The 249,973-nt window shown below is 50.2% G+C and overlaps 2 protein-coding genes across 8 annotated transcripts; one reads left to right on the top strand and one right to left on the bottom strand.

Annotated features, from left to right (window-relative positions):
• Nucleotides 1-21,273: 21,273 nt before the first annotated feature.
• On the top strand, nt 21,274-166,496 carry FMNL2 (formin like 2). 4 transcript variants are annotated; one of them, XM_086464986.1, is made up of 29 exons: nt 21,274-21,390; nt 98,774-98,857; nt 108,639-108,719; nt 112,213-112,289; nt 114,503-114,586; nt 116,026-116,178; nt 126,126-126,234; nt 127,461-127,537; nt 129,986-130,083; nt 135,758-135,765; nt 139,316-139,342; nt 143,203-143,277; nt 147,207-147,317; nt 148,536-148,685; nt 150,599-150,700; nt 151,671-151,986; nt 152,422-152,625; nt 153,645-153,665; nt 155,914-156,038; nt 156,650-156,852; nt 157,988-158,222; nt 158,933-159,001; nt 159,170-159,250; nt 159,600-159,729; nt 159,872-160,035; nt 160,317-160,418; nt 160,887-160,985; nt 161,898-162,021; nt 166,387-166,496. In XM_086464986.1, the coding sequence occupies exons 1-29, from the start codon at nt 21,274-21,276 to the stop codon at nt 166,494-166,496; spliced, it is 3,336 nt and encodes a 1,111-aa protein (XP_086321112.1). The 4 variants fall into 4 exon arrangements, with proteins under 4 accessions (XP_086321112.1, XP_086321113.1, XP_086321115.1 ...); XM_086464987.1 differs by lacking the exons at nt 135,758-135,765; nt 139,316-139,342; nt 166,387-166,496 and adding an exon at nt 165,060-165,175 and having other exon boundaries at nt 129,986-130,079; XM_086464989.1 differs by lacking the exons at nt 135,758-135,765; nt 139,316-139,342; nt 153,645-153,665 and having other exon boundaries at nt 129,986-130,079.
• Nucleotides 166,497-171,079: 4,583 nt separating this feature from the next.
• Nucleotides 171,080-198,495, bottom strand: PRPF40A (pre-mRNA processing factor 40A). Of its 4 annotated transcripts, none has more exons than XM_086466073.1 (26): nt 198,133-198,495; nt 196,388-196,525; nt 193,273-193,353; nt 190,208-190,238; nt 189,938-189,960; nt 187,850-187,951; nt 187,634-187,744; nt 187,070-187,190; nt 185,802-185,826; nt 185,103-185,417; nt 184,037-184,145; nt 183,025-183,089; nt 182,233-182,397; nt 181,432-181,540; nt 178,837-178,987; nt 177,923-178,056; nt 177,455-177,569; nt 177,205-177,308; nt 176,910-177,026; nt 176,247-176,384; nt 174,646-174,741; nt 173,589-173,675; nt 173,402-173,498; nt 173,240-173,301; nt 172,080-172,214; nt 171,080-171,236 (listed from the first exon to the last, which is right to left on the bottom strand). In XM_086466073.1, the coding sequence occupies exons 1-26, from the start codon at nt 198,493-198,495 to the stop codon at nt 171,144-171,146; spliced, it is 3,087 nt and encodes a 1,028-aa protein (XP_086322199.1). In that variant the 3' UTR covers nt 171,080-171,143. The 4 variants fall into 4 exon arrangements, with proteins under 4 accessions (XP_086322199.1, XP_086322200.1, XP_086322201.1 ...); XM_086466074.1 differs by having other exon boundaries at nt 187,850-187,927; XM_086466075.1 differs by having other exon boundaries at nt 177,205-177,296; nt 187,850-187,927.
• Between the last annotated feature and the right edge of the window lie 51,478 nt (nt 198,496-249,973).

Here is a 249,973-nt window from a genome sequence, read left to right as displayed (position 1 = left end):
TCAAGCCCAACCATCAGCCCAACACACCACCATGTCCCAAAATGCCACATCTACACGCTTTTTGAACACCTCCAGGGATGGTGACCCCACCACACTGTTCCAGTGTTTGACCACTCTTTCAGTAAAGAAATTTTTCCTGATGTCCAATCTAAACGTCCCCTGGTGCAACTTGAGGCCGTTTCCTCTTGTCCTATTGCTTGTTACTTGGGAGAAGGGATCAGAAACGTTTATTTTAAATCACCTGGGGTCTACGATGGCACACGATTACAGAATCAGACTCGTTTAGGCTGGAAAAGGCCTTTAAGTTCATCAGGTCCAACCGTTAACCCAGCACGGCCAAGCCATTATCAAACGTGCCGTGGTTTAGTTTCGCTCTGAAACGGGGGAGCAGAAGCCTTGCCCGGCTGCACGGCCAGTCTCTCCTCCCGGCTGGAGTTCCCCTGATGTTCCCGTTTCCCGGGGTTTGCGGCAGTCTGCAGGTGGCACCGTTGTCTCACGTTCCCGGCCGTCGTTGCTGGACTGCTGGCAATGAACTCTTGCCGATTTTTAAGGCAAAATGGAGCACCTTTCCCTCGGTCTTAGATTACTAATTACACTGAAACTTACAATTTCACTTAATGAGTCAGACCGAGTAAAAAGGGCACTAATTGCTTTTAAAAAAGGAAGGATGAATCGATTTGTACAGAAATGCAATAAGCACTAGTGTTGTCTGGCTGAAGTAAAAGTTGTAATGAGCTCTGGATAATTCCAAGACAATGAGTTTTCTCTTTTATTCCCTCTGCAGCAGTCTCAGCGGCTGTGATCTCACGTGCAAGCGGACGCATCGCTCCTCTGGTTCTTCAGATCCTCTAACGTCGTTTTTGACACCTGAATCGAACGCCACACCTCTTCACGGACGTTTGCTCCAGTTGTTGTCTTCCGGTCGTGGTGGCACAACGCCTCTGAGATGGGCCGTCTCTCCTGGAGATGAAGGGCTGGGCAGGACCACTTCTGCTGGGTCTGAGCCCCCCAGGATCAAGCAGTCGTGTAGGAACATACAGTCCCGGAGCATCTACAGAACTTCTGCTCTAGGTGACACCACAACCAAATCCACGGGGCATCTCCCAATGGAAGAGCTTAAATCCCACAAAAAATTATAAAATCCACAGTAATAATAAGACCTGGCGAGAGAAAAGAAAACATTAGGGCGCTGCCAGTCCTCACGAGTCCTGCAGGAGCAAACCATGCAGGAGAATTCCTCGGTCGCACCGGAGAGGGGGACAGAAAAACAGCTATTAAAAAAAAAAAAAAGATTTCTAAACCTTTTTTTCCAGACTCCAGATCTGGCAATCCATTCATCCCCGAGTACGGAGCGGCCCGTGTCCCCGTGTCCCAGAGGGTTTACCACCGCTGGGGCCCCCGCAGACCCTGGGGTCCGTAGCCCGGACGGATCAGCCGATGCGTCCCCCTCCTCACCGCCCTGTCCCACATCCGAGGGGCCAACACTGAGCTTTCCCCCTTACTTTTGTAACAACGTGTTGTCGTAATATTTAATCTCAAGCCTTAACTTCTGTAACGGATGTTTTAAAGGACAATTTATATTTGGTTTTAGGAAATTTGGGTAACTCTCAGGAAGCTTTTTGCCAGGGCACAGAAGCAGCTTGCTGAGGCTTCTAGCTTTGTTTTGTATCTGACTGGATTCTCTGTATTTCTCCAGCTGCCCTCTAGTTTACTTTGTGGTTTACTGAAATATTTCTTTTCCCTCTTTTTACAACGGCCTCTCTCCTCTGGTGCTCTGTGTAGGAGTCGTGCAGACAGAGGAACTGATTAAACAGAGAAATGCTGAAAATAATTCTGAATAAAGCATTTCAAGATGTGTGCGAGGACTCTCTCCCCCTCAGTTCCTCTGACTTTACTGCTGGGTGATGCTGGTGACGAAGGAAGTCGCGAGAAGCACCCTCTTTAAAGTGTTAATATGCTGCACTTTTACGGCTCTCTGCTCAGCAGCGGAACAGGCTTTGTACCCAGCACGCCCTCGCATGAGAAACGAAACTGCATTAAACAAGCCTGGAAAAGCTTGAGCATTTCTAATAGCAAGTTTTACCGTACACGCGCTCTGATGCCACTTAAATGGAACCTACACTCGCTGTTTAAAGGCTTTGATTCATTATTGTTAAGTTTTCTTTGGCTTTTGTTATTCAGCTCAGGCACTCAAGTTTCCTCATAAAAGCGTCTCGGACACTTCTTCCTGCGTGGCTGTGGCGGCACACTTGGAAACAAGGGGATGTGAAACTGGAATAGTTTATTTTTCTAATCATAGATTTTATTTTCCTGTACCTGTTGTTACGCGGCGGGGTTCCTTTTTCTTACACGAGCTGCTGTGGAGGAGAAAGGAGGAGAGAGGTTAGGCAGCCCAAACTGATGCTTCCCTCTTTTCCCCACTTCTTTCACGTGTGGCACTCGCCCAGCATCTAAATCCAGTAGTCACCCCAACGCAGGGAGGCCATTGCAGTGGCCAAGGACCTGGTTAACGGGCCTTGCCCTGGGGTCTTAGCATCTCCTTCCAAAAAACAACCTCAGCCAGGGCAGGGCTGTGCCAGCAGGATGGGCAGCTCCTTCTGGAGCAGCCAGCAGATCTGATCCTTAGGCATATCCCCGGCTGCTGCCGGCATAGCTTCTTCTGTGGGCGTGCTGCAGCTCCTTGAGCCCCAGCTCTTGGCTCCCTGTTTCCAGCAGGGAACTCCACAAAGACATGTCTAGCGCTGTCGGACCTGGGTCCGTGAGTCTTTGGGAGATGCTCTTCCACCTGCGTAGGCTTCTGGGGATGCTGACAGTGGTACGTGAGTGCCCGGCGCCTGCGGCCTCTGGGAGAGGGGCGAGCTCAGACAAGAACATGCGGAGCGGGGGCATCACCTTCGTCTCCGTGCTGGGGCTCGCCGTGGTGGGGCAGCTCCTCCGTGCTGGGGCTCGCCGTGGTGGGGCAGCTCCTGCCTGATTGTTGTTCTTTCACGGCAGCACATCGGAGACAGGCGGACTAGGCTCATTGTGGGACCATCTTTCCTACCCACCCGCCCCCTCCAGCCAGCCATCGAGAGGAAACGAGCGTTTTGCGTGTAGGGTAAGTGCTCCAGTAACCCAGTAAATTTGCCTCGAAGAAGGGGGTTTGTTCAGTGGTGGGTCATGTGGGGAGTTTCTGTGCCCACCCCATATGGCAGCAGATACTAAACCAGAGTCCCAGGTTTTGTCAACACGATTCCCTCACTTTGGCACCATCTGGCCACGTCCCCTCGTCTGAATAAACACACGCCAGGGAGGAATGTGGCTGTCGGGCAATCCCAATTGTTTCACAGCGCAAGCCAAATTTCGGATCAGATGCTTCCTCTCATGAGCTCCAAAGTTCAATGTCCTTTCACTGCGAGCATTTACGCTCTGAATGAAAAATGCCGGTACGCCGCGTCGCATCTCGTTATCCGGTAACAGCACGCGCCCAGACAGCGTGTAAGCGATTCTTTCTGCGGGACCGGGGACCAGATTGGGATCTGTCTGCGTCTCCGTCAGTGGGATTGCATGCAGCGTGCTGGGGCAACTCTAGGTTGATACTCCTTCACGATCGACGTATCCCAAAATACATAATTTTGGAGAACGCCTCACGAGAGCGGCTCGTGCTTTTCCGAGCTGCAAATAGTCAGAACTCAGCGCTGGGTAACGAGACTGCACGTTATTTTGGGATACTCATCCCAACGCAAGACTGAGTATCCAGACATACTGTGCCTTGAAGCATATCATTAACAAGACAGTCTAGAATATGCAAATATTCGGTTTTGATTAGTTCTGAACACACACACACAACCACCCCTGCGGATGTTCGAGTAGGGGAGAGGACAGAGCACCGCGGCTACAGCCCAGGCAGTCGCCGTGCCGGATGCCTACCCCAATGTGTCCGGTTTGTGCTGCCAGTCTCGTTCCAGTTCTTCAGCAGAAAAGCAGGACAAATCAGAACGGAACCAAAAAGAGACCTGGGAGGTCATGAGACACAGCAGCAAGCGTGACAAAATTAACCCCTGCGGGTAACGAGCCACACAGGTTAAAATTAAACGCGGCAGAAAAGTGGACGGAGTGGGAAGCAAAAGAAATCAGTAAACGAAGCGCCGGATCGTGCCCGTCGGAGATGATTTACCAGTCCAGACCGACGCGTCAGCAGGATCCTGAGCGTGACCTCCACGCAGTCTGCTAGGACCGGGCGGTGCGGGGAGGGTGGAACAGCTGTGGCCCCGCAGCCGGGGCGTACGGCGGGGGCTTCTGCACCGGGTGAGGGTTTTTCTCCCCGGCAGAGTGGTGCGTGATGTTGTTGGCAATTCGGGGTTTTACCTGGAATGCGGCGCTTCCCGTGCTGTTTTGAAGTGCTGCCCCATCAGCTTTTTTCCTCTCCTAAATGGTGTCAAATACCAGGTTTTCTTTTCAAATGACCAGGCAATTGAAGTGGGAGACACTTAAATAAAGACTTGACGGCCCTCGCCCCAATCCCAGCCCCTATGGCATGTTTAAAAGCGGAGGCACCTGAAAATCTGCCGCTGGGGCGCAGGGCTTGAGGGCGGATCAAGAGGCACCTCTAGAGAGGAAGACCCCAAAACGAAGAGATGCTTCTGGGACTGATGGCGAGAGCGTGACAGGAGAGGCAAGGGCATGCCTTTGCCCATCCAGGGGTGTTGGCTAGCAGCCGGCCTCACAGGGGGATGCCACAGGAGCCCCTGGTCCTGCTCCCTGACCCCTCTGGCCATGAGCAGCTTGCCTTTTGGGGTGTTTTCTGGAGAATTCTGCTTCCTTTGGGGTTAACCTCCAAATATCTGCCACAGTACGACCTGAGGAAAATTCCCCGAATTGTACGGAAATGTCCTCTCCTGTGCCAACCTGGGCACGCTGTGTTTGTGATTACACCCCCTTGTTGGACAAGCACGATCGGGTAGGTCTGCATGGGTGTTTTGTGGCTTCGTTCATGTTTATAAACTACCCTGAGATCTTCAGATGAAAAAGGATTTATGAGTGCAAAATAGTAAGTTGCCAAACTGTTTCTAAGCTCATAAACAGATCATTTTAAATTCAAGGAGACACCGAGGAGGGCGAGATCGCACAAGAGGTCTGGGAACAGCTTCCATCATCCGTCCTGGGAGCTCGAAATGCAGAATTCCTTCCATGGCTGTAAACCCAGCTAGCGTTTTATCAGAAATTGAGAAAAGCTTTTCTAAATTTATCTTCAAAGTCTTCAAAATGGAAAACTCTTTTGTTTTTACCTGGCCTCCTCCTTCTTTTGTTTCTCTGTCCGTGCTCCTGGTGTTAGAGCAAAGCTTCCTGTAAATATTAGCTGAAACATGGGCATCAATTCAGCTCAGTTTGACTTTGTTCTTTTATGACACAGAAACTACGGCAAACGTGCTTGTTGTGGGGCCGTTCACCGAAACAGCTGATTCCAACAATTGTGCGAGCTGAGCCGGGATCCCAAGTCTTCACTCCTCCCCCTGCTTACGGTCTTGCCCTCGGGAAGCCGAAATCGGTGGGCAGGCAGCCGGCGAGCCGCCCCGGGGCAGAGCCAGCCCCTGCCAGCCACGCACTGCGCTCGGCAAACGATGAACGTGTCGGGGAACTCGATGAGTTATTCATGGGCCGTTTTGCAAACAGAACGGGCTGATCAATAATTAACCGGAGGCAGCAGCGGGCACATGGGCTGGACCAGTACGTGGCTTGGTGGCCACGAGCTTCTCACCTGCCCACCCTGGGCTTCCCTGTCCCGGGGAGCGCTCGCCCTCAGCCGCGCCAATTCCTTCGAGGATGCGTGTCCCCACCCTGGGCCGAGGCTTTCGGAGTTTTCCTACCTGCGAAGGCAGGAGTTACCCCCAGCCCTGCGTGGAGCAAATCTCCAGGTAGAGCGTGTCCCCGCCGAGCGTCTCGGAGGCTCCTTCCAGCACGTAGAGCAAACCTTTCGCAATCCATGGGAGTCCAACGTGCCTGCGGGGAGGCACCTGCCCGCGGCGCTTCTCACCGGGGCCAGAGGCAGATGTCGGGGAGCCTCCACGCAAGCCCCGGTGCTCCTCGGGCGCTCGGGTGGATGCCTGGCAGCAGAGCTCCCTTCCAGGAACAGGCTGTTCTCCGTGTGCTGTTTAATATTTTAACAGAAGGCAACATAATTACAGCTTAATCTAATTAATTAATCATGATAAGAGCCATGGTAATGTCTCCTGTTCAATACTTGCGCTGCAGTTGGTATGGGGTGCTCGGCACGGAGCACCGCGTGGCCAAGCCAAAACCGGCCACCCACGGCAAGGGACACCGCGCGCACGCGGAGGCTGCGGCCGGGTGGGGGGAAAATGCGAAATAAACAGCGGGGACGGCCATCTGCCACTTCCGAAGCAGCAGCCAGCGCTAACACCCCATTAGGACACGGACCAAAAGCACAAATCTGGTGGTTTGGCCACCGGCGATTTCCATTTTTCGACAGAAAAGGCTTCTGGCATTTGTTAAAAAAGGAAAAGGAAGAGAGCCAAGGGGTTTGAGGACTTGTTTAAATCATAGAAAGGCTGCTGCTCGCCCGGTTTGTTTGTGACATCAAAAAAGGTTACAGCTTTGAACTTACTCGTGGGCAACCACAGCGCTGCCTTCAAGACGCGGCAGAGCGGCGATGTCGCTGGTTTGCTCGCCGTTGCGGAGTGGAGCCTCCCCGGGGGTGAGTGCATCCGAGCCGGCTGGCTGCTCGCTCCCCTGTTTCTCAACCAGGGCTGCTGGCCTCAGAGCTGGCTGATTGGGTTTTATTTATGATACAGAAAATGAGAATATTTGGGGTGCTACAGCCTACTCCTACGTCTATGAAGTGCTGCTGGAAGTCCAATGAAGCACAAACCAGGGGTGAGTGTCACCCGTCGCGGCTGTGAGCGAAGCACATCCTCCTGGCCCGAAACCTCTTCCAGATACCGGGACTAATTCATTGATTTTTAAAAATGTTTTACTATGTTTTGTAACATTCAACCCTAAGGCGATTCTTTATAATTCTATAAATCACAAATCTTTTCTTACGATAGACTCTATTTCCTGATTACGGAGCTACCCTCCGTTCTCCCAGCTCCGATCTCCAGCCAGTGAGCGACTCCAAGAAAATGCATTCGCGCAGTTCATCTTGTGTTTTACCGTTATTTCCAAATAAATCCAAGCTGGATTATAGACAGGGGATAAATGTGTATGAAACAGCCCAGTGACATAGCCAGCCTAGTTAGATAGTGATTTACCAAGAGTTATTTATATTAATTAACAGGAAAAGCATCGTTTCTGCCAGCATAAGCCCCACTTTGCCAGCTCCGGCCAGGTAAGGGCTTTGCCTGCTGCAGTCCGGTGATGAAGCTGGGTCAGGGAGAGGGGAAGGAGGTTTCCCCGTACTGTCACCACAAGAGAAGCATGTGGGTGTGGAAATGGCTGATCTAGACACGTTGGTATTGTCAAATAATTCCTGTTTAACCGCTGCATTTCCCCATCAAATACTGGATGGGCCATTTGAATACCTTCCCTCGCAGCTCCCTGTCTCTCTGAAACCCAAACCATTCTCCCTTGCCAGAATCTTGAAAAATGAGTATAATGAGTGCGTGAGTTGAAATACTGTGTCACATGAGCTTTCTTAATGCTTGACAAGACGTTATTTCATTGCTGCTCCAGAAATAGGCTTGCACGATGTTTTCTGCGGGACACGGACTGGGTTTGGCCGGTTTGGCTGGAGAAGAGAGCAGGCACTGGGGTGGCTGCTGGGCCGCGCGGTTTTAGTAACGACCCCAAAAATGAACATCATCTTGTTCGCAAGGTTGTGCGTAAAATAGCTCCGCGGTTAAAGCACTGCAGGTCCTCTTTGGCCGCACGCCCATCACTTCAGAGTCCCACCGTGGGCTTCAGCAAGCAAAGCTTGCAGCAACGCCTTGGCCCAGGAGCGTGAGCGACCGCGGGTTTCTCAGGGTCGTTGGTATTAGCGCTTTTATCCCTGTTACTGCAATTATTGACGTTAATGTATCACCGGAGGTTGCTGGAAGGACTCCGTGTTACAGAGGGGTTTTCTAGTGCCCAGGTGCAGGAGCGGCTCGGCTGACTGACACTCCAGGCAATGAAGTTTACCCTGTTTCAGTGCGGGGCTCGGTGGGTTCACCACGGGACGGGGCTCTGGCAGGTCCCACCAGTGCCGTCTGCCAAAGCCCCCGAGGGCGGCGGTGCTGTGGTCCACGGCTGGGCACGGCTGCCGTGCTTCGGAGAGAGCTGCTCCGTCACGGGCGACGCCGGCGCCGAAGGTCATCCCGGTCAGAGGGAACAGACGTTAACCATTGCTGCGTCTTACGTGGTTTTGAGGAAAGAAAACTCAGTTAAAAAAGCTGGAGGAGTGTTGCTGACTGCATTCTACATCTGTTACATCTCAGAATAATTTATTTTAACCTCTGAAGATACAAGGGAAAATATTTGAAGGAGATGGAGACTTGCCAGTATTTCCAGTTCATTATAACCAAAGAACTGTTGCTCATAGCACTTTTCTGGAGCAGCGAGTAGTCTGCTTTTAAATCCCTCAAGCAATGAGGAATCATGTACTCGCCAATGGAAACTGTTCCTCTATAAAGAAATTACTAATTAAAAAAGTTTAATTTTTAAATTCAGTCTAAATGTCCTCCCTTTACATAAATGTTCTGTCTGCTTTCTGCGGGCATTGCGGGGTCCCTGCTGACCTCAGCGGGGGTTCACCCGAATGTCTCGCCCGTTCTCGGCACGCAGCAGGCTCCCGCAGCGGGGCTGGCTCCCCGCTGGGAGCGAAACTCTGGGCTTGGGCGTGCGCAGAGCCGGAGGGCGGCGGGGGTCAGGGTCTCGAGAGATGCTGGAGCTCTCTAGACGTTGCAGTCAAGAGGTAGAGGGGAGGCCAAGGACGATGGCCCCGCGATGGAGCCGCATTTCGGCCACGATGGGGAGCGGCGGAGCGCGTGCCACCCATCCCTGGCGGCGCTGGGGACGGTGGCACCGCTGAGCGAGGCGTGCGGCACGCCAGAGGTGGCAGCCGTGGCCCCTCCGCAGCCCCCTCGCAACCCCTGTGCACAAAAGGGCAGGTTCTCCCTGTTCTGTTTGCAAGTGAGAAGGGAGCGGAGGACCGGGGGGGACGGAGGGACCTGCCGAAGCAGGATGCTCTCCAGCTGAGCTGTGCGGGAAGATGTGAGCAGGCTGGATGACGAGCGGCCAGCTAAGAGAACCGAGAAGACCCAGAGACCTAAACTGTGAAGCAGCTTTGCTTGCAGATGCCGCTCTATGAGCAGATATGTATGAGTGTTACCAAGATTAAAGTTTAATTAAATTCCTCCAAGATTTTTGGGTCTTCATAAATTTCCTTTGAGCTTTCTGCCAACTAGGATATGCTCGCTGGCTTCGGAATATAAAAGCAAGTGTTGTTGTGTTTTGCAAATGTGTTTTATAATGCATGCAAGTGCTGACTATGCAAAAGTCTCCCTGGTTTCTACGATTAACAAAATTACAAAAGCACAAAGGGTAGCAGTTCTTCTTGTTTTTGACTCTCCTTTAAAAACAAGAGATGGATCAAAGTATCCTGTGATTAAGTTCATTAATCACACCCACATCATGAAAAACCATTGACTCTTCTGAACCCACTTTTCACAGAGGGAGGATGTGAGGATTTGGCCAGGGTGGATTCTGGTGTGGGTGGGTTGTTTACTTACTTATTTTTCCCAAACGAGGACCTGGATGGGTTGGCACGTTGTGGGGCAGGGATGTCTCTGGCCGGGAGCAGCCGGGTGGGTGAGCAGCGGCAAACTCCCTGCCCGGCCCTCGGGGGTCGGGGTGCACGAAAAGCTCTGCTGCTTTGAGCCTCTTTGTGGGTCATCCCTAGAAGAGAGGGATGGAGCGTCAGGGACAAGGGGACAGCGGGCAGGACGGGCAGAGAGACGTTTGTCCTGAGCATGGCGGGAGCGAACCGACGGGCAGCGACGCACTGGAAACGCACCCCGGGAGTGGGATTCCCCCACCCCATCCTGCCGCTCCCGTTGGGTTTGTAACTTCCTTGGTTTTAATCCAGCGCTTCTCCCTGTCAACGCAGCGACGGCTTCTCTGACGTACAGACCTTTTATCTGGTGTATCTGGTAAGGGAGCGCGGCGCGAGCCTTCGCGAGAGGGACGTGCGGATCGTCACCCCTGTGCTCAGCCCGCCCCTCGCATCGCCCACATCATTTAAAAGGCTGCTGTAAGTGGGCTCTCTCTGGGACCCCACAGCAGTCCGGCTCGATGCGTGTTAAAGCACTTGGAAAATCCAACAGCAAACTGACAGTGACGTTCCCAAGCTTGCAGATAAGAAGAAAGGGATTTCACGTGAATTCAAGTGAGGACCACAGCTCCGTTCCTACAAGCGATGCCTGGCTGCAGGAGGCACGTTTGTGCTCCTCCGAGCGATGGAGCCGGAGGAGCTTCCAGCCGGCTGGGAAATCACAGCAACCCACGTAGGGCATAAACGTCACCTGCTACGTTTAGCGTAAACCCAAAGCTTTGAGAGATGCCTCTTGTAGCCTGACAATTAGGCGGACGCTGAGAAGGACGTGTGCCTATGAGGGTCCTCCCCGCCATGCGACTGTAGAGCGACCGGCCCTGGGCTCTGGCCAGAGACATCCCTGCGTGAGCTGCACATCCCAGCACAGACCAGGCAGCGACCTCTGCTACATCCTGCCCCTTCTAAAACTGGCCCACGGATGCGTTTTTTGATCAAATCCTGTCTTTCTGCCCTCAAGAGCAAACCTGCATCAGCTTCGGTGGGGCAGGGCTCCGGGTCTGCCGCTGATGTGGGCTGCAGAGACCCGTGGGAGCGATATGACGGCAGCTGGCCGGGGGAGGAAGGGAGCGTTTTCTCCCCAACCCTCCCAAAATGCTTTAAAGTGCTTTAGCAGTTCTGTGGCTGGCTGACAGAGACACATTCTTCTTCATTCTGAGTTTCATTGAATTACAAATAATAGTAATAGAGTTTGTTTGCTGCTAAATGGTGATTCTGAGATCTTTCCCTAGCCTGGGCACTTTTGGGTCCAGCCCCTCTGAACTGGGTCCCACCCAGCAGCCACGGCAAGGAAGGACACGTGCGGCAACAGAGCTTGGTGCTGGCTGACCTTGATCCCACTTGCTCTGCCCTTTGCAAGGTGCAAATTAAGCCTTTCTATGACACCGCTATTTTTTTTAAAGTCTAAATTAATCACAGGGCAGGGAGTGCAGTGTTTAAATCTCGGTGTGGCATCGAAGGGGTTATATCGATAAGCCAGCAGCTCCACGTGGAACAAAGCTGGCATTTCAGGGAGAAGACAATGGATTGTATTTTCTGTGTTCATTTTAGTCATCCATTTGGCATTGAGACTGAGGTCACCCACCCAATCGTGCACTGCAGCATCTCTGTTCTAGCTAGCAAGGAGAAGCAAAACAAAGAGGAGCTGAGTCGGCAGGAATCGGATAGCAATCATGTATGGAAAAGCGCTCTGTTAAATGGCTTTTAGATAACGTTGTCGCAGTCCATTTCAGGACACTGTCTAAAATCCTTCTGATTAAGCATTTTCTCTGACACACACGTCTTAGCACTTTGCATGGCCACTGGTCACACTCAATTCCCGTTTCACATCCCAAACAATAATTACCAGCTTGGCCTGGTTTGGTGGCTGAATGATACGATTTGCAACGCACGCATTCAGCCACCAGCCAAAAGGATGTAGCGACTGCTCTCCATCTGTAAATATTTTCTCTAGCAACAGCTTCATTTCCTTTGAAACATTAAAAAGGTTGTCGTTCTAACAGGCATGCATACGCAGGCACGTGTCTTAGAAAACACACAACAGGCACGCACGTCCGCACGGCTTGGTTCAGCCTCGGTTTTCCGCCATGCAAAGAAGAGGCTCAGTTTGTCGCCCCGTCCTGTTTTCTGGGAAATGTGCTTTAATTATGTTACCGACAACTCGGAAACCTGCGTTGTCTGTCATACGGCTTTACCCTCAGGGAGGCGGCGCTGCGAGCTCCTCTGCCTCGTCAGCCCCAAGTGCAGGGGCGAGGGGCAATCCTTCTGGCTGCGCAGCGGCTGCTGGTAAGCGGAGGAGAGCGTGCGATGGGCTCCGAAGCGGTGCTTTAGCATTTGTTCCTTGCTTTATTCCGAAACAAACCAGGCGTGAGCTGCTACGGGACTACTCCAACACGGTCCTCGTCGAAGCTCACCGAAGAAGGTGTCCTGGTGCTGGCTGGGGGCAGCTGCACGCACAGAGAAGTGCCCCAAGGTAGGGGATGCCTTGAGGGTGTTGGTCAATCCTGGCCAACCAACATCACGAGCATTTTTCCAGATGCAGGAGGGTTTGGGACGTGTCTTTCCACTGCCATGCTGGTGCCCACGGTGGTGTTACCACCCACGCACCACCGTAACCATCAGACATAGCCGTGCAGTCGGCCAGAAAGCGACGGGAACTTCAGAAGTCATATAAGCCCGTGTCTCCAAACCCTCACAGCTGCTTTCTTGAAAAAGCTATTAAAGATGCAGCAAGTCTTCTTCACGCTCCCTGCGTCTAACATCATTTCACTCTCGTCTGGGTTCAGCCGACGCGAACCAGTCTGCCTTCAGCCCCCTGTTCCGCTGAGGCAGTAAATAATTCAGTGTGAACTTTGCTATCCTCGTCTTGTAACAGAAGCGAAGATGTTTAGAGTTGGTTGGAAAGGGGAAATTTTTGGTCTAAGGGAAAACCTGCGTCGTTGACTTGTCATTTAATTGAGCCTCGGAACAAAACATTGCACTGTGGCGCCTGGAGGGAAACGGACCCGTCCGCGCCCCGGCCCGCCGTGCCCCTGCCTGCCTGGCAGCCGTGGGTCAGGAGCCACGCAATGGCTTGCCCAAGTGTCCAGCTCCCAGCGCGCTCACCGTGGACCTGAGCTCTCATGGCAGCGCTTTTTGCTCTCCTGAAAAAGAGCTGAGGCTGATGAATCTCAGACCAGCATCCACGACAAATAGGCCCTTCGAGGGGAAGACAGTCACGCCAGTTTGGTGAAAATCAGACCTGTGAAGCCTGTGACACCACTCATCCTCCTAATGACCCCACATGCGCCGTGGGACTGGGTGGGACCTCACAGGCTACAGCAACACGCAGAGACCCCCTACCCCATCCTCACACGTGAGGGAGCAAAGGGGGAGCGTTCCCAGCAGGGCTCACACCCCGCGCTGCCCTGGCTGCCCCGGGTGCGGACGTGGAGCCAGGCGACTCTTTCACTTGGGAAATGAAGAAGAGTCCCTAAATTTCAAACCAAAGTAAAAAGGGGGCCGCAGTGCCGCCCGCCCTGCGTCTTGGGCACCGGCTCCGTGGGATGGAGGGGGCTGAGGCAGGGCCGAGGGGAGCTCAGCGCTGCTGGGAGCTCCGTCCGCAGTGAGACATCGATAAAGGGAGAGCTGGTGAGATTAGAAAACGTGCTTGAAAAGGCAAGGTCTGGAAAAGGTGTTTCCAGTGACTGCACAAATCCCGCTCTCGCAAACCCTCCCCCTCCCCCTGCCTTGCTGGGAGACAAATGTTATTAATCAGTCCTGTAAATTGAAATCCATATTTTTCTCATGAGTTCTGAAACCCGTTTAAGGCCTCTAAACAGCTTCTATCAGCTGAAAAAATTAGATTAATTTTATTCCTCTTGCCTAACCATCCTCAGGAGTTCTTTGTCAAGGGGCTTTGGTGGAAAAACAATGGAAACTTGTGCAGGGTTTCTGTCCGAAGCCTGCGTGGAAGCACACCGAGCTTTTCTCCTGCCGCAGGCACAATGGACGGCATTGTCCCACGGCTGTCGTTTGGAGCAGCGAGTCAGCTGAGGGCTGAGGAGCCGACTGAACCACGGCCCCTCCGTTCCACACACTGATAACTCTTTCGGGGCGAAAAAAACAAAAAAAAAGAGAAAAATCTGTTTGCAATTCATAACAACAGTCCACAAAGGTTTGAAAATGTCCCCGGCTTAAAAAATGATTCTGATGCTTCTGTCCTAGCGGTGGGTCTTGCAGGCAGTTTAAAGCTGCCAGATAGGCACAGATACACACATCCAGTCTAGCCTCTGCCTTCGTCTGAGTTCGGGAAGTGCTGCTCCACACTCAGATGTAAGCTTTATTAAATATTGACTCATTCCCTACCATTATTTTCTGCTCCATTATCTCAGTTTCATTAGCGTTTACCATTCTCTGCCTTTCTGGGGATTCAGAAGTTGTGTTTTGTCTGCCTGCCTTCCTGCCAAGAAATCACCAACGAGCTCCCGGCCAGGGGGCATCATACCAGAAAAGAACACTCGTGTTACGTTTGCTCGCGAGTGAGGTGGTGTGAGACTGAACATGGAGATCCCACGTCTTGTGCCGGAGCGTCACCATCACAGGCTCTTCTCACCACCCCGGTCTGGAAGGGCACGTGCCGGGGGCTCCGCCGGTGGGTGCTGCCGGCGGGCTGGAGCGAGTGTTCCGGGCACACGGGGTGCTCGGTGCCCTCCAGCCCCAGATCCACGTCTCCACAGTCTGCTGCTCTTCTGGGGGATTCTCCGCCCCAGCCTTTGCACCCTGTTTTAAATGCCCAAATTATTTATGAATTGATGGGAGGAGATGGGGAGGGAGGGGGATGGAGGGGGCACGGTGCGTAGGTCGTGTGCTGGCTGGGGTCCTTGTGCTGGGGACATCCCCCATGTCCCCTTAGCCCAGCTTCGTTGGCTTGCTGTTTGCTTTAATCTGAGTGAGTCTGCAGGCTGTGAGCCACCCGCCAGCGTCCGGACCCTGCCCAACAGCTCGCCTCCTCCACCAGGCAGCCCCAGCCCAGCAGCACACCCCGTGCACTGTCCAAGCATCCTCCTGGCAGCGCGTGGCCTGGGAGCTTCTCTGATACAGGCTGAGTGAGGGTCACAAATCTCTATCCTCTTGTTTTCAAGTGCATGGAAAATTTTAGCCTTAAATTGCATTAATTTCTCAAAGAGGTGTGACAGATGAGCGAGCACCCTGTATTTGTAAGTGTCTCTCTCGGGGACGTGTTTTAAAAGCAGACACTCTCTGTACTCCTTCCCACAGAACAAATGCTTGTGCTGTTTTCCGTAACTGTTTTCTCCAAACTGTAGCAAATCATTCAGACTCGCTGCCCGGAGAAAGAGAATAATCTGAGCTTTGCTAAAAATAAATTGGGCTGGGGCCTCAGCAGCCCATGGTGCCAGGCAGGTTTGCCTCCTCTACCGAGGAGAACAACCCCAGTTTTGCTGAAACAGCACAGCCTCACCTTTAAAAACAAACAGGACCCCGCAGTGGCCCTGCCTGCCAAGATCCCGGGGTCGTGATGCAGCAGGGTGGAGCGGGGTGGCCGGCAGCGCCCCTCCTCTGCCGCTTGCTCGGAGGCAGAGGGAGCCGGGCTTGGCGGAGGTGTTTTCCCAGGAGCCATTCCAGTCTGGGGCTGGAGCGGTGCTGGTCTGTGCCGGACTATAGACAGGGGAAGGTGGGGGTCCCGTGCGCATCCTTCCCCAAGGCCCACCGAGGGCACCTGGGTGTGCAGGTGAGAAGCGTGTTCCCTCAACTGCAGCTCTCGGCCTCTGCAGCCGCAGGGTGTTTGCGAAGGTGGAAGGTGCCGTGAGACAGAGAGTCCAGGCAGGACTGAAAAAAAAAGCAGCTGCAAAAATCAGAAGGCCTCCATCGTGGTCTTGGGATCCTGCGCCCGCTCTTCCCACCAGGCTTCCCTCCATAGCAGCGGGAAAGGGTCACAGGCTGTTCGCCTCTTCCCTCACATAGGGGGAAAAAAAGGGAAAAGGAGGAGAAAAATATAAAAAGACCACTCTGCCACAGGCTGCCCACGGGCCTCCCCGCTGGTTTTAACAGATGGCAGCAGCGTGGATCAGGACGAGGACGAGGCACGAGCATTTAAGGGCAGCGTCGGGCTCTGGGTCCCTGCCCGAAGCGATCAGATAACGCCTGTGGTCCAAGGTGGGACGGGCTGAGTCGGCAGCTCTGCCTTCAGCCCGGTCAGCGGGCAGAAAACCAGGCGTGGGCCCCGCGGGGGAATGGCGAGGGAATTTGGGGGCCTTACTCCACCTCTCGGCAATCCAGGTCAGTCAGCCGGCAGTGGCAGAAGCGGGGCTGTTTGCCACGACTGCAGCTCTTCTGCCAAACGCGTCTGCTCGGGCTTCCTCTGCAAATCACACTCCGTGGTCCAGCGAGAGCTCCCACTGCTGAGCCCCGACCCGCTCGCCCGGTGCCACGCTGCCCTCGCATACCGATCAAGCCTACGTATTTTTAAGGAACAAACGAAAAGTCAGAAGAAAGATGCAAAATCCTTGTGCTACGTATTTCCATGTGGTACTCCACAATGCCGGGAAGGAGTGATATCATGTAGGTACCGTCAGGGTTGCACTCAACCCTCCTGCGTGTTGCTGTGTCACCACAGGCTCGGCGCTGGATTGCACACAGCCTGGCTTCGGGCTCGTCAGTCCAGTACCGCGGGCTGGGAGGTGTTCCCACGCCTCGGAAAGAAGCAGCGAGACGGAAAGGATCGGTTGGTCTTGGGTTAAGCGGGTGTAACTCTGTGCACTCTCCTGCAGGAGATCAGGATGTGATATTTAGCGCTCGCTGCTGGTACAGGAGTGGTCCCGAGCAGAACCCAGGGGCTGATCTCGCCGCTATTGGCATCACAGTTTGCTTTGATGAAGCTGCCTCTGATCTACACAAACAAGTGTTGGAAGTAAGGCTAAGGACGTCAGCACGGTTAAACCAGAGCATAGCTGCTGCGAGTAAATCAGATTCAAAGTTAATAATTTAATTTCTAGCAGACAGAGAAAAATCCGAGGGCTAATAAGATATGAACCTAATAACTCGGTGTACCGGGACCGAGCATTCCCACCCGCTATCACAAGCTCAGATCTCAGCACAAGATGCAGAAGCAGCAATTGCGCAACGAGGACGTGGACACAGGCATGAAAAGCGAGAGGAGGAGACAGGCAGACATGCCCACCTACGCGGCAGAAGGTACGGTCGAAGCCGACGAGACTTCGATCAGGTGGCTGTAGAAGAGACGTCGGTATGGCCACGGGTAAGGTCATTCACGATGACCGCCAAGTTTTCAGGTTCCCGGTGGTTTTTAGATTCGTATTTGACTAATTCTCCAACAAAATACGTGCTGTTCTAAGATAACCCACAATAACACTCAGGCTAACAGGCCTGGCTGTTATTTTGCAACTCATTTCTACAATCTGTTGAGGCTAGATAAGGCAGGGTTCTGGTACTTGTAGGAAATGGCTGTACATAAAAGACTAATAGGCACTGAAGTAGATAGCGGATATGATGTACTAGGTAAAACACGATGAACCGAAGCGAAACCGCCACGTCTTTAACCGTGGATGTGCATGAGGATAAAGACTATCAAGTATTCATTTCCCATCGTCAGGAAATCCCTGCAGAAGCTGGTTTTCCCTGAGAAGACTGTTCCCAGAAAGCAGTCTATTACATCTTTTTTGCATTTATTTCAGAAAAAGTCCTCTGTAGTCCTCAAGGCAAGGTCAGCTCTTCACGTGCTGCAATCAGTAACCTCTTCTTAAGTGTACGCCGCTCAGCTCCCGCAACGGAGGTCACGATTGCCCTCCACCTCTGTTACGGATGAACACCACCTTCGCCACCGCTGAGCTAGGCTCTAGCTGTTTATTAAAGCCTGACGCTGACCCTCCAGCTTTGAGAACATCCTATCAGATGACCTGGGACTTCACTGAAAGGTCAGCTCAGGATCTACCTGGAAACGCTGAGCCTTGCGGAGAAATAAGGGTTCATAAAACTATCCTCTTTTCCCTTCAGAGTTCCTTCTGTAGATAGCTAAGTAGACACCGGTTCAGGGGAGTTTAAGAAAGACCTGGCCCCAAACTTCCAGATTTGTTTTAAAGTGGAGATTTTGGCGACAAGCAGAGGTTCCAGCCGGCTTCAGTAAAGGCCGAGAAGCGTTTGTCTCATTCTCCAGGGAAATTCCACCCGCGCTGGTGGCACGGAGCCCTTGCAGAGCTGGTACGGCCATCAGCCCCGGCGCAGACAATGACTTCCCTGGTGGCATCACCCAGTGTGAATCGCCCGGTGCCTGGGATGAGCTCTGTAAATTACGCATTGTGTGGCTGGTTATTCAGTTTAAATAAATAAATGTAAAAACCAAGGTCTTGTTTGTTAATTTTTATCCCAGAATAATTTCTATAGCTTAAGTGTGAGCCAGCTAAGTAGCTTTTTTTATTTAGCAATGCTGCCACGCTAATTTTGACACTTGCAGTTACAGACTACAACAAATTGCTCAAAAATCATCTTGTTCTCTTAAAAGAATTCCTTTCCTTTGTGCTACTGCGTTGATGTTCAACCATCGCCGTACGTACGGGTGGTGAGTTTCATTAAAAATTTTGCAAGTCTGGTTTTGAACTGAATTCGCCTCATAGCGCAATTGAGAGCTGCCTTTGGCTTCTTGCCTACATGTCAGGCAAAGAATCCAGTTTGCCCAGCAATTATCCTCACCTTTCCCAGGTATGTGTGGCTAGCAGCGGCTCCCAGTCCCCGAACGTCTCCCTTCATCAGAGGGACCTCAAAACGCTGAGGTGATTTCCCCTCGATTCGGTAAACTAAGGCTCCTGGGTGCTTCCATGGTTGGCGTTATCGAGTGGGAAAATGCTGGGACTCCTCATACTGGAGCAAGTTGGTCGCTGTAGGCAATTAACAGCGACACTGAGGTTCGTCTGTAAAGCTGTGTCACGTTTGCTTTCCCGTACGCAATACAAGGCAAGTAACGCTTCCCCACACGACGCAACCGTTGTGGCCGGGATACTCAAGGCACCCCGTTTTCTCCTGGGTTTGAAAGGGAGCTGAGAGGAGCAGTGGGTGATTTCTGACTGCAGCGCCCAGCTTTGGGCACCCGGGACCCCTCTGGGGTGTCGGTGAGGTGCTGCTTCGCACCAGGGAGCGCTCAGCACCGCTGGCAGCCCGCTGCCAGGAGAGCGAAGGATCCTTGGTGAAAGCCTGTCTTCAGCGCCCTGTACCCTGACCCCCATCTGTTATCTGTGATAGTCGAATGCTCCCTTATCTCACAGCAGTGCTGTGAAGCTTAATTAACCAATTAATCTTTCAAGGAATTGTGATAGTCTTAGATAAAAGACACCAGGCAAAGTATCTATTACTATTTCCTTCACTAGTGACAATAACGTTGTTATTAACGCCCAAGAACTGTCCAGGGTTTAAAAAGTTTGTTTACTAAGGATATTGCGAGAATTTTAGGCTTTTAACAAAGCAGTTGTAAGAAATTCTGACCTGTCCTTGGGGTAACACCCTTCCACGGAGCGGGAATCCACACCTTCAGCATGGCTCGGGGTCCCAGGCCAAGTCCTGCGCTGGCTGATGCTCCGCAGGCAAAGTGCCCTGGTGGGGTGTAAGCCAGGACAGGGTGTGTCGCTCACCGTCCCAGTCGTGAACGTATTAAGTCTCTTTTTAATTAGAATGAGCACATTTAATTAGTAGCGGGTTTAGAGCACGCAGAGAGAAAAGCTTGGGTTTCCACTGCAGGACGGCGTGTGTTGCAGCACATGACTCCCAACGCGTTGCTTTTGTGGCTGCTTCGTAGCTGTGCCTCTAGCACAATTGTCATCCTAGATAACGTGATTACAAAACGTTCATTTTCTAAACAATAACGCTTATCTTCTTGCTTTTTTTCCCCCCAAATTAATCTCCATGTGGATAGTTACCATCTCCCACCAGGCCAAGCCAGAAATGCTCCCACATCCCAGCAGAAATTTACGGCTTCGGCCAAATCCGATTGCAGAGCGCGCTGGTACAGTTACTGCCGGCCGCCAGGTAACTGCGTTAGTAAATCATCGCGTAGCTTCATTCATGAGATTTACTGAATTTCCTCAACTGGCTGGCAGCAAAAGGCAGAACTTCACAGACAATCACGGAAAGCCTTTAACAATGTTTGTAATTTTATCTGTAATTGTGAGCCGGCAGAATGCGGAGCACCACGGCAGTGCAGGCGCACGCCCCTGCGCTGGGACGCCAAAGCACGGATGGGCTGAAGGCAGCGGTGACCAGGAGGAGACACAGCCACAGGATTGTTGTCGTGAGGGGAAAAGCTGAGTGAAAATCGTTCTTCCCTGGCAGGATAATCGAACGTTGATATAAGGCAGTGGGATATGGATTGGTGGGGGGGTGACAGGGACAGAATTAAGTCTTGGACTGGAGAATAAACCAGACAGAAGCGCAATGCAGCACAGTCACCAAATGGGTCAATACCATCTCAGAATTGTTTTCGAACTGGAGGGACGTGCTGAGGTACCGTGCTGCTGGGGTTGGTGTTTCTAACACAGCCCCTGCACAACGGCCCCGTTTAAAACATCAGTGGGGTCTGGGTTTGACCACCAAACACTGTGTTGGAGAGAACTTGCAGAGGGTGCTGAAGAAATGGGAAATAACATCTGAAGGGCAGGCAGCTTTGACACGCTCAGGAGAAGGACGAGCCTCCCGATCACACCGAGGCAGCGTTGTCTCGATTACGGATTTGTTTGGGTGGTGTCACCCTGAACCTATGGCGATTTATCATTCCGTTGTTCCGATTTCAGTAAATCACGACGCGGGGGGCAAGCGGGACCTTGGAAGCCCCTCAGCCCTGCCACTCCAAGCCAACAGGCCCCTCAGCCGCAGAGGCAGCGTCTGTCAGCCCAGCTGGTGACACCACTTGGGGTACCTGGAGATACCCCCCTCGGGCCCTCCTGCCCCGGCACAGCACAGCCCCAGGCTCCTGCTCCTGCCCCTGCCCGGGGGGGCGCCGGTGGCACTCCGGATGGGGAAGGCCGCAGGGTGAGGCCAAATGGCCAGCCCGGTGAGGCAAAATGGACGCCGAGGGGTCGCGCCAACCCCCGCGGCTCCTGGCGGGTCGGCAGCCGGCCCCTTCCCCCGCCGGGCCTCCCTCCCTTCCTCCCCCCCGGACGGCGGCGGGACTACCAGTCCCAGCGCGCCCCGGGCCGGGGGCGGAGCGGGGCTTTGTGCGGGCCGTGCCGGCCGTGGGGCGGCATGCGGGGGAATCGCCGCCGAGCCTCAGCCGGAGCTGGAGCTGGAGCTGGAGCCGGAGCGAGCCCGCCCCGGGGGGAGGGCGAGGGCGGCGAGCCATGACGGGCGGCGGCGCGGCGTTCCGCCGTCGGTGCTAGAGGGCGACCGCGGGGCGCGGAGCCCGCCTGGCTCGGCGGCGCGGAGCGCGGAGGCAGCGCGGAGGGGCCGCCGCTGCTGCCGCCGCCGCCATGGGCAACGCGGGGAGCGTGGACTCGCAGCAGACGGAGTTCAGGGCGCACAGCGTGCCCCTCAAGCTGCCCATGCCCGAGCCCGGTGAGCTGGAGGAGCGCTTCGCCGTCGTCCTGGTGAGTACCGGCCCCATTGTCTGTGGGGAGCGGGTCTGGCCGCCGGGGAGGGGGGCGCCGCGTTCCGCCCGCGGGCCTCCGCGGAGAGGCCGATGTGGAGTTGCGGGGCCCCTGCGCCTGGCCCGGGGGTGGGGGGGGGGCGTGGGGTGGGGGCGTGCGCGGGGGTGGGGGGCGGCCGGTGCGCGGCTGGGAATCGGGGGAAAAGTTGGGAGATCGAGCCGGGAGCTGCCCCGCCGCGCTCTCTCTCCCCTCAGCGGCGGCCGGCCCAGCCCCGCCGGGGTCCGGCGGCACAGGTGGGCTCGGCGGGGCGGTGCCGGCCGCACCTCGCGGCCCGGCCGGAGGCGGCGGGACGGGGCCGCGGCGGGGGTGTGGGGAGCGGAGCGGGGCCACGGCGTGTGTGCCGGCTGCGGCTCTTTGTCTCGGGAGCCCCCCCAAAGAGCCGCCTGCCCCCGAGCCGAGGCGGTTCCCCGACGCCGGGGTCTGCTCCTCCTCGCGGGCGAACCGGGAGAGAAGAGCCCGCGGCGGCTGGTTGGCGGTGCCGGCCCCGGCCGTCGGCGGAGAGGAGCGGGGGCCGGCGGGAGCGGGGAGCCTTGGTGCGGCCTCGCCTCGGCCTGGCGGCTTCCCGGAGCCCGGGCTGGAAAGGGGCCCGCGCCCTTCGGCCGGCTGTGGGGCGGTGGGACCCCCCGCTTCTCCGCTCCCCCCCCCCCCCCGCCCCGGGACACGTCGGTCCTGCCGTCCCCGCGTCCCCGGCACGAGTGTGCGATTCACCCGGGGCTGGTTCTGGGCTCTCGGTGTTTCTGTCGGGTTTTTTTCCACTCTTTTCCCCTCACCTGAGTAGCACGACGGTGTTTGAGATCACCTTCCCAGGAGAACTTCCCAAGGAAGGGCAGTGCTTCTTCCCTTGGCGCGGCGTGGGAGCATTTTGGGCAAACGTCCTGTTTTCTTTCAGGTGTCGGAGTAGTGCGAGTGGGTTATCGCGACCCATCTATTCTTACACGGTGATCTTACTTTTGAGCAACGTTTCTGTGAAAAACAGGAGCCAGGGGAGGAGAATGAACAAAACCCATGTGCGTGCCGTGCTCTGCGTTCCCCGTAGTGCCATGTGAAACCCGGCAAGGCGAGCTGTTGCGCGAGCGATTCCCATATCGGATACTAGAGCAAGCCCCCTGGTACTTGAAATACTCCTGGTGCTGAGCGGGGATTCACAAACGGGTGTGTGTTGGGGATTATTTCTGGTTAGACCCAATTAGATTATCATGTCTAAGAAAAGAATAAGCCTATTCAGGCAGGAACCCCCACTGACGAGCCAAATGGCGAGTGAGATGTTACGATTATTAGGCACAGTGGAAGAAGCCTGATCTCGCATTGCTCTTGTCGGGGAAACCCGTTTTACAGATGGGAGTTGCCCCCACAAGCAGCACGTGGCTCAGAAGCAAGTCTTTATTTATCTTATCCTACCGAAAGGGTGCCTGGCTTAATTTGTGTGCGTGGTCTGCGGGAGAAAATTAGTGGTTTTGAGTGAGGACCGATTGATTAGATCAGTAAGAGACATGGTTTGGGAAAGCAGAATGCATTAGGTACTTATAACGTAAATATCGGAGATAACAGGACCACACCTTTAACTTCTTGAGGTACTTGAAAGGAGTAGATGGCATCTGTTTTTAGAAGATGGACTTAAATGAAGGGTCAGAGGATGAGTGCTGTGGCTTTGCTGGAGGGAGCAGCAGGCTGTGCTTGCATGTCTGTACAAATGGGGTGTTGGATGGTCTGCTCCCATTGGGAGGAGCTGTAAGATGGGGCCCAAACACTAGTGCTGGAGCAGCCAAAAATCGCCTTCCGCCTGTTCTCGAAGCCAGCCGGGGATGGCTGGTGTTTGTTGCAGCTTCCAGGAAATAGCTGACCAGTTTATGAAAGAAGAAACTCCTAGGCTGCTATTACTTTGTTGTCTCTGTGGCTCTGAGGGGACGATGACTGTGCCACTGGTCAAACCCCAGAATGGGGTAGGCAGTAGAACAGCAGGGATTAATGAGAAAGGAATGGAGGTTGGAGGGGGAAAAAAAGATGAGGAATATTTTCTGTAGGGAGAGAGGATTAGTCAGGAGATGAGAGTATGAAGAAGGAGATGCTGAAGGTTATAGGACTAAATCTCACCTTCTTTACACGCTGTCTTAAGAAATTAGCCTGGCACAAGCATTGCTCGCGCTCTTGGAGAGCCCTGCTGAGGTCCCGAAGGGCTTTGCTGACAATAGCAATTTGCGAACCGCTAATGAAGGTTCCAAGACTGCCTTTGACGTTATGAACGTGCCGCTCGGTCGAGTTGCAGCCGCGTGCAGGTATACGGTCACCACGCCGAGCTGCTCGTTGTTTCTGTAGGTGAAGAGTGAGGCCGTGCAGGAAAGGTTCCTCCTGTGCAGCCTCCCAAAAAAGTTTTATTCTTCTCTCCTTGGGCAGAACCAGCACAGCGAGCCATAGCCCTCTAAAACACGTGCATGGCCACGAGGAGAGCGCAGGTCGGCCGTGGTTTTGCCGTGACATCGACTGCTGTTTTATTTTTTTCCACTTTGAACGTACTCTCCTGATCCTCTCCAGGATCTCAGTGGTCCCTTCAGCGAGGGGATGGATGAGCAGCAGTGCGCCTGAAGGTGATGCACGTGTGCGCTAGCTTGCATTTGCTGGGCTGTTAGCAGCCTTAGTCTTGGGGGAGGTCTGAGGTGAAGTAGTTTGTCTGCTCCAAACATATATAGTCACCTTCCTGCCTCTTTGGTTAGCCTCGCTCTTGGAGGTTTGAGGTGCCTGAGTTGCAGGAGATGATGGGAAGTGCTCCAGGTCGCACTTTTTTCGGTGAAGCTCTCAAATCCAGCTGTGCTAATACGCTCCTCCGATCTGTAACGGTTCCATCGGCATTACCGAGGAGGCACTGAAACACGCGTGCGGCAGTGCCCGACCGAGGTGAAGGGCAGCGATGCCGGGTCTGGCTGCGTCACGCTGCTGGGTCTGCTGGGCAAGTGACGTGAGAGGCTTTTCTCTGTGGGTCTGTGTCTCCTGGTACTGTTTTGGGAACTAGTGTAGTAAATGTGCTTTGCTGGCTCGTTTGTTGTGTTGAGGTTTGTGTTTATCTCTGCTAGCGAGGACCAGGGTCTGTCTGTGTGTTTCAGGAAGAGATTGTCCTTGATGGGATGTACTTTGAGGAGAAAAATAGGGAGGATAACCCAAGAGAGATGCGGGTTTTTGTCTATAAGCTGAGTGTTGGTTTTTTTATCCTCTCGAACTGATGTGGAATCTCCCCTTTCGGTGGGACATGTGAAATAATTCCCTGAGTTTCAGGCTTACGTAAGAGTGTAAAGTCCAGGGAAGTGGCAACGTTTTATTGCCACCAAGTTCCCTATTTGCCCGTGAGGGGTGCTGGATAAACTGAGAGCTGGCTCCCTGCTCAGGCACTGACTTTGAGCTTGCCAGCACTGACACAGCCCCTCGGGTACGCCTCTGCAGGAACCACCCGCTGTTGTCCCTTCCCCAGCGTGCTCCCTTTCCCTCCTCAGCTGTGGGGGATTTTTGTTCCTGGCTTTGCCATAGGGATGTAAGGGGCAAATGCTCATAAATCATGAATTCTGGTAACCAGCCCTACTTTATTGCGTAGGAAACCGTTGTTCAGCGTGTCGCAAACGCAAGCGCACCCGGTGTGTCCGCAGGCGCGGTGGCACCGCGGTGCGATGCTGCGGGTCGCGAGGGCGGGGATGGGCGGGTAGAAGCCAGGCTTCCAGCTCCTGCGGCCGGGTGGTCTTTCTCTGAACCGGTAACGGGGTTGCACGTTTGCAAAGGACACGTGGTTTGGAGGAGGCAGCCAGGACAGAGCTGGCAGGGTAAATGGTTGCCTAATGAGCTGTGATTGACATAATTTGACTGCTGGATTACAAATCTGCGGTGAGGTTAGCAGGAAATATCCTCTTACCCCCACCAAGTGGTGCTTCGTTTTACAAAGGATTCTTCTGTGCCCTAGTCCTGTAGGACGGAGGGAAGAGTCTGAAGGGCGAGGGGAGCGCGGAGGGAGGGGGTGTTTCTGCCGCTCGGCTCCCGGCCCTGCTGTGCTGCATCCTCTGTTGAACGTGACGGTACCTACCTGGAGGCCGGGCATCAGCTCTGCTTCTGTTGAGTGCGCACGAGGCTTTGCCAACAGGAACTTCTTCGCTCTGCTAGAATTTCCTTCTTCGCTGTGGATTTTGTCCGAGCGCTGTTTTCCATACCAGTCAAGGGAGTTTTAGTGTCTATTGCTAAGGAATTTGAAAGCTCAGTGTGAAAACTCTAACGTTTCCCAGCTGTTTTCCATTCCTCTTCCTAATCCTCTATCACATATATTATGCATTGTTTTATAATATATACGGTTTAGAGTCTGCAAATCATTAAAGACCGTGACATGGTTGCAGGAGATTATCTGCGAGGTGGCGTTAGTTCCCTCGCTTCAGTGGGGTTGGTGGGGCGCTGGGGTCCTTGTTGTAATTCCTGAGTTGGACGCAACTCTCGTGGGACAAATTTCGATTGAGATCCTGTACTCTCGTATCAGGCGTAATTTGTGTTGGTTTTGTGAAATTTGAAAGCAATATTATGGAAGCTGAGAGACACTAGGTTAGATTCAGGAGCCACCTTCCGGAAACGGTGATGTCTAAAATGCAGGTACTGAAAAGACCCGTTGTGTTTTCTCGTTCAGGCCTCGTCTCTGACAGGCTTCTGCCTCTGCGCTTTTTCCTCAAGGTCTCGTTTAAGTGATTCAACCAATGACACCTTTTGCTTGAAGAAACAGTCTAATAAATCACGTTGTTAAATATATGTATTTCTGATGGGTTAAATTCACGGAGGGAGGTAGTATTGGGTGGTGACGCATCTGTCAAACTGCCTTGTAAATCGGTAAATGGCATTGTAAGTTTTTCCGCCTAGACATCACAGAATCTTTGTAAAACTGATTTTTTTTGAGCGTCTGGAATATGAGGATAATGTGGTGGGTATTTAGCTACCAGCAAGTTAGACGCCTTCCTAAAATTAACTTCAGATCCTGGAAACCTGCAAGACTTAAAAAATGGCTAAGCTGACGTAGGTGCATCTATTTTTCTGTGTACCATTTTTCCATACAAAAGAATCTCCTTAATTTATTGGGCTATAATGATGGAGGTATGAACCCATTCTGTCAAACCGCGTGTGTCACTTGTTCGTAAGCTCTGAGTAGCCCGAGAGAAGGTAGGAGGCTTTTTGTCAAGAAACCCAGGTGCAGGGGGTCACCGTTGGATGCCGGCGCAGCGGGGCTGGGCCAGTGCCTCTCCCTGAAGGGCTCGGGCCGTCCCGGGGGGTGGGCTGCTTCTGGGGGTGCTTGGCAGGGGCGCCTCGGGTGGGTGTGAAAGCCTGAATCTGCAAGCGCAGTGATGGTAAGGATGGCAAAGAGGTTTCCTCATCGGCGCCGCGTGCTGCATAAACCCATCATCACGTCATCTCTCCTTCCAAATTACGCTGCGCTGTTGTCCAAGGTGAACAACAACAGGTCGATCAGCTTCTTAAGGCAGGAAAAAAAAAAACGGAGCGAGAACCAGCCACAGCGTGTGGTGGCCAGAGTCCCGTGTTTCTTCTGGGGAGGGGACAGGCCTCTGCGCAGCGCTGGTGGGGTGAGGGCCTTACCCTGTCCGTGCCCGCGTCTGGGGTGGCTTGTGTGCGGTGACCCGTGGGCTGGCGGGGAGATTGCTCCTGCGGGTGCTGAATTCCTCCTGCCAAGAGCCGGCAGACCCCCTGCCTTTACCCTTAACCCGCACCGTCATCTTTCCTCCAGTGCAGTGAAGCTTTATCAAGCATCTCTATCAACTTCCTTAACCTTGTGTGCGAGATAAAAGGGGTTTTTTATTGTGTCTTCACAAGCAAGGTTGTGCAAAACTTGGCCCCGAGGTGTTAAATGGTCTCTTCTGCGGTGCTGTGTGTAGTGGGTGATGCTAGGGAAAGAACTTGAGAGAGGCAGAAATCGAATGCAGAGTTTACAAGGTGATCTTAAAGAAAAGAGTAGCTGTTGAATGGTTTTGGATTGACATTGAATGACTTAGAGCCACTGGAGTCTGCCTTTCGTCTTTGATTTTAAAAACACCCCAGCAAACCACTGTAGCTTTTCATGCTGCGTCAAAAGGTATCAAAGTCTGCAGGAACCTCCTCCCCACCCCCAACAGCCAAACCCAGCAGAAACACCAAACCAAACCAAAGTGTTTGATTTCCCCCATGTGTTTGTTCAAAACTGCATGACGGCACTTGTTATTTTTATTATATTTTTTGCATCGTTTGACAAAGATTGTAAATTACTCAAGCAACTTGAAAAAAAATCCAAATCCTTTTTAAAATAAAGCAGCTGTCTGAAGGTGTGCGTGCTGATTATCAACCCATGTCCTCTGCTTGTATGGCTACTTAGAAGAAGAGGAGGAGTATTTTCCCCTGCTGGTGTTTGGGTGCTGGGTGCTCCTTGCAATTGCAGAAGGGACCTGTCTGGTCCTTTGTCTCGGATCAGCACCGCCTCTGTTTTTAACAGGGTCTGGGCAGTCTTTTGCTCTCGTTTTGGGGCCTGCACCTGCTGAATAAAGAGATTTTTATTTTTTTTTTCCCCCAGTCTGTTAGAAAAGGTGGTTTAAATCTGTTATCTTCGTCTGTGAGTTCTTAGGCTAAGGGAGGGAAAGACGCTTTGGGAGTAGCTGGGGTTTTTCCTCATTATTTGTAGCTTGGGGTACATCCTGAAGTGAAACCAAGCTTTGACATGCGCTTTTTGATCTTTTGTTTGGTCATTCAGGGGTTACTAAAAGGCAAACCTAGTGCCAGTTCTTGCCTTTGCCTCCAAATACGTTTTTAGTCTTCAGTTTTCAGCATTCCTGCTTGTTTTTCTGTGTTGTTGCTGTTCTTCTTCCAACTTGGTAACAGAGAAGTGAGAATGAATACTGCCTACTGTTCATTTTTAGGAGTGGAAAATCCCTGTGATTGATTTCAGTTTTGTTTTTGCTTTTCTTTGCTGACCCAAGTGCTGGTCTTTCTGCAAGGTGTGACACTTGCTTTTGAGCAGCAGCTTCTTCAGGCTGACAGGTCTCACGGGGCAGGTTTGTGCTCCAGTAGCGCCATCGCTACTTGTGTCCAGATGAAATGGTCCCACGTCAGCACTGATGCCCAGTGCTGACTTGTAGGGTGGGTAAGGACGTTAAATCGACCTCTTCGGTTTTGCTGCAGGTTCTGCACAAATTGTTGTTGGGATTCAGTGACGTCCCTCGGTTTGGTGTGCGAGGGGACGTGTCTGGGAGGTGTCGGTGAGCTGACTTGTGCCCAACCAAATGTGAAAGGGCATCATCCACTTGATTCTTTTTGAGCCTCTTTTAAATCAAGGTGCTCATGGGGTACTCCTAAATAGAGTCAGAACTATTAGTCAGAACCTACTAATAGGTAACAGAAACTCCAAATTCGAAATTATTTAAAAAATACTAAGTTCTTTGTCCTGCTTATGGTTTTCAAGGGCGGTCTTCTAGGAGGGGTAGTGAAACAGGCCTGGAAGTCACAGCAGCGTCCCCGGAGCTGCCCTGTGCCTTCCTTGCAGACCTCCTCCTGGGCTTGATTCGGTGGGGCAGGGAAGGCTGGCGCCCGGCTCTGCCCGGAGAAGGCCGTGGAGGAGCACGTGTGTGCGCTGCCGTCGTGACCTTTCACAGAGTGGGAGCTGAAGAGCTCTCCACAGCACAACGAAATGAATTATGCAAGACATGCTAATGCAGCCACGCTCATCGGCACCAGTTTATTTTTAAGCATCTGGGCTGCCTCTTGAGTTTGAATTAAGCACATTATGATCAGGATCAAAATACTTCCCAGTGCAGGAAGCCATAAAGAAAACCGCCAGGGAAGCGGTTGTTTTTCTTGGTGCCTTTTGGGTGCTGTGTCCGCGGGAGGTCTGCGTGACAGCAGAAGGCACGGCTGTTTCAGACAGGCTTTGCAGGGTGGTGGTTGGTCCCCCAGGAGCGCTTGTGGATGGAGTGTGCCCTGCTCTGGAGGGTTTTCTCACTGCTGGGAGAGGTAAACGTGATTTTCTTTGGTAACCAGAAGATTGGACCTTAAAATTAGCTGAGGAGCAAAACAGTACGTTGCCCTGTACGTTTTGAGGGGAGCAGTTTGAAACGCGAGGCAGCCGTTGGAGCCGCTGGAAGGCTTCTGCAGCGAGCAGCGTGCGGCCGTGCTTTAGAGGAACTGAGCTGAGTTATTGTTTGTTTTCTTCTTTGTTTGTTTGGAAGAGTCCGTTTGGGAATTTGGTATGGGAAATTAAGTGACACCAACTCATTCAATTTGATTTATAATTGTGTTTAAAAAAAAATCGAGGCCAAGCCTCCGGCAGTTAGGAGCTGCAGCATCTCTGGAGCCGAAGGCCTCAGCCTGCTAGTCAGGTAAAAGCGCTTTCAGCTGCTGTTGCTTAAAAAGCAGTAATTTTCCCATTTATCACATCCTGCTAATTTCAGTTCTGAAGGAAGACGGGCAGGTTTTTAGTGCTTAAATGGGATACAGTCACACCAGTTGACCCTGAAGGGCTGCATCCCCGTAGTGCTGTCACTGAGAAGTGCCGTGTTCCCCACCGCTTCTGCAGAGGGCTCGCGGATCCATAGGTGGTGGAAGGTGTGCGATGTGCACCCTGGTTTTAACTGGATATTGTTTCACTTGACTTTGGTCATCTGCTTTATAGTTTTAGTAACTCAAGATGCTCAATATTGTATATGGATATATTGGAAAATATAAGCATTAATTTGTCCCAGGCTTTGTCTCTTCCTAACATGTCTTGCTGCCTTTCCCAAGTGTTTCCTTGCATAAAGACTTGGATAATGTATAGCTTGCCCGCACTCTGTTATAAGGCACATACTGTAAAAATTCGACATGTTGGTTTTCAATTTACCATGGGATCTCTAACAAAACAAGTGTTTGTCTTCTGTAACTGTGCATCGTTAAACATATATTTGGGGAGGATATTCATAAAGCGACATAATAGTCGTATTGTATTGGAGATGAATGGTCTTCAGATGAGTGCTGCGCGATGCGTGGACCTCCAGGACTCTGCATTGCGACTCTTGAGAGCAATTGTGTGTACTTGATCATGAGCTGGAGACGTGCCCAACTGCTTCCCAAGTGAAGTGTTGGAGAGGCAAGTGAGGACACCTCCTCACGGGCGCCCTGCCGCCGTTTGCCCTGGGAACTGTCCTGCGATGTGCTGGGACTGCTCAGGTGACGGCAGCCAGCGCAGCCTGGTCTGTGCCCCGGAGAAAACTCCCATGTCAGCAGGATCCTTGGGAAAACCCCTGGAAGATACGACTTCTCTTGTCCCGTTGCCTGAACAGCACAGAGAGAGCAGTGCTAACTGTGGCCTCCTGCCCTTTCCCAAGTGGTACCCTGGTCCAGCGGGCAGGAGTGCTTGGTGATGGCAGCAGGAGCCCGCAGAGCTGCCCTTGCCTTCTCTGATGTTTGGGGTCTCCTCGGGCTGCTCTCCCCTCTGCGGCTGGTGGCTGAGGGCAGAAGTTGCACGCAGACAGAAAATTGTTGAGACCTCCAGGAACATATGGAGAAGTCTTATGTTTCTTAGTGCGTGTTTAGGTGGTGTGGGAGATACCTTAAAATACAAGAATTAGTGTGTGCATGGCTTTTTTTGTTTGTTTTATTTTTTTAAATATACATTATTTGGCCAGAAGTCATTTTACTATAAAAGGTCTTGGGATGAATATAGATTGTACATCTGTTACTTGTTTGTCTGTAAAATGACTGTACGATTGAGGCCAAAAGTGAAGAATAGAGGGTTGCACAAATTGGCCAAGTTTCTGAAGTCATTCAGAAGCCAGTAATTAAAATGAAGCAGCAAATTGTTCAATCCAGAAATTCTGGTTGTTCATCCATCTAATGCGCTGGTGTATCCCTCTACTGACTCCTGCTTTCCACCTGGTCGGAGAGGCAGAGGAATGAACACACGTCTGCCCCCGGCAGGTTTGAAGCCAGCTGTTCCGGCAGAGGTAGGTGGCACCGTTATCGAAAGGGTCTGTGAAGCGATGGAGATGGCTTGGTGGAGTTTATATAGCAGTTTTCTGACAAACATTTCCGATAATTTAGCGTGTTTGGGAGTGCTTCAAAGGACTTTCTGCCCAGCTCTGAGCCTTGCAAATACAGAAGATCAAATAAATTAACTATCACAAATATTTAGCTTAAAGCATGGTCAAATAGGAGCTTTGATGTTGCATGTGGGTATGAGAGCCTCTGTGTATCTGTACGCTCTCACCGATATGTTAGGTCAACATTGTATTTCTCTCTTCTCTCAGACATAATAAGCCTAATACTGCGAATCTAAATAATTGTGTTCCACCTTCGGAGGCAGGCGTGTTACCTGGCATCAAAAGGAAACACGGCGGACAGCGTTTTACCGGGGAGCTGATGGTAAGCCGGTCATTGCGCGGTGCAGTCGGACTCGAGAGGGTTGTGGGGTTGCTTGGCACGCCACCCCGGCAAAAGGCATTGCCTCCTAGGTTGTCTTTCATTGCGTCTGCGTCTGTGTGAGGTGGTGGTTGATGGCCAACAGCACTCTCTGGGTAAACTGAAGAAGTCAGTTTGACGTGGTGGTAATTGTTCAAGCGCACCGTGGATGGAGCTGGGAAGCGCTTGGTAATAATTTTAATCCTTTTGTGATAGCATCTAGCTTACAGGTAGCTCTGGTGAATCGTTGTGAATCTCGTTCTCTAAAAACTGCAGCTTCTTAAACTAGTCAAGGAGTTGTCATGTCGTCTGAGCGATCTCTCCCGGCGCACAGGGAGAGAGAACGCAGTTCTGCTCCGTGTCGGAGCTTCAAGTACAAATGCCTCTTCTCTTGATCATGTAAATGAATATCTAAGCGTGGCAAATGTACAATATTCTTTTTGGTAAATAAAACAAGAACTGTTGTACTTTATGGCATTTTCTTACCCATGAATCTTTCACGAGCCTCGCAGTGCTGCAGAGGATGACAAGGAGTGAGAGTTACACTTGTTACCTTTTGAAAAAGAAAGCCTGAATTGTGACCCCCCAAAACTGAGCAACAGCACAGAGGTTACAAATGATGTCTCCCGCTTCCCAGCGCGTAACCCCTGGGGAAAAAAAAAAAGGGAATGCTGGCTGCCTCCGCCTGTGCACATGTGTTTGACACATTGGGAAGCCCGCTGTGTGTCTCCAGCTAGCGCGGGGACCCGGAGCCTGGCAGCTGGCGTTTGGCCCTTTGAAGTCACCTTTGCAGATCCACTTCAGCTTTCCTTTAAAGTCTTTCATTTGTCTAGTGCAGTTACGCAGAAGCTGAAGAGCAGTGGTTTTGTTTATTTTCTGGTGTTTCGGGGCATCTTTTCTCTTTGGCGTATTTAAAAAAAATCATTTTATACTGGTTTTGGCTGGGACTGAGTTAATGGTTTTGTTTGTTCCTCACCTTCTCTTCCAGTTTTTAATTTTCTGTTGCATTCTGGAGGTGAGATGAGGTTTTTGTCCCTCTGTGCGCGCACATGTGTGTGGATTCAAATGTGGGTTGTTTTTTTTTTTTAATTTGATGACCGCAGCGCTTATAGCCGAAGATGACTGGCCCGTGAGTCCAAATGAAGGTTGGGGAGATGATACTTATCCACAGGTGCTTCAGTCCGAAAAAGCTGGTTGGCACTGCAGCCTGTTCAGCACACCCCGCAACGTGCTGCAGCACCAGTGCCGCCCAGGAGACCTGTCTTCTGGAGGAGTGAAGGCAGTGTCAAAGCTGTGGTGGAGCTGGTTTCGGGAGAGAAAGGAAGTCATGAGGGTCTGAAGAATGACCTTAACTTGGAAATTAACTCTGTGTTTTCTATCAGTAGAAAAAAGACAAATTTCTTCTCTTAACGTAGAGATGTGTGACTGATGTACAAAAAAGACTGTGGGGGAAATGTTTTTCTTTCTATTTTTTTTTTTTTTAAATCCTTTTATATGAGGACCTGTAATACCCGGAGTAGATAGTGAACAGTGTTTTCCTTGTGCATGTTTACCGTGCTGAATGCATTCATGAAAAGAGATTCAGCTGACTCGGATCAAATGGCAAAAGAACGGGAGAAGAGGAATTTAGGAAGCTAAGTCTCAGACTTTGTACGGCTTAAAATGAAATGACCTTTCAGATCCACACAGAGGAAGGTTTACATGATCAGGTATGTGACTGGTGACCTTTCCGTCTAAGCAAGGGATCTCTCCTGCACACAGAGTCTGCAAAAGCTTTGTCGGCAAATCCTTGGTACTGTATCGTTACCACAGTTGTCCAGCTCGCTCTGTTTGTAGGCCATCGCTTGGTACGTGAGCAGCAGAGATGTCTTCCAGAAATAAAGCTGTTCACACGCCTGTAAATCCAGACGGTTCAGACCAGAAGGCAGGTGGGCTTTCTCTGTATGAGAGAAGGATTTTGGCAGATTAAATGCTTCAATTAGAATATAAAAGAAATTGTGCAAGAGTTTACATGAGCTGAGTCCTTCCGTGTTCAGCAGCAGCAGGCTCCTTCATCAGTAAGCGTGATGCAAATGAATCCGTCGTTTCGCAGAGCAGGGCAGGAAAACCAGCTCGCAGTTTTCACGTGCTGATACTGCTCCTGCATCCTCAGATACTGCAGTAATTAGAGGGCAGCCAGTGCATCGTGAGCACGCTGCGTTTTCGGTTAAGATGAGGAACTCAGATACCTACAAACGTGAGCGAGGCAAAAATTGATTAAGCATGAAATCCTTCTCCGGCAGTGAGTTCTTGGTTGGCTTAGAGACAAAAGGTTGCACAACTGAAAGGGAAAAATACTTTTACTTAGAAAGCTCAAAGCTGTTGCTTGTTTGGGTTAGCTAATGTTTATTTTATGTCTCATGGCAAATCTTTGTTAAAGGTGAATTATCCTTTCTGTTTAGCAAGTGGAGTGAAAACCACCCAGATGCACTTGTAAGGCATTCAGTAAATTGTGAAAACCGGGTCCCTTTTAGGTGCTCTGAGGAAGGGGTGATCCTTGAGGTGCAATAGCCCGTGTAGACCAGAGTATTCCTTGTGTTTCTAGTACAAAGCACAGTTCTTTGTACTGAATCAACCCAGGCAGTATACATAAATAAGCATACAGATGCATTGAAATGGAAAAAAGAATACCTGTTGTAATGTTTTTAAGGTTAACCTACAAGCTCATCTGGGTACATCCTCCCAATTGCTACTGCTTTGCCAGAATGTATTCCACAGAAAAGATGTGTTAGGAGAAAACCTTCTTTTCTTAAGATGGAAAAAATTCCCTATCTGGATTTATTTGGTCTTCAGAAATGGTGGGTTTAGGAGTTACTCGTTAAGAAGATATTCCTGGTGTGACAGCTCTGCTTCGGTGGTGCACGCCTTGTGTCTGCCCGAGTCCGCCCTGGCCCATGGTGAACGCTTTGGTGGACCGTGAGCCCTGCGGTTTACTGCAGCGAGAGCTTTTCTCACAAAGATACTAGTGAAAAACAGAGAGTCTTTCGCTGGATGGTAAAGCACTGTAGCCAAAACACTGATTAAGGCCTGGAATGTGGCTGCTCTTACCCTGCTGAGCTTTTAGCGTGGCTGACCTTGTGCTGTGTGATACCCCGTCCATGAACGCGTCTGCCGTTCTTCTGTGGAAGCTGTATACGCCGACTCTCCAACTCTCAGTCATGACCTAATTTTGGTTTCCAAGTTGCTGCTACTTACTCAAGGTGCCAGGGGGCTGGCTGTGGGCTGCTGCCTCCTCTTTCAATTAGTAGAGGTTTTTAGTTTTCTGCTTATTCCCTTGTTCAGCAGTTTTTGGGTTGAAACTTTCCCTTACCTCCCAGGAGCGGGAATCGGCAGCTATTGCAGCACGTCAGCGTACTATAATAAAGGCTTTAGACAGTGGTTAAAATAGATCAGTAGGTTTATGGATTTTTCTGTCCAAACTCCATCCTTGGAGATGTCTCTGTAGGTCCCTCCCGCAGGGACTTCCCAGAAGAGTGGAGTTTGGTCCTCAGCAAAGGCGGTGTTTGCGTCACTGCTACTGCCGTGTTAACTGTGCGCACAGGACAGAGACTTTTTTTGAATGGTGGAGATCTTCAAGTCTTTGCGTTTGCATCTCACACTCCAGGAGTTTTACCAGGTGGCCTCTTCTGGCCACCAAGCAGTGCTTTGTGGTGGGGCGGCCTTCGCTCCTGTTGAACTGCCAGGGCTGTGGGCCAGGAGAGAAGCAACAGGGCTCTCGGAGGGGTTGCAAGCGTTGTATGTTACCCGTGTGGGAACCTTAAAGGCATTTTTGTACTTTCATGAGCGCTGGCCTAAATACAGGCTTGGCTTTGGGTCGCTGTGCTTTGTTTGGGAATCCATGCAGTGGTGTGGGAGGTGTTGTGGTCTTGCATGGAAAAGTGAGGAGGAGCTGGGCGGTGAGTCGGCACGTTCAGGCTGTTTGTTAGAACAGCGAAGGGCACCCTGGCTTCATCACAGGCGTAGATTTTACATCAACAGGACGCTTCAAACGTGGCCAAGGCACTAACTCGGAGAGCAGCCTGCTCTGTCTCCCCTCAGTTATCTTGAAGGCATTTCTAACGTTGTGGGAGGGAATGCGGCTGGAGAAATATCAACATGCCATGAGCGAGTACACTTCATTAGGGAGCACAGTTCAGAAATTTTTTTGCGTTAGTAGGAGGCTGAACTGTGTTGTTTCTGTCTTGTTTGTGTACTTGGTAGGGGATGGAGGGAGGGATTTGGCATCCTGTGCATTTGAGCAGCAGGGAGCAATTTGACAATGTCTAATAACAATTCATTGTAGTGATAAAGTTTGGGGTGTGGAGGAAAAGGCTTGGGTTTGCTGCCCCACACTCATGTCGGCTGGAGCAGGGCTTCAGGGGATGCTGCCGTTGAAGGAAGTGGTGTTTAACCGTGTCTTTGCTGATGCACTTATCTTGTCTGTCAGCTGAGGACGTGCGTCCTGTGATAATACGATCTATTACGATACGATCTAGTAGGCCAATATTTTTATCACGTTAGGATTCCTTTTACACTCTCCATCCTCTTTATGGAGCAGCCTGTAGCTTACAAAACAGCTGGGTTTTTTGAGCACTGTTTCTGTGGGTTTTTTTGTCATGAGAACCTGGTGGCTTTGGCGTGTTGTCTTCGTGGCGTGCGTTTGCGCAGCACAGGTTTTTGCAAATCTCATGTAACTGTGAGGCCATTTTTTCTGCTTTTATGTCACATTATGATCTCTGGAAAATGTCACCAAGTGTTTCAGCTGAGTAAGAAATCAAAAGATAAGCGCTTTCTTTTTAGGATAATTGCCTGCTGTTGCTGCTCCCTCCCCAAGGAGTAAAAGCATTTGTACACTGTGGGCTCTGCCCATGCAGGTCTGTATCCCGCAGGCTTATCTGGGTGTTAAAAGAGTCCCTCAGGTCTCCTGCAAGCGACGAGACACACAGATGTGGGCTAAAACTGAAGTGCATTTGTTTTAAAAGCAGGATTTGTGTCTCCTGAATGCTTCCTCCGACCTCGCCAGGCGCGGGTCTGAGTGGAGGTCAGGCAGGGCTGGGTGGCTGGTTATCAGGAGAGGGGACAGCCTTGGCCCCCCGGCGGTGAGGACGTCCTTGCCTTCCTGGGCTGGCATGGCCGTGGACCGTGTCAGCTTGCTCGGAGATGATGTTCCTCAAAAAATCAGCCTTGTGCAGGTGCCTCAATACACTTAACGAGTTGGGTTTTTCTGTAATTGCTGGGAGGCTGTGTGCATCTGAGCACTCGACATGAAAACACGAAGGTCAGCCAAAGCAGATGGCCGTCCCCTGACCGGATGGTGTTTGCCCTCTGAAACGTGTGGCTTGGTGTAACATCTGGTGGGTATCGCTTTTAATTTGAATGCCACTGATGTTTCTGGAAGATGCTTTTCGGAACATTCATGAGACCTAGTTTTGTTGTTTTCCTCGCCTGGCTCTTGTCAGAAATGGCAAAGTCTTGGGTTGAATATTCAGCCCGACCCAGGCCCGACATGGAGGCTTCAATGAACTAGTCAGTGCTTGTCCCAGTTAAAAGCACCTGGAGATGGGCTGGCAAGAAGGACAGAACAATAAAGCGTGTTGTTAGGCTAGTGAGATGGACTTTTGTGTAACTGTAAGCACAAATTTAGTTGGAAATTTAGGAGTGAAACCAGCTCCTGGCTGTTTACAACGTTATCTCCTTACATAGTAAGAATAGCATATATTTATTTCTGAATGTAGCATATTATATATGAGCTTCTGTAAAATGAAAAGGTTTTATTTTACTTTAGATAAAGCAATAACTGTACTTACGAACCTCTACAAGTAGACTTCTTTGGATAGTGTTTTACACTCGATTCTCGGCTCCCTTCTTTCTGTTAAGTGCTCAAACCCTCAGATTACATGAAAATATAAATCTTTCATTTTAGTATGCAACATCTTTTCCAAAGACTTCCTAGAGTCCCTGGCTTGTGGTAGCACCATATTGTGCAGAGGTTATGTTACATGAATAACCATTTCACTTGTAATCTCAGTCACACACGATTTAGAATCTATGGAATTTTTTTCTTAATAGTTAAGTCATCTGGAAAACATATTTTAAGTTTTTACATTGTGTGTTTTTTCTGATGTTAAACCAGTTTAAAAGTTGGTGTAAGTTTGCTTCAGTGTGCAGTCCTGAGTACTCAGAAAGGATATCCCACCTCAGCAGAGCGTCGGCGGTCAGCACGGGGTACGTCAGAAACAGCTTAGTAGTTTTTAAAATCTGGTGCACAAGTTCCAGATGCTGAGAAATTCTCTTTGCCCAGTAAGCTTTCAGACCGCTCTGCCTGAGTGTAGTTGCTCTAAGCTTCCTTTCTAAAAACTGTAATGTTATAATAATCCAAAGAATAAGCCTGTAGCACAGACAGGTTTTTTTTCTTTCTTTCTAAATAGATATTGTAACTGAGAACCAGATAGAAGCTGATTTTATTTCAGGGGCATGGAAATAAAAAAAACCCTCCAGCCTTTTATTTTAAAGCTCGTGTGCCAGGGGGTAGTGATTTTACATGAGGGTGCAGAAGCGCTGTTTCAGTCTGACATGTCTGCCTCCACAGCTGGCTCGCCTTGCTCGCGGGTAACGGCACGTGTGGGGCTTCGCCCCTGCCCTTCCTGGGCTGGCCTGGCAGGCAGGAGGGCGGGTGGCTGGATGGCGTGAACAGAAGGTGCTAAAAGGCTGCTGGGGTACCGTGACCTTGGTACCAGCGGGTGTTCAGGGTCCGTTTTGGTACCAGTGCGGTGCCGAAGCAGCCTGGTAACTGGGAACGCGGATTTTCGGGCTGGGTGTCCTGCCTGTGCAAGCAGTGACGAAGCAGGAGCTGTGTGCTGGGGTCATGCAGGCGCTCTTACCGCTGCCAGCCTGAGCTGCTGCCCTCCTGCGTGCCGTGGTCCCTGCTGCATCCCGAGCCATCGAGGCTACGCCGTGACTTGGTGCCTGTGTCACGTCAAGAGCTTGCGTCGATTCGTGGAAGGGCTTGAAGTTTTGGTAAATTGCGGTGTGGTTTTCCCACCCCTTCTATTAGTTTGTATTTTTAGTGAAATCAGTATTGTATCGCTGGGAGGGGTGTGAGACTGGGCAGGCTAGTGCATAGGGGAGGCACTGAGGGGCCTGGGAATGGCTGACCCGACCTCCTGACGTTGGTAGAGGAGTTTCCATGCCAGGGTGGTGTTTTCTGTCAAAAGTAAGGAGGTGGAGTGCCCGTCCTCTCTGTGCGTCCCTGACAGCCTCCTCCCTGCTCTTCCTTCCATTTTGACAACATACGGTATAAATGTCATTGCTCGCGTTCTGTGAGCAGGGGCCAGCAGTGGCTTGGGATGGAGAGGACAAACTTCACGTTTTAGTTTCTTCTCAGAGGGAGAGCAAAACCTAAGGTCTTTGGTACGAGCAAGTCCATTACTGCTCCTTTGTAGGTGTTATTGAAATAGGGTATGGTGGTCACACTCCTGGTGTCATTTTATAGTTGAAAAACGCAGGAAAGTTCTGCAGGAGAGCAGTCTGGATACATGGACCAAGGGCATTTAATACTCAGAAGCAGTTGCTGCTAGAACAGGATTCTAAATAACAGGGAAGCCGTTTACTTAATATAGGAATTTTAGTTTAAATGACTTCGAATCAGAGTTTCTGGCCATCTTGTTAGAGAAGTTCATGCACTGGCACATACATCGCACCGAGTTTGGTGCGGTCGGGGCAGTAACCTGGTTTTGGTTGTCGATGGGTTGGTCACGCGTGCTGCAGATAGGTGCTTTATCACTGCCTGTGTGATCTTCACCTTTCCTTAGAACTGCGTTACAGCCAGAGAGACGTTGTTATCAAATTCCATACATCGAATCCTCAAAAGCTGTTCTTTTAAACATCAAGTAATTTTTGTTAATTTATGAATCAGGAAGCCAAGGAAAACCTCAAATGAGACTTAATAAGCTCTATTACCAGTATTTATGCGTAAGATGAATTGCGTAATAGAAAAAATTAGCTTTGTTCATGTATTCCCTTTCTTCTTAGTATCTTGAAAATGAGTTAGGAGCATCGAATGCTATGGAGACAGTGCTTCAAACAGAAGAATTCATGCTAATTGACAGCTAAAGGATCAGCTACTTTCCAAATAAAGACCAGGAGCAGACAGTCTTACATTGTGCTAGATGAAGTTTAATAGTCATTTGGAATAGAAATCCAGAGAGAACCAAAGCACTGTTCCGTTCAAATGTAGCGCTAAAAATGCAGGAAGTTTGTAGGTTTTGGTAATTTGACAGTAACGTGCACGCCATTTGGGATGGTCAGAAAAAGGTACTGCCCCAAGTCAGTTGTGTTTCTCACCAGGCCAAATGAGATTTTTGTCTCTGAGAATGTATAATTTAAAAAGTGACTTCCAGCTCTCTAAGTAGAGTGTTATTTTCATCCTAACATATGAATAGTAGAGCTAGAAATCCACCAAAGGTGCAGCCATGAGGGACAGATGCCTGGAAAAAATGCAGGGTATTAAATGAAAAGGCTTTATATTAAACGTTGGTACTGGGGGGGAGAGTTCTGCAATCTGTTTTCTAGGAGGTAATCCAGGAAAAGGGATCTGATCCTGGGGAAGGAGCTGGGAGTGAAACCAGGCTGTCTTGACACAGGGGCGCTAACGGGAGCTAGGGAAGAGCACGTCTCGTCACCAGATGCTCTTTGCCAGGTTGTGTGCACTGAGGAGCTGCGGCATCCAGGCGAGAGTACCTGCAGGTTGGGTGTAAGCATTAGCTGGGAAGGACTGAAAAGGTTGCTGCTAAATACAGATCTAGCCAGACAGTTCTGCATTTTTCATGTGCTTTTTTAATTTAATGAGGTTATTAATTTTCATTAGGTTCTAACATTTATCCCAGAGAACAAATCAGCCGCTTGGCCTGTGCTCTGCCCAGGAGCTGCACTGCAGGTAACCCCACCTTAGCGGGTCAAAAACCTACACGTGGGGTTTAACCTGGGCTTTGCAGACAGAAGGCAAAGCGTGCCACCGGCTGAACCACGGGCACAGTACGCTCACCCCGCCGGTGTGCAGGAGCTGCCCGGTGTGCTTCTGGAGCGGGATTTGGTGGGTGTGAGGAGAGGAGCCGCCAGCAGCCTGCCCCCCCGACAGCACGACGCGGAAAATTTCAAGATGCTGCTGGGCAGAGCCCAGCTCGGTTCTGGTCTCTGACCCGAGGCACTGGCTCTCTTGGTAAAGCATCAGCGCAGAGAAAATGGGAACAAGCACGGGGCAACGTTTGTCCTTTGCTACCTGAGCTGGTTGCCGGTGGGCGGAGGGACAGCCTGGTGGTGGCCCTTTCCCAGTATGACCTCCATAGAGGAGCCTTGTGCTGGTCCCCAGCTGAGGGCTTATCCCCGGCTCTTGCACTGGAGAAATGAGTCTGTTCCCCAGCCTGGGGGAGCACTCAGGAACACTGGTGTGTGTATGAGACAGAAGCTGTTTAATTACATAGCCTGTTTCTCCGTGAAATTACCCAGGACTGATTATCATTACCAGTATGGGTGTGCATCAGTGGGGTATTTTTTCCTCTGTAACTGCGTCTCAGGATGTTATAAAGCTCTTAAAAACAAGAGAAAAAAAAAAAAAGGGAATCCAATTGTTTCCAAACAGTAAATAACCTGTGAGTAAGTGGACCTGTTATGTGGTGTTTAATACTGGTGGTGTTCATCACTTGCAGCAGCAACTTCAGCAGTTTAAGGTTTGAGAAGCCTAGGAAAAGGTTTGCTTTTGTCTGTTCCTTTTGTTGAATTTCTCAAGTATATTGGTCTTAGATGCCCCCGTTTTCTTTCTGTTTCTTTGGTGACTGTGAAAGGGTATCTCCCTCTTCCCTTTTTCCCATTTGGAGCCTGGTGTGTTGCGGTCCGTCCCTGCCTCGCCTCTCCTCTGCCAGGAGAACGCAGCTTTTCTTCAACTTTTAAAATGAGTGGGACTCCTGAACCATGCGTATTTTGATGACATCTCCAGCTTCATAAAATCCTTCCTGTTGATGAAATAACTTGGTTTTACTACTGCATGTGGCATTTCTCATCTCTTCATTTTCTGTATCACAACAGTTAACAGACTTTTGTTCTGCCTTTATGCTTTGCTCGGACCTTAAGGTGAAGAGTGGGGACTTTAATTCATCAAATCTCAAGTCTCGTTTGATCTAAGGTGGTTGGTGAGCCCAGCATGGTTCCTGAACATGCTCCTTTACTTTGTAAATTCTCTTCCCTTGGCTGCCTGGCCACCTGCCTTCCAGTGGTCCTCTCCCTCTCCACCCAGCCTGGTTCTCCTGCGCTTGCCGCATCCTCGTGCCCAGCTGTGAGGCTCACAGCTTGTTACTCCTTCTGCAGGTTTTTATGTTGTAGCTCAGCCCAGACAAAAGAAGGCAGATGAGCTACTTTTCTGTACCTTAATCCTTATATGTCTAAATGAATCGATTTTTTTTTTTTTTTCGCTTGCAGATAATATCATCCCCTGGTTGCCCCTGCTGAATCCTCCGCAGGTTTACTTGCGTGTCTCCTAAGTAGCTTACATATAAAAATGAGGATCATTTTCTAGTAATTTCCTGGGTTACCCAATTAAAATTTAGTTGTTCCAGTAATTCAGTGCAAGGGTTATTTATAGCCCCATCAGTCGTGCAGCCAGTCTCGGAGCAGCCTGGAGCGGTCAAGCTCACTCCGCTCCAGGACACCCTGGCTGGGGAAGGAGCGACCGCCCGCACCCGGCAGGAACGTGCCGCACGTGAAGGGCCCCCCGTGACGGGCTTGGCTTCTCGCAGGCGCCTCTGGGCGAACGGGCAGAAAACGCAATATCTTTTCTCCGTTGATAGCCTGTATTTTCGCCGCGGAGCGCGGCGCAGAGAGGCGTTGGTGGGCTGCGACGCAGCGAGGCAAACTGTTCTCAGCTGCGCCGTTCCCGCTGGACGAAGCGCTGGGGCTGGCTGTCGTTCCCCTTTTGCCAAGAGACCTGGTTGGAAACCAACTTAAACGCAGCCTAATGTAAAGAAGCGTGGCTCTGGCCCACAGATGTTTAAAATGAATCATGCTGCTTGTCTTTATTTCTCAGCTGGGGTTAACTCCTGGACTATGGAAAATAAAAATGGTCTTTTTATTGCTTTGGAGGCTGCATTGTTGAGCTGATGCCATGGATGCTTGGTGATGAATACTGTAGCACCAAACAGCTGTCTGTGAGCAATACAATTGTGAGGCAATATGCAGTTTACCCGTCCAGCGAGATGATGTGATTGAGTCGCAAACAGATAAATGGAGCTTTGTGTTTTCTCTGTGTGTTTTCTGAACAGGGGCTTCTCTTCCCCCTGGTTTTCAAAAAGATTAAAACTTACAGAAATGAGTAATGTTTTAGCTAAGCAGCACACACTCCCAGCAATACTCTTCCCTCTTAGGTTTCTTAATGATAAATCTCCGTAAATTTCTTTGAAGGCAGTAGCGTTAGTGACATATGACAGCTCAAAAGCAGCAATAATAATCTTCCTGGTCATTAATTTAGGGCACGGATTGGAAAAGCTTAGGAATCCTAAAAGCTAGGATGTCTCTAGGCTCTGTCAGCCCTCCCGTTTGCCTGATGCTTTTGGCTCTCACCCAGCTATCTCACAACACCTGGCCTTTGAGGTAGTGTGCTTTGGCAGACCTTGGCTGCTGTAGGAATATATGCATAAATACAAGCATACGTAATTCAGGGTTGATTGGCTAATACTTTTTGTATGGCATTAGTTGAGAATACTGGTAGAGGCGGATAGTTAGTACAATTGAATGGATGTTCTTATGCAAATCATTCTAGCAGGTGTTTTGAACGTAGGCTAAAAACTTTTAAAGTGAAATTAATTTTAACTTTTTAATTTTGTAAACTTTCTCGACAGCAGCCCCAAATCTAGGGTTATCAGTGCAAAATGATCTTTACTGAGAGCGGTGTATCGGCTCTGCGCTGTAATAAATCTTTCTTCGTGGTTTTTGGCAGGCATTGCCTGCGCTCAGCTGTACGGCGGGGAGCAGCACCGCGGTCGTGGGACACAAGTGGCTAAGGGCAACTTAAGGGAAAATGAGGGTTGGAGATGGATGAGATGCAGCGAAAAGAGATGATGTTATTTTAAATGCTACCCAGGCTTTCACCAGCTTTATCTGGTTTGGCCTGTTCGTAGAAATCGCCCAGTGGAGCTGATGGAGTGGGAGCACTGCGAGAGAGACTTTGCTGAAAAGTGCTTATTGCTGAACGTGGAAGGTGTTAATCAGGAAAATGGAAGAATCTCATAAAGCAAATTAATTTAATTGCAGTTCAGATTTTCTGTGCGAAGAGGGAATAATCAAAGTAATTTCACTCAACTGGAGTACGACCTGCATAGACTTCTCCCTTCGGTAGGCAGTGTATTAGTGATAGTTACCCTGAGAGCACCCTAGTTCAAAGAGTTTCTGTATTCTGGTGCATATTTTGCTCTGCTTCAGCCATTAACACTTGGGAACAAAAATTTCACCCTAATTAGGCCTTATTTCTCAACTGGCCATCTGTTCACTGAACCCTCTCTAAATCTTCCTCTGCCGCAAACCCTCCTCTGGCTGCGTTGAGATCCTGGCTGTCTCTCAGCCCCTTTTGTGAAGCGAAACAGGCTGAGCTGAAACGAGTTGGTGTTGGGTCTTCGTACCCTGAACCTGTGAGTAGCTTGTACTACAGAAATGTTTCTGGATGAACTTAATAGATGAGTCTATCTGGACAAGAAAAGACCCAAAAGACACACATGACAGCAAGTTAACAAACAGCTATTGAAGACAATGGCCTTTTTCCCAGCCTCAGACTGCATGTCTCTGGCTCCCTTTTCTTTTTGTGAAATGCCAGGGTTCTTTTCTCTCCCTCTGCTCCCCTTTTAAACTCCCGTTTTCTCTCCAAAACCTTCATTGAACGCTGGTAAGACTGGTGCTTTTAGGATGTCTGCTGCAGTATTTTTTGCAGGCGGTGCATGCACTAGAGATTAGTCCAGCTGATCAGCTTTCCCTAAGCGCGGTGGGAAATCTCTTTGCTGTTATTGCTTAACAAAGAGAAATGAGAAATCTGGGAAGGTTTCACCTTCCTAATCTGTGTTTTATGTGACAGTCCCCTAAGCCGTGCTCTGTTTGGGTGGATGGCCTGTGGTTATGTACCGAGGTAGAGGAACACCACCTGCAAATTCCCTGCCTGACCAGCTCTCAGAAACCCTCCTGTCTAGCTAGCATATTAGATCTGAATATGCCTGCAATCTTCTGGCCCCAGGGGGCTCAAGAAGTATTTAGTGGTTATTTTTTTTTAAAAAAAATCTGTGTAGTTCCCTTTGCCATTGACTATTTTACAGCGCTAGTGTTAATACGCACTAAGGAGCAAATCCTCCCCGCGAAGGCAGCCCGGGCGGTTGCGTATGGTGCCGAGTCCAGCTCTGCTGCTTCGGGGGTGAATTCTGCTGTGAGCGCTCCCCTTGTCTTTCAGGGAGTTCCCACAATGTGAAGGCTAATACCAAACTGGCCGTGTTCTTTTTCTTTTTTTTTTTTTTTTTTTTTTTTAGCAACTTTTCAGTTTCTTTCATAATCAGTGCAGATACAAAAGGAAAGGAAAGAACAAAAAAACCTGTGGAGTACCAGAAGGTTTGCAGGTCGTTGAACATAGTGACGGTAATAGCTGGTGTTACCTTCTCTCATAAAATAGAGCAGAGAGACCAAATAACAGATCTGACAAAGAAACAAAACCACAAAACCCTCAGTGAAGCTTTCTTGACATTGGATTAGAAGACACATTTCTATCTAGTGCCGTTTTACACGATACTTGTTCGGTTGAGACAACTGTCGTGCACAGCGAGGAGCGACGTGCCCGTGCCCGGGACAGGGCGCCGTCCCCTCTCCTCAGGCTCACACTGTGCCCTGTGCAGCGCTTTGCCTGCGGAGCACGGCGGCCCCTCTCTTTTCCATGGAAGGGTGCACCGTAACGTTTCGGGGAGCCCAGGCCGCTCCTGTGCCGTTAGCCCGCACACTGGTCTGGCACAGCTTGTCTCTTCGTGGCATCCTTGGGGGAAATCTGCGGATCGTGACCTGAAAGTCCCTTGTAGCCGTGCAGGCTCTGCTCTCCTCTCCTGGGAAGGGCCTGGGTGCTGTGCCAGCCCTGGGACTTTCAAAATTCACATTACACGGAAAGACTCTCGGGGTCAGCGGTCGAGCTGCCTTCCTGCTGACCTGGTTGTGGGCACCAGCTGGAGCAGCCACCTGCCCTTACCTTGCAGCCAGTTCTGTAGTTACCAGCCCTCTCGCTATACAGACACGGTCCTGGAGGGGCTCGTTCCGTGCCCTGGGGTTCCGTCAGCGCGTTGGAGGAGAGGGGCTCGGAGGCAGAGGTGGTGATGTGATCCCAGAGCCGTAAGCAAGCTGCAAAGGAATGAGTTATTTCCAATTTTCAGGAGTAGTAGTGGGGTTTGGTGTCAGTAGGTAATGAAAAGCACTTACCCAAGTGAGTTATCTCTGAAAATATGTTAGTAATATCGGTTTAGGCTGTTGGGGATTTTTCGTCTTGCTACCGCTCAGCAAGAGAGAGTGAACAGCATTTGCCATTCCTGTTTGGTAAATGTGAGCCTGGGCTTAGCGACCCTTTATTTGGGACTAGTTTTACAATGGGATGAGCCGTGCTTTGGTCAGTTTTGCCACCTTTTGTTTGTGACCATCAGGGCGTAAGTTAACACTGCCCCGGGGATCCAGGCACACTGTATTTTGTTTTGGGGCTCTTTTTGGGTCTCTCTCAGCAGCGGTTTGAGGTTAGCGCCTCTCTTTTCCCAAGCTGTTGCAACATGCTGTCCCATTCTTTAGGACGCGATGGATGATGGCATAGCATAATACTTTCTTCATAATATCATTATGTATCTTATAACTGTAGAACTATACAATAAGAAGTTTAGGGATACGTGTGAAAGGTTTCTATTTTCTAGCCATTGCATAAGAGTTAGATTTCTGTATATGGAACTTACGCTGTGTCTTCAGGAAGGATGGAAATTTTGTCCCTGTGGTAGCTTCTCCTGAGTAATCAGTTTCATCCTTCACAGTATTTCCTGTGTTTTCTTTTTTAGCAGAATACAGTCTCTTTAGAAGAGTTCAATTTACATTTAATTCGTGTTCAGTTCTGTATATATTCATGGTCAAATTCTGGTTTTAGTTAACTTATAGACAACTTCATTGACGTCAAGAGAAGCTGGATGCATGTAACAGTGTGGCTCTCCGTGAGTTTATGCATTTATTGCTTTCGTTTTGGCTCACAGATACAGATCTCTGGTGTCTGCCATTACAAAGAACAGATGCCCCTCATTTCAGACCCAAATTTATTCCTATCCCACACAGATCTGGTTAGTGTTCTTCCCCTGTTATTGTTGTACGCTGCACAAATGCATTTGAAGTGGGAGGTCAAGGAATCAAGAGTACAAACAGTGCTATATGTTTAAATTTTGCAATCTCATAATGTTAACAGTTTCTTACTTTGCTCTTTCCATTCTTCATTTTGGAGCTGTTACGCTTGGGAGAAAACTACAGGCTTGGCTCACTATTTGTGTATTTGCATGTGTTTGTGTTTGTTGTCCTGTATTTAGTGACATGTTTTTGGGTGCTGGGATACACATTTGTCGCTTTCAAATGAAGTGTATGGGCTAAATTCTGTTCCCTGGCTAGGTGCAGACTGACACACTTGCATAGACATAAATGAATCTGGAATTGCACCTTTCAGCTTGGATGCTGTCCTGCTTCTTTGGTATCTTATTTCCGAACTAGAGTGAGCCGTGAGCGCTGCCCGTACGCCCCGCAGGTATTGCACGTGCGCTGGGCAGGGCCAGGAGCAGCGGGACCCTTCTTGTCGTGCTCGAGTTGCTCTTGCAGACGTGCGGTTTCCAAACCTGCTGGCGCACCTGTGGTGGGCACAGGCTGAAAACAGGCCGTTGGTTCTCCTGGTGGGATGCTCTGAACTGTGAAGGGGAAGCCCAGAAGGAGTAGACCTTCAGTTGGCATGAAGGTAGCACCTTCCAGGTATGGCTGGAATAAGCATCGGCCCTCCAAAATAAAAAAAAAAAAGGACATTTTTAACACTGAAAAAAATGAAGTAATGCTTTGCATTTGAATTCCTGGAGGAGAGCAGGAGGGGATTTGTGACCTTGTTCCTGTTTGAACCATGAAAAAGCTGTCCAAGCTGCTGGGCTTTGTCCTGAGGCGACCTTCACCTGCGTGGGCCGTGCCTGATGGATGCGGTGGGCCTTTGGATTCTTGGCGCGTGCCGAAGCCGCTGGCAAAGACGGCCTTCGTGCCGTCTGTCGTGCCGGGTTGGACACGAACGCTGGCAGGCTGCGGTGCTGGAGCACGCTGCGTGCACCCTCACGGCAGCCGTCGGTGCTGGCACGGGGCTCTTCACCGGCCGCGCCGCTTCATGCCCTCGAAGCACCGCTCCGATTTTGCCTTCGGATGAGTAAAAGGGGGGTCTGGGAGCAAGCAGCAGCCATCGCTCTCACTTTGGGAGCCGTGAGGCGTTCGGGTGGGTGTAGCCGCTTCAGACAGTCCCGCGTCCCTTCAGTGCGGGTGATGAACGTGAAGGTTTGGCGGGGCTTCTGCAAGAGGCGGGCTGGGGTCTGGGGAAAGCGGCAGAGCCGGAGCACCGCAGGGCCGCGGTGGGGTGCGGGCAGGACGGCCCGGGCTGCCTGTGGCCGCCTCCTGCCTGCGCCTGCTCCGCTCCGGACATGCGTGCTGGCGCAGGGATCCCGGGCATGGTGCGGGGGGACTGCAGCAAGGCAGGAATTGGCTGTCTCCTCCCCTTCTTCTCTTTATTACTGGGGTAATTTATAGATGCGGATACAAAAGCTCCCTGTTGAAGCCTCATTGAGTTTAATGAAGTGAGTTTGCCGTGCTTGGAAAGGGAATCAAACCCCTAACAAGTCAGTAACCTTCAAATGAACAAGAGGGTGATTAAAATGCTTTATTTGAAACTGCCTGGGATTCTGAGTCATTTACCAGATATACTTACTGATTAAATAGAGTCCTAACGAAAGATGAAGGATCAGCAGAAGAAGGTTGTATTTAAACAAAAAAAAAGGACACTGATACACCGGTATCAAACCACTGTTCCAGAATCGCACCGTAAACTCGTTGGTGCTTCCAAGTCAGGCCGCATGTCTGAACATATACTTCTTGCATTTTTTGTGCTGGGATAACTGTAAATACCTGCCTGCGTTCACGGGAGGGTGTTTCACAGGAGCTTCTTCCTTCTGCGAAATTACAGCTTCGGCGCCGGACGTGCCTAAACATATTCTTGTCCCCAGAGCCGCTCGTGTCTCGCTGTGCCGCTGGCACGGGAGCCCCGGTGCTGAGCCCTCGTGGCTGGGGATGCTGGCAGGGCTGCCGTGGTGCGGTGGCATGGCTTAGCCAAAACAGGGGAGGGGACGGGGACGCGACCGAAGGGACGCGGGGCAGGTTGGAAATCCAGACTCTGTGTCTGGGTGTCTGCTTTGGGAGGTGAATGTTGCAATACCCCGGCCTCGGTTATGGCTGAGGACCTTTAAAAAGTCTGGAGCATTAACGTATGGATAAAACTCAGCTGTAAAGATAAAGCAAGATTAACCTTCCTTGGTTCCCCTCAAATTCAGAAAATACTGTAATGCACAGATCCATCTTAATAACACATTTAGAGATCTGAGGATGAACAGTAAAAGTGAGTGCAGAATCATGACCGTCAAGTACAATCCGAGTGCAAAACCTTACTGCTGTAAGGTAGGTGTAGTCCTTCCCAAAAGTGATGTGCTTTGTGGAGCCATTAGCAGTGAACTCAGGAATGTTAATTTCTGCATGATTGTCGCAGACGAGGGATATTATCTGTAATAATTATGTGGATTGCACATCTGAACATGCTAGCAAAGAGCAGAAGTAGTATTAGCCCAAATCCAGCCAAGCACGCTCTGGTTTAACTTGATGAGAATGACACAGTCAGATTTAGAGTCTGAAATCAGGCCTTTGCGAAATGGGCAGCTGGGCTCATGTTCAAGTCTCCGCCTGCCTCAGAGCTTCCGTAGAGATCGCTAATTCTGGTTTTATTTAAGCAGCATAAAAATGCATCAAAGCTGGGGGTGTTTTTGATAGAGGGGCGGTGAATTCTGACTGTTTGGCTGAAGCGCGAGCTGCTTCTAAAGATGTGTGGTAAGAGAATGCAGGACCTGTAAGTGACTTGAAGAAATGTAAACCACTTTGAATTTGAGTGACTCGAAAGCATTTTTGTGAATTCTTCCGTTTCTCCAGAGGATTTTGCGTTGCTGGATTTGTGGGTGTTTTTAGATGCGAACTGCTCCACTGCAGCGCCGAGGGGATGAGGCTGTGATGGGCTTTGATGTGGTTGCGCAAACACGCGCTCTTGTGTTTGGTTACAGAGGTGTTTGCTTTTCTAGCAGATGAAGTGAAAGGAGGAAAGTGAGCCTGGACTTCTTCAACCCCTTACGTTTAGAGGAGACATGTAGTTGTTTCGGTTGTATTTCCTATTGGACATCTGGAAAACCCCTTTTAAATGCATTTCTGATTTGTCACTAAATGTCCCCTTTGTGGAGGGGAGCCTGTAGATTACCTGGCATGGGGCTGCCCCACCCCCAGCAGAGGCTCCGGGAGACATTGCTTTGGCTTCAGGCCCAAGGCGGTTGATGCACAAGCTTTTGATCCAAAACCAAGTAGGGAGATTTGCAGCAGCAGGCTGGGAAACCAAAAGTGAAAGAAAACCACAAGCCCTTCTGGTCTCTAGACAAAACTCCCCTCTGCAGGGATCAGGGCAGAGGGGAGCTGGGTGGCGAGGGAGCTGCAGGGAGGATCTCCTGGGCTTTGGGATCCTTGCCAGCACTGCAGAGGACCTTGCTGGCAGGGCGGCGTGTTGCTGGATGCTCACCTCAGAAAGAAGGTGTATACCAGCGTCGTGTTTTCCCTCCTTTCCTTTGCTTGATTGTCTGAGAGAGCTGGAGTTGGAGGGAGGATTTTTTCACCCCTGTGAGATCGGGTGGGAGCAGGCTCTGCCTGCTGGGGAGCACGGGCAGCTGCCTCCTCTGCTGCCCTCCCACCAGCCCACCCCGTGCTCCTTCCTGGGGGCTCGGCAGGTGACAGATGCAAAGTGGCCAAAAGAAGATAAGGGAGAAAACTCGTGAAAAGATATTTGCAGATCTTCAGCATCACCAACATTTCCCCCACCATCACTTTAAAGATTCTCTCTCTTCCAGTTATCTCTGGACAGGAGTAATTTTCACGCCAGCACAATGTCGTGGCAGGAGCCCACTGACAGCTGATGGTCCAGAGTCCCTGGGTGGGAAGACTGCACCGTAGGGGAGGGATTTCCATGGGTCAAGAAGGTTACTGGAGATTTGGTGGTGTTTAGAAGTTGATGCAGTGAAAAAGTGCCCCTTACTGCCTGGAATGACAATTAGCGAGAGACTAAATGACCTGACTTGCAGGTTTTGTTAAACTCTTCGACGCGGTCGTTATCTGTGTCTTTTCAGCTTGAGGTAAACTGGGCTCACGGGACGGGGGTGCTCCAGTGAACGTGGAGTGGGTTTGCCACATCGTACAATAACTGTGGGTCAAAATTGTTGATTATTCCTTAATTAGCCATATGGCCAGGGAACCTTTGTTACCGTTGATGGCAGTGACGTGGTGCCTTCCCAGTTGCTTCCTCTTGTGCCTTTGAGTCCCTGAGCAATGTGGCTCTGGGTTTTGACTTCCCCTTGTCTGAAGGCAGGGTGGAGAGACAGCAAACTGGAAAGTCTTCTCATGGGATGTGCCGAACAGCCCGTGTATTGCCACCCTAGCTGCACGTCACGTTCCGAACATGATGGGCCAAACCTGGGTTCCGCTGTGACCCTGCACCCTCGCCAGAGCTGGAGTATCCACAGACACAGGACTGATGTCTTCAGTTGACGCGAGGAAGGGGCCCTGTTGGGTTGCCATGTTGGTGCTCCCAGAAGTGCTGCAGGTCTCTGGATAAGATGGAGTTAAGGGAAGAGGTGCAACTTTCTCCCCCAGATTTTTCTGTAAGGCTTCAGTAATGCTTGAAAGCCAACCCAGAGCTGTAGTCAGCAGGTGCAGCTCCGGTGGCTTCAGGAGAGCTTCCCAGGGACAGCAGAAAAGGGGTTTTAAGGGGGTAGCTGGGGGGTGTGGGCTTTGTGCACGTTTCGGAGCCACCTCTACCTGCTCGCACAGCGAAATGTCGGACTGGCCGAGTACACAGCGGCAGGAGCACGCCTGGATTTTCTTGTTGTTTTAGGGATTATGCTAAGTGTTGCTTAAATGAAAAGGGTTTATTTTCTTACACCCACGTGCATGTTTACTTCCTTGTCATACCTTCTGGACTTGAAAGGGCTCTTTCATTAAAAAAAATTCCCCTGCAGACCGGCACTTCTGTTGTGGTTTTGTATGATGATGGACCAGTGAGTGTGCGTCTGCGTTTCCAGTAAGAGCTCGGCGGATCCCAGGGTCCGTGGGCTCCTTTCTGTCCGTGTGCCATTGAGTCAACATGTGCCGCTGACTTGATGACGGTTCCTATGGGAACGGGTTACGGATCCTCCTAAAGAGGGGAGAACAAGTGGGCAGAGGGACGAGGGCTTCTGCTGAAAGGATTTCAAGGAAAACCTGATGGCACGAGTGCTTGAGTGTGTGTTTGCTCTCTGTTGAGCATTACTGTTCCTGATTTTGTATGGGTTATCCCTAATAATGCTGGTTTGAAGTAAGACAAGAGGACAGACAGATGGGCCAGTGATGGCAGCCCCTTGCTGGGTCTGGTGCAGGCTATAAAGTGAGGTGAAACACACCTCACGGTTCGGTTTCCAGAAGCAGTATGTGATGTGGGAACAGCATTTTGTGTCATCTGTCAAACCTGTCCTCCCGGGAACCCGTGCTGGGTTTGGGCTGTGTGAAAACGCTTCGTTACAACCTGACAATAAGTGTTGCTGTCCCCGCCAGGGGACTTTGCGAGCAGGCGCTACGCCTATCGGGCTGCTCCTGTCAAGGTGTCTTGTTTAAATTTTTATCCTTTCCTTTCTTCCGAAGCGTCTGAGGAAACCCAGGGGTGGTGTCCGCCACAGGGTCGGAGCTCAGGCTTGCTTGGCACCCTGTGCTGCCTCGGCATCGCTGCATGATCTTTTAGAGTTCTGCTGGACCACCCCGGGCCTGCCTCATCGGGGGACACCTCTCAGTGTCTTCATCGATCATCATCTTGGCAAGTGCTTTGGTCCATGTCCGTGCAGTCAATTTTTGGCAAATAAGAAAATTGTGGCTTTAATAATAAAGACGTAACCCCTCAGAAATACGAGACCCTTCCTGGTAGTACTTGAAGATATGCCTCCTTATTGTTTCAGAGAAATGAAAATAAACTCCAGTCAGTTTGGAGGATTTACAGTGAAAGGCCTGTGTCTGTAAGAATTGCTCCTGGAATTTGTCATCATAAAATGCAAGGAAAAAAATCAAAGGCATACAGCATGCATCTGTGCTTGTGATGCAAATAAGTTACTGTAAGAAAATAAGAGAGAAAGCAGATTAGTGTTCATACTATTGTGGAGATGGTTTTGTTGTTATATATGTGGGTGCGTCTGTCGTTTTTATTGTGAACAATCTCATATTTTAAAGATTACGTCAGCAAATAAAGGGAAATGCCGTTGTCTCAGATTGATAAAGGCAAGCACCTGAACCTCACTAACATCCTGCACAGGTCGGGTACTCAGTAGTGTTCAGGGAGGACTGCAGTGCGATAATGGAATTTAGGATGGGAGCTGCCCAGTTGGGACCCGTGCCTCCCGTCTCTCTCAGATCAGCGAGGTGATTCAGGCTCCGATGATGCAGCCAACTCTCGGTGTCCTTGCGCTGCTGGTTCTGGTGATGTGTAGAAGGATACGAATCCCAGCCCGTGACGTTTGCTGCGTGTTAGGAGACTGCGGGAGGCTCAGGGACTTGTGGTGACGCTGGGGCTGGCGGGGACCTGAGGATGTCTGCTTAAACGTCTGCAGGACGTCTCCTGCTTAAATGGAGGTCAAGACTAAAACTGGACCACAAGATATTACTGAGCCTGAGAAGAACACCGCCTTTCTGCTGCTGCTCTATTTGATGATACTGAGGAAAGAATGCAAACAGGGAGGGCTTTGCTAAAACTTTATTATTGATTTTTTTTTTTTTCCCCCTTTGGCCCAGCTGCCCATATGGCTTTTGGGGCTTGTTCTCCTGCAGTTCTGTCTGGGTGGTTTACGCTGCTGCAGAGTATTGCTTGTACAAAAACCTTTCTTGCAAATGAGCCAGCAAACACGTTTCCTTTTAAACATTAAAAACCTGTGGGGGTGAGCAACCCTGGAATATGGCTCCAGTGGACAGAAGCTTTTTTTCCCCCTCCTGTCTTCTGGTTTCGTGGCAGGAGTCCCCTTCCCAGAGCGCAGACGCGTTAGCCAACGCGGCCTCTCTTGAGTCATCCTTAACCTGCGGGAGCACCTTGCGTGTTCCTCTGAAAGGTCTGGTGGCGCTGGAGGTGCTTGTCTCACGCTCGCTGCCCGCGCGGGCTGCCCGCAGTTAGTGTGTTACTGGGTTAGTGGCACACCTATGTCCTCGGCTGGCACCGAGCGCTGCATGGCGGGGTTTTAAGATTGTTTTGGACGAGCTGCGTGGCATCGTGCCCTGTTTTTTCCAGGCTCGCCATCACTCAGCGGCAGGAAGCGCTTTCTGAGCGCTGATAACTTCCCGCAGCGCGGGCAGAAGGGCCGGGGAGGCGCTGGTGGGACAGGGACGTTCCCCTGTGCTCATCCCTTGGTACGCCCGTGTACATCGCAGCTGCGAACGCCGTACGTGGGCGTGAAGGGGTCCTGCAGCAGGCGAGCGTGCTGGAGGTGGCCAGGAGGGCAGAGCAAAAAGGCTGCGTGGCTACCAACGTCTGAAGAGGGCAAGCGATCGGCCGTCTTGCAGAAAGCTGGAAGAATGGACCAGACGTTAATGCTCCTGCTCTTAGATGTTGCTCACAGTACCTGGGGAGAAAATGTCAGCCTAGCGCTTCCACAAAGCGAGCGATGCCTTTGTTCGGCTACCTCTGTGCCCAACCAGCCTTCTCGGGTTGGTTTGTAGAGGGTTTTTAGATGTCTGCCTGGGAAATGCGCAGCCCTCGAGGGGATAAAAGAAAAATTAAGGGTTTTCATTCGAGCTGTATGCCTCTCCTCCTTGCTTGTAAATTGCTGGCGATGCACTTTCTTACGGCTTTTAAGCCTTTGGGATAAAACGGGAAACAATCAGAGGTCAAGTGAAAAAAAGAAATAGTTTTGCTGAAGAAGTAAAGAATGAGGCCGGGATGTAGGTCAGATGCACACAGCACAGGACTCTAAGAGCTATTTTCTACAGCTAAATTGTACTTAGAGGCTTTTTGAAGTTCACATCTGGTGAGCAGATTTAAGGTACAAGCCTCCAGTGTTTGCATAGTAGTTTCTTTGCTTGCTTTCTAAAAATATGACCTGGAGACCTCCCTTTTGGTGAAAATGTTGAGACTCTTGCTGGGCAAGAGTCTTGCACATTGCAGAAGTGACCGTGGAGGCTCCAGAAATGCAGCAGGCAGATTAAAGCTTCCTATTTTCGGATTAGCAACCACCTGCCACTCAGATTTTGCAAGTCCAGCCCTGGCCGAGGGACCAGAGAGCCTCCAGGAGCATCCTCGGAGACCTTTGGCATGTCGGATGGTACAGTGTTACCTCCCCATGACCCAGCCACCCGCGAGGGCTGAGGGGCTGCCCGCTGGCAGCCCGGTGAGACAGGCAAAGGGGTTTGGGTGAAGTCTTTGGGAGGAGAGGACTGGCAGGAGATCATATGCGTGGGTTATGCCTGATATTTCCCTCACTCCGGTGTTGCTCTCGTGTTTGATCTCGCTGGAGTTGCTCCAGGCTTGCGTCAGAGATGGCCCCAGCTCTCCTTTCCTCCGACAGAAATCTGGAAGAGCTCTGTTTAAGGCAGCAGAGCGGCAGAAAAATATTTATAGACAGGAAGGGAATCTGGTTTCCCCCCACCCTTTGGCAGAATAACTATCAGTTTCCTTAAGATACATGCTTGGCAGCAGCGAAACGTAATTCATCCCAGTGAGTATACCTCTCCTCAGCATTCATCAGATGTAAAATGTCATGGATTTGTCACGTAATTTAATTTCTTCCATTCGGATGTATGTTAGGAATGAAGTCAGCTGAGGGGATTACAAAAGGAGTATTGATGCTGGGGTCCCCGCACATATTTCGATGAGAGGAATGAAATGCCAGTCAGCTGGCAGGGCACGCTGAGCCGCAGCCCGGGGAGCTCCTGCTGCCTCCGCCCGTCCCCAGCGCCTGGGGCTAGCGAGTTGGGCCAAGAGATGCGATGTGGGCACCCCAAGAAATTGGGAGGTGCAGATGTTTATTCAGCTGCTGTGCAGGGCTGTGTGCAGGCTCTCTCCAGGCAGCCCAGGGAGAGCTGCGTGGAAGCCCCTCACCATCCCAGGCAAGCATCCCTACTTGCAGCCTGCAAACGCTGGTTTAGAAAATGTTAGGAAGAGTCAATAAAAGCATCTTACTGGTGTATTGGGTGGGTTTTGGAAACTGTCATGTTCCTCCTGTAAACCGTAGTTGTGTAGGTTCATGTTTTATTCTGCCTTTGCATTTAAGACAAGACAGGTTATGACTTGATGGTGGTTCTGTCACCACTTGTAACATTTGAGGAAAAACCCTGCGTTGTTTCTTCACTTCTAATAGGGATATTATACACCTTGAAGCAATGGCAGTAATCACTCCTTTCGAAATAAGATGAGAGCTGAAGTGACTTTATGGGAAGAATTAGAGCAGCGAAAACGCTGTTTTATATGTAACAAGGATCTGATTTCCAAAGAGGGATGCTCTTGCCTTCATGCATAGAAATTCTTGGCCAGATCTGCGGTGCCATCAAGCCTGCGGGGAGCTGGGTGCGGTGTCTTCCATCAGCTGAGATCTGGATGGCACCAGAGGCCATTCCATCTTTCCGCTGCGAGGACTGGGAAGGAGGCTTCGTCCCCGCTCCTCCTCCGGCTGGTCTCGGCCTCAGCGAGCGCGTGGAGCACCACCTCTGCTTCCCAGGAGGGCAGTCAGGTTCCCGAGCCGCCTGGCAGAGGGAGCGGGTGGCGCTTCGGAGAACGAGACTTGAGGTGTGAGCACCGTGGGGAGGAAGGTGCAGAGGAGCAAAGCAGAACACAAAGCAACGATTCAGGCATACGGCTTGTGGGGAGACCCATCCTGCACTGCCGCTATGGGTGCTGGGCTGGCCCTGAGCTGGGGCTTGCAAACTGGACCTCGGTGGGCGCTGCGGGCTGCCTGGTTGCGTGGGGCTAACCCCAAGCTGCGGCAGCAGAGGAGGGCTGATCCCTTGTGTTGGCTGCCCTTGGCAGGGGTGGCTTGGTGGGACCCTGCCCGGGCCAGCGCTGTGCATTCCCGGTGTGTCTGCGGTGGGCGGCCGCCCTCCGCCGGGCCCTGGAAGAGCCTCTGCCAAACCATAGTTGTTCCCTGTGAAATGCTCTGTTGATGGTTTTCCAGGCCCACTGTGCGGGGAGCCTGGCAGCAGGGGCAGGTTGTGGCAGAGCAGGGTCGGTCCTGGAGGTGTGCACCAACCCCCGAGAGCCCTGCCTTGCTGCGGGTCAGAAAATACATCATTAAGGGGACGAGCATGGATAACGTGGACATGGGAGGATGCCCTGAGTCACAGCAGGAACAAGCAGCTATCTCGGGGAGGGATCAGCAAGTGTGCGGCATTTTCTGTGGAAAACTCAAAGGAAGTTATTTGCTTTCCTGAGTCACAGGAGAGGGAACAAAAGTTGTGAAAGGTGGGGACGCATGCTGGCTGAGGCATGGGACAGCCTTGGCAGGCTGGTGGCTGCCAGCCACAAGGCAGAGGATGAGCCAAGGATCTCTATCTATTTGTTATCTATTATTATGCAATTCAGTGTTTGGCTTAAAGTTGTGGTTTTTATATAAATAGCCTTAGTGGGCTTCACATGAAGGCAGAATCCACTTAATCGTTGCAGTCTCCTCTGTGCCCGCTTGCTGCTCAGCTTTCTTATTTTCTAGAGTAGCTGGTCTGTGGAGCTGGGGCTTGGGCACTGCCCAGATGGTGGGTTTTGAGGATGGGAGTGGGCTGCAAAGGTGCAAAGTAGATGGTCACACACTGCATATTTAATTGGTGTAGCTGTAGCACTGCAACAGTTCATTAATTACTAGCTTATGAGCCCCTTGAGTCATCCCGACTCCTGGCTTTGACCCATCATGCTGGTGTGGGGTTTTCCTGGTGATGGGGACCTGCTGGAGCAGCAGTGGGGATGTGTGATTGGGGTCTGCTTCTGCAGCAGGAGAAGCTCCTGTGCCCAAGGAGCTGCTCAGTGCCCAGAGGAGGGTACGGTACTTCAGGTGAGAAAAGGGTGGCAGGGCAGATCTCTGCTTTACGAGAACACCCAGCGGTGGGAGTCTTGCCACAACCTCCGCTGAGGGCTGCCGGCAGAGCCCATCTCGGGGGAAAGTGATTTCAGTGCCGTGGCTGCTGCCAAGTGGATGTGGTCACCACCGACAACAACGGCAGCAGTCTTCCCCCAGACAAGTGCACAACCTTCAGTCAGAGGCGCCTTTTCCCGCGCTGGTAGGCTAGTTCGTGTGTGTTTCTGTTTGTTTATCATTTCTTCTCTCTCTCGTTAAAATATGTAGCGATGGTGAGAAAGCGGAAGACCGCGAGCGTTGGTGCAGGTGACCTTGCACAACTGCGCTGCGGGATCCAGGGCTAACCAGTCTCCCCAGTCCCTCCTCCCTCCCCCATCCCTGCTTTTTTCTGCGCGGCTCTTCTTGGAAAGAGATTTTCATCTGCGCTAGAACGTGCGGGGATTTTGTGCTTGGGATGCATATCCCCCCCCCGGGATTAATTTAAGGCTTGTTTTATTAGTGACCTAATCCATATCTGCATCCATTTCCTTGGCTGGCGGATGCACTAGCCAGGCCTCCTAACTCAGCCGTGGTTTCTTCTCCCTGCAGCTCTGCTGTAGGAGGCTGCTGGACAGCCAGTGCGACAGTCTGTGACCACCACCGGCGGGTGTATATAGACCTGTCTGTCGGACACGATGAGGGGTTGAGGGAACGCTCTGAGAATGGGGATGTGAAGACTCTTACTGGCTGCCTGTGGCCTCACTGTGCAGTGGCCATGAATTAGCAACAGTGCTGTAGGTACAAAGATGAGCTTTCCGTTGTGGGGTAAACCCCTTGGCTCTCTTCTTGGGGAGCATACGTTTTTTTGAGCAATGCCACTGTGTCTGTCACTGCAGGTAACACTTGCACCATCCTTCCCAGGAAGGGAAACTGAGGGCAGTTTGCCTGACGGAGCCACAGTGGAGGAGTTTTATGTATTAAATACCTTTTAATTAAAGGTGAGGAAACCAAGATGCGGAGAGATTAAGGACCAGTTTTCTAAAGCTCTGTGGCTAGTCAGGACTAGATTTTCAAAAGAACTGAGCTGCTATTGAAGTCGTAAATGAACAACTGGGTTTTCAAAGCATCCGATCACGTTAGGTGCTGAGCCCTTCCAGCTGGACTGTAATTGCCGATGGGAAATGCCCACCCCAGGCAAAGGGAGGGCGTTCCTCTCCTGCTGTAGTCGGTAATGGGGTTGTTTACATCTGAACTGGCCCCTTGTAGCGTGGGGAGAAACAGGCGCTCGGGGCTGTGAGAGGGTTGACTGTATTAGTTTCACATGGGGGAGGTGGATGCTGGACGTGCTCGTTCCTCTGTGTTGGCCACGAAGGACCATGACCTCAGAGGTACGTGTCTGTGTGGAGATGACGTGTCTGTAGGAGAGGTGACCCCCCCATCCTTTCTGTTACGCTCTATCAGCTTCAACACCATCTGCGTCGAAGTTCAACGTCATCTGCGTTGAAGCTCCCAAGTGCTTCGTGAGCGAGAGGGCTGTGTGGGTAGTTGTAAGCAGATGCTTAAAGCAAGCCTCTACGAAAGAAAACGTTACAATTACTGAAGATGCTGTCATCTAGTTTGGTGCCTTTATTGAATTAGAACGGGAAATGTTTTTCTGTTTTCCCTGAAAGCCATCGAATTCTATGAAAAATAAAAGGACATGAAATACCCTGTAAGCGGTATGCTGGATTATTGCTGTTAAAAATACTGAGTCTGAAGAACAGAAAGTGACCGAGACATCAGGAAAGCTTTTCTTCTCCAGTAACTACCTGGTTTTGAGTGGAGTCCCCAGTGTGGCAGAACTGCCCAAGGAAGGAAGGAGGAACGTGGTGTGTATCGTCCCTTTATATTCTAGAAAAAAAAAGATGTGAAGGAAATTAAAGAAAATGTATTTTCCTGCGGAGATGCTTAAACTTATGCTGCGTATGCATGAAAGGCTGCTGCAGGAAGCTCCATGTCAAAGGGGAATGACAAATAAGGCAGATTTTGCCATTAGGCTCAGAACTTGCATCCATATCCTGCCTTCCTTGCAGGGTGGTAGGAGGACGTGGCCGTCCCTGCCTCTCCCTCGCCTCCGTCGTTCGGAGCAGCCACGTGGCATGTGGCCACTCTGCGTGGCTGGGCTGCGAGCCACGGTGCAGCTCGGGCCGTAACTCCGTCGTGCCCGAGCGCGCTGCCGCAGCGGTGGGAAGCGAAGTTCCCCCGTCTTAATTCTTGTGGCCCTTTCCCCGGGCTCTGCTGTGGCCTCCGCCAGCTGCAGCCGCCCTCGCTTGATGTGGCTGCCTTCAGATGGCTCCCATCAGCTCCGCTAACCAGCAGGGCAGCTTTTGTCTTAAAAAGCACATGGAAGATGCCCGCGGAAGTTGCCCACTTCCCTCCTTGGCCTTCTCTGGAATCAGAAAATGAAATCTTGGGTTGTCTGTCGTGGCACAGATGCCAGCAGTAGTTCAGCTACGCAGCTCCAGTGCAGGCACACACCCAGCGCTTTTGAGTGAGTGCTTTTTTCTTGTTGGTTTTTTTTTTTTTTTCTTTTTCAATTTTTTTCCTCTTTTCCTTTTTCCCCCTTTTTTTTTCCTGTTTTTTTTTTTTTTTTTCCCCATGGATTTTTTTCCCTGTTCTTTTCTTCTTTTTTTTTCTTTTTTTTCCCTTTTCTGTGTATACCTCTTAAATAATAGGAAATGGACAAAAAGATAGCCGGGAGGAAGCCTGCATTATTCTCCTGGTTTCCATCCCCAGGGACATCTCGCGCTGCGCTTTACATCCACGGAGCAGAGTCCGTGGCCCGCAGCATGGCCATCACCAGCCCACGTGCAGCAAAGTGTCCCCTGCTCTGAAAACTGGTTCCCTCGGCTGGAAGCGGGCAGGACTGTCCCTGCTGGCAGCTCCTCCTCAGACAGGGCCGTGGTGCAGTGCTGTCATCCCGTAATTAACGAGGGGAACTGAAAAACGGAGCTGCCTCCGTTCACCCAGGTAGCTCTCGGTGCCGCTTTGGGCAGTGGGGTGGAGTATCCGTGAGAAACGGCGGCGTCACCCCTCGATTTTCAACTGAGAAGACAAAGTACATGGTACCTGTGGAAGGATAGTTTTGGGGAGTTCCCAGGACCACAGCAGAGCGGGGGTTTGGGTGAAGCGGCGTCCCGGCGAGCCGAGCTCCTCTGGTGGAGAGCGCGGCCATCGTGCGCTGCTGGAGGAGAGCTGCCGTGTTGGGCCGTCCGCGGCCAGCCTGAGGCCGGGCAAGCCGAGGTGACCCGCTGCATCGGTTGCCATGTGTTTCCAATCCGTATTTTTTTCGCTGCCTCCGAGAACTGGCTGATCTGACCTCGCTGCGGCGCGGGGGCCGTGAGGAACAATGCCGCCTTCGCCCCGCGGCCGGCCGGGGGGCCGGGGCTGAGCACAGTGCGCCACCCCCCTGCCGCGCCCTGCCCGGGAGAGGGGGGATATTTTCCCTCTATTGCATGATGCACAGAAAACCTTCACTGAAGAAATTATCATTATTTTTTTAAAAAAACAATTTCTGGTTTACTGCCTGGAGGAGTTGTATCTCCCCAAGGCGGTGCGTTACAGCTGGGAGCGTTGCTGTTTTGAGGGGCACGGACCATAGAGTTAATAGCAAGTTACTGCAGATTTATCAGAAGCAAGATCAGGAAGGAAAGCCTTTTTCATGCATTTTTTTTTTTTTTTTTATCCTCTCTTAAACTCGTAGATGCCAACCTTTTATTTTATGCAGGTGCACAACCAGCAGGAGCCCAGCACAAAGGGGCAGAAAGGATCTGAACCCCCAAAGTGGAGCTGGGTTGAACACCAATATGACAACATTTCCCTTTGTATTTCGAGACCAGCTTTTTCTGCAGGGCAGAACCTAAACTGGCTCGCCCAGTCACTTGAGCAGGTTCGGCGCTGCAATTCCGTTTTTGTCAGTCCGGATTAGGAGCTGGGGGAAGCCGAGGACTCGGGGAGAGCAGGATGGATGCTGTTACTCACAGCAGTGCTGCTGGAAGGGTGGCTGGATGCACGGCTGGAATGTACTTTAGGGGTAGAGCCAGCACGGAGGATCTGGCCTATCTGAAGGCGGGTGGAAGCCCCGCTGCAGCCAAAAGCTGCTCAGCCCCATGACTGTGCCTGCAGCACACGGCGGGGCTCGTGCCACCCTGGCTGTGCTGTTAACTAATTAATTTCTGCTTCAGGTACCTGTAGCCAGAGTGGTGTATCTGGAAGTCACGCAGGGTGTTGATGGGAAAGGGTCAAGATCCCTGCGTTGCTGCCTGCTCTTCCCTTTTCGTGAGGAGCTGGAGGGCGACTTGCTGGCTTCGCGTATGACGGATGCGCTCGCTCTTTCGCACGGCAAACTGCTCGTCCGGAGCGTCAGATTTGGCGTCCTTGGCGAAAGCTCGTCCCCCATCCGCTCACCTGCGCAGAGCTGCGGGTGCTGGGTGCTGGTGCCGGAGGAGGGCTGCTCCGGGGTGGCTTCACGCCAGGTGCCTTAGCGTGGGCCAAACCAGTCTGACTGGCTGCCGTGCGTAAGGGCAGATCCTGCTCTTCCTCTGCCCCCTTTGCTCTGTTTCAGACTAGTCCCTCCCGTCCATAGCGCAGGACCGGGAGCCACCACCTTTCCAGGCACCGTTTAAACGAAGTAGGTGGCCCCCGCAGCCGTGTTAACCTCTGCTCTGGCCGCCACCGCTTGTGCTGTGTCCGCAGCGTCCCCAGGTCTCTGGCGGCGCACCAGCTTCTGCGTGCCTCGTCTCGCCTTCCTCCGTCGCGCCGTGACCCGAAGGGGAGCCGTGTACAGCTGTGTGCTTCTTTAAAAGTGCTTTTTCGCGTGAAACGTTCACCGCTTTCCTGTTCTCCTGGGCTGGCTGCTGCACGCAGTCCTCGCCTGCGTGATCGCTGCGGTTACAGAAAGGGTTCTGGGGCTGAACTCATGACCCAAAGCTCTTGTGGGTGTAGGACGGGGCTTGTGTGAATTGGAGCGCGCAGCAGCGGCCGGCTTCCTGCTCTCCAGCCGTTATTTGTCTTTGCTTTATGTACAGTCGCTGGCTGAACACGCTTTTTCAGGTTTCGAATTGGAGGAGGATTTCTGAAGGTAGTGTTTTGAAGGCAGAGCTGGTAGGTCCAAGAGTTAAATGATGCCCAGCGTGTTGAAGCACTGAGAATTTTCCATAGATAAGAAAGGAGAAGTTACGGCAAAAATAGTTGTTATTAAAAACAGTCACAAAACAGTCAGGATGGGTTTTTTTTTTTGTATCTCATAAGAAAAGTAAGAAGATAAAATGTTAGATCCAGGTAATGAAATCTTAGCTTAATTTAAGCTAAGTGGGATTTTTGCTGTTTTCTCCTCAATGTCCAGGATTCTAGTCCTCTACTCGGACTTTAGACAAATTTCTAGGCTTGGTTATAATTTAAAGGCCGCTTCCCATCTTGTGTAAGACGAGTCACAAATTCACAGAGCAGTTCCTGCATCTGTGTGAGCTGGACGGTGTCTTGCAGGAAGAGGTCCCGTTCGGCGACGAGCCTGGCTCGCAATCCCCCGCAGGGAAAATTCCCAGGAAGTATATGGGGAGCAAGGAACGCAGGATCAAACCCGAGAGATTATAATTTTTTATGTAAATCTGTTTTGATGAGCCACTGAAACACCTAAAAGCAATAAGCTGGCTAAATAGTCCTTTTGCATATTGCATTCATTTCTCTTGGAAGTGGCTCGCCGGTTTGGAAGGAAGGCCGTGTTAATTTGTGCGAGAGCCTAAGGTTGCTCTGGTTGCTCCCTACCCTCTCCCACCTTTTGTCGTCTTAGATGGCAGTTTAATTGGGTCAGGAACAGTATTTTTGTCTTCGCTGGGGAAACAAATAAGCTCAAGGAGCAGCAGCAGCCATAATAAAGAGCCAAATTAATTCGTGGTGCGTTTGCATCACTTTGCATCGGTTGTGGTTCTGGCAGGTTTGGTTCTTAGGGCGCACAAGTGACACGTATGGGTGAGTAAAAGCTGCTCAGCGGCAAGTTGCTTTGGAGCTTTTTCAGCCTTGAGCTCCCGGGAGCACGAGCGTCGCCTTTCCTGCTCGCCGGGTTGTGCCCCTTCGTTAGCGAACGCACGCAGGGAGGTTTGAGCTCCCCACGTGAAAAACGCTCTTGTGAGCGCCGGGTTGGGATGGTCGCTGGCAGGGCAGCGCAGCGCCTGGAGCAAGATTCGGTGGAGCCAGGGTCGCAGGGAAGGGTAACCAGTGTCGTGCTGAGAGCTCGGTCCTGGGTCGCCAGCGGAGAGGTTTCGCAGCGCTCCGTGCTGGGAGAGGCATGGCCGAGCAGCTGGGCGTCAAGTCACGTCAGGGTGACCACTGCGGGCTACTCGGTTCCTTGGCAAGAGGATTTTGGGTTTATAAAGGGTGTCTTCAGGTGCTACTGGGGAAATACCATACCTGGCTGCTGAAGAGAGTTCACGGGCACAAGCGTGTGGTGGGCAGCGCTTGCTGTTCTTATGCGATATTCTTAATACGGCAAGAACAGGTTTTCTTAAAAAAGCTTTTATTACCTTTTTCTAGTTGTGCTCCGTTTTATGTTCCACAGCAATTTTTTAACCGCAGATTTGTATTTTTGCTGCATGAACAGCTAAATAAAAGGATGCCAAAAGCCTAACTTAAAGTTGTTATTCTGATTGCTGTCCAAAAAGTGATTGTTTACCATTGCAAATATGTACTCATGGCACCAGCAGCTGGCTGAAATCATTTTGGGTCAGATTCTGCTTTTGTTGAAAGTGGTGTAATTTCAGAATAGTCCCTTCGTCTGGATTCTCACTGGGCAAAGGCTCTGACCCCAGGAGGGTTGCGAGTATTTGTGTTGCGTGTGTATATAGAAGATTTCTGTGTTAGTATATGGTAAACCAGCAAAATATTTTGTTCACACATTGAAATGGATTTGTCAGCATTTTTCCCAACACTTTGTTGCAAAATAGAACAAAATAAAAGCCCTGTAGTCGGAGGCAGAACTCCCCATCTGTCTTCTCTTTGACCCAAATGCCTAGATCAAACAGGTTTGCTTTTTGGGCTGCCGAGGAGGGTCAGAAAGTTTACGGGATGTGTCTAACGGAGCGACTGGGACTGCTCCGCACACACGGCCTATAGGAAGCAACTGCATGGGAGCTGCGGTACTTCCCTTGCGCTTCTCTTTCACAGGGCAGAAAGAACACGGTGGGAGTTAGTTGCGATGGGAATGATGCATTCTGTGAGTGAAAGCTGATGTTGGGTCCAGAATAGCAATTTTGCTTTTTTCCGGCGTTTTGGGCATGCTTTTCTCCTGAGCACGTTTACGTGCGTGCCAGGCGCTACTCGTAGAATCCCGGTATATTCCAGAGTTGGATAAGTGCTGCTCCAGTGGTTATCGGAGGTAAAGGGTGTGCGCCACAGCCAGCCAACAAGTGCTGGTCCCGTTGCCTTCAAAGGAGACGGTGTTTCCTAGAAGACTGCACAAGAACACAGAGAGCGTGTGTTTCCAGTGCTTGTTTTTTTGATTTTTCCTACAGTTTTCATGGATTTATGCATTGGTGGAGGTGCAGGATGCTGTGGTCAGGTTTTCCAGTGCTGTTCTCGCAGGTGTGGAAGCTTCAGCCGCCAGCAGTGGCCGAGCGGAGGCGGTCAGTGACCGTCACTGGGGCCGTGCATCGGAGCCGGTGGTGCTGTGGTGCCCGGCTGGCGGCTCGTAGCATCGAGAAGCGACTCGGCGCTGCTTGCCAGCGGAGCCATCCCGGTGCATTCGCTTTTAAAGCTCCTTTCAGAGCCTTCAGGATTGTTAAACTTGGAAGGGAACAGAGCTAGCGTGGTGATTAGTTACGCAGATGGAGTTAAGGAACGGGTCAAACTATGGGAAGGAAATGGAGAGGAACACCTTCCCTGGATGGTGTCAGGGCATGAGGCTGTATTGAAAGTATATCCTGTGTTTTTTTTAGCTTTCAACATAAACTTACGACTTTTTGAAACATCCTATAGAACTTCCAGTGATCCTGAATAACTAAATAATCTTCAAAGGAACATTAGCGTGTCTCCTCTCAAACTCAGTTTGGCAGAAAGCTCTGCTTGAAGAAATATTAATAATATGGTGCATGATTCACATGGGCTTTGTGAACCTTAACTGATTCAGGTTTATAAAGAACTTTGATCCAAGAATGAAAGGCATTCAACAGATGCGAACAATTTCAAGTGACAATTATCCTTTATTTGGAGGTACTCTCTTGTTTTGCTGTAATTAATTTGTATTCTTCACACACAAGCGGCGAGGGGGATGATTTTTTCCTAGTTCACAAATGACTCCCGTTGAGTTCAGGCTCTCGGGGTGAGTCTGGATCGAGCGTCTGCCCTTGCTGCACCTCTCCCCTACACCCACACCGTCTGCTCGCCTGGGCTCACCGAGCGTGTTAAAGCTTGACATCACCGTTCAGTCCCGTCCTGATTTCGCAATAATAAAAAGCAGAATTTGGAGAGCAAGCTCCCCGTTTTAATAAGCGCTGAAACACACCCAGCCAAGTTTACTTTATTGTTCTTGGGATACACAAAAAAAAAAAATTTGTTTGTACAATAACATATTTTGGAGGGTTTGGCTGACTCCAGCCTTTCCTGCCTCCTCCTTTGTTTTCCGGATGCATCAGCAGATGTCCATGAAAGTGCTAAATCTGCACCCTGCCTGACCTTTACTGCCGAGGAAGGTAAATCACTTCTGGCAGGAGGCTTCCCAGAATATCTCCAGAATGATATTATTGCTATTGTAAACAAATCTAATTAAAGAGAGATCTTAAGAAGGTTTGGGTTTTTCTTTTTTTTTTTTTTTCTTACTAATGTTTTAATTAGTAACCTGCATCATCACAGTGCCTGCATGGAGTTTTACACTTCGGTGCTTTCTCAGGACGTGAAAAATTTGCTAATGATTTGAATTTTAGGATTTTTGGCTGTTGTTTCTTTTAAAGACTTTTTTTTTGAGAGGGGGTGGTGAGCAGAGAATAACTTAAAGATTAGGCCACCAAAATGAGAAATAGTACTAGGAATATGACTTGGAGCAAGATGTTTTAAGCCTGCATTTGGCACGTGTGGTAGTGGTGGACTCCTCTGGGCTCTCCTAACCTGGTCCGTGGTGCTTCGGGGCTAAGCAGAGCTTTAGCTGGAAGGAGTAGAGGCCAGGAGCAGTAATGCGAGTAACCAGCCTCAGAGCGGTGGATGTTGAGTCTCTGTCTGGGTGCATCTTGTCAGTTGGATCTTCTGCTACTGCTGTAAGTTCACGGCTGGTTCTTCTATCAGTCTTGTCACTCGTGCTAACAATTTGGCTGCTACTTCATTAGCAATTAAGAAAACTTTCTGGGGTCTAAAGACAGGCTCCTAAATCCAGGTGAGATCACCTAAATAGGCGTATTCTTTTCCCAAGGTTCTTAAGTACAGATCTGGTCAGCAGCCGACTTTGAAAGCTGGGCTCAGCCCTTCTCTGGGGACGTCCCGGTCCTGGTCTTGGTCCTTGGTCTAGTCCTAGTCCTGTCCCTGGAGCACATTCAAGTGAGTTTTGCCAAGTTCCCCTGAGCAGGAAGAGAGGGGGAGCCCCAAGTCCCCAGGTTCCCTTTCCTGCAGGTGTGACCCTGGGAGTGGCTGTGCTGATCTCCAAAAGGGTTCATCTGGAATGTCTTATTTTTATTTATTTTTATCGAATTTTCCAAGTTGTGTGTGAGTGCAGGTTTATAAAGTGAGCTACAGCAGAGTGAGTTGTTACGTGTAAGGGCAGGGAATGGCGTTCCTCTGAAGCGCTGGTTGGGAAGATGACCAGGATGGCAAAGACATCCTGCTGACTTTCACGGGAGTTTTTGACACGTACTGTTTGTCGGATGGCTCTTGGCCCTAAGCAATGTAATGAAATTATTCTATTGATTTATTTTTTTAAAATAAAAATAAGCCCACTGGCTTTAAATTGAGACGTGTACATATTAGCAACATGAGCCTCAGCCTAACTACGAGACTTTGTACTTTGGCTTAAAACAACTCATACAGGAAACTAATACCAACGCCCATTTCAACAGATGTCGTGTGCCAGGAAATCAATATAATGTGTTTCCAAATAAGAGCCACGTTCTGCGTGAGAATTGAGTAATGAAGTCATGACTTAACACACAGATAGTGTCAGAGCCCTTCAAAAGCGTGAGTTATTTGCCAGGGGAAGAGCAACGCATGCAGGTACGTGCACGGAGGGTGTTGAAGATGACGGGCTTCACCTTTGGTCCCCACCTCCCCTAAACCTTGTGTCACATCGCTCCCGCAACTGGCATTTCGTCTGAATGTGCAGTTCCCCGCCTTGGGATGGGGAGGAAGAGCCTCTTGGGACCTGTGCCTGGGGGAGCGTTGGATGTGTCTTCTGCTGTGGATCATCCTGGGCAGAGAAAACTCTTATTGTTAATTAGAGAAATCACACTTATATATCTGCAGGGTGTTGGGTGGCAGTGCTCTTTCTTCACCCAGGGTTGTTACAAATACCTTCTGCGTTCATCTTTTTCTCAGCACTACCTAATGTCAGGTTTTTGCCGGCTGCCTGGAGCTCCTGGGCTCTACCACTGCAGTAACACACTTTCAGGGATGTGAACTCCTGCCCTGGGCTCCCGTTAAAGAAGCCGTGCAGTCCCGCGCTTCACCCCCAAGAACAAAATGTTCCTTCTGGATCCTGGGGCTGAAGGCGGGGGGTTTTCGGTGCGAGGAATGTCTGTTCCCCCTCTGTGTTTGCACATGCTCCAACTCTGCAGGCACAGGACCGAGAAGGAAGGGTCTGTAGGCAGACGGGTGCTTTACGTGCCCCTTCTCCTGGGTGAGCTCGGCGGTGGCTCTGCACAGCAGGAGTTTGAGCGATGTAGTAATCGCTCCTGTGAAAGCCGAGCTGTGCTGGAGGAGCTTGGGGAGAAGTGAGCGAAGGCTTTGAAGTGCACACTGAAGGTGATAGAGGTGTTGGGGTGCGGTATGGTGGTTGGAAATTTGGGGTGAGATAGGCGCCTTGTTTTTGCTTTGCAGGGGTGGGGGGCAGGAAGGGGAGCGCTTCCCAGGCGTGTCGAGGCGTCGGCGTGGTTTTGGCTCCGGATCCCCTCCTATGGAGTAGCCGAGATGGGGGAGATATGATCGAGATGCTGTGCTTTTTTTTTTTTTTAGTTGGAAAGACTGGCCAAGTTTATGAAGATAAATATACATGAAATTTGCATAACTGGCAGAAGAAGACTGTTTACTGAATCCTGAGAAAATTGCCTCTCTTTTTATTAGTAATGCATTAAAATAACTGAACGCCCAGCCGGAGCTCCTGCCGGGTTAGTTTTGGTGTGGGAGATGGGTCCCTGGGATGCAGTCCCTCGCCGCGCTGAGCCCTGCCTCGGGACCCCTCTGGGCGTCCTCCTTGCGTTGCCCTTCCTCGGGAGGCCAGGGATCACTGAGCCGAGCTGCAAAACTCGGGACGCTGGAGAACCCTAAAAGTGCAAAGAGAGGCTCCACGCAGATTAACGTGTTACACATGAGGATTATGGAGCTTGTTTTGCTGCTGCGTTTTGGGGTGCGTTTGCACCCTGTTGGTGCTGCTGTTCCTCCGTGTCGGGAGCCGCGCTGACATCTGCCCCCCCTGCATCCGCCTGAACGCTGGTGCTGCTGGTGCTCCAGTCACCACCGTCTGTCACCACAGGCACTGTGTCTGCTCTGCTGTCACACCGCTTGGCCTTTTTGCACAGCTTGGGTGATCAGTATCTAGAGTGTTTTTTGGACAAAGGTTCGCCTGATAAATAGGTGCTGTAAGAGCTTGGCTGTGTAGCTGAGATATTAGAAGAGGAACATGCTGAAATGGATTCCTGTCTTTAAAATACTTTGGATTTGAGGTGGGAGGGGTGGCTGTCCCATCTGCATGAGCCAGTAATGAGGCTAAATGTTCAGTAAGGCTGTCAGACTTCAGCAAGAACAAAAGCAGGCTCGATGCTGGTAGGTACAGCTCTCTTAAGACTGTACTGAAATCAGGTGACAATAAAGACCATACAAATTAGTTCCAAAATCCATTAGGAGTATCTTCTGACTTTGGAAGAAATCAGAGTCCTGTTGTGTCCTGACCTCATTTATATGCTGAATACCCAAGGACATCAGCATGTTCGTAATTTTTACTGAGGTACCATCAGAAATGGTCCCCAATGTACCCGTGGTGTGGAAGCAAGGAGCATCTTTGACACATTCAAATGCAGAATAACTACAGTCGTTCCTTGTGCGGGGCAGCATCTGTGGCTGCCAGTGTGGAGTCAGGCTCTGGAAGCTTGTTATGTTGGATGGAATACCACAGGGCGGGAAGAACTTCTTGTTTTAATCATGGGCAGAATGGTTCCTGTTTTCTGCTAAATGAAATAGTAACAGGCCTTGATCAATGCTGATACCTCTGCATTATTCATAATTCTCTAATATTCCTCCCTTAACAGCCTTTGCCAAGCGCTCGCATAGGTGTTTGGTGCAGAAGCCAGCCATCGCCCTCCCCGGGCGGCTCTGAGGAGCCAGAGATTTTTATACCTCTGGGAGCAGAAAATGGCCACGGCACAGCTTGTGTATGGAAAGCTGCAACGGAAGAAAATCCTGGAATGAAATAGAGTAATGAAGTTTTAAACATACCTAAATGGGGAAATGGCATGACTTGGATAACAAGGGACTATAATTAATTAAAGCCACTTAGGCGGACTTCAGGGGGTTCTGATGACAGTGGGGCAGCCAGGAGAAGAAAGGACCTGCGGCTTGAGATGGTATCTGTGAAACCCCGATACGTGTGTCCTGCTTTATTAATGGCTTTGCTGCGTCGTGTTGGCTGTTTTGATGGATATCACGAGGTCCTAATTGGTAAAACGTGTTTTATTAAAATAGCCCTCTGCCCTCATGCTTGGCTTTCTGCAGAGACAGTGTTTGTCAGAGAAGATGGGAAGCGCAGGAACGCTGAAATCCCCGCAGGGCTACGCCCGGATTTCACTGGCGTGAGGTTTGCCTGGGTGTATCTGCGAGGAGCTGGGGTCCAGCTGGACTCCGGGCTGCCGTCCCAGCCGGCCGCCGCGCAGCTCGCCCCGCTGCGCCTGCAAGCCACAGGCTGCCTTAGCTAATGGGCTGTGAAAGCTCCACCGGGTTTTTCTCACACTTGCAAAGTCACGTCCTTCGTGGCAGGGCTGGCAGCGCCGGGAGGCGCAGCAGGTACCTGGGCAGAGGCTGGAGCCTCGGCGTTCGGCTGCGCCGCGAGCTGCCGCGTCCCTTGAACGCACTAATGACCTCGTCCCTGCCTGGTCCTGCTTGACGGGCAGAAGAAGCGTCCTCCTGGGTACCTGGTGTAACAGCACAGGCTGGGGCTTTCTTTGCTCTTTGTGTTTTTATAGCGTGTTCTGGAGACCCTCAGCCTCTTGCCCTTTAGGCACCCCGTGATCACGGTTTGAGTGTGGCAGCAGTCGCGCTGGCTGCTGGTGGTCTGCGGTGGGGAAGGGAAAACGATGTCAGATTTAGAGATTCTAATGGAATTCTGTTGTTTATGTTACTTGTCATAAAAGTATTTTTTGTAGTGCAGCAGTCGTCTTTATCCTTGTAGATGTAAGTACTCATGATCCTGCTTTTGGAGTGGTTTGCAGCAGTAAGTGTCACAGTCGGTTCGTATTTGCTGCTTTTTAGTGTAAAGGTGTTTTCTCTGGTTTTCCTCTCCGTGGAAGATATTGGGGGTAGCATAATTCCCACTGTCAGCTCAGCCCCTGCTTGTTGGGAAACCGTGTCTCGCTGGTATAAATATTGTCAAACTGCGGCAAACACTGCGTAAATCCCTCTCTGGCCTTTCTCATTCATTCGGTTTTGGGCATCTCAGGCTGCTGTTGATGAAGGCGTCTGTCCTTGCCTTCTGCTGCTTGCTTACCCTTTCTCTTTCTGGAGTAGTTGACTGATGTTCAATTTTGGGTGGTTCTGTTTTTCTTCTGACAAATGCTTTTGGACAAAGGCGTGTGTTTCTCAGGGTGGCGGAGAACTCGATTGCACAAGCTGATTCATCCCCGCCGGCAGCGGGGGCCTGAAGAGCCAGCTCGGGGTGCAGGGCTGTGGTTTCTCTGGGGCCGATGTCTGCTGGGTCGGGCAGTACCGGATTCCTGCTTTCCAGTTCAACCGAGTAGTGATCTGAAGCAGTGTCCCTTGTGCTGCGTGTCCAGAAGTGAGCTGATCGCTTCTTTTCTGGTGTCGAGAGTAAGGATTACCTTTAACCTGGAAACTCAGAGCGCTTGCTAAAAATTTATTCCTGAAGCACTATGAGAGGTGTTTTCACAGCCCTGTTACAGAGGCACAAAGGGAGATACCAGAAATACGTTAAAGAACAGCATTGTGTTGTTCTCCTCTTTCACAGATGGTTATTTTTTTTGTCCAGCGTGACCTTTTGTGTCTGACCCCGCCTGTCTTCTGATATTTCTTCGTCATTTTAGGGAACATGGAGCCTTCTTTTGCATGTAGGTGCTCTTCTTCAGCTGCAAGTGCGGCTTTCAGACTGTGGGGTGAATGACTGGAAGCTGTTGTTTCTCAGCCTGCAAACCCTTCTCTGGGTTGCTCTGCTACTGCTCTGGCAGAAGGAATTTGCGAGTGCAAATGAGGGTAGCCACGTCTGTGACAATATTAAGAATACCATCAGAGATCTGGGGGTTCCCCTGCTCAGGAGGGCGCTGCTCGGGCATCCCTGCTAGCGCTCCAGAAGTTGTTTGCTTCAGACTGTTGACCATTAGCTCTCTGATGTCTTGGGAGTGAGTGTGTCTGCCTGGAAGAGGCCTTAATTATGACGTTTTGAGTTATGTGATTTGGGAATTGATCATCTTTTCTAATCCCCTGGTGCTGTACTGTATCTGGTTGCTTTGTGTTTGTCTTGGCAAAGTGTTAGGATGGGCATTACCCAGCCAGATCCTGCATTTGCTCCTGCGGAGGGGAATTAAGATGGATGTGGTGTTTGGAGGGTTTCACACTGGCTTTATGATACTCTCCTTCTGTCTCATTTTAAACCAACAGCCCATAATTTTAGCTGGTATTAACTGTGTGACTGAGCAATAAAACTACCCATTTTAATGGTATGAATTGCAGTTAATGGGAAATACTGGCCGTGAAATCACAACATTTACCTCCAAACATTTACATTCCCTTTTCCTAATGACCTGGCTAGTGGGCATTTTGGGTGAAGCGAAAGTCAGGAATTCCTTCTTGCCTGGCCCGAGGACATTCAGGGTTAGCTGGAATGAGCAAACGGCTTGAAATCAGTGCCCCGTCAGGTGAAGAGGTAGCAAGGTGCCATTTGTTTGCAGAGGACGGGTGGTATTCTTCTTTAGCTGCCTGGTACTCGGTGTCTACACAGCCTGGTGGCACGGACCTGGTTTTGCAAGGCAACTGCTGCAGCCCGCGCAGGGGTGAGCGTGCCCTGCAGCTCCAGCTCCGCCAGGAAGTAAAATAAAGCCAAGAAATTGAGAAAAGCGTTAGTTTTCATGGCGCTGCCAGTTTCGGTGTCATAAGGGCGCTGAAGCAGCGACGGTGTTTGTCCTTCTGGAAGAACTAGTGAGGCAGGAGGGGCTCCTGCGCCCCGCTGGTCTTTTTAAGGAGGTCTGGGCTGGAGAATTGCCACTTCACCTCAGGGGTCCAAGCTTTGTCCGTGGTCATACCTTTGCCGACGATACCAGTTCATTTAACGAACTAGGAGAAGGTGTCCCTGGTGCCCTGAAGAAGTGTATGTTTGTCCGTGGCCGGTAGTGGTGGGTGTTTAATGGGTGTTGGGTATTTAGTACAGTGCATGAACTGGCCTGAAAGTGAGGTAAACCTGGTCGGTCCTCTTGTCTTGCTCTTCCCATCCTCTTTTCCTGCAGAGTGGCTTGAAGGAGGACCTGACTCATGCGCCTGTTTTAGAAGCTGATTTTTTTAATATCCTCTAACAGGCATTCAGAAAGCAGGATTTCGTGTTGTTCTTTTCCATTACCATTTTTCCTGTGACAGTCTCACCTCTCCTGACCCTTATGGTGCTGGCCGTGCTTCTGCACTTGTGGCTGTCTCCGGTGTCGGTGTGGTGACCCTGGATCTTCGAGATTTTGAAGTTCAGCCCTGGTGGCTTGCTCCTGGCTGAAAGCTGCTGGGCAAGGTATGAGCCTGGGAAGGATCCAGCACGATCCAATAAAGCCTTACAAGCATCCAGCACGCTTTTGCGCTTCTACAAATCACAGAAATTCGGTGTTCAGTGTTTGTGGAGTGAAACAAGGTAACCTGCAGCCTGACCATGCCCTGAGCCCACGGCAGCCCCATGCGCAGCATCGTCCCTGGGGTCAGCCGAGGCCACCCGGCATCCTGGGGCGCTGGGGACAGTCCTGGCTGGTGTCACCCTGCAGCAGCATCCAGGGCCTTGCTGAGGCTTGTTTTGGGAACCGGGGTGGTGTTGGAGACCACTCCCAGATACGGTGTACCAGGGTGAGGGGAATCACAGCGTTTTGGAGACCGTCAAGGCCCTGCACGCGTGGGCGAATGGACGGCGTGGCAGCCAGTGGCACGGGTCTCTTGGGGTCCTCCAACGGCCCTGGATGCGGAGCCCGAGCGCTGCTGTCACGTCAATGTGGCCTCCTGCTCCGTTGATGGTCCGGCGGAGCTGTGTGTCCATCTGGGGTGAGGGTGTTCCCATCTGCCTCACAAAGGGTGCTGGCTGCGGCCCAGCGCAGCAGCGCGCCAGCCGCCCACCTGCCTCTGGACCCACACCGAGAGGTTTCAGTGCTCTTTTTTCTCTGTCCTAATTTTTTCTTTCATCTGTGCTTGTTTTCCTGTCCGTGCTTGGACAGAGAAGCGGGTTCAGCATTCGCTTTTTACTTTTAACTTGTTTACAGAGGGGTGCTCCGGTTGTTTGGGTTTCGAGGGCTACAAGGGAATCTTTAGCAACGGGTTTCGATGGGGGGAAAAAAGTGTTTTGAATATTTCTGTTGTTATTAGGCTTTGCAAATATTTCTGAAAATAACATTTTGGCCTCAGTCTTCCCTGAGGTGAAACCTCCTGGTCTGTTAGCCCGAAGCAGGGAGCGTTCCCTTGGCCCTGGCTCAGGAGGGATGATGTTTTCCTTCCCAAAGTGCGAGCTGGGGAGGAAGCCGAGGAAGCCGAGAGGCGGGTGAGGAGGCAGAGCAGAGCCTCAGCATGCCTGGACTGCCCGTGGTGGGCTGGGGCAGCGAAGGGTGGGCACCTGGGAGCAAAAAAGAAATGTTTTTCTCTAAATACCAGATTTGTTAGTTATTTTGCTGCCTTAAAGGAAAAAAAGTGGCCAGGTATTTAGGCTCCAGACACTCTGTCTTGATTATAATATAAACTTACAGGCAAAACCAAGATATTAGAGAGATCTGCAAAATGAAAGCTGCATTAACTGATGGGAACGCAGGCACAGCATGCGGAATGCACTCCCTGATGGGCGCTGCGGTGCAGAGCAACCTGGATGCGTGCTAAGCCCCTAGCACATGCAATTTTTTATCTTTTATCCATGCAGAATTTTCTCACTTCCCATTAAAAACAGCCTTGCTCCTAAGTTGGCATGGCACAGAAGTAAAATGTGTGCCAGCTGCGGGGAGAAATTCCTGTGCTGGGGAATGCAGGGGTCTGTGCTCAGGCTCCTGCTGCTCCAGCGAGCTGGTATTTCTTTCAGGGGATGTAAATCTTATTTCAAGGCATGAGCCAAACTTCTGACTAATGACTGTGAGGCGTAAACATTGCCTGTGGGCAAGGGCTCCTGCCTGCCTGCTGCCAAGCCCCGTACATCCTCCATCCTCCTGCTGCCCCCAGTGCTGGTGGGTGCCCCAGGCAGGACCTCCGGCAGCCGGAGCTCTGGGGCGGTGAAGGTGTTTCCTGATCTTTGAGGTGGCTGGGTCCCGTCAGCAACGCTCATGCCAAATTATTTTCTGATTCCAGACGTGAGTTCTGCTCATCTTTCGCCTTGCTGGCAGGAAAGGTGGCTACTCAGCAGTTTGGTGGCTGCTGGTGGTGGTTTCTGCCCTTCCGAAGGGACTGATTAATGCAGGGGGTTTAATTGTGAGCTAAGTCCTGTTTCGCTGACCCATTTCCCAGCTGGAGCAGTTCCAGCCACTCTTCTTGTTCCTCTGTGGATCCTTTGTAGACTGACAGCTCCTGTGTCGAGCAAGCATGGATTTGTGTACATCACCGTTTCACTTTTGGGGTTGGCTAAAAACTTGCGCTTTTTAAGCATTTGCAGTAGTTGTGGCAGAGTCCTTTGGATTGCTGATTGACTGCCTTTCCCTGCGCTCAGCCTGGCAGCCTCAGCAGAGTCTGTCAGGCAGCAGTGCAGAAAATGGCATGTCCTGGTGTCTGTGACGTTTGGGAAGATAGGCCTGTGGTGTGACTTTCAGGACCCTGACCCAACCATTTCCTTAGTCGATTATGTTTAAATCACAGCATTTTAGTTCGTTAGAGAAATAGAAGATGGCTACTGCATTTGGAGATGCAGCTGAGCCTCCCCAGCGTTTGGGTGACTTTGAGGTTTTGTGGTTGAATTCCCTGAATTCTGTGTAGATTTGAAAGGCAGAGGGTTCTCGCCATCGCTTGTCAGAATGTGCCGTGCCGGTGATTTGAGCTGCTGTCTGCTGCCCCCCCTTCCTTGGTACACCCGTATCCTCAACAGCGACATCCATCCATCCCACCAAACTTAGCTGTCAATATATGGAATCTGTTGTGTGAATCAATTTCTCCTGTTTTCCTCAAGTTTAAGGTTTGTTCTCACTTTGAACTGCGAAGAGTTCATGTCATAAATCCTTGTCCATCAAATCAACCTCGTACCTTAGCAATATAAAATAAACTGCTGTTTAAGTCCAGTGTATCAGCTCAGATTCCCCACATAGCTGCTGAAAGTACGGGAAAAGGCCACGTCCTGGTCCTGGCCTGACTCGACAGTCATTATTCATGCAAAGTCAGCGTTGGTGCCACATAATTTTCAAAGGAAGTTCAAAGAAAGCCTGTGGAAACCAGGCTTTCTGCTTGCCGCCTTTCCTTTTCTCTGTCCTTCCTGGGTTCTTCTTCTCTGATGTCTTTTATGGGTGACACCTGAAATAAAGGTGTCCTGGGGCTGCCCTGTGCTCTCCTGGTTGGTCTGGCTGAGAGTGTCCACGTGTGAGGCAGCTGTGCACTCGTATCGTATGCACCAGCACGAGCTGCTTTGAAAGCAGACATTTAAGAGGGATTAAAGGTGTGGCTTTATCTTGCGTTATTTAGAAGGCTAGCATGCAATCAGAGAAACATGGAAATAAAATGGATTATGCCAAAGCATATTAGGATTGAGCCACCGGCCTTTCAAAGCTAGCAGGGACCTCGCCGGCCCAAGGGAACATGCAGATGCGCGTTATAAACTTGACTGCTGCTTTCTATGCGAGGTTTGGCTTGTGAGGTTTGGTTTGGCTGTGTTTAGTAGATTTCCTTGCTGATAGCCCCCAATGTGCTCCCTCTGCGCCAGCTCAGTTGGGGCACCTTTGTCTGGAGGAAAATCACCTCAACTGGGCATCCGTCCGTGGTAGAGAAGAAATGGTGTCTCTCCTTCAGGCTTTTCGCCTCTGCTGGGGTTGAGCGATCCTCTAGGTGCGTGAGGGCAGCGCGCTTAGTTGCTTTTCACTACGGTCATCCTTTGGGACACAGAGGGAGAGGTGTGCTTCTCTCTCACGCCTGGCTGCAGAGGCGCGAGGACCTGTCCCCTCTCGCCGTGCGGGAGAAACTTACCCCAGTCCTTTGCTCAGCCGAGCAGCCCGAGCTGGGAAGACTTTTCACGTCAGCCGTCCTGAGATACAGACATCACAGTGACAGTGCAGTGCTCGTTTCCCACCCTCATTAGCTTAGCAGAAAAGGAAGACTAATTAGCCTGCGCTGTGCTCAGCGTGGGGCTGCTGTGTGCTGTTCCTAGGAGCGGAGCCAGGCTCCCTCGTCGGCGTTGCCCTCCGCTCTGCGGCTCGCTGGGGACGTTCAGGCAGGCTGCCCGGAGCCGCCTGCGCACCCATCCTGCTTTTTTTTTTGTTTTTTTAGAAAAAAGTGGTCCCACATTTCCCCCCCCTGCTCCCCGATTCCACCCTGCAGGCAGCCCCCTGCGCCCTGGCGGAGCCTGGCTGGCGTAGGTGCTCTCCTGAGCCGGGACTCCGCAGCCCAGCCCAGCGCAGCAGTCGTGGGGCTGCAGGCGGGCGAGGGCTCTCTCTGAATTTCAAGCGGTATCTGTCAAGCACGTGGGGAGGGCTGCACTGGGGGTTAAGAAAGGGTTTTCCTTTACACTTGGCTGTATGACACGCCTCCCCGCCCTCCTTGCAGTGTTAATGAAAATAGTCAAAATACTGAGTGATCTGGTAGGTCCTGCTGCTCCTCGTGAGGACCAGGGGTTGCTGTCTTTTATAAAGATAGTTATTGTTTGAAGCAGGCTTTATGATGCTTCCTTGAGTTTCCAGTGCCATGCATAACGTGGAAAATGACTTGGCCGCAGGAAGACTGCAAATCACGTTAGCAACGTACAGCCCAAACTCATTCCTGGAGCATCTGAGTTTCAGCTGATGCATAAATAGATGTACAGGGTGGATGGGCGGGAGGCGGCATGATCGGAAAAGCTGAAGTTCCTTTTGTGGTTGTTTCCCCCAACATGTCAGCCTCAGCTTCATTCCCCGCTGATGCTGAGTACTTGGTTGATTAAACATTAGGATGGGCTTTGTCTCACCTCGCTTGAAAGTAAGGTATTTGTTCTCAGCTCTCCATATCTCTGTCTGCAGTCAGAGTAGTTTGTCAGTCACAAATTCCCTGTCCTGTTTCACCTCTGAAAGTTTAGGCCACTAAAACCTGAATTTAGGTGTTTAATTTTAAGTAGGTAAGTTTTTGGAAACTTTCAGCCCAGTCTTTCTGTGCCTGTTTTGTACTTTCTGTCGCAGAAGCGTGAGGATGCGGATGTCCCGGCGTACTGCTGTGCAGCACCCCCGGCGCCTCTGATCCCATGCCGTGTTTCACACTGGGAGTGTGAAATCCTGTTTGTGGGACTGCTTCTGGTGCTGTTCTGCTTCGTCTGCTTTCAAAGCAGACGTCGTGTTTAATGACAGAAGGCTGAGCATATGTTCAGAAGGGGCGTTATTAGGAGCAATTGGTTGCAACCTTGGTAATACTGGGATTTACAGTCTTCCGGTAATCTGTGGTGCCCATCAGGGTTGAGAAGACGCTCCCGAAGGCGGCTGAGGAGTTGAAACCTTCCGCAAGTCTGTGTCTGGCTGATGCCTGCCCGTCTCCGAGCGGAGATGGGGCTGCTGGTGGCACCCCGCCGGCTGGGGGCTGGTGATACCGCCCCACCACGGGCTCTGTACCCTGCCACCCTGCTGAGATGCCATCCAAGGCAGCCGTCACCGTCCGTGGTCGCGTGTGCGTTTGTGCCGAGGGCAGCTGCTGCGCCGGCCGTGCCGTCGCTCCCCCGGTGCTGCGGCGTGTCGGCGTCGCGGCCCCAAAGCCTTGGCTGTGTGGGCTGGTGGGAGCTGGCCAGACCCACGGCTTGTATCTCGTGCTCTCTTCTTCCCTGTGACTTCGTGCTGCAAAAATCAACCCGCAAGTCGCTCTGGCCATCCCGTAGACGTTCCCAAAGAGCTGGAAGGGCAGGTAAGGAGCGCGGGGGAGGCTGGGGAGGAGGGAAGCGCCGTGGTGGGATTTCCCAAAGCGTTCCAGGCGCACGCTGTGTCGTGTTGCTTGGGGCCCAAAATTCAAGTCCCATAGGAATACTTCAAACGAGGCTTCCAGACACCATCACTTGGTTTTAAGAGGGGCAGAAGTCATGGGCCAGTCTCGTGTTGGCAGTGGGACGCGTGCCGAGGCTTGGGAAGGGAGCAGAGCCGGCCGCTTTCCCACACACCGTATAAAGCAAGCATATCTGAACTCGGACATGTGAGTTTGACTTTTTTCTGACATTTCTTCCCTGAGGCATCATCAGCCACGGAAGTAGGGACCTGGCCGATAGCATCTTCGAGTTTTTGCAGAGAAGGATAATGAAGCCTGAGTATGATAAGGCTGCACAGTTGTTGCGAAGAAGATCTTTTTCCTTGCCAACTCCAACTAAGGGTAAAGGCTGTTTGTGATCTGGAGCACGAAACTTCCTCTGAGTCTGTCTGTCAGAGAAAATGTGCTTTGCTGTGGGGTCGGTGCTGCTTCTCCCATCGCCAGCAGATCCTATGAGTTTTCCCGTGGTGGTTCATTCCAGTCGGTGATGGGCTGAGGTGGTCCCAGCCGTGGCGCAAGGCAGGATTCTCAGGGCTGGGCCCTGTTTGGCCTCCAAGAGTGGGGGCTGCACCACCACTCTGGGCAGCCTGTGCCAATGTGGGATCATACTTACCGTATAAAAGATTTTGGTTTTGTTTTTGTAATGTTTAAGTGGAATTTGAGGTATTTTAGCCTGTGCCCATTGCTTCTTGTCCCGACGCCAGGTTGGGGGCTGGTTGCTCTCGGTGCCAGTGCTGCTGTGGGATTAATTCTGCTGGTCATCTCGGTCATATGCCGCCTGAGAGCGTTTTGCTCACGCGCAGGCTCGTTTTCATTCAGTGCCGCGCTCGTGAGCTGTTTAACCTAATTACCATCCCAGCGACGGCCTGAACTCCCGGCGTGGGAAGCCGACGAAAGCCGGAGCTCGGTTGAACAAAGATATCTTCATTTCAGCACTCCTGAAGAGCGCTGACTGCAGTGCGTGCCCGAGCGACTGGGACATCAAAAACCAGACTTTCACTCCTGCGTGGTGGTGCCCTTGCACGTCGGTGCCACGTGGGCTGTACGGGGGGGTAAGGAAACGTGCCTCCAGGTGAAGGAATTACGCACCGTGCAACAGGGGCTGAAACGTTACCGGAAGAGAGTCTCCTTACAAATAGCTGTGTTCAGCTGTTTTCTCTCTTCCGTCATTTTTAAGCTCAAATCTATTCAGTTTACTGATTTTGCTGACAGCCAGCCCGGCTCCTTCTGCCTGGGATCTGCAAGTCAAGGTCCTTGGTTGTTTAGTCAAAGACTGTGAAGCATAATTGAATCCAGCTCCCTCCTCTGTAACCATCCTGACTCTCTTAAGTGATTAAGAGGCGGTTTATAGTCAGCAATTAAGGGCAGCAGCTCTGGCTTAAAGAAGCCGAGGAAGAGCAGGTATGCGGAGTAAGTGTCCCATTCCTGTGCCGAGGGCTGGGGCTGCGGTGGAGCGCGGGGTGCCGCCGAGGCTGCCGCGCGACAGTACCGTCCCCGCTCCCTACCAGGGGAAGTTAGGGAATGTGCTGGGGCCGTTTTAAAAATGGGGGTTTCTCCATTCGGGAGGTGGGTTCACGGGCCGATGGACACAAACCCGTGCAACCCCCTCGTGCGGAGCGCAGGGTTTTAATCGCTTGTGGAACGCCTGGAGGCTTGTTTGCTGCTCCGTAAGCACCGGGCTGTTCGATGGCGACGGCTAGGTTGGCTTGAGGGCTCTGCTGGTAGACCTCATCCTGGCAGCGCTGCGCTGGGTAACTGATTTTCGGGATCGTTTAGGGAGGAAATGCTGGTTATGCGTTGGAGATAAAGACAGAGGAGAGGCATTAGCCTGGGTTTGCCTGGCTTGTTTGAAGTGTGCTACTGCCGCGTAACCGTCGCAGCCGTGGGAGCGCCGCGCAGAAGAGGCAGGCGAGGAGGTCTGCTAAAAAGATGGGGAGTTGTTTTCCTAGGAGTAACGATTTTGCAGAGTCTGCGTGCTTGGGTGTGTGTTGCACAGGCAGCACGTACCTATGGACCGGGGAAGCTCCTTTCGCAAAAAGCGATAATGCAGATGCCTTGGCAGTAAAATCGAAGCCTGTTTTCACAGTGACCCCTCTGCGATTAGGGGCACTGCTGAACTAAGGCCCTGTGCTGAAGGGGAGGTCAGTGTTAGGGGAGGTCAGTGTTACTGGTTGTTTAGTCAAAAATCCGAAGGTGCCGGCTGTGCCCATGTGGATCACTAAAACCCCGCAGGCGTCCTGCTTCGCGCTGCCCTGGCAGCTCCTGCCGCACGCTGGCGCGGTTGCTGGGGTTCACGTGTTGGCGTGGTCACCGCTTAAAGAAATCCAAATGCTCCTATAAAGCAAATGGGCAAGTGTTTCTGGTTTTCCAGCAATTTCCTGAGCCAGCCTAGCCGGGTGGCACGTCAGTGAGAGAGCAAGTGGTCAGGCGGCAGCTGCCCTCGCCGCCCTGGGCTTGGGCGCAGCGAGGGTGGGCAGGCACGGATCAGCCCCTCGCCCTCCTCCGTCCTTGCTGTCCTCAGGTTTGGACACACCTAAAAACCTCTGCAAACGGCCTTCTCTTGTCCACGGGGGTTAATCGGAAGAGCATTACTGCTTGATTTGTGGCTCTTGAAGAGCAGCAGAGCCTTCTGGAAAGGCATTAGGTAGCTTAACCTCCTTTTCTTCCTCTTTTGTTGATGTTTACAACGCCAGGGTCATAAAAAGAGAATTATAGGAGGGGCATGGGAAGGCTCTGAGCTTTCTTTCGTAGGAGTGAGGTATTTGCCATTTGCCCGAGAGTAATTCCCAGGAAACCCAGTCTGGTTTTCCAGGACGTCCTGTCTGGACAGTTGTGGAACAGCCTCCCGGTCGCTGTTAACTTGATTTTAATTTTTCACTGCAGTGACAAAGCGTGAAGGGCTTATAACGCAGCGGGTCAGGTTTTCAGCCAGCGTGAGCTGATGCTGTCCCGTGGCCGGAGCCGGGAGCCTGGGGGGAGCAGAGCTGTGGAGCTTGGTGGGACCTTGCAGGGAGAGAGCTTTTCCAGGTGGCGTTGGGAGCTGGTGACATCGCCACGTGCCGTGGGGAGCCCAGACCCGTGGCTCCATCCTTGCGAAGGGAAGGTGGTTTGTTTGGGCCGTGGATAGGGGGGTGGTTGGTGCTGACGTTTGCTGAGCACCGGGCTCTGCACCACGGGTTCGTGCCAGCCGGGCCGCCCCGCCGGGCTCCTGCGCTGCCGCGGTGGGAAGGAGCACCGAGTCCGTGTGCTTTTGAGCAGAGTGTAGGCAGCTTCGTTGCTGGTTAAATGGAAAGTATTCTGATTAACTCAGGGAGGGAGGTTTGTGGTCAAGGAAGAGGCAGCTTCCAAAGCATAAGCTAGACAGCGATAAAATGTGCATGTATTCTTCTAATATCAATGTGACCTGGGTTTTGTGAGCACCTATGGATTTTCTCCATTGGCAGCGAGGGAGGGATTTTAGGAGAATTCAGAGGTTTGGTCACCTAAATGTCCTTTTCAGCACCTCAGGTGACCTGCTTGGCTTCCAGCTCCTGCTCCACAAGCGCACAGGGAGTCCTGTTTCCTGCCTGCCCGCCCCGTGCTGGTACCCTGGGAGCTCCAGGATGTCCCTAACAGACATCGTAAGAGAGACACGGGTATTTTGGCAATTGAATCCTGCCCTTGGCAGCCAGCATCCTTGGTGGCCTCCAGGCAGGAGGGACAAGTGTGTGGCATTGCAGTGCAACGCTCTGTCACGTTTCTGGTTGCTCTGTAGTTTATAAACATTCATCAAAGGGATTTTTGATGAAATACAAATTTCCTCTGTTTACAGTCTTAATGCACCAGGAAAATCACGAGGTGATTGGAGAATGAGCAGGTGAAGTGCCTCTAAGATGAAAAGATTAAATTAGAAACATATTTGTGGATAAACAAAGGCCATTGTAGTACCTGTGTTATCACCAGGTGAGAAATCCTGTGGGAATCAGTAATAAAGACGACCCTGGGAGCATGGCTGGAGCTGGAGAGAAATCCACCAGCTGGCACGTTGGAGTAAGCCCTTTGGGCAATGACTTTTCTCCTTGGGTCCTGCCATATCCTGTTGATGAGGAATCAGATGGTAACTTTTGTCCCGCAGTAAGGAGTGAAGCTAAGAACAGGAGAAAAATAATAATAATAATAAAAAAATATCCATTGCAGTGGGTGTGCTGTGGATTTCATTTGTGTACAGCACCTGCACAGAGTTAGGCCCTGTTGAATACACAAAGCAGTTTTAGCTCTCTGTACGTAGCATGCATAAAGAATTAAACCTGTATTTCTGTGTATAGGTATCCGTGTATGTGTGGTATGGAGGGGAAGTTTCCAGAAATTTGGTATTCATCTTCTTACAGAGATTAAAAATAGCATCCAGAACTGCCTCATCCTTTTCCAGCAGACGCCTTTTAAGCCAGTGAACTTCAGTGCCCAAGTTCTCTGCATTAACAACGCTTTATTCGGCTCATGTCTGAGCGTGGCATTAGGTAATGTGTGTTGTAGACGACTCGCTGACTTACTGTGAAAGTTTATTAGAAGTGAAATAAAAACTGTGCGGGGAAAGCTGAGGTCTATGAAGTGTCAGTGACTCTGGCATGCGCTGGAAACTTCAGCATGCTGAGCGTAAGCAGGAGCCCAGAAAATGTGGTTAGGGCTTTATTTGGAAAAAGTAACCTAGTAGAAACTTTTATGGGAGAGTTCAAACATTTATTGGTCTAGCGTCTACCTTTAGCACTGGTTTTGGGATGGCCGCAGTAGAAGTGCTTAAAGAGTAACCCAAGTGTGTTTCCCCGAAGTGGAGCTTCTCCGAGGAGGGTTTTGTCCCGCGCCTGGGAGCTCGGCGGGGTTTCCGTAAGGCTGCGACCCTCTCGGTACCGCATGGCCAGCTCGGGCGGTGGGTCTTGGATCCCAGATATCGGGGAGGAGAACAAATGAAGGGGTGAGGGGGGTCGGCTGTGTCACACTGGTCCTTAGTGCTGCTTATATTGAGAAGAGCATCCTGAGGCGGCGGGGTTAAAACCCACGTGGGATGAGCGAGGAGAGTTTACGCTTGTAAAAATGAATTAACTTAACCGAAGAGCTGGGTGGCTTCGTAGCATCTTGGGTGACTGTGTGAACTCTGCTAGGGGAGCTGTTGGTGTAACAATAAATACTTGTAGAAAAAACGATGGAGGCTGAATGCCCAGCGCACCTTCGGCCGGGGCGGTGCAGGGTAACGTGTACCGCGATGGGGTCGCCGTAGCGAATTCTGGTTCTGCGAGAGGCGGGGGGGTATTTTTACCGGGCACGTGCGCTGTGGCGGCGTTTCGGCCGGCGTCGTGCGCGCCCTCGTACAAGGAGCCGCGCGCGGCCGGCCGGCGTGTCAGCCAACCCCCGCGCGGCGCTTGGGGCCGCGTCCCCGCTCGCAGCAGCTCGTCGTTGATATTTCACGCCAAGTGCTCTGGCAGGGCGCGCGCGCTACCGAAACGCTGATGTGTTGTTCGGTTTGACACCTGCGGTGCCGTAAAATGTGCGTCTCGAGCAGGGAGGAGGAGGAGGAGGGAGCGGGAGCTTGCGGGCGAGGGCTACCCAGGCGAGACACGTGGAGACGTGCGGGGTTAGGACACAGCAAGGGCAGGCGGTGCCCATCAAGGACGGGGTTTCTAGGAAGGGAACAAAGACGGAGGTGTGTGCTCAGCGGCCGCGTGTGATTGTGCAGCCAAATCTTGATGCCTCATACTAGGCAAACACTTGGAGCCAAACACTGAGAGACAATGAAGAAAAAAAAAAGTGTTTCAGGAAGGTTACATGAAAATGTGACTGGCGAAACAGCAAATCTCAGGGCTGGTAGTTTGAAGGCGCGTAGTTTTTAGGCACTTAAAATTATTCATATGATGTGCTTGTGTGTTGTGCATTTTTACTGGCTCTTCCGTTGTCAGCCCGGGCAGACATCGTGTAAGGGAGCCTTGGGGGTCAGTTATAACGGAGGAGAAGACAAAGCAGTCTTGCTGTGTGAAGTATGTCTCGTTATGGCTAGAAAGTCACACGTTTGTGGTTTACTCTGGCTTCCCGTGCACCTCTTCTGTTGGGTTGCGTTGGTGCCTGCAGTAGTTAGGCCTGTAAATATTTCCAGTATAAACCAAAGTTTATAACTTGCCTTTAAGAATTCACTTGGGATTGAAGCTGGCCTACGAAAGCCTTTTCTTGTGTTTACGCTTTTATGTGTAACAAACTTTCAGATAAATTCACTCTTCACTCAGGTACTTGAGCGCAGAAAAGAGGGACGTAAATACTTTGCAATTTTAAAAAAGTGCTTGTGGCTCATCGACTCCCTTGTGGGCAGCGTGAAGCAAGCGCGGAGACCTGGACTCGCTGGCGGTAGGGGAGAGCTGTCGGGCAGAGAAGAGAGCTCAGCTACGTCCAGGGAAAATGGACGATAGGCACTGAAGGCTGCTTCTGCTTCCCTGAGCTCTGAGCACCTGATGAGTGAGTTCACGTCTGCTTCAGGAGCAGGGGAGTTTTGTCCGAGATGGGGTTTTGCAAGGAGGGCTCGTGCTGACATCCGTCGGAGGCATAAAACCTGGGACCGGGACGGGGGCCAGGCTTTTTATCCCTGAGTTCATTTATTTTTCTTGGTTTATTCAGCTCTTAATATTATTCAAATGAAAATTTTGTTTCTAGACCAACATAAATCAGGGAAGCTGCCAACCTACACTGTTTCCTCTGTGTCCTAGGACTAAAACACAGTGGCCCTGTGGGTTTTATTTGCTTTCAGGTTTTATTCATTGTCCGTTTTAAATGTGCATCAACCCAAGGAGGAGCAGAAGGGTGGGCTGGGACAGGCAAGCAGCCTCTCCATCGCCCTGGTGGGTGCAAAATACAAGTTCTTCTGTGTTTTAGAAACACTCTCACTGATTCCTGACAGAAATAGCTGTTATCCTTCCTGTGTAGGCATTCAGTAAAGCGGTAACACAAGGGCATGAGAGGAAAAGGTGCATGTGATTAACACAAACCCCACTTTTTGTTAGTTTCTGTCATCTAATTCCACTTCTTCCGCCCTGTTTTTGCAGGGAAGAAGCTTCAGTGATTGGAGTGTATTTTTGCCCAACGCCTTCAGCGCAGGCTCAGCGCTAAATGGAAGAGTTTCTGGGCAGCAGCTTGCCCTCGGACGCGTGGGGACAGCGATACCCACCCGGGCAGCGTGGGCTTTGCCATGTCGCCCATCTCTGCTGAAAAAGCAGGATTGCTGCTTCCCCCCGGCTTTCATGGGGGAAGTTTCCCACTTGTACGTGTGTCCACAACTGGTGTGGAAAGTGCTAAGCTCTGGGCTTGGGGCGCAGCCGCTGCTGCTCCTCCTCTTGTTTCGCGTTGGTTTTGGGTGAGGGAATTGTCCCTCTGTCACCGCCGAAGCCGTGTGTTGCTGCTCTTTGAACCCTGTGGGCTCACCCTGCGTCACCTGTGTGTCGATGGTGGGAAAAGACTTGTTTTATCTGTTGAAGAAGTGCCCGCAGGATGGTTTGTGATCATCAGCTGCCTTTAAAAGTGCAGCTAGATGAAGCTTAACTGCTGCTTTTCAGAGCTTGCGGCTTTTCCCCAACGAGACCAGGCTGGATGGGGCTGGGAGCAACCTGCTCTGGTGGGAGGTGTCCCTGTGGCAGGGGGGTTGGAACTGGATGGCCTTTAAGGTCCCTTCCAGCCCAAACTGTTCTGTGAGGTGGGCTTTGCAGACTGTGTGAGACCAGGTCGTGTCTTTAGGTGGTGGGGAAGCTAGGAGTGCTCCGTGGGGGAGGTGGGGGTGGGAGATGCTGCGTTCCACCCACCCTCTGCAAATCAGTTCTTTCATCCTCAGGGATGTACTATCAAATGATGCTCCAGAATGTTCAGGGTGTGTATGGGTAGCGTCTTCCCCTTCTGGCTGGGTCGCCCTGGCTGACTCCTGCCCCAGGGCATCCCCTCCCCACGCAAGCTTTCCCTGCAGGGTGCTCGGGGCTGACTCTCCTCTCGAAATCAAGGGGAAATCAAGGGGCTGTTCGGCAGCACTGCTTTATTTCACAGATGAGATTTACACCTTCGGAAAAGAACGTGGCCTTTGAACCAGCTGTTCATTGCAGCTGCTTTTACGCTGAGATTCTGCAGTCGCCTTGCACGCACAGATGGCGGGTGGTTTTTGGCAGCCGCTGATAGGTGCTGCTGCCCTTAATTTTAATTTTTCTTTTCAGCAGTGAGTGATGAACAGCAGTTGGGTTACGCAGGTAGCTCTGCAACGTTTGCTCTTACTTCCGTAGGGTTTGTAGTGAACAGTGTCCCAAGGGGATGGGATCCGCTCTTTTTTTTTTTTTCAATGAAATGAGGATAAAAGTTTTAAGAGAACAACAAAACCCCATCAGCATATTTGGGAGAACTGTTGAGAGGCTCAGGCTTCACCCCTCTGTACTGCTGCGTGCCAGTGCAGGGTCAGAATACGTGTAAAAATCACCCAACCCCCCCATCTGTATGTCTTCCACCGTTTCCCCGTCCTGCAGCATCCAGGAGCCGGGGTGAGTGCCTGGTCCCTGCAGCGAGGACGCCTCTCGCCCCGAGCGGCTGGGATCATGCAGACTGACCACAATCTGTGCAAGTCCAAGCACAGCCTTTGGTGTATATATTTTGGTTCTTTCTCTCACATTTCACCAAAATGTCTTTAATTTTGGATTTTGTGGTTTGCCTTATCAGTAGCGAGTGCCTTTGAATGATTTAATAAAGCCGCGGGGCTTGCTTGGAGCAGTCTTCCAGACGGGGTGAGTCAGTGGTGAGTCGGGCTTTGAAGCTTTTGTAGCATGAAACTATTTTTCAGTGGTGAATTAATGAGGTTTCAGCTTTTCCAAAATGTGAATCGCATGAGTCTGAATTTTTTGAAAGGAACGAACAGCTCTGTGGCAGCAGCAGTCGTCCTCGGCCACCAAAACCTTCGCGGGGTTTCCCAGGTGAAGTTTCAGCAGCGGTGTCGGAGGCACCGCCACTGCCCGGCGAGACCCTACTTGCCACGTGCTCTCACTCAGGGGCAGAGGGGGGGTTTTGACCCAGGACGAGCCCGCAGCGGCGTTGGGGAAATGCCGAGGTTCCTGCTGGCACGCGCAGCTCCGTGCGCAGCAGCCTGGAACATCTCCGTGTCGGCGCTTTCACCTGTACAACGCCCGTGCTGCTGTTCGTAGCGTGGGGTTTAACCTCCGTGAAGAGCTTTGAAGTGAAATGCCGGGTTATTATAAATCTGCAGAGGGTGGTGCTGATAAAACAAAGCAGAGGAGCAAAGCGAGCAGCAGCAGCAGCACGTGGAAGCTCAGAGGAGGGGTGATGAGTGCGGCCAGACGTGGAGGGGCTCGGGGACGTCGCGGAGAACCGTGGTGGTGGTGGAGCACAGGCGCCGAAACAAGCCTCTTGGCGTCTGACGGTCAGCCGTGCACGTGGATGTCGTCCACCGCTGCCGTGCGGGGCAGGGACCCCTCGGCGCTCTCGCTGGGAGCATCTCCGGGCCGTGCTCCGTCAGGATTTAGGGCCGATGTGCTGCCAGCAGAACCACTGTCTGTAAACACCCAGGAGGGGACTGACCTCCCAAGAAGTATTTACCCTTCCCTGCCGCTGGATTTCTGGATGCTTTAGTCCTTCCTGGTCTGCTGGGGAACCGCAGGTACCCGCAGCGGTTTTCTGGATCCCAGCTTTCCCCTTCGATGTGTGAAGGAGACGTTGCTGGACGACCCCGTCAGGCCCACTGAGTTGGGATCCAGAGTTAAAGAATTTGCCTTGTGTTTTTTTTCTAGCCGTTTCTGAGGATAAAGCTCCGTGCGAGTGTCCCCACCGCAGCCCCGGGCCGTGATGACCACCCGTGCACCGTGTCCTCTGAGCGGGGACACTGCAGCCCTTGGCAAGTCACCCCGTGCTGGCGGCTCTGATCCTGCTCCTCGCAGTGCTCTCCCTGCAGAGCCGGGGTGTGTTTTGGAGGAGGAAGGACTCGTGGAGCGAGAGCATCGGTATTTTTAGATCAAAGACCAGTTTAATAAAAAAAAAACCCAAACCAAACGAAAAACCCAAAGCAAAACAAAAAGGAGGGAGGAGGATTAGAACAATAAGTACATTTAATTTTAGCTTGGATTCCTCATGAGGTCCACGAACTTTGAGATTGCTTCGCTTGCCTCTAGCTTTCCTAAACAAACACACCGTAGCAGGACTGAGAAGTTAAGAAGCACAGAAAATTGCAAAAAAATGAATTTTAATATGGTAGAAGAATATTAAGGGCTATTTTATGGGCCAGGCCCTGGAATTAAATTTTAATACTCTACAAAAATATCGAGGGTTGTTTTAGTAGGCAGCTACTGAAGTTGGCAGTAGACTGTTTTCTTTCTTTGCCTTGCAGAAAGGGTCAGACTTGGGGGCAGGGAGAGGGACGGGATGAGACAGTGGGGCAGGGCTGCAAGGTGAGTGAGGCAAGTTTGGGGCTGGGGTCTGGTTCTTACGGAGTTTTACCCCAGGCTAAACAGACCTGATGGCCACCAGGCCCCTGCACTGCGACGCTGGGTGATCTGATTGGTGTGTGTTTCACCAGGGAGGTGTTTTGAGATGAAGAGTGCTGTACCAAGGCTGTAGGTCTTTAGTAGATCTTCAGCAGACCTCAAGTCAGGAGTAACTGAGTGGGATGAGTAAGGAGGTCTCACTTGTGATGCCTTTATGGCCCTGAGTCAACATCAGACAGCCACGGTCTCCTCTGGAGTTAGTTATCTCAGCGGACAAGAGCTGAGTAGGTGTGAGTCGTCCTTCACCGCTCAAGCCTTAACAGAGAAGTACAAAACCCTGGCTTGCCTGCCCATCCTCTGTTCAGTAAAGAAGATGTCTCTTTGTAACATTATAAACTGGTTTCTTCTCACACTGACTGAATTTAGAAAATGCGGAGGAACGTTTGCGAACTCAGAAATCATACGTACCTGACAACGAAGGGTGACAGTGTCCGTGTCTTTATGAATATACATGAACAGATCCGAACTGCGTATTATGTTGCTTTCCATTCTTTTTTTATTATTTTTGGAATTTGGTTGCTTTTGAATCCTCGTTTCTGGGAAGACATAGGTACCTCCCAGTGCCAAGAAGTAAACCTGGATCCACTCAGGAGCTGGTGTTTTGTTCTTGGGCTTGCTCTGGCCAGGGAAGGGGGCTGCTCTTTCTCAGTTTCAAGAAGGTGGGAGGTACAGATTTGACTTATGAACCAATTTTGGATCTACTTTGTAAGAACTCGCTAGATATTAATAAAAGCTTAAAATAGTTCAGGCTGTGCCTTAAAACAGCCCTGACTGTAATGCAGAAAAAAAGTAAGATGGCAGCTCGTCGTGGTGGAGGCGGTGGAGATAAAACCAGGAGAGCTGGAGGCAGAATGCAATAGACGTGGCCGTTAGGAAACTCTGCGAGGAATTGAGGAGTTTAACTGATGGTCTGGAGAATAAGCTCAGATTAGGAAATTCCAGGTGAGGATAGGGAGTCCTTGAATCTGCAGTTGCTGGAGTAACGAGCAGAGCTTTGATGTCGGTATGTAAATCTGAATCTCATTTACAAGGGCCGAGAGTATTGTTTTAAATGTATTAAAGTCCTGATCTTTTTCATCAATGCCGTTGTGAAGCCAAAAACTACCCAGGTTTGTTTTCTGTCTCTCTGGTAGTAGTGCAAGTCAGGAATAATTCCAATCAGAGAAAGGGTGGGAGGAGAAAGCGAGCTGGGAATTAGGTCTCAGGAATACAGGCTACTCTGCCGTGTCCCATGGAGGAGTGGGGATTGACCCGCACCCTTCCCAGCCACGCTGGAGGTGCTGTCGTTGCACATAAGGTTTTCTTGGGATACCTTTATTTCACTGAAAGTTAAGTGCCACTATGGGAGTGGGAAGTTCAACTCTTTGCTGAAACAGCTTTTAAATTTTGCCTTCCTCGGGCTCTGAAGTTGGCAGCATTGGCTGACTCGCCTTGCCTTGCCAGGCTGAGCTTTGCTGCCGTACCAGTGCCTGGAGCGATGCTGGGCTGGCTTTTTCCATCACCATCCGGCAGATAGGAGTAGGAAACATCTCATATTTTAGGGGTACACGTGCTCCAGTTGTCTTACTAACACATGCAGAGCTGTTTGTGGGAACAAATGGATCAGGAGGACTCTATTGTGTTTGTTGCTAGCACGTTAGCGCCATGATTCATAAATAAAAGGGATTTAGACTTAAAGATGATAAGATTAATAAGAAAGAGCAACAGCCTAATGCTATTAATTAGCAATGCTTATGCTTTTGAATCAGTCAAGTTGCTGCTACGCTTGTTTTCCAAAACATTGAGCCTTTTAATTCTCATTAAAAGGAGGAATAAGTTCTAATGACAAAACGCAGCTCAGTCATCCCACCCCCAGCATCTGGCGTGCGGTGCTGATGCCAGTGTGCCCTGGTCTGGCTCAAACCTGTAGTTGCCGTGCTGGCCCTCTCCTTGGTGAAACCCCAAACGCTGCTGAAGGCTTTGATCCCTCTGTAACGTGCATGAGCTCAGCCAGTTGGGCGCTTTATCGCCCCGCAGCGCGTGGGCTACTGTTTTAGCCTTTCCTCTGCATAATGCTGAGAATACGTGGTGCTGCAGGAGCGCTTTGCCCCCGAGGCCTGGAGCCCACCACGTGTGGCCACCAGCAGCTCTGTGGGCTGAGCCGGTGCCCCCTTTTTCCGTGGAAGGGGACAACGTGCAGATCCCCGAAGGCCAGGTTCAAGGCCAAGGGCAAAATCGGTCTACAAAAACAGATTTTGGTGCCAAAAAGTGGAGACGGAGGCAACACATAGTAAATTCAGATGCTCTGTTGACTCAAAACCTATTTTGAAACTGCTTTTCTGTGGGGGCTTGGGTGGACAGGCGTCAGAAGGTTACAGCCAGCGAGCCAAGCCGGTCGCAGTAGGCTGCACAAAATTTGGTCAGTTTTGAACAGGGCAGCGAAACGCAACCCACAGCTTTTACCTTGAGTTACGGAGGAGTTGGGCTCTCGGCAACGAAGCTGTACTTACAGTCGCTGTCTGTGCCGGGGGTGGCACAAGAAGTCCAAAGCTGAGGTGCCGGCACTACCCTCCCGCTTCCCTCTGCCCGCTCGCGGTGAGAAGATAACGCTGCTGGGTGGGAAACGGCGTTTTCCTGCCCTGTGCTGGACCACTGCTCTCGCTGCCACACCGGGATGGGTGGAATCATCTCGGGATGAGGCTGAATCTCGACACATCCTGGTACACAGTGCCGTTACGGAGTCATCTGGCCCTGTGCTTCGGAGCCACGGGCAGGGCTGGCAGTTTGGACCGAGCTGGGCTTTGTTTCATAGGTTAAAAATACATGTGTTTCCTTGATGTGCTGTTGGTTTTGTTGTAACTCTTAAGCAATTTAATATTTTGTAGGTCTGCTAGTATTTCCCCCAGTTTTCCATCTGCTACTGTGATTAATTTAAGTCCTAGCCTTATAATGCCAACTCAGAGCAAACGGAATGGAAACCTTACCTGTATAATTTGGCACGTAGCAGTAGACATGAATAACTTCGGAATTTGTGGGGAGAAAGAGAAGTTATGTGGTTTTGGAGCCAAAATATGATGGGAAACGGGCCCTCGCAGACAGCACGATGCTGTGTAGGATCTAGCTGCAGTTACTTTCGAGTGCAGTGCTCCAGATTTGTGTTTGTAGGTGTTTCTGAGGAGTTGGAAACCTCACTCGGAGGCTGTAAAGCAGCGGCGCGCACTGATTTCCTATTGCCTCACAGACATCGAGGCAGAACGATGTGCCAGAGGTTTCCTTGGTTTTTTTTTTCCCTGCAGTCCTAGAAGCGGTGTGATGCAATGGAAGGTTGCAGTATGGTGACGAAGGTGGGACTGCCTTCCTAAGGCTGCGGATCTGTGGGAGGAAGGAGTGGAGCAAAGCTGCAGAGCTCACCTGGGCGCAGGTGCTCGGCCAGGACCGGTGGGCATCAGCGTTTTACGCAGGGTGATGGCAGGGTACAAGAGGCAAAAGCCCAAAGACGGGAGGGGTTGTAACATGGCTGCTACACGGTCCGGCATGGGGGCTGTGGCACGGCCCCACTTGCAGCTCGTGCTACTGTGCAGCTTGTCAGACTCATGTCACTGACTGGAATTAAAAATAGCTTGACCAGAAATGGTTGTTTTTAATCTAGATCACGTTAAATATGAGCCATACAGGGGTTTGCACGGGGACAGCTGGGGACGGGGATGCAGAGCAGTGGAGTACAAGACCGTGGGGCTGCTTCAGCTGCTGTTGCCACTAGAAGAAATGGTCTTCTCTGGCCCAAGATGGGATCTTAATGGAAGATGGGTGTCCAGTATAAAGGTGCAGTTCTTCCTGAGCTGATGGAGGTCTGCTCTGCTGGCAGAGGGCCTCCAGCTGCGTCAGTGCTGGTGGTGACACGGGGGGCGGTGAGGGACAACCTGGCTGGGGACACAGGCAGGAGAGGAGAGAGTGGGCCATCCCTCCTGGCAACAGCAGGGATTGAGATTGTATCAGGAGTGGAATAGTTACGTTATCAAAAGCTTTCAAAGCATGACCTCTAGTTAGGGTAAGGATGGAAAGAGAAATCACAAGTCGTAGACCTGTAGTTAGCTAAAAAATGCTGATATCTGTGAAGCCCGTAGTCATAAGAGCAGGAAGTGGCCAGGAGACATTTGTGAGTCATTTCGCTGATCCACAGAGAACAAGAAACCCAGATTACTAATGCATCTGGTTAGTTATGACTAGAGTCAAAACTGTTGCAACTGGGAAGGTCAACCCAGCCAATTCGGTAGCCGCCTTTGCCATAGTTACTGATGCAACAGCTGAAGGCTATGCGGTTAGATACAGCACACCGGGGTTTCCGAAAGCCGGTTGGTATAGTGCTGTGCATAAACATAAAGAAAATACATTGCTTCCCATTTAAGTAAAAATACCATGGCTTTCCAGCAGGGAATGGTTGCTAACAGTGAGACCAGGTGAAGAACAACATTAGCCCAGGTTTTGGAGAAGGTGTGATCTACACCTGCGTTATTTCGTACAAAGGAACAAGGGTTATTTGGTGCAGCCCCTGACAGCCCTGACGAAGGTGTACGTTGAGAGGGGTTGAGTGCGCTGGCCTGGAGGCTGCGGGAGGGCTGAGCCGAAGGACAGGGAGCTCTGGAGGATCAGGAGGTCCAGTTCAGCAGATGTCTCATAGACAAGGGGAAGGGAATAAACCTGCACGACAAGCGGTGGAGAGACTCAGGTTGTGGGTGAGGACGTCTTGCGAGAGTTTCCAGTAAACGAGTGCAATTTGATCCAGTTGCCAAGAAAGCCATTCAGACTGATTTCTGTGTAAAACATAAAAGTTAATGTCAAACTGACTCTGCCAGCCTGAAAAGCCCTGGTCCGAGTGCATTCCCTCCTTACCACATGAGGGATGAGGCCAGAGGAGCGGCAGACAGCAGAAGTAGTAGTTTCCTTCCCAGTTCCCTCCAGAAGACATGAAGGGAGGGGCTAGAGGGGCTGCTGGGGTGGCCTGCCGTCGTTGGCCTCAGCAGAGGGTCCTGTCCGTAGCATGGTCATGGACTTGCACACAAGCAGGTTTCAAAACTGCTTTAAATCTCTCATTGAGACGTGAGCAGGTTCAAATCATCCACTGCTGCCACACGGGGATTTGAACCTGGTCGCACACAACGTATTTGTAAATAATTTTACCCGTCGGACCAGGGCAGGGGGTATCTGAAGTGAATTGCAGTAATTGTTGAAACACATGAAGTGGTTATGTGCAGCAACACGGCGTGGAGCGAAGCAGTTCACATTTCAGAATGAGCTCAGGTTTAATTCATTTCAAAATGAGATCACTGGAACCTGCTGCCTGGGTCTTGTTTTCCCTGTTTCAGGCTTTCATCCGTGACGAACTCTTGCTATGACTGAATTCTGGAAAGGTTTCCAGGCAGGTTTCTTGTCTGAGCGCCAGCCTGGTTGGGTAAGCTGATTAGCTATAAGAAGATCAGAGTTTGACAAGGGGTGTATTGCAGGTAAACAGTGAAGCTTTTCCTACAGCCGAGGTTTATCGTAGCTGTGAAATATGTTTGCATCCTCAGAGGTAAGGAATGGTGCTTGAAGAAGCCCCAGGAAAAATACCAAGGAGTGCATTAAAATGGTAAGCAGGACTGATAAGGTACATGGGAGAGACTGAGAGGAGAATCAAGCACAGATATGATCACAGCCTATAAATACTGTCAACATGACAGCGCAGATGAGCAAAAGGAAGAGTATTTGTTATCTGATGGAAAACAAGCTTTAGGAAGAGCAGTCATCATCACAGCAGCAGAGTGGTGGAGGGGATCCCCAGGAGCGGGTGACGCTCCTCGATGGGGACAGAGGGAGATAAGGTCTTGTGGGACGATGGCAAATACATCTGCAACATGCAGACGGTGAGATCCGCTGGAGGCCCGCGCTGTCCTCACCTCCCTCGGTGGTCCCGTGTGGACCAGGAGGTAGAAGTGCACCCTCAGGGGTCCCCAGTATTCCCAGTAAGGAGGACCAGCGAGGGGGACCCTAGCTTCACCGTGGCTGCTCCCTGCCCTGCCTCTTTGCCCGTGGGCAGGAATGCCACCTCTGCTCCTGGATGACGCCCGAACCCTCCTGGTCTCCAGCCTGGGCTGCACGAGTAAACCCAGGGAGAGAGAAATCTGCAACTGGCCGTGAGGGAGCTGGGTCAGGAGCAGCACCGGCCCTGCGCCTGCCTCCCCCCAGCGCTGGGCTGGGCTGGGCTGGGCTGGGAGCAGGCTTGACGGTCAGCCTGGCCTCTGAGCTTGCAAGGCAACCGAGGCATGAGAGCCCTGGGGAGTTGTAGTGGGAGATAGTCCTGCGCTGGACCCCTGTACAAGCAGGGAAAGCCTTGTCTTTGCGATGGGGACGTAGCGCTCAGCCAGCCAGAAGCGGTGCCGGAAAGCTTTGCCACGGATGGCCAGCCGCTGCCGCTTGCCTTCTTGGCTCCCACAAAGCCCGTCATCCCCCAAAGCTCGCCCGGTTGTTGCGGCGCCCATCAGCGTGGTCAGGGCTCTACACACGGTCCCAGCGGCACGGGGGGTTGCCCTTGGCGCCCACGGGCCCCATCCGGGGACTTCATTTTCGATTTTATAGCGTGCCATCAGGGTCAGCAGGCGGGGGTGTCAGCAGGCTGGGAGGTTTTAGCAGATGCTCTGGGTGGTGGCTGTGGCAGCGTGGGCTCCCTGCGTGCCTCCTCTTCCAGGACCTGGGTTTGTGTGAGGAGATGGAGGAGGTCTGGGCCCCAGGCTGTGTGAGTCCGGCTGTAGCAGACTCCAGCTCCGGGAGCGTCTCTGAGGATCCCCAGGACAGCTTGCTTTCCATAAATCTGTAAAACCGCCTGTTGCACAGGTTGTGAAGGTGTGTGCTTCCAGAGCAGAGCGTTGCGGTACCTGAACGCTGATTTATTGATTGCTGTTTCACTGCAGGCTTATTTAACAGCCTTTGGTTCTTGGCCTCTTTTTGTGCCTCCCCCGCCAGCCTTTTTTGAAGTTAAATGCAGAAGGATAGTGCCTGCCAGCGCCGGAGATGTGCGTGGCACCGGCCCGACCCGCCTGCCCTGGGCGGTGCCCCAGAGTCCGGCCGGCGCATCGCTCCCATCCCGGCAGCGGTCCGGGATGGATCGCCAGAGGCTTGTGGTCCTGAAGGGTTAATTTGGGATAACTTGGCCGGTCTGGGAATGCCAGCTGGAGACCGAGAGGTGCTGGAGACCGGTGCTGGAGACGGAGAGGTGCTTAGCAGGTTTTTCGTTCAGCTCCTTCACCTTGCTGCGCACTGCTGGGCTGATAGGGAGGCTCTCCAGACACGGTGTTTGCGGAGCTCTCGGGGGGTTCCCAGGTTCTCCGGCAGCGTAAGCACGACAGTTATGCCGCACATTTAGAGACACGGCTCTTCAGAAGACTGCCTTGTAGCCAGCCTGTGCCGCCCTACCCCGGCCAACTGCCCGTGGAAACGTATCTCAACTGACATCAAAGGAGCCAGCAAGCGATAGGCATCATCTAATTGCTGCCTCTCCCCCGCCTTCTGACTGCAGGGTGTCAGTCCCAGTCTCGGGATCGTTATCTTTGCGTGTGCGAGTAGCACGACGTCGGGATGGGCAGCAGCAATCCTGCCTCTGGGATCTGTGTTATCCAGAGAAGGTTGCAGGCGGTGACATTTAAAAACCTGAATAGCATCCCGCTGCTGAGGTACAATGAAATGGCGTTTCAAGGTCTTGTTTGGAGAGAACTGGCGTTCTGCCGTCGCCGGCCTGCAGCTGGAGTGTGTGTTTTTCTTATGAGTGTGCTCAGGCGAGGGGCAGAGGGACGTGGTGCACCCCAGGGACCCGTCTGGGGTGGAAGGTGGCTTCTGTGCCGTGGCAGCACGGGGGAGCCCCATCCTCTCCTGCGGACGGAGGTGGCTGGTCCTGAGCTCCAGTTGGTCACCTCCTCCCTGTGTCCCGCCGTGGCTCAGCACCGAGCCCCGCGCTTTGGTGCCTTGTGATTCACTGGTGCTTTTGAGGCCAAACATGATATTTAGAGGGAATGTTTCTGAATAAACCTGTCAACAGGAATTCACATAAAACAATTAAGGCAACCGCAGCCCCGTTGCCTTGGTTTGCTCATGTCTGACTCTGCCGGCACCCGAGCCCTCTGTGGTCCCTCATGTTTGCTTTCTCTTTCTCCACAGAATGCGATGAACTTGCCGCCTGACAAAGCCCGGCTTCTGCGGCAGTACGACAACGAGAAGAAGTGGGAGCTCATCTGTGACCAGGTAAGGGAGGTCTGGAGGGCTTTTGGCAGGCGTCTCCTTGGGAGCACCGACTGGGTTTCATCAGCGATGTCCCTGGGCTTAGAAAGGGACCTTGCAGGGGACAAGTATTTGAGCGGTTTCAAACACTCTGAATAGTTGAAACGCTTTGAATAGTTTCAAACACTTCGACCTTGTGCTCCATTATTGGTAATGACTCATAGAAGCCTTGCAATAATAATGCCCTTTTTTTGCCACGGAGCGGTATTTCTTCCCCCTCATCACCCCTGTGCCCGGTTTCCCTGCGTGGTGAACGCTGCTTATTTTGCCTGGCACATACTCGTAGAGACTGACCTTGGGTCACCTCTCAGCGAGTGCTTTGAGTTTGTTCTGTCTTGACCTGTGCGACAGGAACAAATGGTCTCAATCCAGTGGATGTTTGGCTTTCCGCATCACGAGCCGCTGTCGCAGTTGGCAGTGCCTGTTGCCTTCAGGGAGAGGCAAATGGCGATGCAGCCTGAACTCCCCTTTGCCTCCAGAGGCTGAACAACAACCTCAGATTAAGCAGCACCATATGCTGAGGCATCTTTTGTGTGTGAGCTCTGCTGTGGCGTGCAGACTTGGCAGCAACGTAGAACAATTAACAGGTTGCCTCTGCTGTGCCAAATGAACAGAGACGGCATTATCTAGAGAAAGCGAAGCACGCGAAAGGTAGGATGTGCGTGTGTGAGCCAACGGCAAAAGCGGGTTCTGCCACAAACTTCAAAAGTAATCGCTGATGAAAACAATGGATCCAGGACTGAGAAAGTAGGATGTTTCCTTGAGAGGTAAAACACAGTAGTACCGGGATGAGAGCTTAGCAGGAGGTACAGTCACGCTGTGAGGTCAGGAACATTTTAATAAATGGATTTGTGGGGGGACATTTAGCCATTACAGTGGTGGAGCCTCTGATCAAATCCAGCAACCTTAAAGTAAAGCTGAAATAGAGAGTTCTTTGCCGTTTTCCATGAGTTTTCTGTGCAGAGAACGTAAAGCATTGAGCTATTTAAAGTTTCAGTTTAGTGAGATACTGAACAAATGGCATAATCTGCTGTGAGTGATTTGTTTCGTGGGTGCTTGCTTAGAGCACGCGCGCTCAGAGTGCGCACGTGTGAGGGTGAGCTTTGTGCTGGACTCCGTGTGCTCTCCCTGCACCGAGTTGGCAGCGGGGCAGGCAGAAGCAGTTAGGTCACAGCCTCGGTGTGCGAACTCCCACCTCGGAGCTCATCCACCCTTTGCGACGTGCAGCCGCTGCGGATTCACTCCTGAACTCTACGGCAAGAGGGGAGGGATGAGGAGACGGAAACACAGGAAAGGAAATTTGCAATCTGGAGTCATCACGTATCTTAACAGCTCCTTGCACAACACCGAGTCCACCCCCGGGTTGGGATGAGTCTGCTTCCCATCGCTGGGAGAGGGGAGGACTGTTGGAGCCAGCACTGTGAGGATCCCGAAGGGACGGGAGGTGACAGTGTGCTGCCCTTCCAGGGTCTGGCCATCCGAGGGGAGGTGTTTGGGCAATAAGGAGCTGCGTTATCTGTGATCTGTCGCAGCTCCCTGGCGGCCCTGGCATTGCTGGTGGGTGCTTGCCAGCCGCTTGTAAATTAGAGCAGCGTGAAGCAGGTGTCTGTAACAGCACCGTAATGCAGCATATGGGGTGTGAAATATTTATATCTGTCCACATAATTATGGTGCGTGGCTGAAAGTACTTCCAGGAATAGATTTTGTACAGAATGTATGGGTTTAGTAAATTTTGACTGCTGTTTTCTATTGGTATCGCCCATTACACCCCATTACACCCATTTCGATTTCAAAAGTTTTTGCTTAGTGAAGGCCTGAGGATGTAAATTAATATAACAGCTTGAGGAGGTTAACTCTTACCCTCCTGTGCTGGCTTTCAGCTTATGTCCGAAAGGAGTAAGGGTCCAGAGGTTGCTCTTAAAAGGTATTTTCTAAAAAGTCTGTAAAGCAGACCCTGGCCATTTGTCTGTGAGGTATTTTGAGAAAATTCGAGGAGATGGTTTGGCCCACAAAAGGAACTCTCACTTTTGCAGAAGTGAGATTAACAAAAGTGGGGAAGCTGCCAGTCTCATGATGATGCTAATAATAATATCAACAACAAAAATAGTAATAATAATAATAATCTGCTATGGGTAGGGTTGTGCACGTTGGAGTGAATCATTGTGAGGGTTGCTGGGCTGGTTGTGGAGGACTCGTCCCGTGTGGTGTTTTCTGTTGCTTTGTCTGTAAACCTTGCAAGTCATCTAAACATTGCTGCTGGTGTTCGGAGAGCTTGCTCCCTGCCTCTCTGGCTCAGGATACGAGGAGGAAAAGAAGAGAGAACAAAGCCAATAAACATGTTGCCCATCCTGGAGAGGACCAAGCGGTGGTCATCTTGGGGGGTGAATGTTGGGAGGGATCCAGGCAGGGAAGAGGACACCACTTCGTGGTGCGGTGGGCCACCCTTTTGGAGTACTCGAGGCCTCTTTATCCAGCTGAGTGCCGTGAGGCGTGGCAGAGGGGGCATGGATGTTGAGGGAAGAGGTTGGGGACATCTTACAAAGTTCTTCGTTGCCCTCTAATGGCAAATTGTGGCAGGGGCATCACATGTCCTCACCTTTGGGGACACTGGAGGTGTGTGTGGGGAATAGCGGATTAAGAGACCCAAGATGAAAATCGTGCGGTTTGCATCCACAATACCGTCACGGAGGTGCTTGGAGAACTCTCGCCCTTTTCTAACGAAACGCTGAAGAAGGCGGGTGCTGGATGTTTCGGAGGCTGGTGGCCAGCATGGAGCTCACCAGGGTGGTGGTGGGTGTCTCCAGCAGCCTCCTGGGTGGGGGTCCTGTGGCACCCCTCAGCTTTGATTCCAGGGGGCTTGGGCCCCTCCGTGCCTGTCTTGGGGGTTATTTCACCTGAAACAAGGCCACGTGGGGTGCATTGGTGGAGCACCATCTTCTGCTTTAGGGTTTATTTCGGTTTGTGACTAAGTGTGCAGGTTGTTGGATCCATAGCCCCAGGTGAGGAGGTGGTGCCTTGCCAGTCCCCAAGCCCTCCAGCTCTTTGGGTGAAACCCCAGCTCTGCTGAAGAGCAGGGTGGTGTTCCCCTGGGAGGGGAGGGCTACCTGGGCTCGCTGCTTGGTGGAGCATCGCGGTGGAGGGGGAGCCTGAGCGCAGAAATCTGGCGTTGTGAGGTTTGGCTGTCAAAACCAGACAGCGTTTGAGATAGCCTGGAGAAGGATAACCATGGAGGGACCCTCCGAGTTGTGTTCCTTTACACTTAGGGTCAACAAGCATTGACTGTAGCGGTTAGATCCTTCTCTAAATGAGGCAAGAATGTTAATCACTGAGCTCCCTGGTATCCTAAGAGGTCAGTGCACACTAGTGTGGGCCACACGCCCTTTAAACCAGGCTTCCTTCTGCGCCCCTACCTCCTCTGCCACTGCTCATCTGCAAAGGGAACACGGCGTGCAGCCTTCCCAGCCTTCCCCTCCATAAACCAGGTCTGGGGAGAGGCAGGTTCTTGATATTATTTTTATTTTTGTTGGGTTTTTTCTTTTTTTTTTTTGAGATTGTGCGCTATGGACCGGTTGAGAGCGTAACCGCACAGAGCCACGGTGGTCCACGTGTGCCCCTTTAAAGTCCAGAGCACCGGGAAGCGCCAACAAATACCCGTGTGTCCTTCGGATTTGGGCTGGGAGTTCCTTTAAAGCCATGCTGGGCCCCGTCCAGGCTGCAGGCAGCCTGCCCGCCCGCTCCCCGTGGGTCTCGGTGGACGGCTGATGGAGAAGGGGGTGGGTGGTGCCCGCTGGATGGGACTGAGCGAGGATCGGGGTTTTGAGGGGATGCTGCGCTGTTTGTTGTTTGGCACAGATATCTCAGGTGAGCCCCAAAGCTGCCCTCAGGCGATGAAGGGGGGCACAGTGAGGCACTGGCTGTGGCTGCCCCCTCCCTGGCAGGGCTCAAGGCCAGGCTGGATGGGGCTGGGAGCAACCTGCTCTGGTGGGAGGTGTCCCTGCCCAGGGCAGGGGGGTGGGAGTGGATGAGCTTTAAGGTCCATCCCCACCCAAACCAGTCTGTGGTTCTAGGATTGAAAAGCAGCACCTTGCGCTGTGTGTTACCGTATGGTGCCATGCAGAGATCTGGATTTTTTTGGACAACACTCAACCAAGCATTTTCCGTGCCTTTGCTCACGCTTCAGTAGCCATTTACAGCTCCGTTTTGAGCACCTTTGCCTTAAAATAAAAAAGTTTTATATACCAGTGGACCTCCCCTTTCCTTTTTTGATTTAAAGAGCCCTGTTGTGGGTAAAATACAGGCTAAAAAATCCAGTGTTTTACTGAACTTACGAACAGTTGAATGGTAGAGATGCTCACAGCTTCTTTTATCTGACTTGCTGACCCTGAGAGAGGTGGCTCCCTGAAAATCAGACAGTGAGTGATGGAGCAGTCAGAGGTACGGGCACGGGGCACGAGGGGTCCAAGGCTCAGCAGCGTGGGGCCGGGCAGGGGCTGCTGGGGTTTCTGAGAAGCCTGGGTACCAAGTTGGCTGGGCCGTATGCTTTCCTAACGTACATGAATCCTAAGAACGAAACAAGTTAGTGAGGGTAATAATAATAACATATGTCGCTAATGCAGAAAATGTCCTGAATGTTTTTGGAAGCAAAAGATCTCTGGAAAAGCCACAATTTCCTGGTTACGGAATTAATACGTTTTCCAGATTTGGGTGAACAAGAGATGTGTTGAGTTCTTTGTAGGATCACGTGGAAGAGGAAATGCAGAAATCCAGGAGTTCCTCTTTGCTGCTGAAGTAAAGGCCCCCCAGCCCCCTTTTGTTTTGGTGTCCATCAGAAAAGAAAGTGCTAATTCTGGAGACTGCTGGTGAAAGAAGCACAGGAGCAGTGTTGTGCTCCCCCATCCAAGCTTTTTCCTTGAATTCTCACCATTTATTGCCCTAAAGGGGAGGTGCTGGAGACCAAGTCATCTCACTACTCTTCAGTCTGGTGCCGCTGCTCTACGCTTGTCTGTCGTTCTGGCTTATAGCACCTCTCCTCAGCGATTTTTCAAGTAAGAAAAGGCCATTTATCCTCAGGAAATTAAGTTAGTTTGCTTTCTAGGTGGCCGACAAAGGCAGGGTCGAGTTATTGCGGGTCTGTGCCTTTCTCCTTTCAGGGCTGTAGATAGTGTTGGTGCTTATATGAGTCACGTTGTGGAGATAAAATAGGTTTCATCGGGATTTATCAGCTTTGTTGTGTCTGAATGGCCCGGTCCTGGGGCGACTGGGAGGGGAGGCCGCCGTGTCCCAGTCGTGATGTCACCCACTGGCTTAACGCAGTTTGAAGACTCAAATAGGGATTTTAAACTTCATGTGTGTGTGGTAAAAATCCCCAACCTCCTCGTTCAAATAGCGTTAAACCCTTGCCGTATAAATTCTTATTTTGAAAGCAGCTTTGGCCAGTGAGCGATTGCGAATTGCCAAAAGTGGAGAGGAGGAGCAGGCAGGGGAAAGCAACGACTTTTAACTCGTTATTTACGGCATCTATTTTGTGTGAGCAACGGCGCCTCAGTGTTAGCCGGGAGGTGTGTTTGTCTCTGCTGGGAAGTAAATGCTCTCAAGAAGGACCAGAAGGACCTTGAGAAGACACCGGGCTGGCCGGCCTGCGCAGTCCCTCGCAGCATTCGTGGCAGGCGGAACACCAGACTGCAGTCACGCCGCTCCGCCGAGCACCGGGCCTTCCCGCCCCCTGCGAGCTCTGGCGGAACGTCAGTTTTCGGGGAGGACGGTGGCTGCGAGCAGACGTTCAGGGTGTCCCGGAGGCGTCGGGGAGCCGCGGGCTGCCGTCGCTGCACAGCACCGAGCCCTGGTTCCTGCCGCTTGCGACAAATCAGCTTCTAATATAAAACAGTCAAAGCTGGATAAACCGAGACAGGAATCATTGCCAGGAAAGGGCAATTTTGAAGGCTGATACCTCATGGCTTTCCAAGGCAGAAAAAAAAACACTTTAAGAGGCTATAAAAATGTTTCCAGGGCTAGCAGATGTTTACCACAAGTGGCTCTTGGTCGCTAGTTTGAGAAGAGCATTGCTGGTATCTGCAGTTCATGGATAATGTCTTTGAAATCCTTCAACCCAAATAATTCCACTATACAGTAATGAGCAGCATCTATTTTAATGAAGTCGCTGTAGAGATTATCAAATACATGCTTAATTACAGCTAGGTTTTAAGAAAACAAACGAAAACACAGAGTATCTGCATCACAGACTACTAAATGTGCTTACTGAGTCTGAGCATTTAATTTTGAAGACTCCAGGTATTAAAACTGGCAGTTAGGAAAAGCTCCTGTCGCTTTAGCAGATGATGGCTGATTAGTCAGTAAGAGAAATAAATCCGTAAGAGTAAAATAGCTTCTCTGGAGGATTAGACTAAACACAGCAGAGCTACATCAGCATCAGAGAACCCTCCAAAAGGGGAGGAATAAATAGGAGAGCTAACGTGGAGCCTTGTTAGTCTGGGACTCTGCCGTCAGGCGGAGCAGGCTCCTGCCGTGCCTGCTGCTTGCTGGTGCTCTCACCTCGCCCACCGCTCTTCAGGAGTGGACCTTTGGCTTGGTGCTCCGCCGCTTCACCCCATCACTTGCAGACACAAAGAATAGTATTTGGAGGTGGTTGTCAAGTGGCACAGCGCAAACACTTCTACCTTTGTGGCTTTTTGTAGAGAAGGACCTGGTTATTCAAGTGCTGTAGTGTCTCTGGAGCTGATCTAAAACTGTTGAGGGGAAAAAGGAGAAACGGTGGTGGTCTCCAAGGTCTAGAGACCTCTGTTAACTCTTTACTAGTCTACAATGGGCCAGATTCTCATTTACAGCAAAGTGCCTTTTTTTTTTTTTTTTTGTCTGTCTGCCAGTGTGAAGAGGTTTTAAAGTAGGTTAATGGATGGAAATTGCTCGTCGATAACTTCTATTTATGCCCCGTGTAAAGCCACAGTCCACGGTTTCCCGAGGGGGCTGTAAGTCTGACTGAGAAACTGGCCTCGCAGAGGGCTGCAAAAGGTGTAAAAATTAAGCTCAATGTTATGATACTCAGGCAGTTGAACTAGATGACTCTTGTAGCTCCCTTCCAACTGAAATAGTCTATTCTGATCTATAACTGATTCGGTTTATGTGGGTGTTTTATTTTTTAATTTCCTTTAAAGTCCCCGTCAACATCTGTGGATATTCCTACTCTCTTTCTCTGGGGAGCTGGGTGCTAGGGCTGACCATTGTACACCCCTTAGGACGTGGCAGATAATTTCTGTGTGCGCCAGTGGACCTGTGCGGCGGAGCCTTGGCACGCCCTTTCCAAACCTGTCTGTCCCTCCGCGCATCTGTCTGGTGTGCCTGTCTTTCCCAGCACACCGGTAGGGGTTCCAGTTAGCAGCAAATTTAGCTAGAAGGGTGTGAAAGGGACCGTCTGACCCGTGGGGGCCAGTGAAGATGAGACTCTACAGGCCTCAAGCTTGTAGAGCCGAGAGGAAGCCACGGGGGTGAGCGTGGTGCTGGGGCAGGATGGAGCAGGACAGACACTGTTGGCATCGCTTTGGCCAGAGAGGAGCTGGCAACCAAGCCCTTTGTGTTTCCTGAACTGGTTTTTTAGATGAAAAGAAAACGCCAAATTCCAGGACTGTGTTTGGCCCATCGATGTGAAGGTGCCTGGAAAAAAAATCCGGTTGTAAAAGAGGAAAGAAATGTCTGCTGTCTGCCTGGCGTTCGTGCACCACAGGGCGATTTTTCAGTTCATTTTTTCCTGCTGACCATGATGAATTACTTTTTTTACAGCAAGCAGCAAGATAATAACAGGAACAACTTTCGGTGTTCAGACAGTACGTTCTGGTAACTGGGCAGGAGTGTCCTATTCATTATGAAATAACTTTCAGATAATGTAGTTAAAATTGCATCCTGACCTAATAAAGGGAGGTTTCAGATATCAGTTATAAAACGCGAAATTTCAGGAGGAAATTGTTATGAGATCTTTCCTCAAGGGAAAGGGCAGAATAGTTTAAAATTCTTCCAAGATACAAATAGTATCAGAACTTTTGGTAATGCTCTTAACAGGTTTGGACACAGCACACTGCTCTCAGAACAACTCATGTTTCACAGCAGCTTTTGTAGGATGAATTTCAAGCTGGCCATGCAAGTGGTAAAGCAAGCAGAACCCAAGCAGCTCTCAGAACACAAGCTTTGCAGATCTTGTATTTGTCATCAAAATCTTCAGTTCGGTTCTGAATGTGGCTGGTGCTGCACTGCAGTCCAAGGGGCCCCCTGGAAGGTTGGGCGTTGGGAAACCTTCCGGGAGATGCAAGTCTCGGGCAGGTGGGAATTCCTTGGCGCTGGACTAGCAGCAGGTGAGCGAGATGGGGAGGGGGACTCGGGCACGCTGCTGGTGTCCGACAGAAAGCAGAAAAGCAGGCGTGGGTAGCAAGATGTTTTACGTGGGTAAAGCCCGTGATCACAGGAACCTGCCTTCCTCCGTGTCCTGGGGTCGGTAAGATTCCAACCTTAGCGGGGAGGAGAGGCCCGTGGTGGTTCCCAGGCTTTCCCAGTGGCACGGGGATGGGCGCCTGGTCTGTAATTTCTCTGCTAAGTGTAACGGTGGCCTTGGTAGCACTTGCTGGCTTGTTCCCACCACGCTGGAGATCCCTCAGCTCTGCCCTCGTGCGACACGGGTGTGGAAGGAAACCCTCCAAGTCGCCGGGTGCCGTGGGTGCCTGGGGCGAGCTCCACCACCAGTGCTCTCCCCACGCAAGCGGCGGTGGCAGAAGTGGAGAGCTGATCCCGAGGCACGATGAGCGCGTTGGTGCTCAAGCGTTGGTGGACGCAGGAAGCGGGGCGCTGCTGCGGTTGGGTGCGTTCACGTGGGATGAACAAGCCCTCCGGTGCGGTGGCTGGGCAGGGCTGGTAACGAGGTCTGCCAGGAGAGCTGGCCGGCCTTGGGATGGAGGTAAAGTCTGAGCGCTGGTCGCTGGTCCCCGGTGGAGCTCCACCAGGACGAGCTGAGCTCGCTGTGGCCCCAGCGCTGCGTGATCACTTCGTGCCGGTGGCGGGGGGGCCGTGCCTGCGCCCCCGTGGCACTCCCCGCCCCCGGTGCCCATCCCTCTGAACAGGAACCTGCAGTAAGGTGTGGGCTGGGAGCTGGGGGGCCGCTTACAAGGACAATCCAGTTTAATATCGCGGAGTTAAAATATTACTTGTTTATCGCCAACACACTAGCCTTGCATTCGTTTTTCTGGAATCCAAACAGTGAAATGATGAGAATTCTCCCATGACTAGGCCGTGCAGTGTGCTCTTAGGCTTGTTGCAAGTGATCAAAAAGGTGGCTTGGCTTTTGCAGCGTTGGCTTTCAATCAAACGTGGACACACATCCACTTTTCTAATGCTTCTCTTTCCTCTCAGTACTCCTGGCTAGCAGAAACCCTGTTATTTCGTGTGTGTGTGTGTGTGTGTGTGTAACTGAAGTTCAGAATTGTCATTGAATATGCAGGGTGTATTTTTATGCATCCTATCTAATTATCAAATTTCAGAATATCAAGATGCATGTAAATATCTTTTATTTGCATGCATATTGTGTATGCATAGATTATATACTTAGGAATATAAGGTATGTACATATAAAGCTGTATTATAAATACACACTGTTTAAATATATATGCGTGTGGATGCATTTGATATATATAGTAAGTAAATACGGAAGATCTTACAAAATGGCTGATGTTTATTCTTGTGTCCTTTGCAGGAAAGATTTCAAGTGAAGAATCCTCCGCACACGTACATCCAGAAGTTGAAGGGCTATCTGGACCCGGCTGTGACCAGGAAGGTGAGCAGCGTCCTGTTTCCTCTCGCCTGTCCCTCGTTCCTCGGCGAGGACGGTCCCGGGGTCCGGGTTCCTTCCTGCCTTTGTGCAAAAGGCCCCGTAAAAGTCTCTGAGAAGTGTCTGGGAGATGTAACAAACTGCAGAGAGAAGCAAAGAGAAATTGGAAAGAGGCTGCGGTTTTCGCAGCTCAGGAAGGAGAACAGATGTTGCAAAGAAAAGGACCAGCTGACACATGAAACAACTTGTTTTAATAAGTTCAGCTTCAATAAATAGTCTGACAAATTATCACTGAGCTCTGCTCGAGGTCTGACTTCCCATGTGGGCAGTGCCGGTGGGGGATCAAGCGTCTGTTAGGTGGCACTTTCCTCACCCGTGTGAAGGGGATGTTGAAGTTTCGAGTCCTTTTCTCTGGGCGTTTGCACGACAGAGGTTCAGTGCAGCTGGCACAGTTCACCTCTCGCCTGCAGCCTCGTCTGAGGTTTCAGGGTGGTGAAGTAAAGACGTAACCTGGGGTGTATTGATGTGCCAGAGCCTCATCCATCCTTCTGCATATTATTTGGTCCAAAACAGTTTGATAATCGCTCGGGAAAGACTCAGGCACTTCACTTGGCCTTTCGCGTGAACGCCGTGCGTCCCTGAATGTGGCTTCTGTGCCGAGGTGGATTTGGGGCTGGTTCTGATATTTCTGCACCGCTCTGATGGGCTTAGTAAAGGCCTCCAGGATTTTAGGCTAACAGTAAACCTTCATCCCATTTAGAGGACGGTCGCTGGACCTTTGGTATTTAACCGCTTTGGCGATCAGGTCGTGTCCCGTGTTGATAGCTATAATAGCCTTTAAAAAAAAAACACCAAACCCCAAAAAGGCAGCGAGGGCCTAGCAGATCCTGCCATTGACTGGCTCTGCCTTCTCCTCAACAATCGCTGCCTTGTGCTGCCGTACAATTCGCTGAGGTCGGTGCCCCGCGGTAAAATACGTATCCTGACACGGGGCTTGCAGGCCGGGGCCGGCTCCGGCGGCGGAGGTGCACCTCCGTCCCCCCGAAAGGCAGGGGGCGAACACTGGGTACCCTGTGCTTCCAGCGCGCCGTCGCTAGCTCCCGTCTTCCAGGCTGCAGTAATGTCTTCTGACAGTGCTTCTCTTGTTGGAGGCGCTCGCCAGGAGTAGGAAGCCATTTAGTAGGAAACCTTTAAATTTGCCTGTAGCTGATTATAGTTCTTTTTTTTAAAAAAAAAAAATGGTGAACAGGGGTCTTTGTGTTTTTTCTCCTGAAGGGTTTTTGAAATTCGTTTAGTGTTTGGCTTTGCTCTGTGGTTACTCCGTGGGCACACATTGGAGCCTTTCTTATCCTCATACTGCTATAAGAGTCCCATGACAAATGACAAAACCAAAGGAGCCTAAAAATAACTCCATTGAGTTCCTCTCTTTTGTTGCGTTTTTTCTGTATCACCAGCAGCCTTTCCTCCGCCTGGGCTGCGAGGCGGAAAGATTTACAAATGGGCTTCTGGACGGGCGCACGATATTGTGGGGAAAGCTGGTCTTACCAGGATTGTTGCTGTAACTGAGGTGGTGTCGGCGGTTCTGCTGATGATCCCCAGCGTGGCCAAGAGAAGGTGGCTCCAAACGTCGCTGCAAAATGTGCCTTTTGGCTTGTAATTGGGGTCATCGTGGCTCTTCCCGGGAAAACAAGTGCTTTTCGTCTGAGCTGGATTTTGAAACAGGAAAATGGAAGCGTTGAAATGACACGTTTTTAAAGAAATTGCACTTTGGTGGCTCCTGGAGCCCAGCAAAGCGCAGAGCCGGTTCATTGCGCTCTGCCGTGGTGGCAAAGAGCAGCCTGGCCTCGCTGGGGGATGATGGTCCCACGTGGGGTACGGGGGAATGTGCTGCCTGTTTCTGCTGTGCCCTCCCGCCCCAGTCTCCTGTCTGCCTCTTGCTACATCAATATTTTACCTTTACTTCTAGCGAGGTAATGTTTTATACTGCCTGCAGTTACACTGTGCAAATCCTCTCGGGAGAGTAAGCACCGTGTTTTTGTACTCTGAGCTAATTAACTGAGGTCCAGAGAAACTGTACATCTGATCCCAACTAGCTATTTCAAAGTAAAAATTAATAGTGCCTTGTGTCTGCTAGGACTTTACAGCGAGACGTCTAGTTCAGTCTGCCAGCGGCCCTCTGAGTTGGGATTTAGCCTCACCTCAAGTGAGCCAGCGGTGCTAACTAGTGTGCGGTAAAACCCTGGTGAAAAAGGCAGCTGATGCTTTGCACATAGGTCAGCAAGGCAAGGTAAATCCTGCCCTTTCATCGTCTTCGCCTCAGCAGATGAACTCATGAGAATTATTAACTGCCAGTAATCCCCTTGATTTTATTGTGGGTTTATTGTGGTGCGCTGAGGACAAACCCTTTTTCCCCCTAGTATTCAGAGCATAGTCCTGCTTGCAGCATCATTGCTGGTGTCCGAAGCGCTTATAAGCCCTTTCCAAACACGTCAGGTCTGTGTGTGTGATAACTGATGGCCGAGGTGGTTGTTAAGTACTGCACTTCCAAGGTGATCAGCGTCGTCCGTCCACCTCTGCTCTCGTTTACCTTGCTCACAAGTGAGAATTTACCAAAACAACTGCTGCAGAAGAATTTATCCAGCTGTTTTAATGCATTTCCGTGGGCCGGGAGCACCAAGCGGGAGAGCAGACGGGAGTCTTTCTCCGGCCGGGAGAGGAGGAGGCACGGCTGGCTGGCTCTGTCCGCACCCCGAGGGTAGCCCCGCCGCGCGCTGGTTTCGCAGAGGATGGAGAGTTGCTGCTTGACCCGACTCGAGAGGAGTCGCTGTGCGTTTGGAGGTCTGCTGCCGCCACCAGTGCCTGCTGTGAGCCCTGAAGTGGGGCTCTCACTGCGTCCAAGTGCGGTTTTGCCAGGCCGCCCTTTCTCCTCCCATGCAGAGGTGACACGAAACCTCTCCTCCTTTCCGCTTCTGCCGTTTTCTGGCCTTTTCTCAGCGTCGTAACTTTGCAGATACAGTTCGGCGTGCGCAAATTATTAAAGCATGCAGATGGCAGCACGTGTGTATTGCGTTACTGGCTCACACCCGCGGATTTGGTAATTAGCAGAAATCACGGCAGGTTTTCTGGTGTGGGTGTAGAGTCGCGAAAGCAAGATTAAAGCACCCGGCTGAGAATGAAGCCCAAATGCCGCAGTTCTCAAGGGGGAGAGTCTGATACTAAAACAAAGGTGGTATTGTAAAGAAATGTTTATTTGTCTACAGGCTTTTCATTTTCTTAATCCTGGAAACTCAGAAATGTGCGTGGAAACAGAAGTTGCTTTTCTGCGCGTGTTCTTTGTGGACTGACGGAGTTTTGTTGTTGCAGTCCTCAGGATTTAGAGGGGTTCTCGGTTCACCTTAATGCTTTATTTATTCGGTCGGCGCTGCTGCATGAGCTGTTGATATTTTCGATAGCATCACATGGGTCTGATTGTTGTTTTTGCCTGCTCACTTAATTACAGAAATTCAGAAGACGAGTCCAAGAGTCTACTCAAGTACTCCGAGAACTGGAAATTTCCTTAAGAACAAATCACATCGGGTAAGAATTTTTGATGCCCTCCAGTCTAAGATGGTTATTTTTTACATCTACTGATGGATGTCTTTGAGAAAACAGCTCTTTGTATGTCGAGCAGTGATACCACTTGATTGATCGTTAAAGCCTGAAGGGCTCAGTTAAGGGATAGCTGCCCATCTCAGGAGAATAATTCAGCTTTAATCCTTTCATGGTAGGTTTCATCCACATCTCTGTGAAGGCTGCGGAAAGATTGCAGTCAAATTCTGCAACCCTAAGTCAGTCAGAGCAGGCGTGAGCGTGATTGTGTCTAGAATAGTAATAGTATTGCAGCTATAAATACATATATAAAAAAACCCCATGCTGTTTTATAGCTTTAACATGATGCAGTTCATGAAGCCTGGCTGTGAGTAATGTTACCAGGATTTTACTTCGACAAAGCAGAAAATTCCTCTCAAACAGCAAAAGTAAAAGAATCAACCAGAGACTTGGTTTTTTGTCGGACGTGCCATTCCCATCCGTGTTTCCACTGGTCTCACCCCTCTCTGCTTTGGGTCTCGGGACCAGAAGCCGGTTCAGCACCGGTACATCAGCCAGGAAGGTTTCTTCAGCATTTTGTTTCACGATCACACACTGTGTCCAGCTCAATGACATCGATTTTACAGGATGCTGCTCTTAGTTTGAGGAAACGAGTGTGTTTTAAGCTGCGGGAGGAATAGCCGGTCTCTCTCTGTGGGAGCTGGCTCCCCAGCGTGGCAGTTCAAGAGTGGTCAGACATTGGCACAGGCTGCCCAGGGAGGTGGTGGAGTCCCCAGCCCTGGAGGTGTTCAAAAGACGTGTAGACGTGGTGCTCAGGGACATGATTTAGTGCTGGGCTTGGCAGTAGTGGTTGGACCTGATGATCTTCAAGGTCTTTTCCAACCAATAGGATTCCATAAATACCTACAAAAACTTCTCCCAAACCCTTACTCTGGCTCCTGCTGTGTTTTCCAACACAAAGTATTCCCCATCAGAGACTCAGGGCATCCGAAGTGTGACGCTCTGCCGATTTATGACAGGGCACGGGTGCGCAGAAGGAACCGTGATGGTGCACCAGATAGCTAAAAGAGGCTGACAAGACCAGTGTTTATTTACCTGGTTCGCTTAACTGAAAGATGTGTTTCAAAATATGTTTTGTAAAAGCGGCAGGTGGTTTATTTTGGCAGGTAAACAGCGAAAGAGTTAAAGCCTGAAGCCTAGAATAACTGGGAGGTAATGAATTCCTACTCTGCTGAGAGCAGGGCTTCCATAGCTGTGAGGCCCCGGAGGCAGAGCGAGCCCGGAGCCCCCATTCCCTCCCTGGCTCCCCCCTCATTCCAATAGCACCTAACCCGCTCCTGGGGGGGTTTCGGCTGCCCCGGCTGGGGTTCCGAGGGGAGCTGAGCTGGGGCTGTGCTGAGGCTCCTTGCTTGCCTGGGTTTGCCCCTAGACGGATGGATTTTCCAAACTTTACTTGGCATTGGTGAGTTTTGGAAAGCTTTGGAAGATAATAGACTTTCCTGAATTGCAGATGATTTTGCGTAACTCTCGGGGGCCAAAATTCACAGGAACAGAGAAGGCAAAATTACCGTTAACCGTCCGTCCAGGAGGTCAGGCTGCTCTTTTGGCGGCGTGCTGACTCTATGCTTTTAAAGACTGCTAGAGATCAGGACGTGCTAAAGAATAAAGCAGGTCCCTGGGACTCCTGGGTTAGAAGGTGGCTGTAACCACTGCTCAGCTCTTTGCGCCGTGGTGCGTACCGGCGAGGGGGTGAGCCTGGGTTTGGAGCAAAGCCGGGCAGCGGCCGAGCTCCCCCGCGCAGCCGTGGCCCTCCTGCAGCCGTGCTGCTGCGGTGGGAAGGGCGCTTGCCGACACCGGAGCTCAGGCCTTGGAAAAGCAAACGTTTCTGAGCAATGCAGAGTGTGCATAGGGGGTTTTGTGCCTTTTTTTTTTTTTCGTGATGGAATGTTTTTCCCATCATAGTGCTGCAAAAAGCTCGTTTCAGTACGTTTGTGCAGTCCTCTAAAGGAGTGTTTTAAAGTCCTCTAAATAGTAAAGGGTATTTTAAAATAAGTCCTTTTTTTCCTGAGTGGGAAAGCAAAGTTTTGCTCAACGGTGCTGCCTTCCCTGCAATGGATCTGTCTCTAGTTCATCTGACAAGAATTCCAGTAACTGCGCAAAAGCCCATGAAACGCTCTGATGTCTGATGATTTTTCTAACAGATGGGTCAGGGAGTTCCTGAACGAAGAAAACAAAGGCCTGGATGTTCTGGTGGAGTACTTGTCGTTTGCACAGTATGCAGTCACGTAAGTAAGCCGTGCCTGGGACTCTCAGGGCTTGCAAGGCAAAGCGAGAATCCTGCCACCTCTGCAGAGCCAGAGAGGGAAGTGCCAGGGCGGGTGCTCAGCTGTCTCTGTGGCAGAGCTTTTCTGCTGGTACCATCCACGTACCTTAGAGCAGAGGAAATGGTAACGTTAGTCCTGTTTTCTGTGGAGAAAAAAAGGCCAAAGTTTAAGCCTTAAGGGAGTATTTATCCCTAAGGCTGTGCTGACGTGGTTTTTAGCTTTGCCCTCTGACCATCTCAGGGGTGCAGTGCCAAAAACCACTCCAGGGGTGCGTGGTGGCGTGCAGGCCTCCTTCGAAATAGGTTTGCAGTTCGTGCCCGACCCCAGGGCGGTGCGGTGCTGCCTGCCGCGTCCAGCGAGGCGTCCCCGCGCGAGCCGCGTCTCCCAGGGCTCCTGGCAAGCGACGCTGCCGGCCTGCCGGGCGGTAGGCGCGCTGCAGGACAGCGGTAGGGGTTTCAAGGTGGTCTTGCAAATTGGGAAGACGGTAAACCAGGTGTCTGGTTCGTTGGGAGTCAGCTTTAGTCATTTAGGTAATAAATCATTAAATGTACTCTTTAAATTGGGGGAAAAAGTTGCCTTTCATTAGTAGTTATATCGCCTGATTTCAAAGAGGTGTTCAGCCAAGGATCTGTTTCTGTATATCTGCAGGCTTTCGTTCAGGATACTGTAGCAGCAGATTTTTGTATAAAAGTGTATGAAAAGAAGCGGGAGGTTAAAGATACAGGAGTTAGGAACTCAATCTAGGTAGGGCTGATATTTTATTTTTTGAAAAGGTGCCATCAGATGGATATGTATCAGCGCACAGAAAAGAGATTTTTGGTGGGATGGCAATAAAATTAATGGAGGAAAATTACATGTTTCAGAATGTTACTAACACTGGAAAAAACTGTGCACAGCAAAAAGAAGTGTTTATATAAGGACTTTCTTCCTAAAATTATACAAATGTGCGCAAGTTAGCTTGCTGGGTTTTTCCTCTCTCTCGCGTGGTAAACATGAGTAATAACCTCAGAAGCTGTAAGGGGAACAGGCGATTTTTGCTTGAAATAGCAGTACAGTGGGCAACGAGTCAGGAATCAAAATCTGTAATGATGATGGTAATATATTACATACGCTGGGAGACTCGCGAGGGCCACCAAGGCGGTGTAAATGCTCGGACACGTATTGATGGAGGGAACTGCATGAGCCCTTGCACAGCACCTTGATTTATTGAAATAAAATGGAGACGGCTTTAAGCATTCCCCCTCTTTCCTTCGAGGCAGGGCTGTTCATCAGCAAAGCAGCCAATGCTGTGTTTATTTTACGTTGAAGCAGAACATCACACGTAGCCGTTTGATCCTGCTGATCCCGCGATGTGCATCTTCTCCGTCCAGCCCAGCGTTGGCGTTTCTGTTTCCTTTCAGGTTTGACTTTGAAAGTTTGGAGAACAATGTGGAAAACTCGATGGACAAGTCCAAACCCTGGAGCCGATCTATTGAGGACCTGCACAGGGGCAGTAATTTACCCTCGCCCGTTGGCAACAGCATTTCCCGCTCGGGCAGACACTCGACTTTACGGTAAGGTGTTTCATCCGGCAGTGGGTGACCTGCAAACAGCGAGTGCCCGAGTGAGGAGAGTCAGGACGGAGTTCCAATCGGAGTGTTTTTCATCTTCTCACAGGATAGGCTTGACACACGTAGGAAACGTGTCGTTGTACTGATGGTTTTGGGGTGGAAAGAAGTGCTAAGCTAGTAGCGTGGGGCGGCCTTGCACAGCAGTTGAGGAAGAGACAAGAATAGCTCTGCCTCCCTTTCCAGTGGCAGCGTGATCTAAGGGTGCACGATGCGTTTCCGTCAGGTACAGTGGGGCTTGCACAGAGGAAGCAATTCCTCTTCTCCAAAATGCATCTCAGGATTTCCACGCACTCAGCCAGTCTGGGGCTCCCAGCTGGTGTCTCGTCCAAAAAGGTCTCTTCTAGCAGCCCATTCCTTCCACGCTGCTGTGAACAAGGCCACTTCCACCCGTCGAGCCTGCTGTTCGTTCGAACACCACCCCCCCAGGCTTCGCTATGACGTCTCTCTTGCCAAATACTGGGGGTTTTTAGTTGCTGGAAAAGGCAGGATCCCTTCCCAGGACCGAATGGCAGTCAACTCTGTTACATTGCTTTGATGCTTCGCTGTTATAAAACACACTAAACACCACCTTTAGAGTAGCAGTACTGTGACCTAGGGGCGCAGCTCAGAGTGCTGAGTGCTTTTGGGCTTTTTTCTGGCTTTTATGGAGTTTTGTTACATCGCAGCATGAGCGTAGAAGAGTCCGAAAAAGCTGGAGCCAGTGAGGACTCGCAGCTTTTTCCTGCGTCTTCCATTCGAGGTTCAGTTTTGGTTTGTCAGTCAGTGGTAGTGTTGGCTCCTTAGCTGATGTCAAGTGGAGTGCCTTCCACCCACAGCCTGAGTGGTAGCGGATGTGACACCTGGAAGATGTGCTTCACAGGCAGCGGAGAGGAGGAGACAGCCGCACAGTTCTGGTGCAGAAACGGGCTGTGGAGTACGGCCAAATCCCTTGACCAGTTAATTATTATTTTTTTTCTGTTTAAATGTTGCAAAGGTGTTCTTAGCGGGTTTGGTTTTCTTCGGTCTTTGACTGCTGTGACAGAGAAGCGCTGGAGTCTTGCGCTTGCAGGAGGATGTCCGATTCTGCTCTCTGTCTTTGGGAGGCATGCTTGTGATTAGTTACCCTAGCAGTGCGTAAGTCAGGTATACATTACGTGTCTCTCACATTTTTTCTCTTCATTTCCTTCCATCCTGTTTCCCTTTTCACATCCCCCTTCTTCCTTACCTTTCTTATTTTCCATTTCAATGTCTCCTTCCTTGCATCCTTCATTCCCCTCCCTCTTTCAAACGCTCCTCTCCATTTCTCTCTCTCGCACCCTTCCCTCCTCCGCTCTCACCCGCCTTTCACACACCATCAGATTGGTTTCTCTGCCTGAGCAACTTCAGTTCAAACGCTGCCAGAGCTGCTTTTCAGCCAACTGCCTCTGGAGCGGCTTCCCTTTGCGCTCTGCCGATGAGGCTTCGAGCCGGAAAATCCCGTAAGTCCCAGGCGCAAGGCTGCCCGCGGCACGGGCCGTGCGGGGCATGGAGCCGCCCGGCGAGCGCCGCTCCCCATGCCGTATAATCTGGTAATCGTACGTCTCGGAAAGCGGCCGCCTGAGCATCAGGGGGAGTTTTCAGTCTCCGAAACGTGTGGTTATCACATTATAACTTCAAAGTGTAGTTTGCTTCCGTAGAGGGGGATTTTCTAAAAGAAAATAAAATGTCTTTTACTTTGAAGCAAGATACTGGTTTTCTTTATCGTATTGCAAATAGTGTTATTAGTTTCATACCCAAGACACAGAGCCCTTAGTCCGTGTTATTTCACTTTTTTTATTACAAATAGAGACTTCGCTCGTATCCGAAACTGACACAGAAATGCAACCCTGTGCAGTGGTTTTCAGCCCAGTGCCCGCTCCTGCCTGCAGAGCCCTCTTTGTACTGGGGCAGCTGGGGCAGAAACTGCAACACTGATGTGGAATTAGTGTCTCGGGTTTGTGTTTCATTAAAAAAAAATAAAATCTGGGGTTTAAAATATGTATTTTTTTGATAGCTGGGCACTATGTGCATGAAATAAGTAGAAGCTAAAGGTAGGTGGGAAGTTTTTCCAAGGGTTTTTTTTTTTGTATAATTAGTGGATGTTGGTTAACTGAAACAGAATCTTTTCCTGAGAACAAGCTGAGTGCTCATCACATGAGGAGGGTGTGCAGGGTGGTGTTTCTGGTCAAAACCAGGAGGTTCCTGCCCCGTCGCTGGGTAGACAATATGTCTGGGACATGCGGAGCCCCAAGCTGTAGGTTCTTCTGTGGGGAAGCTCCTCTTGTGTCTTTGCTATGAAAACCGTTGAAATGGAGAGAAAGAAGGAAGCGGTCCTCCCTCTTGGGTGAAAAAGGAGAAGGCTGACAGTCTTAGCAGGGTAATTGAAAATTCGGGAGCTGGACTCGTCCCTGCAATGCCGTAGCAGTATGAAAAATGAGAACAGATTTGGCCTGGGTCCTTCTTTTATTAAAACAGCAAGAAGATTTGGGGAGACAGCGTTCCGTGCCAGCTTTAACACCCTTTTTTTCTCATTTGTGGTGCCTGCCTGGCAGCGTCGTGGCACATGTCCTCAGGGTTCGATGGCAGTAAACCTGCCGTAGCCCTCCGAACCCCGTACGGTCCCAGCCGGCCTGCGCTGTGCACCTTTGATGGCAGCAAAAGGAAGAGCTGCCCACAGCGACGCTAGGACGTCCTGGCGGGATTGTACCCCTCTGAACCGACGCGGCTCCGTCGTAGCGAGCGGTTCCCCTGGAAGCAGGCAGGGCGAGCCGGCTGCGGGGCGCGCTCCCCCGGCAGGGAGGCTCTCCGTCCGTCCGTCCCTCTGCGTGGCCGAGGCTCTCCCTTTCCAGTTGTGACTTTCACTGGCTTTTAGTAGTGCTAAACCCTGCCAATTCCCTGCTCGCTGGGTTTCCTTGGCAACTGAGGTTTCCTTCTTTTAAGAGGAGGCACGGGGATTTGGGAAGCAAACACCAAAATGAGGGCAGAAGGATAAAAACGGGGATGAACCTTTGGGGATTTTATTGCTGCTTTTTTTGGGGAGAAGGAGCATTACTTTCACATGAGAGTCCTGCTCTCCTGTCAGATAAATATTAATGCAGACTCTGTAATGTCCCAGCCCATTAGAAATTCTCTTTCTTCTGGGTCAAATACTTCGGTTTTTATGTGGATTGAACTGAGAAACTTCACTTCTTTCTCCAAAATCTGTGGAGCCCGTAATGAGAGAGCGATCCAGGCAAACGTATCTAAATCCAGAAGTGGGCTTTGAGTGCATTCAGCAACTGGACTCAAATTTGACGCTGCTTTGTAGGCTACAATGATTTGATTTGGACTTTGCCATTAACACTTTCACTGCTCAGGGACCAGGGGACTTTGCTGTGATGAATTTTGTTAGATATTTGCTAATTTAGCAAAGCGTATTTTTGAGCAGCCAGTTGTTTGTGGGTAACTGTGCTGGTCAGACGGGGGGAGAACAGCTTTTTTTGAGCACCAAAATACCTCCTCAGCTTTATGGGTTAATAATTTTCTCAGATTCTGTTAGATGAAGACAAAACCAGCGGGCTCAAAGTAATTTATTTTCTTTACATTTGGGGCCCAAACCAGCTTTGTCACCTCTGTTTGGGGTGGCAGAAAGGAGACCTTGTCAGGCAGCACGGCTGCCTGCTCTGGCTTCCCTTGCACGAGCAGAGGAGCTGATTGCCCCTTACTGGTTTTAATGGTTATGGGGGCCACTACTGAGCACAGGCTTGTGGTCTTTCCCCCTCTGGGCCTCGTCCCCTGCAGAAGGGTGCAAGTTCAGGGTCCCCACCTCCAGCAGACCCAGCTTGCTGTCAGAGACCAGAGAAATCCAGAGTTGGTAGGAAGTGTCAAGACCTTCCTCTCCCAAAGTTCCTTTCTGCTGTCAGGAGGGCATTCGTAATACAAACACCACCACCTCCAAACCACCACCACCAAAACTGCAGAAATGCAATCCAAAAACCACCAAAACCCAGTGAAAACCAGCAGTCCCAGCCCATGCAGAGCTGGGTGAGCTGCCAGGGGGGCCGGTGAGGTCCACCCTGGGCTGTCCACTGCTCTCTTTGCTCCTGCTCTGAGGGAGCCAGCGTAGGCAAATGAGGGCATGATACTCTTTAGCAGATAGTAAGATAAAAATGATCGGAGAAACCAGCTGTATTCGTTATGAACATGGTGTGTTAGGAGTCTGCACCGCTGCACTGGGCACACGTCCTCGTTTTAAGCAGGAAAGTCGTCTCACTGCAGTTGGTGGAGGTGGCAGGAGTTTGTATGGAGATTTGTGCTCACTTTCCGTGGTGGAAAGGGCTTTTCTTTACTTTTGGGTATCCCAGTTTGTTGTGTAGGTGTTTTTATTATCCATCTGTGGGTCTTCAGTGTCGGCACGAGCGGTTTTGCACCAGAAGACGCCCTTGCGTGTTGCGTTTTGTAGGTCTCAGTTGTACAAAGTGCTGGATGAGTCCGGGACACGCTGGGCATTTTCAGCGGTTGTGCCTGATCACGTTGACAAAGTACCGTGGACGTGGAGCCAGGGGTGGTTTGGCAAAATGAGTTTCTTCAGGCTGGCTGGGCTGGCTGGTCCTTTTCACCTTTCTGTAGGAGGCTGGCGGGTGAAAGCACGGCTTGGTCTCCAGAGACGTCATGGCAGTGCCTTTACAAGCACCGAATTAACTAAATTGTTAACAAATTGAATGAAAACGATCAATGGGTTATTCTCGAACAGGACACTGTTGGATCTGGGCGAGAAAAAGAACCTTAAACCGTACTGTGCACTTCAGCACAGGTTCGGGTTGGCTTTTAGCGGTGGTTGGTTTTCCAAGACGGGTCCCACGTGCTTCCCCCCAGCAGCAAAGGCACGAAGCTGCGGAGTAGCTCCCTCCCCACGTGTGACACCCCGTGCCCACCGCTGGCGGCCGGCAGGAGGAGAGCATTACGCGCTGCAGGAGCTCGCACGTGGTCAGGTTTTCTGTTTCTGCTTTTTTCAGAAGTAAGGTTTTGTAGTTCTTCTTTAAAGGAGGGGCAGAGGAAATAAAAGAGGAACCATCTGAATTTAATTACCAGGATAAATATACTCTTGGTGACATAATCTTTGACCTGCAGCAGACAGGAAATCAAACCCAACGATTCATCCAGATGCTCGGATCAGCCTCGTGTTTAGTAACAAGAAGTGAAATAAAAGCAAAAGAAGATCATCCACCCTGGCTTGGCTCATGTCGCCTAAAGGGAGGTGTTAGAGCTACTGCCAGTCTGCCCTGCCTTTAGGAAGGAAACAAATAACGTCGGGGGTCGTTGGAATTGCCACTAATAGAGAGAAAACGTCTTGAGCCTTAGTTCTAGTGTGCAGAGGCGTCGTAAAAGAGTTTCTGTACAAGAACTCCTCATTAATTCTTGGCATTCGTGTCTGTGTGAAGAAATTTGCATCTGTTGAAGGGAAGCGGTCTAAATCTAGGGCAGAATCCCATCTGTGCTAGAGATATTTTCTCTGCACTGCAGCTTCCGATTGCATATTCTGCGCCCGTTTCTCCGCCTGATCGTAAACCACCGCGGGTGGAAGCTCTGCGAGCCCGAGGGTGTGGGCTCTGAATGTCACCCGCGACGTCCCTGAGTCACAGCCCCACCGAGGAGGGATGCGCGGGGTGGCGGGGAGAGCGGAGGGAGCTCGGAGCACGGTGTGCAGCCTGGGGCTGGAGCTGCGAGGGTCACCTTGGGTTTTGGGAAGAGAACACGACAGCTACTTCTGACTTTGCCTGTTTGGCTGGTCGTGAGAGTCCTTCAAGTGAACATCTCCAGGCTTCAAAACAGCAGTTTCCTTGGCCGCGGGCGGGTGGTGCTGTACAGGATGTCTGCGGCCCTTTGGGTTGGGTTTCGGTGGGTCTTCTCCACTTCTTGGGAAGAGGTGAATATTGTCTTCGCCTCAGACCTTCCCTTTGGTGCCTGCGGGGCTCTGCAGCACGGCGTTTTGATTAGGTGCCCGGAAAGCCATGGGGGCGGTAAGGGGTGTAGAGGGGAGCATCTCTCAGCCCAGGAAGACTCCATCCGGGTGGTTGGATCCCAAGCTGAGTTCCCAGGAGATCAGGCCCAGCGTGCTCCAGGGTCCTGCTGCGTTGCAGAGCGTCCTTGCTCCCCGATTCTTTTTCTCCTCGCTCCCCAAGCAGCTCAAAATGCCAAATTCTGGTCATCTTTTACTGGTTCGAGGAGACTTGCTCCCATGTGTTACAGCTGACAAGACTCTGTCAGATGTTTAAAGGCATGCTGAAATTTAATCCAGCAGGCACTGAGGAAGACTTTTTTTTCTTCTGTCAGTGGCGTGATAAAGATCTAATTACTTTGCTTATTTTAAATTTAAAGGGAAATAATGTATGCAGCCTTTAGTAGTTGAAAACTGAGATAAATCGTTGTAGGAACAATCTCTGCATGACTAGAAATTATTTTTACATCTTTTTATTGCAGTGTTTTTCATATTTAGTGAAATGAACGTATGGAAATACGCTAGTGCGGTGTGGTTCCACGTTCTCCAGCCGACACTGGCAGCACTTCCACACTTCCCAGTCCAGACTTAACGTAGGGCTCCCAGTTAAAGGTCGCGCTGCTCCTCTTTTGTCTCGGGGCGGGAGGTTTGGGAGACAAATGAGTCCCGGAGCGCAGGGTCTGCGTGTGGGCAGTCACCCCGTCCGTGGGGATGCCGGCAGGACAAGCCCCGGCTCAGCTCCGTGGCCAGGCTCGTTCCCACCAGGAGCAGCAGCCATCGTGTCCTGGAGCCCAGCGCCCCATCCAAAATGCTGGGGGGGGGGGGGGGGCTCGGGGCCAGCCCCCCAGCGCGGGGAGCAGCCTCATCCTTGTCCTAGTCCTCCGAGGCACAGCCTGCGCTCCTCCTCGGGGTCCGCTCCCCGAAACCTGGCTCCCGTGCTTTAACCGCTTGCTGTTCCCCGGCAAAACTAGGTCATGTTTCCCGCAAACCTGGAAGCCGCCTGGAGTGCCCTGAGCTGATTTGTGCATTCGTATACGTGGAGGGGGGAAGAGAAAAAAAGGCAGTTTGACTGAATTCTGCTTTGAATTTTGGGGTTTCTTTCATCTCGGCGCTCCTGGAAAATGAAAGCAAAGGGAAGTAATTGCCGAAGCCCGAGAGTCGCCAGCTCTCCGTGGGCAGGGTGGTTTGGCACCCCGCTCCAGAGCTCGCCACGCGTTCTGCTCTGGTCCCACGCCGGAGCTGGGGAGCGGGGAAGGCTCCCACGGCCTGTGGACGCGGCGAGGGGGCTGCTGAGCTGCGGTCACCGCCCGGCCCGCGGTACGCCCAGACCCTCGTGGGAGTGAGGTTCCTCGTTCGTTTTGGACATTTAAAGTGAGAAAATCCGCAAGTATGTTCTTTGTGTCGGAGTGAGCTGATGAGTCAGAATAAAACAAGTCTGTTATTACTTGTTCATGCATTTATTATTAATCTTTACTATTATTACTAACATTAATCACTGTTAATAAACAGGGCAACCCCTCAAATGCACTCGAAATATGCAGAGGAGAGAAAGAGTGAAGCGTGGTAACCCCAAAGCCGTATCTGATACCCTCTCTGCCGTTGCCCAGGAGCAGACACTTAGTGCAGGAGATGCTTAGAGCACGTGCTGAGTACAAACGAGGCGGATACCCAGTGATGCTTCTCCTGGTACGTGCTCTTGCTGCCAGCAGTCTGTAGATGTAAGCATCCTGATCTAAGGGTTGCATCTTGTGTTTAATAGTTCTTGATGGATTTTTTTTTTTTTCCTTCTGTGAATTGGTGTGAGTGCTTTTGGAGCCCGTGCCAGGCTCTGGGCTCCGCAGCGGTCACGCTGAAGAGCTCCTGCTCACCGAAGCGCTGTGTGGAGGAGTGCCTGGAAAGTGACCAGGTTTGCTTTGATCCCGTCACCTCATAATTATACGTGATGCCACGTAATTCCCGTGTTAGGAGAAATACTGACAGATCATTCCTCGTTGACTCCCTCCGTGCCACTCATACTTTCTTGGAGCATTGGGGTAGTTCTCGGGTGGAAAAGCCTGGGTCTGCGTGTCTGCTGGAAGCTGTCCCGTTCTCCACCTCACCTTCTCACCCTGCCTCAGCGTGTGTTTGCAGTTGTGCTTTGAGTCATTGCTGGGTACCAGCACCGATGCGTTTAACTCCTGGTTAGGGACTGTGGTGAGAGCTAAGGATGCTGTAACCCAGAAGCTTTCCCCACTGCAGTTGTTCTCCTGAATCAAAGCGAAGAAAAGCCTTCCCTTGTGTGTTCTTCAGGCTGTGAAGGTGGCGTTGGCAAGCGTGAGGCCAGCTGCAGTTGTCTGAAGAAGTCTTGTTTTCACTGGAGGTTGTATTTACTCCACCAGTCAGGCTTCACCTATGAATTTCTCTTTCCTCCCCCGGTGGAGTTGCTCTTTGCTGACATAATAAATGTCAGAATTTGCACATCACTGCGTGTGCATCATGTTATTTTTCCTTCCGTCTTCCTATCAGCAGATTTTTATACTTTCTTCCTCCGTTTTCAGGCCTGAGTGCGGTAGTTGGAAATGCACAAGGGTTATTGTGCCTGCCTAGAGGTTTCGTTAGCCTGAGCTGGCGAGCTGGTGCCCTTCTGGTCTCTGGGGGGGTGTAAATCAGGAGCAAATCTCTGGATGCCACAGCCCTGTGACTAATTGAGAACCTGCCCGGACCTTCTCGCCCGGCTGTTTTGACACTGTCGTTGGGGGAGTGGGGTAAATAATGCAGTTTTCCAGCCCCAAACACCTCCCTTCGCTGTCAGCACTGCCCGCGGCGCTGCCGGCTGGGGCTGCTCGGCGCAGCCTGCACGGCTTGCGGAGAGCCTCGGCGGCCCTGGCACAGCCCGGGTGGCCCCGCAGACCCCCCGCGGTTCGGATGGGGCTTGTTCCACGTGGTGTGCTGGTCCCGAGGCTCGCTGGCACCGCCACGGACGCCGTCGGCCGATTGCAGCCGTTGGTGCATCACTGCCGAAGGAGTCTCTTGACCGTGATCGTAGTCTTGGTGCTTATTCGGTTTCACACGTGTAAGAACAGACATGTATTTCGTGTGGCAGCCCGTCTCCTTGTCTCCCATGTCCCGTGCCCAGCTCGTGAAGCATGTTTTTTCCTAAAGAAAATAAGCAGTATCTCAGGAAGAGCCGAGATGTAGTTTTCATTTACTATGCCGTAGAAACGACAGATTTAAAGATTTCCCTTCGTGTTTATTCCGTGTACTTATTTAATTGAATTCAAGGTTGATTTGCCAGTTAGGGGTTACGATTAAAATAGTTAATGCCTCTGTTCTGAGGAAGGTTCCTAAGGGCTGTGTTTTCCTCAAATAACTTGGAGGGCTTTCAGAAAGCTCAGCTGCAGAACGGGAGAGAGGCACCATTCTTAGCTGAAATGCAGTGGGAATTAATACATTTGCTGATGCCTACGGATGTTCCGTTCCATTAAAAGTCTGTGCCGTTGCTTGTGCAGAGTAAAGCGTGTGGAAAAAAACCCGGACTACCTCTGCTTGCGGGTGGATCGTTCTTTCCCCGTTGCACGCCACGAGAGATGGAGGTACCTGGCTTTGGATGGGTCGCGCTGTGGCTGGAGGCATCGGCTGCGCAGGGTGGAAGGGCTGAGCCCGGCAGGTCGTGGTCTGTGCTAGCCCTGGGCTGGGCAGCGGTGGCCAGCAGGCAGTCGTGTATCGGGGGCTTCGGACGCTGCCGGTGGAAACAGCCCCTCACCTTGGTTTTTTTTTCCCCCCCCGCTTTGTTTGCATGCGCATTGTCTGATGGTTGTATCCTCTGCAGAGCTGAAAGATGTCTGCATTTTCACCCAGCGGAGGAATATTTCCATTCCTTTGTTCTTACCCCCCTAAAAGTAGTCTTGTGATTGATGAGAGCTGTTTCTGTTTGCAGGTACAACACCTTGCCGAGCCGAAGAACGCTAAAAAATTCCAGATTAGTGAGTAAAAAAGATGACGTTCATGTCTGCATCATGTGTTTACGGGCCATAATGAATTACCAGGTATTTCCCTTTTTGTGCTTTTGGACCACGTAACTGTTCTGGTATTGGGAGAGGGGAGGAAAAGCTGAGTGGTTAGGCTAAAACTGAGGCAAAGGTTTGAATTCTTGCTCATGCTTAGGCAGCGTAGCTGGGAAGCAACATAACACAGCCGTCCTGCGCGTGGTTCAGCAGAGATGTGAAGACACGTAGATAAGAGCCTGTGCAAATCAGGCCCGTTGCTGCTCACAGTGGTGCGCTCGCTTTGCACGGACTGGTGAGACGTGCAGCTACACAACTAAGTTATAATTTGTCCCAGAATTCGGTACTAACACTTAGGAAACACGAGGACTTTTCAGAAGAGCCATCCGCTGATGGAAGACCCAAGCTGTCGCTCTTGTTACGTGTTTATGACAAGGCGGTTGCCATAACTGCAAGTCAGAGGATAAACTAGACCAAAGCTGATCTTGTTTTCTTGAGTTTCTTTTCTCTTCAGTGGGATGCTGTGATCTCGGGTAGCTTCAGAGAGTTGGGATTTTTGGGGGGTAACAGCTAAAAGTTACGTGCTTCAAAGAAAAGCTGTGGTGAACAACTTTGTTACGAGTCCCGTGGTCACACGAGGTATTTCTAACACGGCTGCATATGTGAACTCTGCCCTTGGGGCTACCAGCTCCCTGGGACTTACAGGGTTTCTTGCCTCTGATGGGAAGGATGCAAACAACGATCTTGTGCTAATAACCACAACGGTGTTTTCCAAAGGAATTCTTTTTTTTTTTTTTTTCCATTTTTGGAGAGCAAAGCCAGCAGTACTCGTGCAGCTGCACGATGCAGTGGCTGTCGGCAGCCTGCATGCTGGAGGAGGAAGTGATTTTGGCAGCTGACTTGCAGATTCCTCTTTAGAGAGTAAATGATGCGCTTGACTGTCAGACATAAAAAAGGAGGGAGGGGAGAGGATGAGCAGAGGGGTTGGCAGGGGTGTAAGAACAGCTCTTGGACCCCTCTTTGTTGGCTGACTCCAACAAACCAAGTACTTTCAACGCCGTTAAGGGCAGAGAAGTCGCTGGGCACGGTGGTGGATGGAAACGTTCTGGCTGACTCGGTAAAGTCGGCAGCGTTGTGGTTGGCTTACAGCGTTGTGGCAGACTGCCGCCACGTGTGGCGAGAGGTGGGATTTGGAATAATAATAATAATAATAAAAATAATCATTTCAGTCTCAAAACTGAAGCCATGTTTTCCCCTTCTCTTTTCAGTATGGATTCAACATGGTCATGTCGCATCCACACGCCGTCAACGAAATTGCACTAAGTTTGAACAACAAGAACCCCAGGTAGGCTGCGCTGGCTTTTAGAGAGTTTGAGAAGCAGGTAAGTAAGGAGCAGACGGAGAGGGATCTTTCAGGTGTATGTTTATGCAGGAACCTGTAGCAAAAATCAGATTTCATTCTGAACCAGATTAAATCTGTATTATGGTGCAAATAGATGAGCAATTGCCATCGAGTTCCATTGGTTTCAGGAGGACTGACTCTTCAGCTGAAAATTTGCTGCTTAAGCACTCGAGCTCTGTTGCAGTGCAAGGAAGACCCTGCTGATAATGAGCAGCTTAGCAGGGGATTTTCCTGAAGGACAGGCAAATCTTCTTAACTAGGTTTTGTCTGAGGGGTCCTGAGGTTCGAATTTCTTGAAGAGAGGGTTTCTTTCTCGTTCTGTGTCGGGTTGCTCTTCAGCCGCAGCAGTGATGTTGTAATTGCACAGTGGAGCTGACGGCTGCGAGGCTGTGTCCCCTCCTCTCCCCGCACACACTTGGGACCCTGGCAGCCACTTCCAGCAGAACCTGGAGCTGCGGACCTCTTGCATGCCTCACGAGACCAAATCTGACATAACTGATGTTTGCAAGGAAAGGTAAAACCAGGGGAGGAGACACAACTAAACGGCACTACATATATATAGCCTTTGCTTAGGCTGTCCACTCGCCTTACAGTGCACTGCTTGGAATCTTGTCCTGGTGGAAGTAGGTGCTTCTTCTCTCTCTTTTAGTTAGTTAGCAAGCCTGGGCACAGCATCCTTGGGAAGGAGATGGGAAGTTCCTTGTTTTTATCATTTTTGGTGTCCTGTGCTTGGGAATCAGGAGCTCCAGAGAGAGCTTAAGTTTTCATTTTTGAAAGAAGTTGGTTGTTCAGATTACTGTTTATAAAAAAAAAAAAAACAAAACCAACAAACCGCAACGTTCAAATGTGGCTAAAATAATCTGAAGGCAAAGCGTAATGTTAGAGCTGTTCGAAACCTAATTTTGTTTTAGCCCCATCGTGATTTTTGAAGAAACCGGAGTTGGAGTGCTTAGGGTTGGCCGAGGTGGGCGAAAAGGGAAGCAGCAGCTCTGAGCGGTGCTGCAGAGCTGGTCCCGTCCCCGGACCGCGCGCGCCGCGGAGCTAAGTGCCGCAGGAGCGGGCAGGCCGGGCCGGGGGTGGGTGTAGGGACCCCCTCTCCTCTGGAGGTGCCCGGATGGATGCCACCGACCCGGCCGTAACTGTCCTCTCCCCACCCCACCCCACCCCAGATGCGTGGGCAGCCGGTGGGTGGGCGCTCCGGCCGGCGCCGGAGCCCTGGGCGTCCCCTGGGCGCTCTGCTCACGGGGGTCGCCCTCCCCTCTCCCCGCACACAGGGCTCGTAGCCGGCCCTCGGAGCGGGTCTTACTGAAGATCGGTGGGGAGAACCCCTTGATCGCGTCGGAAAGAGCTTGGGTTTTCTTCTTGGGGCAGGAAAAAAGTAACTGATGAGTAAGAATTGAAAATGACACATTTAAAATTTCCTAGGAAGGTGAACATTTTATCTGGTTTCCAAAGATAGCCTTGACACTTTGAAAGCCAAAAGGTATTTCTTTTTCTGTAACATCTGGTTTGAGTCAGTGCTTTAGCATGAGACTAATTTCATATGTGTCTGCATGATTTTAATACCTGGTCAGAGCTCATCTGACCGTAAAGTCGGGTTGGTGCTTTTGCCTTACGTGAACCCTGTAAGAAAGTACTGGGGATTATTTATTCTGGAGTTCCGCTGAGTCTGTTGCATGCTTTTCTTTCAGTAATCTGTTGTCTCCTCTCATTCATATGCCTGTGTTAGCACTGCTGTCAATCAGTTGCCCAGATTTCTGATGCAAGAGGGGAAAGACGTGCTAAGGCGCCCTACGCTTACTCCAGTGAACCACGTCTCACTGGTTTTTGTGGCTATGAATAACACGAATTATCACAGAAAATAATTCAGATTTGTATCAGGAAAAGTACAGATTTGAATTACGAGCACATTCATTAAAAACTGGGCTCAGAGGACCTGGGCTGCGTGGCGGTGAAGACAGCTGACTCATGGCTGATGTGCGGGGATCCTGGCTTGGGTAAAACTGCCTCCTCTCCGGCTTTGTGCAGGTGAACTCCCCGCGAGTCAAAGCTGTCGAAGGCTGACGTGGTCTGCCTTTACCCGGGTTAGGCAACTGCCTTTGGTTTGCTTAAATTTCCACAAGTAGAATTTGTGATTGGAATTTTTGCATGTTTTGAGAAGCATTAAAATGGCGGGGGGGGGAAACTGCATGATCCTGGGAGAGTCAGAGTGCCCTGGATCAGATGACACTCAGCATTATGTATCTTGCAGGTTTACTAGTTTCAAGAGGTTGAAAATACGCAGGATGCAAACTACGTCTCCCAGTGTCTCCACATCTGTTTTGCAGACAGGTAGAAAGAAGGTGGATCGTCGTGGTGGTCATTGACTCTTGTGGTTTTTTTTCTTCGCAGGACAAAGGCCCTGGTCTTAGAACTTTTAGCAGCTGTTTGCCTCGTCAGAGGAGGGCATGAAATCATTCTATCAGCGTTCGATAACTTTAAGGAGGTACGTTACTCTGCTTTATCAGGGTTTGATGTGTGTGTCGATCGTTCTCTTGCACAGCGTTGGCTAGAGCTTTCTCATTCAGCTGACTTTCCCAGATTTCCAAAAACTGCGGATATTCCCTAAGTCACTTTGAGCTGCAAAGAATCAGGCAGTGCTGTTGATGCCGTCGTTTCGTGCTCTTTTGCGTGAAAGAGCCATAATCCCGACGAGATGAATCCGGACTGTGAATTGCTCCCTTTGCTTTTTTGGTCAGTCAAGCTGTGTCCCTGAAGTGGAAAACGAATGGAGATGTTGAGAGCTTTACTCCAGTTCTATCTCTAAAGGCTTTTGTGTGTTCTTAGGTGAAACAACCGGGAATGGTGTATTAGATCTCCCATTTTCAGAGGCTTTTACTGCACAAGCCCTTGAAACACAAAACTCCTGGTTTTACTATCGGTAGGACTTTTATTTGTAAAGAAGTTACAAAATGAAGCGTCTGTGATGGAACGCTGACTGCTGGCATTAATACAGGTATTCCAGTGGGGCAAACCAGTGTCCTCCTTGGGTGTGTACGTTCAAGCGCATCGCGTGTTTGCGTGCAGTGGGTGATGGGATTTGTACGAAGGTTCAGAAGCACTAGTGTGAGAATGAAGACCTGGAAAGCTGCTGTACGAGTTTATTTTGAATATTGGATGTATGTGTGGATTTATTATCAAAGAAAAAATGAATCTAGACTTACCAGCTCAAAAATTGTTAGGCTTGATGAGTCCCAACTGGACTGTGTGTAAACATGTTTGTCTTTACTGCTGCTGTTGCTGTAAGTGGGTTAATGCAGATGATCAACAAGCCAAGTTGTTAATTTTTTTAATTTTTTTTTTTTTTTTTTACTTTTTGTGTTTTGGGAATTATTTCTGGTGGAGAGATACCAATCTCTGATTTACATCCAGTGTAAAGATTTGCATGTCGTAGACAAATAACTGTGTTTCTGAGGTGCTCATCATTATACAGAGCCAGAGCAAAAGGTTTGAAGTAATCTCCAGTGTGAGCCTGTTGTAGAAACCTCAGGTTTGCAAGCCCAGACCTGTCCTGGGCGTGAGCTGTGTGGTGTACGCAGAGCTGCCTGAGGACAGGGGTCATGGGAATGGCGTGGCTGCTGGCGAGGCTTCCCCGGCTGTGAGGTGGAAGTGGAGTTGGAAGTATTGTGTGACCAGGGAGGAAGCCTTGCTCCTGGGTTACACCCGTGGAAGGGGTGGTCAGAATGTGGAAATAAGACATTGTGCTTCCCGCTGGGGGAAGGTCCGCAGTCCTTTAAGGCAGGCCCAGAACTGGAACTGGAAAGTGTAGTTTGGCTCTTTCGTTTATTCATCAGTAGCCCTGGGCGAGCTGCCGGTATCTTTGTCTTTATTTGCACCTTTGTGGAATGAAGGAATCGCGGAAGCAAACGCGGATGAGGTCGTTACGAAGAACAATTGGCTAATGTGGGAGAAGTGCTTTAAGTAGGAAAAACACTGTAAACATGCGAAGTACAGTGTTATTAATCCGGGCTGAAATCCTTCTGGGTTGTTACTATTCTATTATAGAAGAAATATGACGCGTTAGGGAGGGCAGTGTGAGGGGCTAGAGGTAAGTTGGGTGAATGACTACAGCCGAAATACCACTGGTCTGTAAGGCTCATCAGACGGGCCCTTTGCCGGTCACGGGGAAGGACGTGTGAAGTCCCATTTGCTTTCTTACCTTCCTGACATCTTCAGTTGAGGTTTTGCTCCTTCATTTTCTTCCAAGGGCTCCGTCATCTCTCTTTTCTCCTGCTGACATCGAAAAATTCCTGGGTAACGCGTTCGGTTTGCCTGCCATTATTTATTTATTCCCTTTCTGTTTGTGTTTGATCAAGTCGTTCGCTCTGGCGGGACCGTCGGATGTTGCAGGTGAAGCGAGCGTGCAAGGAGGGGGTTTTACCTTTCTCAGTTCTGCGTTTAGCTGCTCTCCTCTTTGTCCAATTATGCCGCTCATTTCTTGCTCTGTGCTGTTGTTTTCCAGTTTCCTCCTGGGCAAGTTTTCAGTAATGGTTTCAAGTTTTCACATTTATAACTCATGCAGCTGGTATATTAAAAATCTCTGAGTTGCTGACATGTAAAGTACCCAGGGTTAGGTTTCTAGCAGTGTACTTCCAACTGAAATTGCTGTAAGCGCAATAATATTTGTGTGGCTTCTGTAACTATGCGTTGCAGGGCTGCCACAGCTTCTCTGTGGTTCTTTCATCAGACACTGTGTGCATATTTAGGGCAGATTAGACTCGTCAAACTAGATCTCTGCCACTCTATCTCCTTGCCATAAAATAACTTCAAAAGAAACCTGAACTCCTGCCTAACACTCACCCTGTAATAAAGTCAGTAGGGAAAACAGGATATTTCGGACCAAATTCTGCTCTCATTTACATCAGGGTGAACATCAAATATTTCATTAGGCTTTGAGCTTTGCGCTGATGCAAATGAGAACAGAACTGGGTTCTCAGGGCCTGACTGAGCTGGAAGACTGCAGTTGATCGGAATCTTGTCAAGAATTCTTTTTGAAAACTACTTTTTTTTTTTTTGCAAATGATTTTACAGGGCAGTCTTTTTCTGGCTGGGTTCAGGATGTTCAAATGGAGGACGGTTTGTTTTGTTAAGCTGTCTCTTGAAAATCATTCTTGTCATATTCTTTGCATGTTGAGTAAAAGCAGGGGGTAGTTTAGGTCAGTCCCTCGTGGGGCACGTGTCTCTTTTCTGCAGCCTGCTCTACGTTTTGGGAACTATTTGGTGTTGACAGAACGGCAACTTCCAGCCCTCCGAGGGAGAAATACCTCAAATGTACACACACCTCCTGGGTTTGGTCCTTCCTTCCAGGCCAGTGCAGACGTTGGGTGAATCGTCCCCAGTTTCCAGCCTAAGTTCAGCTCAACCGTTTTCAGGTCTTGGTCTGGGCTAAACAGGAAAGAAAGTTCAAATTAAAATGGGAAGACCCTGTCGCTGCTTGTTCCTGAGCAAGGTGGATTTTTACACCGTTCCCCCGTTTCTCTTTCCAGAGAAGTTTCTTTCATGACTCTCATGGCTTTTGAAGTCCAGGTGCTGCTTAGCCTCTGCATCAAGATACGCCTCAGCTGAGTTTGTCCTCGCAGGACGGTCAGCTCTTGGTGAGGACGAGCTCCACCGGCCCAGAAGGCCAGCAGACGTTCTGGTTTGGCTCCAGCCGCTCTCGGTTTCATCGGGCTTCCAAGAGCTTCTCCAAGGTCCCAGAGCAGAAGAGGTGTGAGGAGGTTGGGCTGGTGCTGGAGGCTGTGGCTCAGCCCCGTCGGCGGCAGCGGGGCTTTGTATTTGCCTACAGTGAGTGTCTCTGGGTGTCCTTCGGCCACCGACGCTCTGCAACTGGAAAACATCCTTTTCCTGAGTGGTGATTGACTGAATTCTGCTGTATTGATGGGAAATAGTTTGGAGTTACTGTGCCACGGGTAACCTGTGGGAACAGCTGGGGGGTTTGGCTGTTCCCTTATCTTTTTGGTACTTTCTGGCCCGTTGCCAGTTCCATTTGCAGCCACCTCTTATTCCCAGCACCTCGCACTGAAGGCAAAACGCTGCTCGAATGGGATATCGCAGCCTTGGCTGGGTGAGCTCTTCGGCACGGCCGCGACTCCTGCCTTTACCCGCTTGCCAGTGGGCTTCCTTAGCCGTGTTCCTGCCCCTTTGTGCTTGTTTCCATGGATTTGTGAGAACTGGCTACGCCGTTTTATCCGAGTTGCCTGGGATTTGCGTTGCAGGACGAGCAAATGCACTTCAGCAGAATGCCAGGGGAAGAAAGGGAGAGCGGAGTTAGCCACGAGACCGCTTTGGGGGAGCTCCGAGGGTCACGGACCAGAGGCTAAGAGCTTGTGCCTCGTTTAAATTGAAGCAGGCTGAGTGTACCATTGGAAAACAAGATATATTTTCCTAGCGCTTATTCAGGGTAGTTAATTCATTTTAATAGCGTGAGTGCACGTGTGGGTATACAGAGAATTAAGCTGCCATCTTTTACTGTCAATAATAAAACTTGGTTTTACTGTTACTTCATAGCTTTCCTCCCCTGCTGCTTCCTGGAAATGCTGGTTTGAATTTGCAAAGCCGCGTTGCGCTGGAGCTTAGGCGCGTCGGTGCGCTGGCGAACCCGCCCGTGGCCGTCACAAGTGGCGGGTGAGAGCCAGCACGGTGCGAGCGTGCGACTTCTCACGCTGCTGCTCGCTTCGCGGAGACGTGGCGTGGAGACCGCGCGGCTTAACCCGCGGCGTAACCGTGTGGTGGGAGCTCACTCAGGACCCAAAATGAGCATCGTGCCAAAGCTGCCCTTGCTCTCTGTCGCTTTACTGACATCTTGCCATAGTCAAAATGCTTTTTGTTCATTGCTGCCTTGTCAAGGAAGAATATTTTCATGTTGATGAGATTCTACAGATTGAGAAGATCTTTTAATCATCACTGACGTTGACTGGATACTTGTAATACACTCGTCTGCCAGGAGCGAATTGCGTAGGCAATGTTGTGCTGCAGTTGATACTGGCTGGAAGATGGAGGTTTTACAGAGCTGAGAAAGAGCATATGAGGATAACCAAACCTGCTGTTCTCGTCTCAAGATTTCTATGGTGAGGTAAAGGTGTCTTCAGCAGGTTGAAAACCCAAGCACCTTCCATCCGAGAGGGCAGCTGTAGTTTGAGTCAACTGAACCCTGCCAGCTCTTGGTCCAGGAGGCGTGAAACAGCGGGAAAATTTGGCTTTCCACTTGGCTGGCATTTTGAATTGGGGGCGGGGGGGGGAAATACATTTTAAATGTAGCAAAATACTCACCAGGGAAATTTCAAAGCACTGAACTCCACTGCTGATGTGCGTGAGCGGGATGACGAACGGCTGATCGCTGGCTGTCCCTGTCTGCAGGGCAGGTGGGGACCCGCGGGGCAGCGTGGTGCCTGCCTGTGCGGTCCCAGCGAGTCCCACCTTGGCCAAGCCATCCCTCGGGTACGGAGCAGTTTTTAACACAGGGTGCATTTTTCTCTCCCTTTGCTGAGCTGCGTGCTGAAACCCCGCGTTGCGTTGTGTTCCTCTTGAAGCGCGGCTCACAGAGGAGTTTCTGCTCTCCCGGCTGACCTGCGTTCTGTTCTGCTGCGGACCAGGGTACCGATTAACTGGGGGCGGCTCTTTCATGGAGCCCCTTCCCAGGGAGCCTGAATGGGAACCTGATAATGGTGTTACCAGGCGCTGCCCTGATGGGAGACTGTGGCTCGGACTCCTCGGGCCAGCTCCGAGCTGTGCCGTGGGTTAGGGCAGCTTCACGGTGACGTTTCTTAGGGTTGTGTGTTCCTGGTGAAAGTGATGTAATGCTTTGTCCATGGTATGTCCATATTTATGTGCATACGTGTGTGTGCATGTAGGTACACCCACCCCTTTGACTCTTGGGTTAGCCTTACGGAACTTTCACTTGCAGCCGGAGCCAGAGTCTTTCAGCCCTTTTCTTTTTGGTGGTAGAAACATCACTGACAGAGCCTGGAGGCCAGGGTTCTAGTGCACCCTGTATCCCCAGAAATACCTGAATGAGCCCAATTGCACGCAGGGCTCGGGCAGCATCGCGGGCTGTCCCTGGGAAGCAGGCGGCGAGACCCCCCCGTGGCACCACCACCCGGGAGAAACCCCTTCCCCAGCTCAGAGACGGCGCGGTCGGTCGCAGCCTGTCACGGCATTGCCAGCCCTAAACGGGGATTCCTCAGAGCTGGGGCGCAGGAATAACGTGGACGAGCGAACTGCGAGCAAGGTTAGGAAATCTGGTGAGAACACCCACAAACAGAAAGAACACAGAAGTTCCAGTTCAACGGAATTAAAGCTCGCGGGCGCTGTGAGTGCAGAAAGCTGTTTCCCAGCTCGTTTATGGCCTTGCTTCAAAATTGAAAATTTTTGCGGCGTTTCTAGTTGGCTGTTTTATTTACATGGTTTACATGGTTTTCATTTGCTGGAAGTGTCGCAGCCAGTAAACAAATAGCGTCAGTAAGCTTACAGATACGTTGGGAAAAGTCGCAGCCCAGCAGCGCTAATGTGATCGCGTGGTGAAAACACACAGCAATTTAGGGTTAGGGGTTTTTTGTGGGTTTTTTTGGTTTTTTTTTTTTGCAAATACTAATTTCCTCAGCTTTAGTGCAGACCTGAAAATGGCAGTTTTTGAATATACTTCACAGCACCCTGAACTAGCATTTTAAGGAGCACAATCTTAGATCCTCGCGCAGTTTTTCCTTAATCTCCATTGTAAACATTGGAAATATTTCTGGGAAAAGACCAGAGGACTCTTACCACTCTTTTTTTTTTAATAAGCACAATAGTAGTTTTTAAAACGGATCCAAACTGAGGAGGCAAAAGAATTGACTGTGATCTGTAGTGAGGCAGAAAGCCAGCCAGAAATAATCCTGGCTCTCTGCAGGGAACAATTCCTGACGGTGGCTCTCATCCAGCAAAGCAGTTAATTTGCTTAATATACAAGCATATACCAGAATAATTGAATTCAGTAAGGTGAGTGCATGCTTGTGTGCTTGCTTCTCTGTATGAGCAATGATTTTAGTATTTAAAAATAAAAAGGCGATTGAGGTTGCTTTTCCTAAAATGAACCAGAACTTTCAAGAAACCACCTTGTTTTGCTCCAAGACAAGAAGAAATGCCAAAAAAAAAAAAAAATTGAAATACAGATCATCCAGAAAACTTTTGGGAAGCTCATCGTCTGGTGGTTATTCCAGCATCTGAACTTCCCCACGTGCTGGGGAGGGAAGAGCTGGCCTAACTTGTTGGAGACCAGGGGGTGAGCTGGGTCCAGCATGCTGGCGCTCTCTCCTGTTTTAACATCATTAATTGACTTGATGTGTTTGCTGCCCTGAAATACCTGACAGGTGAGAAGAGTTGCGGCCCCCTCACGCCTCGCCCAGTTATGACTGGTAATGCTGAGCTGCCAGAGGCCGGGCTCCTCTCCTTGCTGGGCAGCGAGCTGAGGGGCGGCGGGGGCTCGGCAAACGAGCCTCATTGTTTACCTCCGTCGGTTTTCGCTCCGGCGAAGTGAGACAATATTGTTCAGCCCTCGATTTTCACAATGCCGAATTCAGAGTCAGATGCCTCTCTTTGAATAATGAGTGGCAGCACTGAAAGCAGCAGTTCTGAGTTATTCTTATGGGCCGTTGTAATAACTCAGTGCTAGAAGAAACTGTTTGCAAGTGCTGGAAAGCGTCGATGGGTTTGCTGTCTTGCGCTGCAGCAGTATTTTGAGAGTGCCTTAACGCTGCTGGTAGAGAAGTAAAAGGTATTTTAACCTAGTAAGTATTAAGTAACTGTTTACTTAACCAGTAACTTCTGGGAAAACTGATTTTTTTGTTCTTCAGCAAACTGCAAAAATGTCAGCACGGTCAGCCCAAACAAAGTGTTCCTGTGGAGAGCTGCTTGGTGGTGGTGGGATCTGCTGATCACAGTGGGCTGTTGTGGGGGAGAGAAAGCCAGCATTGTGCTGCCGGACAAAGGGGCACAGACAGGAGGAAAGGTTCACAAAGGGTCCCACGAATTTTTTGGGTTGCATATACATCAGGCTGTTTATACCACCACATCCAGGACGGGCCGCGTTCGTACACCCAGTGCGTGTTTGCTGTGAAGTTGTGCTGCCGCTTCTCGCTCTTGGAGAGCCCAGGAGGTTATTGAAGGAGGAGGGAGCAGCTTAAAACAACCTTTGAGCAACACGCGGTAGCTGCTCCTTTTAACAGCTGCGCTGCTGGGAAATGACGTGCGTTGCAAAGCCGTTCCTAAGGTTTAGGTGTTTTGACTTTGGTCCTTCAGAGAGTTGCTCTCCCTGCCTTGAGGTCGCCGTTAGCTGCAGTGCCGGACCGTATTCCCCTCGAGTGTAAATGCAGCCACAGTGGTTTCATTTTCTGTGTGGCGTTGGGGACCACCAGGCGTTACCTGCTTGCTGGCACAGGGACGCTTTGTGAGGTGGTGAGCTGACTAAGGTCTTCTCTGCCGGCGTCTGCTGCCAGCTCAGAGCTGTCGTTCTCTCTCCCCCGCTTTACCGACAGACCGGCACTTGCATCTCGGTAGCGTCTGGATGGATGAGGCACTGGGGTTTAGGAGCGTCGCCCCTCCAGATGCGGAGGAGATGTCGGTCTGGCAGCCGCGACTCTTGCAGCGCGCGTTCCGTACCGTTGGCCAACAAGCTGCAGCTCCAGCGCCTGAAACGCTGCCCGAGTTTGCTGCCGTCTCCGTGTGGAACGCGCTGTGTTTGCTTGTGGTGAAGTTTGGTTACGAGCTCCGTTCTCCCAGCAAAGCGAGGTGGTGCTTCGTGTCGTTAGGTAGCTGCCTGAGGTAGGGTGATGGATGTGGTTGTCAGCCTGGGTTTTCACTTTCTGCCCGTCACTGCACACGAAAACATCTTCAGTTTTTCCAAAACACCCTTGTTGCCTTTTGCTGGCTGCCCACGTTGCCTTTGTGGAGCATCTTACAGTAAGCTGGCCACATCGGCAGGAGCAGCTTGTTGTCGTTGAACTTTGCTCTTGGGTGGTCTGGATGTGAACTGTGTGTCTTGAGAGCGTTGCCAGGTGTGGATATGGATATAATCGTCACTAAATTTTTCATAATGGAGCCTTTTGCTTCCTTATAGGATTGTATTGTACCTTTGTAATAGGGCTGTGATGGGTTTGCTTCGTTAGCACCCAGAGCCTTTCCCGAGAAAGCACCCTTCGTGGGTGGTTTCCCATAAAGCCACATTGTTCTTCTAGAATGACGTGGGCTTAATGCAACCTAAAAAGTTTTTTTCACAGCCTAAGTAGAGACAGAGGTTTTTTTATAGCTGTGGTAACCCATTTAATCTTGCTTCTTACCCAGAATAATGCTAATAAAAGAAAGATCAGCCTTTCTTAGTCCCAGCCATACTTTCAAATGACAGACCTTGGAAATTTATTCAAATATAAATGGCAACATATGGTTTTATGTGGTGGGATTTGATTTCAGCATTCATCTTGGATTTTGGCCAATCTTCAGGCTGTAGGCTTCATCTACAGTTTCACTCTCTTTAATCTTCCAGGATAAATTATATCATTGCATGAAAGTCAGCTCGCTGTCTCCCGAAACACACATGTTCCCAGCCCTGACTCATCTGATGATAGTGTGAAGTATCCGCGAGCAGCCACCGAAAGCCGCGGGTTGTTGTTGCTTTTCCTCTTGCTATCAGCTGCCGTGTCCCGGGATGGGCAGTTCTCTGCCGGGCCTGTATCACTTCGGGTTGCTCCCTAATTTAATTAGTCAGCCATAAAGGGCTTGTAGTTGTTTATGTCAGCTTTTCTCATCCATGTGGAACGGTTTACATTAGATTTCCCAGAAATCAGTCCTTCTGGCTTTCATTGTTGAGCGATCATATGCACCATTGTTCTGTTTGTTTCCACAATACACGATCTTGTTCAAGTCGGCTCCGTTTTTTTCTGAAGCGGGTACCAGAGAGACGCGATTGTTTAGAGCTCAAAGTTAGATGCACCTACTTTTGCCTTTTGTTGTGTTGACTCTTGACAGTTTTGGGGGGAGGGGAGAGTACGGAGGGCGCTGGAAGAATTTGCCGTTGGTTGAACTGAAATACCGTCCCGTTTACTGTAGTAGGAAAAAAATGGCTTGGGATAATAACGTAGGGTGAGGGCGCATCTAAGCAGCCTGTGGTGCAAGTGAGGGAGAGGCTTCCTTGCCTTTACTTCGAGCAGGAGTTGGATCAGGCCCAGTGTCCGCCTCCAAAATTAAATTACATCGGCGGGCAGCTGCTGCCTCTGATCCTTACAGTGCCAGTCGGTTCCTGAAACCCGGCCAGATGCTGGTTTACTCTTTGGCTCTTCCTGACGGAGGCCAGCCTCTCCGCAGCACTTTGTCTCTTTTCCACGTTCCATGTTCCTGCATGGAACCGTACGTGGCTCAGCAGGGGCCTGTGCCACAGCAGAGCTGCACGCCTGCGGGCTGCGCCCTGCCGGGGGTGCTTTTGGTGTGGGCCCTCGCTCAGAGGGTTTGCGGTGAGTGCCCGGAGCAGGTCACGCTGCTGCGTGTTCAGTGAACTGGAGCTTCTTCACAATGAAACGATCCCTGGTCCTGCAGGCGGCGAGCAGGGGAGCAGGACGGGATGCTGCAGGCGCTGGTGCTGCTGTCGGCCGTGGAGATGCTCTGGTCCCTGCCGGAGCGCCCTCGCCCCACCTCTGCACGCTCGTGAAACCGGGATAGTCGCGCCAAAACGCTCACGACGGTCTCCCTGTTTTCCCAAGGGTGCTCCTGGCCGTCTTGGGTTTGAGTTTGGCCGTTGGGCGGCTTTGCAGAGCCGAAGGCTCTGCACCAGCTCTCGAGGCGCCCGCTGCAAAGCACGGCGAGCTGGGAGGCAGGGGCAGGGGCTCGCTCGCTTGCCCTCGGTTTTCACTGGGGCTGCGCTAACCGTCAGCAGTGGGTAGGCAGCGTTTGGGCTTTGATCTGCCAGCAAGGCGATTCCTGACGCGGTAGGGAGGCTTTATGAGGATTACTCCTGAAGAAAAGCCCGAGATTAAACTGGAGATTTACAACCCGAAGCCGAATGGCCGTGGCTCTCCAAACCCACCCGTCCTTTCCGTGTCTCAGGCACCCCATCTCTGCTAAGGCGAGAGGCAGGTCGTGCCCCTTGTCCAGGGGCCAGGCAATACGAAGGAGACTTGCTCTGTCTCTGGAGCGGGTCTGTCTCGGCTCTGTTTAACTTAAACCTTAATGTGTGTTTAATGAGCCTAGTGGGGCAGCCCAAGTAAAGGCGTTTAATGCTTCAAAACCACTCTCACGGCATGGGCTGTAGAGAGAGCCGAGTCCTTTGGGTTTAGGATCATGATAATTTGTTTGAGCAACAAGTGTAATCTGTTTTTCATGAGGGTGCACGCTTTGTTGTTTAAGTGTGTTTATTCTACCTCGTGAGTCTTGAAGGTTCAGCTGGAAACGTTTAAATACAACTTCAGCAAGTGTTGGTGTGCAGCTTCAGCACCCTGCCTACCAGAGGCTGTGCGAGCGGGTGCTGAGCCTGCACGGAGCCCGGTAGTTGCAACTTGTGGGATTGTGGCCGTGAATGTTGGTGGTGATGTTATCAAACAGCTCATCATAACCAGTGTCCCCATCCTGTCACAGAGATCCAGTGGCAGCATTCCCATTGACGTCAGGTACTGACCACAAATATCCGAATAATAACCTGTTTGTGGCAATTGTGCTTAGGAATGACAGAAGATGTATCACATACACCACAAGTATGTTTTACTCAGTCCTAACAGACAGCAGAAAGTGTGGTGAGAGGTCACCCAGGAGGCCACTACTCCTTCAAGACTCACAAGTGCTTTGCAGATCTCGTGATCAGCTCAGTTTGGGTCCCATTAAACTCTGTGTGACTTCAGTGAGGTCTGCTCGGTGCCTTAATCTAGGTGTAGATACGTGCTCTAGGATAGATCCAGTTAGAAAGAGGAAGCTGATATGGAAATAGTAATTATAACGCATACTTTGTGAAGAACTTGCTTTTTGGGAGTACCTGGAAACCCCAGCTGGGGATTTGGTCTCCCTGTGGGAGACACAAATGTAGAAATGTGTACAAAGAACCGGTCCCTGCCCCCGAGAGGTTGGTTTCTAAAGAAGTAGTCAGTGCTCCCACCAGTCCGTAGCACGATTCGCTGGCTGATCTCACCCAGTTGCTGTGCCACGAGCTGGCTGCTCGGGGAAACAGCAGCTGAGGTCTCAGAAGGGTGTGCTGCTCAGAGGCTGGCGGACCCTAGCCAGACAGCCCGGGTTGGAGGTCTCGCTGCCACATCCCCTGCTCCTGACCAGTAGCACCCAGCGCTCCCAGGACACTTGGGTAAAATCTGGTTAAGGAAGGAAGGAGACTCTTGGGCTAACCGAGGGCTTTGTTCCTCAGCAGAAGGGAAGTTTCAGTCCTCCAGATGACCGAACTGTTTTTCAAGACCTCTTAAGAGCAAACCAGCTTCTTTCAGAGCTTCTTCCGTCCCTCTGCAGACAGCCAGTATCTGGAGCGGGCAAAGCTGGGAACAGCGTTTAACACCAGTTGCGCGGGGATGTGCTTGCCCAGACACTTACAGCTTTGTTCAGAGCAACATGCCTGTGCTCCCCCCAAATTCACTGCTCGGTTTGACCCCAAAATCCAGCAAACGAGAAGTCAGCTCATGGTACGGGGTGTGAGGAAGCTCTCGGGGAATTCGGGAGGGTGTGGGATGCTTTGCACTGCCCCCGTCACCTCCCATCTGGCCGTGCTGGGATGGCTGGGCTCGGCGTGGCTGCAATGCGCTGGCTCCTGCCCCTGTGGTGTTTGGTGCGGTCTGTTTGTGTGGGGCTAGGAAAAATACCCCAAACAATGCACCACGGAGGGAGGAGTTGCAGTTGCAAAGTAGGGAGGACGGGGAAATGGGTGCACTGCCCGGTGCTCACCTCTGCTCCCGTTTGCTGTCCAACTAATTTAGTATTTTGTGATGTCGGTGCGGATGACTGTAGATCACTTGTGTGCTGGGAAAAGCAGGACTGAGTCAGAGAAGCTACTGGGAAGTAATAAGATTTAAACGGTATCCTGAGACCTGCTTTATCTTAGATCTTATTTCTCCCTCAAGTTGCTTGTGTTTCCTGCCAACACCCCTGTATTACAGCGCTGTAATTCTGACCAGCTGATAGTTACGCTGATGTATTTCACTCCTCGTTTAGCTGGTGATAATTTTCTTTTTTTTTCCTCCCTGTAATTTGGTCGTCTTCCTAATTACATTATATTACAGTGGAAAGCCAATTCTGCGCTGTGGAAGAGGCCGAGTCTTCCTGTGGCGTAGCCTGATGCAACTCCATTGCTTACGTTCGTACCATCGGTTTGACTGAAGTTTTAGGGGGAAAAAGAGTTGCAAAGAGTTATGTTATAATTGTACCCGAGCCCTTAGACTTGCAGTGCGGGTGTTTACCTGTGATTCCTCCACTGGATTCGTCATGAAGAAGAGTATTTTTAACAAGAGCGGAAACCTGGACAGAGAGGTTTTGCTTTTCAAGTGATTTTCATACTCTTTCTTGCTTTTCATACTCCTTCTTGCAAGCTGTAGTTTAACGAACACGTGGTGATTCTTCTGTAGGTGTGTGGAGAGAAACAGCGCTTTGAGAAGCTGATGGAGCACTTCCGAAATGAAGACAACAACATAGACTTCATGGTGAGTGCTGTTTGTCGTCAGCAAACCTTGGTTTCAGTGTTGACTGTGCCTGGTCCTGCTGTCGTAGGCAGAGATGGATCTGCCTGCTGATCCTCGGCCTAAAATTCCCACACTACAGCCTTTTTGTATCCCAAACTACATAACGTGCGTTTCATTTTTAGCTTCCGTTCAGTTCAGTTGTCTTCAAGAAATGCCTTGTACCGTAGTGAAGGTAAGAGGAACGTGGCCCTTGGGGCGTGTGTGCTGTTTCGCTGCAGCAACGCAGCAGCTTCTGCGATATCAGGATGCGTATTCTGCCCGTGTGCCAACCTCCTCGGAGTCACAGACAGGGAAGTGTGGGAGAGACTCGCTGCAGCTGCCGTCTGTCCTTCTCTGCTGATAAATATAGCAGTAGTTTGCGCCACTTTTGGTTCCTCAATGTGCATATGCATGATTATTCACCAAATCCACTTCCCCTGGAGCACAGGAGGGAAGGGCAAGAGGGGAAGCTCTGGCTGGCACCCACAAGCACCAGCGCCAGCTTGCACGTTGGCAGCATGTGAAGGCAGAGGTGGCGGCAGTAAGGGTGAGCTAACTGGTTACATGTCCACAAATACTTCTGTATCCCTTTCTTTGGCAAGTGAGTGCCTGTGTCAGAAATAAGAGAAATATAACTCCTATTTTTAATTAGGAAACAAATGCTGGCGTGGTCAGTGCTATCTCCCTTGCACTGCTCATGCCCAGTGCCTCGGATCTGATGGTGTCCTGTTTTGAGGTGAGAGCAGAGCAGGAGGGATTCCCACCCAGTCACACTGGCCGGTCTCCCGAGGCCTCTGTTAAGCATCTGCGACACTTTGTACTGTTTTAGTGCTGTTTTTCCCTTTCTGCCAGGAATTAGGTGTTAAAGCACCCTGGTGTGGTGGTTTCTACAGGCTTGGAACGCTCCAGTGTCAGTGGCTTGCAGCCCTGATGGCCAGGGCAGGCTCACCCCGTTGAGGGGACAGCAGAATAAAAAAGGAGGTGGTGTGAGCGAGGTAGGATGGCCTCTTTCTTGTATTTAAAAAGAAAAAAAAAGTTACAGTGGTCCCTGCAGTTTTACTCAAGCTGGCAATCTGCTCTCGGTAACTCTCTGACATGTTACCAGTTGGGTTTGTTCCTCATTACCACAGTCCCAGTAAGGACACGTTGGTAGTCACAGCAAACATTAAGCATTCTCACATGTACATTACAATTTAGTCTGTAGTTCAACAGAAAGATTTGTCAGTCCTCAACACGCGACTCTCAGTCGTTTTTCCCGTGCTCACAGGGAGGGGTGATGGTGTTTGGGGAGCAGGAGAGTAGCGCAGCCTGGAATCAAGGCGGTGGCGGCAGCCTGCAGCCAGCCACCTTGCTGTGAGCTACGGGGTTTGTCCGCTCTTTTTTTAAAAAAAAATCATCCCTTGTCTTTATTTAAGATAGTAAATGGTGTTTTGTGAGGTTGTGGTGGGGAACGCGCATGTGAGCGTGTGCCCGGTGAGCTGGGAACAGTCAGCATCCGCCTGGGCGGCCTGTGGATCCCCTGGTCCTCTCAGGCCGTAGGTCGAAGGTAGTGGTGAAATTTGCTTGTAAAAGGATAAATACATTTGTTTTCAGGACCTGCCCAAGTACTAATAAAATCTGCATCTTTGGGCCGCTTCCACCAGCGAAGGGCCTGACTTTCTGACAAGCCCAAAACTGGAAGGGGGAGAGCTCGTGACAAACGGTTTGGCAGATCTGCTCCTTCTTGTCACCATCTGGCCCTAACGAGCTCCGCATGCTGCTGCGAGCGCCAGCGCGCCTCGGGGGGCGAGCGGGGCGCCCCGCGGGCCCCGGCCCCTCGGCGTGCTGCCGCACCGGCGCCGCGGGAGCCGGCGGGTCGCACCGGCCCGTGCCCAGGGCGGCCATCGCTCCTTCCCGCCCGAAATGGGTGCCGGAGCGCAGGCTCCAGGATGGAACGTTAAAGCTTGAGTAATTTATGGAGTTGCAACGACTGAATATAAACAAAGAGCTATTCCTGCAGGACCGGGCTTTCGCGCTGCCCTACATGGAGAGCTGTCTGGGAGGCTGTAGCTGGAAGGGGCTGCGGTTAATGGCATGGATCGACAGGGAGGAAAGAGCAACAAAAAGGCAGGAGTATTTTAGAGAAGGTTCCTGTTGTTGACATTGACTTACTTCATTTTAAAAGCAACTTTCCTGGATTAGTTTCCTTTGACTTGATAAATTCCTTCGTTGTGTACGTAAGGATCTGAGAAAGGAAACGAGAATTTGGCCCCAGCGTTGCGAGAGCCAAAGCAAGTACAACAAAAGCGCTTTTGAAACGGGGGGGTTTGGCTCCGGGTGATAGGACAGGACAGCAGGGTTCAGCTGGCGAAGGCCAGCACCAGTGCTAGGAGGAACCAGGGTTCTCCACAGGAACTGGAAAGGATCCTGCAAAGACTCGAAACCTGGAGTGAGGTTTCCAGCGGCATGGATCGGTTTGTTCGTGTAGGAGGTGGGTGCGCACTGAGAGGGAGGGATGAGGCATCGCAGGAGCTCCTGGATGAGTCTTTAGACTGCCCTCCTTCCTCTCTTCCTTGGGATTATCCCTGTTACCAGTCTCACAACTTTGCAGTACCTCGGGTTAAAGTCATTTTGGAAACGGAATGGTTAAAGCTGGGCAGGATCTACATGGGAAGATGTAGCTGAAAGGTTTTGACTGACCTTTGTTTAACCGTTTTGGCTTGTTGCGTCCCTGTGGTCCCGGCTCCCAAGCTGGGCAATACCAGACAGTTCATCCAGGAAAGTTTTTATGGCAGCTCCGTGGCTGCTGGGAGGAGCAGCCCGCGGCATCTCGGCCAGACCTGTAGTCAAAGGCCACCGTGCAGCAGGTGCCTGCCCCACACGTGTATCCGCTGGGCCCTATAGCAGATCGCAGAGAATTGGCCAGTTTTCTGTAGCAAACTGGTGAGCCAGAGAGTGGCCGTCAGTTCTTTCTTCCCAGAAAATGACCCACAGGTGTGGGGTCTCCTGGAGGCTTGTCTTGCGGGTAAAATCAGGTTGCTTTGATTTCATCGTCTCTCAGATTTGTTCTGGAACTACCGAGATACTTCTCAGATATGTCGAGAAGCTTAGTGTTATCCCTGCAGCAGCGTTGCTGGCAGGATAGGGTTATGCCCTTGAAAAACTCAGCAAGGACTAGGCAAACCCTCTCTTAAAGCAGCTCAGAGGGTGACAGACGTGGTCATCTGTGAGCTGAAGGAGGGCTGGCGATACTTGTGCAGAGCAGGATTTGGCCGGGCCTTACATTCAAGTAAAAGAGCAAACCTTCTGGGGCTTGTAGCCCGATTCCTGCCGCTCTGCAGGAGGTTCCCCCCACCGCTTCGCCCGAGAGACTTTTCCTTTCCTTCGCTGTGCTTGGACGTGCTTGGATGCCAACTCCTATGATCCGGGCCCTTGTTCCGTTACCAAAACCACAGCTTTGGAAACAGGCTTTCTGCAAACAACAAAGCGCCTTTTGTGAAAGGCCCGTTTCCTAAGCTAGGGGTTCCAAAATTAATCTCACTTTTACAGGCCGTTTCAGAAACAGCGTTTTTTTTTTTTTTTTAAGAGCTCGTGTGCTTGTACGGTGTCTGGCCACGCGAGCTGGCATGGGAAGCGTCCCCCGGCGCGCAGTCAAGGTAGACTCTGCAGACATGACTTAATTTCTGGAACCCGCGTTTGCCTTTATCGCAGCAGACAAACACCCCGTGAGCCCGGCTCCAGCGCCGGCTTGGAAGAAAGCTGCCGAAGAACGGCTCGCAGGTTCCCCTCGTAGTCACCGCGAGGAAATGGGGTCGTTCGCTGTGTCTGACCCAGGAGAACCCGCTCCCACCCCGCGCCTGGGGCTGTCGGGGCGGGGGGGCAGCCGGGGCCGCGCCGTTGCCCCCTCTCACGCGCAGGGGTTCTCCTTGCAGGTGGCCTGCATGCAGTTCATCAACATCGTCGTCCACTCGGTGGAGGACATGAACTTCAGAGTCCACCTGCAGTACGAATTTACGAAGCTCGGCCTGGATGAATACCTGGACGTGAGTATGAGCCGGGTCCACACCACGTCCCCCAGCTCTGCCGCTGCCCAGCCTGGCTTAAACCTCCTTAAACCCCCGCACCCGAGCGCTTTTGGGAGGGCAGAGCAGGGTTGTCCCGTAGTCTCGGCTGCAAATGCAGTGCCTTGGCTGCTGGCTGGGGGCTGTGGCCTGGAGCCACCCCGGCACAACAACAATCGGCTGCAGCTAACGGCAATTACAGCCTGGGAGCTAAATGTGGAGCTTCGCCTTATAACAAAGGGAACCGCAGGCGTCCTCGCCCGTGCCACGTCCCTGACCTCGGGCCGCAGGCTGCAGGCCTCGTGTCGGCCCCAGCTCAGGTGCCACCGGGGTCCCCTCTGTCTCTCCGTGGGAAAAATAAATCCCCCTTTGAGTTTTCTCCTGTGGCATTTTCTGGCGTCCTGTGGGAAACGCTCTCTTTCTGAAGAAAGCGGCTTTTTTTGTTTCCCCTTTTGTGTTTTTCTCTCTCTCCCTGTCCCTGCCCTTGGGAGGGCACACGTGAAAACCGTGCTCGTGTTGATGAGGGACTGATTTATCCCCGCTGACTTCTGCTCAGCACTAAGCAGGAGAGGGGTTTTTTGCTGTCTGCAAGACGTTTTCGCACATGGCGAGACTGAGCACAGCTCTGTTTGGGGTCCCGGGGCGGCACAAACCCTACGGTCCGTCGGGAACAGGCAAGAGCACTTCAAAGCGTGCTGGGGTGGTGTCTTTGGAGATCAAGCACGCTCGTTTGGAGCGCAGCAAACCCCACGCCGGGTCAGCGAGAGCAATCGGAGGATTTGCTCCGGGCCACGTGGCTGCTTCGAGCCCAAACACAGGCCTCCCCTCTTGCCTACTGGCCACCGAGCCGGTAGCCACTGTGGGCAGCAGCAGGGTCAGCCCAGCCGGCCTCGCACCGTCCCAGGGCCGGGTGGTGGATTCAAGAGCTTGGCCACGGTCAAGCAGCAAGCATGGGGGAAAGCAGTAACACCCTCTGCAGTAACAGAAGACGTTGCTTAGCTCTAGTTAAAAGCCTGGGATGTTTGGTCTTAAAAAAATGACTGTTTATCCCTTTTGACCGCAGCTGAGATTAAAATGCAGAGTGTTTTCCTGGGCGGTGGGAGCGGGCCGAGCTCTCCCCACCCTGCTCGCTGTGTGCGCGCGCGCCCCTCCGGCTGCGCAGGGCTGCCAGTGACCCCCTTTGTCTTCTTGGGTTTGCAGAAGCTGAAACACACGGAGAGCGACAAGCTGCAGGTGCAAATCCAAGCTTACCTGGATAACGTTTTTGATGTGGGAGCTTTACTGGAGGATGCTGAAACCAAGAATGCAGCCCTGGAAAGAGTTGAAGAACTGGAAGAAAACATTTCCCATGTGAGTACCGCGCGTTGTCGCCTTTGTCTCTGAAGCCGCTCAGAGCCCGCTCTGCCCGCGTCGGGAGGTGGGAGCACAGGCACAGCGGGCTGAGGTGCCCTTAGAAAAAGCCACAGGACTGCTGTGCTTCTGTATTGGGAGAATAAACAGGTATTGGGCAAACGAAGGAATTCGGGAGAGCTCAGGCAGGTCAACTTCCTGGGTGCTTTCCTGCTGTATTTTGAACTTGACGTTCTGCGTGTTTTAGTTAATGGGTGCTCCGCCTGCCACAAAGATTTGCTGACAAGCTATTTGTTGACCTGATGAGAAAATGTCTTATTCTGCCGTTTTATTCACTCTCCGATCTGACACGACCCCCAGCTTCTTACAGAGGGGTAGCGTCGCCGTGTCGGCGTGGGCCTTGGCACGCCGTTCCTGTGCAGGGACGGTGCGGCCCGTGCTGCGCGGTGCCTGCCTGTCTAACCGGTGCCATGGCCACGGCCACAGCGTTCACCCCCCTGGGCAGCGTCCCGAAAGCCACGGTGAGCTGGGAGGGGATTAACCCCCCCCTCCGTGCTGGGGCCCAGCTGAGCAGAGGGTCGCACCCCCCGCCCGGGGCCCTGGCGGGGCAGGTTTGCAGCTTCGGAGGCTTCAGCTTCCGTTCGGTTGTGGTTCCAGGTGGAGTCGCTTGGCCCACAGAGCCTCTGCGCAGGGTTATTGTATGAGCTGAGAAAGCTGATTTACGTGGAAATTGCGAATTCCTCAGCCATGCGGTGCCGGTGAATAGAGCAGATAACCATCCCGTCTGTGTCCTAACACACGGTACTGGGCTCAGGAGGGAAGGGACTGGAAAATAACACTGGGCAGCTATTCAGTGTTTGCTCACGGCTTTTCTGTCCTGTACCTTCTTGGTGTCAAGTACTTCGGTCTAGAAAACGTGGCTGTTTGAAATCTAAAATGTTTTCCATCCTTAAAAAAAATGATAAAGGGGTTGTTACCATTCTTGTATGGCCATCACTTAGAGTAGCTACGTTCTTAAAACGACGTGCTGTGCGGTGTTTGCCCCTCTGAGGTGCTCTTCTGCTAGAGAAAAGTGCTGCAGTAGAAATGGCACCATTTGCTTCGTAGAGCTATTCCTTTTAGCTGTTCAGGAACTGAATGGTTTACTCCGGTGGCAAATTTTTAAGGGCTTGCTTCTGACCTCTTGTTACATAAACAACTCCTCCCAGGAGTATGGACATAATTTGCTGTCATGTGCTGACAGAAATACCAATAATAGAATTACAGAAGTTTAATTTCAAGAATAACGGTGACTGGTGCCACCTCACCACCGCTGCGGCCTCGTCTGAGCCGGTGTGATCGGCGGTGATGGAAAAAGCCGGTGAGAACAGCAGGGCTTTTGGATCCTGGGTTTGTGGGGCTGCAAAAGTGAAAAATAATTCAAAAGACCATGGGGGGAAAAAAGAAAATACACTCTTTAATTAATTACTAATCAAATTAGCCTCGTTCTGAGAGGTGGTATTTGTAGGTTCCACCATTTCCACATCTGTTGCTTTTGCAACAGTGCTGTTGTGGTAGTCTGTGGGGTTTGGGGGTTTCAGGTCAGACTTAGCCTGTGTGCCAAGTAATTGCATTTGAAGTAGAGTAGTAATTGCTTAGTTGTAGAGGAGACTTTCTTACCTGGACAGGTTCATAGCTACAGTCTGGCCGAGTTACCTGCTGGTCACAGCTAAAGGATAACATTCATCATCACAGGAACCTTCAGCAGGGCACTTAGCGCCCCCCGACCGCGCCAGGAACCCTTTCTTTTTCCAAAGGAAGGTGTCATGGTTTGGGGGAATAACAGTAATTCACCACGTGCCACTGCTCCAACATTTTGGTTGAGAAAACTGCTGTTCTCCACTCATGTAATCTGTTTGTCTTTTGAATGGTAGTTATCTGAAAAACTCCAAGATACGGAGAACGAAGCCATGGCGAAGATTGTGGAACTGGAAAAACAACTTATGCAAAGAAACAAAGAACTGGATGTGATTCGGGTAAGCGCGATGGGAAAGCTCTGGCTGGGTGCCGCACTTCAGGGGAGCGACCTCCTGTGCGCTTGGTGTCTGGGAGGGAATGACTCGTTTAACAGGCCCAGTAACTTCTGTAGCTTCCTGATTTTGAACCTAGGACAGATTTCGAGTAGAATGACTAGTGTGTGCGCTCGAAGATGGACATAAAACTCTCTGAACGTGCCAGCAAACCAGTGAATGGGTCAGGGACACCTTACCGCTCAGGTCTGTCGTGTCTGCGTCGGAGTTCTGGCGTTGGAGGTGGGCCTGGAGTCCTTCAGGCTCGGGCTGCGCGCCCGCAGGACGGCAGCAAGTGCCCCGGGTCTGCGCTGTCAAGCACGGCCAGCTCTCTGTGCGCAGTCCAGGCTCGTTACTTCTTCGTGTACGATCTTAATCACAAAAATGATGAATATGATACCAACCAACTTCAGCCTAAACGTCATCCCGAAGTGCGGCTGCTTCTAGGGTTCCTCCTGAGTGCCTGCGCTGGCTGCTTGCAGGTGCCATCTCCCCCCCAGGTCAGGAGCTCTGTTGCTGCTTCCCTTTACGGGTCAGCATCTGCTCATAGGCAGAGTCACCAGCAGGGCCGCCGATGCCCTCTGTTGAGGTCAGAACCGAGGAGGCATCCCTACGCTGTCTGTGTAGGGCTGGCCTAAGCAATGGGAGGCGTCGTGAAAGAGCGATGGTGGGATACTCTGCACCCTGAGGGGCTGGTGCCCACAGGTGAGATTTCCCCCAGGACTCAGTACTGTGCACTACCTTGCTGCAAGAAGGTAGTGGGAAGAACCCAGGATGAATTCTTCCTCGCCGACGAAGATGTATGCTGTGCGTCAAAGCTCCTTGTTAGGTAGAGACTGGTGCTGTGACCTTCCTGTGTCAGGCAGTTCTGTTTCTGGTGGTGGTGTTCTGTTGGGTGAGGACAAGTGCAAATTCCTTGTTTTTGCGGTGTTGTCAGGAAATCTACAAAGATGCGAATACCCAGGTTCACACCTTGAGAAAAATGGTGAAAGAAAAAGAAGAAGCCATCCAGCGTCAGTCAACGCTGGAGAAAAAGATCCACGAACTGGAGAAGCAGGGAACCATTAAGATCCAGAAGAAAGGTGATGGTGACATCTCTATCCTTCCTGTTGCTCTGGCCTCGGGGATGGTGCCGGCAGGCTCAGAGGCTGCGGCGGGCACGTGCGTCGCACCAGTCGCTGGAGCTGCATCTTCGGTACCATTGCCACCGCCCCCGCCACCACTGCCTGCCTTAGCAGCAGCGTCCGAGGCAGGTAAGAAGCGTTCTGTCCCTCCGGCCGGGAGCTGGAGGTGGAGCTTGTTGCGCTGGGGACAGTCACAGCGGCCTTACGCTGACAAAAACCCCTTCGGTTGTGCTGAGCCTGCGGGCCGTGGCACCTCGCAGCAGCCGAGGGTGCTGAGGTCCCCGGCTGGGTTCACACGCTCACTCACGGGTGGCTCCTGTCTTTGTCTGATCCATTTCTGAGCCCTTCAGTTGACAGAAAAAAACCCACTTTCGTTAGAGTGGTTTTTTCCTCCCGTGTTAATACACTGGAGAACTCTGGTCCAAAAAATGCTTGGGCCAGTATAGAGGTGGAGAAGGTGGTGCGTAGTGGGGGACAGGGTGGATGTTGCGTCTCTTTCTGCGGGTGCTTGTGACATTTCAGTCGCTGTTCATGGCATTACCTCGTTCTTCCTTCATTTCCTAGTGCAAAACGGTCCTGTGTCGGTGCCGATGCCGCCTCCGCCGCCGCCGCCCCCACCACCTCCGCCACCGCCCCCGCCGCCTCCTCTCCCAGGTCCGTCTTTGGAGATGGCTCCTGCTGCTCCACTGCCCCCACCGCCCCCGCCGTCGGCACCCCCCCTGCCCGGGACAGCCTCTCCCACCGTGGTGTTCAACTCAGGGCTTGCAGGTAAAACGCCCGGGCGTCTCCTCGGGTTGCCGGCAAAGTAAGCCAAGGCGTTTCGGCGAGAGCAGACAGGGGACCGAGGTGGGACTTCGTTACTGGTCGCCTAAACAGCACCCTTACTCTCTTACTGGAATGGTACTTAGAGGGGTTTATAAAAGGAAGGAGTATTTATCAACCAAATGGTTTTGGTTTGGTCTGGAAGAGGTGGCTTCTTCAGCAGAACTAAAGCGTGGCGCCATAGCTACTGCTGCTTTTCAGACATGACCGTTTTTGGCTTTAAGCACACAAAATCCGGTTTTGAAAGAAGCGCAAAGCCTTCGTGGTGTCGATGCCTTCTGAGAACTTGGTGGGGAAATACCTGTGCAGAGAAATGGCAAACTTTTCGTAATGTTTTGGGAGGAAGAAGGATTTACAGTCTGTCTTCAGTCCTGTTTTTAGGCGCTCTCTGACATACGCCGAGCAAGGAAATGGTAATTGGTATCGCTCCGCTCCCCCCTGGGAAATCTCCAGAGTACAATATAAGTCCAGAAAGAGACCGAGGAGCTCTGATTAATAGCGCTTTTTTTTTTTTGAAAACTGATTAAGTATTCCAGCCTTTGAAGTTTCCTCTGAAAGCCAAAAAGCATCATAGAGCGAGAGGATTTCAGGGCTTACTACAAAATAGAGAAAGCCCGAAAGGCGCGACCCAGCCGAGGTTCCGGGCTGATCCCTCCCCCTGGGTTTGGCAGAGCAGGCAGTGGCGTGCGGTGCAGGGTGGCAGGGCTGCTGGAGGTGGCCGTGGTGGGGCTCCTCGCCGAGGGGAGGTGCCCAAAGCCAGGTGGGGTGGATATCGTCTTCTTCAGCAGGGTTAGGAGAAAGGAAGGAGAGCGAAAATGCCGTTTCTTGGTACGATGGCGGCGCAGAAAGGAGCGTTGGTCAGGGCAGGAACCTTCTAGCGAGAGGGGAGTCAGTGAAATACCCAGTTTTGCTTTTCTGACTATTGCTAACGTTTCTTTTCTCTGTTCTTTCTGCTTCCTGGTAAGACGGGCCCATCAAGCTCTTCTGTAGGTTGCTTTCTGCTAAGTATTTCCCTGCCTTGCCCCCTGTGCTGTGCCCGTGTGTGTGCCCGTGGACTCGCGTGGGCGATGGGGAGGGGGGGAGGCCGGTGCAGGGGCTTGCTGGCCAGAGCCGGAGCCCGCGGTAGCTTTGGGGATGCTGCCGGCCCGCAGGGTTTGGCACCCGGGAGGCCCCGGTTCGGCAAAGCACTTCAGCAACGATTCAGACGTGGCTTCTCCCGAGCCCTCCTCGAGCCGCGCTCTCGGCACCGGTCGCGCCGAGGATAGGCTTTGCCCAGCGAGGCTCGAGGCCGCGGGGACCCTCTGCGGGGTCTGGTCCCCAGCCGTGACCACGTCCCCACTGTTGTCAGCGTGGCTCGGGAGTGTCACCTTGCCAGGGCTCTGTAACGGCGGAGGAAGGGAAATCTGAAGAGATTGTGATTAGCTGCATCGGACACTGGCCCACGAGGCAGTTAGCTTCCTTCCCCGGCCTGGAGTGACCCAGGGGCAGTTAATAATCCAGTCTGATGTATGCACAAGTGGAAAACATTTTTTTTTCCATGGGTGTTTCAAGTGGAAAAAGCGATTTCTTTTTTTTTTTTTACTTTAGGAATTTTTTGGAAGTAACCACATTGATTAAGCAGAGAGTAAAACTCTGTCCAGTTTAGATGAGCAGGAGTTGATCACGTGTGTTCATATCTCCCAGCTGGATAAGTGCAGTTCTCAAAATACAGAGCCGAACGCTGTGTACGTTCCCTGTTACTCACTTCGGGTTCGTTGTTTCAAGCAAGTGCTCTCGCCAGGAATTTGTTCTTTGTGATGTCCCTGCGAAGGGAGCACGAGCATCAAAGGGACGCGGACACACAGCTTGATTCTTGTTTTAAAAGCGGAGTGACAAAGCGAGAGAAAGGTTTTCAGCATTCCCCCAGCTCCGGTGCGCGACAGGACTGTCCCCTGAAATAGGTCGTAGCAGTCCTGGCAAAAACATAGGTACGGAATCGTTGTGGGAAAGTAAAAGAATTATTTGCTCAAGTGCTTTGCAACCTGGGAACCCGGCTGTCTGCTGAAACCGAGGGGAAAAAAGTGTAGTTTCTCTGCAGAGCATGGAATATTGAGCCAGATAGCTGCTGCTACGAAGGCAGGGCGGGCAGGGGTCGGGAGCGAACCCTGGGCTGAACTAAACCAGACGTGGGCTGTCCTCGGCTGGGGGAGCGCCGGTCCTGCCCAGGGGTGCTGTGCGGGGGGAGCGGGGGCGGCTGTCCCCTGCATGCCTCTCTGCCACCTGAACGGCTCTTTTTTCCAGCACTGGAGAGGAAGGACCAGGGCTTCTCTTCCATGTTCACAGCTTGGAAAGAAACAATTTGCTTTCCAAGTAATTCAGGAGCAAAACGCTGGTGGATCACTTTTAATGAACATCCTGATTTTCTAGCAACTAACAACTTCGTGTTTACATCAAGAGACAAAGAAAGGAGAACAGAATTACAGAAATTGTTCATGGGCCTTTCAGAATAGGAATAGCAGAGCGTCGTTTCCCTTGCCCCGGCGTTGCTGTTTTGTGCGCTGTTCACGGGCTAATGAGTCAGTCTCATTTTCAGAGCTTCTCTGGGCAAGTTACTGAACCCTTCGCTGCTTCTGCCCGGCGCAGGAAGATTAAACCTGTTATTTCAACCGTGTTAAAGCTCACGTGTGCTGCAGCCCACCCCCTTTTTGCTTTAAAAGACAAACCGGGTGAGAAGCAGCACTGCCCCATTGCAGCAGGGGGCCACTCCCTATACCAAAACCTTGGGAAAAAGGGCTTTTTTTTTTTTCTTCTTGTCACCTATTCTGCGTGGAGTTTTGTGACACGGCTCAGCCGTGCGTCGCCTCGCCCAGGCGTGGGCTCTGCAACCAGCGGGACTGGGTTAAATTCGCCCACTCACTCCATTTTCTGTAGCGTTTCAAAATAGCCTGGGCTTTTAAATCGCCCCAGGCAACACGGGGTAATAAAGTAGTAACAACACGTTCCCTTGGGTGAAGTTTTCACAGCCTCTGGCGTTCCGTCCAGTCCTGCAGAGGCCGGGCCTGAAGCAGCGGAGGGGCTGGGTGAAAGCCCCTGGGCACCGTGTGCCTGTCGAGGCGGCAGGAGCTTTCCCTAACTCAGCTCTGGCCCGTCCTTCCTCCAGTGCTGAAAAGCCGACTCGAGAGCCGCCGTCCGGGCCCGCGGGGTGGTTTTTGGCGGTTGGGGAACTTGTCATTTCCTCTCCTCTGGTGCCTCTAGCTGTGAAAATCAAGAAGCCGATCAAGACCAAGTTCCGCATGCCGGTGTTCAACTGGGTCGCCCTCAAACCCAACCAGATCAATGGGACGGTCTTCAACGAGATCGACGACGAAAGGATCCTGGAGGTACGCGTGCTGCTTGCTGCCTTCTGCCTCTCCCTGTCCGCAGCGCAAGTGACTGTCGGACTTTGCAGGGGTGGACACAGCAGTTACTGTGGCAAACAGCTCATCCAGTGGCCCCAGTAGGTCAGCGTGAGCGCCTTGGTGGAGAGTTAGGGATGGTGGCCGGTAGTATCCCATACCTGTGGCGTGCTTTTGTTTAAATCTGATCAACCAAGGCGAGGAAGACGCGTTTTTCCCAGTCTAAAGTGGCTGGCCTGTAGGAGTTAGGCTTGGGTGGGTGGCTGGGTGCCAGGGAAGGAAGCCTAAAGCAGCACCGAGCAGAGCAGGTCGTGTGTGCTCCCCGCGCCCTGGAGGTGCGTGTGGCTGGAGAAGGCACCAGTGCTGAGTGTTTTCCTGAGCTTTGGGACGTACGTGGGGCCACTGCGGGTGGAGGCCAGATCTCCTGAGCGCTGTCTCAGAGGCGGGTGTTCGTGACACCCTGCAGCCCCTGGTGGAAGTGCTCGGCTGCGGGCTCGGCCGCCGCAAGGCTTTTCCTGCGCTCCTGGCGCGGCGTTAGGCAGCACGGGCTCTGGTGTTGGCTGCGGGAGGGGTAATGCGTTTTCTTGCCTTTTTAGGATTTAAATGTGGATGAGTTTGAAGAGATATTCAAAACGAAAGCCCAAGGTCCAGCCATTGATCTTACTTCGAGCAAGCAAAAGATAACACAGAAAGGGTCAAACAAAGTCACGTTACTGGATGCCAACAGGGCCAAAAATCTTGCCATCACTCTAAGAAAAGCGGGAAAGACGGCGGATGAAATATGCAAAGCCATCCACGTGTAAGTAACCCGCTTGTCAGCAAAGAAACCGTGTTTAAGATTTCCTGTGATTTTTTGGTAAGCGCAATGGTTTTCAATTGGCAGTTGATGTAAATGGTTTTGCATCTGGAAAAAATCCAGGAGTAAGGATGGAACCGTTCTGAATTCCCAAAAATCACATTCCCTTGAACTAAAATAAAACCCTTGCAGTTTAATGTCGCTGTATCACTGGTTAGACTTAACAAATTAACACTGCTTTTATTAAAGAAGCTAATTCACGTACATCCACAGCGTGCCGTTGCATACCGCGTCTCTTGCTGCGTTTGCACGGCACTTCCTGTTGTGATGAGCACTCCAAAGCCAGAGTATCGGGAAGAGGCAACTATTTCAGTTTGCTCCATAAAGCACCCGTTTAGTCCAAGTGCCCTGGGAGGGTTTTGGGTAGAATTGGGTTTCTGTAACGGCCCCAGGCAGTGCCAAACCCCAGCGTGATGCAGGTGTACCCGAGGGACGCAGCTGGCGCCCGCCGCAGGGGCTCGGCTGTGCCCCATCCCACGCTGATACGGACCCTCACCAGCGGCTCCCAGGGCCGGGCTGCAGGTGGACCTGCTCCGTGGGGCTGATCCAGAGTCCATCCAGAAGCCCTTGGTGCTCGTGGCCGTGACAAACATCTAACGTATCTCTGCGGAGGGCTCTCGTCAAGATGTGGAAGCACGAGCGCGACCTCTGGGCTGGTGAGGAGGGCGACCCAAACCGGCTGCAGATGGAGGCAGGTGCAGCAGTTGGGGTTCACGGGGCTCTGGCCCAGTGAAATAAAACTGCTGCCACCCGTCCTCTCTGATAAAAACGTGGGGGGAACGACCACGTCGTTGGGAACAAGAGACAGGGTTCGCATCAGCCCAGTGACCTCGTTCCCATCTTCACGCACACAGAGCTCCACGTGCGGGGCCGTGCCCCCCCACCCCAGCCAGGAGCAGGGGCAACTTCACAGCTTCTCCGTAGCTCCTCGTCGCTTTGCTGACTCAGGCTCACGTGTAGCTGAGGCGTGCAGGAGGCAGAGCGGCCCTTAGCGGCTTCCTCTCACTTCTTCTGCTCTGCCGTCACGTCGCGCAGAGCCTTGTCGCGACGTCGCTTCGTCTGCTTTGTCGTTGCGCAGGTTTGACCTGAAAACGCTGCCGGTGGATTTTGTTGAATGCCTCATGCGGTTCCTGCCCACCGAGAACGAGGTGAAGGTGCTGCGGCTCTACGAGCGGGAGAGGAAACCCATCGAGAACCTGTCCGACGAAGACCGCTTCATGATGCAGTTCAGCAAGATCGAGAGGCTGATGCAGAAGATGACCATCATGGCCTTTATAGGCAACTTCGCGGAAAGCATCCAGATGCTGACCCCGGTGAGTGAGGGACAACCCCTGGGGACACCGGCGTGGCGCAGCGGCTCTGTGGGGATCGGGGCTTCCCAGGGGATCAGGCTGCCCCTGGGAGCTGCCCTCTGCGGCGCGGGCCAGCTTCTGGGGAGCATCACGGTCACGCAAAGGTGGGGGCCAGTCGGTGGAGGTTACAGAGGTTTTAGTTTTTTACGACACAGAGATGGTTTTGATCGCCGTGATGATCGGTTCTCACCGAGACAGAGCAAGAAGCACTTATGTAAATTAAAAAGTGGGTTTTTCAAGTTACATTTTCGTGTATCAGTGACTCCGATATCCCAGGGGCTGTTTGTACCCTGGAGTGCTCCAACTGTCCCACTTCTTTACCCTGCAGGAGTTTAAAACTGGTCTGAGTGAGTTGTTGGTGTCACCAGGGAAAGTTGTTACCGGTGCTGCTCTGGGGGCTCTTTGAAGCGTGTCCCGTTCAGCACCTTTCGCAGTCGTAGGGGCTGCTGGGTGGATCCCCCTTTACCCGACCGCAGCCGAGCGTGGCAGATCTGCGGCGCAAATGAATTGTTTGAAACCCTGATGGGTCGGGGCAGGAAAACGTCCATGCTTCGGCCCAGGGTGTGGGTGAGAAACAAGAGGGTTTTCTTCAGAACGTGAGCGGTTAGATTGCAGTTTTACTCTGGGGTTGGGCGTGAATTAACCAAAGCTCTTCCTGCGTTTCCTTGCAGCAACTCCACGCAATAATAGCCGCGTCTGTCTCCATAAAGTCATCCCAAAAGCTTAAGAAAATACTGGAGGTAGGTGGGATTTCAGAGACGTTCAATAGCTCCACCGCTCCCTGGTGCTTCCCCTTATGTGTACTGAGACTGCGGGCATGCTGCCCTACCAGCTCTCCTTCCAGAAGTTTCCAGCGCGTCGTGCACTTGCCCTGAAAATTCACGCTCTGCTGTGTTTCGTCCTGGCAGATAATCTTGGCTCTTGGGAACTACATGAACAGCAGTAAACGAGGAGCCGTGTATGGATTTAAGCTGCAGAGTTTAGACCTGGTAAGGACACCGGGGGTGCCTCGAGGGGGACCAGGTGGGAACGGGCGTCATGTGCGCCCGGGCGGCGAAGGCAGAGCGCGGCAGCGGGGAAGGGGCTCCCTGCTTGGGTGGTGGGAGTTTTTGCTTTGCTTGTCGTCGTTGTGGGGGCACTGCTCGGGAGCAAGCACGTGTCTTCAGAGGCTCTGCGGGCCCCAGCTTGAAACCACCCGCTGAACCATTGGCTGAACCTCTCCGGCCGTCCCCGTCGGGTGGAGAAGCACCAGGGAGAGGCTGGCGGAGTCGCTTTGCTCGGAGCCAGCCGCCCCTCCGCCCAGCTCCTGGAGTCAATCCCCTTCCCTTCTCCCCCCAGCTCCTAGAGACAAAGTCAACAGACCGCAAGCAGACCCTGCTGCACTATATTTCAAACGTGGTCAAGGAGAAGTACCAGCACGTGTCCCTCTTTTACAACGAGCTGCATTACGTGGAGAAGGCTGCCGCAGGTACCGCCACCCCCTTGGGCCTGGCCAGCGGTGGGGGGACGCCGTGCGTGGGCTGCGGGGACTCTTCTGGGTGGGGAATTGTTCAAACCCGGGGGGGGGTTGCAGAGCAGGAGCGATGCAGCGTTTTTGTTTCATTTCCCAGTGTCTCTTGAAAACGTCCTCCTGGACGTGAAGGAGCTGCAGAGGGGCCTGGATCTGACGAAGCGCGAGTACACCATGCACGACCACAACACGATGCTGAAGGAGTTCATCCAGAACAACGAAGGGAAGCTCAAGAAACTGCAGGACGACGCCAAGATAGCCCAGGTACGTCTTGGTTCGCGTGGTTCGGCGAGAGGGCGCGAGCGACACGGCGGGCAGTCGCGTCTCGCTGCGGACGGCGCGCTTTGCACGCGCAGCAGGGAGGCGAAGCGCCAGCAAGTTGTGTGGCTGTTCCTGCGTTCAGGTGCTAGGCATCCACGTGCCGCTCTCAGCCAAGGGTTTCGCAGGCTGAGACAGTTCTAGGCCCTTTACACCGAATACCGCAGCAACGGAGGGCGAGTTTGTGTTGAAATAGGTGCCGCGCAGTAAATCCATGCTTTTCGCAGGATGCATTTGATGACGCTGTGAAGTACTTTGGGGAGAATCCCAAGACGACCCCCCCGTCGGTCTTTTTCCCAGTGTTTGTCCGGTTTGTGAAGGCCTACAAGGTAAACAGGAGCATCTTCCTCTCCTCTCCTCTCCTCCCGAACCCGGGTTGGTACCTGCGTGGCTCGGGGTTCCCAACAAAGCGGCTTGTGGCTCCCTCTAGCTTTGACACAACGTGAGCCAGCCCCGACAGCACGGCCACAGCAGCCCGGGGCGGCACGAAGGGTTGTTTGGGGATGATTTCCAGGGCTGAAAGACAGCTGAGACGCTGGAGCAATCCTCAGGAATGGAATGGCTGGGTGGCTGCCTCCAGAATACCTGTTTTTTTTGGGACTGGGAGAGGATGGTTTGTGCGACCCGGGAAGGTCTTTCCCAGCCCAGTGTTTTCAGACTGTGGCAGCTAAATTGCCACACCTCGTCTGGCTTCCTTGGAAAGCCCCGTGGGAGCAAGTGGTAGTGTTACTCGTTGGGAATATTTAGGTTCCCTGTAGCAGCTGGAAGCTCTAACCTGTGTTTTTTGTGATACATAGCAAGCAGAAGAAGAGAATGAGTTGAGAAAAAAGCAGGAACAGGCCTTAATGGAAAAACTTATGGAGCAAGAAGCGTTGATGGAGCAACAGGACCAAAAGGTACGAAACAGATGGGTCTCACAGGCAGGAGCCATCGCGTCCGTGTGTTTTTCCCCTCTAGTTCAGAAACCTCAGCCCTGCCTAAGAGCTTTAGTGGCCCAGCTTACCGTTGCCTAGAAATAGAGTCTCTGGAAGTTTTCTCCTTGTGGGGAGAAAACTGAAATAAGCTGGAAGAGTTACGGTGTGTGGTTCTGCTGCCTTTGAATTCTGCAAAGCGAAGAAAACCGGAATAGACAGAAAGTCATCTCGTCCACGTTGCCATTAGCTGTAAACTTTGGTCTTCTCCGGCCTTGTACCTGTTACAACCCCGCGGTGTCCAGCGTGCCGAGCCTCCCGTCGTGTCCAGGGACAAGGACCGATCCTCCCTGGATCCTTCCCTGCCTGACCGTGGCAGCAGGACCGAGCCCCACGTCACTGTTCTATAGGTATTGCCCTGACGTGGTGGTGTTTTCTGCGGTGACAGTTTTGATTTGCTGGAGGAGGTTCCCCGTGGCTCTAAAACAGCCGCTGGGTCGGCTGGTGCTGCTTCCCGCAGCTCTCGCTGGGGTCTTCAATCCCAGCCAAGCTTTTTCCCTCGGAAGGAGAAAAAGCCTCTTCTCTTCGTTCCCCTGGTGCTTCTCAGAGGGAAGAGCTCAGAGCTCCTGTTCCCAGTGATGAGAAGGCTTGGAGGTAGATGATGACAGATGTAGGAAAGAACAGCAGCTTGGCAGCCAGGTCAACTTCTGCCCCTGCCCCTCCTCCCCACGCGGCGCGAGCGAACCACACTCCTGTGTTTGCCCGGTCTTGCAAAACTGGGCGGAAAACCGGCGGTGGCTGTTTGCCGCTCGCTCCCGGCGGGATCGCCTGGCGTTTCCTTCGGGGAGAGGGAAGCTGGAGGTCGGCCCTGACGAATCCTCTCCTCTCTGCTTTCAGTCTCCTTCCCATAAAACAAAGAGGCAGCAGCAAGAGCTGATTGCAGAGCTCAGGCGGCGGCAAGTCAAGGATAACAGGCATGTGTACGAAGGGAAGGACGGTGCTATTGAAGACATTATAACAGGTAAACACCTTCGGTTCTGCAATCCCAGAGGCCCTTTCCCAAAGGATAGAAACGTCCATCTGCCTAGTAGCTGTTGTAAGTGCTTGGTGTACTTCACAAAGCGTTACTCGAGCGTCAGGGTGTTGTTTCCACGGCGTGAATCGAGCGCAGAAACTCCTGCTGGCGGTGTGGACCGAACCCACCCCGTCACCTGCCCCTGCTGATCCTCAGAGCAGCCAGTTCAGTGCCTGATCCCAGCAGGTGCTCCGGGGGGGGACACACACACGTGCATGCCGTGCGGATCTTCCCCCGAAACCTTTTTTTCCCCCGTAAATGGAATGAGTGACGGTTGTTTAACATTATTAAGAGCCTACATTTTCATTAATTAATACTAACAGTAATTGCACCGCGTTACTGCACAGTTACAGCAAACCCTGTAGTCAAATCTGAATGACTCACGACCCTAAACCGCTGCTGGTTTTGCTGCTGCTCAGGTGGGTGGGCAAAGCCTGCGCTGATCCCGACCGAGGGCTGGCGGGAGAGGCGCAGAACCCGCTGCCGTAGCCAGACGCAGCCAGGGCTTTGGGGCAGGGATTTGCTGACAAAAAGAGCTGCCTTCCCGGCTGCGTTCTGCTCGGGACTCAAATCACCTCCAGTCTCTACAGCTGCCCTGGTTTTGCAGTACCTTGATTTGACTTCACCTGCGGTGAAGGAACACGGTGGTAACACTCCGGTGGCTTCACGGTGATTTGTTTCCGTCGCACAGAAGCGAAAAGGAGAAGGTCTTTGGGCAGGATTTCCTTGGCTGCTGCTCCTGAATACGTTTTTCACATGAGTTTTTCCTGCAGGAGGGCAGGAGAGCTGTTTTACCGCTCACTAAGGAAAGCCAGGGAGTTTTTGCCCCACTAGATGATGGGGCTGAAATGCTTGGAGCTTTCACAACTGTTTTAAACCTTGAGTAATGGCTTCCTAAGGTCATACTCGTTATTTAAAAGGCAGAGTCGCTGTAATATCTAATCTGTTGCTGCTTCTACAACTCCTTCAGACTCCTGGGAGCTTGTTTAATTGGTAAAGTGGCTCTCCTGCTCTGTGGGAGAGACGGCTTGTGTGGCAGAAGACCATCCGCTTGCGGTGGAGGGAGTGCCAGACTCAAATGAAACTCAGATTAAATAATCCTGATGTTTTGTGCCTGGTATCTCCCGTTGTGGGGGTGTCCCTTGAGGGCCTCCAGCCAAAGGTGAGGGACAGAAAGTCAGGTAGGACCGAGGTCCCTTGAATACGGCCCGTGAGGTCCCTGTCAGTGGCACGGCAATGGTGGAAAGTGTCGTTTCAAATTGGGCAGCGCCCAGGAAAGCTCTGCTGATCCGGAGCAGAGCCCCACCACCACACCCACCCCTTTCTTTAGCCATAGGCTCTCAAACCCACCGAAAATGGTGTGTTACAAGCAATAGTTATTGAGGGACTGCCAGGTGCCCCCCCCCCCCGCTTGCCAAAGCCCACCGAGGGGCAGCGCTGTCAGGCAGCTGGTTGGAAGGGGTCAGGCCGTCCCGGGGGCGTCCGTAAGCGAGCACTAACACTGTCCTAATGCGATGGATCCGCTTCTCACGGCTCTGTTTGTCTGTTTGGCTGTTATTCCCATGCAGTGCTGAAGACTGTGCCCTTTACCGCTCGAACCGCCAAGCGGGGCTCTCGGTTCTTCTGCGAACCTGTTCTCACTGAGGAATTCCATTACTAAACTATTCCTCTTTCACATCTGATGCTCTTAGCAAAAAGAAAGGTTGCTGTAGATTTTTGACACTTCTCCATTTGTCCGGATCTCAGCCAGGACCATGTGAATGTTGAGTGTGTAGTCGTGTCCGGCGTCCACCCCGAGTTGTATTTGTGTCACCTCTGTCGCATGTTCTTGTGTTTCAGTCCCTTTTTAGTCCATCCCATCGACGCCGCGCTCGATGCCTTTGGCCATCCCAAAGGCATCCCTCACCCCCTGGCAAATGCCATAGAACAGCAAGTGGTGGGAGTCACGGTAGATTTGGGGCAGGTTTCCTCCAGTTCTCGAGACTTGGGAGACCGAACGCAGTCCTAACGTGACCGTTCACTTGGCTCTTCTGTGCCATCTCTCCTGGCCCGCAGAGCTCGCTCTGCGTGCCAGCCTGCCTCCGTAAAACGCATGGAATACCGCGTGCCGAAGCAACGCTACGGGCTGCATGAACTAAGTGGGACTTTCTCGGGGGTTGCTTTCTGGCTTGGAAGGGCTGTCTGTCATAACGTGCATCCGAGGAGCGTTTTGGTTCTTAACCAGCACCTGCATGTCCGTCTGCATGCGAGATACGGGATAACACGAACGGCATCCAGTCTCCTCTCCTTCGGTCCCATCCATAGCTAACGTTCTTCAGTTCCATGCCAACTTCCTCTGAATCGAATGGGAGATGTTTACTGAGCGCTGACCGGTTCCAGTTCACTGGGACTTGGTGCAGGGCTGGGGCTGGGCTTGGGGGCAGCAGCGGTGCGTGAGCCGGAGGGGGAGAGGGAAGGAGCAGAGGCGGGAAACGCCCCGCTCCGGGCCGGAACGGCACAACTGGTGGCGGTGGAAAGGTTGACATGGAACTGAGCGGTTTCCATCGTGTGGTGTGAAGTCTGAGAAGGGTGTGTTTAACCCAGCATGTCTGTCAACACTGTTGTCTTGCATTAAGGACCCGGCGGCTTAAGAAGACAACAGTGTTTCACACCGTGATATGTATTTTGATGAATGCTTCTAATAAAATTGCGAACTATAATCAGCTCAACGGTTATTTGCTCTTTCGAGTTAATTGCTGTATTCTCTTCCTGGAGCCAATCTTCAAAGCAGCTTGGAAGTTGGTTAGCGAGAGGCGAGGGTGGCCCTCCTGTCCTGTCGGTGTCTAACCTCCTCCCCTAGCCTTGGCCTGACCCCCTCTTGCTCTGTCGGCTAACGTGCCTGGGAGGTTTGAACGCTGAGTTGACTTGCTCTTCATTTTCCATCCCATTTTTTACTTAACCATCATTTTGTCTTTTTGTTTTGTTTTGTTTTTTTTTCTGTTTAGCCCTAAAGAAGAATAATATCACTAAATTTCCAAATGTTCACTCGAGGGTAAGGATTTCTTCTAGCACACCGGTGGTGGAGGATACACAGAGCTGGCAAGCATCACTTTTTACTTAGCTTCCTCCTCTCTCTGTATGCCAGGCAGCTGTTGGTAGATGTGGCTAAGCGTAATACTGGTGAGAGCCTAAAGGCCAGTGGAGACTCCGACCGTTTATTTTCACCCTCTGTGGTGCGGGGGATCCCTGGGCCGTTGGCTGGTGACCGTCTTCACACTCTCTCCGTTTTGCCCCTTTCTCTTCCCAGTTTCGCCCGAGATGGGCAGCCTCGTCCCCAAGTTATTTCAGCCCCGTAGTTCCCTGGAGATTCTGCTGCCCCCGCCCCGGTCCTGCTCCAGCCGTTGACCGGGGCACGAGAGAGGTTTGCCCACCAAACCCCGCTTGTCCCACGCCAATTTGTTTTCCAGGAGAGAAAGATTTTAACTCTAATTAGTGTGCTCGTTATAGCGTAGCCGCCCATGTAACAGCACATGTCACAGGCTTTCATCTCCAGCTTTTGGATCCATGGCATGCTCCCTACCCTTCCTCTCCCCTCCCGAGCTCTCGCCTCCCCAGCAGCAGGGTCGGGTCGGGCTGGGCTTTGCCAAGGAGGAGGAGGAGGAGGAGGAGGAGGAGGAGGAGGAGGAGGGAGGGGGTTGGCGGCTCCGCTGCCTTCAGCTAACGAAGCACCTCTGCAGCGGGGGCGAGATGGTGGCGGTGGGGCAGGGCGGCAGCGGGAGCTGCGGCGTTAGCAGCCGCTTTTCCTCAGGGCCCCCTCCTTCCCATAACGGGGCAGACCCGGGGAGCGCGGGGCCATCCTCGTGTCGCTGACCGCTCGCCCGGTGAGCCTCACCCCGCTCTGGAAGTCTCCTTCCGCTCGCGCTGGCGTTCGAGAGGCTGCGCGAGGGACCGGGGCACGCTCAGGCCGGCTGATTTCGGTTGGCGTTGCCCGCCTTGCCGGCACGAACGAACACCCGCAGCCCCGGGGGCGAGGGGACGTTCACGCTCACCTGACGGCGTAGCTCCGTTTAGTTTCACCAGTGTTCCAGCCCGGTTCACCAGTATTACCTGCTGCTTGGGGGCGTAGTACAAGGGCACGTCAGCATTTGCTCCCTTCTGCTCTCGTTGGGGTGAAGTCCCTTCTCCCGTTCCTACACAAGCTGCTTTGATTGGCTTCCAGCAGGACCTTTCCTTGTCTTAGGCTGCGTGTGAGCGGGGTGTGTGCGTGCGTGCGTGCGGGCGTGCCCGTGGGCGAGCCGTGCGTGTTCACGAACGCCGCTTTCCTCTCCGCAGATCTTAGAAACCAGCCGTACCGACGGGCCGACGCGGTGAGGAGAAGCGTCCGGCGGCGCTTTGATGATCAGAACTTGCGCTCTGCCAACGGTGCCGAGATAACCATGTGAGCTGGAGACCCGCAGGTGCCGAGTAAAGGGGGGTGCTTGAACCATAGGGACCTTGTCCACGTGAACTCTGTGTTCTGCCGCTCATTTACAGCCTTGGGAACAGCCAAATTGACCTTCTAAAGGGCTGCAAGGCCTAGGAAATGCATAGGAACGTCAGCGATGGGCTCTCCACTCAACCGTAGCTAACAAGTGCCTAAAATTGAAGTACCTGCTCAAATTGATCAAAGCAATAGGACTTGATTTGATTGGGTATCTTTTTACACCAATACATTATTCAGTATTTTTAACCAAAATGTAAAATACGTGTTGCTTTTGGGTGTTTAGTTTGGTTCGAATATATAAAGGTTTAGTGACTGGTCTCCTGTGGGCCTGACCTGCACCCCGGCCGGCTGTGAACAGGTAACACTCGGACGTGCTCTGCTTCTGAACGCATTCCCGGGCTGTCCGCCGAGGGCTCGGCCCTGGCTGCAGCTGCACTTACTGGCTTTCGGTCTTTCTGAAAAGGAAAACATTTAAGGGCTTTCTCTGCGTCACACGGAGACAACTCCAAGAAGAGACCCGTACCTTTTCCCGCCGCCGTAGCTGGGCCCTGGGGCCCTGGGCGGTGAAGGAACATGAGGCTTCACCGGGAGGTTGCGGCGAGGCACCGGGGGGGTTGCTGGGGGGGCGAAGGCAGGCGCCGGCCAGTGTCCCTCACCTGGAGGCAGCTTGTGGGTAACGGCGTGTTTATTAACCGGCACTAAGGCATTAACCCCTCCGTAACCAGCCTTCGGATCCTGAGGACGGCTGCGGTTCAGCGACTCGCCCCGTGCCCCACTCCCTCGGATTCGTGCTCCAGCTCCCACTCCCTTGGCCGATCCCGTTGGAATTCCCCGCGAAGGAGGGCGAGGGGAGGCCCAGCCTAAACATCCCGGTGGGTCCGAGGCAGCACCTTGTGGTTTCCCGAAGGGCCGTGAGGCTCGAGCGCCGTTACGCGCCCCCGGGCTGCTGGTCCGCCCCGGCGCAGCCGAGTTTGTGCCGAAGGGGCCCCCAGACTGAAGAGAAATTTGTGCTTGCCGAGATACGTGTTTGCTTACAGCTCCCCTTTCCTGGCCTCGTTGCATCACTATGTTAATTGTAAAATTTATTGTATAGTATTTAACCACTGAACTTCTTTTTCTTTTATGTTGTGCTTACGTGAACCACTGGTGAAGGTCCCGTTTTTTTTTGTTTTGGTTTGGTTTTTTTTTCCCCCTTGGATAATGTGTAGTTATATGATAATCTGTTTTTAAATGTACAGATATTTTGCTACAAAATTGGTGCAGTTTTTTATGGTTTTTACACTTCTCTTTTATTCCCACTTTAGCCTCTGGGTAATATTGTAAATATTGTTTAAAAAAAAAAAAAAAAAGCATCAGCCTGTGCTATACAATCTGAATGTTATTTTAACTTATAGTTTTTGTTTTATATTTAACTAAATGGACAGTTTGGGGCTCAAAGGTGCCACATTGACCTCCGCTTACCTATTTACAGGACGTTTACTTTAAAAACTGCCACCTTCTCGCATTTGCAGCCGCGTGTACTTGACCTGCTAAAGAGAACATGCCAAACCGCCTCCTCCTTCACTGCCCGTGACGGAAGAGTAGGCTAATCTGCGTAAGAAAATTTGAGGATTAATTTAATAAATCGTTAGGCAACTGGTTAAAAGCACTAGCTCTCACGTTCTTAAGCTCAAGGGTAGCTTTTTAATTGAAGACACAAATTACCGTACAACTGGACTCTAATGCTGGCATGTTCTCTTTACTATTTTTCTAGTAATAGATCCGCTTCTTAGCAGTATTAGAAGTGTTTTATAAAAGCAGTTCATGTTACTTTCCTGGTCTGTTCCTGGCATAAGATCAAATAAACTATTTACACTACTACCCCGTCGCCCCTTGCAGGGTTTTGTGTCATGTTGAAGGTTTTTTTTTTTCCCCCTGCCCCCCTCAGGTGAACACCCGGAGCTTTCAGGGGGGCACAGAGCACCCTGGCCGCTTTTTCCTCTTCAAACCGCTGGTTGCTGTTGTACCTCTGGTCACCCTGTAACTGCAAGTGCCCCCCCCCCCCCCCCGCCCCCAAAGTGAGGTTCTTGGGGGCTGTTGGAGGTGGGGAGGGGACAGAAGGGAACGTCCGAGGCCCTTTCCCACCCCCTGCAGCAATCCCGCATCCCGCCCTCTGCGCCCAGCGACGTTGGCGCTGAACTGGTTCCCCAGGTACTTCACAGCATCGGTTTCCTCCGAGCTCGGGCCTGGCTGGGCAAGAGGGAGCCCAGGGGGACAAATTCTGGGTCAGTGGGCTGTGAGCAAGCGTGGGCTGGGGGGCAGGCAGAGACCTGCTGGGGCTGGGGGCAACCCCTGAGGGGGCAGGAGGAGTTTTGCCATAAACACGGGAAAAAGCAGCGATACGAATGGTGAAGTCCTGACCCTAAAGAGAACAACTTCATACCATGGCCAAAACTCAGGGTTTTTTTTCATTTTTCAGAAGGGTTGAACAAAACAAAGGTGGTGGAGGGCAGGGGGGTGCGCAGGGGGCCCACGAGCTGCAGGTGGGAGCTAACCCAGGGCTGCGGCGGGCACCAGTAGCACTTAAAAACGCCCGATTGTGCTAAAACTCCTTTCAGGCCCAAGGCAGAATGACAGAGCGGGAGCTGCCAGGCAGGAGAGCAGCGCCCAGGCTGCTGGTGCTGGGCTGGGACCACAGGTCTGCCACACCAGCCCCAGGGCCCCGGGTACAGCTCAGGCTGCAAAACACGTAAGAGAAGAAAAAAAATTTAAAAAAAAAGAAAAGAAACCCAACCACCAAACCAAAACCACCCAAACAAGAGCAAAAAACCATGAACTCATTTCCCTTAAAAACGTAGGCCTTGCCAGGCCTGTTTTGCAAGCAGGCTCCTTTTGGGATGCATTTCTACCGCAAGGTGTAATTAAGACACACCAAAAAAAAAAAAAAACCCCTATTAGAATAATTTACATTTACAGAGGTTTTTTATTTAATGGAAAAATAAAGGCAAACCTTTTAAAAGTGACATTTACGTAGAAACACTTTTTCCTTCTGCATGTTCTGCCACCCCGAGGCAGTAACCAACCACCTCACCGCCCTCCCAGCGTTGTCTGCAAACACCCTGCCTCCCCCTGCCCAGCTCTGCCCCCCGGGCCTTGCCCCCTGCACCACACTCTACCCCTTTCCATTTTGAAGCAGAAAATCCAGGAAAGGGCATTTCCGAGAGCAGCAAAACGCCTATTTTAAGGCTCGGCTGCTCGCCCACAGCGCTGGGAGCACCAGCTGCTGCCCAAGAGCCCCTTCCTGCAGGGGAGAAACCTGGAACAAAGCTGCTTCCACCATCCGCAGGCCCCTGCCCAGAGTTTTGCATTAAACACAGCCCTGGTTACAAAAAATAACCAGCAGTTTGACCAAACTCGGGTATTTTTCCCCCGAAGCGATGGGCAACACCAGGATACCTCCGCCCTAGCAGCAGCTGTCTCAGAGTAGGAAAAAAACACGCCAACAAGAAGCTGAACTCTACGTCTAGTCTTCCCAGCCTGGTTTTTGAAGCACAGAGTGGTTAAAGCCAACAGGCCGAAGGCAGTACCGCACCGGGGCCAGCACTTCAGCAGACCAGAAAGCAACACTAGCACGCACTAGAGGACAAAGTTTAATAGTTGATAAAAATGTACAAAAATATTCCAAAGCGAGAGGGTTCCGAAGGCGGCTGGGCTGGCAAACCCTTCCTCGGGGGGCCCGAGGGAAGGAGGGAGGAGACGGGGCTTCGGCTGCTTCCTTCGCCCTTCCCAGGGGCTGTTCCAGACACGGCTCCGCAGCAGCGGGACATTCTTCAGCAGGTTCTTAAGGCAACGCACTGAAATCCGCTCACAACTTGGTTTCGGTTTTGGAATTCTCTTCAGGTGAGGATACACGCCGAGATAAGGCCGGGAGCTGTGCCGGGCTGCGCCCGAGGGGCACACAGGAGGCGGCCGCAGCGGCCCCGGGCCCCGCAGCGAAGGGCCGTCGCGTTCCCACCGAGCGCAGGGCCAGGGAGGCGGGAAGGGAGCGCCCGAGGGAGCCCCCGCGTGGGTCCTTCGCCACCAATCCCAGCCGGGACGTCACGTCTTCGACGTACAAAAGCTCAGCGGGGGTTTGGCCGGTGCCCCGGGTCAGGGAAGAGCAATGCTGGTGTCCCGCCGGATCCGTAACTGCCCTGCCCCGGCCTTCCCCTTTCCAAACATCAAACCAAATCCTTAAAACAAATTAAACCAGCAGAAACTACGTGAAAGAATCTCTACAAATGAAGTTCTACCTGGCCAGGGAAGCCAGCGTTGCCACCTTTCTAGGAAGGACTGACTTGGCTAGGAAGGTGCCAACGCGCCCCCGAGGCGGCGAGCTCCCTCGGCGGCGAGCCGAGCGCCCGGCAGCTCCAGGACGGGCACCCAGCGTGGGCTGCGGCTCTCCCTCGCTTCGCTGGCGCTGGTGCCAGGCCCGGGCCGACAGGACTTGACCGTATGGATGTGGTAAAACGAAAACCCACCGTTATTTCAACCGCGGAACTGAGGAGAGCGGGACCCACGTCCTGAATGAGACAGCGGTTTCTTTTATTATGCCACCATGTAAACAGATTTGGTATAAATAATGTTCTCATTGATCTTCATCCAGTTGTTCCAAAAGAGTCCTCCTCTGTTTTTCCAGCTCCCCTTCGCTCAGTTCACTGCCAGAAGTGTCCCAGTTCCCCTGCAGAGAGAGGCAAGGTTACTGGTAGGGCACCGGTTCTTTCCCAGCGCAGCCGGGGCGCCCCGGCGGCTCAGTCACCCCCCAGCTCACGTTCATGGGCCGCGTTAGGCCGCAGAAGTGGGTTTTTCAAAAGGCATCTGGAGGCCAAAGCAGCTTATTTTAAGCAGATAATATCAAAAGCAGGCACCTGCCCTCCCGTCTTCTCTCGGGAGGTTCTCCAGGACACCACCGGCACCTGCACCACCAGGGCGGGGCAGGGAATTTCCCCCCCAGAAGAGGCCGAACCAAAAGTAGTTCCTGGTTTTCATTCAACCCTTGAAAACGCTGCTCTGAGCCGCGGCGGGGGGCAGGACGGCCACCCCCAGCACGCTCCCGCAGGATTCCCCGCAGGATTCCCAGCTCGGAGAACTCTGCCCGCCCAGGTCTCCCGGCAGCGCCAGCCCGGCAGCCGCCACCACCGCGGTGGCAGAAGGCGGGGGCCACGCGAGGGCTGCGCCCCCCGGCTGGCCCGCGGGAGGGGGCACAGAGGGGCAGGCTGGTCCCGAGCGCCGCTTCGCCCCAGTACAGCCCAGCCCGGGCACTGGGATCACGTGCCTTGCTCACACTCTGCCTCCACCAGCCCCTCCTCAAGGGGTGATTGCACAGGGGGTCACACCCCACCCGAGGCAGGCCCGGGACCTGTATGATTAAGCTCTGCTTGAATATTTGGTCCTTTTTATACAGAAACGGGACTGGAAGGTCAGTAAGGCCTCAGCACCCTGAAGGGCACCTGCACACGACTGCAGCAGCGTGCCGAGACAGAAAGCCCAAAGCCCCAGGCCAAAAGTTAACAGGAAAGCTCACAGAATCTTTTCCAGGTCGCTTTTTAGTAGGAGATTTATGTTTTGATTCCGATCTTTGTCTGGCTCTATCCTTTTCGCTCTCTCGCTCTCTTTCTTTTTTGTCTTTCTCTCGTTCAATATCCGATTCTGGCGAATCCTGCGTGAATAAAGGGGGAAATACTTAACATTCATACAAAATTATTAAATATTCTACAACCACCACACCTCAGAAAAGTCTGACTTCATTTCAGTCTAGGCAGAGAAACTGCTCGAAGGGGTCACTAACAAGGCACATCCCGCTGAGCACTGGGGAAATAAGGAACTGAAGGGATCTGGAAAGAAAAAGGAGAGGTTCGTGCGGCGCAGGACGACTTCCACTGTTCTTGTGCCCACAGCAAACGTCCTTCCCTCAGGAAGGGCTCAGCCTGGGAAGCGCGCTGCTGCTCGGCCACCCTCCGCCGCCTGACAGCGGCCGGGGTTTTGCCGGGTGCGACCCGCGCTGCGAGGGCTCGGGCGGCACGACCTGGGTTTTGACTCCCCGTCCCACCCCACCGCCAAGCTGACGTGACCCTGCGGGCGCCGCAGCCCCTCGGCACGAGGGTCCTGACGACGGCTGACGGCGAGGGTCGCCCCTCCTCGCGGGCACCATCCGCCCAGGGCGCGGCCGACTGCTCCCAAGTGACAAAGGAACACGGCGGTTTGGAAGAGTTTTGCGGCCACACGAGTTCAAAGACCCAAGTTTGTGTCTCCCCCCCAGGACAAAAAGCGTCCTGCGGCCTCGCCGATACAGGGAAACCCCCCTCCCTGCCCTGCTGGTGCTCCAGGACGTTCGACACCAGAGCTCCCAGCGCAGCCCGGGCGGACGGGAGGAACGATGCTCCGCGCAAGGCAAAAGGAAGAGGTGGCAGGGACCCCTCCCAGCTCCCCCCCAGGAAACACCAACGCCCGCCGTGGCCAACGCCGAACACCGGGCTACCAGCACGGCCCCTCACGGCTGGGTTGGGGTTAACCCCCCCCCGCCAGTTTATCACTCTTTATGTCACCAGTACCCCCCCCTCCAGCCTGAGCTGCCCCCGTCCCCGCTGCAAGGGCGGCTGCACGGTCAGGTCACAGGGACCCCCCAACAGGACGGGGGAAAGCGCGAGGCGGCGAGTGGGCCAGCTCGAAGGGAGCCGCACTTACAGACTTGTGTCTTCTCTTCTTGCTCTTTTTCTTGTGTTTTTTTGACTTCTTGTAACTCCTCTCTGCAGACATTTGAAGAAAAAGTCAATGAAATTACGGAAAACGATGCAGCCGCAGCGATAAAGCAGTAACACGGATTCAAGACCAAGACAGATCCCGTACCGGATTCCGCACTGGACGAACGCTCCGAGACCGACCGGGACTCTGACCGCTGCCGTTTCTTCTTCGAGTGGCTGTCGTCGTCCTCCGACTCGGAGCCCTTGAGGGACAAAACCGACGCTGTTAACAGGGCGACAGCGCGACAAGCGGCTACAGCGACAGAACCTGAAGGCGGCACGAAGCACCTTACCGAGCGAGAGCGGGAGCGCTTCCTGTGGTGCTTTTTGGACTTTTTAGAGTGCTTCTTGTTCTTTGAGTGGTGATGCTGACACTCGTGCTAGAGGGCAAGAGAAGGGAAATGTCACAACGGGCCTACAGGACGCAGCGAGAAACTGAGCGCGTTCCTCGTCACCCACAAGGCACCTACAGCCTGCAGTTGTTAAAAAAAATACTAAGAATCAAGCGTTTATTGTGCCAAAACCCACGGAAAGCTGCCAGTACCGCCACGCTGAAGCTGCAACAAGGAGCACCGCGAAGCAGACAGCTTTAGGGGGGGATGCACACAGCTGCTACCACCCGGATCCCCGTTTCGGTGCTTCCCACTAAAGCCCCCGCTCACGATGGAGCGGAACGAGCTGCGCCCCTCGCTGGGCCAACCTTCCAACGCTGACACTAAGCCGTTTTACGTTCGCTTACAAACCTCAGAAAATGAAACAAAAGCCCCAAAAAGCGTGGGCTGCAAATCGAATCTCACTTTATCGAGGAGAAACCGGCACCTTATTCAACACGAGTGACGTGTCAAAGCTTCTCCAGCCATTCCCAAAGTTAAGAGCGAGACTGCACGACGTCACCCCTTCTGCACGTCGGCAAAACCCTGGCTGCAGCAATACTAAACAACCCGAAGCTGCATCTGCAGAGCTTAGTATGTTCCTCAAGTCCCAGACCTCCAGCGAACAAAACGCTGCAGAAGTTGTATTTCTCATTTCATCACGTCTTCCAGGAAATTGCAGCGAGAAACAGGTTTTTTCCAAAATAAATGAGGAAATTTTGATCTAGAGTAAACTTCTGAAAATTCTTGTGGGAAAGCAGATTAGAAGAAAAACTACGTCTCAAGTAACTCCCAATAACTGTGACCTGTTTCTTCAGCTCCTCACTCTCTAGATGTGGTTTTACTTTCAGGTAACACAATGCAACAGAAATCAGCAGAATTCTGTTAAATCCCTCTCCCTTCCCGCACAATTTAAGAGCCACCCAGCTGAGGCTGTTTGGTACATTCTCTCATCAGGAAGAAATAAAGCAGCACTTACCTCTAGTACATGCATGAAGTCTTTAAATATCCTCTTTCTTTCGGACTCCAGAGTGATGTCTTCAAACGCTGGTTCCTTCACGAACCGGTCTCTGATCTGCAGTAAAGACACCAGTGACAAACTGGTACCAAACACAGCCGGGCAGAAATACAGACAGCAAGAGGAAAAAAAAAGGGAAAAGAGGGGTTTTCACGGGCTGACGAAGCCGCTGCGCCCTTGCAAGGCTGAACCGCTGCACGCCAGCTGCGCAGCCCCCGGCAAAACCCAGCCGGAGGGAGGGACGAGGAGCCAGGCCGTGCCTTCCTGCGCCCGCCATGCCAGCATCCATCCGCGTACTGGGGGTACTGGGAGAGGAAAGGGTGAGGGGTTTTTTTAAGGGGTATCTTAAGCAGAACAAAGTTGCAGGCTTTTAGCTTAAGCAGAGTGCTTCACCTCTCTTTAAATTCAGTTTGGGGGCTTTGTGGGATTGTTTTTTGGGGAGTGGTGGCGGGTCTAAGGCCCTCTTTTGGGGGTTGGGTCTAAGGCCCTCTTTTGGGGGTTGGGTCTAAGGCCCTCTTTTGGGGGTTGGGTCTAAGGCCCTCTTTTGGGGGTTGGGTCTAAGGCCCTCTTTTGGGGGTTGGGTCTAAGGCCCTCTTTTGGGGGTTGGGTCTAAGGCCCTCTTTTGGGGGTTGGGTCTAAGGCCCTCTTTTGGGGGTTGGGTCTAAGGCCCTCTTTTGGGGGTTGGGTCTAAGGCCCTCTTTTGGGGGTTGGGTCTAAGGCCCTCTTTTGGGGGTTGGGTCTAAGGCCCTCTTTTGGGGGTTGGGTCTAAGGCCCTCTTTTGGGGGTTGGGTCTAAGGCCCTCTTTTGGGGGTTGGGTCTAAGGCCCTCTTTTGGGGGTTGGGTCTAAGGCCCTCTTTTGGGGGTTGGGTCTAAGGCCCTCTTTTGGGGGTTGGGTCTAAGGCCCTCTTTTGGGGGTTGGGTCTAAGGCCCTCTTTTGGGGGTTGGGTCTAAGGCCCTCTTTTGGGGGTTGGGTCTAAGGCCCTCTTTTGGGGGTTGGGTCTAAGGCCCTCTTTTGGGGGTTGGGTCTAAGGCCCTCTTTTGGGGGTTGGGTCTAAGGCCCTCTTTTGGGGGTTGGGTCTAAGGCCCTCTTTTGGGGGTTGGGTCTAAGGCCCTCTTTTGGGGGTTGGGTCTAAGGCCCTCTTTTGGGGGTTGGGTCTAAGGCCCTCTTTTGGGGGTTGGGTCTAAGGCCCTCTTTTGGGGGTTGGGTCTAAGGCCCTCTTTTGGGGGTTGGGTCTAAGGCCCTCTTTTGGGGGTTGGGTCTAAGGCCCTCTTTTGGGGGTTGGGTCTAAGGCCCTCTTTTGGGGGTTGGGTCTAAGGCCCTCTTTTGGGGGTTGGGTCTAAAGCCCTCTTGGTTTAAATCGCTTTCAAGCAGGAGGAATTCATTCACAGCAAACGTCACATTTTACTGACGAAGTGACAGGACAATGTTTACGGGTCTAAGCTGTATAAACTTAGGAGCACCAAGAGCTTGGAGAACAGAGGTGTTTTTCTGACAGCGCTAGCGTGCAGCCGCCTGCTGGACAGACTGGGAGAGCCTTGCACGGCGGAGCGGCGATACGTACGTCCTCCCAGACGGCGTCCAGTTCGATCGGCGGGGTCGCTTGCTTCAACATGCTCTTGAAGGCGGACTCCTTCCGCTTCATTTTGCGAGCTTCTTCTTTTTCCCGCTCTCTTTCACGGGCCTCTGCCTTTTCCAGCAGCTATAGCAAGCAAGATTCACAACGTCACTTGAAAGGTAACCAAGTAGAGGACTAATAATTGAGTTTAATGGGATTTTTGGAAAGCTCAGCGACGATTCACTTCTACAGCTTTCTACTGGCCGCTTGGGCGTACAGGGAAGTTAACCAATTTCTTCTTTTCAAAGCATGTAACTGCTCTTCCTCAAACAGCATCTAAGCTGCAGTTAATACCTCACACAAGCCAAAGCCACAGAAACACATGCAAACAAAAATCCCTCATGAGAAACGTTATGTATAAAGGAGAGAACGTTACTTTGTTCCCACCACAGAATTTCTCAAGGTAAAACGTTTATGCTTTAGAGGACAGACCTCTGCAGGCTGTGTTTTAGGAACTGATACCAGGATAAGCATCTCGAAAGCCCAGCACCTCTCCCAAGTACCACAAAAGCAGTCACAGCAGCGCAGTGAAAATACGGGCCCATTTTTGCTTTTCACACGAGATTTCATACGGCAAATTTTCAAACATTGCTATATGTAAGTACTTACGCTGTTGAACGCCAGCTTGATATTTCCTGCATCTAAAGTAGTGGCTCTTTTAGTTGAGCTGATGACCGTAACAAAATCTTCAAAAGAAGTGTTCACTTCAACCACAAATCCTTTGTCCTGTAAGAAAACGGCTCCTTTGGCATCAGGGAAGTCAGGAACCTCACTGCAGTGCTGCTGCACGCGACAGTAAGGCAGCGTGAAGCCCCATCTCCCGGCAGCAAAGAGCTCACTTGACTGATACACTCGGCATCAATTAAAAGCAGCAGCCACAAAAGGGAGCATCTTCCCCTCTTACCTTTAAGATATCTTTTATTATCTTCTTTTCATCATGGTAACGTGCTTTCAAGTCTTCAACATAGAACTTGAAAAGATCAAGTGCTGTTGATCCTGACGAAAAAACTAGATAAGTCAAAAGCTAGCTCTAATAAAAGAGCTGCATTTTTTTAGACACTTAGAAAATATACAAATAACCCTGCTCCGTTCTGCCCCAAATCCAAGCCCCTTAACCTTGCTCTCTCCAGGGCTGGAAGGGGCGGTATCCTTACCGGGCTGACCCAGCATGTTGGTGAACCTGATGTCAGAGCTTATGGTCGGGTACAGCTCCATCCAAGAGGACATGGAGTGTAATTGTCCATGCTCGTGCAGTTCGTCTAAAAATAGCTACAAAACAGAAGCAAAACCCAAGTTTGTGGTCACTGCTCACACTTCCACTTGGCCGACAGCTGGAATGGATTCTCTCGATATCCGCAATTCCATTTTTGTTAAAATACTATTGAAAAAAAATCATTTTTCACATCATTTCTTCCTGCATTTCCTTTCCATTCAGCTCTCTTTCCCCTTACTTTCCCCTACTCCTGCAATGTCCCAGCAGATGGAGGTATCGCAGAGCAGACAGAGCTCCAAGGCCGATAACCGACGCATGGCAGCCCCCTCGGCCCACCCGAGCCATAAAACACCCCCCCCAACTTCTAACCACACGACACGTCTAGGGCAGGAAAAGGGAGTCCACCAACCTGGAAAGATTCTCTGTTTTTACGCTGCCGCCGCCTTTCTCTGAGCAAACTTTTCTGTTTCTCTTCTTCCTCCTCTTTTTCCAGCGCCCTGATGTGCTCCTCGAAACAGATCAGCGCATCCTCCTTGTCCATGTCTGGCAACAGGCAACAACAGAGCGGTCAGAGTCAGAGTGAGGTATCTCTTCCCACTACCTGTAGGAAGTTTCTTACTACGAGGCAACGGCTGCAATTGTTCCTGCGAGCGGAAGCTTCACGGAGCACTGAAACCCGCGAAGACCTGCCCAGCAGCAGAACCCCACCTCCCCCAACCTGGATAAGTTATCACCGCAGGCTCAGGGCACCGAAGCCTCGAGGGAGAAGTATTGTGGACGAGCACTTGGGCATCTCCCCGCGTTACCACAAGTATCTTAAAAACACCGAGTAGCTCTGGCAGTGGTGTAAATGGGTACGCTGCTCCTAAACACCAGATCGGTGACTCATTTATAAGAAAAATATGCTCAGAATGGAAAAACTTCCTTCTTACTCTAGAAGAGTAAAACCAATTACTCTCCTAGGACAGCAAGCACAGCAGGACCTCACTCACTCCAGCAGAAGGCAGTCTAACTGTTTGCAAGACAGGTTATGTTGTCAAGTAACACCTCAAATTTCTAAGGCTGACAACTACCAAGGCAGTTCAAACCCCACGAGGAAGGTTCTCCTTCGCTTTCTCACCAAGACTGGTCAGCAAGGATTGCTGAGGCTGACAGCTCCTCCCTAGGGACCAAACAAGACAGGGTCCTTGGCAGAGGCTGCCCAGTAGCCGTGGCAGCGGCTCTGGACTGGGCACGAGCAAGCCATCCCCAGCCAGGAGTCCTCGCTGCTGCAGACAAATCCATCCCCTCTTCCAAAAGAAACGCCTAAGACTTTTTACATACTCTGAAGTTCCTCGTCTTCTGCAAACGTAGGATTGTCCATCAGATACTGCTGAGCCTCTGACCACGTAGTACAGTAAGTGACATTAGCCATGTTGTCCAGGATGTTCTTCAAAGCTTCCCAGTTCCTCTTCCGTAACTGTTTGGCTTGTTCCTGAGGAGAAAATGCATTTTTGGATTTGTTAAATCTGAGGTCGTATAGACAAATACACGACCCCTCAAGTCTGTTCTCCAAGAAAACGCAAAATTAACCTTTCATTTACACGAAAAGCAACATTTGGACCCACGTACAACTTTCACATACTGCTATTCCTTGCATCCACGGATAAACCCTTTCAGCACTGTTATCTCTGACCGTCCCCAACAGGGGGGAGCAGCTCACGGAACAGCACTCCTCTTCCAGAGCTACGGCTTGGGAACCGCGTCCAGCGAGCGGTCGGTGCTGCAGCCAGGCCCTAGGGCCCGCCGTGCTGCCGAAAACAGCCCCCGGGTAGGTGGGCCTGGGCCAACCGCAGGCCGTTTCTGAAGCGGGGCTGCTGGGAGGGCTGGCTGCTTTCTGCTGGGTTGGCTTTTCCAGCAAGGTGGGCCTCAAGGTCAGTCTCACGTCAGTCTCACCGCAGTTTGTTTCTAACGGCCTGTTTTCTGTCCCCCCAAGGAGGCTGGTGACTGCCAGCCTCGCTGCCCAACTGCAGGGCGGATGAACTGACCAGACACAGTCGGGGACAGATCCTCCCAGTTGGTCTGGTACCCCTGAGGTGGAGGGAAACACAGCGCTCTAACAAGCCCACGATAGTTTCAGTCCGATTCAGAGCAGTTCAGAACAAAAGCCATCATATAATTTATGAAAACCATACTAAGAATTAAACCCATTGCAGAACGAGCAGCAACATACCTCAATAAAACCAAAAGCCTTTCAGAGAAGCTGCTATTCTATCTGCCATACAGAGCCAAATCAGGGGTTCATCTCTGTCCACCAGCAGACTGCAATGAACTAGGGAAAGGTAACACGAGCAACCTACTCCTGTCCCTGCCCTGTCCCAGCGGCTAGTTCTTCAGGAAATTTTAATCTCCAAAATGCTGCCCTGCAGCAGGCAGTTCCACAACTTCACCTGTGTACTGTGCAGGATCACAACTGGCAATAGTTTGTTTAGGTAAAGAGGCATCACCTCCTGCCTGCTGACTCTGCTGAACACCCCTTAGGTACTGCATAATGAGAAATAAGGAACAGCAGTCCCCAACTGCACTTCTACAAAACCAGTCATAGTTTTGAAGAGTTCCACCAGTGCTTTTTTCTTTGACCCCTTCCCTCATCACACCTCTGAAACAGGAGTCCCCTCTCTGCAACGTCTCCTAACTGATAAACCTCGTCTCCCCACTGATCTTTTCTATCTCGCCACTTTGGCAGAGGGCATAACGTGCCCTGAACTCCATAAGCCGCACAACACCACTCTCATTTGGCTCTCCACGCCTTTCCTACACATCCCTCCCCTTCTGTTTGTGTTTTGACTGGCCCAGTTGCTGGGTAAAAAACTGGCCAGATGACTGGGCCCAAAGAGTGGTGGCGAATGGAGGTCAATCCAGTTGGTGGCTGGTCACAAATGGTGTCCCCCGGGGCTCAGTATCTGGGCCAGTTCTGGTTAATATCTTTATCACCGATCTGGAGGAGGGGATCGAGTGCTCCCTCAGTCAGTTTGCAGATGACACCACGCTGGGTGGGAGTGTTGACCTGCCCGAGGGCAGGAAGGCTCTGCAGAGGGACCTGGCCAGGCTGGATCGATGGGCTGAGGCCAATGCCATGAGGTTCAACAGTCCAAGTGCCGGGTCCTGCCCTTGGGTCACACCAACCCCAGCAGCGCTACAGGCTGGGGAGGAGCGGCTGGAAAGCGCCCAGCGGGAAAGGAGCTGGGGGTGCTGGTCGGCAGTCAGCTGAAGGTGAGCCGGCCGTGTGCCCGGGTGGCCCAGAAGGCCAACAGCATCCTGGCCTGTGTCAGCCATGGTGTGGCCAGCATGAGCAGGGAGGGGATCGTGCCCCTGGACTGGGCACTGGTGAGGCCGCCCCTCGAATGGTGGGTGCAGTTTTGGGCCCCTCGCTGCAAGAAGGACATGGAGGTGCTGGAGCGTGTCCAGAGAAGGGCAACGGAGCTGGTGAGGGGTCTGGAGAGCAGGTCTGGTGAGGAGCGGCTGAGGGAACTGGGGGTGTTCAGCCTGGAGAAGAGGAGGCTGAGGGGAGACCTCATCGCTCTGCAACTGCCTGAGAGGAGGTGGTGGTGAGGTGGGGGTCGGTCTCCCAAGTAACAAGTGATAGGATGAGGAGAGGCCTCAGGTTGTGCCAGGGGAGGTTTAGGTTGGACATTATGAAAAATTTCTTTACTGAAAGAGTGATCAAGCGCTGGCACAGGCTGCCCAGGGAAGTGGTGAAGTCCCTGTCCCTGGAGGTGCTCAAAACCCACGTAGATGTGGTGCTGAGGGACACGGTTCAGTGGTGGGCTTGGTGGTGCTGGGTTAACGGTTGGACTCGATGGTCTTAAGGGTCTGTTCTGACCTAAACGATTCTGTGACTTGTAACAAGTGAATAAAAGAGGTCTGAAAGACAGTTACCTTCTCTTTCTTAGACAGAAAAAACAAGACATCTTCATAAATTTCAAGACGATCACGCTCAGATATCGCATTCCAGACTTCCATCTCCCCAAACATTTGTTCAGCTTTTCTGTACGACACAAACAAAAAGCATTCAGTCATTTATTGGCAAACACTGACTCAAATGCTTACAATAACATTAATGAACTCTTCACAAGTAGTAATGCTTTTGTATGACTTCTCCCTAATTTTCCCTCTTGGGAACCTTTCTCTGTGACAGCTTTCCACCTCTTATAAACAAAGGAAACGGTTAAAAGTGACAGCTGATGCCACTATGCACTCCTCTCTGTAGAGGTGCGAGTTCACCTGCAGTGCATTACATGAGCATTTTCATCTGCGGGCTCACGCGTGCTCAGGTCACTGTTGTAGCAAACATTACACAAAATCAGACCTACGAAATTTCCAGCGAGAAGCTTATGAGATACACCTGCCTTTGGGCACGGACTTCCACAAACAAGCTACCAGAACCACTTTGTTCTCCATGGCAGATGTAAACCTCCTCTCTGTTACCTTTCATTTCAACTTAGTAGAAGCTCAACCCGTTACCATGAGCACATCACTCATTTGAGCTGGTTTTCGCCTGGGTCTTAAATCCATTCGATGAGAATGACGCTACTGGTGCTCCTACAAAAGTCTCAGTTACGGGGTTTTCCAGGCTGAGCGCACACAGAGGTCAGCACTCACCAGGAGTGAGCCAGCAAGATTTGATTATTAACTTGGCAAGCTAGTAAAGGCTGGAACTGCATTTAATATTGGTCTTACTTGTATCTCGTTGTGGATGTCATCTTTTCATGGTTTTCAAGAAAACGCTGGAAGGATTCTTTAGCTTCCTTGTATTTTGATCTCGCTTCTTCCTTCTCTTCTTTTTCTGTTTGAACTTTGTAAGCGTTAAAGGCCTGCTTTTTTTCACTTAGTTTTGCCAGAGCACTTTGTGTCAAAGAGAAAGAAAACAACAATGTCAATTATACGGAAGGGAATTAAATTAGAAAACAAAACCAAAGGACCAAAAGGTAACAGACTGGAATAATCCAGGGTTTTGAGATAAAATCAAATACAATCTAAATGGCCAGTCATCACCCTGTTTCTCCCTCAGGATTAATGAAGATCATTTAAAAACAAGCACTTACTAATAAAAGCAGTTAATAATAAACCACAAGCTGCTATCACGCTTTCAGGTTGCACTTACACATTTCACATTAAATACTATTTTTATCACAGATATTAACCACTTCTCTGCCAACGTTTACAGCAGCCACTCGTTTCAAAAAGTAACCTAGAAAGTCTTCAGTTCTGTTATTGTAAATGGGTGGGTTTATTCCCAAGAAAACAGTATAAATAGCATCAAATACAATCAACAACTGCCACGTCTTTTCCAAACGAGAAATTACGCCTAGGATTTGCATTTCTTTACGTAGGAAAGGAACCGAGTGCCCTGACAACGGTACGTGTTCACAAATGCAAAAATACCTATTAAAACAACCAAAAGTTGTTGGTAAAGTCAAACTACCCAAAATAGTATTTGCGTAGAAGTTTGAGGAAAGAACCAAGCAGTACCTGTATCTAGGATCATTAATGATCATTTTCATAGCTTGCTCCCACGAAGCATTGGATGGTACTCGCTGCGAAGACACAAAATCATTGATTAATTAGATTTGGAACCAACAATGACAGATTCCTTAACAAATAGCCCTTAGGAAAAAAAAGGGAAAGCACTGCATTTTCGAGGTTAAGAAAACATTCTTTGTCATCTTTTTTTTTTTTTTTAATTTCAGTAGCAGTCAACATGGAAAATGAAACAAGGTACTTTGGGGATTATTGCCATTTCTGCGATAAATTGTGCTGGAAGTTTGTCTGCTACAGAACTACGTTAACTCACTACACAAAGCACAAACAGATCCCATATACCCTGAGGGAAAACCAAAGCCAGTCTCGTTTTACTCCCGCTTCGTCCCCATCATTAAAACCAAGATAAGAAACTGAGGGCTCGGATGACCAGGCACCGCTTATTAGAAGCGTACCTCACTGGCAGACAAAGATATTGGCAACCACCATTTCCACCACACTTACACACAGTTTTAGAGTCACTACTTCCTAGGGCAAGAAAGAAAAAAGGGGTCTTTAAGCCAGACTAGTGTACGAAACACCGCGTACTGGATCTGTTTGTCCTTTTTCCACATGGACCTCTGCACCGTCTGTCTCCAGAGCACTGAGTGAAGCTGCCCATCAAACCACTCACTGTTCCAGGTTGAATTCGGGACAAAGACCAGATTACCAGTTTGCATTAGTGTGGGGATCATGTAAAAAGGAAGAAAATAAAGAAAAATCTGAACGGGGAGCCCTAATGAAAACTCAACACCTCCCCCCTCACCCAAAGAGCTGAAAGAAAGAAGTTTGAAGTGTGTCTTTTCTCCACTGTGGCGCTCTTTCCCCTCATTTCTTGTCTAGTACAAAAGTCCTCATCCACAACAGTGAGAAATTCTTCACCAAAAAAAAAAAAGTCTAGCAATTTCTGGCAAACACCATTTTTGTCGTTGAATAAAGCATTAAGAACAGTCGACTTAAATACCTTTTCTTTTAAGAGCTCTTTAAATGCTTGCTTTGCTTCTTCCTTTGTATTCCATGTATAGGTTTTTTTAACTGGTTGGGCATCATCATCCTCCTTCTTTGAAGCAGCACTATATAAAGAAATAATAATTTTATTATTTAGGCCTTTTTTTCCTAAGTTAGAGCCACTCAAGAGTCATAAACCACATAAACCACCCTAATCAGATAGAATGAGCTTTTTAAAAAACAGCTCAAAGAAAACCAATAATGCTGCACCTGCTGGACACCGCGGTTTGTACAAGACTTTTCCTTACAGACACTGTACACAACCAACCAAAAAAAGCAAACTATTTCAGAAAAGTATTATCACTTATGCAATTGGCTACCTGCTCAAGTTATCTCAAAATGATCCATAAAAATATAATGCTGAATCTTACCAGGAATATTTAGATATGTATTATATAAAAACATAAAGGGGAGTGCTTAAAAATACGCCTCTTGCCCTTAACCATCTCCTCCTGGCTATAATTCCCCACAGCACGTTTCTTTTTTGTTTGAATGATAAAAATCATAAGCTGCAACTCTCCACATAATCAATTCTCCGTTATTAAAAACCCAAGGATCTCCTTTCTGGTGGAAGAGATAAAAATTGAGAGTTTTGTCCATTCTGCAAGGCTCAAGTTCTACCGAAAGACCAAGATCTATCTCGCATTGCATTTTGTTCCAAGGCCAGCCCATCGCACAGACCTGCGGAAGGGGAAACAGGCAGGGTGGGCACGTAAGGTCACCCCAGGAAACTCTGACAGCTACTGAGAATCTACAAAATGTTCACGCCACTCGTGTCCTCTGGAGGGTTTGAGGGCTTTGCGAGAGGGTTGGCAAGGGGAGGCAGTTAACTTCCTCAAAAATAGATTTAATATTTTTTCCTCTCCTTCTCACTATCTCTGCTGTCAAGGATTCACGCTCACGTTTCACCGAGGAAGCAGCCGACTGCCCAAGAAGCCTGGCCCCCTCCAGCTGCGGACAAACCAGACCCTACAAGAAGCCCAAAACCGCAGCCAAGCCACAGGCTTTGCCACGTCACTCACTCTGCGGAGGCCTCCTGCTTGGCAGAGTCGTCGGCCGCGTTGGCCGCAGCTTCCCCGCCCTGCTCCTGGGCGGCGGGCGCCGAAGCCGCTTGTCCCTGGTCCTCGGCGGCGGCCGTGCCGCTGCTCTCGCTTTCCGCCGCGGACGACGCTGCAGCCACCTCTCCTTCGGGGGCCGCCGACGCTGCGGCAGCGGCGGTGGTGGTGGTCACGGCTGCGGCAGCGTCGGCAGCGGCTGGGGCGGCGGCGGTGGCGCTTGTGGCTTCTGCTGCAGCAGCTGGGGTGGATGTTGCTGGAGTTGATTCTTCGGGCTTTGTGCTACAGGTATCAAAAACCAGCAAGGGTCATGCACAAGCACTGGGGTTCCCTGAACCACTAAGTTTAAGTCAGTTTAGTTTAAGTAAGTCAATAAAGTACAAAATGAGATGTTTAGGTCTGGTTACACAGACTGTGTCACAGAAGAACACAAACCAAACTCCCCTCAGAGAAAGGAAATGCTTTGCTGAAACTGTGCATCTATGTAGGTCAATCATTTCAGTTAAAAAGAAACTCAGACTGTATTGTACGACATTCTATATATTAAGCCACTATTTGGAATGAAAAGCTACAAGGAGCATGTTTTGAGATTCAAGGACTAGAACCAGTTTTAAAAAAATAGGCAGCTTAACATAAAAAACCATTAGCATACCAGTAAAAACATACCTGTTTTCTTCAGCTTTAATCATTGCTAGAGGAGAAAGGGGAAAAGCACAATCAAAATACAGCTTCAAAACCACTTTATATATGCATGGTAAAAAGACACTGTTAACAGGATTTAATGAAAGCATAGCTTTAAATGCTTTTCAATTGTTTTTGTTACTATCAGTAACAAAATGGGTTTGTTACTATCAGTAATTTTCGTATCTGTGCCCTTTAAAGCCTGAAATCAATTCAGACTAAAACAGAATCTAGAAATCCCATTAAAAGAAAGATTAGGGTATACAAAGAACGACTTCATCGTTTCAAATAATAATTTCAACTTTAAAAGGCTGAAGAACAGAAAGTCAGGCTTACTGACACAGATCTCTCCTTTTCATTCCAACAGTCACTGACAGTTAATTGCTGTAGCACTTTAAGTACTCATTTCTTACCCCACCTGATTTTGGAGATTTTTTCCATCAAGATCTTACCCCCCTTACAGTGCCAAACAAAACTGCGCTAAAAGCAAAACACAGGAGCACAGCATCGTAGGACGCTTGTACACAAGGGGACACTGCCTTTATAATGCAGAAGGGCAATTTAAAAAGTTACTAATATTTTTGCCACATCTCAAAATAATCTGTGTCAAAAATGAAAAGCAAACAGATACCTAAGCAAAGCCTCACACACAACTTTGGCTTTCAGCAGCCAGCCAGCACTATTGCTTTGGGTATAAAACACGCGGCTGTTTTAAACCTCTTCCAAGACACCAAACCAAAGTGTAATTCTTGCTCAGTTCCAGGCTGTACTGTTACAGACGTCCAGCACCCTCTCAGCCCAGTTTCCCGAGTGAACGAGGATTAGTACAGCCGCTCCTCTGCCTCTCGTCTTCCCCCATCGACCTGAACCCCTTCACGAATCCCACTAAGCTCCTACAGGTTTCCAAAGGATTGGTGGCCGAGTCCAACCCTACAAGAGCCCTACAAGGAACCTACTGCTCAAGAGGCAGCAGGCACACAGCCCTGGGTGTTACATTCCGACCCAGTTCCCGTCCAGGGACGCGAGGAGAGCTGATGCTGCTGCCACCCAAGGAAGAACTAAGGGGATATTGGAAAAAGGGATGGTGATGAGGTGGGGAGGACGCAGGCGACAAGGCTGCTCCGCTACACAAGGCTTTTCAGCACAGTTAATTTCTAATGCCAGCTGGCAGCTAGGCTTCGATACCAAATTTCTGCCAAAAGTCACACCTCCGCACATCTTGCGCCCTCCCTACTCAGTTCCGTTAACATTACCTTCAAGATCCTCGAGCTCTTTGGGTTTTGCCCAGCGCGACTCCTTTGTTTGGGAATTATAGTAGTAGGGCTTTCCAGAATCAGATTTATACTCCTTCCAGGGACACTTGGACAACAATTGCTAATGGACAGAAAACAGAAACATAAAAAAAAAAAAAAAATCAAACTCACAACGCTGTTTTAAAATTAAAAGGATAGCTAGAAGCGAGCCACAAACACTAGGCCAAGAAACAACTGAAGGCATATACTTCCCAAAGAAAATCCTCCCTAGCAATAAACACACACATTAACTAAATATTAATGAAAGGCATCTTTCTAATAAGGAAAATTTATGGAAAAAAATCGAGGAAAATTGTTGAGAGTTCTGTCCATTTTGCACCTTCAAGTTCCACCAACATAAGGAGCGCGATACAAACATTTTTGTAACGTTTCTTATTTGAAGAGTTTGGGGAAAAAAAAATAAATCTATTGGCAGAGCTGTCCTGCTGCACTACTAATGCCAGTAAAGTCTTGCCTTCACACAAACTCACACAGTACAGTCATCTCCACCTGCACTTAGTTTACCTCAGCAGGTGTTTTTAGGTCATCTGGCTTCTCCCACGTAGACTGCTTTGTTTCAGTATTATAGTAGTATGTTCTTCCATCCGGTGATTTGTGTTCTGTCCATGTAGATTTCTAGGAAAAAAGTCAAATATACCATTAACAACGAACAATAATTTATTACTGAGGTGCTATCAAAAGCCGCTAAAGAAGTTAAACACAAGTGGAAAGCAGATGAACCTGTTTAGAGTGCTCTTCGTTAACAGAACTGTTGGTTGTGGCGGTTTGCTGGGCTGCGCAAACTACAGGATGCGTTGTCTGAGGGCGAAACAAAACAGAGCTCTGAAAAGACATTCTGGTTAATATCTGTTTTTCATCTGAATGTGTATATTAAATATACTAAGTAATTCAGCAGCAGAGGACAGGCAGCAAGTCAAAATCTAAACACATTTAAGTCAATGTTGCTTTCAAGAAATCATTCCTTTGTGACAGGAGCTATCAGGAGTCTCTCACAAACACGCACGCTTCAGCAATCCAAGGCAGGCAATTACCATCAGAAAAGAAATCAAAAGTGAATGCCACCCCAACAGCCTCAAGTGAAAGTCACAAAAGCACACCCTGTTTTCAAAACTAACAAAAACCTGCCTCAGGAAGATTCTGACTTCAAGAGAACTCAGGACTACCTTCCTGCTGCTTTTTCATCCAGACTCCGAACTCCGGGCGGGCGGAAAGCAGCTTTAGCCACCGACTTCATTTCGGTTACACCATACGGCGGAGGAGAAACCACCTCCTTATAGGGCCAACTGCCCGGGTCAATGACACAGAACGCAGGTCTCGCAGAAATAAAAGGGCAACTGATATTCACCGATATTTAATAATTAAGCGAGGTACAAAGCCCCCCGATTTTGCAGCAACAACCAAAAACTCACAACGGGGTACCGTTGAGGCCACGTGACTATTTTCACAGATTCTGCCTCTCCGTTATCTAGCTGAACTCTTGCTTTCATCACCTTAAGAACTACAGGTAAATGTCTGGGCTCTCTTCTAGAGAAGCACTTTAAAGTTTACAAAATTTTAAACAGAAATCTGACTGGAAGTTATTCATGGTCATTCCCGGTGCCATGAAAGACAAATTTAAAATCTGAGATTACTTCCAGATGACCTGCCTACCTCAATACAAAGTTACACTGATCCACAGTTCAAAGATTTCACTACTAAGACATACAGCACCAGTTCTGTCCCGTCAGCCGTTCCCCATCTGACAGGAAGGTGCAAAACCACTGAGAATCACTCGACGAAGTGATTTTGGCCTGTGTGCCACCATCCTGTTTGCAAGTTCAACCTACGTTAAACCCCCTCCCACACAGACTACTCAGTAATTATTTATTCCTATTTAAGTTACTGAATTAGGCCGTGTTCGCACAAACAAAAGCAAATTTCAAATAACATTGAAACAGCAGGGGTGGGAGGTGGGGGGAAGGGAGTTCAGCTAAATTACCAACAAACAGCAAAACTGATGAAAACCATCTTTGCTGTTAGTACTTTATATTCTTCAAAAACCAGAGCGGTGTTCTCAGAATTCCTACAGGTAACTATACAGGCTATTCTTTTTTTATTGCTGAGGTGCTTGGGGACAAAACTCTCCGTAAGCTGACAACGCTGATAAAGGCCCCAGTAAATCCCACGGGACTGAAGAACACCATGACCTTGGCCTGGCTTCTCCCGCTCAGCGCAGGTGCGCTAAGGAACAGCAAGGAAGATCGGATCCCTGCCGACTGAGTGCTGCTCTACGTGCTGCAACTGCCGAAGCAGAACACTCGTGAACATCTCACAGGCAAAACGTTACCCAAATGCAAGTGAAAGAAAAATCTGCTTTTAAACTGGTCACTCATATGGAAGGAAAAAAGAAAAAAAAAAACCATCTTCAGCGCAAATAAAAGCCCCAACTCTACCCTGGGTGACTGTCCAGCCCAGCACTTGCAAAGGTTTACCCCCGAAAGCAGCCAGCCCTCCACTAACAGGCGTCTAGGCTAGCAGTCACCTGCTGCTCAGGGAGGGCAGAAAGAGCTAAAAGCATCCCAAGAGACATCTCATAGTGCTGCCCTGCGGACCAGAAGGACTAGAACAGACCTCAAGGCTCAGGAATCAGTGCAGCTGGAACACAACACACACCTACTTCAGCTATTAGCCTTAACCAGGCTGACAGTCAAGCCAGCAAAGCAGCTCTATGTGAGGAGACAGACACACGGTTTTCTTTTAAACCTGTAAAGCCATGCATGCACACCACCACACCGCAATTAATCTTCTAAAATTTTGGTTTTCACGTACCTGAGTTCCAGGTGGTGTTACGCCTACAAAATAAAATTTAAAAAACAATTTAAAAAGGGTTTAGTCGCTTTATTTTTCTATATAAAGATTCTAATTAATCAATGTTTGAAAGAAATCCCCAAAACTTTCTGGGAATCAACAAAGATGTCTTACTGAAATGCTAAATCACATTTAACAGAAAAGTGTAATTTTTTAAATTTTATTTTTTTTTAACACTTCACCTCATTTTGGTGAAGTATTTTGAAGGGGTAATGAATAGCTCACACTTACCTACTTGCGCATCCATACTGTTCACCCCTGGCTGTAGAAACAACCAACAGACATTTCAGTACCATTTTCAGCAACTGCAGTTAAATCATCAATACATACAGCACGTAGCCAAACAAGTGCTTTCAGCAGCACAACGCTCTGCTGCCTTAAATATGGATTCCCAGCTTCCCATCGCCCACTTCATTATTCCTCCTCTTTAAATAAGCAATTAGGGTCATTGAGATCCTTTTCAAAAAGGCCACACAGACGATAAACCATGCAGGGGGTCCCTTGCCATCTTTCCAACACCCACCTTTATCTCCCAAATGAGCAGGTTGGGAGGAGAAAAAAAAGCTATTCTGAATTTCTGCTGGAGCAGCTTAGTAGGCCTCTGTTAGAATGATGTGGCACAAGCCTCTGAATTATTAGTGTTGCATTCGCAAACCTGCTTGCAAACAACCAACCCTCTGTCAGGGAGCCTTTTCGAAACTCTTTCAAACTAAGGAAAAAGATTAACAGAACTCCAACAGAGTTTTTCCAGTTCCTTTCTTTTTCTCCAGGCTTGCAGGTTCATTTTTTTGCTCAGGTTTATCCTTCAGCTCTCCCCTAAAAAATTCATTAACAAAAAGCTCCTCAAGTAAAAAACGCAGGATTTGTTAAAAAGAGCCAAGAAATCACATTGAATCAACTAGGCTTGCTATTATCCAACAGGACTAAACCAGGTGAATCGTCAATGAGTTTTAGGCCTTCACAGCGCGTTGTGCACATGAAATATTCCAGCCACTCTGCGTGCCCACGTGCCTACGAGCGTTCGCAGTCGCTTCGGCACGGCCACAGTTCCAGCTGCCTCTCCAGTAAGTAATCCCAACGCGTTTCTTTTCTCCCGCCTATGTTAATTTTCCCAAATGCCATTCCAATTTGCTGTGTACTTATCGTAAGAGCACTAATCTGACTGGAATAATAATTTTTAGGAATTAGGCTGGTTCAAATCAGCTTTCTGGAAGTAAACACCTCTGCAGATCACCAGACAGTGAACCTACACGGGAGGGGTCTGAAAGACCACCGTACTTGGGCGGAACAGTCAAGACCACAGTAATCACCCCGCTGGCCTCCGTGAGCTTTGGATTACATTTTACACCTGGAGAACGTGTTTTCCATCAGCCAGCCAAAGTTACAACAAGCCGATGATCGCATGAAGCGTACCAAGCAAACCATCACGGCTGCAAAGGAGGTCACGATTTTTTGCTCATTGACGACTCAATTTAAATTAGGAAGTGGTAAAATCAGTCTTTTCTTTCTGAAAGGCTTTCCAGGCTGTGGTACACAGGTGACAGCAGAGGGACGAGAACGTTGCCGCGACAGACAAATGCCTTCTCGGACACACACACCAAGGCGCGAGCTCCGGCCACCACTGCCGAGGGGGTTAAGGGCACAAGTAAAAGCTGGAGCTCTCTGCCATGCTACTTTGCCTGCTAAATACTACATACCCACAGACTTCATTCAATCCAAATTTATTTCTAATCTGGTATTAGAAAACTAAATTACCTCCCTTCTTGCCAAAATATGTAAAAATATACAGCAAACTCAAAATCAGACTGATTTTAGTGCTGAGCCCTCCCTTCCCTTTTAAGTCTCTTTTGGCCATAGTGCTTTTAATATTTATTTATTTTTTTCCCCTGAAGGTCTGAAATTCTTTCAAAATTTTCCTTCAGCATCACTTGTCAGAAATTCAGAACAGCTCCTGCATGGGAAGCAGAGGAAAATCACTAACCTCCTTCCTACTCGACAGCTTCTAAAATATTTAGTGCCTTGGGCAGCAGCTACGTGAGCACAGGAACTAACGCAGCACGGCTCCCCAGAATTTGCCTAAGGAGTTTCTGACTTTTACTTCAGTCACACCAGGGCTGTAACACACCCCCCCATCTCATTAACGAGAGACCATCAGCGAGAAACAAACTTGTAACTAACGGGAAGATTCTCTAGTGCCTGACAAAGCCCAAGCACTGAATTTAAGCTTTTCTCCACCGTTAGGATAATTCACATCCCTTCTCTGCTACAACTTCTCAGTCACCTGGCACGTGTCAAGGCGACATCACATCTTTTTCCTAACAGTCCCTTCTCTACTGATTTTGCAGAAACTCTGTACCTTTGTTGATTTTTCTCCCATTACTCCAGAGGGCAGACAGGCTGCTTAACACAACGCATCTGGTTACGGACAACCTACTTAGCAGATGAACTAAAGACCTCTTTCAGCAAACCCTTAATGAAAAAAATCAACTGGAATATCAACTTATTTTTTAAAATAACTCACAAAAGCAGTAGCAAATGTTTTGTGCTTGGCACTACAGAACAATTCAGAGGTCTACAGTGATGAACTCTGACAAGAGGGTGTAGTACCTGCACGGCACGAAAATAAAAAGTAATTTATCTCTGAATTTAAAGTGGAGAGAACTGGTTTTACGCAGATCCCCTACAGTTACTTTACATCCCTGAAAAGATTATGTTAATACTAAAGAAATTCAGCCTTTTCCATTTCAGAGAGAGACTTCATCTGTGATAACTTAACTCTTCCCTCGCCATTTCCACCCAAGTAACTTCTTCATACTTTTACCCATTTCAGCAAACTTTACTCGAGGTCTCAAACGCGTTGAATTTCTGAAACTTTTAGGGAAAAAAAAAAAAAATCAGTGGTCAGACAATTAGCCCTCCCTCCAAACAGCCAGAGGGCCCAATGGTTCCTGCCAAGCTACAAGCAGGCAAGGGACAAGGGAGGCAGCCAGGGGTGTGGGAAGCGTTATGGGAAGCAGAATCCAGGCAGAAAAAAGGGAAAGGCAGATGTAGATGCAGATACAGGGAGGAGTTTAAAGACTGATGAAAAATCCACAGGACACCAAGTGTCACTAGCTCTACCTCTCACAGAAATCTTGTTGGGTTTTTTTACAGATTCAAGAGCTAGATCAAACCTCACTGCGAGTAGCAAGACCTTTTTCATCACCCCACTCGAGAAAACAAAGGCACACCCACACAGCACGGCTGTGATTGACACACAGACCTTTTAAAAACCAGGAAAGTTAAGTTAAACTCACCGGAACTGTAGGCTGCATAGCAGCTTGGGACATGTGAGACATCATCATTCCAGGCATTACTGACTGCATCATTCCAGGCATCTATAAGTAAAAAGCACTTCAGATATGTTTTATGGTATTTTAAACATAAAATATGAAGATCCCTTTGTTTTTATTTAAAAGCAATTATCTAGTACTAGTTTTTAATCCAAAAAAAAAAAACCCTTTTAAGCACTTGGCAACAAAAAGTGAGATAGGGTTGTAGAATTCCGATTCCCTTCATTACACTCCCCCAAAATCAGCTTTAGGAATAACATGTCTACTGTATTCCAAAGTCTGAAATATTAATAAAGACAACCACTTAAACTACAAAACAACAACAGCAAATGATGCATGATCTGTTAATAAGCTTTGACTGAAATCCTACGTTAAAGCAGGAAAATAAAGGTTGGGAAAGATTTCTACAAAATTCCAAGGCCACACGGAACAAACCAAACCAAGGAAAGGTAAACTCAGAGTCTCGGATTAGTTCTGCTCACAGTTTTGGACAACTTTCAACCTGTCTCCCTTTCTTCTTACCTCTGCAAACAGGAAGAAACACTTTACAGGGACACTAGAAGAATTAATTTCTGCAAACAACTTCAAGATGAAGAGAGCTATTAATCATCAAAGTTCTAAAACAATTCTGAACCTTTTTTTTTTACAAGTCTGGAAAAAACCCCATAATATAGACATATAATATTAAACCATGTAGCAGCGTGAACTTGGCAATGAGGACACACCACACTACAGAAATGAAAAGTTTGAGTCTAGACTTGTAGCCGAGTTTGTTGGGCGGTACAACGAGACCAAACCACCCCAGAACTGCTGCTCAGATAAGCTAGGCTTTGCTCAAACATTTCTGCTGACAGTCTCAAAGGGATAGCTACGCAGAAGTTCCGCATCACTGAAGTGAAAAGATGTCAAAACCAGAAAAAAAAAGTGTTTAATACCTTGCCTGTCTCCCATCATTTTTGCTGATCCTGGCTTTTAAGAACTAACAAGCCATAAAAAGTGGCAAAATGAATTAGTTATACGATTTAGGTCATTAGGTCATTACGAACATGAACTTTTGGCCACTCATCCCAAACAGGTTTTGAGAAGGCAACCCCCTTCGACCTTCCAGTTACGCCCCTTTACCTTCATTGTCCTTGGCAGGCTGGCCAAGTGACCCCATCCCCCTGTATCTTCAGGGAGCACCAGGTTACCACTCTCCTCATCTTGCATCGTGTGCGGAGAGAGGGATATGGGGTAGGGCTACTGCTCCACCCTCAAATCCACAAGGTTTTCTTGGGAGGGTGAGGGAGGAAGGAAAGACTGGAAGGCGGCCCCTCCTATTCCTCGCCATCCTGTAGAAGCAGGAGAAGAAAGCACTCTTGCCCCACCGCTACTTGTGACTAAGGGGGCTCTGAGAGCGTGAAACTTCTTAAAAGCCCTGGAGAAACCCTGCGCACCGCTCGGTTTCTGCGTAACACCAACCCCAAGCCAGCAAAGGGACAAAAAATAATGGGGAAGGAGAGCTAATCCTTTTCCAAAAGGCCTTCCTCTGGTCAGTGCTGACAGGAGGCTGTTGCTATTATCTATGCAAAGCAGTCACCCGTCCTACAGGGGTTCACCTCGCAAAGGAGAAAACAAGCTACAAAACTTCCCATCCCGCAAAGCCTCACAAAGAAACCTCCGCTCTCTGCTGGAAGAAAGAGCTCAGCGTTCAGCAAAACAAGCCAACGTGGGCTGGTACTTGCAGCACAACCGTTCCGGTGTGAGAGCAGCACTGTCCTGTCCCCTCCTCAAGGCTGAAGGTAACTGAGCCTCCCATCTCCCCTCTGCCACGCCACTTATCCTTAGCTTTTTGCTCTATATCTACCAAAAAGTCCTGAGTTCTTTATAGTGCTCACTAAAATATTAAAGATTGAAATACTCAACTTATGTGAGTGAGAACAGTGGAACAGAAGCTACTAAGGAGCCGTTAACTAGAAGAACAAACTAGAATTGCTATTCAAGCTCCTAATGAACTAAAGCACACACTATTAGCCATCATGCTAATGGTCAAATCCTCCCCATCTTTTACAACTGCATTATTTTTACACCAGAAGTTCTAGCAGGCTGCCAAACCACGCTGAAGAGATTCCTACCAAGCCCTTATACAACATTTAAAACAAAAAATAAAAATAATAATTAAAAAAACCCCACAACAACAAAACCACCCCCTATCCAAAGTACTGCAAAGAAGACACTGACTTGCCAGCACAACCTCGTGGGCTGTTCTCAAAGGGTTAGTCTTTCTTGCCATCCTCTGTCTGCTCTGGTTTACTCTATACTTCTGGCCTAGTCAGTGACATCGAGTTTCTACTTAGGCAAACCATCACAAGTAGCATCACTAGAGTATTTACTATATCCAGAACCAGAATTGTTTCTATAAGGACTCCAGATTTTAATCAGAACCACACAGGAAAGGACCTTTGATCATTTAAACTAAAAGCTTCAGATTTGCAAAAGCATGGCTACAATTCTGAGTAGGCAACCTGTCAACCCGGCTTCACACCGGCCAGTCTGAATGGCCAGGTTTATTTTTCAATCCCATGACACAGGCACCAACTCTACATACACAGAATTACAAACTGCTCCCTAGGATTCAACAAGGAATCCTACAAAAATTTAAAATGTAATTGTGTCTTCCCTCCCACCTCCCTATAACCATCACCTGTGTAGACCTAAGAGTTAGCCAGGAATTCAAGAAACATGAAGTTCCCTCCCATGACTACCTCTGAAAAAACCAACTACTTTATGTTTCTAGTATGTATTAGTAAGACAACCTTACATCTTCAAAATCTAAAGAAAACTACCAAAAAGCTTTAATAAAAAACAAATTACAGAGTCATACCTACGGCTATTTATAATTAAACTTACACATGAGGTGCATCAATTACCTGTTACAAATGAGAAGAGCTTCTGCATAGGTAAGAACTGTGGCATAAAACCCCCCAAATTATTAACCTCACCATGTGCAAGCTACCGTATGAGACTTACCTACCTCAGGGATTGCCTGACATCACGATGGGAAGAAAAAGAAAAAAATAATCTTGTGAAAGCGCCTTACCTGCCCCATCGGGGGTCCTCCCATGGGGGGCATCATCTGAGGCATCATACCGTGTGGAACTGGCGGCATATTTGGTGGTCTCTGACCCATGGGGTGCATCCCCATGGGAGGATAATGTGGCATGCCCGGGTGTCCCATCTGAAAGGCAGCAACAAAAGAGAAAAGTCAGCAGGAAGCCAATGCCCTCCCCAAGCACTAATAACAAAGACACCCTCAACACTGAGCTGAAAATTACTTGAGCAATGGTAGATCGGTACTGCAAGACAGCCAGCAAGACCGTTCCCTCTTCCAGGTCCTCTAAAGCCAGAGTTAACTGCAAGTAACTAATCCGTTTAATATTTCAAAACCAACATCCACATGAAAAAAAAAAACCCAACTCCTCCATAATCTTTCATCTCCTGGCTTGTCACAGGAAAACACACTCAGTTTAGGAACGCAACTGCTTCTGCAATTACAAGTACAGTACAGTTACAAGTAACCTAAGTAACCCTGCGGCACAAAACATCTTTACTCCTGATGTCCAAGCCTGAAATAGCTTCTACACTGACTACTGTCTCCGCATTTTCCCAAAAACCTGAATCCTGTCGCTGTTCCAATACTTGCTATAGTCACAGTACTAGCACAAAAATGGATATGGACATTTTTTCCTATTTTTTAAAATTACTGAAACATATTAAGAGCTTTCTATTCTAGTCAGAAGCAACAGCTCTAACAGTACCTTAAGGTAAACCCTGGAAAACATTTTACTTTGGAGAACATTTAACTTCAATATACACACAGAAATACATTTAGAAAAGCGCACCAGTTTATTAACATGAAAACTGTTTGTAAGCAAAGTATTTAGAAGGGTCCTTAGCAGAAAAAAATAACTAACATCACTTTTTGATGTGCTTAAATACAGTTTTTCTATGATTGTTTTGTACCAGAAGACTCCCTAAAGCTGGGAGCAGGTGGCTCACACAAAGAAATCACAAACAAAACTAGAAACTTCCAAACATAACACTTAACCCCTGCCACATCCTTGAGTCTCACAAGACACTCTTGCCTGTTTACTGAGCCTCAGATGCTGTCCCAAGAACTCCACGTAGAACCACCATGTTTCCTCAGAACCTACTCAGACCCTCCTCCGAGTGGCCTCACGTTATGCCAAGGGAGGTTTAGACTGGACATCAGGGCAAGCTTCTTTACTGAAAGGGCTGTCAAGCCCTGGCACAGGCTGCCCCAGGGAGGTGGTGGAGTCACCAGCCCTGGAGGTGCTCAAAAAACATGCAGATGCGGCACTTCGGGGCAGGGTTTAGCGGGCACGGTGGTGGTGGTGGGCTGACGGTTGGGCTTGATGATCTTAGAAGTCTGTTCCAACCGTAACGACTCTGTGATTCCGAGCGTAACCGCGTTTTCTCTCCCTTTCTGAGGGAACCTGCCAACCGGGTGCCGTCTGTCACCGACCGGCCCCTCCCCGGGGCACGGAGCTCGCACGGCGGGAACGGCGCTGGCTCAGCCTCCGCTCCCCTCCAGCCGCACACCCACTCGCGGGCCCCGACGGCAACGCGCCGCCCCTCCGGAGGCGGAAGCCCGCCAACGCCGAGCGCCCTCGCTGCTCCCCCCCCCCCCCCCCCCCCCCCCCCCCGCCGCGTTCGCACCACAAAGCCGGTCCCGCCACAAAGAGCCGCCGCCGAGGCGAGGCGGCCCCGGGCAGAGGCGCGGCCCCCTCCTCGCGTCCCCCCGCCCCAGCGCCCCTCACTCACCATGAGGGAGCCGCGGTCGACGCCGCCGGGCCGCATCGAGGGGCTCAGCAGGCTGCCCCCGCTGCACCTGCCAAGAAGCCGCCCTCTGAGTGGCTGCCGCGACGAGGGGCCAAAGGGCATGAGTGGCTCGGGCTCCCCGCGGGGCGGGAGCAACGGGGCCAGGAGGCTGACTGGCTTCCCGGCCGGCCAATCCGGGCGGCCCGTCAGTCGAGTGCTCTTCGGCGATTGGTCCGCGGCGGAGGCGACGGGGCGGACAGCGTCCCCCGGCGTCAGCTGCATGAGGGGAGGGGGCTTCGGCAAGGAGAACGGGAGCGGCTGCGGGGAGGCGGTCGCCGCCGCCGCCGCCGAGTCCCCACCTGACATCCTGGCCGCCGGCCCAGCCGCGAGGGGCTCTTCTCCGCCTCCCTTAGCGTCGCCGCCCGCAGCCCTCGGCGGCGGCAAGGACCGGACGGATGGAGAGAGGCCCCGCGCCGGGAGGAAGAGGGGAGAGCGGGGGGAAAACTGCGGAGAAAAAGGCGGCTCGTCGGACCGGGAGCGCGGCAGCGGCGAGCAGAGGGCGCCTCCCGGAGAGAGCGGGCCGCTGCCGGCGGGGGACGGGGCGCAGGCCCGCCGGGCCGCGGAGCTGGCGCGGGGGGAAGTGGCTGCGGCGGGGGCCGAGCAGAGGGGACGCTGGGAAAGGGCTCACGTGGGCCGGGGGGCGGGGCGCTAGGAGCCGGGCGGCACCAGGAGCGTCTGAAGGAAGGGGGGAGGAGGCCCTTCGCGCTTCTTTCGCCGCCCGTTCAAGCAGACCGGGAGGTGGCGAGCGCTCTCCCCTCCGCATTGCGGCAGGTGGTACGCGCCGGCCCGGAGGCTCAGCCTCATTGTCCGTCCCCTTTCCCCCCCCCCCGTGATGGGCTGGGTTGGTATGTGCCGTGCGGCGGGGCGGCAGCGTGTGTGTCGTCTTCCCCCCCCCCCCAGCCCTGGGCGCGCGGTGGTAGGTGCCTCCTGAGGAGGGAGCGGGCCGCGCTCGTCGCCGCCATGGCGGGGCGGCCCCTCAGGGCGGGACAGGCCTCGGCCCGGCCCGGCGGCTCTCCTCGCTGTCGAATTGTAGCTGAGGGTGGGCGGCCGGGGGTGTTCGGCTGAGGTAGACCCGTGGGGCTGCTCTGGGCCGCGCTGGGGGCTGGCGTGGCCAAAGGGACGGGTGGCAGTGCCCGGAGGGCGGCTTTCCGCGGCCCTGGGGGTTGAGATCCGCGCAGTGTTGGGTCCGGGGCGGGCTTTGTCGCGCTGGAAGAACCCTGTGTGGGCAGCTCTGGGAGTCCTTCAGAAAAGAAAAGCGCCCTGCCTCAAAGGACAGTCGCTAGTTCGGTTAGGGCCCATCGGGGTACTGATGTGGAGGTCGAAGGCAGTAAGTCAGAGCTTCAAGCGCTGAAGCCTTTGACCTCTTCCAAGGAGAGTTGTGGAAAAACCCGAGAGGTTTTATCCTTTTCAGGAATCCCGTTCTGCTGCTTCAAAGGAGAACTGGGTAGGAGAGGCTCAGCTGGGCGAGGTGGGGCGCTGCGGAGGTGTTGATGTTTTCGTTGGTTCTGTGCAGCTTTTTTGTTAAATCCGTGGTTTATGAATAAGGTTTTGAAAATACTGTTAGAGACAATATGGTGGACGTTGCTAGAGACTCAATGTCACCATTTAAAAAGCCCTACTCCTTGCCTTTTATTTATATGATATAAACTGAGTTTGGTGGGGCTTGGCTTGAACCAGCAGACTGACTTAAACATCAGTTTCACACAGTTCCCTTGTGTCTTCTCCCTCCTTCTGCCCCAAAATATGCATTAGTGCTTCGGTCCTGTGCCAGGAACTGCCCTGGGGCCCCTGCCCCCGTCATAGTTTGTGGTCAGATTCAGTGCTGGAAGTGGTGAGAGAAGGGGAGGGGGGAAAAGGCCAGAAAAGGAGAGCTGAAAAGTGACCCAATGTTAAAACTCACTGTAACTTTGAAACAAAGTGTAAAATGTAACCCTTGGTTTTCAATAAAATAGTAAAAACCGTGTCAAACTGGGTTTTTTTGGATATGGTACGTGGCTAGCTCTCTGCAAGGATATATGCAGTTACTGAAAAGTTTTGGGTGTGGAGGAAGGAGTTGATTTATTATATCAAGGTAAAAATTGCATGTACGTGTAACTTTATATATAGTGTCAACTCAGTGTTTTCATGCTCTGTAACATAAGTAGAGGTGAGCACCACAACGCGTATTTTTGTAGGTTTTTAAAACCTGTTGCGAACGTGGCCCTTCAGATGTAATACCTGTGGGGTTGTTTGGGGGTTTCTGAGACCGCAGGCAGGTGTGTGCTGGCTTCTGAGCGGAGAAGCGTTTTGTATGGATGTGCTGCTGCTGTCACCCGACCGGTCTGTTGAAGGGTGGTTTTGAGTTCCGTGTGATGACCAACAGGGTGTCTGTAAGACGTGGGCCTGCAAAGACCCACAGGATCACCCTGCTGCAGGGATACTCGTGTGGTGGGGCTTGGACTTCGTTGATAGGAACCGTTTCTAGTTCTGTCCCTGGCTTCCCTCTAGGTACCTGTCACGTCAGCTCGTTACCCCTTAACAAGGAACACCACATATATCAAAGCTTAATTTATTTTGTGTGAAAGGCACAGATTGTTTTAAAACTCTGTAAATGCAAAATACAATATCCAGGCTGAAAGAATACATGTCTCATGTCACTGGCCTTGGGCAGGAGTCTCTCATTAAGAGTTCTCATCTGAGTAAGGTGTTAAATTCCCCACTGGTTGTCCAGTAGGAGCAGAAGAGAGCAGGATAGTGTGTGTGTGTGGCTCTGTCAAATTGCTGCTGGAATGTTTTTTGGAGTTATTTTTTTCTCTCTTTTTTTTTTTCTCCCCTGAGGAGTGGAAGGCACTAATGTTGATCTGTGTTACAGCAGCAGTGAGTAGCCGCAGTGTGTAGGTGTGTGTAAGCTGGGGGCTCCCTAAATAATTGTTGAAGCCCAGCAGTTAGTGCATGTGGCCGTTGTAATTATGGTGTCCTGGATTTAGGTGCTGTGATTATTGCTGAAATATGCATTATTTAAGATAGGATGCACTCATTAAACTTAGACAAAATCCTCTTAGAGGAAACAAAGGTATCTGATGTGAATGTACAGGTGAACAGGCGTACATAAGAAATGATTTCATACGACCTTAATGCTGAAATTACAGCCTGTGAATTTAGTCAGTGGAAACAGATAGTCAAATAAAGTGGGAGAAGGGCTGCAGGGGTGCTAAAGGCAGAAAAAATCCAACTAACTGGTAGTTCTGTTTTGTGCCGCTCAGTTGCGACACCACGTTTGGCTGTGGTGGAGGTGGTTTGCTGTGGAAACAGCTGCTGCAGCAGCGGCGCGGGAAGGGACTGAGGACTTTGAGCGCGGTGTAGGCTGAGCTGCAGTTACCGGTGTCGTGGTGCTGCAGGACAGGCAAGTGCTGTCTTGGAACTCACAGGAGCGCGATTCAGGAGATCCAGGGAGCCATCTCTGCTGTGCTCGGCGTTGGCGTGGCTCTGGTCGATCTGCTTGTGACCTTAAGTGATCTGCACGAGTGACAGGATGGTTCAGAACTTGCACGGAGGTGAGATGCTGAAGGAGCGGCTGCTGCTCGTGTTCCTTGTGCCAACACGGCAGCTTCTCAGGGTCTTGCAATGGTGACATGTTCAGATTAAAAATTAATTTTAAAAATTACTTTATCACAACCTGAAGTTGGAGAGCGAGGATTTATTTAAAATTGAAGCACTGGCGCTGTTTTCTTGATGCTGGCGTGCACAAAGACTTGTTTTCTTACTTTTCACTGAGATGATGTTCTGCTAAACCAAGAGATGAAATTCAACAACTGTAGGCAAAAACTTCTGGATTCTGATTTCCACCCACCTCCGTTATTATTGAACACGTTAATATTCACTTGGAGGGTGCAGGCATTTAAACCGCTCTTCTGCAGGCAGCCGTGAGCTCGTTTAGCTGAGGGCTTTGAGCCACCCCCGGTGGGAGCTGTGCTGGCTCGGTACCACCCCTCTGAAGGTAGTAAGAGGCAGGGCGCAGCAGCACCCAGCTGGAACCAGTCTCCCATGGCTGGTTCCCAGTTTGGGGACAGCCCAAGCCCAGGTGGCTGCAGGGGGGAGCCCCTACAGCCCTATTTTCTACATGGACACATTTTAAGTGTCTTACAGGGCTCTGGTGATGGAAGCGACTGAGTCCCCTTTGCCTTTTAATCTTTCTTGGATTGTGGGATCAAGGAAAAATTCTTTGTGAATATCCACTGGAGTTCTTAGGTTGCGGATAAGAGATTAAAAATGCAATCCTCTGGTATAATTTTAATTCTGCTCTGGGTGTGTTTCTGCATGCGTGCATGCAGTGAAGGCATGCTTCATGTCTTGTGATTTTTGCGTGGGTCAGTAGACAAAATAAAGGTGTTGTGATGAGGAATTTGTTTGGTATCTCTGATGCGTGTGTTAATATTTTCTGCTGCATTCGGAATTACCCTCCAGTGCTAGAGAAGAAAGCCGGGTTTAGCCCGCTTGTGGCTTCTTACGTGTTTAAGATTTGTTACAAACAGGGTGAAGTTCGGACCAATGTTGTAACAGTATTAACACTGAGCAGGCAGCGCTTTTGCCATTGCAGTGCCACACCAAGCCAGTTCTGCCACTGCAGGGTGGAGATGCTGATCCGGGTGAAATTGCTCCACGATCGCTATTTTACAAAACTCATTCGTCCTGAAATTAGAGTTAAAACTATAAACCATCATCCTTGCGCCTCGGGCGGAGTCCAAATTAAGTCTCTACATACGCAAACGTTAAAAGGCCTTTACTTCATCAGGTTTTCCTGCCGTGGTGAAATCAAACTTTTAAATCTCAAAGTTGCTGTCTAGAGATAACGGTGATACTAAAGCTTCGCTTTTAATCTGAAGCGCCTTCCTAGCCAAGATCTGCTCACGTCGCACCAGAAGGGAAGGGAAGGGGCCCCCTTCTAAATCCGAAAGCAGGCGCTTCGGCTTTTCCCGGCTCTGCCCGGCCTTCCCGGGGTTACTCCCTTTAGCCCTGTCATTCACGAGGGATTTAGGTGCTGGGTCCTCCTTTCTTGGGCTCGTCTTCCCCAGCAAGGGCGGCTGGAAGATGTTCTTGCCCTCCTGTGTGAGCTCTTCACCCTCATTTTGCCTGGTTTTGCCTCCTCAGGCTGTGACCCTCTCCCTTCGCCCCCGGCACCTGCCCTTCCCTGCCCGTCAGGTGCACACTTGCACTCACAGCCCAGTTTGCCACTGGAACCCCCAGCCTGGGATGGTTTCAAAACACGAGTTGTGCTGAGGAGCGATGCGATTTGGGTTCAGGAGAGTTGGCCCTGACTGCTTTGGCTCTCGCAGTGAGCGTAGCTTCCACAGGGGCTGCTTTTGTTACCCCGAGGTGCAACTTTGCTACTTACAGCCCCTTTTTATGTTTCGTTTGCTGCCTAAAATAAATCTAAATCAAGTGATTTTTTTTTTTTCCCCCTGAAGTTTTTAACTTTTCGCATTGTTTTGCATGCGTTTTGATAGAGCACTTCTCTTTCACCCCTTCCTTCCTTTCAGGTCCTGTAGGGAAGCCCCCTGCCAGTGCCTCTGTGTCATGAAATACGGACTTTGTAGGAAGCTGGGGGGAGGAGGAGTGCTTAAGTTTCTTTTACAATGGACTGACAGCACTACTAGTTAGAGTGTATTTAAATACACAGTGGTCACTTATTTTTACTCTTAGAAATGCACTTAGACTTTCTATGTATAAAGGAAATACAAAATTCCTCTCAGGTGTTTCCTGGTCAGTTTATGTAGAGATGGTTTTTGGTTGGAAACACGGCGGTTTCCTTGGCACTCTGTGGTCTGGCCAGCAGGGTGAGGGCTTGTACAGAGAATCTGCTTCGAGACTGCGAATCTGAAAGGACACGTTAGTGAAGCGTCCAGCTTGTCTGTCCTGGGATTCAGTTCGTGAAACAGGAGCAGCTTATTAAGGAAAAAAAAACATTTGTAAGGTTTTTAATTTCCAAGTACCATTTAGAATTCTGTCCCACCTCGTGTGCCCTGGTAAAATATTTTCAAATGTTGGTGTATTAAGCAAAGAGCAAGCGGGTCTAAAAGGCAGTGTTGCCTTAGCAACTACGGTCTTAGTTTCTGGATAGAGCAGAACTACCAGTTTCTAACATATTGAGTGAAAGAATTCTCTCTGGACATTAAAAAGAAAAAAAGGTGAAATCATATTCTACATGAAGCTGGTTATGTCTTGGGTTTGCTGGTGTGCCTGACTCTCTCACAACAGATGTGCTTTAAGTTGTACAGAAGGATTTAAATTTTTTTTTTTTTTTTCCATTAGAGCTTCATAAGTTATTCAAGAATTGAATTGATTTTGTTTTTTAAAAAACATGATTTGGATGTTGTGGTAAGGATGGTTTTGTTCTTTTTTTTCCTTGCAAGCAGTCCCAGGGATCTCTGATACAGTCCAGTTGGGTATATTCAGCCCACAACCCTAGTCTCTCTTGAAAAGAGCTGTGGGGAGCTTTTTCCCATATTCCAAGCTTACTCTTTGCAGTTTATTTCTTCCTCTGAACAATGTTACTTGATTTTCACTCTTTGTGAGAAATGTATTCAAATCTCCCAGTAGTGTGTTTTGCTTTATGAACTGTGGGGCTGTGTTTTATGCTGGCCGCAGTGTTACCATGGCACGTTGCTGCGATTGTGTTCTGCTTCCACTTGCTGTCAGCGTGGAAGACGTCAGACCATGAGCAGCCTGGATTCGGATCAGCCCAACGTAGGGAAAAGTGACAAGAGTACGTCTAAATTTTTTCCCGAAAAAGGTCTAAAGGTGGCAACGAATCCAGTGTTATTTCTAGGGAGCGCTTCGTGGGATAGGTGTCAGGAGGAATGGACCGGGAACACCTCTGGAAACGAGGTGTCACCTTTGGGGGGTCCGAAACTTCCCTCAAGCATCTTGGTCGTGGAGGTGTCCATTTCCTGAGATCTTTTTGGGGTATTTGGGAGCCTGAAAAACTCCAGTTTCAGGGAAATAGGATCAATCCCTACTTCTCTGTCAGCCTAGGGTGGGAAGTGCTGAGGTGTCAGGCGCCGTGAGAAAGCGGCACATCCTAAACCCGGTGCCGAATGAAGGGCAGTTGTGGCGAAGTTAAGGCAAAATGCAGAGCGAGAGTACGTGACAGGGAAATTGATACTCGCCTTGGGTAGCTGACGGCTCTGCGAGTGTGCGTGGTGCCCAGGGGAGTTCTCGCTCCGAGCCGGGTAATTGGTGTGTTTGCAGGTCTTGCAAATGTTGGACTTTTTCCACCTGATTTGCCTTTTAGTAGAATCCTAGTTAAGATCTGATGCAAGTGACTAACTCTTGATTTTGATAAAGCTAATAAGGGATTTAACGCTCAATAATTGTGTATCCCACTTTATTGTTTTCATATGCTTGTTTTGTTTCATAAAAATCACGCAATGAAACATAGATCAGTAATGCTTGTTGCTTGATCCTACTGCTGTATAGCTGATGAATTCATGGATTTAAGACAAATAATCCGTATTTCATTACTAGCAAGTGCTAGAAATAAAAATGTACTCTGGACTATTGGTTGAAAAACAAATCCTGAAGTCATAAGAGAGGATTAAAGTTGGAAAAAAAAAATCTCTCAAGAGAAATGTTAAAAAACAAAGAGTAATGACATCTGCTTAATAGCAGCCAGCCCTCTCAGCCAACAGTTACAAACCTTTGAATTCTTTAGATATAGGAAATAAAAGCAGAAGAAAAACAATAGGTAAGAAAAATCAGATTGAAATAACAGTCCAGGCTATCTGAAATTTTTATTTCCTACGAGGGAAAGCTTTGAAGCCTGTCTGAAATGTGTCCTAAAGAGTCTAATGAAGCTAAAGATAAAAGCGTAGGGATAAAGCTTAAAGGGCAATAGAGCTACATTTGATTCACAAACAACGTTAGCAGCAGGAAGAAAAAATCTTATAATGCCTGGACATTCTCCCTGTTTCTGAAGGTGGTTTCTCTCACTTCAGGGCACCTATCAGCAGGAGGGGTGTTTTAGCTGAGAGAGAAACAAAGGCAGCCTTTCAAGTTAATGTCAAGTGTGAGGGGAAAAGTCAGAGCAAAACCCCTAAAAGGGTGTGTTTGGAATTAGTTGTGGAAATGCAGCTCGCTCCCTGCCTCAGTGTGGCCTGTCCTTCAGGAATGCAAAGTAATTCTTTGATAATCTCTCTGAATGTTGTTTTGTTTGTGTGTGTTTTCCTGTTTTCGAGTTACTAAGGCTCATGTACCTTATTTCACTTCTGGACTGCATTTCTTAGGGAAACTTCTTAATGCATCGAGAAAGGAATCGATTCGTTGTGATCCAGGAAGTTGTCTCTGGAGGTAGTTGTTTTCTGTGAATTTAAGCTTGAAAATCAGGGTAAATGGAGCTTCGCCGCGCAGCAGAACGTTGTTGGTCAGGCTTCTGATGAAATTGTGTTTCCTTGTTTCTCATGGCCCTGATTTGAACTTACGTGGCCGAACACGGAACGGGTGTTATTGGTACAAGAGAATCGGTGGCACCATGAAGAGTTAAAATTTGGTCACAGAAAGTAGGCTTTACCAGCCGTAATACCGTTGCATAAAAATGAGCTTAATCTTATTGTTAGTTTTAGGCACTTCCTAGGATGGTGTTTTACCCTGAAAGTCGTTGGTTGTTGCAGGGGTTTTTATGGAAGCTGAGGTGAATCCCTTAAAGATGTAAAATCTGAGCATCAGTGTTTCAAAAATGGGACATCACCTAGTCGGGGGGGGGGGGGTGCTTGGATTGCTGTAGCTGAGTCTTCTGGTGTTACTGTGCACCAAGTCCTGCTCTGAGTTCGTTGTAAGGAAAGGTCTGGGTTTACCTTTGGTAACAACAGTCACCGAGACTACAGGTGATTGCATGTTTGAAGGAAACCGTCCTATTTAATGGTGGGTGTTTTCTGATCTGCTACTTCATCCTGCAAATAATAGTATGGGATGGGAGGAACATAAGAACCAAAATTAGTATGTTAATCTGGTGTTGAACGTGAGAAATAAGCTGAATGTGGGCAGAGGTCTAGGCCCACGGGGAAAGTAGGTTCCTTCTCTGATCGTGTCCCACGCCTGGGGAGAGCCCTGTCCCAGAGGTGTTAGGAGCGCCGTGTCCAAAGGGATGTTCTCTAGGGTCACTGAAAAAAGCTTTTTAATCACACTGCATATGCCCACAGAATGAAATAATGGGGACATTGAAAATGACTTTTTCAGTAATCCCTTTGAAACAAGCCAGCGCTTCCCAGTTGGTCATCCTGCCACCTTTCTGTTCAGCTTTAAAATGGCTTTTCCAATGGCTAACTTGTTTTTACTGTTTCGTTTGACTTTGACTCAAATGTTTGCTACCCCTACCCCTTGCTATGGGGGCCTTTTATAGAGAGAAGATTTCCACCCGCGTCACTGTAAAATGGTTTTGCTTATTTTTTCCATCGTGTTCAAGCGTTCTGGCAATCTGCACGGTGTGTAATGGGAAGTGAAATCAGTTTGACAGTACCAAATGTTGTCTGTACACCTGCTTGCTGTTGGCACCGGGCAGCAGCTTCACTGTTCTGCCTAATACATGATGCAAAAGTCCATGAGAGGCAACTTTTTTAATGATGCCAACAATTAAAAGTTAAAAATTTTAGTCGAGTTTTCTCATTTTCCTGCTGGAACACCGCTTCCCACCGGGCGTGCTCGCAGCCCAAGCGGCATGGAGAGCAGCACAGCCTGCCCCACCGCTAGGGCTTTCCGCCAGCCGTGCGTTTTCGTGGGGAACAGGAACCCACGGGGCTGCCACCTTGTCCAAAATCTGGGTTTGAAGAAGTGTTTCAGGGGGACTAGAGGAGAGGGGTTTCGTGGTGACTGGCTGATCCTGCAGATGGGCAAACCTGACAAACCAAAGCCTACTGTCGTCGCCAGGAAATGTAGTTAAGCGTTTTCTTGTGCTTAAGGAGTTAGCCGTGATTATGGGAGAGTTCTCGAAGAGTTTTTTGATTTATGTAAAGGTGTTTAAAGATGTTGGATATAATCCAATTTTTTTAATTTGTATGCAAAACGCAAATAAAGTAGGTTGCATTTTAATTCTGGCAGCGTCTACTCTATTGAGCTGGGCCTAAGTTCTGCACCGATGCTGTCGGTTTTCATCGTTTCCCTCTCACTTGTGAAACAACCTCAATTTCAGAGCGTTCTTGCGTATTTGCAGAAAGCAATCGTACGGCCGGTGGTGCTCGTGAACGCCCCTGAACCCCTTTCTGAGGACGGAAGGGGTCCCCAGAGGCCACCTGGTCTGGGCCGGCCCTGGAGCAGGGCCAGCTCTGCCGTGGGTTTGTCCTTGAAGATCGGCTCGCTGGGGACCTCATCCAGCCGGGTTCCAGCACCTCCCGGGGTGGAGGTCCCACGGCGGGACAGTTGGCCGCCTTCCTCTGTGCAATTGCCCTGATTTGCTGCGTTAACTAATGCTCCCTACAAGAACAGGCTGTTGGGGATGTGGCTGTTTCATCGCTAGTCGACAGCTGATGAGGGAATGGTTGTTTTTTGGTTTATTTTTTCTGGTACTTTATGACATTAAAACAGCTGGTTTAGATCAGAGGGAAGCCGACAGCAGCCGTAGCAGCGATCTGGTGTGGTGCGAAGGCACTGGTGGAGTCAAAGACAGGCTTTTCGTTGGAGCTGATGCTCTTGGAGGTCTTTTCCAACCTTACGGTTCGTCGTTGTCGTCCTCAATCGTGTTCTGGTTTTAGGGCTCCTTCTTTTCCACTAGGGCGCATTTTTTTTTTTAAACGCCAGAAGTTTTCCCCACACGAACTTCTCCCTGAATCCCACAGCAAAGAGCTTGCGGCTTAAGTGTGTCTTCTGCCCAGATGACTTTGGAGTTACTGTCGTCCTCGTCCAGCCCCGATGGGCGTGAGCAGCGCTGATGGCGCATCAGAGCTATTGTTTCTGCTGCAGGCTGGGAAGGCGCAGAGGGCGCACGTACGCTGCGGGACCTCGGAGGTCACACGTTATAAATAAACATCTGCAGTTCGTCTGAAGTCGCAGCACACGATGGCGTGGAAGGCTGGATCCTGACCACGTTATCTAAAGATTGCTGCCAACGGCTTTTGGCACCAAACTGGAAAGCTGAGATGATTGCAGATTGTCTGCTTCAATATGGACCCTACAGCTGTCTGGGAGACGGTGGAAGGAGGGTTTAATTAGTGTTTGTTCTTGTCAATGTGTTGATCAGGTTTTCATGCGAGTTTCTCTTGTGCTTTTTTTGGTCAAATTTTATTTTAAATTTGTTTGCCGTGCTGCGCGGTAGCTCCAGCGGCAACATAAGCATCCGCCAACGAGGAGCTTAAATTTAGGGCACATTGTAGGAATCTGAGAACGCTTTTCTGTTTGGATAAAAATATTTTCTGTGTTTTCCTCTTCTGCTGCCGCCATGGGATGCTTTAAAACAATAACCCAAAGCGTTTTGCTTTCCAAAGGGTGTCCGTGCCCGTCCGGCCCTTCGTTTGCACACCTCTGCTCGGCTGCGCCCTGGGCAGCGGTCAGGCTTCGGGGGCTGCAGCCGGCGATTCCCCGTAAGCTGGAGCAACCCAGCTCGTTTCTGAACTCCTAGTCCTGCAGAGCCTTCAGATGATGGTGATTTTAGCTTCGTGCCTGAGAAAATGGGGCTGGTGAGACGAGGGCGTTTGCCACCTGTGTCTTCTCCTCTCTTCTGTACCCCGTGGCCAGCCGGGAAAGGCCTTTGCAGCCCACGGGGCAGCTTTGCTGAAACTGGGAGGGTTTGAGGGAGCTTGCGAAGACGAGGGGCGGCAGAAAAGACAATATTTTTCCCCTTGAAAAGCTTGAAAGGAAAGCTGTTGGGTGATGTCAGCACTTACTGCAGAAGCAGAAATTCATGTGGGACGTGTTATGAATGCCCAGCCATTGGAAAATATCCAAGTCTGCCCTCTGTGTGTGTGTGTATATATATATATACACACACACACACGTGTACATATATATATGTATGTATGTATCAGAAGATCACCTTGCACCACGTGTGCTTATAGGAAGCTATAACACTATCCAGAGCAGTATGTTTGCTTCCTCTCAGCTTTACCTGTTAAAATAGTGCTGTCTTCTGGAGACTAAAGGAAGGAGCCCGCCGTGGGTAAAGCCTTGGAGTGAATTTGTTTTAATGAATTTTGCTGTATTAATTAGCATTCTGATTTCCTTCTGCAGGGACCAACAGAATATTCTTTCCATATGGAAATACATATAGATAAAGCCTTAAATATATATAGGTAAAACCTTAGATGTAGTGGGTGTTATGTGGGTGGAAATAGGAAAGGGGACATATACTTACGTACAAAATATGGCTATTTATCTTCTGGAAAACAGACAATGTTTCAAACCCATCGATTATTTTCTGATTTTTTTTTTTTTTGGTAGTATTTTTGTCTGTGCTTCTAGCTGTGCTATAGGGTTGCAGGTAGAAGACAAAACTAATTTGCAATTAAAGATGTTAATGAAGTCCAGTAACATTTTTTTTCTACTGCTCTTGCTGTTTAAATTATGCCTGATAACAATCAGCAATTTTTAGTTCATGCAGTCAAGTACTTGGACACTCTGATGTTTGTACAGCACAGTGGGGTTTGTTGGGGTTTTTTTTCCCCTAACACTGCAGGAAGAAGTTATTTAAGCATTTTTATTGGATTCAGAGAAAATGTGATTTCTTTAATACCTGATTTAACAAGTTACTCTTTCCTATGTTTTTTATAAGCGATCTCAAACTACTTGATGTTGTATTTACCTGCAAGAAATGCAGCTCTGTGCTGCCACAATTTAATACCAAAAATATTTGTGCTAAGAATATAAGAAGATTGTGACAAAGAGACAAAGGCTGACAGTGCTGCTCTCTTCTTATACGCTTAAATCTCGTCTATATTCGTGTGGTTTAGACTTTGTTGGCAGATGTAGGCACTGAAGGGCTGCAGAAGTAACTGTTACAGGTTTTTTGTCTTTGCAAAGTACATAAAACTGCTTACCTCTTCTGCTGTATTTTTCGCATGCTTTTAAGAAGATCAAGTCTGCCAGTCATAGATGGTGCAGGGATAGAGGATGGAATTTGGTCTCATTTAATTTACTTAATATAATCTGTCAGGAAAAAAAAAAAAAATCTATTTTGGGTAAATGTAAACTGTATGTTATAACTGAAATTGTGAAGAAACATTAATTTCTGTATGAATTTATATGATTCCAACGTCAATAGTCTTAAGAATTTACAGTCTTGATGTTGGATTTGACCAACACCACAATAGCTGACTGTACTCTGAAACCCGTTTCCGTGTGAAAGCACACGTAGATGGGATTGAATTGTCATGATGTGAACCTATACAGCTGTCATCAAATGCAGGGTTTTCCTTTTCCCACTTTGCACTGCACAGAAGATACCACAGATATAAACACTGTGTTAATAACCCGTGTTTTCTGACCTGTATTGTTGCGGGATGTTGTTGGTCTGTTTGTAAACACTTTTTCAAACGCTGTTGGCAGGGGGAGTGGTTCAGCATTTCCACCCCGCGTTCCTTAACCACGTGAACCTTTCCTTGCTCTGAAACCGTTTTGCCTGGAGTTATTCAAGCCCATCATTGTGATTAGGGCAGAGTTGGGGTCTGTGTACACAGCACTGGACTAATCCAGGTAGAGGTTGTGCTTGGTTGTAGAAAATCTGATTCTCTTCAGCTGGTGCACGTCAAGGGGACTCCTTAAATGGTGTTACTTTGGAAATCAAGTTTCTCGGTTAAAATGGCTACGGCAAAGAGGATAAATAGGTCTGTGGTACAGTATGTGTGGTGGGTGGGTGAGTCTGGAAGACTTTGTGTCTGGTTTAATGCTTACTCCTGCGTGCTGGGTCCAGTGCAGCTACTGACGGCCTGGCTGGCGCGGGCGACTTTACAGGTGAGTGCACCAGCTGAAGTCCAGCTGGAGTTGCAAGGTGCTCCTTAACTTGCCCACAATTTGGAGCAAAGGTGAGATAACTCATAGTAACTTCTTGGTCCTGCCTGTCAGCAGCTAAGATGTCCTGCACCCGCCCAGTTTGGCGTTAAAACTGCAGTAAGAAGATCCTTTGGACCCTTCTGGGCATGGGGGGGCATGACCTGCAAAGCGCGGTACGTTTGCAAGGACTGATGCAGGCACCTCACCTGCTGCCTTCGCTGTGTCTTGCCCTGTTGCACGTGTGAGGGAGAGACTAACCGCGAGCTCAGGCGAAGGCTGTAACTCTCAGAGCCTGTACCCGAGCCCCCCAGCCCGTTCAGGGAGTGTGGTGGTTGCCTGAAGCGCTGCTGTGAGCACAGAGGAGGCTTTTGCCCACAACTGGCCGGTTGGACGTGGTGCAGACAGCTCTGTGCAGGGTCCTGCCGATGTTCAGAGCCCAGGCACCTCTCCGGGTCCTGCTCAGCAAAGCGTTTCATGCGGAACAGGCAGGGATGTGTGCTCTGAGAGCCAGGCTTTTTTTTCTTGTCTTGTGAAAAGTTCAGAAGGAAGCGAGTTCTCTGTAACATATTTATACTTCCCTCCTCTTGTACCGTCCACGTCCTCCTGTTGTCACATGGGACGGGTGTGATCCTTCCCTTTGCACACTTCAGTGTAGTCCTGGATTCCCGTTGTCACTGTTTGGTGAAGCGCAGTTCCTTCAAAGGACAAGTAGCTGTGAAGTTGTGCTCGGCAGAGATTTTAGCCCAAAATGCCCGATTCTCTGGCAGCCCAATCCTTTACATGTTGGCCCTTCGTTACACGCTGCTTTATTGCAGCTCAAGAAAGAAAAACAGAAAGTACACAGACGAAGCGGACTTGATTAGTGTGGCTGTGTAATGAGGCGGTTGATCTGGAAAAGGAGCTTTATTTAAAACGCAGCAGCGTGGGAGGGTAAGTGGCCGTGCTGTCAAGAGTGTGCTGGGTTTTTTGCTTTTGTGAAAGTGCCTGGGCCTGGATCACAGCAGCATCGAGTGCAAGCTCCCAGAAAGGGTGAGCTTGCTTTGAATTAGGCTGGTGGTACCTTTCCCTTGCGCCAGATCCCACCGGGAGAGGTGTTGCAGCCGTTTGTCCTGCCTGCCTGCCTGCCTGCAGGCTTTGGCGTCCAGCCTGTGATCTGAGTTGCACTTTGAGATTTGCAGGGTAACCGTGAAGATGTGTCCATCAAAGAATGTTTCGAAGATGTGTCCATCAAAGAATGTTTCTTCGAAGACGTGAATAAAAAGCAGCCATAATCACAGCAGGCGTTTTGTGACTGACAGCGCAAATTAAAAATGGATAGAAATACGTTTTTACTAATACACGCAGAGTCTGTGAAAGCTTGTGCCGGGTTTTTTGTACTTGTTATACAAAGCAGTCAAAGGAGGTCTTGTGCTGTTCCTCCTCCAGCTATCGATGTGTTGGGTGGGAAAACAAACTGCTGCTCCCCTTTCAAGTCTCTCTTAACTATCGCTGACATGAAGAACTGGAAATAAATACATTTTCGAGTCAATATGATTCTGCAGGGCCTGGTTCGATTATTTCAGTAATTATTTCTGTTACACAAAATGCATTTTGAAACTTAGCGGGGCTGTTGCCAGAGCAGTCCTGCCCCGTGGGTGGGGAAGAGCTGAGCTGCTCCCACGAGGGACGCAGACAAACCTCCTGCCCGCGTGCGCCCGGCTGGCCAGCCGGCCGTGCGAGGTGGATCGCAGCTCGCTGGGGCTGGTAACGCTGCGTGGTGTTTTTCCATCTGCTTGTCTTGAAGTACACAAGTAGAGTGCTTGGACCCTTTCCCAGGGCAGCTCCGAGGATGCTGTGTGGTCTGTGGCTGCATTTGCTAGAGACAGCCTGTCCTTGACACGGACCCTTGCTCCCTTCTTTCTGAGCAGAGTCAGATCATCGCTATTTTTTAACTTCAAGCTTTTTCTCACCACCCGGCTCTCCGGAAGCACACGGCGAAGGCAGTCGATACGGTCCGATTCCGTGTCACTGAAAGAGTGTTGAGAGTTAATGCAATTGTGCTCGGGTGGCATTAATCCCTTCTGGCTTCTTTTTTACCCGTTTGTGGATTGAAACGTGATCTTTCGGCCTGAGTCATTCCCCCTGGACCTGTCTGAAACATCTTCGGCATTTGTAGGCGATTCACTATTCCTTTATAACACAGTGTGTGAAATTGTTCTCTGCGCTTCCTAGAGCACGCGTAGCATCTGCTGGGGATTTTTTAAAGTTTATTTTTAGCTTTTCCAAATAATTCACAGATTTGGATTAAATTTCGCTCGATGTAGCAATTTAAAACAGTTGGTGTATGCTAAACGTCTGTCGCTGAGAACCGTGACCTACAAAAACTGTGTTATAATATCCTAAGCAATGAATTATTCAGATGCTTGCACAAACTGTAGATGCAAGAGTGGCTTCGGAAATCCAGACTGAGCTTTTGATCCCGTCACTCCTCCCCTTCTGGCACTTGGCCTGTGCCACGCTCGGGGAAAGGGCTATGGGAGGCCAAATGAAACCACGAGGAGTAAAACCAAAGAGAGAAGATGGAGAAGAGACAGAGAGGGTAAAGTGGTTATCAAAAAGGCATGAGGCTCAGGGGTGTCGCCTAGGGAGTCTCTGCTCGCTGCCTTGAATTATAAGGGACACGGGAAAGAGGTTTTTTGAGGAGGAATAAAAGGACAGCAACTGGAAAAGCAGCTGCAGCGTTTATATATGCAAGTTGCCAGCCACTGCTGCCATGAATACATGCGATGAGATCAAGCTTTGTGCTTCAGGACCAGTTCTTTACAGGTGAAATATTAATGTAAGTTATAACACTGTAAGAGTTACACATCCAGAGTTAGGGAGCTGCTGTGATTTTGAGGGAGAACGGTTCTGTCTGAGGACACCAGGTGAGTGCGGGTTGGCTGCACGTGAGGGACAAAATGACAGTTCGTAGCACCGTTGTCCCTGAGGAGTTGATTTATGTGTCTCATAACGGAGACGAGGGAGAGAAATTTTTCCTCTAGCTTCTTTCAGTGATTTAAAAGCAAACCTGATTAGGCGGAGGAGCTAAGGTTGGCGTTCAGCAGCCTCGAGCTCGAACAAGACACCTTGGTCAACCTCACCATTAAGAAACGTGGAGCACCCATGGGAATCCCATCCCACCATGCGTGTGCAGCTGAGGGGGAGCCTCAGCTCCTACCGCAGGCTTGCAGCCATTCCTGACCCTTCCTGGAGCCCGGGGAGAGCTGGGTTCTTATGTGCTCTTCATCCCCAGCCCGTGGCAACGCAGGGGTTTCCAAAACGTTGCTCCTGGTGGCCGTTGCTGCCACAGATGTCCCCCTTTTCCCAGAGATGCTGACTTGGTACGGCAGTTGATACGGCCTGTGGGAACCGTGAGCTTAACCGTCGAGAAACTGGCTCACCCACAGACTTCTGAGTCGGCGCGGTGGCAGTCAGTCTGCTAACAGAGCCTGTGCACAGAACTGAGCGTGGAAGCAAAGCCAACGACTTTATAGTAAAATATTTCTTTAAATAGATTGTTTCCTGTAATGTTCTGTTCATTTCGATTTTGCAGCACTTTTACATGTTACCTGATTTATTGTTGGGGTTTTTTTTGCCTTTGGAAACTGAACTTGTTACTTGCTTTGATTCACATTTTTGTAACCAGCTGCGCCTTGTGAGAACAAGCAAATTGTCCTCAAAACCTGCAGGTAAAACAAGTGATGCTGCTTTAGCTAATTTATTCATCAGTGTAGCTCTGTGCAAGTTTACTGCAAACTAGATGAGAATTTCTTGTTCTTTCAGCCATTCAAAACAGGTCTTTGCTCTCCTGCTTTGTCAGCAGTGAAATACTGTGCACGTCTATTTTGAGATGCTTGCCGATTTTATTTTTTTTAAGCAATAAAAAGGCGTTACAAAAATACCCCGTGCATCTAGTGCACAATCTTGAGAGCAAAGCAAGAACATGGCTCTCGAGGCGGGGAGGCAGCAGTGCGGGCGGACTGGGGGAAATCTTACCCTTCTCCCAACGGGGCGGTGGAGGTATCTGGTGGTGAGAAGCCCCACTAAAGCCCTGCTGCTCTCTTTCTGCTCTTGCTGGAAAATAAATGGTGCTGCCATTGTGCGTCCTTGCAAGCAGTACAGACCCACGGGCTGCTCAGCGTTTAGTTCTGAGCCTGGTGCTCCTTTCTTCAAGGCCATGCTGGACGGGGCTGGGAGCAACCTGCTCTGGGGGAAGGTGTCCCTGCCCAGGGCAGGGGGGTGGGACTGGGTGGTCTTTAAGGTCCCTTCCAGCCCAAACCAGTCTGTGATTCGATGCCGTGCTTAGGGAGGTGTGTCTGTGTGGTAGGAAGCCAAAAGGCGTGAGAATACCGGCTGGTGTCACTGGAACCACCCTTGGCGTTAGACGCTCAACGGCAGGATTAGCAGCGCTGCCAGAAGCGTAACCGCCCGGTTCAGCCTTGTGCCGAAGAAGCTGGGACCAGGTCTCGTTCTTACGATGCTGATTACCCCACACGTCTTCTTCGCTCCCGTTGCTGCCGCGAGCAACGCGCCTCCCGTTCGCTGCCCTGAGGGTGTCCAGCCCTCGGCTGTAGATCTGCCACTGCTGATACCCCCGCGGTCACTGGGGGGCTGCCGCGGCTGGGGCGAGAGAGCGAATACAGGCTGGGGGAGACGCAGCTTAAATATAATCCTTTTCCCAGGCAGCTTTAGTCTTGACATGGTCTTGCTAGACTACAACATAGAATTCTGTCACCAAATGGTATTGTATTAACTGCAGGCTGCCGGACCAAGTCCATAGATAGGTACATTATCAAATAGCCTCCTGTCAGCGCTGACTGCAGTCACACCAGGACCTAGAGGCAGTCTCTGTGTTGCAACATTAATTTTCCTACTATTTTACTCCCTTTTGGGGCAGTGGTGGGGAGAGCTGCGTAAAGGAAGCGTGCGCCTTCAACCACAGCCTGCAGCGGCACTCATTTCGTGGTTTTGTGTCTATCTTATCAAAGGCAAGGTCTGAAATCATGAGTAAAAAGAAGTTTAAAAAGCTCTGTTAACAAACTTCCTTCTTATCTTTTTAATGACAGCTAAGACAGAATCCTGTTATTAATCTGAAATGACTTTAAAACTATCTGTCTCAGTGGTTAAAATGCATTTTGCTGAGTCTTTTATGTTTTTGATATAAATAAATAGAAACTTCTGTTGTTTGGGGCTTTTATCAAAATAAATGACCATTTTTTATGTGAAAAAGCGATTCGTCTGTGCCATTGGCATTTAGTAAATTCTAGTACTGACGCTTGTAAAATGACATTAAGTAGTACTTTGTGTTGAAATTATATATAGGCATTAAATGATTTCCCGAAGGCTGCTCTTCCCATAATAACACCTTCAAAGCTCTCTGCAAATACGCTGTAATTAACGGTCACAACAGGCTGGTGAAGGAGCTGGGGGGTGCCGCGGCCGTTCCTGGCTCGCACGCAGACAGCCCGGCGGGTGGTGGCAGCCCGAGCTGCCGTCCCAGCCCCGCTCGCCCGCTGCTCCCGCCCCTCCTGGCGGCTCTGGTGGGCTCCGAAGAGCCTGGGCGGGAGGGACGTGGTGTCACCGAGCAGTTTTCTGGGGAAATAATAGAGAGAAATGTTTTATTTGGTTTCTCTTTGGATCCAAACGTGATAATAGCGGTGGGTTTTGTGACTGAGGTTGAGGGCGTTGTTTTACGGTGAGAGCAAACCTGCGCCCCGTGGTGTGCCGATACAAATAGGCTTTCTTCTTTGGGAGTCTGTGAAAGAGGAGTGAGGGGGAGCGGTGTGTCTGCTTATTGCGGCCATAATCTGGTTTCTTAGGGACCTTCCAAAGCTTCAGTTTGGGGAGGTCTGTGCAGCATGCTGAAATGTAAGCAGAGCTGGTGGGAGAAGCGTGAGAAGCAGGAGGCGAAGCAAAAATATGAAAATACCCCTTTTCTCTCCCTTTCTTTCTCTCTCTCTTTCGTCATCCCTGGGTACCAGTAGCGTTACCTTTGCTAAGCTTGTTGGCCGGCTCGTTGGCCAGTTGGTTACTGGGGGCCAGCGGGCCATGCGGACCTTAGGAGAGCGGTGGAGCAGTCGTTCCGTTTGGCACATCACTGGGGCTGACACAAGCGCAGGCAGCGACTGCTCTCCGGCGCTGAGCTCCCCTTCAGGAGCTGAACCCCTGGCGATATTGCTGAAGACGCCCTTTGGCTGGTATCCCGACTCTCGCCCGCTGCTCCTCAGCCCGGATCCGTGGGCTGGTGCCGGACCGTGGGGAAACGAGAGGGCTGCCCCATCCCTGCAGGCGCTGCCGTAGGGTGAAGGCAGGTCACCCATCCCGGCAGCGAGCTCCTCCAGGCTCCCTTTCCCTTCCCATCAGCATCGCTCGCTGATTGAGTCGCTGAAGTGTTACAAAAGGGTTTGCAAGCGATATAAAAGGATCGTGTGGTGCTCTTGTCCGGTTGCAAAGTGGCCGAGTCTCATCTGTCAGCTAACTGCTCGGTTTTATCTGAATTCCGGCGGCGTTTCCACTCCTATCGTGCAAAGAACCATTGAAACAGATTAAAAAAAAAAAAAAAAAAAAAAGAAACTAGCATCTGCACACCTTAGTGGCATCCATGGCAACGATTTTCCAGTTGCAATTAGGTAGACTCAGGAGACAATAAGAGTGTTTATCGCGCTAAAGGAGATAAATAAAGACTAATAGCCACCTTTTTAATAATGCTTCGGCTTTAAGTCTTCCGTTTTTGCTGGATTAATATTCATGTTTTATACTTAAGGCTACATTATCTTCCAGATTGGCGGGTTTTTTTTATTCAGATACTCATCTTTTATATTTTTTTGGCATCCGGTCAGTATTATTTCCTAAGCAGAATTTTGTAAGATGAATACCCAAATCCACTTCGCCTGCTTGAGCGATAAAGCACTAGCCTGTTTTCAAAAAGTATAATCTGCGTGTGAAATACATGAGGTGAAGTCAACAGCATATACCGGTATTAATGGTCATTTCTCCTGAGCGTTTCAAAGAAGATTGTGTCTTGCCTACGGAGCTGGACCGACGTGATTGTCACGGTCGCTATACCTGTGAATTGAGCTAAAAAAACCCCCAAAAGATCCAGGTAATCTGACAGGAGGGGTTGCCATGAAACCCGTGTCCTCATTCCCTCCTCTGTGCATTGGTGGCCCTGCGGCTGCCACGCCGGCACCTCCTCTCCTCGTCCAGCCCTCCCGGGTCTGACCCAGGTATTGCTGAGCCTGGTCCTCCCTTTCTTTTTTTTTTTTTTTTGGAAGGCAGAGAGTGTCAGTTCGCTGGGATCTCGGCCGTGCTTTTTTCCGCATTCATTGCTGATTGCCACAAAAATCCCTTTCTTTGCTAAGTGCGTCTTAGGTCCGGGACTGCCTGTTTTTCCAGACGGCAGAGATTTCTGCTCTCAAGTCACTCGTAGTGTGTTGATCTGTGCCCCTGGGGCAGGGCTGCAGAGTGAGGGGCTGAGGTAGGGGCTCCCACGAGGACACTCCATAACTAAGTAATGACAATAGGGCAGAAAAATCAAGAACTCCTCTGTTTTTATTAGTAAAAAAAAAAATAAATTATTGTTTATCCACTGTGCACGTTGCAGCACACGGGACGTAAAGATTATATATTTTTGAACAGCGTATCCCACAGTCTACAGTGCCTTGAACTTTCTAAAGATCACCCTTTCTGAAATAGCCCCTCTGCTAATGCCAGGATGTCCATTTCATTAACTCTTCTGAACATAAATATTGCAGAAACTACCTGATATTTTTTGGCAATGAGCTATTTATAACAGATAACTAACACTGCGAACGGTGATGCTTGATTAAAAGCCTCGATGTCATCAAAATGATGGAAGTGGATGTTCTCAGGGTTGTCGAGTCCTACAGAGAACAATCAAAAAATCAAGTTATGATCCCTCAATTAGCTGCAGGGTTAACTTCTGATGAAAATGAGGCATCCAAAGTGCTTCAAACTGCGTTTGACAAGCCTTTCTATAATGAATTCCTCGGTGCTTTTGTGCGCTAGCGGCGTTCTTGGTCTGCTAAGCTGCAGAGGCGGTACATGTGCGCTGGGTTTTTAAATCAGAGAATAGAGGTTCAGTGGTTTAATACACAATTGTATCACAAGGGGCATAGAATATTGTTGTTAAATACCAAATACATTGCGCAGAGTAATGGTTATCATTTCTCTCACACCTCTGGGGCTGGGGACAGATGGCAGGCGGGGCTGGGTGGGCTCATTCGCTGGAGGTATATTCCGTCCGGACACCAGCCCCAAATACGCGCAGCCGGGATCTCGTCGCTCAAAACCGAGGAAAAGACGCCGTACTGATCCCACGGAGCGGACGAGGGCGAGGGGTGAATATAGAAAGCAAAAATGATCCGAGCAGACTGCGGGAGGGCAGAGGTGAGGAGCAGCAGCTGTGGGCAGGGAGCTGCTGAAGGACACGGCGGCGCTCGTGCCTGTCCCCGTTTCCCCCGGTGATGCGCCGAGGAGCATCTGTGATATTTGCATCGTGTTTGCACCCGTGTGAAGCCATAGCGTGAGTTCAGGCTCAGCGGGTGACACAGGTGTGGTGCTCAGTGTTTCTCCCCCAAACGTCCCAGGAATAGCGTCACGCTATGGAGCCAGCGCTGCCAAAAGGCCAAGTGTGCCAGCAGGAGGTCCATGCAAGCTAATGATGCTCTGTCTTAATAAACTGCCCGTGTGAGGAAACATTAATGTCTAGCTTGGGTGGCTGTGTCTAACACGGGGGTCCAAATGTGCTCGGAGAAAATGACGCCGAGCGTGGCCAGGATTGATCTCTCCTGGTGCGCAATGCACTGAGAGCAGCTGAGATTTATGAATTGCTTGGGAAAAAAAAACAACAGAAGAAATTACTGGGAATAGAAAAAGAAAGTGTTACAGCTGATGTAGCTGTATTTTGCTGTTGATTTAAATGGCGGGAGGATGTTGCCCGTGATACTCTGCTAAGCACCTTGAAAATGCCTCGTGCAGCTGGCGGAGCAGGACTGTAGGCCTTCGTAACTGCGTGACTGCGGCTCATGCGCAGCACTTGCGTTTTAAAACAAATTCCAAAAGGGTTCCCATTGATAGCCCTAGGACTTGTTTAGCATGTACAGCAAGTTTTGGGGCCGTGGAGAACACAAAGGATCCAAAATAAATCTCTCTTTACAGGTCGATGATGCACATCTTAATGCCTCCATCATTCACTGTAATCGAAAGATTAGAGCCAACCTCACTTATTCCTGGGAAAAGCTGTTCATAGGAGGCATCACCATCAAAAGTTGTTTATTCCTTTCCTTCATAGAGCAAATAACACAACACAATAATAACCAGATTTTCTCACTTATTCCCTGTTCCTGTTGCTGCAAATACAAGGAGGAAACAATGAAGATTTATTATTGAGGAACTTCATAACCAGGCTTGGCTACAGTCCTTGGCAAAAGGAACCTACATCTGTGTCTTTTCATTTTAGCTATCTCAGTTGTAGAGGACCTAAAATTTAATTCTGCTTATAAAATTTGCTGTTAATCTTCATGGAATTTCTTCAGTAGAATCTAAACAAAAAGAAGTTTAAAAGCCAGAAGTAAAACCCCGGCACTATTTCCAATTGTATAATAAAACATGAGATATATTTGTAGGTAACAGAAGAAAACCCAAAGCAGAAAATGAGAGTAGTGAAAAGACTCATGGCGAGGTTTGATGTGCTGCCCACCTAAAATGCAGTTTCTTTAAAAGAAATGGCTAATCATTAGTAAAAGCAGAGATTTGATTGTGTCCAAGTATTGCTGAATTTTAGGTTTCCAAATCAGCAAAACAGCCCTTTAACAATTTGAGTGAGGTACTTGGAAATGGGGATCATTCTGGGCATCTCCTGCACTTCTCATGCTGTCCAATATGATAACCTGGGCTGGTATTAAAATGGTGTCTCAAACGTTGATGAAGGTGGAGGAAAGTGGCCCTTTTCAGTTAGACATCAGAAGCAGACTGCGTCAGACTTTTTGATACGAAAAGTGAGGCCTTTTCTGGGGCAAATGCTGACGATGTTTTTTCACACCTAGATAGCTCAGTGGCAATTAACTGCTGGGTTTCAGTCGCCTCAGAACTCAGCTTGTAAACGGGATTGGTGGTGGAAATAAATAATTTTTAAATGAGAATGGATTTTAAAGTTCCTCACAGACTTGTTTTCTAACAAATAAAATGTAACTGTCGTTACAGTTGCATAAGGCATAAAGTTGGTGACATTTCAAAACTTCTTAGGTGCTTTCCCTTGTCTCTCGGGCTCCTGGTGCTTGAGGACTGTGACTGCAGAGCTTTGGAGCTGGACTGAGAACGGGGAGTACGCTCATCGGAGCAGACCACGGGCCGCCTGTAAAAACAACTGACAGCAACGGGAAGATCTGCTATGGCAGGAGTTAGTGGAGATTCCCAAATCTTGACTTGCGGTAGATGGGAACGCAAGAATTCCCATGTCCCAGAGAATTTGGTGGCAGAATCTTTCCTTGTTGGGATTGTTTTGTCTGATTTGGCTTGTAAAGAGCAACTTGCAGCCTGGAGGTGACGAGCACTGGGAGAGCTGGGTTGAAATCTCTGAGTAATATTTATTTCTGTGGAGGGTGACTGTGTGAGAAGAAGTGGCTGGGAGAAGGTCCCCCAGGTTTCTCCACAGCCTGATGTTTAGGGCACCTTGCTGGGATGGAAAACAGCTCCGTTGACATCCCTGCAGAACGGGGCTTAGAAATGGGGGCTGCGGAGTGTAGGCGGGTCCTCGGGCAACACGATAGCGACTTGGACACCCTGTTTCTCTGTTTCTGCCATCCTTGCTTGTTAGAGTAGCTCGGTGTACAGCGGCAAGGACTTGGATGCTGTGTCCTGGCAGAAGAACTCAGGCCACCACATTTCTTCATGGAGAGCTTTATTTTTCCTTCCCCCCCTTGCATTTTTTTTCTTTTCGTCTCCTTTGAAGCTGTCAGGAGGACCCTCCATGTGATATTCGCGAGAGAAGGGAGGTGAACAGCGTCCTGCCATCTCCCTTATTGCAATGGATGGGATGGAGATGTGTTGCTCACACTGTTCTTAAACCTGTTGGCGATTCAGTCAGAACTGCGAATGGTTATAGGGACAAATGTGGAGATTATCCGTTTGTTGATTAGTATCTCCCAGAAAGTGGTTTATCTGCAAATTAGGAGCCTATGCTACAAAGTGAGAGCACTCTCAGTCGAATCTGGGCTTTATTTGAAGATTATCTGAAGAATAAAACAGATTCTCCACTGCCTGTGTTTAGGAGCTCACATCTGGAGCAGCTGAGTTGTCTGCAGAGTGGCGCTGTGGTTCATAGCAGTCATTACTGCACGCCATTCATCAGCGAACGATGTCCTAATTTAAACCAATTAACAGCAATTCACATCTTCAAGGACAATTGTGACATTGGGGATGGGTTTCTTGTCACTTTGCTGGTGTCAGAGTGGTCAGAAGACACAGCAATCCAACCAGCAGAGCGTCTGGTGCACCACGAGTTGTGGCTTCCTCTGCTCTTGCTGCTTATTCAGCTTCAGTTCTCACCCGCAGTCTGGTACGAACACACGTCGAGAGACCTACTCCAAGTTCTTGTCAGCCACGCTGTCAGCTTTATGAGCAAGGAAATTAATTAAAATAGTGCCAGGTGCCAGCTTTATTAGTTAGGACTTGCACACCGTGGAGATAGGCAGGTGTGTGAGAACAAAGCCAAAGAACCGGGGCTCACCGCAGCCCCGAGTGGTACCTGGGACTGGCAGGGCTGAGTGCACGGCCGCTCTCCTCCAGCTGGTCCATCACCAGCACTTCCACCGGTGGGAATCTTTAGGGGGATATAAAATACTGTATCTGGAGGGCTCATTTGTGGGAGAGCTTCAACACTGCTTTTTATTACAATAGCAAGAAAGCAAAAAACCACCAGTGATGTGACCTCTTTGTTTATGCCTGGCTCTTCCACACTGAGTTTAAATTCTTCATTGGTTGGAAACTCTTGGAATGAGACCCAGAAAGTGCAGTTTGGCTGGACTTTACACAGCTAAACCGAAGAATGTTATTCGAGAAACTTGGCCGATGGTGTGTAGATGCCGTAAGCAAGTTTCCGAAAAACACATCTTTGGGCACCTCGAGGTTCTTCTCCTGTACATACCTGGACTGATCTGAGCATTTAGGCTCGTGCAGACCCAGACGGTGCTCAACGTTGAGAAAACTAATGGCCCTACGCCCCGGGTTCCCCGCAGGACCCAAGGGGAAGGTGTGATTTGATCATGCCAACATATACTGCCTCTATCGCATGCTGCTTCAAGCGGTGGTGACCGTCACGGCTGTTTGTCCATCACCAGCCTAGAAGATGTAAGGGTCAAAGCCAACAGTGCCCACATCCTGGGCATGGAGTGGGCTGCTGTCCCACTGCCCTCTGGCCACCCTGGCCCCAAACAGCATTGCCGGGAGAGCGGGTGGCAAAGCCGGTGCTCTTCGTTAGTCCTCAGGAGGATGTTTCCAAAACGAAGGTCTTTGCTGGTGTCCCACAGTTCACTTTTTGTCCCCTTGGTCCCTGTCCCTCTCTGTGGCAGGTTTGTATGTGCTCCCCTTGTCCCTTGTCTCCCGTGCATGTGTCCTAGGGCAGCAGAACGAATCGCCACCAGATGTGCAACATCTGCAGCGGCCGAGGACTCGCTGCCCGGGCAGAAATTTGAGCTCCTGCCAGATGTTGATGCCACCACACGTGAAGAGAAACAAGTGTGGTGTTGGCAACCGCCTCCCCTTCAACGAGGTGAGAATCAAGGTCTGGGGGCTGTGGCTGGCAGAAGAGGAGTTTTGGGCTTCTTTGTCTGCACCCCGACTTCGGAGGAGGACAAAGGCAAATAACATCCTGGGCAATACTGGCTCTCTGAATAGTGCCAGGAGATGAATTGCCAGTGAAGGTGGCTGAGCGCACAGCGCGGTGCTGCGCTCCTGAGTCAGGAGGAGGGATCTGAAGCAGAAGGACGGGCTCAGGCAGCCCCCGCTCCTCCGAGCAGCCCACACGCTCCCCGAGCCCACCCGGGGACGTCTTCTTCGACGCGGGTGGTTTCTGCGCTCTCTCGTCCACGCCAACGCTCTCTCTCGGCAGTGCCGATGGTGCGGGTCCGGGTGGCCAGGCTGCCTTCCCCACGCTCCTCAGAGCCCTGGCCCCAAGAATTTGTGCCCAAAAACCTGCCTGCAGCAGGCGACCGCTTTCACAGGTATTGCCAGAGCCCGTCTTCGCCAGCGTGCTAACCTGCCCTTTCCCAGACTCCCGCGAAAACACGGCTAAAGGTCTTGTGTGTGTAACAAAAATGCCTTTAAACTGCTTTAACACCGAAATCGCTGATCCTGGTAGGGCAGGAGAAACCCCAATCTGGGGGCAGTGGGTCTGGGGGTGAGGCTGGGCTCTCTGCCCCTGCTGAGTCCCGGGCAGGGGAGGTTGGGGGGCGTTTGGCTTGGCGCAGAGCTGGCTTGGCTATCGGGCATTGTAAGAAACGGGGCCGGGATGGCTGCGCTGGGATTTCCTTCCCTGCAGTTTCTTCCTCCCGTCCCTCAGCCCGAGGAATGCTCTGCGAGCACGCCGCTGGGATTTCTGTGTGTTGTGAGGCAGCAGCGGAGAAACCAGTTGGTGGGAGCAAAACCGAGTGAGAAATTAAAGGATCATTGCTCTTTTGTGGGGGGTAAGCTTATCTCTGGTCGGGAGAGGAAGGAGCGTTATGCATAACCGTGTCTCACTCAGAAAGAGGAGAAATCCAAGCCTTTTAAACACAAAAAGAAACGGCTGCTTGTGCCATGACTAACCTGCCTTGAAACGCCAGTTGTTTGCTAATAGCATTTTCTTTCTTCTGTTCCCATAGCACCTAATGCACATCTTCAGCCATCTCCCAGAGGCCGTGGTGTGCCATGCCTGCAGTTCCAGGACAAAAAGAAACAAAGAAATAGAAAAAAAAAAACAAACCCACAACAAGGGAAAAGTCTAATTCCCGCTGGAAGCGAAGCTGGCCGTGCCACCGTTTTGGGTGGTGTTGGCTCACTGCTTTCTAATCCGCTGTCAGCCTCCCTGCCCTCCTCCTCCTGCCTGCAGAGAATGATCCTGATCCTGCTCAACACGGTGTTTGGATTTGAAGAGCTGTATCAAATCCTAGAAACTTTAAATATTGGCAGAACAAATATTTCAGGCCACTCCCTGTTGGCTGGCTGATTCAATTAGTACTTGGCTGTGAAAATACCTTATTGTAGGCAGGCTGTTTGTCTGGCATGGGATTATCTAAGTGCTTGCCCTGCTTTTACAATCATTTCCATTCAGAGCACCATTATCGTTACGTTTTATTATTTGTGGGACTAATGCGTTCCCGTGTGCCTTTGTACAGCCTGGTTCTTGCTTACATTGCCAGCTGACTTAATGGTGAAAACAAATGCTTCAGTTAATTTTAGGCATGTGTTTGTACTCCTAAAAACCTTCAGCTTTGCGGTGAATGCTTCCATATACAGTTACACTAATAAACGTCTGTATGAGAGCACAATATATACATGGTATATGTAAATATCATAATCTGTGATATACTATATAGCTGCATTAATATGACAGTTTGAGTTAAGTTCTTCCTTTAGATGTGAAAATTTAGATGTCTTTGCAATCGATTGATGTCTAATAACAGCCTGATCAATCTGACTCCCTGCCTGGATTGTGCTCTCGTGTAAACCACGGGAAGCCCCACGGGGAGCGGAGGTGACGGCAAGCCCACCCCGCGGCACCCCGACCTGCTGCCGGCACGGCACGGCACGGCTGCTGAACCGGCCACGGCATGGGGTCTTCATCCCCATCCCAGAGCCCAGTTCCCAGTGATGGAGGCATTCCCAGTGGCCAAACTGCCTAACTGGGAAGCTGTGCCTGCTGCGATGGGGATGTCAGCCTCAGGGTCTGTGTTGGGAGCCGGGTGGGAAGACGGTGGATGTTCGGTTTGGTTTCAGCAGTTCATGCGAACAGAGCGAGGAAAGCGATTTGCTGAACAAGTTTTGCCGAAATTATGTAAGAATATCCATGATCCCAGAAAGTAGCTTTACGGTTTGGATCGGCTTACGACTACTTATCTTCCATCTGTAGTCTTTTTCGCTGCTGGCTTTTAATGAGCTATTGGGTTTGGGTTTCGCTTTGTCTTCTTTCACACCCAATCGGGAAGCTTTGAACGTATTGACATCACCACAAAAAGCTATTATCCTCAAGTCGTTATTAAAGACGTCGGGATTTGACACTGCCTTGTGGTTCCGTCTGCCTGCGTTTCTTGAGGACTGTCTCTGTGGGCTTTGGGCTCTCAAATGCAAATTACTAGTCTTGATCAAAGTCCAAACCAGTTCTTAATAAATTATTGAGTTCTTGGGGAAGCTGGGTGCCATTTACAGGCACAGGGAACTGGAATTCTAAGACAAAACCTAACAAAAGAGCATGAAATGACTTACGAATTTGATATTCTGAATATTCTGAATTCCCGCTTTGATAGCAGGGAGCATAGCTTTGGATTATTGATTGCTTTTTTTTTTTTTTTCGTTCTTGCAGCTCTTGTACTAAATTGAAAGAATAAAATCTGGAGAGCTGTCTTGGCATCTAGAGAGATCTGAATGCTCAAGAAACTGTTTGAATAATGCATTGCTGCTTTCCCGACTAATGTCCTTAATATCAACTTCCCTACTCTCAAGCACGTCGGAGCGACTCTTTTTAAATCTTATATTGCCAGACCAAGTCTGTTAGGGCACAATATCCCGGCTGGGAGTCAGAAGTTCCTTTCAGCTGCCCCGTTGAGTCACTGCAGTATCTCGGCGCGGCTGCTGACCTCCCTCCTGCTCTGCCATCTGTGCCACAGGGCAGGACCCAGCTACCCCGTGCAGCGATCTGGGGCCCTGAGATGAGAAGTGTTAGGTGTCAGTACGAACCTTTCCGTACCCACCGCTAGTGGTTTCAATGTTTTTCTTGTCTGCGGGGCCGTATTTTTCTAAGAATTGAATTTTTTTGTACATCAGCTTGTGTCTTCATGGTGTCAGGCAGCTGTTACTGCTACGTTATTCACACCTCCTTCTTGCAAATGTCTTCACATACCAATAAATCTAACAAAGATATAAAATAAGCTAGGAGAAAATATTAAGATAGAAAATAATCCAAGCCCTAAACCCTCTGTATCTGGATCTGACCAGCGCAGAGCAACATGCCCTGCCTACCTGTCCTGCTGCCGTCGGTTGGTGCAAAGGGATGCCAGGGGTACCCTCTTGGGAAAGTAACTCTGGGTCAGGGGTTATTTTATTTCTAGACCTTCCAACTCTGGGATTGATTATATGAGTGGTTGAGTCTAAATCGCTTCGACATCTGCTCAGGGATGAGTTGACCCTCTCGCGTGTGAAGTTGATGCTGAGGGAAGATTTAGCCAGGCTTGTTGGCGAGGTGCTGTGGCAGGATAGAGAGAAAAACGGTTTATCACTGCAAGGAACACGTTGTCTCAACAACTGGAAGTAAATCGTGGTCTGCAGAAATTAAAATGTTAAAAAAGAAGACAAAACACGGCAGTTACTCCCTTTTGAGCTGCTGTTGTTCTTATCTTTTCTGATTCACTAACCCATTACCAGCTAGAATGATCTGCTCTGATTTAGTTTTCTAGACACCGCTTTAAAAATCCCATGTCGCTTTAAAAAGGAAAAAAAGGTCATCAAGTTCTTGGGTAACATTTTCTCTTTTCACTGGTTGTTAACCTTCGTGCTGGAGCCGAGTTAGCCGCTGGCTCCGGCCGGAGGTGAGATGACGGCGTGCATTGCTTGGGGATCCCTGCGGTTGCCCTCGTTTTGTGCTGATGAGGCTGCTCTGGCTTCTGCAGCTCCTGCCCGAGCAAGGAGCTCCAATCCCACCTTGCCCCGCAACGACAGATTTTGCACAGCTTTTCTCTTGAGCTTCCACCTTCAGCTCCTGCCCCCTAGCCCAGGACCAGGAGCCCGAGCCCTGCTCCTGAAGGCAAATATCCGTATGGATTGTACTGCTGGGGTGGGTGTCCCGTCTGCCCGCCGCCCCTCGTCACCAGAGACCGCCGTCAGGATGAGCCTCTGACCATAGTTGGTCATCCCTGGGGACCTGAACTGTCCTCAGCCCCTGAGCTCAGCTTTATTAACCCTCCCTTGGGCACTCGCTCTCCTGTGAGCTGCAGCTGCCAGGTTTGGCACGGAATAGGAAATGCCTATGAGCCCAAATCTTGGGAAGAAGCCGGTGGGCAGGGTTTTATTAAGGAGTGATTTTAACAACCCTTCTGTTGTCTTCTGTCAAACTTACTGTTTCTAGTAGGCTTACCCTCACCTTTAGATCCCGACTCTACCAAAAACGTCTAGTGTTTTTAATTCTCAGTGTGCCTCACCTCGATATCGTACAGCCACCTTCCACAGGAGGACACCAGCCTGTTCATTCCAACATTGATCCTTCAAACCCTACTAACGCACAAGAACCCAGAGATCATCAAGAGTTTAAATCCACCATCTTTTATGAGAAACGATTTATAAAGCGCAGCGAGTGTGGGGAACTTTCTAAAAACAGGTCAGGCTTTGCCTTAAAAAGTGGGCAGCCTGTGGGTCTCACTTTATGAGTTCTTCACGCATGTAACTCGTCAGTAAACAGTGCAATCAAAGTCAATGTGACCTGCACTTAAATAACCAGATTGTGCCTCGTATAATGGGCCCTCGAAAGACAAACCGTGGTTCTTCATCCCCTCTGGCAAGCTTAACCCTCAAATCTAATGGAACAAGTACAGCCATGCACTTAGTGTCAATAATTTATCTGTTCATTAGTGCATCCAAATTCGGTCCTGGCTCTCATTTGAAATGATGCTTAACCAAGTGACAGCCGTTCTTCTGATGAGCAGGTCTTGCAAATGCTTCGGGCAGTGCGTTGCAACTTCAGGTACCAGTACCTGCAGGGATTCCTGCTCGTCCCGTACGTGGCCTTTCATAAAGGGTCGGGTCGTTTTGCCAAAACCAGGCAAAATCCCGCTGGCTTTGACTGAAATCCCACTTCACCGAATGCAGGACTGGGGAATTCAGTCTGTGATGTTATCCAAAGACTGGAGGGTGAGAGGGTTTTTTTTCTTCCCTTGTGCATCATGCCATCCTTCAGTGGGGGAGCAGGCTGGTGCAGCAAGATACACCTGTCTTTGCAGGTTATGTTTACATTTTGCCTTTGTACAAGCGAGAATACTTTAGTCCTGATAGGGATTTACTCCATGTTGAGTGCATGAGTACCACGCCATCTACAACATCTGCTGCCACGTGCGCTAGAGTTAGCTCTGCATGGATACACAGCAAGGGGAATATGCCCCAAAAAGAAAAGAAACGAAGAGGAAAATCACAAACTGAGCTGATCCGTTTCATTTAGGGACATTTGGAGATTTAACAGCCTTTAGCATTGGGTTGTCAAGGAAAAATAAACTTTCAAGAGGTGAATGCCTCGCGTGTATGATGGTCCCATGGTCGCAGCCTCCCACCTTCTTGATTGCACGGGCCATTTCCCTTCCTCCTGGCACAGCAACGACCTCCTTGTGCCAATTATAGCAAGGGGCTCCATGGGAAACCAGTGCCGAGGCCTCTCTCAGAGCACGCTGAGCCTTCTCCGAATGGGGTTTAGCAGCTGGGCTAAACTGGGAAGGGACTCACCATGGGACCAGCTATTTCCAGACCACTGACAGTTGCTCTGCAGATAAGTTTGGAGGAGGGATTTAGGCCAGCAGCCAGGAGCAATGGAGACAAGTAGTCAGAAAGGAATAAAGAGAGGAAGGCTGCTCTTCCTAATGAGTGCAATAAAACAATAAAAGTGCAATTATGCAGTAAAACTATTGTCATTTGGGGTTTAGAAGATAATGTACTAGGCAATAGTTCTCATTTTAGCCTGTGTTTTCAGGCATCTTTTAGCCTCTGACATTACAAATACGTACTACTATCTCATTCCTGCATCTCTTCATTTTTATGGGTACTGAAGCACTGCCTCAGAACAATGTCAGGTCCCGAAATGCTGTGCACTCACGCAGGTCCTTCGCTTGCTTTGCCAGCTTGTGAACACGCCTTGAAATGCAGTCTCTGTGCCCTCACGTTTGTTAAGTAGTATGGTAGGAGGGAGAGAAGGAATTACAGCCAAAGTGCAAGATGTATTCCCAACGCTGAACTCAGTCTATCTATTTCTCTTGTGTATGAAACCTAGAAATTGTGCGTGGAGTCATTTTTATCAGCTTCTTCCGTAGCTCATGTTAGTGCATGATTTGATCGATGTCTTCAGTTACGGTTTCGGTTTGGTTTTGAAAACTGTCTGAATTCCTGTGGTTCATTTTGGACTTAGTAACTAGAAACACTGTCAAACTCAGAATAGCCTTATTGGCGGTTCGGGGGTTTTTGGCAAATGTTATTTGCCCTCCCTCTCCCTCCCCGGCTCGCATTACTTATTTTGGGAATTAGTTCAATGGTGGGCTGTTAGAATGAAAGGGTGAAAAATCTACCTGTGCTTCTCGTGTGCATTTATTCTTACCTCATTTTAATACGGTCCCCTGGCTTTAGGCAGTTCGTTCTTACGTGGTTTTTCACCTTATTGCTGTGAAATTTTTAAGCTGCGTCAGACTCAGCTGAGCGAAGGTGTTTCTGCTTTGGGGTGGTCTAAAATGATCACCTGGGAGTTTGCTCAAACTTCTTCCCTGTGTGCTAAAACCAGTCATTACTATTTAGACTGAGAATTTTGACTTGAATTTGTATCTACATGACAGTATAACACCTACTTTAGCTGCAGCTTTAGGATTGTTGCAATGGTGTAATCATCATCATCAACATCTTCTGTCCTTTCGTAAAGCACCATCCTTCAATTTTTAATTGACTCAGGTCTTTTAACAATAGTTCATCTTGAACATCACTGCTTTTCTAAAGGTTAATATAAATCTGTAATGAATGGTACAGATTAAACACTAGTGACATTCTGTTTTCCCATCTTGTATAGATAAAATATTTACACTTTAACCGAGATCAATTTAGAAAGCAGGTGCGGCTTTGATGTTTACATCTTTTAATCAGCAACCTTAATTAACAAGTTGTTTGCTAATGATTAATCACCTGCACAACTACCATGTGGATTTGTTGATTGTGAAGTTACAGGCATCTTTGATGTTGTTTTTTTTTGCCTTAGGATGAAAAATGACGTAAGATGATGATCGTGACCTTTGGAGCCCTTGACCTGGGACGGTGCAGGAGCAGAAGCATGTGGTTTCCACACAGAGTAGGAAAGCCAGCCCTGGGCTAAGGGGAAAGGAATCTTTTGCAGAAACACAGGCGTTGCCTATCAGGCGTTGGTAGTTGCTATCCTTCCCAGATGCAGCTTTGCAGGGAGGAGGTTGGGGGTGATCACTACCTACACCTGTTAGTAGCTGCTCTCTGTTTAAGTGAGGCTGGTTGGGGTAGGAGATGTGTGCTGGGTGTGGGGGAGGCTGGTCTGGCTACTGCTGCTGATGGTGGCTTTCCCAGTGAGCACTGCTGGAGACACAGGTTTGCTTTGCTTCTACCGTTGTGGGGGCTTGGAGAATGCTGGTGTCTAGATAGAGCAGGTTATCGGGTTAGGGCATGATCTGGATTAGAGGAAAATATGTGGAAGTGGGATGGAGAGAAGGCACCAAGCGTTTAAAGGGGGAGGAAATGTGTGCTAGTGCTTAAACTTTTGGGATATGCTCAATTCATTCTGTTGTTAGACACTGTTTCCCCAGGTAATGCTGCCCGGTGGCTTGGCCTTTGTTTCTGAGATTTTAACTCTGTCCATTGAGGTATGGTAACTGTGGGAGTTTGGATTGCCTGATAAGGGTGAGAATTAAAGAATTATTTTTCTTTTGACTAGTTCAATATGAATTTAGTGACCTTTTCTGGCTCTGGGGATTTCTCTTGGCTTCAGTATTGCTGTTTGTTGTACAGAACTAAGCCTTTTTTTGCATGAAATGGGGTTCTGTTGGTGACTTGGCAAGTGCTAAAACCAGCAAAATTGGAATACGTTTGCCACAAAAACAGAGGTGTCTTTTCTTGCAGCATCCCTGGTGGGTAATGGGGGTCTCTCGCTTTCAAAGAGTGAAACCTGCAAGTTTTCATCTCAATGACAAGCTTCTGGGGAAAACTCATTAAAGATAAACTCTCTGCTGTAGAGCTTGTGATGGTTTGGTTTTTGTTATACAATATCTTGCTTTCTGGTGACAAAAGCAGAGGTTGGAAGCTCTCTGCTACCATGGTGTCATGAAGTTTTGATGCACTGCTTTGTGATATGAAATACTCTGTGGCTTCATTTAATCATACAAAGGTTTTTGACAGTGAAGGTGGAGAAGCCTGTGTCTTGCTAGCTAGGCTTCGTGGCTGCTCCATGTAAAGCTCACAAGCTGTTCACGACTGGATTATTTGCAGCAGTCTGTTAACTCGTCTTATTACTAGATCATGAATCTTACAGCTGATGAACCTGAGCGAGGAGGAGGTATTGAGATGACTTGTATCTATTTTGCAGCTGTCTATTACTGTGCCTCCATTATCCTGCCAAATCATTGAGGAAATAAGATTCAAGGGAGGTTTTGTGAAGTAAGTGCAGTATTTCAGAAAATGTAATTAGGAAATATTTAGAAGAACAAGACACCTTAATAACTGCCTGCAGTACAAGGGAGAGTATCTGGATCCCCTTGAAGGCAAGGGATCGATTGCTCTGCGGCGCAGTTCTCCCACCGATCGGTAGCCCATCTCTGTGGAGATGAGAGCTTGGCATTTAACCTTGCACAGCAGGGGCACAGCACCTGAACCTGGTGTGCGAGGAGCTCGCTGTGCTCTGCTTCGTCTGTAGCTGCTCTCAAATGCCAGAGTAGGAGCTTCTGCTCCCGAAACCAGACTCTTACTAGGTTGTTTGGCAGCCTGATAGCAGCTGAATTTGTGAACAAGTTAAGGATTACTGGAAGTGTAGTGTTTCAGAGCGTGTATACCCTTCACTGGAGATAAAATGCTGACCTGACACTAATGAGGGTGCAGGTATGGTGGGTGAGGAGGAAGCAGGAGTTGCTGTTGGTTATTTTTTCATTATTCTGTTATCAATATGTGTCTTGGCTAGTTACAGCTCATCTGGTGTTTCTAGGCTCATGAAAAACAATTGCCCTGTGCTATGAGCCGGGGAATTAAGTATAGTCTGTCCAACACCTGAAACAACCAGGTGTGATTTCTAGTGTGCAGCTACAAACTTGTGTTTAAGAGATGCAGCCTGGTACTGGTTTCCTGTCCTAGGTGCAGGAGTGTGTGGATTACAAGTGGTTTTAAACCCCATTTTTTTTCCTTCATGCTGCAGCAAGGAATGCTCCTGTGTATCAGTGGGGGTAAATGATCTCTGCTGAGATGTGCTTGACCAAATAATTCTGCTAGCCTGAAACTTAAAGTATTTAGGAGGCAACCTTCTGCAGTGAGCGAGGGATTTGGGTGCTTGGCAGAGCTACAAGTGGAGAAGACTACTAGCCAGCTGGGTCATGCTGTCAGATCTGCAAATACCACTTGGTGTGTCCTCCTCCTAGAAAGGCCTGGGTAAAAGGAGGTCATGCTTTCTCTTGTGCGAGCTCAGTTTGGTGCGAGGAGTGACTGCATACCTGTAACCATGGTCTGTTTTATTGCCTAGTTGTGGGGCTGATGAGGGGGCTGTTTGAAAATTTCTCAAGTCAGAGCAGCCCCAGAGGCCGTTAGTTACGGCATCGCAGGGTGAAAGATGGCTCTGAAGGGGGGGGGGACACATGCAGAGAAGATGCAAATGCATGGCTGTGTGCCACCCCCCTTTCTGCACCTCTGCTCCTGAACTGCCCCCCCTCCAAATCAAAGCTCTGGCTTCTTGCTCCAGCAGGGAGATGGTCACAAACTGCAGTCCTTTGTTCTAGGTAAAGGGATGTAATGTGGGGACACAAACATCAGAATTAAAACTGGATGCTGTAGGGCTGTTCACCGTGAGCCCCCTCGTGAAGGACAGGCTGACGGTGGGAAGCAGGGAGCAGAGCGCTAATCCTGTGACTGAAGGCTGCCTGTCAACAGCCTGGCTCGATTGTCCACGCGAAGATGCAGGTCCCTGATAGCTCAGACGGAGGGACTAAAGCGTTGGTTATCTGCAGGGGAAGGGATTGGGTCTGGAGCGGTTTTTCAGTCGGATCTAAACAGTCCCTGACACCTTTGTGGCTGAGACGGTCAGGTTCACAAAAGGGATAAAAGCCTTCAGGCCACCTGCAATTCCCAGCATTTAAAGCAGCCTTCAGCTATTGTGAGCGGTATTATTCCATACTGATGGGGTGATCTCTGGGTGTGAGGATTGGGTCTGTTTTAAGAGGTCACATGTGAATAGTAATTCTTTGCTGTGAAGACACACGTGGCATTTACAATGTGCTCCTTAGTTTCAATTTATGATTTTTTCCTACTCATTTGCAGTAATTTAAAGATCGATGCCTAGCAATTAAGTGTAGCTTATAATGAGGTGAGACTTTTTAAAAAATGCATATTAAACTCCTCAGTGAAAGTACTAGGGATGGCTCTCTTGATAGGGAGTTTCTCTATTTCTGCTATTTAACTGTCAATGAAATATCACTTTGTCTTTCTGTTGCCAACTTTCTTCACAAACTGTTACACCTCTGCAACAGACCAAGTCGGTAAAACAAGATTTGATGGTCCAGAGGATAAAACTGGAGGCTAATTCAGCACACTTCTCCAAAATGGGGTGTCCTCATGCAAGACATCTCTAGGAATATAAAACAACTTTCAGGAAAATCAAAGTTGTAATGGAAAAATAGAAACCGTGTAGCTGAGTGCTGCCAACTTACATTTACAGAAGTTTTATTAAAATAGCAGCATGTCCAAGTAATATGTTCTGTAGCATGTTTTATCAGGTATCAATTTAACACTATAGATGCAAAAATTACTTTTCCCATTCCATAAGGCTTGTCAAAATGTTCATGTCTCTTCCTCTTTTATACTGGGAGGAGATTGAGATCTGCCAAAGATTGCTATCCCAGAAAAGTAAATGGAGAAATGCAGGTGTAGCAGATGCTTTGGCTGGTGGTGAGAGCACTTGCTTCAATCAGCAACTTGAGCTTCCAGTCAGGATAAATTTCCTTCCACGAGGACCTGTGAGTATTCCCTTTTTCTCTAACCAAATGCGTGGGCATTTATTATAAATTCTGGCCTATTCCATTCATCACTCGGGTTCCAACTCTCCAGTACTGTTTTTGGGCATTGGGTAAATATGATGTGTCATTTGGTGGTTTGCTTATTACAGCAAAAGGGGGTTGCCCCCTCCCCAGCAAGGCCAGGCTGGATGGGGCTGGGAGCGACCTGCTCTGGTGGGAGGTGTCCCTGCCCAGGGCAGGGGGGTGGGACTGGATGAGCTTTAAGGTCCCTTCCCGCCCAAACTGTTCTGTCATTCTGTAAAAATGTTTCCCCTTTGGCTTTTCCTGATGCAGGAACTCCTGGTTGCCTGTAGTGCCCTAGGGCTTTCCACTGGGGAACCTGAGGATGCAGGCAGGACAGTGCTGCGTTGCTGCTCCTCTGTGCAGAGCAAAAGGTCTTCTGAGATTTCCTTACGTTTGCCTCGAATTCTGACAAAGCATAGATGCTCCTCTGACATCAGGTGTGAGTCATCTCGGGCTGCTAACACCCTGTGGAGTGTGCTCCACAAACACGGAGCGTGACTCTGCTCCAGTTCAGGCACTGGCTTGTTCTTCCTGCCTCCATCAGTAATATAGATTATATTTTGATGATTTCAAGTCCTTCTCCCTGGACAGGGCTTTATCTGAGCAGTGCTTTTAAAAAAAGAAGTCTCCGATATTTACATACTTCCTTTTTATTGTGAGGAAAGGCTAATCTTGACTCTATTAGATTCCCTGGACCTCCACACATTGCCAGCCTTTAGATTAAATAATATTTGTATGACTGATCTTAAGCTCCTGCTGCTCTTGGATGCTTCCCATCAGCACACTGCAAGTTTAGTGCCTGGGGCACAGAATTAATTTCTGTAGTAACCAGCTGTGGTATCCCAGGGAGTGGTGGCTTCAGATGGAGAATGAACTGAAGGAACAGATCAAGGCTTCAGCTGGAACCCGGGTTTCAGGCGAATGCCCTTTAAAATGAAGGACCTGCTTGTACCTTTGTTTATGACATGGAAGAAACATCAGAAATCTGCAGGCTAGGTGATGGGAAACACGTGTTTCTGCAGGCCTTAAATGTTTGGTTTAATATCTGCAAACTGCAGTAACTGAAGTGCTTCATAAACATTAAACATTTTCAGTGTCTCAATGAGGAAGGAAATGTCAAAAGAATTGGCCATCTCTGGGGTTAATTGGCATTTCTTATCCTAACTGTATCTTGACTGTTATTCCCTCATCAGCAGCACATGGCAGAACATTGCCATCCAGCTTTTGTAGATCTTCCCCTAAAAATTTAGGGATGCCTGCTTTTTACTGTGAGGGAGAACACAGACAATTTAATGCTGAGTGGGAAAATACCATAAGAGGCTGCATGCAACAAGGCAGTGGGTTGTACACCATGAAACTGGAGGGATCTGCAGTGATTCTCAGAAAGGACTTGGCTTTGCTTTTGCCCTCAGCGGCCCAATCTGTTCTTGGGGGTGGTGTGTCTTCAAAGAGGGGGTCTTTCTCGTGCAAATGGGTCTTTGCTATTCCCAAGCAACCCATGGGGAATCAGTAATATCTTGATGAAAATCCTCAAGTGGATTTGGAGGAGGGGGGTGTTGGGAGAGTTGCTGAGGAACACCCTCTTTGTTGCTGTTTGAATGTTTGAGTTGCAGGTAAGTGTGCAGTGCTCCTGTGCTTCTCCAGACCTGACACAGCCTTTGCAGAGGGGCTGCCTCTTCTAGAGACAAATGGGGATGTAGAAACTGGAAGGGAAGTTGTAGCATTTTTTTTGCTTTGATCCAAGTGTTTGATAAACTTGAAAAATGAAAAAAAAATTGCTGGTATATTTGCATGCTGAAGGTGTTCAGTGAACTTCTCTTCAGCCTGCATGGGGAAAGAAAAGGTGTAGAGGGAAAATTGTGCTTTTAATGAGGTCAAAATACTGCAAAACCTCTTTATGACAAAGTTGTGCTGAAATTGATTAATATACGAGCAGCTCATAGGCATGGGGGACAAATGGGCAATTGGTCGTTTTCTAGATACTATCTTGAGTAAAGTGAAGATAATGCCGTGGAAGCTGAAATACACAGGAGAACATGTAGATTGCTGTCCTGTTTTGCATTTGTTGCTCAGGGAGGAGGGGGACAGCCTGGACAGAATGTTGCTGTTTTAATGGCATTTGGATAAGCACTTTCAGCTGGGGACTGATGCGAATCCATTACACTTGCTGGGAATCATTTGGTTCACTTCATGGCTTTTTTCACTCATCCTTGTGAAAGGTCAGCACTCTTCACTGCTATTGGTGTTTGTTACTAATTATTATTGTTTGATATGCCCCTGGGTCTGCTATTCGAGTTGTTCTGATATCCCTGTTGCTGAGAAACAGGGATTTGGCAAGTGGTGGTACCTTACTGCCAGCCAGAGACATGGCAGGGCACAAGGAGTTGAGGTGTGCATAGCTGGAACAATAACACGCTAGCTATGTGTGGTTTTGCATGGGTGTGTTGACCAAATTATTGGTTTTTATGGAAAAAACACACGGCCAAATCTTTGTCTTCTGTAGTTCTGCTGAAGGCGATGAAGCAGTAGCTCTTTACTGCGGCTGAGGTGTGGGGCACTGCATGTGCTGCTAGCTGGGGCAGTGCAGGTGGGGGGTGGGAGCCTGAGTGCTCCCCCCCCCAGTCCCTCAGCTGATGTCTTGCTGTTTGATCCATGTGTGTTTATCCCTGGAGCAGGAAGGCTGGGCTGTGCCCTGGAGGGCTGTGCTGGATGTGCTCTTCTGGCCCTTGGCGCGGCTCTGGCAGAGCTGGCACCGGCAGCCTGGCAGCAGGTACATGCCGTGTCCTGCCCAAGCGTCATAGAATCATACGGTTGGAGTAGACCTTGGAGATCGTCAAGTCCCAGTATCTCGCTGTGTGGGGTGGTGGTATCTTGGCATGAAGTCACCACAGGCTGACACCTGGGGGAACAAACACTCTTCTGAATTCTTGAAAGGTCTCTTCATTTGTATGGAATATTTCTGTGTTGAATGAACAGCTTGCAGGTATCTGAAATAAGTGAAGGAAAGAAGTTTACTTTGATATGTCATCACTCTTGTCAGTGACTGGCAGTTTCTTAACTTGGCCCCTAAGCTCAGAGCAGGAGCAGAGATCAGATCAGTGTCTATCATACACGGGTACCCATGTCCAGCAACGGTGGCTTAACCAGTGAATTAGGAGTGAATTTTAATTCCTCATCCTTACAGTAAAAAGTTATGCTGAAGTGAGAGATGATTTTTTAAGTTCATTGCATTTTAGCATGTATAAATACATACTTCATTATTGCCTGTAAAACTAACTTGCCACTTCTTAATATCCAGCCTGCTGTGGCAAACCACTCCACATGTCACTTGATTGAGCTAAATAGCTTTGCTTGGAGTTTACGAGGTGAGATCAGAGTTATCTTCCCTTTTACTTTGCAGTGGGGAAGCTGCAGAGAACCAGCAAGTCAGCTGTGGTGAGCGAACTGCTCCTCACTGGATATGTTCATTGCTGGAGATGTGGAATTTGTATTAGCTTCCAATTTAAGAAAATGCTGCGTTCCCTTCACTTTGTGATGCTCCTTAATGTCCAGAAACGTGTCAAGTTAGCAGGTGCTGACAGAGCTGTTTAAGAATGAGCTCAAGAGGGGATGCTTGCATTGGTCTTGGTGGAAAATGTTTAAAACCTGTAAGGATGTTAAAAGGCAGAGAGCTCTTGAACTGTCTTTTCCTCCTGAATAAATTTGTGATTTCAGGTCTGTGGATATGAGCTGATGGACATAAAACTGTGCCTGATGTTCTGCTGTTGTCATAAACCCTACAGCTTGATGGCCAGCCGTGCTGGGAGTCTGTCTGCCTTCTGCTCCTCTCAGGTCATGCATGACTCCTGCGGACAGTGTGTCGTGCACCTCGGGATGCTCTCTGAGGTGAATGTCCCTGGTGTAACACGGCGGTGTGAAATGGCAGTGACTGGAGGTATGAAAGGGTTACACAGCCGTGCCAAACGGCACAGCTGATCTTTACAGTGCCCTTGCCTAGGCCAGGAAAAAGAAAACACTTCTGCTGGGTAGGCTGTTGTGGGGGATGAAGGGTTAATTGCTGGTGTGCTCTGCTCCATCCGATTCACTAACTTCTATTTACTTTCTCACTTTCCATCCAAGGAAAAGCTGGTGTTGCTGCTGCTTGAGCCACTTGCACAGGCGCTGTACTTGACACCAAGCTGAAATACTCTCTAAGGGTGTGCTAACCCTCGAGGCTATGCCCGTTTTGATCTGGGGGAAGCTGGGACAGAGTGGGACTGAGCTGATCAAGGTTGTGAATCAAGGTGGTGGTGGAAAATTTCCCAGTTTTGTTTTATTCCTTGAATTAAATGTTTTTCAAGTTCCTGACAATAGACCAGCCTAGGTCCTGCTGCACAGAAGTCACTTCTCAATGTTATTTTCCATTACGTCCCACAGAAAATGAGCTCTCAGCACTTGCCCTGGCTATGCCTGTAACATAAAGCAACCGTGTTTCACAAACGCGGAACCGGGAGGAGAGGGATGCATGGTGGGAGCAGGTGGCAGGAGCTGTTTGGTGTGTGTTAAGGGGTCTGTAAGAGTGGTTTGTGCCCATGGGGAAGGGTGAAATGTGGGTTTGCCTGAAGGACAATGGTGTGGTTTCACAGCGACTACCCAGATTTTAAAATCTTCTTTTATGTAAGAATGAAAATAGAACCTTCTAAGCAGCTTTAAAAAAACTGTCAAAAATGTCATTCTTGCTTGAAAACTGGGTTTATCTTTAGATCACAGCTGTTTATAAACCATACCTGGGACATCAGGACTATTCCTATTGGAACCCACAGAGATCTGTGAATGTCCCACTCATGGCAAAAGCAGCATCACCAATGGGTAATCGGCCAGGGAAGCCGAGAGGACCAGAAGACTGATTGCCTGCTGTGTGCGTGTGCTGAGACCAAAGGCTGGCGAGGAACCTGCTGGAGGATGGTGGTGTGGACAGAGGCACTGGTGGTGCTGGGGAGCTGTGGTGTGCTCTGACAGACCCCACCGTGCGCTCGGTAGCTGTTTGCACGATTCCTGCTGGCCCTGTTGGTGGTTTATTGCTTGTTTCTGGTTTCACTGGTGTGCTACCCAAGGTATTTCCATAGCCTTCAGAGGGTTTTGTAGCTTCCTTGGTAGTTTGCTGGCTGGTGGCTCAGTGAAATGGGCACTTTGACTCCTCCAAAGCTGATCTTTCGGTGCCAGCAAAGATCACGGCAACCACCCCTGGAGAAGTGCTTTGGCTTAACCTGCAGGTTGCTTCACCGAAGGAGGTGACATGATGAGGCAGATGAACAGAGGGCACAAAAGACAAAAATCCATCTGAGAAATGTCAGGCACATGACAAAGGGGAGGGAAAGCTGGAGAGTGGTGTTATTTCTAAAACACAGCTGTAAGTGACCTTTAAATGTTTGTAGCAGTCCTAAGAAAAGCAAGAGGAAGGCGTGAAGGATTTGGTCAGGGAGGGCAGCAGAAATGATGGAATTGTGCAAGTAAAAGATCCTCCTTATGAGAAGTTTTAAAAATTGGTCATGGGATTTTTTCACTGTAGCATTTAATTTGATCCAATATGTTAGAGGTTGTTGCCTGGTTGCAAGCAGGAGGAGGAACGAAGTACATCACAGAAACTATCAGATCCTGCGGATGAGTTTCTCTTCAGTAAGACCCGGGTGTCTCAAATCCGTTCTCATCAATATATGTCACCCTACTTGAGTTATCTCAAGTTATCATTTCTTTATCTCTGGTATGTAGCCAATGAAGCCCCTACCTTTGCAAGCATTAGCTCTCGCCGGCTGTGAGAAATTGTTTCAAGGTACGAATGTAAAATTTAGTTACACTGCACGTGTGAATTGTGTTTAACTCATACCCTTAATAATCCCCTAAGTGAAGGTACAGTGACTTTTTGAGGGTTGAGTGTCTTGCCTCGAGTCTTTCTGTGCTAGTTCTGAGTTGGGGCCAAAACCAAGGTTTTCAGGGATCCTTTGCTTCCAGGCCCACTGCAAACCAGTGGGCTTTCCTTTCAGCCTTTGAGTGCCAAGGTTGGTGTGAACACTCCTCCCTCTGGTTAGCCAGGAAAACTAGGACCCAAAGAGCCTGCTGTTAGAGTATCAGAAAGGTAAGATATGACCCTGACGTACTGCAGGGTTACCTAACCCCTGCCTGGGAAATCCCAGTGGAGTAGTTAACCACCTTTGTAGAGCAGTCAGTATTATTTGGGCAGTAATGACAAAAATACTCAAAGCCCCGAGAGCTCCCTGCCCAGCTTTCCCTGCTGCAAACGGAAGGGGATGGTGACTAGATAGAGCATCAGGTGTGTCAGTAAAAAGGCCTTAAAATTGCTTGTTGGGTTCACCTACCTCTTTTTGTGGCTGCGCTGCCAACTACTGCGTCCTGGAAGAGCCAGGAATTGGAGAAACTTGAGTGAACATGGTAGCACCAGCAATTAGTTGGTAAAATTGTCTTTCATTACTTGGAATACTGCCTCCAGAGAAATATGTAGAAATGTTTGACAATATGGTCCTTGACAATGAAGTGGAGAAAAACCTCTCCGCTTTCAGGAATCCGGTTAAATGTCTGCAGAGCAGTGACAGTTCATCTGCTTCTCTCTCAAACCTGTGCCAAGGCTGAGAGTCCCTGCCTCTGCACCCCACGTGTGGTGTGGATGGTCGTGGGGGGCATCTGCATCAGCCTGAGGAGCAGGAGTAGGCTTGCCTGATGTCCCCCCAGAGACAGGGTGCCTCTGCAGCCTCGTTTTAGCAACACGAAGTGCCATGAGCAGGAATCATCTTGTTCACGGTACTGTTGTTAAATAAGATGTGCTCCTGAATCTTTAAGACTAATATTTGCTTGGGTGGGGGGAAAAAAAATCATTAGACTTCTGTTGTAAAGATGAATGTGTAGTTTTGAGGAACAGACTCATGTCCCAGAATAGTTAGCAGCTGCTGTAATAATTCTTCTGAGGCTATAAAGCAAGTGACAGGCTTCCTGGGGCTGGTTTTGGTAGGAGTCCAAAAAAAAAAGACAATTGGGCTTCAGGCATCAGATTCATCACTGGGGCGGGAAATGAAGGAAAGTCAGTGCAGCCCCAAAGCTTTGCTCCAAGTAACTGCAGGAAAAGGTCTTGATTCCACCAAAAAAGGGGAAATGAATCCCCGGCTGCAGTTGGTCCCAGGTTAGAGAAACACCCTGGGCTGGTCACACCTCTTAAAGATGCTGTTGTGGAAGAGCTACAGATTGAAGTGTGATCTGCTATGTTGGTTCGCAGAAGTCTCGTTTTCCCATGCTGTTTTCCTGAAATCATGAAGCAGAAGATCTATGTTCTTAGGGTGAAACGGGGGTGGGAATGGTTATAGCCTCCTTAAGGCTTGTTCTGCCTACAGGGCTGATGTCCCTTGTGCTAGGTTAGTGCTCCTGTTCTTCAGATTTCATAGGTGTCCTTTGCTGTAAAACAATACACAAATACCTCCTGTAGCTGAACAAAATAAATTACTTTTTTTTTCACCTAGAAATAGCCGAACTGGAAGAAATGGAGCATAAAATATTGCACAGCAGGTGGCAATGGTGAAATGATAAAAAAGAAACAGAAAATAGCTGCATAGTTGCTGCTTTTTTTTTCTTCCCCAGAAGGGAAAATGATTCACAAAGTAATTTGAGATGGATGATTTGAGCCTTAGCAGTGTCAATTTTCCATGACTGAGGGGACATAGTGCTTAATCTACCTCCTTGGTCTATGTGGGTAACAAGCAGCTCTTATTTTTATATTTTAATGAGCTCATGTAAGTCACACCAGGCTTCCAGACAAGCCTAAATCATAAGAATTCTCCCAGAAGCCTTATTTCCTCCTCTAAACTCTCTGCTCAAAACCAGAGAGGCAAAGCGGTGAAGCTGGCAAGCTGTGGATAGATGTGTCTGTGCAGGGAGTCTGGATTCATGCTCTGCACTTGGGAATGCCTGCAGCAAAATGGGGTGGGAGGGAAGTTGTGGGTGCCCTGTATCTCTGTATTCAGGTAAATCTTATGATTGGTCGTGTCTCTAGTGTAAGGTTAAAAGTTGTGAGTTAAGGTCTTGGTTGAACTGTCCTTCACCGAGGTTTGTACCTGGGAAGACCCAAGGGTAGATGGACCATGGAAACATGTATCTGTGTTCTGCATGCAGCCTCCTCTGTTAAAAACCTGGAGGAAAGCTGCGTTCTTCAGTTCCCTCTGCATGTTTGTGTTCCAGGAGCAGGCAGCACTGTAGTATCTTAGGAACCCATTTGGCACTTCTTGAGAGCCATAGAAACAAATCTGAATCAAAGGAAAAAGGAAACCTGGACAAGAACAGCCTGTTGTTTTGATGTCAGGCCGGAGCCCATCGCAAGAATTCTGGCTGAAACAGGTTTTTGTTAGAATTTGGGCGGCTGATGTGAAAACATGCTGCAGGAGTGTCTTTGTTTTAAGAGCTTGTTGAAAGCAGCAAGATTTGGGTGGGTGAGAGCCTGGCCATGGAGCACCTGGGACATCATGGGCTTGGGTTGTGCAGGCTGGCAGAGAAAAATCTCTCTGGAAAATACCAGAAAGAAGATCACTTATGTGAATCTGTTTTGGCACCATCTATGTGTGTATTGACAATTACAGGATGATGTGTTGTGTGCTCTGTGCCCTTTGAGAAGGCTTTTTAATTGTCATATGACTATCTGTGCATTTCTTTGAATCTTTTCAGTTCTATATTTGATCATCTCTAATGACAGTAAGTTTCACAAGTTAATTGAATTCTTAAGCAGTTTAGGTTTTTAGTTTTCCCAGGAAAAACACTTATTCTCATACATTCCCCAAAGATGCAAAGCTTTGAAATGTATTTGAGTCTAATGTGGAATTTATTTTATGACAAAACAGAAGATACTTACAGATGAAAAATAAATACCAAGAATAAGTCATGCATTTTTCATTTTTGAGTCTGAGGGCAGAGAGCTGAGTAGTCTAAATATTTAAGATAAGCCCTCTAGTACTTGGTATGGGGGCATGTGTGGTGGGCGGTGGCTGAAACCTCACGATGCCACAGGGATCTGTGCTGGTTTACAGCTCAGCTTTGAGGCAAGGCGCGGTGGCCCTGCAAGGATGGAGCTCCTCTGCCCTGAGGATATGCCTCGTTTGACACGTGGAACCACGGGGATCGGCTGGGTCATCCTGTGTCCAGCCGGGATGGCTCTTTGCAGGGGTGGAGATGGGAAGAGTCCCATCGGTGCGTGTATGTTGTGCTGGACTCCCAAAGTACCTTGTTGACCCTTTGCTACTTACTAGGTAGGTGAAGTAGTTGTTGCAAAGGCTAGCTTGACCATCTGCTGTTGCCCCCCAATATTAAGTGGAATTTGGGGGGGATATTATGATCTAGGTGATCCAAGCTTGTAAACCGAGCTAGGGGAAGAGGTGGGGGGAAAAAGTAAACCACTGATCCTCAGGCAAGTCCTCCGTAATACAGAAGAGCATCATGTCTTTCCAGTTTGCATCATTTTAACATCCTCAGTGAAACAGTTTGTCTTATAGATGGGAAAGCTCTGGTGTGTTAGTTTGCTGCAACTGAACTGTCTCAGCTTAATGATCAAGACTCTTTGCTCTCCATTGGGAGTAATGACCAACTATGACATGTGATCCTCCAAAAACATGTATTGCTCTTTATGAAAATCATGCACTACACTTCTTGTGTATGTCAGCGTATCAGGCAGCACATCAGTGAACTGTGCTAATTGCTCTTTATACGATCTCAGATCATCACCTCTGAATGTGTTGTCTTGCTAATCACTGCATGGGCATCACTTAAGTGCCTCTGTTGGCGAGTGGAACTGATATCATCAGCTCTGAGTTGGTGTTGAATAAAGGGTATGGCAGGAATAACAATTTTCTTGAGATGAAGACAACCCATGTGGCTTTTCAGTGTAGTGAATTTGCATTTTGTCTTCATCTGTTTCCAGATACAGTTATTCTCTGTCACTGTTTGCTTCCTTTGGGTTTGTTGAGCTTGTTTCCTTTGACCAATAATGCTTGGTCTGTCTGAACAGCCTACGGGTTACCAGACTTTCATTATCACACTTTGCCTTACTTCCCACTCTTGCAAAGAAGCTTGCCCTTTCACAAATTGTTCTTCATCAGAGATAATCTGTCTCTCTGAAGTGGAAGCACTTTTCCTTTTACTTGTTCCCAGAAAGTGGCCAAAACACCTGCAGGTGCTGATGGGCTTTTAAAAAAGGAAAATCAAATGTTGCCTCAGCCAGGAGGCTGTTCAATTAACTTTTCCTGCTGGGAATTATTAGACTTAAGGCTGTGCTGTGGGGAGGGATCACTTCTTAGCATCAATGCTAAATGGATTAGGACTTTGGTAACACAAGATCTTCTCAGAACATGAGAAGCAACAGCAAAGCACTGGAAGTTGAAGTATTGGATGGAGTTCAATTTTGGAGCTCCACGATGTTTTGCTGTGAAAAATCCATTTTAAACGTTCTCATTTAAATGTAGAAGTTATCAAATGCATCAACATTTGCCAGAGGAATGCCAGCTTAAACATGGTATGAAGAGCAAAATTTTTAACATTTGCTTATTTTTTTAAACTTACCTTTTTCTTGACATGACATTTCTGAATCCTCTTGTACTGCTTGGCTCAGCCTGTCCCTGGCTAACAGGCAAGCAGCTCCCATTAGGGCAGAATGACTGGCTGTGGTGTTCACATCCCACTTTAAGGGCTCTGTTAACCCCTGGTCAAAACCAGAGCCTGCTGCACCCAAGCACTCCCTGGTATCTCTGTTCAGGTGAGCACTCTGACTTGGTCCATCCCCCAGAGTCTGACACTTGAAATACAAAATGTTTGGAGAACATTTAAAAACTCAGTGGATTATATTTCAATTTTATACCCATGTAACACTTTTAGAAGTGTTATGGTGGGCCAAACTTTTGGGCAAATCACTAAACACATCATCAAAGTCTTGTGTATCTTTATTTGAATCTTTGACAAAACGGTGAGCAAACTGTGTTTGTTTAAGCTTGATTGTGTGTTTACACAGAATATCTACTTGCTCAATTTTTTAACAGTCTACCAGTAAACTCTTCCGCGAGGTACTGGTGCGTGTCTCTTTACTAGGTTTAACTGAAGGATGTATCTGGCAATGTCTGAGCCTGAGATGTGGCCAGAACATCAGCCTTATTTCATTATCACCTCTCACAGTCCTGATCAACTTATTGGAATAAATAACTGGGGTTGCCCTGTGCTTGCTGCTCTTTTGACCCTGTTCCTTCTGCAGTTGTGGACTGATGTTGGCAGAGCTGATCATGAGTAGAGGGAGGCTGTGTATTACGGTTTTTCTTCTAGAAACCTCCCTCTCTGGTGTGACACTGCTGAGGAAGAGGCAGGGTTTGGAGTGATGCTTCCATGGTTTCTAGGGGAAAAAAAAGCCTGGGCTTAGCAAGTAGATGCATTGTAGAACCCTCATCTATGTAGGGTGCGATGTGACATCTCAGCATCCATCATCCAAGACAGTCACTGGGGCAAACCCATCCCTCAGCCATGTGGTTGCACCGCTGGTGTAATAAACCCAATTGTCACTTTGTGGCATCAGATGATGAGCTGAGCAATCGCTGTGTGAAGGTGGCTCTTTGCTGGGGGCTCTGGGGGCCCATCGTGCTGCCCAGAGGTGGCCCGTGCAGCCAGCATCGGTGGAAGAGAGGGGTATTTTCGTGGAGTTGTTGTATTTAGGTGCATTGGCAGGCCTATAAGTATTCTAATGGAGCAAAATGTCACACTTGATAATGATTACTCTGATCTAAAGCTCTTCTGTGCTTATCCTCCAGAAACTGGCTCGCTTACTTCCCCTTTGAAATACGGCTTAGAAACGGAAGGGGGTAATGCACTTCAGGGTTCTCATTTCGATCCGGGCTTGTCAAACAGCTCCTGACGAAGGCTCAGCTGCTCCGACTTGCTGTTGTGGGAGAGGTTTGGGCAAACTGCTTGAGGGACTGCTCCTGGGTAATTAGAACATGCTTTGCCTCTCACCCCTCCAGGCTGATTTGAATTTATACCGAGAGTTACAGGGGGCAGTTAATGGGGTTTTCTTACAGGAGCTGCTTCTCTGGGGAGTGAGCAGTGGTAAAACTTGTTAAGAAACGGGTAGAATTAGTGAACCTATGCTGTTGGGGCTGGAGTGGCTATGTGTGGTCAGGTCACAGGGAAACTCACTGACCTGAACTCCTTGGCTGATGGGAGCTTGCAGACACTTGGGCAATTGGCTGGGCACCAGCCATAGGCCCAGCTATTAAAAAAAAATCCAACCCAAAACACGTGTACCAGTGCTTGGCACATGGGCTCTTAGCTGATGAGCATCCCAGGCAATGGACACAGCTTTTGGCTGCGCTGCCAGAAAGGAGAGGGAGAATTGCGGCATCGGAGCAGCAGCGGTAATGGAAAGAGCAATTAAGGCATGTGTGTCAGCCTCCTCACTAATTGAATCTGTGGGCTGCAAATAGAGATGTGTGCAGGCAAGCCGAACGGGTGTGCCTCCGAGCTGGACACGTATCTGCTGCGTCCAAGGTGCCAAAAAAAGAGACCTTCAGCTTGAGCTGTCCTTACGTGCAATGCTTCAAGTACATCTGTAGCAATCGCTGATTTCTGGGCTTTTTTTTTGTGTTTTGGTTTGGGAAGGTGATGCTCCTTCCCTTAAAACTGGGGGTGTGTGAGTTGCTTGGTGGGAGTGCATTTGTGGAAGCTCTGGCCTGAGGGAGGGCTCCTGGTGAGAGTGGGGTTGCAGCAGCTGTGGGCTCCACAGATAACTGCTCACCCACTGCTGCCCCCAGGGCAAATGCTTTCACTGTTGGGTCTAGCTTCAGTGGAAACTCCTCTTCTGCTGGTGGAACACATCTCAGTCCTTATAAATCAGCAGTAGACTAACTGTGTGTCATCTTTTAATTACTGGAAAATCCCTGGGATCAGAAGATGGCATCATAAGCTTTATAGCTCAGCTTTAGTTTGGGTTCAGATGCCTTACTTGGTCAAAATTTGCTCTGAAATTCCAAAGAAATTGTCTGAATAAGGCACACAGGATGCAGTTTATCATCAGCGTGTGCTGTGGGTAATTGTACTTACTCAGCTCCCTTAGCTGCATACAGCCTGATAAAACAGAGCCAGATGCGTTACAGACTAAACCAAATAGTAAGATAAATCCTTACTTTCAAAATTAACTAGGCGGTAAAGCATGTTGTTTTTCACTAAATGTCTATAAGTTGTAGCTGAATAAGGTATTTGTTCTCTCTGAATGGAGCAAGGGCTATAAATAATGTAGGGCATAGTCTGGATTTACTCTCTCTGGTGTCTCATATTAATAGTAGCTTTATGGGGATTTGAGAGAGATGTTTCCTATAGCTGAGCAAGAATGAAATGTGTGTTGGTGTGACATCTGCAGTGATGGACGTGGTGATGGCTATTTCTGTGGGATGTGGGCAGAGCTGTGTGTGGTTGGGCGCCTGCTGGCAGGGCCAGGCCGGGAACAACAGTTAAATATAGTGACACAATTCCCCCCCTGAATGTATAGACCTGTTATGGCTTTAGTAATAATTAAGAATGTA

This window comes from Leptosomus discolor, chromosome 5 (genome assembly GCF_034619465.1).
Source record: "Leptosomus discolor isolate bLepDis1 chromosome 5, bLepDis1.hap2, whole genome shotgun sequence".
In the NCBI taxonomy this organism is placed as follows: Eukaryota; Metazoa; Chordata; class Aves; order Leptosomiformes; family Leptosomidae; genus Leptosomus; species Leptosomus discolor.
Note: the sequence above shows the minus strand (reverse complement) of the source record. Positions and strands in the feature narration are given on the sequence as shown.

Excerpts from the sequence above, each read along its gene's own strand:
- FMNL2 (XM_086464986.1), top strand. The coding sequence starts at position 21,274 with ATGGGCAACGCGGGGAGCGTGGACTCGCAGCAGACGGAGTTCAGGGCG. Across the intron at positions 143,278-147,206 it reads ACAACAACATAGACTTCATG|GTGGCCTGCATGCAGTTCAT; the intron begins GTGAGTGCTGTT and ends TTCTCCTTGCAG. Across the intron at positions 156,039-156,649 it reads ACGACGAAAGGATCCTGGAG|GATTTAAATGTGGATGAGTT; the intron begins GTACGCGTGCTG and ends TTGCCTTTTTAG.
- PRPF40A (XM_086466073.1), bottom strand. The coding sequence starts at position 198,495 with ATGTCAGGTGGGGACTCGGCGGCGGCGGCGGCGACCGCCTCCCCGCAG. Across the intron at positions 190,239-193,272 it reads CTATGCAGCCTACAGTTCCG|CCAGGGGTGAACAGTATGGA; the intron begins GTGAGTTTAACT and ends TTGTTTCTACAG. Across the intron at positions 181,541-182,232 it reads ACATCCACAACGAGATACAA|AAAAGCTGAACAAATGTTTG; the intron begins GTAAGACCAATA and ends TGTGTCGTACAG.